At 40.4% G+C, this 269,002-nt stretch overlaps 2 protein-coding genes, 1 long non-coding RNA gene, 1 other non-coding gene and 1 pseudogene across 4 annotated transcripts; 3 read left to right on the top strand and 2 right to left on the bottom strand.

Moving 5' to 3' along the window:
- Positions 1-44,496: 44,496 nt before the first annotated feature.
- On the top strand, positions 44,497-47,660 carry CXHXorf66 (chromosome X CXorf66 homolog). Its single transcript, XM_060138716.1, is given in 4 exon segments — positions 44,497-44,623; positions 45,566-45,722; positions 46,770-46,996; positions 46,999-47,660. Coding segments are annotated over 4 exon segments (1,134 nt in total). The 5' UTR covers positions 44,497-44,535.
- Positions 47,661-74,899: 27,239 nt separating this feature from the next.
- ATP11C (ATPase phospholipid transporting 11C) lies at positions 74,900-243,389 on the top strand. Its single transcript, XM_060138188.1, has 29 exons — positions 74,900-75,033; positions 149,544-149,663; positions 157,074-157,163; positions 157,935-158,015; positions 159,881-159,988; positions 170,897-171,025; positions 172,821-172,924; positions 175,071-175,121; positions 176,105-176,169; positions 176,503-176,584; positions 177,500-177,650; positions 178,205-178,402; positions 183,369-183,530; positions 184,211-184,362; positions 185,573-185,644; positions 187,512-187,585; positions 189,529-189,632; positions 190,106-190,287; positions 191,372-191,635; positions 195,596-195,770; positions 200,905-201,007; positions 202,491-202,636; positions 207,226-207,285; positions 218,878-219,005; positions 223,493-223,628; positions 225,816-225,881; positions 228,083-228,186; positions 231,516-231,669; positions 240,793-243,389. Exons 1-29 carry the CDS (start codon positions 75,007-75,009, stop codon positions 240,853-240,855), a joined length of 3,351 nt encoding a protein of 1,116 aa, XP_059994171.1. The 5' UTR covers positions 74,900-75,006; the 3' UTR covers positions 240,856-243,389.
- Positions 99,856-101,114, bottom strand: LOC132513392 (26S proteasome non-ATPase regulatory subunit 4-like; annotated as a pseudogene).
- TRNAA-CGC (transfer RNA alanine (anticodon CGC)) lies at positions 167,093-167,165 on the bottom strand. The gene has a single exon. It is a non-coding gene; the product is annotated as a tRNA-Ala (tRNA).
- Positions 243,390-246,666: 3,277 nt separating the features above from the next.
- Positions 246,667-251,499, top strand: LOC132513529 (uncharacterized). Its single transcript, XR_009538499.1, has 3 exons — positions 246,667-247,459; positions 248,071-248,229; positions 249,349-251,499. It is a non-coding gene; the product is annotated as an uncharacterized LOC132513529 (long non-coding RNA).
- Positions 251,500-269,002: the final 17,503 nt, after the last annotated feature.

A 269,002-nucleotide genomic window follows, 5' to 3' on the forward strand; every position in this document is an offset into this window, starting at 1 on the left:
GAGCGATGGGGAGCGGCAGATGAAACTTCACTCGCTCACCCGCCGCTCACCTCCTGCTGTGCGGCCCGGTTGCTAACAGGACGCGGACTGGTAGCAGCCCACAGCCCGGGGGTTGGGGACCCCTGATTTAAGAGTTTTGAGTAGATAATTAACATGATCATATCTGTGTGATTAAAACAAGTTGACTATCATAAACTAGAGAGTGAGAAAAGAGCAGAGGAAGGGAGAGTTTGGAGACAGCCATGCCACACATTTGACAGTTCTTTAAATGATTTGTGTTCTTACCTGAGTCTTACAGGGATCCTCCTCCTTGCCTTTTTCTAATATCACCTTTTTAATAACTTTGGTATATACCAGGCACTGAGTTAAGCCCTTTTTATACATTATCTCATTAACTGTCATCAAACCCCAGTTAGGTAGGTATCATCACCCCCTTTTCACAGATGAAGAAACTGAGGTCTAGAGATGCCATATAAGTTGCTCCAAGTCCCCCAGCTAGTGAATTGGAGGAGGCAGGACTCAAACCTAAGGATTTGGGGAAATGTAAATGAATATAAAACACCTAAAACAGTGCCTGGCTTGATAAATGGCAGCTTCTCATCCTCGCACCCATCATCAGGTTTTATGAACTTGAAATTCCATATTTAAAAATATGCTGGCATCACATTAACAAAATATTCCAGCAATTATAGGAGGCTTATTCAAGCTTAGCTGGGAACTATTTTGTGCCTCTGACATTTGCGTAAAATGAGCCCCAGCATGGTAGGGAGCCTGGCTTTCTACTCCATCTTCTAGTGTTAGGTGTTTATGTGACCTTGGGCAAGTCACTTGACCACAAAATTTCCTTGTCTGCATAACAACAAGAAAAAGTAATCATTCCCCTCACTGGGTTTTCTGTATAAAATAAAAGCAAATCTGAAATGGTTGGAAAATTTCAAAATTCTGCATGATTTTATAGATTTCCCAATTAACCTATCAAAATTCTTAGGCCATGGAAACGCCTATGAAAACAAACTGCAACAAACCGTGAACGTAGTCTCTTTGTTTCGATTTGTTGTGTTCATATTTTTCATTATGTCAACTTTCAAACACACACAAAAATAGACAGAATGGTATAATAAACCTCCATGACTGGCTTCAATGATTATCATCTCTGACGTGCCTATTCCATAGAGCCTCCCCATATCTTATTTTTCTGTGTATTTTAAAGCAAAACCTAAGACATTATATGAACATGGTTCTTTTATGATGACAAAAATACTGAGGGAATTTTATTTAGTTTTCTCAAATCTTGAGGAGAAAGTTAATTTTAAAATCTGGCAAAATCCAAGCTGGTGGGACGAAGTGAGAGAGTGGCATGGACATATATACACTACCAAATGTAAAATAGATAGCTAGTGGGAAGCAGCCACATAGCACAGGGAGATCAGCTGGGTGCTTTGTGACCACCTAGAGGGGTGGGATAGGGAGGGTGGGAGGGAGGGAGACGCAAGAGGGAAGAGATATGGGGACATATGTATATGTATAACTGATTCACTTTGTTATAAAGCAGAAACTAACACACCATTGTAAAGTAATTATACTCCAATAAAGATGTTAAAATAAATAAATAAAAATAAAGCCTCCCAGAAAATGAATCTCCAATCTAAATAATACATTAATTTGGCAGTCCAGGCCAAGGGCTAGTGAATTCCAATTGTCTGCAGAAGACAAGCAAGTGGGGGGTCCAGCTAGTCTATGCAGAGGGCAGCATTTTCATTTCTATAATAACAGTATTCATAACAGCAAATGTAGAGCTGGTTTAGTACATTAAACCAGTTTGGCTTGCGGGGAATTCTGACCAGAGATTCAACTATTCTTGACAAAGTGAGTGAAGGCAAGAAGACTAATTAAAATTATCCTCTACGAGTTGAAATTTTTTTAAAAAGAAAGAAAAATGAGCTGCACTGCCCACTTGCTAAAAAAGGAAGGAACCAATTTCTCCCTAAACCTGAGTACTTGCAATTTTTCTGATGTGCCTAGTTTACAAAGCTCATTGACATCCACGATCCACAGCATAATGACATAGGTAGGGTAGGCATTTCTGTACCCATTTGTACAAATGAGAAAGTGAGGCCTCTAGGGGTCACACGAGCTGGAGAGTGATGTAGCTAGGGACTAGAGCCCAGTTCTGTTTCCTGTGTCAGGGCTGGCACCCTACGTAAACAAGTTTACCAGAAAAAATAATAATTTCTTCACCTTCTATTTCCGATCTCCTTGAGACTTAACAAAGTACCTGTATTTTGATTTTATTTTGTATTTATTTATTCATTTAGGCTGCACTGCGCCGCATGTGGGATCTTAGTTCCCCCACCAGGGATCGAACTTGTGCCCCCTGCAATGGAAGCATGGAGTCTTAACCACTGGACCGCCAGGGAGGTCCCTAAAGTACCTATACTTTGTAGCAGCTCAATAAATATTTCTTGCCTGTCTGACTACTTGCCAAATAATGGGGGTGGGGAATAATTATAGGTAGAAAGAAAAAGGAGAAATTAGAGAATTGACTAAAGGAAGAGGAAATAGCATTAAATAAGTTTAGTCAATAAAGCATAATCTAGGAAAAAATGGAAATACGGAGAAAAACATGTTAAACTGCAATAAGGGTTCGTGAAATATATGTCAGCAAAAAAAAATTGAAGGCCATATACCAAAAAGCTGACAGTGGTGGTAATAACAACTGTAACTACTACCACTTAAATGTCCTAGGCTCCGTGGTAAGCCTACTAACCCTCTGAGGTAAGGAAGTAATATTATTATCCCCATTTAATGGGTGAAGAAAGTGCAGCTCAGAGAGGTTAAGCAACTTGCCCAAGGCTATAGAGCTAATAAGGATAGAGCTAGGATTCCAACCTAGACAGTCTGACTCAATTTTCATTTTTTTATACTTTCTATAATTTGCAAATTTCCTACAATGAGCACATATTACCTTTATTTTTTAATCCTGTAGCATTCATCGTGTATAGAAATAATTTTGTCATTACATCATTAACTATAGTTAATTACTATTTCTATTCATGATTTGTATGTCACCTCAATTAGACTGTTAAGAGCCTGTGTCTCAGGGAGTGTCATGTTTTAATGCATATAATAGCTGCTCGATGAATACTTCTTAAATGAATGGACAATGGAGAGAAAAATGTGGGAGTGTGAGGCAAAACAACCGTCACAGATAAAAGGATTTAGGGAGGTGATGAAAGAGACAGATGAGGAACAGAAAAAGAGGCACAGAAACATAATGATCACGAACAGGAGATATATGTGGGACATAGGTAGAAAGACAAACATATAACAATAAAGCAGGGTAAATAAGAAAGGAAGATTGCTATGAAGAACCCTGTTTTGGTGAACTTGTAAACTAAAATTGGAGCTAAAATGCATTAACAAAGAGAAGCCAGTCACAGGCGAGAAAGGAAATTTTTAAGATATGGTACTTTAAAAAAATTAAATAGAAAAATTGTTTCAAAGTACCCTATGAGAGGGAGAAGTGCTAAAATTGCTTTTCTGGCAAAGCCCGTCCCTTCATCCAACAATTATCCTAAGATACTTGAGATCTCATCTCCATAAATTCAATAGGCAATTGGGGCCACTTTCTCTTTTGAGGCCAGATGCAGAAACAGAAATTACAGTCATTTCCTATATTGCAGAAATTAGCTGGCCAGTTGAAAGCCACCTGCACGCATAATTCACATCATCAGAGGTTGGCATCTAGAAGGCTCACGGCCTTATCCTCTCTGCCACATACTTCACCCACGTAGAGGCCATGCTCAAATAACCAAAGGTGATGTTTAAGTTTGCAGTTGGCTCATGTTATGAGGTGGTGATCTCTTTGTGGTTCCTGTCTCTTGTGGATTAAAAAATAATAATTTTTTCTCATAGTAATACATACACATAGTTAAACATAAAGCAATACTGAGGCATGGCTAACAGCAAACAACAGCAGTTTTCTGCTCCACCATTCCCCATCATCCTCAGAAGAGGCAACACTTTTCTGTGGCTTTAGCTGTTTCTTCTGGTTTACCCATTATATAATTTAAATAATATGCCTAAACAGCTATTTATTTAACAATTTTAGACGTTATCTATTGCCTTTCTTTTACAATAGTGAAGAACTTAGCTTTCTTATACTTCCCCCCACTCAACCTCATATCCTTAATGTCCCCCAATCCCTCTATCACAATTCTTAGTTAAATCAGTAGCCAAGTTTACATGATTATGACTATATAATTTGTTCACTGCTAAGCAAAGTAGTATATTATCGTTAGTTAGTGTTTAGTTAGTCTTAGCACATTATTGTTAGTCCTCTGATTTTTTTCTCAAGTTAACAACTGCTTCAGTATTTCATTTGAGATTTCTATATTTCCAATGCTATTTTTATCCAGGTGTTCTAACACTTCTGTAACATACCTATCAATACCCATTCCAAACGCTCCAACCTGTCTAAAATCTGCTGGTTCCTTATTCCCCCTGAAGATGCCCTCTCACAGCTCCCTGTTCCCCTGCTACAAACAAGGCAGTTATCTCATGGCCTGCAACATGACTGTCCTCCTGGGACTCCTCCTCACAGTTCCCTGGAGTTGGATTCTTTGTTTCCTGGATCTTATATTGCGTATTCCTCTTTCTTGATTTACTCCCTCATTTTAGTAGAGTACAACTTCCAAGAGCTTCCAGAGAAAGAGTTGCTAGGAGGAATTTTTTGAGACCTTGCATACTCTAATATTTAACATGAGCTTGATTGGACTGCTATATGATTTTAAGATGAAAATCATTTTCCATTACAAAATTTGACATTTATGTTCAATTGATTTTCAAAAAGGGTGCCAAGACCCTTCAATGGGAAGGCATCTTTTCAACAAATAGTGCTGGGACGACTGGATATGCACAAGCAGAATAATGAAGTAGGACCCTTAACTCATACCATACACATAAACTCAAAATGGATCAAAGACCTAAATGCAAGGGATAAAACTATAAAACTATTAGAAGAAAACATAAGTATAAATCTTCACAACCTTGGATCAGGCAATGGTTTCATTTGCCCGCATGACCAAAGAACAAATACATAAATGGGACTTCATCAAAATTAAGAACTTTTGTGCTTTTAAGGACACTATCAAGAAAGTGAAAGACAACCCACAGAATGGGAAGCTATTTGCAAATACACTTCATACAGGACCTGTACCTGGAATACATAAAGAATGTTTATAATTCAATAAGAAGAAGATAAATTACCGAATTTAAAAATGGGTAGATGATTTGAATAGACATTTCTCTGAAGAAGATATACAAATGGCCAATAAGCAGATGAAGAGAAGCTCAACATCATTAATTATCATGGAAATTAAGATCAAAACCACGAGACACTACTTCACACCCACTAGGATGGCAATAATCAAAAAAAGAAGAAGAAGAAGAAAAATAACAAGTGTTAGCAAAGATGTAAAGAAATTAGAACTCTCTTACACTGCTGATGGGAAAGTAAAATGGTGCAGCCGCTATGGAGAACATTTTGGCATTTTTTCGATAAGTTAAAGATACAATTATCATGTGACCCAGCAATTCCACTCCTAGGTATATACCCAAGAGAATTAAAAACACATGTCAACACAAAAACATGTACATGAATGTTCATAACAGCATTATTCGTAATAGCCAAAGAGTGGAGCAACCCAAATGTCCACTAACTGATGAAAGGATAAATAAAGTAAGGCATAGCCATACAATGGGATATCATTCAGCCATAAAAAGGAATGAAGCACTAATACATGCTCCAATGTGGATTAACCTCAAAAACATTATGCTGAATGAAAGAAGCCAGACAAAAAAGGCCACATATTGTATGATGACATTTACAGGAAATGTTCAGAACAGGGAAACCAGGAGAGAAAAGAAAGCAGATGAGTATTTTCCAGGGGGGATGGGGAAAATGGGAGTAACTGCTAATGGGTATAGAGTTTCTTTTGGGGGTGATGAAAATGTTCTGGAATTAGATGGTGGTGATGGTTGCACAACTCTGTGAATATATGAAAAACCACTGAACTGTATAACTTTAAATGGGTGAACTTTATGGTATGTGAACTAGAGTTCATTAAAACTGTCCTTAAAATGTAATATGATATAATATAGGAACATATGGTTAAATGTGATGAATCAACCGTACTTCTCCCATCCTCTCCCTCCCCAAAATCCCATGAACATGGCATTGAGAAGATAAAGAAGATATTAGGTATCTGCCCCTCAAAGAGAGATCTGGAAATCACTGGGACAGTTTGAGCTATCACCAAAGGCAGAGGAAAGGCTAACTGAACAAATGTAAAGGGATTGAATTCAAAAACTTTTTAAAAGTGACATTGCTTCTGTAACAAAAAATACACGTACATTCGCACACAGATGAATGAAACAGAAGACGGAACAGCCAAAAAGGAGGTTTAACAAACATTGTGAGAACAAATTGCGGCTGGAGAAAAGGTGTTTGATCTGGGAGAGTAAAGGGGGCTACAGCTATAGCGTCTGCAGAGGGGGACAAAGCAAAAAGTAAACTCACCCTTTAGGATCTGAGAGGCTCAGAACATGAAGGCACAGGGTACAGTGGAAAACAGGGATGAAGCACGGGGCTCAAACTAAGAAAAGACACTTAAATGTCAGAATATAAATAGTGGGACCCTCACGCCCTTTTCCCCAACTTCACAGCCTGGCCACTATCCTTGACAAACCTCCACCTCCAAGAGACCTGAAATTGATTTTCTGGTGACAAACAAGGAAAGCTACCAACTCGAACAACAGCCCAAGAGAAGGCTGGTATAAGTCCCAGGCTTTACAATGGAGGAAGGAGGGTGGGTGGACTAATTCGGACCTTCAGTCTCCTGCTCCCAGAATGTCAGCACCCAGGTATTTCTTCCACCCCGCCTTCTACTCCTAGGCAAGATATTAGAAGTCTTCTCTGGAAAAAAAGGAATGGGTCCAGAGAAAAGATCCCGAGATACTAACATTTGATGTTTACATAGGCTCACAGTCATCAGGCATTTGAGGAAAATTCACAATGCTAAAGAAAGAATACAAACAACAGAATCAAAGGGATTCTGAGGACACGGACAATGCAGGAAGCAGAAGAAAACTTTAAAACATTATAAGTGGTATGCTCATAGAGTTAAGAGAAGGTATCGTACTCATGCCACAAGTATAGGATCCTTACGACTGGCTTCTTTTACTTAGCATAATATTTTCAAGGTTCAGCCACATCATTCCCTTTTATGACTAATATTCTTCAGCTGATGGACATTGGGTTGTTTCCACTTTTTGGCTATTATAAATAACACTGCTATGAACATTTGTGCACCCTATATTACTTTTATGATCTGAAACATAAGTTTTTTAAAGGATGAATTATAGAGAAAAAATTACATTAGAAACATCACTTCCACTTCTACTCATGGCAAATAATGTGAAATATTACCATGGTTCTAAAAACCAGAGCTATATAAAGATGCACTCTGATTTGTGTCACTCCCCTCAGTCCTTACTAACCCATGCCCATTCCTCCATTCTTTCCACTCTGTTCCCACATACCCCTGTAGGTAACCAGTCTCCTTAGTTTCTCATTTATCCTTCCTGTTTTTCTTTTTCATAAATGAGCACAAACATATATTGTCTTACATCCTCTTCTTTCTTATATAAGGGTAGCATATTATAGATACTCTTTTGAACTTACTTTTCATTTAACAGTACATCTTTTTTTAACTGAAGGACAGTTGATTTACAATGTTTCAGGCGTACAGCAAAGTGATTCAGTTATACATATACATATATACATCTATTATTTTTCAGATTATTTTCCATTATAGGTTATTACAAGATATTACTATATTAGAATATAGTTCCCTGTGCTATACAGTACGTCCTTGTTGTTTATCTATTTTATATACAGTACTGTGTATCTGTTAATCCCAAGTTCCCAATTTATCCCTCCCCGCTCTTTCGCCTTTGGTAACCATAAGTTTGTTTTCTATGTCTATGAGTCTATTTCTGTCTTGTAAATAAATTCATTCGTATCATTTTTTTTAGATTCCACATATAAGTGATATCATGTGATATTTGTCTTTGTCTGACTCACTTCACTTAGTATGATCATCTCTAGGTCCATCCATGTTGCTGCAAATGGCAACATTTCATTCTTTTTATGGCTGAGTAATATTCCATTATATATATATATGTAATTATATATATTAATGTGTATATTATATATGTATAATATATACATATATGTAATGGAATATTATAATACATACATATCCATGTCCTAGCTATTGTAAACAGTACCACTATGAATACTGGGGTGCATGTATCTTTTCGAATTATGGTTTTCTCCAGATATATGCCCAGGAGTGGAATTGCTGTATCATATAGTATCTCTATTTTTAGTTTTTAAAGGAACCTGCATACTGTTCTCCATAGTGGTTGCACTAATTTATATGCCCACTAACAGTGTAGGAGGGTTCCTTTTCCTCCACACCCTCTCCGTTTATTATTTTTAGACTTTTTGATGACGGCCATTCTGATGGGTGTGAGGTGATACCTCATTGTAGTTTGATTTGCATTTCTCTAATAGTTAGCAATGTTGAGCATCTTTTCATGTGCCTGTTGACCATCTGTATGTCTTCTTTGGAAGAACGTCTATTTAGGTCTTCTGCCCATTTTTTGATTGGGTTCTTTGTTTTTTTGATATTGAACTGTATAAGCTGTTTGTATATTCTGGAAATTAATCCTTTGTCGGTTGCACCATTTGCAAATGTTTTCTCCCATTCCATAGGTTGTCTTTTCGTTTTGTTTATGGTTTCCTTTGCTGTGCAAAAGCTTTTAAGTTTAATTAGGTCCTATTTGTTTATTTTTGTTTTGATTTCCATTACTCCAGGTTAACAGTACATCTTCAAAATCAACCCATATCAGTGCATACAGAACTTCATTGCTTTTTACAGCAGCATAGTATTCCATTGTGTGGATATAACATAGTGTATCCAACCACTCTCCTTTGAATGAACATCCTTTCATATGTTTATGAAACATATCTCTGTCACTTCTTTAGTAAAATATCTGTTCATGTCTTTTGCTCATCTTATAACTGAAATTTTTTTACTCCTGAGTTTTAAAAGTCCTCTGCATATTCTAGTTGTAAGACCTTTGCTAATATGTGCTTCGCAAATATTTTCTTGCAATCTGTAACTTCTCTTTTTTCTTCATAACAGGGTCTTTTGCAGTGCAAAAGGTTTTAGTTTTGATGAAGTCCAAATTATTAATGTTTTATTTTATAGATTACTCTTTTGGTGTTATGTCTAAGACTCTTCACGTAACCCTATTTTCCAAAGATACTCTCCTATGTTTTCCATAAAAATGTTTCTAGTTTTATGTTTACACTTAAATCTATAATCCATTTTGAATTAATTTTTTATATGGTGTGAGCTTTAGGTGGAGGTTCATTTTTTTTTATTCACTATGGTTGTCTAATTGTTCAAGAACCAATTGTTGAAATGAATATCCTTCCTTCATTGAATTGCTTTAGATCCTTTGTCAAAAATCAATTACACTAGGTAATGATTTCTTTGATATGGCATCAAAAGTGTAGGCAACAAAGAAAAATAGATAAATTTGGGAGTTCCCTGGTGGCCTAGTGGTTAGGATTCCTGGCTTTCACTGCCAAGGCCTGGGCTCAATCCCTGGTCAGGGAACTAAGATCCCATAAGCCGTGCAGTGTGGCCAAAAAAAAAGAGAGAAAAGACATGGAAAGAAAGGAATGGAAGAAAATATTTGAAAATCATACATCTGATGAGGAACTTATATCCAAAATATATAAAGAACCCTTACAACTCAATAATAAAAAGACAACCTGATTGAAAAATGAGCAAAAGATTTGAGCAGACATTTCTCCAAGGAAGATATACAAATGGCTAATAAACACATGAAAAGATGCTCAATATCATTAGTTACTAGGAAAATGGAAGTCAAGACTCCAGTGAGATAACAGTTAATATCCACTAGAATGCTTATAATCCAAAAGATAAACAATAATAAGTGTTGGTGAGGATGTGGAGAAATTGAAACACTCATACATTGCTGGTAGGAAGGTAAAATCGTGCAGCCGCTTCAGAAAACAACTGGCAGTTCCCCAAAAAGTTAGAGTTACCATATGACCCAGAAATTCCACTCCTAAATAAATACCCAAGAGAATTCAAAACATATATCCACACAAAAACTTGTACACAAATATTCCTAGCAGCATTATTCATAATAGCTAAAAGTGGAAACAACACAAATGTCCATCAACTGATAAAGAGGTAAACAAAATGGAATACTATGCAATATTATTCAGCCATAAAAAGGAATGAAGTACTGATACATGCTACAACATGGGTGAACCTTGAAAACATTGTGCTAAGTGAAAGAAGCTAGACACAAAAGACCACATGTGATAAGATTCCATTTAAATGAAATGTCCAGAATAAGCAAATCCATAGAGATAGAATGTAGATTAATCATTACCAGAGTCTGGCGAAAGGGAGAATAAGGATATGGAGAATGACTGCTTATGAGTTCAAGATTTCTTTTTAGGGTGATGAAAATGGTCTAGAATTAGATAATGGTGATGGTTGCACAACTGTACAAATATACTAAAAACCACTGAAGTTTACACTAAAATTTTTAAAACTAAACTTAAAAAATCTACTGGGGGTATTCACATTAGACTATTTCTGGGATTTTGTATTCTGTTCCATTGACTTGTGTCTATTTGTCAACTAATACCACATTGTCTTGCGTATTGTACCTATATAGTAAGTCTTAAAAATAGGAGTAGTGATTCCTCCCACTTTACTCTTTTTTAGCCATTCTAATTCCTTCTCCTTTTCTTACAGTTTTTAGAATAAGCTTGATTATATCTATAAAAATATTGTTGGGATTTTGGTAGGAACTGCATTATACCTATGGATCAATTTGAGAAGAATTGATATTTTTACTATATTGAATCATCCAATCCATGAGCACATTATGTCTCTCCATTTATTTAGTTCTTTGATTTCTTTCACTTGTGTTCTGAAATTTTCAGCATACAGCATATAGAGCCTGTAATTATTTTATTAGATATATCTAAGTATTCCAATTTTTTGGAGTGATTGTAAATGATATGTATTTTTAATTTTTGTTTCCATGTGTTCTTTGCTAGCATATAGCAATACAATTGACTTTGTGTTGATTGGTATACTGTGACCTTGCTGAACTCACTTATTAATTCTATGAACTTTTTAAAGATTCCTTTCTACATAATCATGTAATCTGAAAACAGAGACAGATTTATTTCTTCCTTTCCAATATGTATGCCTTTTATTTCCTTTTCTTGCCTTATGGAGTTGGCTAGGACTCCCATTACTGTGATGAATAGAGTATGATAAGCAGACATCTTTGCCTTGTTCTGATCTTAGGGGGAAAGTACTCAATTTTTTGCTGTTAAGTATCATGATAGCTGCAGGATTTTTATAGATGCTTTTATCAAGTTGAGAAAATTCCTCTCTATATCTAATTTCCTTGGAGTTTTTTTTTAAATCATAAATGGGTGTTGAATTTTGTCAAAAGCATTTTCTGCATCAATTGGTAAAATCATGCAATTTTTCTCCTTTAACTTGTTGATGATATGCTTGCTTTGACTTTCTAATATTGACTCGGCCTTGTACTCCTGGAATAAACCCCCACTTCATCATGATGTATAATCCGTTTTTATACAAGAATTGCAAGGATTTTTGTCCTGAACTTTTGCATCTAAGATCATGAGATATACTGATCTGTGGTCTTCCCTTTTTTGTACTTCTTTTGTCTGGTTTTGTTATTAGGGTAATATTGGCTTTGTATAATGAGTTGGCAAGTGTACTGTCCTCTTCCATTTTCTGGAAAAGATTGTAGAGAATTGATGCTAATTTTTCTCAAATGTTTGATAGAATTCTCCAGTTAAATGACTGGGGTCAGGATATTTCCTTACGAATGCTTTTAAATTCTGGATTGAATTTCTTTAATAGTTATGAGACTATTCATATTATCTATATTGTATTGCATGAGTTTGTGTTTTTCAAGGAATTGGTCCAGTTTATCTGTGCTTTTGAATTTATGTCAGTAGAGTTGTTCATAGTATTGCCTTACTATTCTTTAATGGCTGAAGGATCTGTAGTAATATCCCATTTCATTCCTGCTATTGGTAATTTATATCACCTCTCTTTTTATCTTTTTCAGTCTTTCTAGAGGTTTATCAATTTTATTGATAAATTCAAAGAATTGATTTTTTTTAGTTTTTTTTCATTGATTTTCTCTATTTTTATCCTATTTTCAATTTCATTTATTTCTACTCTTTATTATTTTCTTTCTTCTACTTGCTTTGGGTGATCTTACTCTTCTTTCTCTAGTGTTTTTTAATGTGGCCACTTACATTATTGATTTGAGGTCCTTCCTCTTTCCAATTTTAAGTATTTAATGCTATAAATTTCTCTCTCACCAACAATTCTGTATAGATCTGTTAATCTTTTTGTTGTTCACTTTGTTATATCGTGGTTTTTTATGAGATTCCTACCTTAATGGCGCCCTCTTCTGTCAGCTTAGCAAAGTCCAGATATTTAATAAGTTTGTGTTTCTGTTTTTGTGATAGGGGAGCTTTTCCTGTGTTCTCTGATTTTATGGTTCTCTTTTGTCATGTTGGCCCTAAATCTTGTTTTTATTCTTCTGCCCTTCACTACTCAATTGACAAAGGGTTCTTCTATGTTGCTTTTTACTCTTATTTTTTCCCCCCCAGAAGCTATGTGTTCCAAAGATTGGCCCTTCAAATCACACGTAAGTCTCTTCCCTGTAGTTTATGCTCTGTTCCACTTAGATACTTTATTAAAAATTTAGGGTGAACTTCGTCTTTCTGGTGGTGGTTTTTACATAACTTTAGGCCTTTTAGCTCTCATACTTCTTCTGCTTTCCCCTCAGGTTTTCTCAGTCAGCCTTGCTCACCACAAAGCCTTGTAGGAGGGCAGGTGGAAGGACGAAGGAACATGAAACATAACAGGCTGTAATTTGGTGTTATTTCTTCTTTTACTTAGTTATTTTGAAGTTTAGCTATTCTTTCTCTTTAAATTATGGTGAGGGCATGGTTAGTGTAGTTTTATTTTTCTCTTATTGTTCTGTTGCTTTAGAAGAAAATGTTGGGAGTTTGGGACCTAGGTGGCTGCCATTGTTGTCAGCTACCCAGAAGTTCTCTATCATACAAAATTCTAATAATAGATAGATGTTATTTATGCAAGTGACTGCAAGTGTTTCTTTGTATAAAGATGTTTTAATTTATGTAAAACTTGACAGCGTACTAGGGATGATGTGGAAAATCATGTATAATTTTCCCAGGTCTAAACTAATGTTTCTCTCTTTTATCCTGTTTTCAATCTCAATATTCTGTTTGGAACACAAACCCCTCTTTTTCTCCCAACCACCAGCACTAAATATGAAACACCAAGATTCTAATATGTAAATTATTTCAGTTTTCATCTCCAGAATACCATGAATTTGGAAAGATAAACTATCCAAGAGTTTGTTCAAAGATTCATCTATTTAGATCCCAACCCCTCATCTTCCATGATCGCCTTTGGGGAGACCTTACTTGCTAGTGGTGTGACGGATAAAAATAGATTTCCTTATGATATTCACTTTTAGATGTGGCCCTTTTAAGACAGTATGCTTTCAAAATAAACGTTCACTAATAAAATTTCTAATTAAGGTTTAGTGGCCAAGTTCTCTCATGTACCTTTTCCAGAAAGTATGACATTAGAATCAATATAGCAGAGTAGTTAAGGTGTGTGATTCTCAGAGCCAGAACGCCTGGATGAATACCTAAGTTTTGCCATTTTCTAGATGTGTGACCAAATTACTGAACACCTTGGTACCTCTGTTTTCTAGTTTCTCATCTAGAAAATAGAGGTAATAATAGTACCAAGCTCATAACGTAGTTGAGGGGATTAACTGAGTTAATACATGTAAAACACTTAGAACCGTGCATCACGTAGTAAGTTCATGTAAGTGTTTGCGATATTCATTAAGTAAGTTAGTTTTAACAGTATCTTTAATGGCTATATTAATTATCTACCATTGCATAACAAATTGCCACAATTTCACAGCTTAAAACAACACCCATTTATTATCTCACCATTTCTATAGGTCAGGAGTATCGGCACTGCTTAACCAGGTCCTCTGCTTCAGAGTTTCACCCAAGGCTATAACGAAGGTTTCGAGCTGGGCCTGGTTCTCTTCTGATGGTTGGCTGGAGAAGGATTTGCTCCCAAGCTCACATGGCTGTTAGCAAGATTCATTTCCTTGTGGTCTATGGGACTGAGGGCCTCAGTTTAGCTGCCTATTGGCCAGAGGCCACCCTAACTTCCTTGCTACGTGGGCCTCCTCAACATGGCAACTTGCTTTATCAAAGCCAGCAAAGAGAACAGTCAGCTAGAAAGACAAGTTACAATCTCTTGTAAGCTAATCACAGAAGTGATATCTCATCATCTGTGTCATATCCTAGTAGTTACAAGTAAGTCACTTATGCCAGCCCACACTACCTGGACACAGGGATCACTGGAGGCCATCTGAGAGTCTGTCGACCGCAAGCTCTTAAAAAGAAAATGCAATATAGAAGAGATGTTTCAGAACACTGATTCTGTAATCAGCTTACCCAGATTTAAGTGCTGACTGACCTTGGGCAGGTTACTTCATCCCTGTGAGTCTCAGTTTCTTCATCTTTAGCATGAAGTAATAATAGTACTTGGGAGATACTTTGGGAAGGATGAAATGTGAATATCTATATCTATATATCTTTCTTCCTTTGAACTCAGTGAGTGCTTAATAAATATTAGTTAATATTATTCCAAAGCTAACAGATATTCAGTTTAACCAGCTAGTGTATTCTACACAACACCACTAAACAGTTGATCAGACATGGCTTGAGAAAAATGAACATAAACAAAAGACCATCACAAAATTGTTACTCTCCCCTGTTAATTATGATAATTTTGAAAAGTGTCACTTCTGTATAGACACTCAACTAGGTTATGGTGTTTTTATGGTGCTTCTATACTCAGAAACAGATTAATAATGACAATCAGAACTCAACTCCACACACCATATGTCTCTATATATGACTGGAGCTATACTTCAACTCCAATCCAGCCAAGGTATCTGCTACACATGTATAAATTAAGATTTTTAATTGCATTATCAGTATGTTTTCTTGATTTAACTAAATACAATTCAATATGCCATTATTGAGATCCTTCTACGGACTATTCCCTTTGCTGGTCACTTGGGGACACAGAGCCTGACTTCAAGGAGCTCAGAGTCTCTATGGAGAGAAAAATAAACACAGGGTAATAATACAGAGTGATGCACACTGTGGCAGAAGTTGGCATAGGGTAACATGGAAACAGAGAAGAGGAGGATTAACCCAAATTAGGTGAGTCAGGAAAGGCTTCCTGGACAAGGTGATACCCGACCTGAGGCTTAAAGTGTGGGTAAGAAAGGATATTCTCAACATGGGATGCAAGAAGTGAAATAGAAATGTTCTTTGCTTTCAGTCCCACAGTCCAGTGTGGGAGACAAACTCAAAAAAAGCTAATGAGAACACCGCATGTGATGAAATGCTGTGGGAGCACTAGGAAAGCAGGTTCTGAGTGAGGTGGGGGGCTTCACAGAAAGATTCACAGAGAAGGAGATCGCTGAGCCAGACTTTAAGGATGGGAAATTGTATTGGTATGTGTTTGGTCTTCTTCAGGTTTCCTCCATTGCTACTTCCAGCATCAGATGGAATTGTCGGTGTTGGGACCATTTTATTTTTTGTTAATCACCCTTCTTCATCCACATGCGACCAAAGAAACACCTAACTGGAAATAAGAACATTAGAACTATCTACCTACATTACACCTTAAGCATAATCTTTTAACTATATGTCAGCATATTAACTGAATAATGGTAGTATTACTATGAATAATCGTAATAGCCTAACATTTATATAACACGTTCCAGTTTAGAAACCACGTTTTTTTTGTTTGTGTTTTTTTTGCGGTACACGGGCCTCTCACTGTTGTGGCCTCTTTCGTTGCACAGCACAGGCTCCGGATGCACAGGCTCAGAGGCCATGGCTCACGGGCCCAGCCGCTCCGCGGCATGTGGGATCTTCCCGGACCAGGGCACGAACCCATGTCCCCTGCATCGGCAGGCGGACTCTCAACCACTGCGCCACCAGGGAAGCCCAGAAACCACCTTTTACAGTCATTACATTTACAAACTAGTTATATTTCAGACATATACAGAAAAATACAGAAAATGATAAAAGAGTCCACCTATAGTCACACCACCCAATTAACTGGATGTTACCATTTTGCCTTATTTCCTTTGGCTGTCTCTTTCTCTCTCTAAGAAGTAATGTATTAGAAATACAGCAAAAATTCCTACACTCCATCACTTCTCTACTCATATCTCTCCTTGAGAAATCACTGTTTTGCAGTTGTCATGCATCATCTTTTGTACTTTTCATACATACAAATATAAACACTATATTGTCTCGTGTATTCTTAATTTTTTTTTAATTGCATAGTGCATATTTACCCTTTTGTACCTCATTTTTCCATGCAACATTGTTTTTAAAAGTTATTCATGTTTGGGACTTCCCTCGGGGTGCAGTGGTTAAGAATCATCCTGCCAATGCAAGGGACATGGGCTTGAGCCCTGGCCTGGGAAGATCCCACATACCGTGGAGCAACTAAGCCCATGCGCCACAACCACTGAGCCTGAGCTCTAGAGACCACAAGCCACAGCTGCCGAGCCCATGTGCCACAAGTATTGAAGCCTGCGCACCTAGAGCCCGTGCTCCACAACAAGAGAAGCCACGACAATGAGAAGCCCGCGCACCACAACGAAGAGTAGCCTCGGCTCACCTCAACTAGAGAAAACCCGTGCACAGCAACAAAGACCCAACACAGCCAAAAATAAAAAATAAAATATATAAATTTATTTTTTTTAAAAAAGAGAGACATGTACCACAATGTTCATTGCAGCACTATGTACAATAGCCAGGACATGGAAGCAACCTAAGTGTCTATCGACAGATGAATGAATAAAGAAGATGTGGCACATATATACAATGGAATATTACTCAGCCATAAAAAGAAACGAAATTGAGTTATCTATAGTGAGGAGGATGGACCTAGAGTCTGTCATACAGAGTGAAGTAAGTCAGAAAGAGAAAAACAAATACCATACGCTAACACATATACACAGAATTAAAAAAAATGGTTCTGAAGAACCTAGGGGCAGGACAGGAATAAAGATGCAGACGTAGAGAATGGACTTGAGGACACGGGGAGGGGGAAGGGTAAGTTGGGACGAAGTGAGAGAGTAGCATGGACATATATACACTACCAAATGTAAAATAGACAGCTAGTGGGAAGCAGCCGCATGGCACAGGGAGATCAGCTCGGTGCTTTGTGACCACCTAGAGGGGTGGGATAGGGAGGGTGGGAGAGAGACGGAAGAGGGAGGGGATATGGGGATATATGTATATGTATAGCTGATTCACTTTGTTATACAGCAGAAACTAACACAACATTGTAAAGCAATTATACTCCAATAAAGATGTTAAAAAAATTTATTCATGTTTATTGATGTTGCCCTGGTAGTTGTTCTAGTTCATTCATTTTAACAACTATATAGCATTCCACTATGTGAATAAATCATAGCTTATTTACACATTCCACAAGTGAGGGACAACTAGGTTGTTTCTACTTTTTTTTTTTTTTTTTTTTGCGGTACGCAGGCCTCTCACTGTTGTGGCCTCTCCCATTGCGGAGCACAGGCTCCGGACGCGCAGGCTCAGCGGCCATGGCTCACGGGCCTAGCCGCTCCGCAGCATGTGGGATCTTCCCGGACCGGGGCACAAACCTGTGTCCCCTGCATCGGCAGGCGGACTCTCAACCACTGCGCCACCAAGGAAGCCCTTTAATTTTACTTTATATTTTGCTATTACAAAGAGTACTGAAGAAAATGCTCTCGTACATGTGTCTTTGTACCCGTGCCTGAGAGTTTCACTAGAGGGGTACTTAGGAATTGTACCTGTCTGATACAATTTTAATATCCAGGATTGCTGGGTCATAGGATATATGCATTTTCAAGTTTACCAGATTTTGCCAAATTGCTCTCCAAAGCACTTGCTCTGTTCTAAGTACTTTACATGTATTAACTCATTGTATCATTACAACAATCATAGGAAGCAAATGTTGTTATACTCCTTTTTCTACAGATGAGGAAATTGAAGCTAAGACAAGTTAAGTAACTTGTTCAAGGTCACACAGATAGCAAGATGTAGAGTTCGTATTTGAATACAAGCAGTCTAGTTCCAATGCCCACATTTTGAACCGCTACACTGTTCTCTCTCCTATTCCAACCCAGTATTGTGTTAATTTGCATTTTTCCCATTACTAGTGAGGTTGAACATCTTCTATACCTTTTTATTTTCAGGAAAACTAAGTACTATGGAAGGAGTGAGTAGGAAAAAAGAAAGCCATGGTCCACCCACAAAGGCAATGAGCTTTCACAGAAGCCAGGCCAGGCCCATGGCCTCCATGACAACATGAGGTTTAGGAGACTACTGTAACTGAAGGACTGATTTGGAAAAGGAACATCTTTCTAAAATTAGTTTTATTTTTATTACAGAAATACACACACACACATTGTTTAAAGAGACAACTAAATCTACAAGACTTGTTAAGAAAAGCAACAATCCTTTCCCCTAGGCATCTGTGGTGCCAGAAAGTAAAGAAGTGTAAAAGAACGACAGGGACATCACAGAAGAACAAAGAAGCCAGTGGGCTCCCAAAGGTGAAATGTGGAATAATTTGTTCATCAAAATAAATAATGATAGTAATACATCACAATGCATTAAATATCCTACTGTATAGCACAGAGAACTGTATTCAATATCCTAAGATAAATCATAATGGAAAATAATATTTTAAAAAAGAATGTGTATATATATGTATATATGTATAACTGAATCACTTTGCTGTATAGCAGTAATTAACACGTGTAAATCAACTATACTTCAATTTAAAAAATGCATTAAATAAGACCCCATGAGTCCATACTGACATTAATTAACTAATTATCTAGTTAATTATTAGTTAAGAGCTTTTCTTCCTTAGCATAAAATGAAAACTAATAAATCTAGAAGGAATGATGGAGTTAGAAAATCATCGGATGAATGGATAAAGAAGATGTGGCACATATATACAATGGAATATTACTCAGCCATAAAAAGAAATGAAATTGAGCTATTTGTAATGAGGTGGATGGACCTAGAGTCTGTCATACAGAGTGAAGTAAGTCAGAAAGAGACAGACAAATACCGTATGCTAACACATATATATGGAATTTAAGAAAAAAAATATCATGAAGAACCTAGGGGTAAGACGGGAATAAAGACACAGACCTACTAGAGAATGGACTTGAGGATATGGGGAGGGGGAAGGGTAAGCTGTGACAAAGTGAGAGAGTAGCATGGACATATATACACTACCAAATGTAAAATAGATAGCTAGTGGGAAGCAGCCGCATGGCACAGGGAGATCAGCTCGGTGCTTTGTGACCACCTAGAGGGGTGGGATAGGGAGGGTGGGATGGAGGGAGACACAAGAGGGAAGAGATATGGGAACATATGTATATGTATAACTGATTCACTTTGTTATAAAGCAGAAACTAACACACCATTGTAAAGCAATTATACTCCAATAAAGATGTTAAAAAAAAAAGCATAGCGTTTATTTTCCTGCTCCAAGTCAAACAAACAAAAATTATGGTAGATATCAACTTTAAACTTAAAGGGACCTTTTAAAATCTTAAGTACTTCAAGCTTAAATGGAGTAATCAGTAAATACATGTTGATAGAAAAAAGACAAAGGACTGACGGCTAAAAAGGGACCTTGGAGACTGTCTTGTCCACCCTCTTCATTTTACCTATGGGAAAGCCAAGGCACAGAGCAGAGACATCATTTGACCATGGTGGCAGAACTGAGGTTAAAAATCCAGGTCCCCAGATTTCTCAAACTAGTCCTCATTCAACTGCCATCCCAACGCCTTCCTGCTGACAACTTTTAAAAGTGTAATTTGCAAAAACAGTATCACCGTATCCGTACGAATCAAGGTAGAATGTACTTACATACATACAAACATAGCTACTGACAAAAATGTTATAAGAACATTAAAAGAAAGCTCGGAAAGCAGAGAGGAAACATAAACCACCACAATGCCCGCTGTCCTAATACGGCATATTGGTAATGGTTTACAAGTGGCATAATTTCAACTACTGCAAGCCCCTCACTGACACATTCACTATTCTTATATTCCCTTTTTCCTAAAGTGGTTCATTCTGTCTGTCTTCACTACTAGTTTAAGTCTGCACTGCCAGACATTTTGAACATAACTAGACTGTAACTCATTATATTTTTAAATGGGTCACTTGAAATCCATGCCTTCACATCTTAAGAAAGCATCAAAGCTGGGTGAAGACAGGTAAGAACATATACTATTAAAACACTGTTATAAAGGACCACAGGTCACATCCTAACCCTGTAAGGCTGTGATGTTGATCTACTTTCTCCCTATTGTAGCTGAAGGTTAGGACACTGTTAGAATTGCTAAGGATAGATTTTGTTCTAATGCTTTAAGGATTCAGGAGAGCAATTTAAGGCTTTTGAGATATGAGTCATTCATATAGGGATGAAATTATTTTTTTAATAAAACGCATTCATTTTGAAAATAGTAAGATAGTTCTCACTTGAAAGCAAACTCAAATCAAACACTGAACTCACGGAGCGGTACATTTGAACAGTTGGAGTTGTCAAGCATAGCATTTTTACATAAGCACTGTGAGATGTAGTAAACCAAGTGAACCTCTATTGGGAAAAAAAAAGTGACTTGTTTTAGAAGTGAACCGCATTTAGAAGGAAAATAAACTTTAGACAAAAGTCTTTACACCTTTGTCTCCATGGAGCTGGACAGGACCTCGAGAGACCACCTAGTGAAGCCACCTGCCCTTCATAGCAATTGCTTCCCTTTTGGTCCCCTCACCTAGGCTCCCAAAACTAATCCCCTCTAAGACAGTTGTTTAGTTGTTTGGCTCCAGTCTATAATGAAAGAATTTCAGGCACCTGACATGTGATGGGAAAGAGCTTTTTGGACAAGAAAGCCTTCCGGGTGCCCTTAAACCACACTGTTCTAGTCCTCCCGGTTTTCTTTGTTATTATCCATCAATGTATTTCTGGCCTGATCTTCAACTCTTGCTAAACATCATCAGAATTCGGAAAGGCACTTTGAGATGTCTGACATGATTTAGAGGTTACCGGAAATCATTTACAGGCCACTCTAAACTATTTCAAAATAGCTATTTCAATAAGGCTTGTGTAAAGCTTCAAGGTTCTCTCAAATTGCACTACACTGTGCTTAGGAAACTTAGGCAGGCAGCAATCAACTTGCAGTGTTTTTCACTGCCTGACAATCAGCTTTGGTTGTTTGTTTATTGATTTGTGTATCGGGTAACTGGCCTTTGTTCAACATTAAATTAAAAACATGTTATAAAGCAATTACACCTATTTCACTCACTAGCACTACATCTGACCTGTGGATCCACCTTTCTAATTAAAAAAAAAAAAGTTGAGCCAGAAAAAAATCTAAGTAACCAGGTTCTCAAAAGCTGTTTTTGAATGAATGGATAATATTAGAGCTTAATTAAATAATGTGTTAACCAAATTCCCTCTCCCCTTATTTTCTAGCCGATTTCTCTTAAGCATAGTTGGCAGGAAAAGGGAAAGATATTTTAAGGAAAAATATATTCGATTAAACCTCAAAGTTAGCAGAGCTCAATGATGGGCAGCACAGTGGAGGGAGAGCAAAGCTCTCTAGGTCACGCAGCAGAAGTTTGCAGCGTCAGCCCTGGTTCTGCCCTGCCTTAATCAAAAATCATTTCCAATCTCTGGGTCTCAGTTTCCTCTTCCAAACCTCTTTGAACTTCAGAAGTCTTTGTGCTGAGTAATGTTAAAAGGAAAGCTATTCATTTTCAAACTTCTAGAACATCACTTGTATTAAAAATACATAAAAATGATTTTTTAAAAACCAGTATGGATATGCATGTTAAATGTTAATTTGACTATGTCAGGTGGTATGTTTCTGAGCAATACTTTTTGTGTTTCCAATTTTTAAAATAGTGAACATAGATTCTTTATTTTTTTAGTAAATTTATTTATTCATTTATTTATTTTTGGCTGCATTGGGTTTTTGTTGCTGCCCGCGGGCTTTCTCTAGTTGCGGCGAGCGGGGGGGCTGCTCTTCGTTGCGGTGCGCGGGCTTCTCATTGTGGTGGCTTCTCTTGTCGCAGAGCACGGGCTCTAGGCATACCGGCTTCAGTAGTTGTGGCTCACGGCCTCTAGAGTGCAGGCTCAGTAGCTGTGGCGCACGGGCTTAGTTGCTCCGTGGCATGTGGGATCTTCCCGGACCAGGCCTCGAACCCGTGCCCCCTGTGTTGGCAGGTGGATTCTTAACCACTGCGCCACCGGGGAAGTCTGAGATTCTTTATCTTTTAAAGTCTCAGCCTAATCATAATGAATCACAAACTCAGTATTACTTAGAATACAGTATTAAGTTTGCTTCTCATGAGAGTTCAGCAGGCTTTATCTAGGTAATGCCCAGAGCGTCCCTATGAGGTAGGTGAATGGTGTCTCATTTCTGTAAATCAGCATTTTTCAACTGGAGTTTTGCAGGGAACTTAAGTCCTGATATCCTAAGACATCCACTCTATGTAGTGAATTAACCTTTCTCCTATGCATCTAGAGTGGTACTAGTCACTTCTTCTTGGGAGAATTTGAGAAAATAATCACTCCACTATTTTCTGTGTTTAGTGGTTCAGCTGAGGAACCCCAGTTGAAAAAGGATACACAGAAGGCAAACAAACCCACATACCTGACCATTTGATTAGTAGTTTCTTAAATTGCACTTTGAGTCATAGGTTAGCAAAATGTTTTAAATGAATTTAAACATTTATGTTTAAATGAATTTAAACATGAATTTAAACATTCCAGGAATGTACACAGAATGTTTTAAAAGATTTTAAACATTAAAAAATTTTCCCTGGGTACTCTTAATTGTTGAAATTTCCAGTTATTTAAATGACAAACCCTTTTATCAGCACAATGTATTGATAGTGATTAGTCAGACTTTTAATGCACAAGGCACCAGTAAGTACTCTCTAGTGAGCAGGATAATTTTTTCAAATAAAAAGGTAAGGGAATTCCCTGACAATCTAGTGGTTAGGACTCCGCACTTCCACTGCAGGGAACACGGGTTCTATCCCTGGTCAGGGAACTAAGATCTGAAAGCTGCGTGACACGGCCAATAAATAAATAAGTAAATAAAAGGTAAGATTAAACAAGATCAGAGTTCAAAGAGGGTGGCTTACCAAGTCAATGAGCTCCTAAGTAGATGATTGTGGGTCACATGGTTTCTTCCCAGTCCCATCCAGATCCTCATTTGCTGTGCAAGTCTGAATTCTGGATGATGATGATGGTGCAAATAAAAATAATCGCAGCTAAGAACTTCACGTGTATTTACTCCACACAACAACTCTACCATTTTACAGACAAAGAAGCCAAGACCGAGACTTAGGCATTTTAGTTACTTCTTGAAGGTTTCAATCTAATAACTGGTGGAGCTTTGGTCATTTTTGTCTTTCTAAGTTGTCAAATTCATGGGAATACATTTGTTTATAATTTTTTTTTTTTTTGGCTGTGCAGCACAGGGATCAAATGAAGGCCCTTGGCAGTGAATGCACTAAGTCCTAACCACTGGAAAGCCAGGGAATTCCCATTTGTTTATAATATTTATTTATTGTCCTTTTAGTATCTGTGGAATTTGTAGTGTTATAACTTTTCTCATTCGTGTCATTTGTGTCTTCTCTCCTTTTTTCCTGATAAGTCTGGCTAAAGGTTTATCGATTTTATTGATCTTAAAGAACCAGTAGAATTTGGTTTCATTGACTTTTCCTCTATTGTTCTGGTTGTGATTGTTGTTGTTTCACATTTCATTTATGTCTGCTCCAATCTTTATTATTTCGTTTCCTCTCCTTATGTTGTGTTTAATCTGTTCTTTTTCTAGTTTCGTTTTTTTTTTTTTTTTTTTTGCGGTACGCGGGCCTCTCACTGCTGTGGCCTCTCCCATTGCGGAGCACAGGCTCCGGACGCGCAGGCTCAGCAGCCATGGCTCACGGGCCCAGCCGCTCCGCGGCATGTGGGATCTTCCTGGACCGGGGCACGAACCTGCATCCCCTGCATCGGCAGGCAGACCCCCAACCACTGCGCTACCAGGGCAGCCCCCCATGGATTATTTAGAAACATATTACTTACTTCCCAAATACACAGGGCTTTTCAAGATATTTGTTTGTTATTGATGTTTAATTCCATGATTGTCATCAAAGAGTATGGTTTAAATCCTTTTAAATTTATTGGGACTTCTTTTATGGCACAGTTTATGTTCTATGTAGGTAAATGTTCCATGGACACTTGAAATAAATATATACTCTGCTGTGGTTGGGTACAGTCTTCTACAAATGCCAATTAGGTCAAGTTGGTTCATAGTGTTGTTTAATTCTTCTACAAGCTTCCAGATTTTCCATCTGATTGCTCTGTCAGTAATTGAGAGAGAAGTATTGAAATTTCCCACCATAATTTTATTTCTCCTTGCCATTCCTTTGGTTTTTCCTCATACATTTTGGAGCTCTGGTTTTTGGCACATAAATGTTTAGATTATTATTTCCTCTTGACGAATCGACCCTTTTATTTTTATGAAACAACTTCATTTACCTGTGGTAATATTCTTTACTCTGAAATCTACTTTGATATTAATATAACCATTCCAGCTTTCATTTGACTAGTGTTATCATGGCATATCTTATTCCATTGTTTTAGTTTTAACCTATTTGTGTCTTTATATTTAAAGTAGGTTTCTTGTAGGCAGAATGTAGCTGGGCCTTGCTTTTTTTTAATCCAACATGACAATCTCTGCCTTTAATCGAAGCATTTAGATCATTTCCATTTAATGTGACCACTGATATGGTTAAGTTTAATTACATCATCTTTTATTAGATTTCTTTATTTTCCCATTTGTATTCTTTTCTCTTTTTCATCTTTTTCTGGCTTATTTTAGATTAACTGAGTATTTTTATGATTATAGTTTATCTCCGCTGTTAGCTTATTACCTATAACTCTTTGTTCTACTGTTTCAGTGATTGTCTTAGGATTTATTGGATACATCTTCAACTTATCACAGTCTACCTGCAATTGATATTATACAACTTCACATATATTATAAGAATCATGGAATAGCATACTTTCATTTCTACTCTCCTGGCCTTTGTGCTATTATTGCCATATATCATACTTCTACATATATTATAAGTCCACAGAAACTCTGCCTGTCTACACCTGGGTTCCCTTTGTGCACTGTGGCCTGGAAACTTTCTCAAGGTAGTAAGCTGGGATACTGTAGTGTTCACCTTGTTTCTCATCTCTCAGAATCACTGTTCTTTGTTGTCTGATGTCTTGCATCTTGAGACTACTGTTTCCATTTTTTTTTCATTGCTTCATGTGGGAGTGTAAATCTGGCCCAGATTGCTCTGTCTTGATCAGAAGCTGAAGTCCAGAAGGAGCTTTGTGAGTCTAGCTGGAGAACCTGCTTTGTCTCAGAACAAGAGTGCAATTGGGGAGTTACTTGAAGATTGACAGATATCAAAAAAAAATTGTCTCAGCTACAGACAGATGAGTAACCAGGTGTATGAAAAAACTTGAGGGCAATGGCTTAGAGCTGAACATGAAGCAGGTCCCCAAATGACAGGCAGTGTCTGAGAGATACTGGCAAGGATACAGGCCAAAGACTGTGGGAGACAGATAGGTCAATAATAGTTAATGCAAGTGAATGATGACTCCTCAGACCATAACCTGATTGTCGTGGATGGACAAAAATAGGTCAATAACAGTTAATGCAAGTGAATGATGACTCCTCAGACCATAATCTCATTGTCATGGATGGACAATGGTTAGCCAACATTCTTGCAGATGTAAACCAGGATTCAGAGAGAGGGTCGGTTGACTAACTTGCAGCCTTCAAGCACAGTGTGGCGAACTGCTGATGATATAATAAAAATAAATTCCTATAGCTTTTTTGTTAAAAACATTTATTCCTATAGCTTTAAAGTAATCAGGATGTTTATGATTATTTTGTCCTCATAACAAATCTGAGAAGAGATAGGTACCATTTCCTTCTGATAAAGGAAATTTGTATATTGGCACCCACAAAATGAAGGCAGACCCAGGGGCCCATACACAAATCTAAACCTATGCCACCCCACACTTACAGGAAACAGCTCACTGTCTAGGAAACCTAACATACACCAGTCACTATCCTCCAAGTCAACTTCATTTTTTAAAAAAATTATTTATTTCTTATTTACTTATTTATGGCTGTGTTCGGTCTTCGTTGCTGCGCGTGGTCTTTTCTCTAGCTGTGGCGAGCGGGGGCTACTCTTCTTTGTGGTGCTCGGGCTTCTCATTGTGGTGGCTTCTCTTGTTGCGGAGCACAGGCTCTAGGCACGCGAGCTCCAGTAGTTGTGGCACGTGGGCTCAGTAGTTGTGGCACACGGGCTTAGTTGCTCCGCGGCATGTAGGATTTTCCCGGACCAGGGCTCGAACCCGTGTCCCCTGCATTGGCAGGCGGATTCTTAACCACTGCACCACCAGGGAAGTCCCCCTAGTCAAGTTTAGCTAGCTTATCTTACCCAAGAAAACACACTGCTAGCCTTACCAGGAAATCCTTGACTCCTAGCCAACCATGCCCTGTTTCTGCATTGCCTCTCCTAATGCTCTATAAAACTTGCTCTTGCCAAAACCCCTCAGGAAAAGTGCTCCACTGCTTGTGAGGCACCGTACACTCCCAATCCATGGATTGTTTTCCCTCAAATAAAGGACTTTGCACTCATTACTAAATTGTATCATTTTTGTCATTTGATACCCCATTTGACGGATTAACAAATTAAAGTCACAAAATGCTGAAATGACCTACCCACGTTAATAGTTAAGCAGAAACTTGATGTGAGGGCCATCTGACTCCACAGCCAAGACTGTAATGACCATCTGTACCACTGCCAAAGCTTTTCTTAAATTTGATTTTTTAATATTTTAAATTTATTTGTATATTTTTTATTTTGAAAAATTTTATATCTATTTTGGGGTTTTTAAAAAATATTTTCTTTCTTTATTTATTTTTGGCCATGCCATGCGGCTTGTGGGATCTTAGTTCCCCAACCAGGGATCGAACCTGGGCCCACAGCACCTAGTCTTAACCACTGGACTGCCAGGGAATTCCCTATTTTTTTGTTTTACATAAAGATACTTTATAGTTGTGGGTCCTGGATGTATATAGGGCAGCATGAGGTAATTTTGTTTACAGGGGTAGATGAACAATTATTTATTCTAGTTCTGTGAAAAATGCCATTGGTATTTTGATAGGGATTGCATTGAATCTGTAGATTACCCCGGGTAGTATGGTCATTTTAATGATATTAATTCTTCCAATCCATGAACACAGTACATCTTTCCATCTGTTTGTGTCATCAACTTTTTCAGTCAATGTCTTACAGTTTTCCAAGTATAGGTCTTTTACCTCCTTAGTTAGATTTACTCCTAGGTATTTTATTTGTTTCGATGCAATTATAAATGGGATTGTTTTCTTAATGATAGTTCATTGTTAGTATATAGAAACACAACAGATTTCTGCATACTAATTTTGTATCGTGCAACTCTGCCTGATTTATTGATGAGTTTGGGTAGTTTCTTGGTGGTATCTTTAGGATCTTCTATGTATAGTATCCTGTGGTCTCTGGCTGCAGGGCCATGGGGCTGAAGGAGTTGGTGCTGTCCTGCTGGAGGGCAGGACAGGGTATCAAAGGCTGGCTGCAGGGCCCTGTGGGGGGGTGGTTTCAGGGCTAGTGCCAGTGAATTAGTGGGCAGGGCCAGGTTCTGGGCGCCCTGGTGGAGGGGGCCTGGTTCTGGGGTGGCTGGAGGTTTGGGGGTCTTAAGGCAGCCAGCCTGCTGGTGGGTAAGGCTGTGTCTCCACCTGGCCAGCTGCTTGTCCTGAGTTGTCTGAGTACTGGTGCTGACAGGCTGGTAGGTCTCAGTGCTAATAAGCTAGAAGGATTCCAAAATGGTGTTTGCCAGCACCAGTGTCCTTGTGGTAGACCGAGCTCCCCAAACTGGCTGCTGCCAGTGTCTGTGTCCCCAGGGTGAGCTGCAGTTGCCTCCTGCCTCTCTGGGAGGCTCTCCAAGATCAGTAGGTGGGTCTGACCCAGGCTCCTCCCAAATTACTGCTTCTGCCCTGGGTCCTGGAACAGGTGAGATTTTGTGTGAGCCCTTTAAGGGAGGAGCCTCTATTTCCCCCAGCCCTCTGGCCCTCCTGAAACTAAGTCCCCTGGCCTTCAAAGCCAAATGTTCTGGAGGCTTGTCTTCCTGGCACAGCACCCCCAGGCTGGGCAGCCTGATGTGGCACTTGGACACCTTGCTCCTTTGGGAGAACCTCTGCAGTTGTAATTATTCTCCCCTTTGTGGGTTGCCCGCTTGGCCGGGGGTGGGGGGCGGGTATTGGTCTTAACTGTACCACATCTCCTCCCCTCCTACCCAACTCATTGTGGGTCCTTCTTTATATATTTCATTGTACAATATCTTTTCTGCTAGTCTGCAGGTCTTCCTCATCAATAGTTGTTCTGTAAGTAGTTGTAATTTTGGTGTGGCCATGGGAGTTCAGGGTCTTCCTACTCTGCCATCTTGGCCACTCCCTCGTTAGACTTCTTACATTGTGGCTGAGTGATCCCCAAAATGCATCTTTCCTTCAGCCTTCACTAACAGTTTCTACTAGGCCATTTCAGCTTGTGCATGCTGACACATGTTTTAGACTTTTGTTATGTCAGCAGTCTGCTTTCACATACTGTGATTTATAAGAAGTATATATTTGGTTATCCAGATGGCCTAAATATATCTCATATAAATTTGGTCTTTGTCCATGGCTCCTGGCTCACAGGTCCCAAAACCCTTGGAATTTTCCTGCACGACAAGAGCAGTGGGAGCACCTTTTGTCATAATATTTGCTCGCTTGTCCTCTGTTCCTGAAATAGCTTTAGAGCTGTGAAGGTGAAATGGATGTCTTGTTATTCACAACAAGCCCCTTTCTACCACAACTGGGTTTATGTTGATGAGGTGACTTTTGGAAAGCAGCTCAGGATGGGGGTTGGTTGTCAGGGGAACCAACCATGTGATTAGAGGGTTAGAACTTTCAGTCACTCCCCCCTACCTCCACCCCTCCCCCAGATCTAAGGAGAGGAGGGGGGCTTGAGATTGAGTTCGATCACCAGCAGCCAATGATTTAATCAACTGTGCCTATGCAATGAAGCCTCCATGATAAAACCCCAAAAGGACAAGGTTCTGAGACCTTCCAGGTTGGTGAACACATGGAGATTTGGGGAGACTGGCATGCTGGGAGAAAGCATGGAAGCTCAGTGCCCTTTCCAAACACCTTGCCTTATGCATCTTTTCCACCTGGCTGTTCCTGAGTTATATCCTTTTATAATAAAGAGATGATCTAGTAAGTAAAACGTTTCTGTGAGTTCTGTGAGCCACTCTAGCAAAGTAATAGAACCCAAGGAGGGGATCATGGGAATCTATGATATATAGAAAGTAGATCAGAAGTACAGGTAACAATCTGGACTTGGTATTGGCATCTGAGGAGGGAGGGCAGACTTGTAGGATTGAACCTTTAATCTCTGGAATCTGACACCATCTCCAGGTAGATAGTGTCACAATTGAACTGAACTGTAGGACACCCAGCTTGTGTCCTACAGCCTGGTGGTGTGGGAACCCTCCCCTGCTCACCACCACCCCCCAACACACACACACACACACACACACACACACACACACACACATGAACTGGGTCCAGACCTTTACATACCAGTTGCTATTTTGATTAACATAACAAACCACCCTAAAACTTAGGAGCTCTAAATAATCCTCATTCTATTTTCTATCATGATTCTATGGGTTTATTGAACTCAGTGGTGAAGTTCTGTTGGCCTGAATTTCTCATGCAGTTGCAGCCACACGATGGCTGGGGTTGGAGTCATCTGGAGGTTTGACTAGGACCCTGATATAACTGGACTACTCTGTCTTTCCATATGGTCTCATGGCCTCTCCCCTCCACATGACCTCTCCACATGGTCTCTGCAGAAAGGTAGCTAGACTTTGTACATGTTGGCTCAGGGGTCACAAAAGTGATCATTGTAAGAGAAAGGAAGCAGAAACTGCCAGTAGGTCCTAAAGGCTGGATCTGGCCCCTATCTTACACCACTCACAAAAATTAACTGGAAATGGGTTAAAGACTTAAATGTAAGACCTGAAACCATAAAACCCCCAGAAGAAAACACAGGGACAAGGCTTTTTGACATTGGTCTTTGTAATTATTTTATTGATATAACACCAAAAACACAAGCAACAAAAGCAAAACTCACCATGTGGGACTATATCAAACTAAAAGCCACTGCCCAGCAAAAGAAACAATCAACAAAATGAAAAGGCAACCTACAGAGTTGGAGAAAATATTTGCAAACCATCTACCTGATAAGGCGTTAATATCCAAAAATATATAAGGAACTCATAAAACTCAACAGCAATAAAACAAATAATCAGATTTAAAAATAGGGAAATAATCTGAATAGACATTTTTCCAAAGAAGGTATACAAATGGCCAACAGGTACATGAAAAGGTGCTCAATATCACTAATCATCAGGGAAAATGCAAACCAAAACCACAATGAGATGTCATCTCAAACCTGTCAGAATGGCTACTATAAAGAAGACAAGTCATAACAAATGCTGGCAAGGATGTGGAGAAAAGGGAACCCTTGTACACTATTGGTGAAATGTAAATTAGTACAACCACTTTGGAAAACAGTGTGGAGGTTCCTCAAAAAATTAAAACTAGAAATACCATATGATCCAGCAATCACGCTGGGTATATATCTGAAGGAAATGAAATTACTATCTCAAAGAGGTATCTGTACCCCCATATTCACTGCAGCATTATTTACAACAGCTAACACATAGAAACAACTTAAATGTCCGTTGACAGATGAATGGATAAAGAAACTGTAGTGTGTGTATATGTGTGTGTGTGTGTGCATATACACACACAGTGGAATATTATTCAGCAATAAAAAGAAGGAAACCCTGCCATTTGTGACAACATGATGGACCTTGAGGGTGTTACGCTAAGTGAAGTAAGTCAGACAGAGAAACACAGATACTGTATGATCTCACTTATATGTGGAATCTAAAAAGAGGGTAGATTGACAGTTTCCAGAGGCGCAGGGAGGAAGAATGGGCGAAGGTGGTCAGAGGGCACAAACTTCCAGTTATAAGATGAATAATTTCTGGGGATCTAATGTATGGCATGGTGACTAGAGCTAACAATACCGCATTGTATACTTGAAAGTTGCTAAGAGATTAAATCTTAAAAGTTCTCACCACACACACAAAAAAATGTAACTATGTGAGATGATGGCTGTGTTAACTAATCTTATTTTGTGGTAATCATTTCACAATATATGCATATATTAAATCATCACGTTGTACACCTTAAACTTACACAATGTTATACGTCAATTACACACCAATAAAGTTGGAAAAAATAAATGTTGAATATTGAATAAAAGAAAAGACTGGATCTGGAACTGACACAGTATCCCTTCCACAGCATTCTACTGGTTAGCATCAGCCAGAGGCCAATGTGGCAGGGATTGCACAAGGGTACAAATACCAGATAGTGTGGTTCCTTGAGGGCCACCGTCAGAATCGAGTTACCACAGAGAGCCAAAAAATAACACCACTTACTTCATGATTATTAAAATCCTAATCTTGGGTTTTGTTTTTTATGCCTATATATTGCAATCCAGTGGGCAAACCTGAGTTAGACTATCACATTCACTCAACCAGCAACTAAATTTTCCAAAGAATAAATATAACCATAATTCACAGCTGCTGAGTTAACAGGTTCTATCCCCATTCTAGGCCAAAGAAAGTTCTAAAATAAATTCCTGAAAATTCATTCTCACACATTTTTCAGGACTCCATGTGAGAGTCCACATGTGCTTCAAAAATCAATTTTGAAGTTGTTTGAGGGAATTCCCTGGCAGTCCAGGGGTTGGGACTCCATGCTTTCACTGCAGGGGGCCTGGGTTCGATCCCTGGTCAGGGAACTAAGATCCCAAAGCCAAGTGGCATGGCCAAAAATAAAATAAAAGAAAAATTATAAAAAGAAAAATAAAGTTGCTTGATGATCAAAGTGGAATTGACAATGAACCATGGTGGAATGATAAGAAAGATATTTTGGAATAAACTTCTGGAAGTTCATCCAAATGTTAAACCTATCTGATAAAAGATAAGAAGCAAAAGACCCAATGTGAATCAACTTGGTTAAAATTAAAACACAATTTCACCATATTATATGATGCAATCATTGAGGGCTGGTCAGAAGAGACAAGGACTGGCAGGTGGGGTTGGGCAGATTTCACAGGTCAAGTCAGGCAAGACGTGAGGTACTGAGAGGTTAGCTAACTAGGCAGGGGTGAACTCATTATGTTCCGCCTATGGTGATTTTTTTCTGTTCTCTAAATGTACTAACTTCTGAGCTGACTCAGAACTCTTTCTGCTATGATCTGAATGTTTGTGTCCCCCCAAAATCCACATGTTGAAATCCTACTGCCCAATATGATGGTATCTGGAAGTGAGACCTTTGGGAGATAATTAGGTCATGAGGGTGGAGCTCTCATGGATGGGATTTGTGACCTTATAAGAAGAGACCCCAGGGAGCCTTAGTACCTTCCATCATGTGAGAATACAAGAAGCCTGTGACCTGGAAGAGGGCCCTTACAGAATCATGCTGGCACTCTAATTTTGGACTTCCAGCATCCAGAATTTTAAGGAATAAATTGTTTTTTCTTTATAAGCCACCCAGTCTGTGGTATTAAGTTATAGCAGCCCAAATGGACAAAGACACTTTCCCCAGTGATTTCCTTTGTCTGGAATGCTAACCCCTTGCCCCATCCAGTGACTCAGCTTAATGCCACTGAATTTGAAAACAAATTTGACAAACTCCTAGCAATCACAGTGACATACCATTTTGCACTCACTAATTTGGCCAAAATTGAAAGTTCTGTAAAATTCAAATGATAGCAAGAATTTGAACCAATGGAAACCTTACACACTCTGGTGGGACTATAAGTTGATACAACCACTTTGGGGAAGAATATTAGATTATCATGTAAAAGTTGAACATTTGCATTCCCTGTGATGCAGCCACTCTCTTCCAGGTATATTCCCTAAAGAAACTCTTATACACATGCACCAAGAGGCAGGTACATGGACATTTATAGCAGCATTTGATATAATAGTGGAAAGCTAAAAACAAGTGAAGTGTCCAGTAACAGGAGAAGGGATGACAACATTCTGGTATATTCATATAATAGAGTCCTATACATCAGGGAAAAAAAAAGAACTGTAAGTACCCATATCAACATGAATGGAAGTCACAAGCAATTTTGAGTGAATAAGTCACAGAAGAAATGTAAAATATCTTTCCATTTTTATATACTTAAAAATTAAGCAAAACTGGACTTCCCTGGTGGCACAATGGTTAAGACTCCACGCTCCCAATGCAGGGGCCCAGGTTCGATCTCTGGTCAGGGAACTAGATCCCACATGCATGCTGTAACTTAGAGTTCACATGCCACAACTAAGGAGCCTGCTGGCCGCAACTAAGGAGCACACATGCTGCAACTAAGGAGCACGCCTGTCACAACTAAGACCTAGCACAACCAAATAAATTTTTTTTAAAAATTAAGCAAAACTAAGGACACTTACTTCTGGGATAAAACATTAATGAAAATCAAAGGAATAAAAAAAGTCAGGATCTAAGGGCAGCGAGGCAGGAGTATAGGGACACACTGGGAAACTCAATGGCACTGATGGTGTTCTTAAGTTAATGGGTTCATGAGTATTCATGTTATTATTTTGCTTCATGATTTATATATATGTATACATATATATATATGTGTGTATGTATATACATATAACCTAGATTCCTTTGTATGTAATTTCCTAATGAAACTTTTTATATTTCCTGTTTATATTCCCAGGTTATTTTCAAAACATCCTGGCTCTCCCACGAACTGGCTTTGGGAACTTGGGCACGCTACTTAGCCATTCTGAGCCTCAGCAGGCTCATCTGTAAGATGAAGATAATGCAATGATAATGCCTACCAAGCTGGCCACCAGGAGGATCGCTGTAGGAATTCCTTGCCTGGTACCTGGTAGTGCTAATAAGTACCAGCTCCTCTGAGGAACACTGCATTCAGAGGAGCAAATTCTCCAGCCTGAACCAGTTGTAAAGATTTAGGGAAAGGAGTCAGTCTTCCTTGATTTGGAACTCATATTTTCTCCAGGTATCCTTCCCACTTCTCCCTCACCCCTGGAGGGAAGAATATCTCTGATCATTAACGCTCTTTTCAAATGAAACTTTAATCTCCAAAGCACTTGTGTTCCTTGCCCACAGGATGGCAGAACAGGCAAAGAACAGTGAAAGGGATACTGATCTGTCAAGATCTCCTCTGGAGGATGCTCAAGACAGAAAGTAATGAATTACCAGTTCATTAATGTCAGTCACCGAATAAAGTGAGACCCGACAGGTAGTTGAGATCAAAACGGCTTCTTGCCTTTATGTGGCAGTAACTAGAGCACATGAACAGGCATATGAGATTTCAAAACCAACAAGACATAATTTCTAGTCCTGCGGATGCCTCCTCCTCCGAGTTCTCCCTGAGAAACATTCAGGTCTGCAATGACGCGGTGTGCTGCTAAATGCTGGGAGGAGGGGACTTCCCTGGTGGTCCAGTGGGTAAGACTCCTTGCTCCCAAAGCAGGGGGCCCGGGCTTGACCCCTACTCGGGGAACTAGATCCCACATGCATGCCGCAACTAGGAGTCCGCATGCTGCAGCTAAGAGCCCGCATGCAGCAGCGAAGATCCCATGTGCCACAACTAAGACCCGGAACAGCCTAAATAAATAAATATTTTAAAAAATGCTGGGAGGGGGAAATTTGAAATTCCAGTCAACGCTGGCCTCAGCCTCATCACACCTTAGCAGCAGGTCCTGTGCCACAGAGGTGTGGCTAGGGGCTGCTGTCCTGAGACCAAGCATGTTGGGCCTGCTTTTGACCCACTGATCTTAATTAATGGCTCGGGAACCCCCTGTGGTATTATCCTATTGTTCACACACATGCCACACCAATTCATATTAGCTAGAACTCCTGTGGTTGCAAATGACATAAGCCCAATTCCAATTGGCAAAACAAAAGAGGGACTACAGTTGATGCTTGAACAACGTGGGGTTAGGAGCAGCGATTCTCGATTCTCCCTGCAGTTGAAAACTTTACCGTTGACCCTCCATATCCACAGCTCCACATCCTGGGATTTATTGGAAAAAAAATCCACACGTAAGTAGACCCACACAGTTCAAGCCTATGTTGTTCAAGGGTCAAGTGTATATGGATGCATATAATCAAGCCACCAAAAAGGCAGGGATGCAGATGGCCTAGGGAACAACTGGAATTGTGACCCTCCTTGGAAAACACTCTCCATCTTTCGTCTATGTTTCTCTTTATGTCAGTTTTATTCTTTCCAGTTAGCTTAGTCCTATCAACAGGGGCCATGGTACAGGCAACTTTGAATTCATATCCAGTGGTGGTAAAGGAACTTCTTAGCCCAAATTGTTTGAAAAAACTTGGTGAAGACCTCTGGTTCGCCTGTCCTGAGCCACATAGCCAACTATAAACCAACCACTATGGCCAGAGATAGAAAATGATTACTGGTCTAGCCTGAGCCACATGCCCACCCTTGTGGCCAATGGGGAGCGATTCTATAATTGCTACCCCTTTTCAGGACCAGGCTGAGGTGGGGAGAAGTGGTTTTCCAAAATAATGGATTTCCCGTTCCAAGCAGATAAAACAACTCATCATGCTCGTGAGAAAAAAGAATGGGTGCAAAGTTCTACGTACATCCATAAGATGGACTCTATTGATTATTTTGTTCACATCTTCTACCTCCTCAATAATTCGGTGTCCATTTGATTTGTCTTGTACTGAGAGTAGTGTATTAAAGTCTCCTTCATTCCTATGCCTCTATCTATGTTTCCTTGTATCTCCTCTACTTTTTGTTCCATAGGTAGATGCTAGATTTGATTGGCAGCCATTCACTTTCCTTTCTTGGGCTCTTCTGCTGCCCTTTCTGGCCCCCATCCTCAAATTTCCTCCAGTCCCTGCTTTCTGCTTTTAATGTCACAGGTATTATCTGCTTGTCTGCTTTGCTCACTCTCTAAAGGTGGACACTACATCCAATAGTAATGGTAAGCGAATAGTAATAGCTAACATTTCTTGATCACTTAAGTGCTAGGTACTGTGCTAAGTGCATTATCTAATGTAATCCTCACTGTAACCCGAGTTCAGAAACTTCTATTATTATTCCCCTTTTACAGATGATGAACCTAAGGCACAGAAACATTAATTTGCCCAAGGGTCACCACGTTGGTAAATCGTAGAGCCAGGATTTTAACCCAGTCTGGCTCCAGACTATGCTCTGTAATGTCTGTAAATGCACAGAAAAGGAAGTCAAAGGACACACACCAGAACTCAGGCCATTACCTGAGGAGAGCAGAATGGGATGGAGGAGGGGAAGCGGTCAATGGGGTTGGTCATGCTTTGCCCTATAAATGTTTACATTTGACTGTCTTACAAGGAACTCATTCAGGTATTAGTGGTGTGATTATTTTTTTATTGTGGTAAAATATACATAACCTAAAATTTACCATTTTAACCCTTTTCGAGTATATAAGTCAGTGGCATTAAATGCATTCACACTGGCATTAAATACACTCACAACAGAACCATCATTCAGTTTTCTATCATCCCAAACTGAAACTCGGTACCTATTAAACAATAACTTCACATTCTCCCTTCTGCCCAGGCCGTTTCTATTTCTATGCATTTGACTATTCTAGGTACCTCATGTAAGTGTAACCATACATTATTTGGCCTTTTGTGACTGGCTTATTTCTTAGCGTAACTGTCTTCAAGGTTCATTCATGTTGTAGCATGTCTCAGAATTTAATCCCTTTTTAAGAGTGAATAATATTCCATTGTATGTATATACTACATTTTGTTTATCTGTTCATCTGTTGATGGGCATGTGGGTTGTTTCCACCTTTGAGCTCTTGTGAATAATGCTGCTATGAACATGAGTATACATGTAGTTGTGCAATTTTCTAAAACCCTGAAAATCAATACTTACAGAATGATCCCATTTATATTTAGTATGTGGGTGTATGCATCATGCACTTGGTACGTATGTAAATGTGTAGAGAAAGGTCTGAGAGATGCCCATAAAACGTTTGTGTCATTGCCTCTAGAATGGGAAAAGAATGGGGTCGTGAAGGAAAAGACTCTGTAACTTTTTATTCTGTATATTTCTATATTTTTTTATTTTTTATAATAAAAATAGATTAAAATATTCCTTATGCAATTTAAAAATGCAATTAAAGATACAGGCATCTTGGCAGGCTATAGGTAAGGAATATTTAGAGCAATTTTCAAGGGGTCAGAAGAACTGAAGGGATAAAGGAAAGCTGAAATACCTTTGTGTGATTTGAAATTTTTATAAGGCACATATATGATTTTTTTAATTAGAAAAAATCGGATGGGAAAAATAAATCGAAGGCACGCGGTGGAACTGCAGTGGTAATTGAGGCCCAGAGGAGGGCAGTAGAAAGCCATGAGGCGGAAACCCCGGAAAAGTTCCTCCCTCTCACCTGGAAAAGGGCCAAGGATTCAAACTTGCCTGAGTGGGAGCTAGGACAAGCTCAGGTACTACCAATTCCAATGGGAATGGTGCTGGCCAGACTCTTGCAGCAAGACAATCAGATAAAAGGGGAGAAATCAGAAAAGTGGCGACGGTTCAGCTCTAGAGAGGTAAGGGGAGAGAAAGCAGGAAGAGGCGTTCTTCACAGAGGATCATCAAACAGGAGCGCAGGAGCAGAGACCTGGGCAGAAGACCTAGAGACATTTCTAGGAGTCTTGGGTACACAGCCCTGTTTAGAAGCACCGGCTGAGTCTTTGGACCCTGCCTTCTGGGTTTTAAAGTAGACAAGGATAAGGATGGCCCTGCAGGCTGAAGACTCAGAGTTGGGATTACGGGGAGGCAAGTGTAGGGTCAGATCCTGTCTTTATTTAAAATATTTGCTATTTGAGGGCTTCCCTGGTGGCGCAGTGGTTAAGAATCCGTCTGCCAATGCAGAGGACACAGGTTCGAGCCCTGGTCCAGGAAGATCCCACATGCTGCAGAGCAACTAAGACCATGTGCCACAACTACTGAGCCTGTGCTTTAGAGCCCACGAGCCACAACTACTGAGCCCACACACCACATCTACTGAAGCCCGCAAGCTCTAGGGCCCGTGCTCTGCAACAAGAGAAGCCACTGCAATGAGAAGCCCATGCACCGCAGTGAAGCGTAGCCCATGCTCGCCGCAACTAGAGAAAGCCCGCACACAGCAACGAAGACCCAACACAGCCAAAAATAATAAATAAATTAAAAAATTATATTTGCTATTTTGTACATCATGGACATTTTGTGCATTCATTTTGATTTTTAAAATATTACATGAAAATATTATTTATCTTGATTACTGAGGGTTTGGGCACCCGTTAAATTTTCTGCCAGAGGCAAGTGCCTCTCTGAGCCTCAGCATAGTTCTGGCACAAAGAAACACAATAACAACAAACCTGAAGCAACAAATGGGATTTTAAAGTACATCTATTATGCACAATTTTGATCAAAATTGTACCCCAGAATTTTTGAGTAAAATGAATTTCTAACATGCTAGGCATGTGAGCTTACAAATAAAAGAAAATCATATAAATCTATGTTAAAGCAAAAAAAAGTACAGTATAGCTTTTGTATCCATTGTGAATATGAAGTTAATGATAAATTAATTTCGAAGCTATTTCTGAAATTATCAGCTCTAACATATTGTTTATCATTTATCCATCACTAGGGAAAAAACTGATTTTAAAAAGGGTTGACAGGGGACTTCCCTGGTGGTGCAGTGGTTAAGAATCTGCCTGCCGGTGCAGGGAACACGGGTTCGAGCCCTGGTCCAGGAAGATCCCACATGCTACAGAGTAACTAAACCCGCGCCACAACTACTGAGCCTGTGTTCTAGAGCCCATGAGCCACAACTATTGAGCCCGCGTGCCACAACTACTGAAGCCCACGCGCCTAGAGCACATGCTCTGCAACAAGAGAAGCCACCACAATGAGAAGCCCTCGCACTGCAACGAAGAGCAGCCCCCGCTCGCCGGAACTAGAGAAAGCCCGTGCGCAGCAACAAAGACCCAACATAGCCAAAAATTAATTAATTATTTTTTTTAAAAAAGGGTTGACCGATATTCTTTTACTTTATAAGCATCAAATTAAGATTATTTGATTCAAAAAGCAATAAAGGGCTTCCCTGGTGGCGCAGTGGTTGAGAGTCCGCCTGCCGATGCAGGGGACGCGGGTTCGTGCCCCGGTCCGGGAAGATCCCACATACCGCGGAGCGGCTGGGCCCGTGAGCCATGGCCGCTGAGCCTGCGCGTCCGGAGCCTGTGCTCCGCAACGGGAGAGGCCACAACAGTGAGAGGCCCGCGTACCGCAAAAAAAAAAAAAAAAAGCAATAAAGTAACTTTAAAAAAACAGTTTTTTTCCTAGCTTTATTGAGATACAATTGACATATAACATTGTGTAAAAATGGCATTTTCTGATCTTTATACAGTTAAAAGGTATTTGAAGAGCAGGATTATTTAGAGGTAATTATTTCAGGGTAAAAGTGAATTTTATTTTCCAAAGAATATTTAGTTTTGTTCTATTCCAATGGTCCCAAAAGGATGATTTCGAAGGCTGCTACCCTTACAGGCTTACCCTTTCATCTTTTTTCTATTCATTTTAAAGATGAGGAAACAGACTTAAAGAAAGGCCCTTAGCACACAACCCTTTTATAAGGGTTACCCCGCTTACCCACTCCAGCTTTGTTTCCAGCTAGCCCCTCCCCAGAGTCTTCATTTTGGCCACATGGAAAGGAAGTTCCCTCAACCACGCTTCACACGTATTGAAGCCTGTGCAATGCAATGTTCTTTCCCTTCCTATTTGGGTTCAAGGAATTCCTACCCACATTTAAAAACAAATGAATTAAAGACCCCACCTCAGCTCAAGGGTCATCTCCAGGAGTCCCCACTTTGAATAGATACTCCTTTCGTGTGCTCTTGTGGCACTGTACCCTGCGACATCACAGCCTGCGAGACATTACACAGCTTAGTGATTGGTTATTTACGTGTCTCTCTCTCCCATTAGATTTCAAACTCCTTGAAGGCAGGGACTGTGTCTATTTGAATGCTCGTGCTTAACGCAAAGCACATAGGGTAAAGGGAAAGTCACACAGACACCAACACATTTTCATTGAAGGAATTAATCATCCTTGCTACCTCTCTCCCCTTCATGCCCCATGGCCTACCCTTCATCAAGTCCTACCCACCATCAAAATATTCCTCAAATTCGTCAATTTTTCTCCATCTTTATCACTACTACCCTGCTTCAAGCCACCATCCTCTATCACCTGGACCTATGTAACAACCTTCTAATTGTCTCACCTACTTTCTTCTACTCATGCCCCCGCCAATCTATTCCCCATACAACAGCCAGGGTGGTTTTTCTAAAATGCAGATCTTACCAGGTTATTCTCTAGCCAGAAAGTCTTCAGTGGCACCCCGTTATTCGTAGAATAAAGTCCAACTTTATGCACTTAGTTTGACCTACAAGGCCCAAACTTCTTTAGTCTCAACTCTTACCTTTTTTGCTATCTCTAACTTGCTGCTCTCCCTTTCACCACAGGGCGTTTGCACATGTGTCTCCTCCACCTAGGACATTCTTATCTTTCTTCTTCTCATAATTCACTGCTATTCATCTTTCAGAACTCAGCCCCAGTATTGCTTCCTCAGGAAAACTTCCTCTGACCCTCCTGATGAAATCAAACCTGTTATTCGTGGCTCTCCTAGCACCTTTATAATATCTATCACTGCTTATTTTCGTTTAATGTCTTTCCCCCACCCCATTAGTCTCTCCCACTGAAACCCCAGTGGCACATAAGAAGCCCTCAATAAATATTTCAGAATGACTTACTGGTGATGCAACACAAAACTGAAAGAGCCAGTCCATTTGGGGAAATGCACTGTGTTTTCGCCATTGCCACAGAACCCTGTAACCACGCAGGTCTCTCCAGGGAAATTTCCTGCAAATAGGCTGCCCTTGTTCATATGTGATGCTGAAACTAGGGCAGGCAGAGGACAGGCTGAACAAAGGGAGACCGGAGCATCTACTAAGCAAAGGTTTCGTCGTTCCCTTGCTTTAGGGGCCTAGGCTTCAGAGCTCTGAGATGAGTCAGCTGCTTGAACAGTATGTACTGGTCCATTCATTATAGAGCCACTTAATATGACTGTTAGGGAAAATTCTTCAAAAAATTGAAGGCTGTTATGTAGCATCCCTGATTAACATTTACTTCCCAAGTAGTATTCATCATGATGATTAATTTTTTAACTTAATAAACACATCATCTGCCATAGAAACAGCTTTATCATTAAAGGGAAACATTTTTCTCTTAAGCCAGAAAAAGGGCAAAATGCCCAATCACATCACATCAGATAGTTTCTTCAGTCCTTCCATTCTCCTCAGCATCTATTCCAAAACCTTCCCCACTGTCCTCAAACCGCTAACCCTCAACAAAGGATGACTTCCCCTCTTCATTCACTAGGAAAACAGAAGCATTCAGATAGAAATTCTTCAGATCCCTCCCCCTAAGCCTTTTATTCCCATCCCCATGCCCATCCTGCATGGCTCTGTATCCAATTCCGACTTTTTGATCTGCACTTGTACCCACTGGGAGGGTAACTATGGCATTCTTTATTGCTCCCAAAGAGCCTGGCTCTATCATTTATCCTCACTCTTTTCTGTGGCTTCAATATCTTCCCCCATACTAGTTCTTTCCCATCAGCTTTTAATTGAGAAGTTCTTTTCCTTCTCACAAAATGTCCTCCCCAGGTCCACCATCCCCCTCTAGAAAGCACCCTATTTTTCCCCTTTGCAGTCATACTTGAAAGAATGGTCTACACTAGCTGACTCCACTTCCTCAGCTTCAGTTACTCGTCAACCCACTGAAATCTGGCCTCCGTCTCTGCATTGCCACTGAAACAGTGCTCTTGCCTAAATCACTAGTGACCTTTCTGTTATTAAATCCATTTTAACTTCTTTTCAGTCCTTATCTGTCTCAGATATTTAGCAGTATTTGTCACTGCCACTACTCCCAGTGCCTTGAAAAACTCCCTTACCATGGTTTCTAGGACCTCACACTTTCCTGGTTTCCCTCCCTACCTCTCTGGCACTTCTGGATTTTCTTTGCTAGATCAGGCTCCTTTACTAAATTTCTAAATGTTGGGATTCCTCTGGGTTTGGTCCTGGGCACATTGCCCGCTCTACCGTCTCTCCTTGGGTTGATCTCATCCATTCCTATGGGTTTCAGTTAGCTTCTAGATTGGGTTTCTGACTTAGATACAGGAATTGAATTCAGGCAATTTGTAAACTTGAATGGATAAAAAACATTTTTATTTTCACCAATCTCTAATGAAAATTTAGTATTTCTCCCAATTATGAATGTAAGCAACAAACCACAGTAGTATATAACCTGTGCCTGTGACTTTGTCAGTATTAGAAATCATATCTATTTTCATATATTACAGTTGTTGCAGATACCGCAAAATATTGTTTATGCTTATCATTTCAGTGTACAGTAGTTATTAGATCCACTGCCAGATCTCTTTATTTAGTGAATCAGTAATTACATATATTACTACATCACAATTTTTGTATTTGATAACTCTATTTCAGTATAATCCATTTCCTTTGTAACCCTATACATTTCATTTTGTACGTTTAAAAATATCATTCTGAGATGGGCTCCACAGGCTTCCCCAGACTGCCAATGGCACAAAAAGCATAAAGAAGCCCTGTTCTAGATGCTGATGACTTCCAGCCTAAATCATCTTCTGAACTCTAACTGTTTTCTGGATATGTGTACTTGAATATCTCATGAGAACCTTAAGTTCAACATGACCCAGACTGATCTCATCAACTTCTACTACTCCCATTCTCCTCAAAGCTGCAGCTTCTCCTGTGTCCTCTGTCTCAATGAACAGGGCCAAGAGCTACTCAGTTGTCCAAGCCAGACTTCTGATCTGTCCTCGACTCTTCCCTTTCCTTCACTCTAACAATCAATCAAGAACCAAATCATGTCTATTCAACTGCTTTATTATTTCTAAAAATTCACCCATTTATCTCATCCTCAATACCTCAATTTCGGTAACCATCTTTTCTCTTTCTCCGTAAGTGGTCTCCCCACAAACAGACAGAGCTCCCCTCTAATCCATTCTCTCCAATCATTGTTAAAATGATCGTTCTCTCCCCAAACACTGTGCTTAGTCTTAATACAGCCCACTTCACACTATCTTGTAATTACTTGAATTCTCTACTTGAATATAAATTCCAGGAGCGCAAGAATTTTTATCTTGCTTATTTTAGGATCTGCAGCATTAAGCATGCTGTCTGGCATATAGGAATACTCTATGTTTGTTGAATAAATGAATGATTGGACTGAGCTTCAGCCTGATGGTTAATAGCAGCTCAATAAAAAGGTTGAGGGACTACTCAAAATCTTAATTTTACTAAGAAAAAAATCCTAAAAACTTATACCCCAAGACGATTTAACCTCTATAACACAGAAGACTACGACAAGGCTGCAAGGTGCCTCCTTAACATTTAATAAGGAAAAACAGTTCTTCAATAGCTAGAGCTATCCCAGTTTCTCTACCTTCTCTAAGTACTTCCCTCTGTGCTTAATAATGTCTCAGTCTTCTTGATTCAAATCTGATAGAATATTTGATGTAAAGGAGAAATAAATGATTAAAAGTCATTTGATAATATTTGTACACAGAAGCTCATGCCTCCCCATGGTGAGATTATGCTGTCAGAATATGACACAGAATGATAATGTCATAAACCCCTAGAACAAGCTGAACCATATCAAATCCAAGTAGTTTCCTTGGTAGAAGAAGCATTTGAACAAGGCCCTGGACATGAATCTTTTTATTTATGTCCTACTTTTACCCATTTGGACAAATACTTGTTTAAATACAAACCAAAGTGATGAACCGTCTACTACAGGTTATGTGCTTAACCTTAAAACTTAGAAATTATGATCTAGTATATTATGCATTCAAGCATTTAATTAGGCAAGCTAGCTGTGTTTAAGAAATCTGCTGTTTCTTGGATGTTACTATTAGTAGGTCTTCAAGAATTTCTAGGACAACACCTAAGAGCTTTACTTCTGTGTAAAAATTCCAAGCAACATAGAAGCATTAAGAGTACAGACATGTTGCCCCCTTTCACTCCCCTTCCCCACCCAATCCACCACCCCCCACTGCACCCCCCACCAGCCAAACGAGAAAATGCCATGTGAATGAATGTGGCATGGTACCTAAGACACAGGAGGTTTCAAGAAGGGCTTTTTCTTTTTTTTTTTTTTCTTTCTTTTTTTTTTTTTTTGCGGTACGCGGGCCTCTCACTGTTGTGGCCTCTCCCGTTGTGGAGCACAGGCTCTGGACGCGCAGGCTCAGCGGCCATGGCTCACGGGCCCAGCCGCTCCACGGCATGTGGGATCTTCCCGGACCGGGGCACGAGCCCGCGTCCCCTGCATCGGCAGGCGGACTCTCAACCACTGCACCACCAGGGAAGCCCGAGAAGGGCTTTTTCTTGTCCTATCCCTTTTCCCACCGTACACATTCACATATACATTAACACTCAAGTGCATTCACACATGCAAGACATACACACACACTCAAAAACCTAGGTAATGGGTCGAGCAAGCCATGATGCAGGGGTAACCCAAGTAATTATACTCATTAGCCGGAGATACCTCCCAGATTTGGCTTCTAGACTGTGGCTGGGGACCTGATAGACGGAAGAAAATAACAGTGGGACACTTATCATGCTTAAAAAAATAATTGATGAAGAGATTTGACTTTGACCTACAGTGACAAACAGCATCAAAGTGGAAGGAAACTTGGTTACCTGACACATTTTCTGGTGATACAATCTCTTTGACAGGAGCCAAGCACCGTGAATCAATGGAGACCAAACTGGACAATTTTAGGAGACATCTACTCATTATCATAATTGGTGTTATGATCATAGCTTTTGTTTATACCTGTTTTTGCTTTCTCCATTATTACTGTATGAGCGATGATGCCCCCAAAGCAGGAACGTAAGTTTTACACCTTTGAATTAAGAATGCAAGGGGTGTGTTTGTGTGTGTGTGTGTGTGTGTGTGTGTGTGTGTATACATGTAGGAGTTTTCGTTGTTGTTATGGTTAGTTAATGTTAACTTTAGACTTCAAAAGAGCTACCAACATCTTGTGGGTGGATACCTTCACTTAAATGATATCAGCTCAAATTATTTCAAGTACCTTACCAACTTTAGCCAAAGCTGTCCCTTATTCAGGGTTCAGCTGAGCCCCAGGCTGCTAATTTCATTATAAATTGAGTCTAGGAAAAGAGGAAATGACTATCTGAATAAGACAGAATGAAAAAGGGGAGAGAGAAGGCACTGGGTCTCTGCATTCCAAAGACAATAAAACATTTTGGATAATCTACCGTTTTAAGATATAATAACATGAAAAATGATTAACTGTGTTCAGTGATCTCAGTCCCTGGCTTTCATATAGGAGGATCAGGCTGGCCCTGATATACTAGTTCCCTAAAAATTTCCCAGTCCAAGGACTGATGACTGAACTATACCAGTGCTCCATTCCTTTGGTTTTAGAGGAATATTGTGAATATAAATATGCATGGAGAGAAAATCTGATGGTGTAAATATGATAGGAAAACAATGAATTTGGTCTAAAGAGTGTTTTTTTTATACGTGAGAAGTTGTGACATTTGTGCCTCAGTTGCATATCAACTTGTGACTTTTTTATAAAAAGTTTAATTTCTGGAATAAATAAAATTATCTCTCTCCCTCTCAACAGTAGACTTGAAACAATTTTGTGTCATTCCATACGCAGACTATATGGTTATGAACTGTGGTTGAAACAGTAAAATTAAGAAAAAGGAAAAGCATTCAACATATGTTCATATCTGTAACCTGAGTCATGGCTTTCACCACACTCCAATTCTTACTGTGTTCAATTTTCCTGCTAGAGCCAAAAAAAGACCAGAAGTCTAAAATGACACAATAGCCTGTGTTTTCTGGTGATAGCAATAGTACTCTTTTGATTTAAATTGTCATACTCCAAATTTTCTATATTTTCAGGGTCAAGAAAGAAGGTGTAATGGCTAAGTCATCCAGGTCATCCAAAATATTATTCGGTGACTCCAAGACAGTTAGTCTGTGCAGTCCAGAAAAACAATCCATGCTGTCCGGTATAGACAAGCTATCTGGGCTCTCAAGTCCAGGAAAGGCATCTGCACCATCCAGCACAGAAAAGTTAATCAGACCTTTGAGTCAAGAGAAGTCATCCCACCAGGAAAAGTCACATAGAAACACAGTCTAGAAAAGGCACGTAGGCAGGCTCATGCCCATTAGCTAGTCAATCAAGTCAGTTCACCCTATCCCAATAAGGCCAACAGGCCACCTTGGCTAGCCAGTCTACAATATCTGGTCAGGCCAACCAAAGCTCCTTGTTCACCCTATCCACAAAATCAAAGCTTGCCCAAGCCATCCAGTTTACAGAAACTCACCAAACACCACAGACATCCTATTCTAAAGAGGTCAGTTAGTGCAGGTAGGGCAGACATATTATCTAGGCCTCAACCAGTCAAGTCTTGTCTATGCTACAAGGAAAAATGCCTTGTTTGCAGAGCTGCTTCTGAGTTTTTCGTCAATAATATTTCAGAGGCAAAGAAGAAGAATACTCAAAACCCACCTTTTCCACGTGAACTGAAGCCTTTTTCCAAGTCCTTTCATAAGATAGATTCCAGACACAATGCACTCTGTGGCAATGCGAATGACAGTGATATGATGACAGACTACAGTGATGGTGACAGTGACAAGGAGATAACCATTATCTGCAACATAAAATGCAAGGAAGTCATCTATAAAACCACCCATGAAATAATTAAGGGCTCAATAAAAATTAAAACCACCCATGAAGAAGCAAACTTACACCAACTGTTTTATGCTCACCATCCTTTAAGACCCTGATAGAGGGAAAATCCTCTTGGGATCACTACTGAGGTTAGACCTATCCATCTTAGAGGCAATTTACTTGAAAAATAGTAATTAAATGCATGACATAACAAATGATTTTATTGTAATTATTATTGCATTTTAGAGGCATAAAGCTCTTTTGAGGTATCTTATTTAGATCTGGTCGCTTGGATGGGAACCATAAACACACACACATAAATATAGAAAGGAACTGCAAGATGGGTACCCTGGACTCCTTTTTCCCTTGGATTAGCCCTCAAATGAAGTCTCAACCCAATTAACCTTATTTTTTTCGTGTTTACATACAGTCCTCACAGTTTAAGACTTTCTGTAGTGCCCAGTGCTTGGTGGAAATGGCTCTGTGTGCTTCCTTCTGGCTGCATTGGGGAAACTTCTGACGGTCATTTCTAATACCACTGCCTCCTGTGACTGCTACCAAAGTAAGGGTCCAGCACCCACACCTGGAGTGCCATGATGTTAGTCTAAGTGTTCTAGTCTTCATAACTCTCAACAAGGCTTTTCATTCTTTTTGTTATCCTTCAAAATGATTTAAAAAAAAAGAGTTTGCCCTGTTGTGCATTCTCAAAATGTCCCAGTTGGAGGTCTGATACCTACCCATTTTCTTCGCATGGTACCTTCCCACTCTGAATTGGCACGGGTGGGAGGCCAGGGAACAACCTTGGAGTTATATTCTCTAACTTCCCCACTGATGAGAGGTTATCCTTTCCTTCTTCCAAGGGCATGGTTAAGAAAAGCAGACAAAGTCCTGGAGTCCCAGCCTATATTCTAGTACAGTGAGGTTACTCCTCTGTAACATATAGCAGGATAAGTTAAATGCCATAGCTAGCATATATTGAGTGTGTACTATTTGCCAGCCATTGTACTGGTCTCTTTATGTCTTGTGAGTCTGAAGGCCACCCTCCCCTCAATTTTGCTGATTTACTAAAAGAACTCACAAGACTCAAAAGCAGGTTATACCCATGGCTAAGGATTATTAGAGCAAAAATATACAGCCCAAGAGCAACAGGAAAAAGACCTCTATCAGGAGGAAGCTAGAGAGGTTGGACACACGCTTTTGAGTACTTACCCATCTGGGGCCACCTAGGACATGCTATCTCTCTAGCAACAAACTAGAGGGACATGTACAAAATGTCTCTGCCCAGGGAAGCCTCCACATCTGAGGCTTTTATTGAGAGCTGGTCCCATAGGTATATCATGCTACATGACCAGCCATGGCAAGTGAAACTCAGGATCCCAACAATGAAACCAGATGCACATCGTCAATGTTGATGCTCGTGCAAAGCAATCAGGTGTACAAAACATGATCATCAACCATTAACATAAGGACATTCCCACAGGGCTGGCCAATGGTCAAATCATGGTTCCCGGTCCCCTTGACATACAAGGACCAAACAACCAGACCTGCTGTGTTAACACTTTCCTCATATTTCACGTATTTTATTTAATCCCCAACAGCCCCCTATTATATGGGGAATTATATGAGTCAACCGAGACTCTGTAACGTTTAGTAAGATCACATTTATTAATTGGTTGAATCAAGATATGAATCTATGATTGGCTTATGTTCAAATTTTCATTATGCTGTACTGCCTTCTCACTACCAGTTTCTAGGGTGCCTGTTTATCCACAGATCACCCAATCCATTGGTGTGACCAAAATCCCCACTTGACCTTCAATCAATCCGGGCCATTTTCCTAACCTACCAGGAGCATATAAAGATGTCTTACGTTCATTCAGATCTGACTTCCCCATATCCTCTGCCTCTATTGGTGGTCCCCTGGTGGGATCTGTACCCATAAGGTCATCATAAAATTCACAGATGGCACAAAGTAGCTGCTTAGGTATAAAGGTTTTAAGAGATGGTATATGCATTTAAAAAGCATTGTGAGAGCTACAGACTTGATTTCCTACTGGTATTACCCTTTTTGAAAGGATAAACTTTAAAGGGTTAGAATTGTTCTGGGTTAGGCTGGTCTTTTTAAATTCACAAATAGAAGCAAAAGTTCTGATCAGATTTTTACAGTTTGGTACGAAAAACAGTTCAAACAAAAAAGTAGAACAAGTATAATGAACGCCCATATAAGCATTGCTCAGATTCAACAGTTATCACTACATGGCTAATTCTGTTTCACTCCTATCCATTTCCCTCCCATTTATATCTCTAAAAGACAATAAATTTTAAAAATACATAAACACAATACTATTATCTCATGTAAAAATTAATAACTCCTTAATATAAATTATCCAGTCAGTATTCAAATTTCCCCATTCGTCTCATTTTTTCTATGGTTGTTTGTTGAGATGATGTTGATCAGTGTTTGACAGCATCTAAGTATTTTTAAATCAAAATTACAATTTCATTGACTAATCTGGCTTCATATTGTAAGATGATTTTGGAGTTAATCTGAGCTATCAGTAGCCTGGAAAATAGCAAAAGTTGAAATTGTACGGTTTTCAGCTTAAATTCAACCCATGTCTTGGGAGGCAAAGCCAAATAATCTAAGCTCTCTTCTCTTTCCCATTTTTAAGCTAGAGACTTGTAATACTTTAAAGGCTGTGAATATTAATAGCTAATAAAAATGACTGCCAGTGACAACGAATGATAATGACATCTTAAGAACAAGTTATCAGCATGAGTATGTATGTTCCTTTTTAAACCACACTTAATTATAGAGTAGGAGTCTACAGAATATTTGAAGCTCATTCAATGTGCAACATTCTAGGTGCATTAGTGGGGCTTTCACACATAAAACCAGTATAAAATACGTAATAAAAATAAGTACCATGAGTCAGAGAAGAATGTTAGCAAAAAAAAAAAAAAATTAACCAGTGAAAGTTTGTGCAAGCTAATAATTAAAATAATTAAGTCCTATCACTCCAAAGGACAGTCTTTGGCACTTTTTGGAAATGTCCTGATTTAAGTAAAAGGGCTCCGAATTTCTATTTCCTAGCCTTCTTGCAGCATTGTATTATCTCTCATGGTACCTTTCTCCTTCCTTCTGTCTTGCTCTCTGTTTATTTCCCAGCTCAGCAAGAGTCAGGGTCATATCTCAGTAGTCTGTGGCTTCCTTACATTTCCCTTCTACAGGAGGCGCTGTGAAGCCAGTTTCAAGTGTGGCCCTTCCCTCTCAGACTATCTCCACTCTCTTTCCCTTCAATCCACATTCCTGACGCTCACCTCCAAAACTCATCCCTTCTTGCTGGCTATGGAACTGAAATTAATTATATTTTGTTCCTTATTCAATACAGCTCTTTCTAAAAACCCATCACTTAAAAAAAAAGTGCTAATTAGAGAAAGAACAAAAAAACCCTTAAGTTAGCAGAAGGAAAGAAATCATAAAGATCAGATCAGAAATAAATGAAAAAGAAATGAAGGAAACTATAGCAAAGATCAATAAAACTAAAAGCTGGTTCTTTGAGAAGATAAACAAAATTGATAAACCATTAGCCAGACTCATCAAGAAAAAAAGGGAGAAGACTCAAATCAATAGAATTAGAAATGAAAAAGGAGAAGTAACAACTGACACTGCAGAAATACAAAGGATCGTGAGAGATTACGACAAGCAACCCTATGCCAATAAAATGGACAACCTGGAAGAGATGGACAAATGCTTAGAAATGCACAACCTGCCAAGACTGAAGCAGGAAGAAATAGAAAATATGAACAGACCAATCACAAGCACTGAAATTGAAACTGTGATTAAAAATCTTCCAACAAACAAAGCCCAGGACCAGATGGCTTCACAGGCGAATTCTATCAAACATTTAGAGAAGAGCTAACACCTATCCTTCTCAAACTCTTCCAAAATATAGCAGAGGGAGGAACACTCCCAAACTCATTCTATGAGGCCACCATCACCCTGATACCAAAACCAGACAAAGATGTCACAAAGAAAGAAAACTACAGGCCAATATCACTGATGAACATAGATGCAAAAATCCTCAACAAAATACTAGCAAACAGAATCCAACAGCACATTAAAGGGATCATACACCATGAGCAAGTGGGGTTTATTCCAGGAATGCAAGGATTCTTCAATATACGCAAATCAATCAACATGATACACCATATTAACAAACTGAAGGAGAAAAACCATATGATCATCTCAATAGATGTAGAAAAAGCTTTCGGCAAAATTCAACACCCATTTATGATAAGAACCTTGCAGAAAGCAGGCACAGAGGGAACTCTCCTCAACATAATAAAGGCCATATATGACAAACCCACAGCCAACGTCATCCTCAATGGTGAAAAACTGAAACCATTTCCACTAAGACCAGGAACAAGACAAGGTTGCCCACTCTCACCACTCTTATTCAACATAGTTTTGGAAGTTTTAGCCACAGCAATCAGAGAAGAAAAAGAAATAAAAGGAATCCAAATCAGAAAAGAAGAAGTAAAGCTGTCCCTGTTTGCAGATGACATGATACTATACATAGAGAATCCTAAAGATGCTACCAGAAAACTACTAGAGCTAATCAATGAATTTGGTAAAGTGGCAGGATACAAAATTAATGCACAGAAATCTCTGGCATTCCTATACACTAATGATGAAAAATCTGAAAGTGAAATTAAGAAAACACTCGCATTTACCACTGCAACAAAAAGAATAAAATATCTAGGAATAAACCTACCTAAGGAGACAAAAGACCTGTATGCAGAAAATTATAAGACACTGATGAAAGAAATTAAAGATGATACAAATAGATGGAGAGACATACCATGTTCTTGGATTGGAAGAATCAACATTGTGAAAATGACTCTACTAGCCAAAGCAATCTACAGATTCAGTGCAATTCCTATCAAACTACCACTGGTATTTTTCACAGAATTAGAACAAAAAATTTCACAATTTGTATAGAAACACAAAAGACCCCGAATAGCCAAAGCAATCTTGAGAACGAAAAGTGGAGCTGGAGGAATCAGGCTCCCTGACTTCAGACTATATTACAAAGCTACAGTAATCAAGACAGTATGGTACTGGCACAAAAACGGAAAGATAGATCAATGGAACAGGATAGAAAGCCCAGAGATAAACCCACGCACATATGGTCACCTTATTTATTTATTTATTTATTTTTGCGGTACGCGGGCCTCTCACTGTTGTGGCCTCTCCCGTTGTGGAACACAGGCTCTGGACGCGCAGGCTCAGCGGCCATGGCTCATGGGCCCAGCCACTCCGCGGCATGTGGGATCTTCCCGGACCGGGGCAAGAACCCGTGTACCCTGCATCGGCAGGCGGACTCTCTACCACTGCGCCACCAGGGAAGCCCGGTCACCTTATTTTTGATAAAGGAGGCAAGAGTATACAAAGGAGAAAAGACAGCCTCTTCAATAAGTGGTGCTGGGAAAACTGGACAGCTACATGTAAAAGAATGAAATTAGAACACTCTCTAACACCATACACAAAAATAAACTCAAAATGGATTAAAGACCTAAATGTAAGGCTGGACACTATCAAACTCTTAGAGGAAAACATAAGCAGAACACCCTATGACATAAATCACAGCAAGATCCTTTTTGACCCACCTCCTCGAGAAATGGAAATAAAAACAAAAATAGGGGCTTCCCTGGTGGCGCAGTGGTTGAGAGTCCGCCTGCCGATGCAGGGGACGCCGGTTCGTGCCCCGGTCTGGGAGGATCCCACATGCCGCGGAGCGGCTGGGCCCGTGAGCCGTGGCCGCTGAGCCTGCGCGTCCGGAGCCTGTGCTCCGCAATGGGGAGGCCACAACAGTGAGAGGCCCGCGTACCGCAAAAAAAAAAAACAAAAAAAAAAAAACAAAAAAAACCAAAAATAAACAACTGAGACCTAATGAAACTTCAAAGCTTTTTCACAGCACAGGAAACCATAAACAAGACCAAAAGACAACCCTCAGAATGGGAGAAAATATTTGCAAATTAAGCAACTGACAAAGGATTAATCGCCAAAATTTACAAGCAGCTCATGCATCTCAATAACAAAAAAACAAACAACCCAATCCAAAAACGGGCAGAATACCTAAATAGACACTTATCCAAAGAAGATATACAGATATACAGGTGGGAATGTAAATTGATACAGCCTCTATGAAGAACAGTATGGAGGTTCCTCAAAAAACTAAAAACAGAACTACCATATGACCCAGCAATCCCACTACTGGGCATATACCCTGAGAAAACCATAATTCAAAAAGAATCATGTACCACAATGTTCATTGCAGCTCTATTTACAATAACCAGGACATGGAAGTAACCTAAGTGTCCATCAACAGATGAATGGATAAAGAAGATGTGGCACATATATACAATGGAATATTACTCAGCCATAAAAAGAAACGAAACTGAGTTATTTGTAGTGAGGTGGATGGACCTAGAGCCTGTCATACAGAGTGAAGTAAGTCTGAAAGAGAAAAACAAATACCATATGCTAACATATATATATGGAATCTAAGAAAAAACAAAGAAAAGGTCATGAAGAACCTAGGGGTAAGACGGGAATAAAGACACAGACCTACTAGAGAATGGACTTGAGGATATGGGGAGGGGGAAGGGTAAGCTGTGACAAAGTGAGAGAGTGGCATGGACATATATACACTACCAAACGTAAAATAGATAGCTAGTGGGAAGCAGCCGCATAGCACAGGGAGATCAGCTCGGTGCTTTGTGACCACCTAGAGGGGTGGGATTGGGAAGGTGGGAGTGAGGGAGACGCAAGAGCGAAGAGATATGGGAACATATGTATATGTATAACTGATTCACTTTGTTATAAAGCAGAAATTAACACACCATTGTAAAGCAATTATACTCCAATAAAGATGTTAAAAAAACATAGTGCTAAAAGGTCAGATTTCAAACATTTCTCACATATAATACTTTCTACGTGAAATTATATAAGCATGGAAATTAATTCAACATTGTAAATCAACTATACTTCAATAAAACTTAAAAAATTTACAAGTGAAAAAAAATTTATAAAAAGAAATTATATAAGCATGGAGCTGAAAGGATGCTTAGAGATCCTCTTTTCTAGCTCCTGTGGGGAGGGGCAGCTGTGAAGAGCTAAAGGAATGCTCATTCAGCAAGAAGACCACTTTTTTTTTTTTTTTTTTTTTGGCGGTACGCGGGCCTCTCACTGTTGTGGCCTCTCCCGTTGCGGAGCACAGGCTCCAGACGCGCAGGCTCAGCGGCCATGGCTCACGGGCCCAGCAGCTCCACGGCGTGTGGGATCTTCCCGGACCGGGGCATGAACCCGTGTCCCCTGCATTGGCAGGCGGACTCTCAACCACTGTGCCACCAAGGAAGCCCCAAGAAGACCTCTTTTCACCAGGGTTGAGGAGACATGTGCCGGGATCACAGATTTTTAAGTGGCCACAGAGAAGTGATATACCAGATGTGGGATGTTTATGATGGTGTCAAGCAAGGACTTACTTAAAGTCTTCAGCTTTATCGGTTCTCAAAATCCTGCTGACCCTGCCACTGTGCAATCCCTAAGAATTAGAAGCAGCAAAGGAAGGGAATTAGAAGTAGGAAAAAAGCTTTGTGGGAGCTTCAGTCAAATATCTCCTTAACGGTAACCTATATACAACCCACAATTATTCCTCTGCTGTTGCAACCTTAGAAAACAAGGGCTAATCATGATTAATTAGTTTTGCAATTATTTATATAATGCATAGAAAGGGCCTCTTTGAAATAAGCAAGGGCTAATTATAGCTTACATCTAAGAACTTTCAGGTAGTGCTGCTTGAGAATAATTTCTACTTAGAATTATTCCCTTATGTGCCTGAATCAAAATAACATTGAAAAGACTGCTAAAGGCGATGAAGAAATAAATTGCCGTAAATCTGTCGTATATAAGTATTTTACTTTAAAAAATAAAATATAGGAACTATACAGTCATTTTTCTCTAAATAGTAGAAATTTGCTGATAATAACAAATTCATATATATCCTCTTTCATCAAACTCTTCCCTTAGTCACCAATTTTCCTAGCAAAGTGGACTATTTTTTAATGTCATATTAAAATTATCAAAAGGCTGGGAATGTAAGTTGGTGCAGCCACTGTGGAAAACAGTATGGAGAGTCCTCAGAAAACTAAAAATAGAATTACCGTATGATCCAGCAATCCCACTCCTGGTCATATATCCAGACAAAACTATAATTCAAAAAGATACATGCACCCTTATGTTCATAGCACCACTATTCACAATAGCCAAGACATGGAAACAACCTAAATGTCCATCGACAGATGAATGGATAAAGAAGATGTGGTACATATATACAATGGAATATTACTCAGCCGTAAAAAGGAATGAAATAATGTCATTTGTAGCAACATGGATGGGCCTAGAGACTGTCATACTGAGCGAAGTAAGTCAGACAGAGAAAGACAAATACCATATGATATCACTTATATGTGGAATCTAAAATATGACACAAATGAACTTATCTACAAAACAGAAACAAAGTCACAGTCATAGAGAACAGACTTGTGGTTGCCAAGGGGGAGGGAGGTGGGTGAGGGACGGAGTGGGAGTTTGGGGTTAGCAGATGGAAGCTATTATATATAGAATGGATAAACAACAAGGTCCTACTGCATAGCACAGGGAATTATATTCAGTACCTGTGATAAACCATAATGGAAAAGAATATACATATATATATATATATATATATATGTACAACTGAATCACTTTGCTGTACAGCAGTAATTAACACAACATAGCAAATCAACTATAATTCAATTTTTAAAATTGTTTTTAAAATTTTAACAAACATAAGGTTACCAAATGTGAAAGGAAGAGGGGGGATAAATTAGGAATTTGTGATTAACAGATACAAACTACTACATATACATAAAATAGATAAGCAACAAGGATTTACTGTATAGCGCACGGAATTATACCCAATATCTTGTAATAACCTATAATGGAAAAGAATTTGAAAAAATATATATATGACTGAATTTGCTGTACACCTGAAACTAAAACAATATTGTAAATCAACTATACTTCAGTTTTTTAAAAATAGAACATTACTAAGCTACTTACCTTTAATTTCTACATGTTTATATAAATAAATATAAAGGTATTCACAGCAAAGTGAAATAAAATTCTAAGGTACTACAGGACTAATGGCAGATATTCTAAGTTATTAAGAATAAAGGCAGTCAACTCGATATTTGTTCAAAAAAGGAATATCTCACTGTTGTGTAAACAAGTCTCTTTTATAAACCTTAGTTTCACTGAAAGAACAGTGATGACAAAGTGAAATTGTCAAAAATAAAGCTTTCTATGCTGATCTCTTGAGGTTACTTACAGGAAAAAATAAGAACATATTACAAAGTCACTTAAAAAATTAAAGCAGTGTGGGGTAAGGTATTTCAGGATCCGTATGCCAATTGCTAGACTCATGGATTGTCAGGAAACCAGTCTGGACTACCATACACTCATTCAAGCCACTTTTTTTTCATTACTATTAAATGCACTAAACCATGTAAGTCTAAAATAGAGATTTATCGTGCTCTAGAGCTTTAAACCACTTTTATGTTGTAGCCAGTCTCCCAAAGAACACCTCCCCTATTCATTAACTAGGTACTGGATGCTGGACTGGAGGGAAAAAATATTTTTTCGTGACCATAACATCCCATGGGTCCTATATATACATATATATGCCAGATTTTGTGGTTTATTTTCTTTCTCTAAAGCTCACATTCTGTGGTACACTTCTGTTCTACCACAGGTAATATGGATCAAGTTTTATTCAGGCATACAAGGCCTCAGAAGGTCTCCCACACAAACATCCACATTGAAACACCTTTGTAAGAAGTACTCAGATAAGAGGAAAAAACAAATCCAGGAGATGCTGCGAGGGATATGAGGTTTACAAGTGATGGAATACCTTGGCATTAGGTGTTGAATTGTGCCCCTCCCCCGAATTCCTATGTTGAAGTCCTAACCCCCAGTACTTCAGAAAGTGACTATTTGGAAACAGGGTCACTGCAGATGTAATTAGTAAAGATGAGGACATATCATACTAGGGTGGGCTCCTAATTCAATATTACTGGTGTTGTTATAAAAAGGGGAATGTTGGACCCAGACAAGCAAACAGAGAGAATGCCACATGAAGATGAGAGTTATGCTGCCACAAGCCAAGGAACTACCAGAACTGAGGAGAGAGGCCTGGAAAAGATCCTTCCCTGGTGCCTTCAGAGGAGGGCATGGCCCTACTGACAACTCCATCTCAGATGTCTAGCCTCTAGAACTGTGAGCTAATAAATCTCTGTTGTTTCAGCCACCCAGTTTTTGGTACTTTGTTATGGCAGCCGTAGGAAACTAATACACTTGGTGAAGTTTGCTATTGCCTTAAAAATGGCTAAGACCAAATAATGGAAAAATAAGAGAGGAGTACTAGGGAGGAAGTGTCCTTTCACACCCCATCCCTTGCACCGCCTCCTCCCCACAGGAAAAGGAGTGACTAATCTGTACAGAGTTAAACTGCATTAGGTCACACATCACTAGTAGGTAAGGTCACTATCTTGAAAGGTAATTCGTGTTTTCTATGTTCTCTGTACAACCTGTGACTTGATATGTGATGCAGCTCTGGGGTCCTCATCCATTTTGCTGGTTGGGTAAGTGGACTGGAGTCTGATTTAAAACTCTAGTCATCTCTCTCTCTTTCCCTCTCTTCTGTCTTCTCTCCCTCTCTCTCTTCCTTCTGTCTCTGCACATGAATATGCAGGTTGGTGTCAAGATGACAATTCCACTGGAAAGTCAGAGGCCCCCTTCTTCTTTTTTTTTTTTTTTTGCAGTACACGGGCTTCTCACTGTTGTGGCGTCTCCCGTTGCGGAGCACAGGCTCCGGACGCGCAGGCTCAGTGGCCATGGCTCACGGGCCCAGCCGCTCTGCGGCGTGTGGGATCTTCCCGGACCGGGGCACGAACCTGTGTCCCCTGCATAGGTAGGCAGATTCTCAACCACTGCGCCACCAGGGAATCCCCAGAGGCCCCCATCTTAAGTCACAAGTTTAAGCTGCATCCACGATCTACCTCTTAACAGCACTCTGTGTTGGGTTATTCGGTCTTGGCCAGCCATTAATGAATAAATCAGTCATTTGTAATCAGTACTTTGTTTCTGATTTGGTTATTGAAGAGGAATGAGTGGTCCCCAAAGCCCTAAATAAATCCTACCCAAGAAAGTAGAGATGACAGTCAAAAGAAAGAGGAGACACCAATTCAACTTCTTTTGAAGAGACTCTTCCAGGAAAGTCATTTTTTGAAATTGTAGCATTTGTCATATACTCATGGTGCTCCAAACACTCTACTGAGTGATGTGCATAAAATTAACATGAGTCAGACTCTGCCCCTAAACAGCTTCTATCCTGTGGAAGAGAAAATCCACCCACTCCCCAAAAAAATCTGTCCTAAAATCAGTCTGGAAGGAAAAAACAAGTCTTCAAAAATAGAGCCAATAAGAGTAAAACATGCAATATTCTAAACATGGACTACTGCTATGGCCACACTGAATCTCTGCTAGTCAGAGATATTTTAGTTTAGGATTTTTACCCACCCTCTAAGGGTAACAGCTACTGACTTACTAGAAAACATTTCACTGTACCAGCTCAAGGGATAAGTGTAAGAGAGGACTTGCGGATAGGTTGCTAGATTTAGCATATAAAACACAGGATATCCATTTACGTTTGAATTTCTCATAAACAATGAGTAATTTGGGGGGCATGCATATGTCAAAGAATATTCATAGTTTATCTGAAATTCAAATTTAATGGGGCCTCCTGTATTTTATCTGGCAACTGCACTCAGGGAGGACAAAAAGAATATATGTGAACAGATTAGATAGTCAATTTGCCCACCGAGACCCAACTTCTTCAGGTTTCATCTGGCATGTTCATAGCTCTGGGAGGGACAGTCCTTCACACAATCAGAGTCCACTGTCTTAACTCTGACTGAACCAAAAGTAGACAACTGACATCCTAGAAGCACATGAATTAGTTGGCTGTTAGATTTGGTCTCTTGAGAATTTTCAGTAAGAGACACAGAGACTCTGGTGAGAGGACTATGTGGATGCTTGAATTAAATAACAGAGTCAGGCTGAGAAGGCAGTTAGGTAGAAAGTAGAGATGACAGTCAAAAGAAAGAGGGGACCTCCCTGGCGGTCCAGTGGTTACAACTCCACACTTCCACTGCAGTGGGCACGGGTTTGATCCCTGGTCGGGAAACTAAGATCCCACATGGCAAAAACAAACAAAAAAAACAAAAAAAGAAAGAGGAGATAGAAGCATAGAAGAGAGATACTACGTGGTGAGAGAAAGAGCAAGCAACCTCAGTTTCTGCTAGCCAATTCCAGTTTCAAACATTCTGTGGCCTGGCTGTACTTCATAGACCAGATACCTATAATACTGTCTGTCATATTCTTATAATAAATTTCCCCTTCTTAAGCTAGCTTGAATGAGTTTCTACTCGCTGACATCACTGATCCTTGAGTAAGGAACGGTATGACCTCTCAGGATAGAACAAGAATGACAAATGGCTTTCATCTCAGGTGACTAGTCTGATCTATTTACATAGCTGTGTACAGGGCTGGACTGCAAAAGGTTATGGGATTACTCCAAATTCACTGACAAAGATGCCAAGATAGACTAGCACTGTCTGCTGTGAAGTGGGAGCAGGAAGTGGCAAAAGACATATCATATATTTGCCATCCCAGCAGTCGAGGAAGAAATTGAAATAAGCGTAGGTCTTCTTCCAAAAGATGCCAAAGATCATTGTGGAACTACATTATGGAAATATGAGGTACACAAAATATACAAAATTTCATTACCTATCATCACAGCAGTTTGCTGAACTTTTGCCTTTTCCTATCTCTTCTTCATACTTATGTGATCCTTAATTTCTTTCTATGGAAGGTCACCAATAGAAATAAATATGAATCAACTATTTTCCTGGAAGGCTGCATTTGGACTATGTTAGTATTTAAACAGTTCATGGAAAAATATGTCAAGGCTATAAATAAATTCTCGGTACAGTTGAGATCATGAATATTGTTTATGATCTGGGCCAAGAACAAAAGCCGATTAGGAAAATTAGCATATATTGCCGAGGCAGCTGTGATTTAAACCACAGAAGATACTGACTTTTCCCACTAAATAATATTAACAACTTATATTAACATGGCACTTTTACAGACTGTCAAAAAGTGAAGTAGTCTCACATCCCTTTATTAAATACAAAATAGCCGATCCCAGGAACTCTGCACGTATTACAAATATGTACACCATCCAGGAAGCACAAAGCCTAAAGTGTAGTGAATCAGGGCAACTATCAAGAGTCCTGTGCTTTAGGGAACACCAGATTTCTGGTAGACCGATAAATAACTGAGGGAGGCAACCCAAAGGAGATAAAGAAGGTAATGACCTTGTAAGTACTTGAAAAAACTCTTCCCTGACAAACTGTAAACAATTGGCCCATAAACTCCACTCTACCCTTTTGTGACTTTTCTATTCCTTTAACCGAATTTCATTTGGACAGCAGTGTCGGGATGGGGAGGGGAGTGGGTCTGCTGGAGACCCACAGTGATTAGACCTGGCTAAAACTTCCTGCGGAAGCCTAAGGGTCACTGGAAACTTGCCTGCCCTGTGGTAACATAAAACAGTCTTTAATGATGGGAGATTGCCCAGCAGTCACGGAATGACACAGAAATAGCCTGATTATTAGAGCTGAGCAGGAGTTGAGACATTACCAGTCATAGTCTTAGTACTGGTCTTCAGGAGAGGAGCTAATTAACTTTTTGTGAAGAATGACAAGACCATTGTTTCTTTGAAGTCCATATTATACCTGGTTGCCTGGGTGATTCTGGACAATCTATATGCACAGATACTCACAGAGAAGGAAGCAGCTTTCCTGCGAGTGCTAATGAAATGTAGCGTAAGTACTTAATTTATGTGATGGGTTTAGTCTTTTTGTCACGGTTGGGTGTTCTCTGTTACCCAGGATTGATTAGGAAGATTCTCATAAGCACAGGTATGGTAGTATGTCGTAGGGAAGGTGGAGTAAGGAGGAGGTGTGCAATACTGAAAGGCAGGCCAATTGGAGCAGAAAGGAAACTTGGCCTTCCCCACAATTGTAAAGCAGAAGGTATGAGGCAGAGAAGTTGGCAGTCGCAAGGTGTGATTTGAAAGGCAGAAGGTGAGTGAACCCTCCCTACACACCCATATCCTTTACACTTAAATGCCACCACCATAGACTCATTACTTCGGCTCAGCGTTCCTCATTCCCTGCGGTTCTTTTTAAACACTTAAACATTTTTTAAAGTCCTCAAATTCTTAAATTGAAGAGGCTGATCAGATCTCATTCCTCTGTCATAAGGGAGGACTGCAGAAGAGCACTGGGCTCTTGACACAGAGGCTAGGAAAAGGCAGTGCTAAAAGGAGGCAGGGCAGTTTGAGAAGGTCTAGTAAACACCTGTTGGGATGTCTGCCTTGCTCACCTCAATTGATTTCCTGTTTTGTTGGGAGCTCCCTTTTGAGAAGAGTCTCCTGGTTTGCTGATGGTTTCTGGTGGAGACTGAATGCCTAGTCAAGTGAGGATAAAGACACAGGCTGCCCATCACAGTGTTATCTCATCTGCCTGGCCATAAAGTCTGGGGTGCCCAGAAGTATTCCATCATCGTGTGGAAGGTGTCTATGTGGGATGCAGTCTGAGCAGGATCTGAAGGCATAAGTTAGTTTCCTAAGCAGGTGGTCCAGACTCCCTTGGCACCTCCTCCCGCCATATTGCTGCCCCTCCTCAATCCATACCTGTGGCCTCATGGTAAGTTACCTATGACCAAATGATTTAAGGTCAAAAAGAAATACATGAGCCTGGTTTACACAAAACTGCATAGATAAGCTGGCACCATCTTAAAGTGGATGACTGCATCACTACAATCCCACCATGGGGTGCCCTGAAGAGACACTAGGGAAGGCAAATCTTCCCAGTGGACAGAACTTTGAGCAACGCATCTGGTTGTCTATTGTGCCCAGGAGAGACGGCCTGAGGTACGGATCTACTCTGACTCACAGGCAGTGACCAATGGGTTGGCCAGGGACTTAGAACAAGTTCCTAACAGCAATCTAAATATTGCCACTTGGAAACCTGAAATTTTATCTACTTAAAAATAGCATATAGGGTTTCCCTGGTGGCGCAGTGGTTTGGAGTCTGCCTGCCGGTGCAGGGGACACGGGTTCGAGCACTGGTCTGGGAGGATCCCACATGCCGCGGAGCAACTGGGCCCGTGAGCCACAACTGCTGAGCCTGCGTGTCTGGAGCCTGTGCTCCGCAACAAGAGAGGCCGCGATAGTGAGAGGCTCGCGCATCGCGATGAGGAGTGGCCCCTACTTGCTGCAACTAGAGAAAGCCCTCACACAGAAATGAAGACCCAACACAGTCAAAAATAAATAATAAATAAAATTTTAAAAAATAGCATATAAAACTAAGAAGTAATTTAATAAACCATCCAATCCCCTCATTTTCCCATGGGGAAAATAAGGTCCAGAGAATATACGTGATTGGTCCAAAGGGAACCCTAAATAACAGCGAGAATTGACATCTCCTGGATCTCAGTTTAGGTCTCTCTCCATAACAGCACATCCATAATCACTCATTCCTTTGTCAACATTCCTTTAGCTTCAACAATGTGTTAACGCTTTTCCCTGGAAAATAGGCATAAAGATCAATAAGGCATGGTCCCTGCCCTCAAGAAGCTCTTGTGTTTGTTCTGTGTTTTGTGCATATTGGTGCATTATACTTATATCCTGTGACAAGAAATAAGTGAAACCAAAATGGCAAATACTTTTTCAAGTAGGGCAGACTGAATACTTGCCGAAGAGTGCCAAATGGAATTACAAATGCTAGAAAGTGAGCCAGTAAGAACTATATGACTTAAAACAGACACCAACAGAGATATTAATTAATGCAAGGTTGGATTTGATTGTTAAGGGGAGTTTGCATCACTATCACTGCTGGGAAGAGAGCCATTTTTAATGGATTTTGATGGCATCCTGCCTGAGTCTTAGTACCTAAAAGTTGGCCTGGGTGAGATAAAAGTTGAATTAGTTGATCAGGAAGACTGAAGGATGGTACAATCTGCCATTATTTTAAACAGTAGAAAGCGACTGAAATAGGGTGGTTGAGTACCCAAAGGGTTTGTTAATTTTCAGATCTGAGCTTCAAATTCTATTCTTTGATTCCTTAGGAAGCTCCATTCCCTTCCCAATTGACCTTTCTCACAAAAACTAAAAAAGATAGAGACGGTTCACTCCTGTGCATCCTCTTCATCTAAGACTGTTCGACTCACTCTCTCCCCTCTCAGCCTTCGTCCCTGTCTTAGAAGAGGAAGGGTCCCTCCTCCCCTCTCGACCTGAGCCTCCTGTTCTCCAGTCCATCCCCTCTTACCTCATTTCACACCCAGCTTCCTCAATCATTATTTCTTTCTGAAATCTTCAGTTTCTCCTTTCTACAGAATCTTTCCCTCTCTGCTTTTTTTTTTTTTTTTTTTTTTTGCGGTATGCGGGCCTCTCACTGTTGTGGCCTCTCCCGTTGCGGAGCACAGGCTCCGGACATGCAGGCTCAGCAGCCATGGCTCACGGGCCCAGCAGCTCTGCGGCATGTGGGATCTTCCCGGATCCGGGCACGAACCCGCGTCCCCTGCATCGGCAGGCGGACTCTCAACCACTGCGCCACCAGGGAAGCCCCCTCTCTGCTTTTAAACATGTATAGGTCTCCTTTAGTTTGGGGAGAAAAAAAAAAAGACGCTTAATCCTGACGGCCCTCTAGCAACGGCCCTCCTAGCAATTGTACAATCCTTTTTCCTTCTTCCACCATCAAGCTTTGCAAATGAATGGATTACATCTATAAACTCCTGCAATCTGGCTTCCAGCCCAACCACCATTGAAACTGCATTCTTAAAGCTCATGCAGGATTTCTGAAGCATTAAATGAAATAGTTCTCCTCAGTTCTGATTTCCCTTGACCAGGGTAAACTTTTTTTTTTTTTTCTGCATTAGGTCTTTGTTGCTGTGCGCGGGCTTTCTCTAGTTGTGCTGAGCAGGGGCTATACTCTTCCTTGCAGTGCGCAGGCTTCTCATTGCGGTGGCTTCTCTTGCTGTGGAGCACGGGCTCTAGGCGCGCGGGCTTCAGTAGCTGTGGTGCGTGGGCTTCAGTAGTTGTGGCACGTGGGCTCAGTAGCTATGGCTCATAGACTCTAGAGCGCAGGCTCAGTAGTTGTGGCACACGGGCTTAGTTGCTCCGGGGCATGTGGGATCTTCCCGGACCAAGGCTCGAACCCGTGTTCCCTGCATTGGCAGGCGGATTCTTAACTACTGCGCCACCAGGGCAGCCCCAGGGGTAAACTTTTGAGGTTTAGAGCATCTTATATCAAGGTCTTAAACCACATTTTCCATGCATACTATACCTTTTTATTAGAGCATTCTATTGTTACTTCAACATAGTTAAAACTGAACTCCCAATTTTCTCCATTCATGTTCCCTCTGAATGATTTTCCTATGTACGACTGATGGTGAGCCCTATGAGAGCTGGGATCACATCTCTCATGCACATTACTATAGCTCCAGCACACTGCCTGGATGTAATCAACATTCAATAAACTTTTGTTGAAATGAATAAATGAATAAACCTTTTCTTCCATGCTCTGAGCCTTAATTCCTTAGAGTCATTTTGGATTCACCTCTCTCCTTTGTTCCATAAATTAAATCAGTGATGAAATCTTGCCAATTATGACTTCAAAATGTGGTGGTTAAGGGTATGGATTTGGAGTCAGGTGGACCTGTTTGACTCTTTGCTCTGCTATTGTCAAGCTGTGACATTGGGCAAGTTCCCTAACCTCTCAGTTTCTTCATCTGTAAAATGAGGATAGTAATGGTATCTTATGCGGTTAATGAGAATAAATGAGGTAATGTGTATAAAGTGCTTAGCACAGCGTCTGGCACATTGCAAGCGTTCAATAAATGATAGCTATAAAATTGTCTTTCACTGCTCCCCACTGTGAACTCAGGCTCCCCTAGGAAGGTCTATTTACTACTTCATATCTTTGCTGTTTCTCTTGGCTGGAATGCTCTCCTTCCTTTCTGCGCATTCAAAATGCTATTTACTCTTTTTGTTAAGTTTTTTTAAGTAATACATATTCATGGTTTAAAAGTTAACTAGATTAATAAGACTTTTTAAAGCAAAAGAGCAGACCTCTACTCCATCTCTCCCAACTTCTGATCTGTACTAGTAAAGCAACCACTTTCAATAATCTTAGCTGTTTCCTCTAATATTTACTTCCGCATTTCTAAATAATGTACTTATACTGATGTTCTTGATCTTTCCATTTTTAGATAGTACTTACTGCCTTCTTATCATGGAAGCTAAAGATTTAGACCTCTTACAACACCATCCTTTCCAACTTGCTTTCCCTTCATTCTACAAAAGAGTTTTTTAATTTGGTAAAACAGTAAGGCAGTGTTCATTATTATGGCTATGCAAATGTCTTTCAGTTTGGAGCCAAACAGTATTTTATCACGACTCATTTACCTTCTTGAGCAACTTTCAATTTTTCCTGGAGTTAAAAACTGCCTTGGTTTTTGTTAGTTTGTTTGCTTTCTTTTATATGTATCGATTACTAATTCTTCACTAATTTTCTCATACCTGTAAAACATTTCTGAATACCACTCTGCATATCATCAAACACATCAGGTAATCTATTAGCTACTTTAAAAAATTCTTTTCTCTAGATACATCCCTCCTGTATCCCTCCATCTTCCTACTCTCCTCTGGCCTGGCTGATCTTTAGGTGTGCCACATAGCTGTCTACCGCAAACTTTCTTTCATTATCATCTGGGGAATTCCCTTCACTTCTCTTTTATGTTTACCCCTGTTTCTCGATGTCTTCCTCTTTCTTGGTTTACTCTTTCATATGATGGAATGAATATTCCAGGGTTTCCTAGAAGGGAGGTAAAAATTTTAGATCATTTACTACTCCTGCACATGAACCCACTGCTCCTGTAGGCAGGTCCACTAACCATTTACTGGAATATTTTTGCCTCCACATCTTTGCCATTCTCCTCCTTAGAATGCTCTCCTACTTCCAGTCTGTGTCTCCAAACGCTAATTGTATTTTCAAACTGATTCTTATTTTTACAAAAATAATGCACGTACATAGTTTAAAAGTTAATTATAAGGAAAAAGACAAGGTTGCACACTCTCACCACTCTTATTCAACATAGTTTTGGAAGTTTTAGCCACAGCAATCAGAGAAGAAAAGGAAATAAAAAGAATCCAAATCAGAGAAGAAAAAGTAAAGCTGTCACTGTTTGCAGGTGACATGATACTATACACAGAGAATCCTAAAGATGCTACCAGAAAACTACTAGAGCTAATCAACGAATTTGGTAAAGTAGCAGGATACAAAATTAATGCACAGAAATCACTTGCATTCCTATACACTAATGATGAAAAATCTGAAAGAGAAATTAAGGAAACACTCCCATTTACCACTGCAACAAAAAGACTAAAATACCTAGGAATAAACCTACCTAAGGAGACAAAAGACCTGTATGCAGAAAATTATAAGACACTGATGAAAGAAATTAAAGATGATACAAATAGATGGAGAGATATACCATGTTCTTGGATTGGAAGAATCAACATTGTGAAAATGACTATACTACCCAAAGCAATCTACAGATTCAATGCAAAATGCAATCCCTATCAAACTACCACTGGCATTTTTCACAGAACTAGAACAAAAAATTTCACAATTTGTATGGAAACACAAAAGACCCCAAATAGCCAAAGCAATCTTGAGAAAGAACAACAGAGCTGGAGGAATCAGGCTCCTGGTCTTCAGACTATACTACAAAGCTACAGTAATCAAGACAGTATGGTACTGGCACAAAAACAGAAATATAGATCAATGGAACAGGACAGAAAGCCCAGAGATAAACCCACGCACATATGGTCACCTTATTTTTGATAAAGGAGGCAAGAATATACAATGGAGAAAAGACAGCCTCTTCAATAAGTGGTGCTGGGAAAACTGAACAGCTACGTGTAAAAGAATGAAATTAGAACACTCCCTAACACCATACACAAAAAAAATTCAAAATGGATTAAAGACCTAAATGTAAGGCCAGACACTATCAAACTCTTAGAGGAAAACATAGGCAGAACACTCTATGACATAAATCACAGCAAGATCCTTTTTGACCCACCTCCTAGAGAAATGGAAATAAAAACAAAAATAAACAAATGGGACCTAATGAAACTTCAAAGCTTTTGCTTTTCCTTTGCCCAGCAAAGGAAACCATAAACAAGACGAAAAGACAAGATGAAAAAAAAATGGGAGAAAATATTTGCAAACGAAGCAACTGACAAAGGATTAATCTCCAAAATTTACAAGCAGCTCATGCAGCTCAATAACAAAAAAACAAACAACCCAATCCAAAAATGGGCAGAAGACCTAAATAGACATTTCTCCAAAGAAGACATACAGATTGCCAACAAACATATGAAAGAATGCTCAACATCACTAATCATTAGAGAAATGCAAATCAAAACTACAATGAGGTATCACCTCACACCAGTCAGAATGGCCATCATCAAAAAATCTACAAACAATAAATGCTGGAGAGGGTGTGGAGAAAAGGGAACCCTCTTGCACTGTTGGTGAGAATGTAAATTGATACAGCCACTATGAAGAACAATATGGAGGTTCCTTAAAAAAACAAAAATAGGGCTTCCCTGGTGGCGCAGTGGTTGAGAGTCTGCCTGTCAATGCAGGGGACACGGGTTCGTGCCTCGGTCTGGGAAGATTCCCATGTGCCGCGGAGCGGCTGGGCCTGTGAACCATGGCCACTGAGCCTGTGCGTCTGGAGGCTGTGCTCCACAACGGAGAGGCCACAACAGTGAGAGGCCCATGTACCGCAAAAAAAAAACCAAAAAAAAAAAAATAGAACTGCCATATGACCCACAATCCCACTCCTGGGCATATACCCTCAGAAAACCATAATTCAAAAAGAGTCATGTACCACAATGTTCATTGCAGCTCTATTTACAAAAGCCAGGACATGGAAGCAACCTAAGTGTCCATCGACAGATGAATGGATAAGGAAGATGTGGTGTAGTGAGGTGGATGGACCTAGAGTCTGTCATACAGAGTGAAGTAAGTCAGAAAGAAAAAAACAAATACTGTATGCTAACACATATATATGGAAACTTAAAAAAACAAAATGGTTCTGAAGAACCTAGGGGCAGGACAGGAATAAAGACGAAGACGTAGACAATGGACCTGAGGACACGGGGTGGGGGAAGGGTAAGCTAGGACAAAGCGAGAGAGTGTCATGGACATATATACACTACCAAATGTAAAATAGATAGCTAGTGGGAAGCAGTCGCATAGCACAGGGAGATCAGCTCGGTGCTTTGTGACCACCTAGAGGGGTGGGATAGAGAGGGTGGGAGGGAGACGCAAGAGGGAGGAGATATGGAAATGTATGTATATGTACAGCTGATTCACTTTGTTACACAGCAGAAACTAACACACCATTGTAAAGCAATTATACTCCAATAAAGATGTTTAAAAAAAAAAGCAGTTGGTATGAAAAAGGAAAAAAAAAGTTAATTATAAGACTTGTAAAGAGGGACTTCCCTGGTGGCGCAGTGGTTAAGAATCCGCCTGGCAATGCAGGGGATACGGGTTCGATCCCTGGTCTGGGAAGATCCCACATGCCGCAGAGCAACTAAGCCCATGCACCACAACTACTGAGCCTGTGCTCTAGAGCCTACATGCCACAAGTACTGAGCCCTCATGCTACAGCTACTGAAGCCCATGCGCCTAGAGCCCGTGCTCCACAACAAGAGAAGCCACCACAATGAGAAGCCTGCACCCCGCAATGAAGAGTAGCCCCTGCTCACCACAACTAGAGAAAGCCTGCACGCAGCAACGAAGACCTAACACAGCCAAAAATAAATAAATAAAGATTTTTAAAAAAGACTTGTAAAGAGATAAAATAGAAGTCCGTTATCCCCTTCTTCTCCATTCTCAATTCGTACTCCTAGAGGCAAGCACTATTCATTATTTTAGCTGTTTCTTCTGGTATTTACCACATTATTTCTAAATAAAATAACTACAGTGAGATATTTTGACTTAATGACTTCCTATTTGGGAAGATAAAGATTTAGTCTTCTTATGCCACATCCTCTCCAACCTGTTCTCTATATTCCCGATATAGTTTAGCAGGATGTAGAATTCTGAATCAGAAATCATCTTCTCTGAATCTTGGAGGCCAAAATATATCCGAGTGAGTTCACCGTAGTTCGTAGTGATTGCCTTTTCCCTTCCCCTGAAATAAAATACCCCATCCTTTGAACAATCAGTTCTAGGACCGTGCATGCCTTTGATATGATTACTAGAATACACCTACTTCCCCTTTTTGAAAAGCAAAATGATATTAGATCATCCACAATCCCCTTGGACTTCTGTTCTCCATGATTACTAACCTCATTTGTCAGTACAGTACCCTCGGTGTAATTAATATGGGCTATTTGGAGCACTATAACAGGGAGCCCTGATCTCATCTGACAAAGTGACATTTAAGTTGAGATCTGAAAGATGAATAGCAAAGGCTGTGAAAGCATTCCCGCAGAGATGGCTGCAAGTGCAAAATCTGTCAGGGGAAAAAGAACGTTGGGAACTCAAGGGATAAAAGGTGGCCAGTGGAGTGTAGCTTGGTGAGTAAGGGGGAGAGAAGGCTCACTGGAGGCTAGAGAGGAAGGCAGCGGTCAGAGAATTCAGAACCTTGTAGTTGAGGTTAAGGCAAGAGTTGAGACTTATCCTAAAAGCAATGAGCAGCTACTGAAAAGCCATAAGCAGGGGAGTGATTTGATCTGATTTGTCTTCCAAAGACCTCTGTGGTTGCAGGGTGGGGAATGAATTGGAGAGGGCCAATAGTTAGGAAGATATGGGTAAAATTGGTTTTACATCAACATTAAGGCCAGCTTTGTAAGGGAGAAAGAAATTTCAAATGGGCAAAAGGTAGTCTTACGAGGTATTTTGGGGGTTTTTGTTTTATTTATTTATTTATTTATGGCTGTGTTGGGTCTTCCGTTGCGGCAAGCAGGGGCTACTCTTCGTTGCGGTGCGCGGGCTTCTCATTGTGGTGGCTTCTACTGCTGCAGAGCACAGACTCTAGGCGTGGGCTTCAGTAGTTGTGGCATGTGGGCTCAGTAGTTGTGGCTCACGGATTCTAGAGCATAGGCTCAGTAGTTGTGGCACACGGGCTTAGTTGCTCCGCGGCACGTGGGATCATCCCGGACCAGACCAGGGCTTGAACCCGTGTCCCCTGTATTGGCAGGCAGATTCTTAACCTCTGCGCCTGGTGGAGACCTTTGAATTTCTTCAACTTGCTGATGGCCGTGATAGAGATGCTGATATAACAGCTTCAAATTTTTTTTCTTTCTTTTCTTAGTATTAGACGAGGAAGTGACTCTTCCTTCTCATCATTCCCCTCCTGCTAGATCCCTGAATTGCTGATCAACCAATTGATCCCAGAAGCAATTTGCTCCCCTCCTTCCCAAGCATGAACTGATGAATCCGGTGCCCTAGTGGGTGTTCTGCCCATTTCCCATGGTGAGATTTCTGAGGGGTTGAGGTAGAAGGTGGGAAAGAGCAAGGGGGGTGATAGAGAAGAAGGGCTTCCAAGGGGCTTGCACGGAAATAGGGCAGCAGGACTGAAATGGTCAAGGAACATTTTCCCTTCCCTTTCCGAGACAGTACAAATTATATCTAGTCAAGATGGTAATAGGGACAGAAGACTGCTTCCTCTGAACTCCTGCCTGCAGGAGCCTGGGGATTCTACTGCAGTCAGCTGATGCACCACAAGAGTTGGTGTTATATACCAAGAGGTCTGACAGTTTAGACAGGAGGAAGTTAGTTTTTGCAGTTCTGTTTATGGAACTGGCCAAATGAAAATGCTGGGTGATGGTCCACTTTTCATAGCCAGTGACAACAGCTTTCTACAACACCTGGGTTTCTTTTGGAAGCTGTGAAGAGGCACTGAAAAGAACAAAAATAATTTCTTCTTATCTAAAAAAAACACCTCACAAAGGAAAGAAATTCTAAAGGATGGGTGTGTGAGAGTAACTCTAATTCAGGTTGAATTTGGATATGGAAATAAATTACCTTGCACAAATTTCATGTTTTGCTGAGCATATTTATGTGGAATTGCAGTTTTATAGTCAAGCAAATTAATCTGGACCCAAGAGTATAGGTGTTGTGATGAAATAAATTAGGAGGACAGAGAGATGGTGAAATTACAATAACAAATGAAAATATGACCAACAATACTGCTATATCTTGGGAGATCCTAAAAGCCTTGCTTTTAAGCTGGGCAACGTGGCAACGGCATGTGAGAAAATACACAATGATGTGTGACAGAATACTGAAAAACAATTTCCAGTTCTCTAAATTTTTTTAAGTTGATCTGTTTGAATCTATAAGCTAAGTACATTTTTTCCATTCATTTAACAAAATTGAATATGGAAAGATATTACTTATTATTTATTAGTAAGCACTTGCATCCCCAAATGTCTAAACTCATTTTCTATTACCAATTTTATTGATAAGGATGTATTTTATTGATAAGGATTCTAGACTTATACCTAGAACAAATGGCAATACGCTCTTCCACCCCCAAATTCCAGTCAGTGTCTAGAATAGTGCCTGCCACATAGTAGGTGTTCAACAATTAGTGAATTAAATTACGTTAGTCGTTCTGGTCAATAAAAGGAAGGCCAGAAAATATACTTTTTCTATTTGAAAATAAATCTTTGAAAAAGTAGAGAGCAAAACCTTAGATCCATTTTGCCAATAAAATAAAATATCCTAATATCTGACTAACAGACACCTAACATAAATCTTAAAAATCACTAGATACAGCCTTAAGTGTGAGTAAACACAAGGAACCATCATAGGGAAAGAACTGGAAACGCACGGTTTTACTTCTTGGCAATTAGGACAGTTTGGGAACATACCTTAAGTCTCCTGCGTTTGCACTTCGGTGAGGATGGGTACTCGTGGCTCACACTATCAAGTGCAAACTTCTAGGGTGTTTCTGAAGATCCTTTTGGGTTTGAGTTCCTCCGGGCCGTGCCCGCCCACACATGCTGGGCGTCTGCCAAGACGGTGTGTTCTTTTTCTTAGGTTGTCCGGCACTTCCTCACCGACCTCTCCCTCCACCCTGGATTTTGCCCACTGCGCTCCTTCTAAAGCCTTCTCATATTGTAGGGTCCAGTTTAACCTCCAGCGCTTTCGAGAACGCTTCCCAGACCCCCTTTTCAGATTTACTAGCGCTCTCAGCACTTGGCACCTCTAGTCTAGCAGCCATTACTTCTAACCTGTTGTTTTGGCACGTGGTTAGCCCTGACCAGAGCGCGACACCTCCCCCCACTCTGGGGAGGTCTTTTAAGAAGTCGCCGTGTCCAGCCCTTAACACAGCCTGGTGCAAAGAAAATGCCCAGGAAAGGTCTGTTGAAATGAATCTAAACCCCAGAGGGGAAAAGGAGAAGCGCTTGCGCCCAGCAGTAAAGGCCCTTCACGACCCAAGGGTAGGCCCGCGGTGTAGCTGGCCCCTGTCCCCAGCGGCACACTGGCAGGAGAAGGTGACACGGTAGTGGCTCGTGGAGATGCCCCTGAACTTCCTTTACTTATTTCTTCTTTACTTTTTCAGAGGAATCTGAACGTTCTGCTCCAACAGCCTCGGGGCACGCCGTAAAGGGCGGTGCAAACCGGGCGACGTGGGTTGGGACGGCCAGTCTCGTGGCAATTCTAGCCTCGGCTTTCATATGTAATGTTTAAAGTTTCGCAAATTCCAGTTCTAAACTAGGAGCCGAGGGTGGAGAGCGTTTCCCGGTGCACAATTTTTCGCGTCCTAGGGAAGGCTCCGGGCATTCGGGGCTTTGCCTCACGTATCCTTTTCACATTTCCCACCGCAGGGAATCTACCGAGCGCTCCTGGCCTCCACTTCCAGCCCGAGCTGAGAACCGCGGTTCGGCCCAGCGGTCTCAGCCGCTTCCTCCTTCAACCCTCTGGGCAAATCCCGTGCGGGCGTGTGGGGGAGCTCCCAGCCCGCAGTACTAGGAGGAATAGGGGCGCGGCGGGACTACAACTCCCAGGCTGCTCTGGGAGAAGCGAGGGGGTGGGGACGAGAGGGAGGAGTTTGGGGAAGGGGGGTTGTCAGGGAAATCCCGCCCCGCTGCACAGCAGCAACGACACAAAGCCTGACTTTACAACCTAATAGAGAAAGTGGAAGTGAGACGGTTTAGGTGGGGAGACAGGACGAGAGAAAGAACCAGAGGAGGGAAAGCCGCGTAGGTGGGAGCGGAGCGAAGCAAGGGTAGTGGGGAGACCCGCGCCTTTCCAGATGAGGAGGGGGCGGCTTTCATAACTAATCCCCCCGCCCGCGCCCCGCCCCGCTCCGCCCCGCCCGCGCTGGGGTCTCTACAGCGCCCTGCCGGTCCCGGCTCCTCGCGCAGACCCCGGCTCCGCCCCGCCGGGAAGCGGGGAGCCCGGCTGTCTGGCGGGTTTGGGGCGGGCCGGCAGGCTGCACCGTGGCTCCCCAGCCCGGGTGCGAGACGAAAGCGCCGGGCGGGCGACGCGGCTGCCGCGGACTGAGGAGGGGCTGCGAGCGAAGCGGCGCGGCGGACGAGTTAGGGTCGGGGCAGGGCAGGCTGTGGCTCCCGCCCAAGCCAGGGGAGTAGTTTCGGGCTGAGGCGAGGTGAGGCGCGGGGCGCCTCGGGAGGGTCCCCGGTGGCCGCGAGCGGGGCGGAAGCACGCGGGCTGGCCGCGGGGAGGGCGGGCTGTGGCTCCGCGCCGGGGAAGAGTGCAGACGGCGGGGTGCCGAACCTGGCGCTGGTGGAGAGATCGGGGCGGCCCCCCTCCCTGCAGGAGGAGCCTAGCGCTCCTCCGCCATCCCTTCCCTGCGCGCTCGGCTCGCTTTCTCCGCGGGCTGCTGCGGGAGCGGCGGGGCGGCGGAGCTGGGGGAACGGCGGGGCCGCCGTCCCCGGGACGGGCGGGGCGGGGGCGGGCGGTGAGTGAGGCGGGCGGGGGCCGCGGGTGCGAGGGCGCCTGGGGGCGGGGGGAGTGAGGAGAGCCGCTGAGGGCGGGCGGGTGGCGGGGCAGCCAGCCTCGCCGTCCGTTTCGCGCCGCCGGCCCACGCCGCAGTGTGTGTTGTGGACGGCACCTTCTCAGACAGCCCAGTAGAGCCCAGCTCGGCGCCCGGCAGCCTTCGACGCGATGTTCCGCCGGAGCTTTAACCGTTTTGTAAGTACACTCCCTGCGGCTCCACGCGTGCCGGTTTGCTTGCTCGCCGGCCCCTTCGTCCGGTCCCTCAGAACAATTTTCTGAGGGGATGACTCCATCTCTGGGAGACACCACCACCACCCGTTTTTACATTTTAACTGAAACACGCTGCACAGGCGGCCAGGGTGGGAAGGCAGGTAGGGCTCTCGGAGCAGCCCCCCACCCCGCCCCCGACCCCGGACAATTTGTCCGGAGCTTCCCGGGGCTGTTACAGACCCTACCTCGGACGGGGGGCCACCCTCGGGCTGGATGGGGAGGGACCCGTGGAGGGACCGACCCAGGGGCCCCTCGGTTTGCCAATTAGTCGAAGATGGCGTTTTATTATCTGGGAGGTTGCTTTCTTTTGTTTCCTTTGCCACGAGCACATGGAGGTAAACCTAGACCTGTCACCGTGGCCCAAAAAGGACCTGGGGGCTGAAGGGTGAGAGGCTGGGGCCGGCCTCAGCCTTGCCCGGGGCTCGGCCGGCTGCTGACCCGAGGCCGGGCAAACTTTGGAGACCCAGCCTAAGCCTCTCACCTTGAGGGTATAATAAAAGCGAGGGTGATCGTCAGGGTGGGTCGGGTGGAGGTGGAGACGCGAGGAGGCTGCGCCGCCGCTGCCGAGCGCCGGGTCTGAAGCCTCGCCGAGCCCCGAACACCCCAGACATTGACCCAGGGGAGAAGGAAGGGAGCTGCGGCTGGACTCCTCCGTCCACGTTGACCCCCTCCCACAACCCCAGAAAAGGGAATTTCATTGCCGAGGGAGTTTGGCACCGGGACAAGCGATTTCTGGCTACTGACTTTTTTGAGTAATCTGTTTACTCCTGGAGGGTACCTTAAGAATGGAGTAAAACCGGGACCATTTACTTCTATGCTGCTATTTGTAGCAACTTCCTTAATTGCAAGATGAGGTGGCGGGAATAGGATTTTATTTCTGCCAATGATGTGAAAGAAAGGGTTCGTATGTAAATTTTCATTTTTCTGTCCTTAGGAAAAATGGTTGAGCGCTGTGAGCACCCACCCCCCCCTTCCAATGTCTGTTTGAGAACTTGTCGGTTTGGCTCTTTTCCTGCGATTATTCCAAATCGAAGCGTTGCTAGCATTTTTCATGCGTCGGATGAATTTACTCTCATGTTTTTCTGCGCTTGAAACTTTCCCAAATGTACCCTGGCTAAATGAAATAATTGTACATCCCATTTTAGAATGTTATTATCACAATAGTGCTATGTTAATGTTTTTCTAAATGTTTACCTCACCCAGAAGCCGTGTCTTATGAAATTGGAGCAGGTTTACCTGTGGCACAGAGCAGTAGAGGTTGTGCATATCAGGATTTTGAAATCCGTAGGAATTGGATTGTACTGGATGCTTTGCTAAAGCAAGTGACTGAAATTGGTTTCTCACATTTAGCCTGAGAAGGTAAAAGAACATTGTACTTCATAGTTCTATTTCACATAGATTCTTGTGATCCTGGAGTGTTGTTTGGGGGTGACAAAAAGGGAAAGGTGACAAAGAGGACTAATTGTAATATTTGGGAAAAGAATAATCTTTTCAATGGCTCTCTTATACTGGAAAACAACTGGTCTCTGGTTCATAATAAATTCATTAGCTCAAAATTGAGATCATTTGAAACCAAACAACCCAAGTATCAGTCTAAAAGCCCCCTTTGCTTTTCTTTTGCTTAGCGTGATCTGCGTTTTATGAGTCTAGTAATGAAGCAGTGCTGGCCCAGGAAGCTAGGGCATGCAGCAGAATTTGCAGCAGTTGTTGAGGTGCCAGCCTGCAGGTTTGAGGCTAGTACCTTGCATCCCCGTCCAAGATCTCTGCAGAGAATCACTTACGCTCACACTGAAAAGAGCTTTGACCTCATTGTTTCGGCTGGAATGCCCAGCTGCTCACATTTTCCTGCGCAGCCAGGACTATGGTTAAGTCTCCAGCATTTGTACCAGTGCAGTAAATTGAAAGCTTCTCAGGAGTTGTATCTGATCCCTAGGCCTAGGCCAAGGAATTAATCTGCAAGCCCTTGGACTGAATGTGAAACATGCTATCAAATACTCATTGCTAAAGAATGACTTCAAAAAAAATTTTTGGTGGTGGGGGGCGGCAAATTGTAGCTCCCCTAATCAGTGAGCCAAGCACTGTCCTCATCTTTAGCCTGGTAGAGATTGAGGGGCACTCCCATTTACATCACTAGAAGGATACAGTTAAAGATTTAGGTTGGCCTTGGCCTTGCACAGCAATGTACATGTAGTCTAAGTTGTGTGCTTTTATATTTCAGAGATGGGGCTGTGAATTCCTTTCAGAATTGTGTGTTTGTGTGTACCTGTATGTATGTGAAATTGACTTTGAATGTGATGTAAATTACAGTGGTGTTGCTTATAGTTCTTGGTCACTGAAAACTAGATATTAAGTGTTAGGACAGGGCTTTACATTTTAAGCCTGACATGGGAAGTAGTATCAACTTCTATGGCTCAGTAGTGTTTGCTGAATCGTCTAAAAAATGCCAATTATTTCCCCAGGTTCTGCAGTTTCAAGCTAAACGAAGTAGTGATTCATTGTATTTTTTAAAGACATGGCCTTGACGTCTTTGCCATTAAAAATTGTCTTCTTTCCTTTCTGATGAATTAGGACTTTCCTTTTGACAGTTTTGAGGTAGAAAGAAATTGGTGGATTTGGTGTAGGATTTTCGGATTTAGGTATGTAGGGGGTGTCTTAAAAGATTTAAGAATTGGATGTCTACAAGTACAGTAAAAGCACCGCCTGTTCCCAGTCAACATCTCCATTCTCCATAAATACAATAAATAAATAATAGTTGTTTTGTCTATACAATTTATTTCCTTTAAAAGCATGTGTTTTTTTTTTAGAAGGTTTTTTTTTTTTTTTTTTTTTTTTGGCTGCGTTGGGTTTTCATTGCTGCGCGAGGGCTTTCTCTAGTTGCGGCGAGCAGGGGCTATCTTCGTTGTGATGCGCGGGCTTCTCATTGCGGTGGCTTCTCTTGTTGCGGAGCACGGGCTCTAGGCGCACCGGCTTCAGTAGTTGTGGCTTGCGGGCTCTAGAGCACAGACTCAGTAGTTGTGGCGAACGGACTGGGCTTAGTTGCTCCGCGGCATGTGGGATCTTCCTGGACCAGGGCTCAAACCCGTGTCCCCTGCATTGGCAGGCGGATTCTTGACCACTGCGCCACCAGGGAAGTCCCTAAAAGCATGTTTAATTGGAAGTCTGGGCTAGTTGAGACTTAAGGGTCAGGGGCTTTTATGTTATTTTGTCTTTTACCCTTCATAACATTCCTAGTGATTACAATAGCATTTTCACATGGGTTTAAAGGTTTAATGAGAGTCTAAACAATGAGAATTCCCCCCATTTAACTTAGTAAATTATTTCATGCTAATGATTCAAAATAAAACATTCCTTGATAAAGTAGATCAGGGGGCTTGGCCAAGTGAATGCGGTCTAATTAGCTTGTCAGAGACTGATATTAAACGGATATGAATTTCTGGATCATTGACATACAGAAGCTTAAGTTTTGAGTTGAAATACTGGAAAAAAATTATATCTCAGATTCTAGAAGCTCTTAAACTGCTTTGGTTCCATAAATCATGCAGCATATAGTAATGATATCATATAGAAAATTTTATATCTGTCAAAAGAGGCCCAGGACTGGAAAGAAATTAGACTGCATAAGGTATAATGAAAATGCAAAATAAGACCAAAAATATTCAAAATAGGTAGCCAGTTTACTACTTTGAGTCTGATCTCGGGTGGCCTCGGCCTACAGCGGCTTGAAGCAGGATTTAGGTTCCCCTGCCAGAGATTGAAGACAGGTCACGGCAGTGAGAGCGCTGAATCCTAGCCACTAGACCACCAGGGCTAGTGGCCAGTGACAAGGACCTGGCCCGTCGGCTTTGTAGAAATGAATTCCCAAAAAGAGACGGAAAGTAGTAAAACAAGTGTTTATTAGGAGGAAAGAGGGCTCAGAGAGAGTCGTGCCCTCGTGGTAGTTTGAATCACTTATATGGGGTGTTTCTTCCAGGTTTCCCTTGGCCAATCATCCTCCTTTGCCTGATTCTTTTTTTTTTAATGAATTTAATTAATTTATTTATTTAGCCACACCGCACGGCGTGTGGGATCTTAGTTCCCCAACCAGGGATCAAACCTGTGCCTCCTGCAGTGGAAGCGTGAGTCTAAACCACTTGACCGCCAGGGAAGTCCCATGACTTTGCCTGGTCCGTATTTGGTTTATCTCAGGGTCCGCCGATGTGTGTGCATGCATCTCTTAGCCAAGATGGATCCCAGCACAGAGGCCTATGGGTGGGTTGACATCACCTAGTGTGCGGTGGCGCCCCCTCCCTTTTGACCTCCAAGGAGCCTTTCTGTGTAGTCAGGAAGGTCTTCTTAATCCGGAGAATGAGGAATATGTAGTCTCTTTATCTTTTCTCTGGGCAGGGCTCAGCTCCTCTCTGTTCTCGGTATTCTCTTTGTCTGGGAGTATCTGTCCACAGGGGACAAACTCCAGCTGCTCAGTCTGGGGCCCATCTCTCTCCTGCCTCAAGTCCAAGGCAAGGCCAGTCTAGTGAAGCAATATATGAAGGCAATTAATAAAATTCAGGTAATTTTTTTTTTTAGGAGCAAGGTTTTTTGTTTTCTCCTTGAATTATCATTATCAGGGTAATTAGACTTTTTTTCTCTGTTTCACCTTACTGAAATCCTTGGCCTGACTTTGCTGAGCATGGAAAATATTGATGAGTTTATTTTATTGTGTTTAGAAATTTATCTAAATGTATGTATTGCAATATTTTTGCATTTACACAAGCATTACAAATGGCCTGTGTGCATCTTGGCTCCTACCAGGTAGTTCATACGTGGCTGGGTTTAACAGGTGAATTTGTCCCTACTAAAAGCAACCTTTTATTATCATATTATATTGTAATTTCCTTTTAACTTATGTGGTACCTTACATTAGTCTTCCTCCGCTGGGAGAGAACCAACCCCTAATGCCCTAGGGAATCCATTGTTTGTAATACTCATCTCCTCTGCGTGCATCTTGAGATGAGGAATTATAGTTGAGAAAGACTGCCCTAGACTGTGAAAGCTGCTGGGGGCAAGGACAGTTGGCACAGTGCCTGGTGCATAGTAGGTGTTTGATAAATATTTGAATGAACAATTTTTATATGTTTCACATAAATAATAGCTTCCAGTTATAGACAGTGATATTTATAGTAAATTCTTCCTTATGAAGAACGATAAAAGAATGAGGAGTTCGGGCTTCCCCGGTGGCGCAGAGGTTGAGGGTCCGCCTGCCGATGCGGGGGACACGGGTTCGTGCCCCGGTCCGGGAAGATCCCACATGCCGCGGAGCGGCTGGGCCCATGAGCCATGGCCACTGAGCCCGCACATCCGGAGCCTGTGCTCCGCAACGGGAGAGGCCACAACAGGGAGAGGCCTGCGTACCGCAAAAAAAAAAAAAAAAAAAAAAAAAAAGAAAAGAATGATGAGTTCTAGTTAATTGGGTGTGATATTTGTGATTTATAATAACAAATATATGTATATTTTGTCTTTGTTTCTGGCCCAGAGCTCCTAAAACCCTCTGAATTTCCAACACTGAGAGCAATAAAGGTGTCTTTTATTATGTTAATTAGGTGAATTGGAAAAGCACCTCAAGTTGGGGGCTGGTTACCAGAGGAACCAACCCTTTGATTAGAGGGTTGGAACTTTCAGTCCCACTCCCCTGATTTCTGGGGAAGGGAGAGGGCCTGGCGATTGAGTTTAATCACCAGTGGCCAATGGGTTAGTCAATCATGCCTATGTAATGAAGCCTCCACAAAACCCCAAAAAGACAGGGTTTGGAGAGCTTCCAGGTTGGTGAACTCGTGGAGATTTTGGGGACAGTGGCGCGCCTGGAGAGGGCATGGAAACTCTGCGCCCTTTTCCCATTCCTTGCCCTATGCATCTTCTCTGTTTGGCAGTTCCTTTTATAATGAACCGTTAATCTAGTAAGTAAAATGTTTCTCTGAGTTTTGTGAGCCTCTCTAGCAAAATAATCAAACCAAAGGAGGAAGTTTTGGGAACCTGATCTATAGCCAGTCGGTCAGAAGTACAGGTAACAACCTGGCCTTGAGGCTGGTGTCTGAAACCCCAGGCGGGGGTTGTTGGAACCCCCAGTTTGTAGTCAGTTGGTCAGAAATACAGGTGATCACCTGGCCTTGCTACTGGTATCTGAAGTGGCGGGGAGGGGATGGTTATGGGGGTAGTCTTGTAGGATTGAGTGCTTAACCTGGGGTAGCTGATGCTGCTTCTGGGTAGATAGTGTCAGAATTGAGGTGAATTATGGGACACCCAGCTGGTGTCTGAGAATTGCTTGTTGGTGTAGGGACCACCCCCGACATAGGAACTATGATCAGAACCTAAACATTGGGGTCTACTATATACTGATTACCAATTTTTAAAGTATTAGAATAAGTCTATCTAACGACAAAACTATACTGACCATCTCTTAGATGATTACACCATCTTATGATCTTGGAGAGCATTATTTCATTCAACAAATATTCACTGAGCATCTGTTATGTACTGGGCACTGTGGTGGGCCCTGGGACACATTGGTGAGCCAGACAAACTCCCTGTCTTCCTGAGATTAATGTCATTACATACACGGCTCAGAGGACACGGTGACTGCTCCACGCAACTTGAGTTTTTGTGAATTAGTTACTGTTGTGTACTTACTTGTCATTTGCCTTTCTACCAGAAATAAAGTGAGCAATCTCAGATGTTTTCTGGTTGTCTGGATTTCAGATGAAAAGGAATTTGTTGCATTTGACACCTTCAATATGACCTATACATGGCAAACTGCTTTTTTGCAAATAGATGTTAGTCCTATCCTGTGTAAAGTGGGAAACCTATTTAGAAATGAATCACTATTACTTGAAATAAATATTAAATAACCTGAACACAAGTTGTTTCCTTTTTTTTCCTGATCTGGCTTTTACTGATTAAGCAACATAAAACTCTGAATCTTCTAAATACCTTCTATAAGGGTTTACCGTTTGCTCCTTCTGTTTATGATTATTGTTCGTAATTCAAACCTTTAGTGGGTAATATTGAGTGCGTACAAATCAGGTAGCTTCCAGTGCTCTTAGTGAGCTTTTAGCAGAGGTGAGATTTGAGCAGGTAAAGCTGGCCATTTTCATATTGATGGAACTGTCCAAATGAGCAGCTGGGCAGTGGGTTCTGGGAGGTAAAGGATGGCCAGTGGGCCCTGGGAGAACCATAACTAACATCCCTGTGTCTGGCTGATGTGCAGAGAACTAGCCCATGAGTGAATTCAAATACTGGTTTGTTGAGTGATGGAAAAAAATCATTAAAGCTGACTGCTTGTCTAACCTGGTTGATCAGTTCTCCCAAAGAGGTGAAAGCGTGGGACACAAAATAAAAACACTTTTTTTTTCCCCTCAAGGTGGTGGGGTTTCCTCTACATCTAGTGCTTTATATGGAATAATCTTTTGCATCTGGAATTCTTGAGATTGGGAGGAATTTTCAGGTTGGGAGGAGTGAGGTTCGAGGCTTCCACAAGTGAAGTAGGTGCTGTTTTCAAGTTTATTTCCGTTCACTTAACACTTACCTTCCTGGCCTGGGATAAAGGTAGATCAGTGGTGATTGTTAAACAAACATTAGCACGACTGCAGCATATGTTAACACTGCCGCAGTTTAATGATGAATGAGTAATCGGCACTGCAGACATGGGCGAAGGGTGCCCTGTGCCAGCACACTGGCAGACAACCCCTCAGTTACTGCCGTGTATGGAGGGATTGCTGGTTCGGCTGACTTCTTGATTATCTGAGGCTTATAGATAATGTTGGACCGTGGATATCCAGATTTGGGAGGTTAATATGTATTTGTGAAATACAGATTGTCATCAGTTTTTTGCCCCATATTTATTTAATAGAATATGGGAGGATTGGTGAAGACTACCCTGTTCAAGCAGATGCCGTGTATTTTTTTAGACTCCTCCATTATATGCTGTCTTAAAGCATTACGGTGGCTGTATTTTCCTAGTCTCTTTTTCATGTCGGTATTGAAAAAATCAGCAGGTTTTTTTTGGGGGGTGGCTGCATCGGGTGTTAGTTGCAATACGCGGTTGGGCAGGGGAGCTTTGTTGCGGCATGCGTTATCTTTTGTTGCACCGCGGGCTCTTCCTTGTGGTGCGCAGGCTTCTCTCTAGTTGTGGTGTGCGGGTTTTTTCTCTCTAGTTGTGGCGCGTGGGTTCCAGAGGGCATAGGCTCTGTAGTTTGCGGCATGAGGACTCTCTTGTTGAGACGCGCAAGCTCAGTAGTTGTGGCTCGCGGGCTTAGTTGCCCCTCGGCATGTGGGATCTTAGTTCCCTGATGACCAGCGATCGAACCTGTGTCCCCTGCATTGGAAGGCAGATTCTTTACCACTGGACCACCAGGAAGGTCCCCCCAGAGGAGTTTTCTTGATAACGATTATGCCTTTAGCACAAACCCAATTCCCCAGATAACAACTGTGTCTGTGTCAAGGGTAGCAACCTTGTAAGCAGACCTTTTTAAGAATAGCAGTCACAGACTTACCTGGTGGCATAGTGATTAAGAATCCACCTGCCAGTGCGGGGGACGTGGGTTTGAGCCCTGGTCTGGGGAGATCCCACATGCTGCGGAGCTACTAATCCCGAGTGCCACAACTACTGAGCCTGTGCTCTCGAGCCCGCAAGCCACAGCTACTGAGCCCGTGTGCCACAACTACTGAACTCCGTACACAGCAATGAAGACCCAACACAGCCATAAATAAATAAATAAATAAATTTATTTATTTTTTAAAAAAGAATAGCGGTCAGTCTCAGACCTGCTCTGTTAACTTTTTCCTACATGTTGTTAGGAAATCCTGGTATTTTTCAGTGAATGGAAGTGACTTGTCCTCGGTCATTAAGCTAATCAAGCAGCAGAACTGAGTCTGAGACTCCCAGCAATCACCACCTTTTTTTCATTGCTGCACATACCATGCTTCTGGATTATGGGTCATTCCTTTTCATATTGTTGAATGCATTCACTATTTGTCACTTGCAGCAGAAGAGCAGCCTGCCGGTGGTAAATTGATGCACCCAGTGGGGGAGCCAGGAAGTATTGATGTTTCTGCCAGTTTAGCGTCAACACTTGCTGGTTTCCTCTCTGGAGCATCACAGAGTTCGCGGATTTTCATTTTTTCTGACTTTGGTACTTTCATCACCGCCCCCACTCCTCCTTGTTCCATCCAATTACCCATAGTCCCAACACTCACTTGCATCATTAATTCATTCCATTCTATACATGGCTAGGTGTTAGCTCATAGGCAGCTGATTTTAAAAGTCCTTTTGGGTAACATAATTCCAAAGAGCGGGCATACTGAAGAGTATTTAGTTAAGGATGATTATATAGGAAAAGTTGCCAAAAGGAAAACAAAATTCTTGGGCTAATGAATGAATTTTATGGAAATATTTATAAATACTGTTTAACTTCAGGATTGTTCTTTGAGTTCTATGGTCATGGAAAACCCCAGAGATATCTCTCTGGTTATTCTTAAGTTTCAGCCTTTTTTTGAAAACTGTTATCAAAAAGGAAAATTAATAATTCTTTTATGTTTTTGGACAAAGAGTAAATCAGGAAACCATACTGGAAGATGCAGTAATCCTGCAGATCAACGGGGAGCAGAAGCCAGGAGGGAACTGTCACAAATAAGTAACAGCTGGGTAGAGCAGATTATGTAAGTTACACCTGTTGTGTAAGCAGTTGGGGCTGTTCTTTAAGCTTCACAATTAATGTCGTTTGCAGTAATATGGATTAAGGGATCTATAATATAGTGCACAATTTACTTTGGCTTCTTTTCTGAAAACATCCATATGAATCAAAAGCTTCTTTTGAACACTCCTGCCCTGCTTGGTTGCTGTAGAGGTATGTAAGGCACAGCCTTGCTCTCCAGTAGCTTGCAGTCTATTAGAGATAGAAGACCACACACAGGGCCAACCTCCTCACAAGGCAGTAGGTCATCACTGCTCTCTTCTTGAAGGCACACACAGTAAGTGCCGCAGGCATTCAGACGAGGGCACCAAATCTCTGGAAGCAGTGGGTGGAGGAGGAGGGATTTGTAGAGGAGGTAGCATGTGAACGAGGTGGTAGGGAACCCAAGGAATTGAAGTTTATGGGATTCTAGGGATCGGCAACCTCATTACAGGAGGAGGCATTTACCTGAGCAATCAAGCCGAGTTATTGCTTATGGCACTTAGAGCAGGGGAACCAGTCAATTTAGAGGACTTAGGTTCCAACTCTAAATGTAGCAGAGAGACAGAAACCTTAATCTTCAATGGCTTATGTTTGCCGTGGTGAAATTTAGACTTTTAGAAAGGGAGCAATGAAAGCAGACGTAAGGTGGCTTTCGTTTCCACAGTAATTGCTATAGGAATCTCCCAGTAGACACTCTTTTCTGAAATCCATAATTCCAGTGGTGGTGGCCCTCAATCTTCTGATTTCGATACAGGAACTGGGATGGAATAAACATTTGGGGTAATATTTCATGACCCTGTTTCATGTAATATCATATGACTGTTTATTTAGTTGTCCTGCTTACATAATAAGTACACACTTTCAGAAACTTTTACTACATGGGGACAATGCGGTAGTTTATTATCTTGAGTACTGGTGGTCATTGTAAAAAGCCGGGGATCAGGCCTTTGTCCAGGAGCACATTCTTTATAGTAACACTACTGTTTCCCTGTCACTAAACAACATGTCTCTTAATAGACATTCAGACTTGACCTTCATTGTGCCTTACCAGAACATGAATTGCGTCTTATTCCCACATAACCAATTCATCACCACAAGCTGTTGATGCCACTTTGCTTTATCATCATGACTGCCACTCTAGTGCAAGTCATCAGCATCCCTTCTCTTTCATATTTGTTCCTTCTCCAGTCTTCTGTCTTTGAATAAATGACACCATCCTCTACCCAGTAGCTCAAGCTAGAAACCTAGCAGTCATCCTTAATAGCCCCTTTCCCTTTATCTCCTACATCTAATCTCAGCAAATCCAATAGGTTCTGTTTCTGTAAGAGCTCTCAAATCCATCCACTTCTCTGCTTTCCCTACCACCATCCAAGTCCAAGCTACCACTGTCACTTATCCGGACCATTGCAATAGATAATCTCATCTACTCCCGCATGCTCCAGTCCATCCTCCACACAGCATCAGAGGGATCTTTTACAGATTCATATCTGAAAGCCTTCAGTGACTTTCCACTACACTCTGGATAAAGACCTGACCAGTATCAGCTTGCACTCTTCCTCACTTTTTTTCTTTCACTTTTTAAAATTGAGATATAATTCACATGACAAAAAATTTGCCATTTTAAAGTTTACAGGTAAGTGGTTTTTAGTATATTCATTATGTTGTGCAACCATCACCACAGTCTAATTCCAGGATATTTGCATCACCCCCAAAAGAAACCCTGTACCTATTAGCTGTTAGTCCCAATCCCTCTCCTCAGCCCCGGCAACCACCAATCTGCAGATCTGTGGATTTGCCTATTCTGGGCCTTTCATGTAAATCGACTCTATATGCAATATGTGCTCTTTTGTGATTGACTTATTTTCATTTAGCATGTTTTCAGGGTTTATCCGTGTCATAGCATGTGTTAGTACTTCATTCCTTTTTATGACTCAGTAAAAGTCTATAGGTCTTTATGCCATTTATGCCAGTACTGTGCTGTTTTGATTACCATAGTTTTGTAATAAGTTGAAGTCAGAAAGTATGAGGCCTCCAACTTTGTTCTTTTTCAAGATTGTTTTGGCTATCCAGGATCTCCTGAGATTTTTTGTGGATTTTAGGATGGATTTTTCTGTTACTGCAAAAAGTCTTCCTCACTTTTTACCTTACATTTGCCAAAGGACCTTTGTATATACCATTTCCCTTGTCTGGTAAACTTCTCTATTTTAGTCAGTTGCCTGAACTCTTACTCATCTCTCAGGGATCGGCTTAATTATCACTTCCCCAAGGAAGCTGTCCCGTATCCTTCCCTCAGACAATGGCAGGTTCCCAGGTTCTCATAGCACTATGAACCTTTCTTTTATATTCTTTATCACAGTTGACTACGTTGGCATATTATATTTTTTTGCTACTTACATAGTATCAAGCTTTCCCCTATGTAGTAAATTCCATGAAGGTAAGAACCATTTTTGCTTATTGCTTATCGCTAATGCTTCAGTGCCTGACATGTAGTATATGCTCAATAAATATTTGCTGACTGAATGAAATTTGATTCCTATCTGTATTTTTAATCTTATTTCCCATTTATAATCATAGAGTTTGAGAGCTTGACTGAGAGGTCAAATTGTTCAGTCTTTAGGCATCACTGTTGTGTTCAGTTAAAAAAAAAAGATCTCTACTCATATTTTAGAAATGAAGTCATTTCCTCTAGCATGCTGTGTTTTGAATACATACAATATAATATCTCTTTTTCATTATTTTTAAGTATTTAATGGTCTCTGATGTACTTAATGAATAACTTTATATTTATGAGCATCACTGTTGTACACACATTTACAACATTGACTTTCTTGAAGTTTGCTATTATACTTTAAAAGTACTCACTTCGGGAATTCCCTGGTGGTCCAATGGTTAGGACTTGACGCTTTCACTGCCAGGGCCCAGGTTCAATCCCTGGTCAGGGAACTAAGATCCCACAAGCCCTGCGCTGAGGCCAAAATAATAATAATAATACATACATACAATAAAAGTACTTCACTATAAATAAGAAATGACGTATTTACTGATTAAAGTGCTTGTTTCATTTTGTAAGTCTTGATAACTTTTTAGTCTAGCTATTTTACAAATACTTGTTTTTTAAATTTAAAAAATGGTTATATAGAGGTGTAAGTACTTTCAATGTTACTGTTTTTGTGAGTTTATTGCAGTTTTGCTGGGTACCAGATAGTCAGAAATGATAGTGGTAAGGGTCTCATTTAAGCCCTTAATACATGAAGATGGAAATAATCTTTTTATTTTACATGGATCAAAATTCAAAATGAGTTTTCTTTTTTATCTTTTTTTTTTTTCATTTTACCTTCAGTGTAAGCATTTGTGTTCTGTTAGGCTGTGTACAAAAATAACTATTCCATTCAGTGCCTTGAATTACTGATCTATGACTCCATTGATACTCTGCAGGTTTATGGAATTGTTTTAGTTGTAAATTGTCTTTGCCTTCTTACCATTATAATAACAGCTAAAACCAGAGTAGTAAATTCCTGACACTGTTTTAAGTGCTTTATAAGCATTAATTCATTATACACATTTGCTTATTGTATTAGTCAGGGTTCTCCAAAGAAACAACCAACAGGGTCTTTGTGTGTGTGTAAATACCTATATATTTATTATTTTAATATTATTTACATGTAGGGACTTCCCTGGTGGTGCAGTGGTTAAGAATCCGCCTGCCAATGCAGGGGACACAGGTTCGAGCCCTGGTCTGGGAAGATCCCACATGCCGGGAGCAACTAAGCCCGTGTGCCACAACTACTAATGGTTAATATTATTTATTTATTTTTAATTAATTTATTTAATTAATTTATTTTTGGCTGTATTGGGTCTTTGTTGCTGCACGCGGGCTTTCTCTAGTTGTGGCGAGCTTGGGCTACTCTTCGTAGCGGTGCACAGGCTTCTCATTGTGGTGGCTTCTCTTGTTGCAGAGCAGGGCTCTAGGCACGCAGGCTTCAGTAGTTGTGGCACATGGGCTCAGTAGTTGTGTCTCACGGGCTCTAGAGCTCAGGCTCAGTAGTTGTGGCGCACGGGCTTAGTTGCTCCACGGCATGTGGGATCTTCCCAGACCAGGGCTTGAACCCGTGTTCTCAACCGCTGCACCACCAGGGAAGCCCAGTTAATATTATTTACATGTAAATATTTAAATAAATTTCTTCATATATATATATGTATACACATATTTACACACACACACATACATACACATATAAAGAAACTTGCAAGGAATTGGCTTACAAGGTTTGCAAGGAATTGGCTCACATGATTATGGAGGCTGAGAAGTCCCAAGACCTGGAGTCAGCAAGCTGGAGACCAGGAGACCAATGGTGAAGTTCCAGTCTGAGTGGGACGGCCAGAGAACCTGGAGAGCTGATGGTGTAAGTTCCAGTCCAAAGGCTAGCGTTACGCTTGATACCCAGGAGGAGCCAGTGCTTCAGTTCAAGTCCTGAGGCCAGTTAAACCAGTGTCCCAGCTTAAAGGCCATTAGGCAGGAGGAGTTGCCTCTTACTCCAAGGAAGGTCAGCCTTTCTTCCTTCCTTCCTTCCTTTCTTTCTTTCTTCCTTCCTTTTTTGGCTGTGTTGGGTCCTTGTTGCTGCATGCAGGCTTTCTCTAGTTGCGTCGAGCAGGGGCTACTCTTTGTTGTGGTGCGCAGGCTTCTCATTGCAGTGGCTTCTCGTTGCGGAGCACGGGTTCTAGGCACATGGGCTCTATAGTGCAGGCTCAGTATTTGTGGCGCACGGGCTTAGTTGCTTCGCGGCATGTGGGATCTTTCCGGACCAGGGATCGAACCTGTGTCCCCTGCACTGGCAGGCGGATTCTTAACCACCACGCCACCAGGGAAGTCTCGGTCTTTTTGTTTTATTTAGGACTTCAACTGGTTGAATGAGGTCCACTCACATTATTGAGGGCAATTTGCTTTACTCTGTTTACCAATTCAGATGTTAATCTCATCCAGGAATACCCTCACAGACAAACCCAGAATGTCTGACCAAATATCTGGTCAGTATGTGGCACAGTCAAGATGACACATAAAATTAACCATCACACTTATGTCCTAGAATCATGTGAAGATGAATGAACAAATATAAACTGTGTATAGACCAGGAATGGAAGATTTTACCATAAGTAACTGTAGTCTGCTAACCTTACCATCTGTAAAATGAAGGGTTTCGACTGCTACATGGTCTGTAAGGCTCATTGAAGTCCTAGAAGTGGTAAAAGATCTTAGAGACCTTTTAATTGTCCAGCCTCTTCATTTTACAGCTGAAGAAATGTACAGAAAGAGGGCAAATGGCTTGTCCAAGATTATTCAGTGAATGGGAGTTCAGAAATAGGAATTCCAGGCTCAGCTCTGTAACGTATGTCCTCAGTTTCCTCTTTGAACTGCAAGGGCTCCTGGGTCATCAATATTTAAGTTCTCTCCCAGCTTTATAATTTCGTATAAATGTTTAGGCTTCATAGTCTAGCAGTGGAATTTTTTGACTATTTTCTTTTCTTTTTTTAATTAATTTTTATTGGAGTATAGTTGATTTTTGACTTTTTTTTTTTTTTTTGGCGGCACACGGGCCTCTCACTGTTGCCTCTCCCGCCGCGGAGCAGAGGCTCCGGACGCGCAGGCTCAGTCAGCGGCCATGACTCACAGGCCCAGCCGCTCCGCGGCTTGACTATTTTCTATTGGGTTGTTTATCTCTGTTACTCTTTGGGTCTTCATCTGTCTCTTTTTTTTTTTTTGTAAGGAGGGAGGAAGGGAGGGAGGTCTCCATCTCTTGGTTGCTCATTTGACTACACTCTACCCCAAATTTCATTTCTCCTTTAACAGTAATGAGTGTGAACTAAATTGTCTGTACTTCGGATGGAAATAACGACAGACTTTAATGGGCTTTTAAAAGTGGTTGTAGTTTTCGTTTTACACTGACCTGAGTGATTGGGGGATCAAATGTAGACGCATGCCTCTGTTAGTACTGTGTTCTAGAAATGAACTTAACTCTGATTAACCTCTTAGCTAACAGCTCTAATGGAGGAGAGCGTTTTTGGTGGTACTGAAATACGATGGGCAGGCTTCCTGGGGAGCAGCAGCACTGTCTGTGCCAGTGGCCACCTGACGTTAGTTCCCAAAGACACTCTTACTCATCTCTACTCCTGAACACCGTTAGCTGCACGATGGTAGATAGAGAGGCAGCACTTGGGTTGGCTGAGTCACAGCTGCTAGGACACAGTAGGGGCAATAAGAAGAAAATTTATATGTACATATTTGAGAACCAGTTTGATGAAAAGTGTCGGTAGAATATATATCCGTGTTTTGAAATGTGAAGCAGTGTAATTAAAATATTGTGCAAATTTAGACGTACTAATCAAACATACTAATGAAGGCAGTTTAATCAAAGTGAAATCAAACCAAAAGACATACTAATGGATTTATAGAATCCATGTTTGGAATTAATATTTTACATAGTCATGAAATTCATCTTGTATCAACAAATGTCTCTTTTGTTCCTAATATATACCTAGCGTTGTGGAAGTTTTTTGAGGTATGGGACTGGAAACTTCTGTTATGGTGCCTCCACTAACCAGCACTGTAGCCTTAGGAAAATCACTTCGTTTTTAAATACATTGTTTTACAAATGTAATATTCAGTGCATATAGAAGGACACGTGTTAAATATATGCATAATAAAATGACCACTCACGTACCTGCACCCCAACTTCAGAATTAAACCATTACCAATATAATTCTACCTGTGTGCTCCTTTCTTATCTCATCCCCGTCTCCCCACAACCCTGTAACTATTAACCTTATTTCTGTGAATCATTCTGTTGCTTTAAAAAATAGTTTTAACACATATATATGCAAATTTAGATAATATATTAGTTTTCTTGAGCTTATAGAAATAGTATACTGGGTTTTTATTCTTATTCAATATTAAATTGCTAAGATTCTTCATAAGGTGTTTTGTTTTTTTTTTTTGCGGTTCACGGGCCTCTCACTGTTGTGGCCTCTCCCGCTGTGGAGCACAGGCTCCGGACGCGCAGGCTCAGCGGCCATGGCTCATGGGCCCAGCCGCTCAGTGGCATGTGGGATCCTCCCAGACCGGGGCACGAACCCGTGTCCCCTGCATCGGCAGGCAGACTCTCAACCACTGCGCCACCAGGGAAGCCCACTTCATAAGGTTTTATGTAGCTATAGTTGATTCATTGTCACTGCTGAATAATATTTTACTTTGGGAATATACTAGAATTTACCCATTCTTCTGTCAATGGACCTATAGGTTATTTGCAGGGTTTTTTTTTTTTTCTGTATGACCAGAAAATGTGTCTTTTAGTGTATATTTATAAAAGGGGTTCCCCCCCAGTGCGTGTAGGATACACATATACATATACAAACACACACTCAGGCATATGTATAGGAAAACAAATACACATAACAACTCTTGAAATGTGCAACTTTACAAGAAGAGATTAAATTGTTTTCCAAAGTGGTTCTACCAATATGCACTCCCACTAGCAATGTATGAGTTCTCGTTGCTTCATATACTTGCCCTTGATATTGACTTACATTTTGTTGCTTCTCTGATTACTAATGAGGTTAAACATCTTTGCATACGTTTATGGGCCATTTATGTTTCCCCTCTGAAATACTTGTTCATGTCTTTTAACTGTTTTCTGTTGGTTTATCTTTCTCATACTGATTTATAATTATGAGTCCTTTTCATATTCAGGAGATTAATCCTTTGTTGGTTATATTTTTGCAAATAACTTAATTTGTGGCTTCGCATATATTTATATATGTCTTTTGATAAAGAAGTTCTTAGCTTTAATGTAGTCAAATTTTTTGGTTTCTTTATGGTTACTGCTTTATGTGTCTCTTTTTAATTTATTAATTTATTATTTGCCTGCGTTGGGTTTTTGTTGCTGTGTGTAGGCTTTCTCTAGTTGCGGCAAGCGGGGGCTACTCTTTGTTGTGGTGTGCAGGCTTCTCATTGCGGTGGCTTCTCTTACTGTGGAGCACGGGCTCTAGGCATGTGGGCTTCAGTAGTTGTAGCACGTGGGCTCAGTAGTTGTGGCTCGCAGGCTCTAGAGCGCAGGTTCAGTAGCTGTGGCGCACGGGCTCAGTTGCTCTTTGGCATGTGGGATCTTCCCAGACCAGGGCTCGAACCTGTGTCCCCTGCATTGGCAGGCAGATTCCCAACCACTAGCGCCACCAGGGAAGTCCGCTTTATGTGTCTTGATTAAGCAATCCTTCCCTATGCCAAAGTTGGAAAAGTAGTCTCATTATTTTTTCTAAAAGTTTTAAAATTTGGCAAATTATTTTTTGAGCCTCATTTTCCAGAACTTTAAAATGCAGTTGAACTGGGTGTTCTGTAACAACCTTTTATTCTTTGATGCTGTGACCTGAAGAAGACAGGATATGTGTGTATATTTTCAGAGATTGCAGTGTTCTTTTAGTAATCTCTCCTACTGTGAGGTTTTATACTCTCTCCTACTTTACTTCTCTTTCTCTCATTTCCCCAGCCTCTTCCTTCCTGTTTTCTTCAGAAAATAACCAGTTGAATCCTGCAACATCCTAGTTTCTCTGTTGAAGCAGCACTTTTTAATTGAAATTTATTGAGATAATGCAGTTGTAAGAAATAATAGAGATCCTGTGTACCCTTTACCCAGTTTATGGTAACATCTTGCAAAATTGTAGTGTAACGTCACAACCAGGGTACTGACATTGATAACATCCACTGATCTTATTCAGATTTCTCCAGGTATACTTGTACTCATTTGTGTATGTGTGTGTGTGTATTTATTTCTATGCAGTTTTATCCCATGTGTATGTTCGTATATCCATCACCACAGGTAAGATACCGAAGGAAACAGCATTTTTTATAAACAGCATTTTTAAAAGTCTGAATTACTGAATACCTCCAGAGTGTTCTGGAGTACCCAGTTTGGCTGGTGCCCACACAGTTCTAGAGGGCCACCTCAGGTTACATAATCCAGAAGCAAATTGATGAACTGAAACCTTGACCTTAGAGATGAAAGAATCTTTGATCTTTGGGTTTGAGGTCCTGGGAGGCCAGTTGGCATGCCCCAAAACATAATCATCATTTATTTTGAATTGTATATGCCCATATGAACCTGCATTTGAGACATCCTTGTAAAAGTTGCCCTTGGTCCATCATACCAATAGGAGTCATTCAAATTCCACCAGGTTGTAAGCAACTAAAAACTCGTAGTGGAAAGGAGGAATGGTAATCCTTCTAGGAAAGCAATTAAAAGCTTGCTGAAATATGCATTGGTTTATATCCCCATAAGTAGAAGCTTACATTATTGTCAGGCTGGTAGTCAAGAACATTTGAAGACTACATTTATGGGAGAGCTACGTATGCTTTAACTCATGTCTACTTCAAAATATTTAAAAATAAACACTCAGCACCTTTTGACCTCTTATGACTGGCCAGGCACTATGCTAAGCAAAGAGGATAGTGTAGTAAATAAAAACAGAAGTGGTTCGTGTCCTTATGGAACTTATAATCTAATTTACAGTTTAAAAATAAGGCAACAGGGACTTCCCTGGTGGCACAGTGGTTAAGAATCCACCTGCCAATGCAGGGGACGTGGGTTCGATCCCTGGTCTGGGATGATCCTACATGCTGCAGAGAAACTAAGCCCGTGCGCCACAACTACTGAGCCTGCGCTCTAGAGCCCACGAGCCACAACTACTGAAGCCCACGCGCCTAGAGCCCATGAAGCCTCCGCTCGCTGCAACTAGAGAAAGCCCACGCACCGCAATGAAGACCCAAAGCAGCCCAAAAAATAAATAAATAAAATTTTAAAAAGAAAATAAGGCAACAAATACTATAATTACTCACTTTCATAAGTTTTGAATGAAATGAATTAGAAACAGAGATAGCAGAAATAAGGTCTGTTTTTGATAGGGTAGCCAGCCAGCTCTGTCAGAGGAGATGGTATATAAGCAGATAACTGAAGGAAGGAGGGGCGACTTCTGCAGAGGGGTTTGGGAGTAGATACTGGAACCAGCTTGTTCAAAGGCGCTGAGTTGGGTAAGAGCCAGGCACGTTGGGAAACTGAAAAGGAGGCTAGTGGGGCTGAAGGGCACACTCAGTGGAGGAGGGGGAAGATGGCAATGAATGGAGTATAGGAACTTCTGGGGCGCTGTCTTAGGAGCAATTTGGATCTTGTAATCTGAACTTCTTGAAGCCATGAAGGTGGTTTGAAGATGTGGAAGTGTTAATAATGAAGTTGTCTATTTAATCAATTCACAAATATTAGGTACCGTGCCCTGTGTCAGGCACTTCTACTTGCTAGGGATGCACTGGTGAGCAAAACAGACTAATGTCTCTGCCCCCATGGACCTTACATTTTAATGGGGGAGGGTATTGTTAGGGTAAAGGATAAGCTGAGAGCTCCAAAATACAATGGCCAGAAAAAGGTAGATCTTTGTCTTTCTGGCCTGTAATAGCCCGGGGCAAGGAGGCAGCTTCTATTCCATAAGATCATCTAGGGTCCCAGGCTAGCGGGGCAGTTCTGCCTTCCTCAGCATTTGGTTTTCAAGTTCCAGCCAGCTAGAGGGAAAGAGGGGTCCAGGGCAAGCTTCTTTAGGAAAATGACCAGGAAGTTTCACACATCACTATTACACATATACCTTTGGCGAAATCTTAGTCACGTGGTCCTCCCTAGTCATAAGGGAGATAGAAAAATGCAGTTTCTAGCTGGAAAGCCAGGTACTCAGGAAGAAAGGAAGAACAGATTTGGGGGGACAACCAGTAGACAGGGAGACAGACAATAAACAAGATAAATAATTGTAATATCTTGTATGCTAGTGATGAGTGGTAAAGGGAAAAGAAAGCAGGGAAGGAAGATAGGAAGTATCAGGTGGTAGCGGTTGCAGTTCCCAATAGAGCAATAAAGGAAGGCCTCATTGGCGGGGCGCCATTTCAGTAAAGCTCTGAATGAAGTCTGTGAGCAAGAAATACCATTCTGAGTTGTTCTGAGGTTACCATAACCCAGGGTAGGCTTTTACATGCCTGAATCTTAGACCTTATCTGAAAGTGTTCAGGTTAGTGGAAAAGGCACCATTATACTACAGTTTCATTTAGAGCAAGCAATACAAGAAAGCCTTAAACAATGAATTGGTGAATTACCATGCTAGGGCCTGGACTCTGAGGCATCTGTCTGAGAGATTTTTTCTTGGCTCTTTGATAGATGGTAAACTTAGCTCCCTAAGAAAGGAGGGACTAAGATCCCTCTGCAACACTCAGTTCAGAGAGTGTTGCACATACTTGTTTTATAGGGTTTGGGGGGTGGCAGGGTAATTTTTTTTCTAAGTGTAGGAATTATTGATGATTTGAGTCTGCTGTAGAACTCTGGTTAATTTCAGTCAGCCATTGCCAGTGCAGTTTTAAGGATGTGGTGACATAAAAAGAATGGAAGTATTTTCATGTCCACGCTTGGTCATCCAAAATCTTGCTTAGTTGCCCTTCCAGTTAGAGAAAGCAGTAGTTTCCAACACTTCATTATTTTCTTTAATTATATTCGAGTGCTGCTTTAAGTTATATGTCAATGTAAAATACATAATAAGCACCTTTTCCTACTTCTGCATCACTTTTTTTGTTTTTAATGACAACCTGTTTGGTTAATGAGACAAAAGAAAAGGATTTTCTGCCTGTTTTTACTCTAATGCCCTTCCCACCTACAACACCCCTAGATGTGGGTAGATAGATTGTCTCGGGTTTATTTCTATGTTAGTAATCATTATCTTTCATTAGAGAACTTACAGTTTAGGAAAGGAGATAAGATACACAGATACATAACGAAAATACAAGGCAGGAAGTGATAAATGCCATGAGAAAGGTAAAAATAAAATGCTCTTGTAGTTCACAGACTACAGAATGAGTAACCTTGTCAGTCTTTGCTTCCACAATCTTGAAGGGAGACAGTAAGGTTAACTTTGAGCTTAATATATAATGCTGTCAAAAGGAATTTTCTCTTCTTGGAAAAGGGAAGCATTTGATCTGTTATCCTACTATTTTAAGTATTTTTGTGAGTCCAGTCCTTTTCTGGACACAGATAAAATACATTTTTTGCCTGTCATGCTACACCACAGAGAAAAGCTCAAGTCAGACTGGAAAAGCACTGCTAATCACTTCATAGCATTTTATAGTGTTGGAAGTTACCCTTGAATCTTGTCTCCTCTCCCTCCAGCTTACCCAGTCCCTCACCAAATTCCAAAGATTATGCCTCCTGAATATTTTTGGGATCCAGTCTTGCCAAGCTTAATCCATCTCTGCGAAGCAGCTAGACTGATTTTTTTAAAACATAGCATTAGTTTAAGTCAGTTTAATGCTAAGAATCCCTAGTGGTTCCCTTCACAGAGTAAGATTTCGACTCCTTATTGTGCACACCAGGCTCTGCCTGCCTGTGCAATAACATCTCTGACCTTTGCCCCTCGCCTTGTACACTGCAGTCACGCTGGCCTTCCCTCAGGGCTCGCCCTCCTCCCGCACACTGCTCCCACTGTGTGGAATCCTCCCCCAAGGGCCCCATTTCTATTCCTTCAGTACTGAACTCAAGCATCCTTAAGGAAACCTTCCGACCCCCGCGGCAGTCAGACCACCCAATCTCAATGGGGTCTCATAGCACCTTGTACTTCTCTTACTTCTTTCTGCAACTGTAATTAATAATGAATCTTGGAGCTAGTTATTAGCTGCCTTCCCCCTAGAACAAAATTTAAAAGGGTATGTGTGCTTTTACTTAGTGCTCTGTGGCCAGGGCCAGTGTCTGGTATAGTGCCGAGTACTGGAATAAATTCTTAAGAAGTACTTGTTGCTAAAGAAAAAGGGCAGAAAATTCCCAAATTATTTAAATTTGGTTTTAGGTTTTATTGAGGTGCTTACATTTGATCATAGGTTTTTTAAAGTTGTTGGAATGTTTATAAAAGACAAGTATCAGCATCACCTGGGAGCTGTTAGAAATGCAATGCCCAGGCTTTTGATTCAGACCTACTGTATCAGAAACTGTGGGTGGGACCTGACAATCTGGTGTAACACACCCTCCAGGTGACGCTGATGCAGAATAATATTTGAGAACCAGGGTTCTATAAAAATACTGACTGAAGGTTGACTCTGACTAAGTAAGATACGAAGTGCAACTTAATCCTACTTTTGCAATTAGGTACATTGTTTCTAATCAACAGTGGGTGGTAATAAACTACTTTTCAGCTGCCACCCTCCCCCACCCCCTATTTTATCAATTGTCTTCAGATATCAACTGAAATGTAAACAAGGTCTGCTTGATCAATCAACCCAAACCTGGACTTTAGAAATTCCACAGTATTTTTCAACCTTTACCCCTCTGAATCTAACTTTTATGTAGTGCCATCCGATTCCAGGAAATGCTTGTAAAACTGATAATACCCATGATTCTAGTGTTGGAGTGCTTTGCTTTTAATTTTTTTTTTTGGCCGCACTGCGTGGCATGTGGGATTTTAGTTCCCCGACCAGGGATCAAACCCATGCCCCCTGCGGTGGAAGCGAGGAGTCTTAACCACTGGACCGCCAGGGAAGTCCCATTAGTTTTTTAATGTTTATTATACAGGGTCGAAATGATTTTTGCTAAAGCTCAGGTTGTCATAGTTTCTAGATTTATATCTAATGCATTTTGAAGCATTAGCAGGGTTTAGATGTGCATATTCTTGGCTGTGTTTAGATTTCAGGGCTGTGCTACATCATCAAACTTTTGCTGATGGATTGACTGCATTGTTAAAGGTCACTCATCCCCGATTTTGCCGTTGACTTTAAATTTGCTCCATGTTTGACTCAAGGACAGTGTTGACAAACCATTCCCACCTGGTGGCTATTAAGTGATCCATAGGAAGTTAATTGCAGGTTTCTTTCTCATGTAACAGATGCCCAAGGCTCATTGATTCTCTTTGTAATATTTGGTTAGAAGCACAGGATTTGAATGGAGAAGGGAGGTAACCAACAAAAGATTTTTTTCAATGTTTTTAAAAACTTTAAATTTTAGAATAGTTTTAGATTTACAGAAAAGTTGCATACATGGTACAGAGTTTTCACATCCCACGTGCAGTTTCCTATATTATTAACATCTTATGCAGTAATGTACATTTGTCACAATTGATGAACCAATATTGATACATTATTATTAACTAAAATCCATACTTAATTATTCAGATTTCCTCAGTTTTCCATTAATGTCATTTTCCTGTTATAGGATCCTAGGCAAGATACCACATCATATTTAGTTATATCTCATTAGATTCCTCTTGGCTGTGACAGTTTCTCAGACTTTCTTTGGTTTAGATGACATTGACAGTTTTGAGGAATACTAGTCGCATATTTTGTAGAATGTCCCTCAATTGGGATTTGTCCATTTTTCTTATGATTAGACTGGTGCTTATTGAGTTTTGAGAGGAAGACTGGCGAGGTGAAATGCCATTTTCATTACACCATATCAAGAGTACATTTAAAAAAATTTTTTTTTATTGAATTATAGTCGATTTACAATGTTGTGTTTCAGGTGTAAAGAGTACAAATTATTAACATGACATCGTGGTTGGCATTGACCTTGATCACCTGCCTAAAGTAGTGTTTACCTGATTCCTCCACTTTAAAGCTGCTGTTTTTCCTCTTTTCCATACTGTACTCTTTGGAAACAAGTTACTAAGTGTAGCCCAAGAGTTGTGGGGGTTTTGTTTTTTTGTTTTTTTTGCTACCATGCGGCATGTGGGATCTTAGTTCCCTGACCAAGGATCGAACCCATGCCCCCTGCATTGGGAGTGCAGAGTCTTAACCACTGGACCGCCAGGGAGATCCCAAGAGTTTGTTTTTTAAATATGAGATTCCAGATAACATCTTTCTCGCTGAGTGGGGCCTTCTCCATTATTTTTTGGTGTCTCCTTTTTTAATTTTTACTTTAATCAGGAGACAGGCATATGCAGTTGACATGTTTCAAATGCTTATTTATTTTTAAGAAAAAAACGTTGCCAAGCTTTATTTAGGTTGCAGTGGTTATAGACAACACATCTAACCCTATATCCCACCCCACCGTACTCGGCCCCCTGCACAGGCTCAGCTCCCTTTTCCCTCCAGTCTCACTTCTTGTCCTCCTCCCTCTTGTCCTTCTTGCCCTCCTCCCTCTTGTCCTTCTTGCCATCCTTGGTGGCCTGGGAGGCCAGGGAGCCCATGGCATTTCAAGTGGCCTCATTGTTGGGATCCACACCTGGGAGGTTCTCCAGGACACTCTGAAGGAACTTGGGGTCCTGCATCGCGTCATAATCATCCTCCTCCTTGGCGGGCTCAGGTGTGTCCATGGCTGAACTGGCATCAATGTCAGCTGATTCTGCCTGGCCAAATTCTGCGCCGTGGAGGCACATCTGCATGGCGTAAGCATTCTGTTCTGCCTCAGTCATACTGCTTAGGTCAGGGAGCCCCGTGCGGCCACACTCCTGCTGGCTGATGGTCATCTTCAGCAGGGCATCGTCCGAGTCTTCAGTCCCAGTCGTAGCGCTTCCCACCTCAGCGGCAGAGGCAGCAGCTGCCCACCGCGCCTCCTCCTCCTGCGGCTGCCGCTGCTCTTCCATAGAAACACGCAGGGCCAGGGCCAGCTCACGATCAGCACTGGGATCCACTCCAAATTCAGCCACTGGCACCAAGACCCAGCATGGCACTGCCTTCCCCAGCCAGAATCGGAGAACTGATGAGGGCATCGGCCAAGCTGGGCCCAGGACGCACTGTCACCGGATGAGAACCGCTTCCATCTTTGCCATTCAGTGTGTTTACAAAGGCGGTCAGCTTTTCTGTGCTCACCTCCTCTTCTCCCAAATTGATAATGTCAGCATTTACTTTCTCCTTCTTGAGGCGTTTAGCCAGTTTCACCAGATTCTTCTCATTGTCCTCCATGGGGCTTCCCACAAAGGCAATGATTCGTATCTTGTGATTCTTGACCTGTTGGTGCTTCAGGGCCAGATGGGCCACGCAGATGCCAGTGCAGAAGGTGATCTTGCCCTTCGGTTGGACAGTGTGGAGCTTAGACAGGATGTGGCCGGTGTCAGGGGTGAGTGTGGTCCGCACTTCACAGTCATTGGCCAGTGTGATGAGGCCCACATTGTTCTCAGGGTTGCTGAGGATCTTGGAGTGACAGACTATGTTGACAGCGTCTTGTTGGGCGTGTAGCCGGGTGGGTAAGAAGTCCCCATTCCGCATATACTCACTGTTGTGCACGCAAACCATAGTGCTTTCCAACACCATCTTGCCGCCTTCCACCCTCTCCGACCTCAAATGCTTATTTAAATTATGAAGTATAGGGGCTTTCCTGGTGGCACAGTGGTTGGGAGTCGGCCTGCCGATGCAGGGGACACGGGTTCGTGCCCTGGTCCGGGAAGATCCCACGTGCCGTGGAGCGGCTGGGCCTGTGAGCCATGGCTGCTGAGCCTGCGCGTCCGGAGCCTGTGCTCCGCAACGGGAGAGGCCACAACAATGAGAGGCCCGCGTACTGCAAAAAAAAAAAAAAAAATTGTGAAGTATATTTCAGCTGATGAAGGGATTTGAAATTAAAGCGAATATTTGTGCTGGGGAACTGAGGGGAACCTAACGTGGTTTTGCAAATGCTCCTGTGTCTAGCTGTTGCCCACATATACTCTCATTCCTTAGCCTCCAAGCCTCTGTTTGCCTGTAGCTGCTCCTAGAATTTAATTGCCTGCTAGCTAAAACCTCTATGAAAACATTTGGGTAGATAGAGTGGCCCAGGATTTTCTTTTGCTTGGCAAGAACTCACTTGCTAAAATGGTTTTTAATATGTTGGTGCCTCTCTACTGTGCTGCTTTTGCCAGAATAGATGCAGCCCAAAAGATTTGCTTGTCTTCCTAACTCCTTTTTTAATAGCTCATAGCAGTGACTGAGCTATTGATCTGAAGGGATAATAACAACCCTGTATGTGCTTTTTGCAAGTTCTGATATTTTAAGAACTGAGAGCTTTGAAAAAGAACATCGCTTTACTTCACAAACTCAAGGCTTCTTCAAACCAAATAATATACAGCATATGTCATAAAGAAGGTTCATTCCTAGAAATCACCAGATTTAAAGGGAGCAAAGGATGAGGGAGAAGGAATTAAAACAAGTGACAGTACTTGCTCAGAGACTGATGACCAGGGTCAGCTCCACGGGAACACTGTCTCCAGCAGCCCCACTTACTCTTCCTCACCGCATCCCTAATTCATATTCTTGGCTCCTAAAATACACTTAAAGCACTTCTCAGAAAGATTGAAAGGCACACAGAAAGTAAACAAACTTTTTGGTGAAGTTAACCTTTAGTATATTATTAGTAGTTTTGGATTCTAGGTTGACTCCTCAGTAGGGAAAATAGCAAGCAACATGCCTCATTATAATTGGATATATAAATAACTTAAGATAATACATCTATCATAAGGTAAATAGAAAAATTGGGGGATTTTTTAGCTGCGCACATTTATTTATTTATTTATTCTTGGCTATGTTAGGTCTTTGTTGCTGCGCACGGGCTTTCTCTAGTTGCAGCGAGCTGGGGCTGCTCTTCGTTGAGGTGCGTGGGCTTCTCATTGCTGTGGCTTCTCTTGTTGTGGAGCACGGGCTCTAGGCGCACGGGCTCAGTAGTTGTGGCATGCGGGCTCAGCAGCTGTGGCTCGCAGGCTCTAGAGCACATGCTTAGTAGTTGTGGCGCACGGGCTTAGTTGCTCCACAGCATGTGGGATCTTCCCGGACCAGGGCTCAGACCCGTGTCCCCTGCATTGACAGGCAGATCCTTAACCACTGTACCACCAGGGAATTCCCTTAGCTGTGTACATTTATTAATCCAAGTTCTGGCTAATAAGGTCTAAGAGGACTCCCTCAATTTGAGAGATGTGCCCCACCCCCCAAAAAACAGTCAAAGAATATTTAGGTTTATACTCTTAATTTGTTAATATTACTGTCTAATATCTCATATATTTGTATCTGTTCAGCACCTGGAAGAATTCAGTACTTATTTTTAGAATTTGTCTTAAACTTTTTTAGTAAACTTTTCATTTTAGGATAATTTCAGATTTATAGGAACTTTGCAGAGATGGTACAAGGAGTTCACATATGCCCCTACACAGTTTCCCTTATTATTAGCTTATATTAGTAATGGTACATTTGTCACAATTAATGAACCAATATTGTTATGTTATTCCTAACTGAAGTCCATACTTCATTCACATTTCTTCAGTTTGTCCCTAATGTCCTTTTTTCTGTTCCAGGATCCCATCGAGAATACCATACCATAATTAGTCATCCTGTCTCCTTAGGCTCCTCTTGGATGTGACAGTTTCTCAAACTTTCCTTGGTTTTGATGACGTTGACAGTTTTGAGGAGTACCGGTTAGGGATTTTGTAGCAGATCCCTCAGTTAGGATTTGTTTGATGTTTTTCTCAAGATAAGATGTGGATTATGGCTTTTTAGGAGGAAGACTGGAGAAGTGAAGGGCTGTCCTCATCACATCTTATCCACCATGCATAGTATCAACGTGACTTTCTACTGATGATGTTAACTTGATCACTTGGCTGGGGTAGCATTTGTCAGCTTTCTTCACTGTGAAGTTAGTCTTTTTTAAAACAGATTTTTACTGATTTTTCTACCTCTATGATTCTGGAGAGGAATATGGTTCATTTCATTTATTTATTCAACAGATGTTACTTTGAGTTAAAGAAAACATGGTTTTAGGTAAATTTTAGGGTTTTATTCCCCCCAAGGCCCACTCTTACTAATTGGAGAAATAAACCATATTTAAGGAATAGCCAATACTTTGTAGGTAACAAAAGTTGGTCAAGGTCAAGTTGTTGGTGTACAGTGTATATTTGTTTAGCTTTTCTGAATATACTGAGTTTTTCAACAAAATTCTGTTTGACCACTGGTGAATATTGTTAAATAATTTAAATCACATTCTTCAAGTGTTATGGCATCTCAATTATTCATGATTTATCAGTTATTAGACTTTCTTACCTTCTCTTTTCACTCTTTTATTCAGAAGTAATAGTGGAAATGAGACCCTTTCTATCTTCCCAGCTTTTGTATAAGTACAAAGGATTATATAGATATTAGGGATCAGGCAACCTCCTGCTTATCTACATTCTTTCAAATGCTAGTCACAGTAACAGATGAAGATCAGAAAGCACTAGGAAAGGCTTCCCTGGTGGTGCAGTGTTAATAATCTGCCTGCCAATGCAGGGGACACGGGTTCGAGCCCTGGTCCGGGAAGATCCCACATGCCACAGAGCAGCTAAGCCCGTGTGCCACAACTACTGAGCCTGCGCTCCAGAGCCCGCGAGCCACTACTACTGAGCCCACGTGCCACAACTACTGAAGCCCACATTCCTAGAGCCCGTGCTCTGCAACAAGAGAAGCCACCGCAATGAGAAGCCCGCGCACTGCAACGAAGAGTAGCCCCCACTCGCTGCAACTAGAGAAAGCCCACGCACAGCAACAAAGACCCAGCGAGCCAAAAATAAATAAATTAAAATAAATAAATTTAAAAAAAGCAAGTACTAGGAAAAGAAGAGTTTTGCTATCAAAGAATGAGTGTGTCATGCAGCAGATGAGCCTCTAGGATGAATTTGATTAATTCTCCACAGCAGCAAAGTCGCATAATCAGATGGTGTTGCTTGAGGCTTTCTCTTGCTTTGGAGTTGGATAATCTAAATTGTGTAGCCTCTAGTGGATTTTCATTCTGTCATGTATCAAGGAACGTCTGTGCAGATGGAAAGAGGTTTTCTGTTGGGCTGTGTGTGAGCTCAGTGGAAAGGGTTAAAAATTAGGAATGAATGCATTTAACTCAATTTTTCTTCCTAATAACAGACATCTCTACCAGATTTGATGACACTGCAAACATGAAAGGAGTAGAGACATCTGGGTGTTATCATAGGCTCTGCCACTACTTGTGTAGTTTTGAGGGTAGGTTTTTTTTTTCTTAATAAATTTATTTATTTATTTGTTTTTATTTTTGGCTGCGTTGGGTCTCCGTTGCTGCACGCGGGCTTTCTCTAGCTGCGGTGAACATGGGCTACTCTTCGTTGCGGTGCGGGGGCTTCTCATTGTGGTGGCTTCTCTTGTTTTGGAGCATGGGCTCTAGGCACACAGGCTTCAGTAGTTGTGGCACACGGGCTCAGTAGTTGTGGTTCGCGGGCTCTTGAGTGCAGGCTCAGTAGTTGTGGTGCACGGGCTTAGTTGCTCCACGGCATGTGGGATCTAACCGGGCCAGGGCTCGAACCCATGTCCCTTGCATTGGCAGGCAGATTCTTAACCACTGCGCCATCAGGGAAGCCCGGGGGTAGTTTTATTATGTGACTTCCCTCGGTGGTCCTCAGATTTTCATCCATATAGTTAAGAGTGGATAGGTCAGAGCACTGCTTATACCCCTCAAGACTATGTAAGTTTGTGGTTCAGAATGGGAAATAAGAGTAGCAATATGGGCTGTCCACCCAATTTCATGGTATGATATGATACAGTACATTAGGAAAAAGATTTCTGGGTAATAGCTATGAGGCATAGAGCTTTTTAAGATATGTATTCTGGATTAGGGAAGTGATGGTAGGTAGAGAAAGTGGAGGTGGGTGAACAGAGATCTTTATACACTGAATTCCATATTCCTCTTCCTTGGTCCTTCCCATGTGACAGGTTCACTCTTTCTCTTTCATTGCCGATCTTCTCTGCTCAGGGCCTTGCCTCATGCTGTCTGATGTTGGGAGGGCTGTGAGGGCCTGCTGACTTCCATGTCTTCACTGCTCTCCAGTGGACAGAGCTGGGGCGGGTCAGCCCTGAACGAGGCTTAGGGCCCCAGCCTGTCCTGAGCTGGAGATAATTTGGGAACCTCTGGCTGCCAGCTCAGCAGATCGGCATGTCTGCTAGTCTCATTCTGACTTTGTGTGCTTACATTTTTTAAGGCTGCTCTTGCTTAGTTCCTTGTAATTAAGACTGGCCTTGTACTTCCATGCCAGAACCCGGGCCCGTCTGTGAAGTCCTTGTCTGGGTATAGTGGTTGGTGCCACAGTTGCTCCAAGGGTAGAAATATGCTTTCTTTTAGCCAGGCCTCTCCGGAACTTGAACTCTGCCTGGACCCATGCCTGTGTTTGGGACTCTGCTACCCATTGTTGATTTTGTTGATGCTCACTGACCAATTGCTTTTTACCAGATTTACCTGTTATAGTATTCTGTCTGCTTTCTCCTTGCTGAGTATCCTGATGTTTGCTCATTGACCACCTATCTGGACCTCTGCCTGTTGCTGCCCACTCTCCTTTGCCAATTATGCTCTCTTGCCTACCTGGATTTCCTCCTAGAGCTCGCTTCTGAGTCCATCTCCAATTCCTTCCCTCCAATATGGAGGTGTCTCTATAGATGACAGGGCCTGATCTACCGTACTGCCTGCCTTCAGAAGCTTAATTGTGACAGTCAGTGTTTTCCATTCTGTTTATAAAAATCTGTCACCTTTTAGCTGCCTTAGTTTGTTATTCCCTGATATTATAAACTCACTCCTTGACTTTTTTATTTGATCATTTTTTGGTCTTTCCTTAGAACAAATCTCATGTATCCCCTTTTCAGCCACTTGTTACTTTCACAGGGAGTGGCCTCAAATCATAAATCTTCACATTGGAAGAGACTTTCAAAGACATCTAGTTCAACTTTCCATGTGATGGGTAACTTACCAACTCCCAAAATAACCCATCAATAACATTTTCGACAGCTCTCAACTGGTTTCCTGGGCCCCAAGCTATCAATTCATTCATATATTTATTCACTTATTCATTCAGTCAACAGTTACTCAACGTCTACTTTTAGCCAGGCATTCATATGTGTGTGTGTGTGTGTGTCTCTGTGTGTGTGTGTTTGTCACCATTCCTGTCCTTAGAGAGCTGCTACTCCAGGGGGGATAGAGAAATAAACAATCATGATTGCTAGCTAGAGGCATGCAGTGGGTAGGGGAATGGGTCATTTCTTCTGCATGACTGAAGGTTGGTTCATGGAGGGGCTCTTTCTGCCGCTTCAATTAACACCAACTTTCTGGTCCACCACCAGCTTTTCAGCTACTCAATATTGAGAGAGGAGAGTCTCCTTTCTGCCTCTGTCTATTGTTGACTTGCCCTTGGAATCATCTTTGTAAATCCAAGTCTTCGTTTGTTACTCCCCTGCTAATAGGCTCCCCATTGTCTACCCCGCAAACAGACATCTAGCTCTTTGACACAACTTATGAAGCCTTCAGCCTTCTGGTTCATGCTTGCCTCTCTAGTCCCATACACACCATTTTTCATCAGGCTCTCAGTGCCCCCAAATTTCGTGCAGTTTCCTGGCTACATCGTGCTTACTCACACTTCTCTTGCATATGTTGTTCCTGCTACCTGGAATGACTGCCGGTCTCATCTCCACGGTGAACTGCCGGGGCACTGTGAAAGCCTGATGGAAAATGGTACACAGGGAGGAATAAATCACAACTCTGACCTTCCTTTTCTATTAAGGTGTACTTTGACCTGTTGGCTGCTGTTGCCCCTTATACACCCCCATGCCTGCCACCCGAAGATTGTAAACTACTCTACACCAGGCAGTTATCTCTGTGTCTTCAGCCTTAACACAGAGACTGGCCCAGAATGGGCAGTCAATAGATATGTGTTGGATGAATGGATGAGTAAAGAAATGAAGACAAGTCTTCTATAGCCTATTTTTCACTTTAGGTCTCCCTTGGAGCACCGAGAATGCTACTTAAAAGACTCCTACCGTTGTTTTGACTGTAGCTCCCTGCCAACCTAGGACCACGCTCACTGGCTTATCCATGGCTAGACACCTGCCTGCAACTATCACTGAACAGCCTGCCTGCCATACAGGGAGAAAGGCCCTTTGGGGGTTCGGGGAAGGTTGGACAACTCTTCACCTTCTCCCACCTGGCAGCCTCTGCTGCCAAGATAAGCTTCTCGCATGTCTCTTCAAAACTCTAATCAAGAGAAAGAAATTGCACAGAATGAAAATGCTTCTTTCCTGCTCTGGTAAATCAGAACAGTTGTAAAGTGAGGAGAATTAGTACTTGAACAAGTTCCTGTCTTATTAAGCAATACTTTGAATGAGTCATCTACAAACTCAAGCAGTTGGTGAGAACAGTTAGTGGCCATTTATCATTTTAAGTTGATCTGTTTCAAATAAATAGCAAATGGGATATTTTGGTCCTAAATTATACACTTATCCCCTTCTTACAAGAGCCCTTTTTTTTTTTTACATAGTTATATCAGTGAGCAGTGAAAGACACACAACACTGTCATGAACTTTGTCCTCCTTGTCTTCCTGTTCTTTAATCATGGATCTTGAACTTTCAGTCAAAACTCAGCAGTTTTAGTTCTATTAGATGTAGATCTCTACCTAAAATAGTTGGCCATTTCTGAGATAGTATGCTTTTCTTTAGGTTTATTGAGATACACTTTACATAAAATTCACACTTTTTATGTATGTACAAGTCTATGAATTTTGACAAACTTAATATAGCTTGTGGCCACCACTGAAGTCAAGATAATAGAATTTTCTGCCACCCAGAGTATTCCCTCGTGCTCCTTTGTAGTCAGTGTCCTCCCTATGTTGCCAACCCCTGGCAACCACTGCTCTGATTTCTGTCTCTATAGTTTTCTCATTTCCAGAACCTCGTATAAGTGAAATCAAAATATGTAGCCTTTGGGACTGCCCTGGTAGGGTGCTGTTCTTCATCTTTATTTGATCTTTAGGCTATCAAAAGAGAGTGAGGGGAAAGGCAACAAATATAGTGAGTGTCTACGTACCAGGCAATGTGTATGTTTGTTTAATTTAATCTTAATTGAAAATTGAGATCCAACAAGTCATTTGTACCACTTAAGTCTTTGGAGCTAGTAAATGGCACGGTCAGAACTTAACTGCAGGTTTGTTTGGTAAAAACCCGTGATCAGCCCATTACATTTTTTTTTTAACATCTTTATTGGGGTATAATTGCTTTACAATGGTGTGTTAGTTTCTGCTTTATAACAAAGTGAATCAGTCATACATAAACATATGTTCCCATATGTCTTCCCTCTTGCGTCTCCCTCCCTCCCACCCTCCCTATCCCACCCCTCCAGGCTGTCACAAAGCACCGAGCCAATATCCCTGTGCCATGCGGCTGCTTCCCACTAGCTATCTACCTTACTACGTTTGTTAGTGTGTATATGTCCATGACTCTCTCTCGCCCTGTCACAGCTCACCCTTCCCCCTCCCCATAACCTCAAGTCCGTTCTCCAGTAGGTCTGTGTCTTTATTCCTGCCTTACCCCTAGGTTCTTCATGATATTTTTTTTTCTTAAATTCCATATATATGTGTTAGCATACGGTATTTGTCTCTCTCTTTCTGACTTACTTCACTCTGTATGACAGACTCTAGGTCTATCCACCTCATTACAAATAGCTCAATTTCGTTTCTTTTTATGGCTGAGTAATATTCCATTGTATATATGTGCCACATCTTCTTTATCCATTCATCCGATGATGGGCACTTAGGTTGTTTCCATCTCCGGGCTATTGTAAATAGAGCTGCAATGAATATTTTGGTACATGACTCTTTTTGAATTTTGGTTTTCTCAGGGTATATGCCCAGTAGTGGGATTGCTGGGTCATATGGTAGTTCTATTTGTACTTTTTTAAGGAACCTCCATACTGTTCTCCATAGTGGCTGAACCAATTCACATTCCCACCAGCAGTGCAAGAGTATTCCCTTTTCTCCACACCCTCTCCAGCATTTATTGTTTCTAGATTTCTTGATGATGGCCATTCTGACTGGTGTGAGATGATATCTCATTGTAGTTTTGATTTGCATTTCTCTAATGATGAATGATGTTGAGCATTCTTTCATGTGTTTGTTGGCAGTCTGTATATCTTCTTTGGAGAAATGTCTATTTAGGTCTTCTGCCCATTTTTGGATTGGGTTGTTTGTTTTTTTGTTATTGAGCTGCATGAGCTGCTTGTAAATTTTGGAGATTAATTCTTTGTCGGTTGCTTCATTTGCAAATATTTTCTCCCATTCTGAGGGTTGTCTTTTGGTCTTGTTTATGGTTTCCTTTGCTGTGCAAAAGCTTTGAAGTTTCATTAGGTCCCATTTGTTTCTTTTTGTTTTTATTTCCATTACTCTAGGAGGTGGGTCAGAAAGGATCTTGCTGTGATTTATGTCATAGAGTGTTCTGCCTAAGTTTTCCTCTAAGAGTTTGATAGTTTCTGGCCTTACATTTAGGTCTTTAATCCATTTTGAGCTTATTTTTGTGTATGGTGTTAGGGAGTGATCTAATCTCATACTTTTAAAAGTACCTGTCCAGTTTTCCCAGCACCACTTATTGAAGAGGCTGTCCTTTCTCCACTGTACATTCCTGCCACCTTTATCAAAGATAAGGTGTCCATATGTGCGTGGGTTTATCTCTGGGCTTTCTATCCTGTTCCATTGATCTATCTTTCTGTTTTTGTGCCAGTACCATACCGTCTTGATAACTGTAGCTTTGTAGTATAGTCTGAAGTCAGGGAGCCTGATTCCTCCAGTTCCTTTTTTCGTTCTCAAGATTGCTTTGGCTATTCGGGGTCTTTTGTGTTTCCATACAAATTGCAAAATTTTTTGTTCTAGTGCTGTGAAAAATGCCAGTGGTAGTTTGATAGGGATTGCATTGAATCTATAGATTGCTTTGGGTAGTAGAGTCATTTTCACAATGTTGATTCTTCCAATCCAAGAACATGGTATATCTCTCCATCTGTTTGTATCATCTTTAATTTCTTTCATCAGTGTCTTATAATTTTCTGCATACAGGTCTTTTGTCTCCTTAGGTAGGTTTATTCCTAGATATTTCATTCTTTTTGTTGCAATGGTAAATGGGAGTGTTTTCTTGATTTCACTTTCAGATTTTTCATCATTAGTATATAGGAATGCCAGAGATTTCTGTGCATTAATTTTGTATCCTGCCACTTTACCAAATTCATTGATTAGCTCTAACTACAGGCCAATATCACTGATGAACATAGATGCAAAAATCCTCAACAAAATACTAGCAAACAGAATCCAACAGCACATTAAAAGGATCATACACCATGATCAAGTGGGGTTTATTCTAGGAATGCAAGGATTCTTCAATATACGCAAATCTATCAATGTGATAAACCATATTAACAAATTGAAGGAGAAAAACCATATGATCATCTCAATAGATGCAGAGAAAGCTTTTGACAAAATTCAACACCCATTTATGATAAAAACCCTGCAGAAAGTAGGCATAGAGGGAACTTTCCTCAACATAATAAAGGCCATATATGACAAGCCCACAGCAAACATCATCCTCAATGGTGAAAAACTGAAAGCATTTCCACTAAGATCAGGAACAAGACAAGGTTGCCCACTCTCACCACTCTTATTCAACATAGTTTTGGAAGTTTTAGCCACAGCAATCAGAGAAGAAAAGGAAATAAAAGGAATCCAAATCGGAAAAGAAGAAGTAAAGCTGTCACTGTTTGCAGATGACATGATCCTATACATAGAGAATCCTAAAGATGCTACCAGCCCATTACATTTTAATGCCCCTCTCTGGAAATGAGTGTCTGAATGTGGCAGGGGAGGGGCGGGGCAGGGAACCGGGTTGGGTATGGGGGGTGGGGGGCAGGACTGCAGGGAGGGTGGAGGAAAGATTGACTGAGATTAGGAAAGGGAGAAACGTTCTACCACCTTTCATTGCCATCTAAAAACCTGAGCTTTTTAGATATCTTGGTTTTCATCTTATCTCTGCCATTTACTTGATTTATAGCACATTTGTCTCTCTGAGACTCATTTTTTAATTTTGTTTTTAATTTGAAATGTAGACAGACTGTTAACTTTGGTTGTTGTGAGGAATAAAGATAATACATGTAAAGTGCCGTGCACATAGAATGTGTTCAATATAATGGTGTCCATTACTGTCATCATTATTAATCTCCTACCATTAAACATACTTTATAACTGGAAATAATTAATTTGGGTTTGGAAAATGATTTCTTTAGTTGTTTAATTCTTTTGCCAAAATAGCCTAGAGCAAGTTCCTTTTTATAAGAATGGACTTAGTTTCCTCTATTTTTTACCCACCTCCTAAGTCAAAACAATACCAGTTTACTAAATCAGTTTGAAATTTGATTTAAAACCTCCTGCTGAATGCTTTGGGCTCTGGAAATGATAGTGTGCATGTGTGTCTGTGTGTGTGATCTGGAAGTGGTTGTCTCAGCCCAGAGGACTGGAGATGCCACTTTCATTTTACAGGAGCAACCAACCATTGATAGCCAGCTTCAGTCCCTTTGCTCATGCAGATCTGATAGTTTCTGAGTCACTGAAACTCTCTTCTCTGACACAAACCACTTCAGGCTGTTTGGAGGTAATGATTCCTTTTTTTGGTAAGGTTATTTTGGTTATCACAAGTAGGGCCCAACAACTTCGGTGTTTCATCAGTCAAGTCAGGAGGTAGCAATGAGAAAAAAGGCTGACTCTGAGAACGGACATCAGGCCACCATCAGGTGACCTTTCTACTGTCCAGGACCTAAGGAGGGTTTCTGGCTCCAGCTGAAGCAATGCATAGCCTTTTGGGAATTGATTTTCGTTATTATTTGATTTCCTAGCAGTACACTTCCAACTAAAAATGCCGTTTGACAGATGAAAGGAAAGGAAAATCAATTGTATTTTGAGAATGTTTGGATAATATCACACCATCCCTTGGTGTTGCTGCAAATCAGAATTGGTGGTCACTAGTCTTTTTTTTTTAACAACTTTATTGAGGTGGGATTGTTATACAGAATACTGCCCATATTTAATGCATACAATTTGATGGATTTAAACATATCCATACACCCTTGAAACCGTCACCACAATCAGGATAATATACATATCCATCACCTCCAAGAAAGTCTCGTGCCCTTATGTTTATTTGTGTGTGTGTGTGTTAAGAACTCTTGAGATCTACCCTCTTAAGAAATTTTTAAGTGAACAAATACAGTATTTTACATACTACTGTTTTCAAAGCCCCTTGATAACATCTTCTAGTATAATTGACACCTTAAGTAGGGTAGGTCTTATTTCTACTTTATGATGAAAAAATAGACCTATGGGATGTGTTTTCCCAAAGGTCACCTTTGGATATTGTGCCGGTATCCAGAACCCAATTTTGGTTTTTGTCCAGTGTTCTTTGCATAAGACCTCTGGGTCTTAAGCCTGATCTGGCTCATTGACCTGGTAAACCTTCAAAAACCAAATGTTTAATGACCACCTTTGTCCCCACAGTTAGGATCAACAAATGTGATTGATGTCAGCTTCAAAGAGAGTTCATGAAACAAGTAGTTGGTGGAAGATAGTTTTGAGAGGAACTTCTACCCTTCACACGTGTAACTTTCCCTTTCTAGATTGCCTAGACGGAGACTTCCAGTGTCCAAGCAGGAATGTTCAAAGGTTGGTCATTAAACTTTTGGGGTGGTCTTAATTAAAATGTTGGGCAGTGAGGTGAGGCCTAGCCTGGTAGATTTGGTGTGGCCTCTTGAGTAGTTACTTTGTGTTAAACACTTTCCTAATCATTACAGGGGCATAGAGATGAAAGCAAAACAAACAAAAAATAGGATTCTACTCTTTAGGACCTCACAAGCCAGCAGACAAGATGGAAGCATACACAGAGATGCTTCCATTTCTGCTTACTCCAGTCCATCCTTCATTCTGCCAGCAGAGCAGTCTTTTGAAAACACATGCCCTTTCCCTGCTTAAAACTTTCTGGTGGTTCCCTGTTTCTCAGAGGACCAAGTCGAAGCTTCTTATCAGGACATAAAAGGCCTTCTCTGATTTTGCCCAGCTTCTCCCTCTGTACCCACCCCTCTGGCCAGCATCCCAAATCTCAATACCCTGGTGACCTGGATTGGGCTATGTATGAGGCGGACGCTCCTTTGTGCCCAGGCCCAGTTCTGTCCTATGCATTCTCTCTCATGTCTAGTTTCTCCAGAGGTGCCACTTGAAGGGATGCATGTTTCTTCATTTGTAGTAGGGGGATGATGGGACTTCCCTGGTGGTCCAGTGGTTAAGACTCTGTGCTTCCAATGCAGGGGGCGCAGATTCGATCCCTGGTCAGGGAACTAATATCCCACATGCTGCAGTCAAAAATAAAAAGGACAGTGTAATAGGGGGATGAATATTGGCACCTACATCATGGGCTTACTGTGAGGATTCAACCAAGTAACGCATGGTGAGGGCTTAGGCTGTGCCTGGCATAGAATATTTGTTCAATAAATGGTAGCTAGGTTTTATTATTATGCAGTAGAAGAAGCAAGGGTGTGAGGGTAAAATCAATATTTCTAGGTGCTCAGAGCACGTCATGATTTTTCATGCCTCTGGGTGTTAACTCATGGTGGGCCCTCTGTCTAGAATGCTGTGTTAGTCTGGGTCCTCTGAGAAGGAGAAATTTAGGATTAAACGGCAAGGATTTTATAACCAACCACCTATGTGAGAGAGAAGGGGGTGGGGGAGGGGGAGATGGGAAGGGTGGGAGTGCCCATGATGCAAGTCCATGATGCACGCCTGACCCCTAGTGAAGAGGAGAGAGAGTAGCTTAGGTGGAAGCTCTCTAGACTGCTATGCAGCTGAAGAAAGTTTCAGAAAAGCCTTTGGGGAGTCCAAAAGTCAGTGATCAGTACAGTCCTGTCCCTGATGTACCGTCATTGGTCAGGTGCAACCCATTGGAAACGAGCCTTCAGCACAAACACTAGGATGAATTTCTGAGGCAGCAGCTCAATTGTGCTCCCTGTCCTTGGAGACCTTTCCTCTTCCATTGAACTCCTCCTGCTTGTACTTAAAGGGCCAGCTTTAAATGTTTCCTCTTCTGGGAAACTTTTCCTTGAAGGAAATTCTCAGCATGTCAGATGATGGTCCCACTGCCTACAATGATCATCCCCAAATCTCTGCTTAGTTAATTTCTTTCTTTTTTGTTTTTTTTTTGCGGTACGTGGGCCTCTTACTGTTGTGGCCTCTCCCGTTGCGGAGCACAGGCTCTGGACGCGCAGGCTCAGCGGCCATGGCTCACGGGCCCAGCCGCTCCGCGGCATGTGGCATCTTCCCGGACCAGGGCACGAACCCGTGTCCCCTGCATCGGCAGGCGGACTCTCAGCCACTGCACCACCAGGGAAGCCCTACCTAGTCAATTTCTAATGCACTTACTTGAACCCCTAGCATCTGAAAAACTACTGGGTGCTCAGGAAATACCTGTTGAATGAATGAATGAGTTAGTAGGACTTGGACAAGCAGATCTAAGGGAGAAGATAGTTGAGGCAGAGTGAACTGCTTGAGCAAAGTCAAGTAAGTATGTCTTGCCCCAAACTGTCAAAGTATATTATGATGCAAAACAGCGGGTATATTATGATGCAGAACAGTGGGGGCAGGAGTTTTTTCCTGGCAGTTGAAAATGATTCATATTTGAGAACTTTGTTAAAAACAATGTTTTGAGTATTTCCTGAGAGACTTCTTTCCTGAGAGGAAACAGAGTTGATGGAAATGGAATTTTACTGCTGCCAGGAAAAGTATGATAAAGATCAAATCTCTTACAACTACTACCAGAATAGAAATTTCCATAGAGCAAAGAGATTTAAAGGCCCACCTAATGGCTCATATGTATTTAGTGTTCAGTGCAGCTGAACTATAATTCTGTAATGGAATTTGACCAGTTTTGACAATCCAGTCTGTAACGTATGAATTAGTGAAGACTCCTCTTGACATTTGCTGACACTGCCAGATGTTGGCCATATTTTTGATGGAAAGAAACAGGGAGCTGGCCAGGATCCCAAGTCTCAGTATCACTACCAACCGCCTACCACTGCCACATGTTGCCAGAGGAGATAGACGTGATGAGGATAAGGTCCCACAAAATCACTCATGATCAGCAACTGGAGATTTAACTCCTAATCCCTATGTAATGTTTTACCCTGGTGACCTGGGTTGGACTATGTATGAGCCAGGCCCAGGCCCAGTTCTGTCCTATGCATTCTCCCTCATGTCTTGTTTCTCCAGAGGTGCCACTTGAAGGGGCCCAAGTTTATCTGTAATAGGAGGATGAATATTTGTATCTACGTCATGGGCTTGCTGTGAGGATTCAACCAAGTACTGCATGCTGAGGGCTTAGACTGTGCCTGGCATAGAGTATTTTTTCAATAAATAGTAACTAGGTTTTATTATTAATATGAAGTAGAAAAAGCAAGAGTGTGAGGGTAAAATCTTAATATTTCTAGGTGCATATTATAAAAGTTGGTTGTTCGTGCCTTCGGTGAGTGCCTGCTCTGTGATAAAGCTGCATGGGACTCTAGGCACATGGGGTGCTGTGGCCCATTCTGTAATTAATCTCACACACACAGTTGCTGATATCTAATTCTCCTCTCAAGTGGGGACAGTTCATTTTGACTCGTACATAAGTAAAATCACCTACTCCTCCACTGCTTTCTTCTCTTTCTCATTGGCCCATCTCTCTCACCTTCAAATTTCTATTATATTTCTTCCTAGGTTACATGGAAGAACCTAGGAAGAAATGAACATGGCTGCATGATATAGTCCCCTCCTTTGATTTTTGTTGATCAGGTTGGGAAACTCTTTGACCCAACAGCCCTTGCTTTACAGATCCTGTCTTCCATTTTAGTGGAATAGTTCACTTGGGATATTATGCATTTATTTCTGTCTTTCACTACTGAGTCATCGATTTCACCAAAGAGCTTCTCCTTTGTGTATGTTTATACACATCTCTCTTTACCATATTCCTCCTTTCTGTTACATCAAGAATTACTCCCGTCTCACTTCTTTATCCTATTTGAAAGCCGAAAACAAGAATTGAATTATGACTGATAGGGAATAGAATATTATGATTGATGGATGTGTACCAAAGTAAAGGAAAGCAGTAAGTTTAAAAAGGAAAAGTAGTATTTGAAGTCCCAAAGGATCTCATACTCAGTATGTCCAAATCTGAACTTACTCTCTGTGTCTTCTCTAAGCCTCTGACAGTTAACTCTCAAGATGTTTCTCAAATGGGTTTATTTCCTCCTTACTCCCATTGTCCTTGCCCTGGGCCTCACCCTCTTCATCTTACATCTAGACAACATAACTTCTTTCCTTATCTTCTTGCTGGTTCCCTCTCTTCCCTAGTCTAACTACACAGTGTCACAAAAGGGTGTACTTTTTTTTTCTTTTTTAGCTTTTTGTATTGTAAAATGAGACAAGGATTCAAAACACCAAGCAATCAAATGAGTAGCTTAATACAGTATTACAAGGCAAACATACTTAAAATCTCCATCCAGATCAAGAGCTGGAACATTGTCAGCGATGCCGAAAGTCCCTCTAGGTGCCCTATCCCAATCATAAACCTTCCCTCCTTCCAAAATAACTATGATCCTGACTTTCATTTTTTTACTTTTTAAAAAAATGTTTATTTATTTATTTGGCTGTGTTGGGTCGTAGTTACAGCACGTTGGCTTCCTTCTAGTTGTGGCTTGTGGGCTCCAGAGCACACAGGCTCAGTAGTTGAGGCATGTGGGCTCTGTAGTTGTGGCACACGGGCTCAGTAGTTGCTGTGCGTGCTTAGTTGCCCTGTGGCATGTGGGATCTTAGTTCTCCAACCAGGGATCGAACCTGTGTCTCCTGCATTGGAAGGCGGATTCTTAACCACTGGACCACCAGGGAAGTCCCTATCCTGACTTTTAAAGTAATTATCTTCTTACATTTTTTAATCAAGAGAGTGCTTTTTAAAAATATCAGTCTTGCCATATCAAGTTAGCTCTAAATTCCCTCACAGGTTTTCTCAGGCCTACCTTTATAGCCTCCTTTCTATGACTACTACTCTTCTCCCCAGTACCCTGGTTTCTGGCCATACTGGATTATTCACAGGCTCAGATGCCTCTAGGTGTTTGCCAGATACCTCCAGGCACTTGCTCCTGCTTTTCCCTCTTTCTGGAGTTCCATCCATTCCCATTCTCTGATGAAGTCCTAGACCCTGCTCAAATGTGGATTCTTCATTGAAGCTGTCCTAGATCTCTCTTCCCTGACAGCCTGGGTCAGAATGAATCTCTCGCATCCCTGTGCTCTGTGCCCATTAGAGCTTTCTTTCTTGGGGTTGGTGGTGGGGGGCGGGTTGCGGGATCTTAGTTCGTTGACCAGGGATCAGACCCGTGCCCTGGGCAGTGAAAGCGCTAAGTCCTAACCACTGGACCGCCAGGGAATTCCCTAGAGCATTTTATACATGCTTCCATTACTAGTATTTGTCATAGTCTCTGTTACCTAACAGATTGCTTAATGCATAGTAGGTGCCCAATAAATGTTTGTTGAAAGTATGAATCTGTGCAGTCATTCTTTAAAGCTTTTTCAGGGTGTCACGTTTTCTTCAGAATTGACACAAATCATATATTTGATCATATGATCAAGGTTGATGTGGACTCTTTCAGATGCTGTTGTTCTGAACGTTACTACGGTTGAAATAAGTTGTTTCGCTGTATAAAGCTAGCACTGCTGTATTTTAATTCCTTGAGTTGTCTTAAAATGCTCAAGTTGTGTCACCCAAACAGGGACCGAAGTATGCTTTATAATAACTTAAGATTCAGATCAGTTTCTACCTATTTATTTATTTATTAAAATAAATCAATACGAGTGATTTATTTTAATTCAGGTTCTCTCTTTCAATTACATTTTATGTAACCAGGATAGATTGACTGAGAAAAATCTGATTGACAGTTATCAGGATTTTTTTTAATTGAAAAGTATTATATGTGGTTAAAACTTATTTTTAAACTATAGAAGATATAAAAAAGTTTACATCCCCGCTTCATTTGCAGCCCTATTCCCCAGAGGTAACCACTGTTAAAGTTCTTGTCTGGGTGTTCAAATTGTTTTTATGTCTGTTGACTCATATACACACTTGTGCATACACACGTGCTCATATGTTTATGCTCATGAATATATATCTTTTTTATGTACACAGTTGGAATCATACAATATATAATATTCTTTAATTTGCTTTTTTACTTGATGTGTGTTAGAGATAATTTCATATTGGTACATCTTGAGCTACTCATATATTTTAACATTTGCACAATAGTCCATTGTTTGGATATTTCACGGTTAAACAGTCCCCTCCTGATGGATATTTGGATAATCCCATTTTGTTTTGTTTACTGTTTTAAACAATGCTGTTAACAAACATCCTTCTATAGTTTTATTTACTCTTGTTTGTAGAATCACACAAGCTATTTTTAAAATAAAAATCAGAGTAATGATATTATTATTGAAAGTTTTTCTATTTTGATAGTTCATAGTTTAAAAATAAAGCCAGTGTAAAAAAAACTTTTGAAACAATAAGAATGAAAACCATCATCACACATTTGAACACACATATCTAAAAGTGTGTGTAAATATTATTTTGAACAATAATAGCTACCATTTAATGATCAACGACACTATCTTATTTAATCCTCACAGCACTATGGGGTAGGTACTGTTGTTCCCAATATATAGATGAAGTAACTGATTAGAGAAAGGTTAAATAACTTATCTGAGGTCCCACAGGTAGTAAGCATGAGAATGGGGACTCTAAAACAGTGTGTACTCAACAATAAAAAGACAAATAGCCCAATTGAAAAATGGTCGAAGGATTGTTTTTTTCCTAATTGAAGTATAGTTGATTTAAAATGTTGTGTTAGTTTCTGGTGTACAGCAAAGTGATTCAGTCAGATATATATATATTATACATATATATTCCTTTTTAAGATTCTTTTTCCATTATAGGTTATTACAAGATATTGAACATAGTTCCCTGTGCTATACAGTAAGACCTTGTTGTTTATCTATTTTACATAAAGTAGTATGTATCTGTTAATCCCAGGCTCCTAATTTATCCCCCCAACCCTTTCCCCTTTGGTAATCATAAATTTTTCTTTGTGAGTTGGTTTCTCTTTTGTGAATGAGTTCATTTGTATCATTTTTTTTAGATTACACATATAAGTGATACATGATATTTGTCTTTCTCTGTCTCATTTAGTTAGTATGATAATCTCTAGGTCCATCCATGTTGCTGCAAATGGCATTTCATTCTTTTTTATGGCTGAGTAGTATTCCATTGTGTGTATATACCACATCTTCTTTATCCATTCACCTGTCGATGGACATTTAGGTTGCTTCCATGTCTTGGCTATTGTAAATAGTGCTGCAGTGAACATTGGAGTTGCATGTATCTTTTTGAATTATGGTTTTCTCCAGATATATGCCCAGGAGTGGGGTTGCTGGATCATATGGTAGCTCTATTTTTAGTTTTTTGAGGAACCTCCATACTGTTCTCCATAGTGGCTGTACCAATTTACATTCCCACCAACAGTGTAGGAGGGTTCCCTTTTCTCCACACCCTCTCCAGCATTTATTATTGGTAGACTTTTTGATGATGGCCGTTCTGACCAGTGTGAGGTGATACCTTGTTGTAGTTTGATTTGCACTTCTCTAATAATTAGCGATGGTGAACATCTTTGCAGCATTTGGGGCAAAAGATCTTAATAGGCATTTCTCCAAAGAAGATATGCAACTGGCCAATAACCACATGAAAAGGTGCTCAATGTCATTAGTTGTTTGGGAAATGCAAATCAAAACTACAATGAGATACTACTTCAGGCCCATTAGTATGACCACTTAAAAAGAAAAAAGGAAAATAACTAGTGTTGGTGCGGATGTGGACAAATTGGGACCCTCATGCATTCTTTGTTGTTTGTTTTCCGCTGAAAGTTCCATTTTATTTTCCATTTTGTTACTAATCCCTTTCAATTTAGCTTCCTCTCATCGATGTACAATAGAAGTGGAACCTTAAAAATAATTACCACCTATTACTAGAATGTTTTATAACTTTTTACTACATCATTCTTATTTAAAACATAAACTTACTTCCTCTTTTTAAAAATATTTTAATTTTATTGGCGTATAGTTGATTTACAATGTTGTGTTAGTTTTAAGTGTACAGCAAAGCCTCATACATTTTTAGTGGGAATGTAAAATGGTGCAGCCATTGTGGAAAACAGTTTGCCATTTTCTCAAAAAGTTAATCATGGAATTACCATATGACCCAGGACCTCTACTCCTAGTTATATGCCCGAGAGAAATGAAAACATATTTCTTCAGAAAAACTTGTACACAAATGTCCATAGCAGCATTATTCATAATAGCCAAAAGGTGAAAATAACCCAGATGTCCACCAACTGATGAATGCATAATTAAACAAAAGGTGGTATAGCCATACAATGGAATATTATACATCCACAAAAAGGAACAAAGTATTGATAAATCCTACAACATGGATGAACCTCAAAAACATTTCACTAAATGAAAGAAGTCAGACACAATATCACACAGTGTATGATTCCATTTATAGAAAAGGCTCAGAATATGCAGAAAGTAAGTTAGTGATTACCAAGGGCTGGGGAGGAGAGGAAATGGGGAGATGGAGGGTGACTGCTAACAGTTTCAGAGTTTCAATTTAGGGGATGAAAATGTTCTGAAACTGAATCATGGCGATAGTTGCCCAACTCCATGAACATATTATAAACTATTGACATGTACACCTTAAATATGTGGATTGCTATATATTGTGCAGCACTATAAAATCAGAGAGCCCTTAAAATATTGTTGTTCCTTAAAGGTCTGTCCTTGACTCTCTTTTTGTGGGGTGGTCTCATCCATTGTCATGCCCTCTATGTTGAATTTAGGCAGATGAAGAGCAAATCTCTTCTCCAGACCAGTCCTCTCCCCTGACCTATATTTGGGCCTGCCTACTGAAGAGGGCCACTTGCCTTTCCTACAGACACCTCAGAAGTACTGGTGTGTCCCAAACAGCTCATTCCAGTCACAAATCTGATTCTTCTGTATGCCCTGTCCGAGTGGATGCTGTTCCCACTTACTGTCATCCATGAACTTAACCTCCCAGTCCTATTAGTGTTTTCCTCTAACAATTCCATCTACTCTTTTCCATTCTCATGGCAGAAGCTATCTATGGCCCAGGCCCTCAAAAGTTCCTGCCTAGGTGAATGTGGTCACATGTACCCCAGGGTGCTTGGTGCCTGTGCAACCTTGCCTCTCCTTCAGGCCATCCTTCTCCTTAAACGTTTTCCTTCAGCAATAGGGGAGCTCCTTGGAGATCACTCAGTCACTCCTTGCCATCTCCTGCCTTTGCACTTGCTGGCTCCTCTGCTAGATCTTCCCTCTTGTTTCTTAGTCTGTCTAATGCCTCATTTTTGTCAGACTTGCTTCAGGCATTAAATCTAAGAAGTCTTGGTTAACCCCTAACTGGGTTTGAGTTAGACACCCTCCTTGCCCCCTCTTGCCTATAGCTCTTCTGATGTTACATTCACCACACTAGGTTATAATGATCTATTTGAGTGCCTGTCTTCTCTACCAGATTGTGAATTTTTAGAGACTACAGCCATGGGGGAAATCTTTATGTGCTTTCTCCATGTCTGTGTGTGAGCAGGGTGAGGGGAGTCCCTCCTGTAGTAATGAAGCCTCCTTCTCAGAGCTTCTTTGTTCACAATTCTATCTAAAATTGCAATCTCTCCAAACACTTCTTATCTTCCTCCCTTGATACTGCTGTCCGTAGCGTTTATGACTATCTATCATATTGTATATTTTACTTACCTTGTTTATTGTCTGTCTGTCTTCTCCCACTAGAATATAAGCTCCACTAAGGAAGGAATTTTTGTCTGTCGGTTAACTTGTATTCTCACTTCCTAAACCAGTACTAGGTACGTGGTAGGCACCCAGAGAATGTTTGTTGAATGATTGAAAGAATGTTTGCCTCAGTCAGCTGCCTCAGAGAGTATGTTATGAGTGTACTGTCTGGAGCCAGAATGCCTGACTTCGGATCCTACCCATGACTTTTTATCTGTGTGACCAAGGGCAGCTTACATAAGTCTCTGTGCCTGAGTCTCCTTTTCTGTAAAATGGGGCTAAAAGTTGTTTACTGCATGGAGTTGTCATGTAGATTAAAAAAGTAGGTCTGTATAATGTATTACAAGAGTGCCTGGTAATTAGTAAATGTTCAGTAAGGATTAGTTATTATTATTTCTCTCTTGGGAAGTTGGCCTTAGAGATACCTAGTATAGCTACGTGTTTATTTCTGCATTTCCAGAGCCTAGTCTGTTATTGCTTGAAAGTATCAAATAATTCCTTGTGAAGTAAATGTTTGAATGGAATTAAAACAGATTTTTCAACACTATTATTTTGTCTTCATATTAGTGTTTTGGATTTTTAAATAATTATTATAGCAGCTCGTTTAAATTAGATATGTGAATATCTAAAGGAAAACCGTAAACATTTTAGACAGAAATGGGAACTTTTGAACTTTGACCTTTATTAGAGCAGTAAGCCCATTCAGACTTCAGTTTTTGAGGAATATTGTTACTGTTATCAAATTCCAGGCTAGGCTTGGGCTAGTAGATCTGTCTCAGTTGAGACCCTTTTTACCTCCTTTCTTCGTTTTCATCAGCTTCAGAGCCCTCCATCTTTTGCAGCCAGGAAGGAAATTGGTCCAGGCTTGTAAAGACTGACATCTAGTTAGGGTAGGCATCTTAGTCAGTTTCCCGAAATCTGATGCAGAAAGGCAAAAAACTACTCATTTTCGTATCTTGGAAAGTGAAACTGTATGTGTACTAAGCTCCATCTGGCAAAAGTAGTATTTAATATTTGTTCCTTACTCTTTTCAGAAAATGGAGGCGTGGGTGGTGGTGATGGAAATTAACACTTACTGAGTGCCAACTATGGGTCAGGCACTCTCTATATGTTATTTTGTTTAATCCTCATAGGAATATAGTATGGCTCCAATTTACATATAGGGATACTGAGGCATATAGTGGTTAAGTAATTTGCCAAATATGACATACCTTGCTAGTAAGTGGCAGGGCCAGCGTTTTGATCCGAGGTCTTCTTGACGCCCACTGTCTGTATCAGTCACACACTTGGATAAGAGATCATACCATTATTGTTCATCTCAAATGTTGATAATTTGTTCTTTTGGCAAGTTTTGGCTACTTTTCAAAAGTTGGCATACAGTTAAAACAACCTTGAATTTCTTAAAGTTAAGAAACTTGTAGCTTCATTGGTAAGAAGTTAAGTCCTAAAAGTATACTGGAAAGTATATTCAAAGAGCAAATTAAAATTAATAGCTGTAAAACTATAATATTTATCTTACATATACACTGTGACTCATTTTATGTAATATAAACTAGAAAATTATTTTAGATATGTAAAGAATCCTTAACACGATTACATATGCTTCAGTTATTCTAAAATACTTTTTTTCTAATATTTTTTCTTAGAAAACACTTAGGGGAATTTTTTTTTCTTAAGGCTTCAGAATTTTTGGAAATGTTGCATTTTCCGCTAATAAAATTTTTCGAATTTCTCCTCTAACTCCGAAGCATATGACTCAGGCTGCTGTGTGGCCCTGATGAGTGCTATTTTATATGCTTCTCAGGAATGATGCTAACAAATGTGTTTTCCTAAGTGGTAGACTTCATAGATAAAATCATTTTGAAGTTAAAGTCCACAAGTAACATAGAATTTTTCTCCCTGGACAATTCTCTGTGCAGCACACAGTGTAATTACAGCAGACCCAACTCTACTACCAACAACACTGTAATGTCAGTCCTATGTCCTGTTTGTCTTCTCTGGAGGGTTTCTGTTCTTATCAAAACAAATCAGAGTGCTGTGTATATTGCTGGTCCTCAAGAATTATTATTTTCTGTGGTAACTGTTTAATTCAGACACAGATGCTACAGAAGTTACTCCCCAAGGTACCATGTGCCTAAGGCATTTTAAAAACTTGAGTATTTTTCAGTGTGATACTGCTACTCTGGAAGAACTATATACATAGTGGTTTACTTTTACAGTGGAGTTAGAGCTAACATTTCTAATATATTAAGAGATTTATGGCCGATGTGCATTTGAATTCTGGCTCTGCTACTTAGCTGGAAGACTGAGTGATTTAGTTATCCTCTCTGTCCTTCAAGTTCCTCGTCTCTAAAGTGGGGATGATAAAACCTACCTCATAGCTTTGCTGTGAGGATTATTATCCGGGATTACATAATCTTGATTTATACATTTATTTAAGATAGTGTAGTATTGGGGTTAAGGATGCAGGCTTGAAAGTCAGCCTGTCAACATGCAAATCTTGGCTCTGTTCCTTTCTAGCCACCTGACCTAGAATAAGTCATATAATCTCTTTGTGGTTCAGTTTCCTCATCTATAAAATGGGAAAACTAGTAGCTACTTACTTCATTGGGCTGTTATCAGGAGTAAATGAGTTAATCCATATGAAATGCTTTGAAAGATACCAGGCACATGGTAAATCTTGAATGGATATTAACCATTATAATTATTCTCATCTCCATTTGTCAGCATGCAGTATCAATGTTCATTTACTGTGCTCACTAAACTGAGACCTCTTTGGGAGACTGGGCACAGTCTTTTTCCTCTTTATATCTTCTGAGCCTGACATAGTAGGTACTAAATTTAAAATATTTGTGGAATGAATGAATTAGTGAGTGAAAGAATACCTTCATGCTTCTCAGATCTACCCTTTCCCCCCTCTCCAGTTCCTTTGGAACTATTCTCTTTCTCCCTCCCATGAATCACATGGTTTTTGCAGCTGAACTCACCACGTTTTCTAGAATAAAAGTTTGGAAATACTTGGTCTAAAAACAGAACAATCTTGTTAGATCCAGGCTGTACTACTTATCATAGCCTCATATTCTGCCTCATTAGATGATGCCTCCCCCACTACTTAACTGTGAAGCAAGGGATTACATCTTTTTTCCTCTCTGCTCGCCAGCACCCAAAATAGAGTCTGGGGTATAGCAGGTGCTCGATAAATGATGTATGAATTGAACAAAGAGCCTACGTGGTTCCAAGAGATGAGTTCACTCACTTCATACCTTTATCCCAGATGGAAAGAAAGAGCTGTCCTTTCACACCAGTGACGGTTTCAAGGTTATTAGGAGCTGTGGGATCTGCATCTGATATATTTTGAAGTAACACATTTCGAACCTCAAATTAGGCACACTATATATGAAAGAGAAGAGCTTGAAACAAGACATTTGAACGACTTCTGTTTCGTAAAATTGGATACTGATGCTTTTCTTCAGTGGTGGTACTTTTCTCCTATCACTTTAAACCTATAAATCTGTTATATTTCTTTTTCTTTCCTGGTCTGTCCCAAGTCCTCAAACAGTAATTAGATTAGAAATAACTCATTAGAGCTTTGCAGTTATTGGACAAGGAAAGCTGGCATCAGTGGTGCAATTTTACTCTCGCTGCGTCACTCCACCTGGAGCAGCGTGGAAATACCTTCTCTAATTATAGTCATTAAAAGGCTAATGGGGCTTCCCTGGTGGCACAGTGGTTGAGAGTCTGCCTACCCATGCAGGGGACACAGGTTCTTGCCCCAGTCTGGGAGGATCCCACATGCCGCGGCTGGCCGCTGAGCCTGTGCGTCCAGAGCCTGTGCTCCGCTAACGGGAGAGGCCACAACAGTGAGAGGCCCGCATACTGCAAAAAAAAAAAAAAAAAGTCTAATGAACTCTTCTGTTTTAAAAAAGCCTTTTACGTGTTCTTCTGTTAAGCAGTTTCTTTTCAGTTGTGCCATATATGCTGTTGATAATTGCCATTTATATATACTTCTGGCTTTATACAATTGGTTTCATTTTTCATGTTATTAGACACATAGGTATTATATGTAAAGTTGTGTAGGTAAAAAGAGGTCATTCTTTATTCAGTCTCTTAAAGATATTCTTCTTTTTACTGTTCTTCCTGTGAGGATTTACTGTGTCTTCCTTCTGGTAACACAGTAAGGCTACAATATTTGCCTGGTTATAGGAATATTTAGCTCTTTCATGTTTGAATTTCTTGTAGCATATGGGTAAATCCAATCCTGGTAGGAAACTCCTTTTTTTTTTTTTTTTGCAGTACGCGGGCCTCTCACCGTTGGGGCCTCTCCCGCCGCAGAGCATAGGCTCCGGACGTGCAGGCCCAGCGGCCATGGCTCATGGGCCCAGCCGCTCCGCGGCATGTGGGATCCTCCCGGTCCGGGGCACGAACCCGCGTCCCCCGCATCGGCAGGCAGACTCTCAACCACTGCGCCACCAGGGAAGCCCGAAAACTCCTTTTTAAAACACATAAAAGCAAATCTTTTGTATTGTAAAAAATAATATACATACACTTAAAAAAATAAACCATTTTGTCTTAACAGGCTTCACACATTATAATTGCTTCTTTTACAAGTGTAATTATCTTAAAGTTTCAGTTCCTAAAATCAAAGTTTAAAAGTGCTCATATCAATGACTGCTAGTGGGTACCACATTTCTTTTTGGGGTGATGAAAATGTTCTAAAACTAGATTGTGGTGGTGTTTGCACAACACTGTGAACATAATAAAAATTATCATGTTGTTAAATGAGTGAAATCTATAGTATGTGGATTGTATAGAAATAAAGCAGTTATTTTAAAAAAAGAAAGGTACTCATATCACTATTAAGAAGCTCTGCCACTTACTAGCTGGCTGTGTGGCCTTGAGTAAGTTGTTCTTTCTGTGCCTCGGCTTCCTCATCTGTACATGGTGGGAATAATAGTACCTTCCTAATGGGCTGGTTGTGAGCACAAAATGAGTACATACATGTAAAGGTCTTAAAATTGTGCTTTGGACCACAAGACCTCAATGTTATTTCTTTCCTATTGTACGTAGAGCTCAGAAGAAAAGTCTGGGGCTAGAGATAAAAGGAGATAACTCCTTTTTGAAGTCGTCATATAGATGGTAATTAAAGCCATATGTATGGATTAGGTTATCCAAGGAGAGCATGAGAGTGGTGAAGGACAGAGAGCTGGGGGCTGAATCTAGAGAGATACCAGCATCTAGTAATATAATATGGGGCCAGGACAAGCAAATTTGGCAAAGGAAACTCAAAAAGAGTATCCAGAGAGGTAAGAGGAGGTATGATGTCATGGAAGCAGAGGAGCAAACAGTCTTCAAGGGGGAGAAGACGGTTACTAGTGTTAGTACTAGTGAGAGGTTAAGTAAGAAACTGTCCATTTGATGTGGCAGGTTAGAGCTGTGGGAGTAGGGCAGGAACCAGCTTACAGAGAGAGGGTGGGAAGAGTAAAGAGGGAGGTGAAGAAGTAGACATAGTGAGTGTATTCTTTTGAGAGGAGGCTACTCATTTTTCAGCTGCTGATTATTGAGCTCTTACTATGTGCCAGTCCCTGCTCTAGATTAGTGGTATACCAGGGAACAAAACCAAACATCAAAAAACACCCAAATCCCTGCCCTAAAAGAGCTTTGCTTTATACAGGGCCTATCTAGAGAAGGAGAGAGATAAGGCTGGAAGAGGATCCATTGTCAAGAAAAGTGTGTTTAAGAAAATAAGGACTTAAACTAAAGAGTAAAGCTAAGAAGCCATGGGGAGATGGAGAGTGGTGAGAGTGGAGATGAAGCAGTTCATAATATAAGGGAGATGGAAAATATTGGTGCAGAAAGATGGGAAGATAGAGCTCAGGAACATAGGCGGAGGCTCTTTATCAGTCTGAAACAGGAGAAGAAATCCACTCTTCTGAAACTGGAGGGCGAGACCCGATGCTCACACACAACAGGGCCAGCAGAGGACCCTGATTTTCTAAGGGATGTAGGAGCAAGGTCGCCCACATAGAGAAACGAGTGTGGTAGGGAACTTGAGGAGAGTCATGAGGCTTTGAAATAGAAACTTAGGGTAAGTGGAGAGTGCAACAAACGAGGACAAGTGGGAGGTTTGTGGAGTGGCACTGAGGAATTTGTAATGGCGTGAACTTCACATTAGTGTGATTTTAGCAAAACATTCTTAGCTTTGTTCAAGCAGGAATGAAGACAGCCATTTCTGAGACTGGTCCTGGAATTAGGGCTTTGTAGGTCAATTGTGGCAGGAAGCCTGGTTGGGAAGAAATTGAGGGAGCTGGTGAGAGAATAGTTTCCACGAGTGAACACTTTATAGGAAAAGTGAAGGTAAGGCATTTGAGAAACTGAGAGTAGGATCAAGAGACTAGAGGTTTTAAAGAGCTATTGCAGTAGGAGTGAAAGAGCTGAAAGCCTAAGAGAGAGAGTGCTTTTGTTCTTTGAGCTGTCAGAGATGAAGCAGTAGTTGGTGAATCCTAGTCTGTCACTGTAGAGTAGTTGGCTAAAGTAGAGCAAAGGTGAAGATCCTTAGAGCAAAAGAGTTCTGGGACTTGACAATCTAGGTTTCTGGATCAGTTGTCCGTGTGGATGATGGTATTTCCAATTGCAATGGCAAGAGGTAACATAGGGAACAGAACTGAAAGCTGAAGTTCAAAGTCTTCTGTTGATGTCAGTAAGTGACCAGAGAGCTGTTTGGTAGAGATGATGAAGGCTAGTAAAGGTCACTTGAGATAACAATGTCCAAGAACTATGAAACCGGAGTATGGAGTTGGTTGTCCACATAGACATTAAAAGTTCACAGGATGATGGCAGGGGATGGGATGGAAAGGCCTCCAGTGACCCAAATAAATAAGGGGAAATGTCCAGGAGACATGATGTCCATGATGAGGAGGGGTAAAAGCGTCTGTCTCCAGATCATATGAGCCTAAAAGGAGGAAGGGCTTTTCGTGAAGTTGGATTAATGGAGTGCACAAGCGATGTGGGGGCAAGAGGAGACTGACCCCTAACTGTCTGGGGAAGAGTCTTCAGAAGAGAGCTAAGTCTTAGGGAAAGCAGGTGTTTGTAGGGAAGGCTTTCTGATGTTAAGGATGTAGAGAGTTTGGTTAACAAGGATGGCAGATTGTACAGGGCACAGTTTAATCACTGAGTTAGGAGTGAGGGAGGGAAGGGGAACAGTGGCATCATGAATGTGGGGTGGAAGAAAGAAGCACAGGGCAGTATGAGAATAAGGATGAGGGTGGGAAGTTGGATGAGAGTCATGGGTTGAAGTAATTAGATTTTGGGTCCCACCAACCCCCCCCTTTTCTTTTTGTAAAAATCTGCCAGAAATGCCATGTGAATAGTTCAGTGTGTCACAGGTATACCTGGAAATGGCTCCCACCAATTCTTTCCCTCTGCAGATGCTATCTGGGTCTGAGCCTGACTAGAGTTCTAGGTTATGTGCTTCCTACCCCAAACCCCAAAGTTTATTTTAACTAATGTGAGTCTACTTCCTGCAAAATAGAAACTGTAACAATGAACGTGCTGTATTAGAAGTGTAGCCAAAATCCTTAGTTATAATATGCTTATTTGATTTTTTCTATTTTGTGTTTTTTTAGCTATATTAAGATATAATTACCATACAACATTGTGTAAGTTTAAGGTGTACAACATAATGATTTGACATATGTATACATTGAGAAATAATTGTCACATTAAAGTTAATTAACACATCCATCACCTCACATAGTTACTGTTTTAAAATTTTTAAATGTTTATTCCCAGGAGTGAATAAAGGAATTTCTTCCTAGTATTTTATGGTCACCATCAGAGCCCAAATCCTGCTTTCACTATAGTAACTGGGTGGCTGGCTGTTTATTCATCTAAATAAATATATCTACTTATTTATTTATAACGAAAAGAAACAAGATGGCAAAAGTAAACCGTAGGAATGACATGGTGGATTGCATTATGCTGCAGACAACTGCTCAACCCAACCTTACTTAAACATTTACAAAGCCAGTTTTGATTAGCTGTTTAATCCTGATTATCAGATAGACTCCAATCCACTAAACCAAGTCCAGAGGTGATTATTACTGAGATTTATAGCCATTGACACCACAAAATCTTACAATTTACCTGTTTGGAATTTGGGTGTGTGTGTGGATTATTTAAGAAGTAAATCAAGTGTTCACTATGTTGGAAACAAATAGACATTAGTAAAATCGAAACCCTTAACAAATCTTACTCCAGTTTTTTATATACCAGTTAACAGCTAGAGGTTATCTGTGTTCTTGCAAGAGTCACTATTTCTTAGGGTCAAGAAATGTAAATATAAATGTATAAGCAAACATTAAATATAAATGTATAATCAAACTTTCTTTTGGAGGATCACATTAAAATCAGAAGATTTACAATGAGGTTTACATGATGGATATTCTCACACAACAGTCTGAGCAATCTCTAGAGTGGTCTACAACTTTGCTTTTGCCGAGGGAGTTTCTTTCTTAAGCTTTAATTATTCCCAAAGCAAATCCATTCAAACATATCAAAAACGAATGGGACAGTATTTGGCAAGCATAAGCATGTTTTAACAGTGATTCCAAAGGTTTTTTAAAGAGTTTAGTTGTAATAATGATGAAAACTTAGAAAAGCGGAGAATTAATCAGTGTTCTCTTGCTAAGAACAGTTAGTTGGAAAAGATTGCCTTGGGCCTTAAATAGAGGGAATTATGGATAGAGGCAGTAGTTCCTGAAAGGTGGCTACAATATTGAAATGTCTTTTAGAGTATTTTATCTGTCAACTTGATTGAGCACTCCCTTGTTTAGAAACTCTAACTGATATGGTTTGCACTTAGTCTTAGACCCATCAAGGGTCTGACTATATTCAGACCCCCTCTACAGCTCCCTTCCCCCTACATTCATACACTCACACTTTTCCCTCAGAAATCCCCGACCTGTCCTGATATTACAAAGAAATTACTTTAAACATTTAACATTAAGAAACACATTCATGAAAAAGCAGAAACATTTATGGCGATTTTTCTAAACCTCTTAAAAGCAGAAGCTCTAGAGGGGTTCCTAATTGCATCTGTCCCACATTGCCCCCGGTCACTAAAATCAAACAAGGGGCCACTGCTGCTGGGACACCAGCTGGAAGCCACATTTTATGAATGGGAAAACGGAGACGTGGAGAGGGGAAACTGACCCTCAGAGTTGGCTTTCTGGGAGAATAAGCCACTGAGTTTAGCACAGGAATGATGCTTATCGCTGGGCCTGGCTCATTGGAGGCTCTTTAAATATTTGTTTCAATAAAAAGAAGGGATGGTCCTTGGGTTTAGAGGATTTGACAAATACCGAAGCCCCAATGCACATACTATTTAATTTGATTTGGAAACAACGGTAGAAGGTAGAGGCCAGCTGTTTCCAGATCTAAACCTATGACCCTCTCTTTGTCCAGAGCCACTCGCTGCTCTGACCATCTTCTTGTCCCCTTTAGTCAGGGTGCTGCCTGCCTGTGTGCACACTTACCCCTCCCTCTGGACGCCCAGCCTCCCCGACATTGCAGGGCCGAGCCTGTGCCTTCTCATAGTTCTGTACATGTAATTTCACATGCTGGTTATTTCTGCCTCCGACCTAGTGCCTAACCCAGAGCCCTCCACTTGCTGATACTCCCCAGATTCCAACCCTCAAGCTGAGTCAGTCCGGTTTAATCAAATGAGTGTGCCATAACCTTTGAGAAGCCATTTGAAGTTGGCTTTAGATCCTTTTTTGCAAGTATTTCGAATGAACTATATTGAAGTCCTGAGTGAAGTCACAAAGAACTGTTCTGTCATAATGTGCTAAGTAAATAGTATCTGGTCAATGTGGCATAGTTCATTTAAGGAAATACTCATGATCATTTGGATTTTGCAAGTGTGCCTCCTTTTTCTTTTTCAGTTTTACGAAGGTTGTATCTTTCTGTTTTTATTCTAGTTAAGAAAATGTGTTGATTTCATTTGTGCCACTGCGTTTCAAGTGTAATAACCCTACAGATGTATTTCAATTATTTGTATTAGGATTATAGTTTTTTACACAGATATTTTTTTTAATCTGTGTTGGAAGCAACTAGTTAGTGGCAGCAAAGGAATTTGCTATTTCACTGTGCTATATGAAAGCAACTAACAGTTTTTGAGTATTTACTGTATGAAGGCACTGCCTCACAACTGCCTTGTAAGTCATCATCAGCGTCATCCTTATTTATACAGATAGGGAAACTGAGACTTAATGTAGTTAAGGAAATTGGCCAAGGTCACTTAGGTGTAGTAAGTGGCAGAACCAGGATTTGAACCCAGACATCTGGCTCCAGAACCAACGCACTCAGCCAATATTCTCCTCTTGCTCACCATCTCTTGTATGACCACTTTGAAACAACCTGGTAATTGCCAGGGTCTCTGAAAGAAGGCCATTAGAATGGCAAATGTCAGAGTGCCTCTGATTTTTGAGCATCAAAAATATACCCATTAGAAGATATTTATAATACAGTTAAACTTTGAGACACTAGCCTTGATCAAACTTTATTCTCATCTCAGGTCATCACTTAATGATCCCTGGTAATCTCAAATGGCTGTAAATGATACTCTGATTTTGGAGCCATGCTGGTTTAATCAGATGAGTGTGCCATAGCTGTTTGTCCATAATCCTTCCATCACTCCATCCATCCATCCATCCATCCTTCCATCTATCCAGCTATAGAATTCTTCATCTGCTTATAACGTACACTGAGGTGTTGCTTATCTTTATTGAGGAAGCAAGTCCCAAATGTATACTAAGTGAATGAGACACGGAGCTCCAAGAATCACTGGCTAATCGCCTTGAGGGGAAAGTCAATTTGTAAAGGTTTGTCAGTTTTATGTATCTACAGCCCTTCATATGTTACAGGGTCTCAGATTAGGTTGCTGAATGTGGCATAGTTGAACCTTCAGTTTACTTTTTAGGGAGATTGATGCAGATAATTCCAGTCCAGGAGAGCAGCAGTTGGGGATAAACTGGGATACTTAGAGAGAAAATGAGGAGGGATACCAGCTTGCTGAGAGCAGAGCCTTCTTGCGGGGGAGACTAGTAATAGAAAATGCAGTTAGAATGTGTAGACAAGGTCAGGCTGCGTTAGAGAAGCCCTGAAACCAAGCACAGTGTATAACTGAAAATAAAATTCTCTTTTGTCATTGTATCCAAATTCTAGCTGTGGAGCATGGCATATGTGACATACACAGTAGGTTTTTTTAATGATTTGGATCATATTCTGGATTAGAAGAGGCCAAAATTACCCAAGGCTTGGACATGTGTTAATCTGGAGCTCTTCCTAGACTAACTAACTCTACCTGGCCCTAGTCAGCCTCTGCATTTCAGCAACTGCTATTCTTCCTTCCTCCTTCTGTTTACTTAGCAGTGTGCTGCAAATGTGTTTCTGTGCTTCCTTCACTTATGTCCTACTTCTTTCTGTCAATCCATGAGATTGTATCTCAGGAACTGAGGTGCAGCCCTAGCTCAGAGGTCAGTGAGAGGTGGAGTACAGGAAAAAGGAGCTAAGTGATTGAGCTTTACTCCAGTCTGCCCCTGCTTGCCAACTGATGGTCTCCCACAATGGCAAAAGGTGAAAGAGTGAAAGAAGGCGGGGAGAGTTGTTGGGTGGCAGGGTGGCAAGGGCAAGATTGGTAACCTTGGAGGGCAGGTAGAGGGTATGGAGCTTAAAACCTGCTCATGCACCCTGGACAAGGCAAGATATGTGGGGGCCTGGTGAGCCATGGGCTCCTCTTCTTTGAGTTATAACCTGAGATTTCCCAGTCCCAGGAACATAGTTAGCTAGGGGAACTAGGAGGAAAGAAGGATATTCCCTAGGGAAATCAGCACTTTAAAAAAAAAAATCGTCTTACTAGGTTTCATTATTTGTCAGCTCCATTGCAAAATGGTCTGTGTATAAAATATTTTTAAACCTCATTAAAAAATTTTTTGCCTTTTCTACTATCAGGGAAGCTAAAAATTGTGGTAAGCGGCAGTTTTTGTGATTGAAATATGCCACTTGTTATGTATTTGAGTTGTTTTTCTACAGAAGCTTTACTGTAGTCTCAGCGTAGGAATAACAAAAACTGAAGGGAGAAAATTCTCTTGCATGTTTTTTGAATATTGATGAAAGGAGAGATTTTCCTTACAGCTGTGCTGCTCTTGAACGTTGAGTTTAATTCTTCTAATTTGGAGTTGCATTTGAACAAATCACTTTCTTCCCCAGCCCATTGTACCGGCAGCCATTTCAACCTACAGCCCTCCTTCCCTAACACACCCCACCCTTTGGGAGGGTCTCTCGGAGCAGGAGGTGTTGCTGTGACCAACTTGATCTTAGTAGGGATTAGACTTAAGTCATGAACTGGCATTTCAAATTTATAAACATTTAGTGGTGTGGGTGAAAACTACCAGGGAAGAAAAAATGAGTCTCATTTTCCACTTGGAGTGGGGTATCGCAATTTTGTGTTGATTTCCCCATAGTGCTCTTTAAGACTGGAAGCTATGATCCAAGAAATAGTGATGCTGATTACATGCTATTGTTTTACTCATTTGTTAGTAAACACTTTGTGCAAGTGTCGTTACTGTTATATCAAATGTGTGTACAAATAAATAGTATCTGTTAATCATTGAGATGTTATTTTTAAAATGCCATTTATTTTCACTTCCAGAAAGCACAGGGGTAATGTTATATTGTTTAAATGTCCTTTGACAGCTTTAGCAGAGCCTGTTTTTTTTGGCCGCACTGTACGGCTTGCGGGATGTTAGTTCCCCGACCAGGGATTGAACCCGGGCCCACAGCAGTGACAGCACTAAGTTCTAACCACTGGACAGCCAGGGAATTCCCTAGCAGAGTCTTTTTTGTGTGGAACTTTCTACAGGTCGGTGATATTCCTCTGCTCTGCTTGCAGAGAAATCAGCGCTGTACAAAATGTGTTGCCCCACTTTATGATTATTAAATGAGATAGACTTGAGAAGAGAACAGCGCGTGCCTGGCTGATTTGAATTGTGTTTGCCGTGTTCCTAGCCTCTTTCCATAGTGCACACTAGCTGGGTGATGGGCCTTCCTGAAAACCTTTTCAACTTGTCCTTGTATGCTATAGCAGGTTATATTCATGGAAGTCAAAGTAATATAAATCCCACCTGATTTCTTCACAGAAACAATATTACGTTGAGGATTATATTTCTGGACTGATGCCTGAGGTTTTTTTTATTTAATAGAAATGACCATAACCACCATTTTTACTCAACTATTTAATCAACGGGAAATGATTAATCTGAATACTGCTCAAGATAAAATGGTCTGAAGTGTATATAAATCAATTAACAAGGCTTCACAATAACCAGTCGCATTAAATTATGTTTAATGAGTTAGTGTCAGTAGACTATACAAGGTTCTTATTGTCATAATAACTGCCTTGTTTTTGCTGCAACTAATCAGAAGTTTAAAAAATTCACTTTATGCAAAGTCAGGGAACTCATAAAGGATTTCTTTGGTTAAATGTTGACAGGAATGTTTGAGGAGAATTTTCGGGAGACTTGGAGTTAATGGCTTTTCAACAAGTTGAATTGAGATTTCTTGTTTTGCTTTGCTCATTGTAAATTCCCTGTAGCAGACACAGATTTCGGATAATGGGTTATTGGTCTCTCTTGATTTGAGTTGCCATCGGGAAGCCTTTAGTGAGGAAGTGACAGTTGAGAGATCTGAAGGGTGGTTACCAGAAGGTAAAGAGAAGAGGGAAGAGTATTCCAGTGGAGGGAAGCAATGGAGTAGAAGCCCAGGGGCAGGAAGGCACCTGGAGCTCACCTGGGATGGAAAGAGGACCAATGGGCTGTAACAGAGTAAGCAAGGAGGAGAGTCTTCAGGAGAGGTTGGAGAAGTGGGAGGAGAAGACCTGACTGTGCAAGACCTTGCAGGTCAGAGGAAGGATTTTAGTTTTCAGTTTTAATGTCAGGGGGAAACTTATTAAAGCAGGGACTAGAGGAGCAATATCGTCAGGCTTGTGCTGTATGTGGTTGTTGTGTGGTCATGGCTGGGTCAGCTCTCAATACTACACAGCCCTCATTCTTGGCACTTAGCTGATTTGTGTAAGTACTTGATTAATATCTTGTCTCCCTCACTACACTGCACGCTCCATGAAGGCAAGGACTGTTTCTATTTATTCATCACTCTATCTCCAGTGTCTTGCACATAGTAGGGACTTAATAAATATCATACTAAGCCTTGTGACCTGCTACAAAGCAAGCGTGTTAACTTTTGTTTTTGAGGTGGAGTTTGCGTAACAGAATTAACCATGTTAAAGTGAATGATTCAGTGGCATTTAGTGCATCACATGATGTGAAACCATCAACTCTGTCGTGGTCCATAACATTTTCATCACTCCAAAAGGAAGCTCCATACCTGTTAAGTAGCTACTCCCCATCTCTACCCTCTCCCCAGCTCCTGGCAACCACCAATCTCCTTTTTATTTTAATAGATTTACCTATTCTGAATATTTCATATAAATGAAACCTACAATATGTGACCTTTTGTGTCTAGCTTCTCATTTAACGTAATGTTTTGAGGTTCACCTATGTTGTAGCATATATCAGTACTTCATTCCTTTTTATGGCTGAGTAATATTCTGCAGTATTCCATTTTGTTTACCCATTTATCAGTTGTTGGACATTTGGGTTGTTCCCTCATTTTGGCTATGTAAATAATGCTGCTATGAACATTAATGCACAAGTTTTTGTTTCAACACAGGTTTCCAGTTCTTTTGGGTGTATAAGTAGGAATAAAATTGCTGGCTCATATAGTAATTATTTGCTTAGTTTTCTAGTAAACCACCAAAATGTTTTCCGCCAAGGCTGAGCTATTTTGCATTCCTACCAGTACGAGAATTTCATTTTCTTTCCATCCTCATCAATACTTTTTATTTTCCATATCTGTTTTAAAGCCTAGCCATCTGAGAAGGAGTTCATCTTTAAAATGCATGAATGAACCACCCCTTATTTGCAGTGAACATCTCGTTCTTTGATACCTCATCACATTGATGCTCAACATTATGAAAAATTGTAGTGAAGCTCAAAGGCACACTGGACTGAATTGGATTCTAAATCCACAAAATCTGTGTCCAACATCATTCTGGTACATTGCCTTCTAAGAAAGGCTTGCAAGTATTAGGAGAATCCCACCTTTTCCTCTTGCCATCATTCTTTAGGATCGAAGATGAGGTCTAAAGGACTAATCTGACATTTAAAGAAATTTCTTCCTTCTAGAATATATGTGTTGCTTAAAAGTTCTTCTTTGGAGGTATCTTTTGAGAGTTGTATTGAGAATGATGAGGAAGCCACATGCAGTCTTATGGCAGAATGTTCTCATCACAACTAATTTTCTTTCAGTTTGACACATTTGTACTTTTCTCCTTTGCCTTTTCGTTTTCCTTTTTTCTTCTTTAAAGTTTAGCACCTCCTCCCAGGGAGTAGATGTACCTGCTTGCTTTTGACCTTGGGCAGAGACTATAGCAAATGGCTCAGAACCAAACAGGGATGTAAGCAGAATATCTTGGAATACTCAGATTATTCCCACCCATCCATAGTCATCAGTCCACCATAGCTGGCCCTCATTAATAATGCTTAAAAATGTAAGTGCACTTTAATTTCCAGCCTTTGAGCGCCATCTCCATTCTTTCAGTTTCTGCCATTTTTCTACCCTTAACTAATGCTGTGATTATTTTCTGATTGTCAACATTTAGAAAGTTTTATATCATATCTGAGTTCACAAAGTAGAGTAAAAATGGACTCAGAAACACATTAACACATTTGCATACATACATGCCTTTAATAATAACATGAAGTAGAGTGAAATGCATTGCAATCAGGAGAATTGAGTCTTTGCAAACATTTAATTATCCAGTACTGGTCATGACTAATCAGCTTGTGTTCCACTGACTCAGTTGCTTAATGCTACAACTGCTATGCTGTTTCATGATTTAGCTGAAAGCATTTTTCCTGTTCAGAGCTTGCCAGGTAATTTTAATGTTGGCTGTAAATTCTTATAATTGTTCTAGATACCCCCTATGTGTGTTTTGGAAATATCCCATTGCTATTTTCAATCATATACTTGAATAGAATCTCAAACTATTGTTTGTCCTATTTGGTAAAAAACAAAACAAAAAAATTGTTTGGTTTTGGGGTGGTATGACCTTAGTGTGAGTAGTGTTTGTTTTTGAGAAGTGATACAATTTGAATGTGTCTGCTTTAATAAAAATTCTTTTAAGTGGTTTTAAATCACTGCATGTGTTTCATTTTATATCAAAACCCTTTCGTACAACTAAAATTTGTAATTCTAAGTGGTTCATTATTTTTTTTAATTACACTTGTGGCAGTTAATCCTAACCTGTTTTAACTTGAAGTTGTTTGTACCTTGGGTGCCGGGACATAAATTTCATTCTATTTTATCAGAGGAATAAACTGTTTCCCTTGGGTGACAGGCACATTTGAGAAGGCATTCATTTTTTCCACATCTAAACGTTACCATTAAATAAATTGACACTGTGGTGCTTTAAATGGGCATCCTTAAAGCCCCAAAGAGCCAATGTACCTTCTGGTGTACCAAAATTAGCACCCTGAAGCCTTTCCCTGGTCTTTGTAATTTTTCATAATGTTTCTTTTATTTCTCCCTTCTTGTCTACTTTGAAGCCTATAAATAAATTTCATCCTGAATATATTATCTTCTCATGTGTATTGATTTATAAATTATTCTTTATCCTCAAACAGGTAATCTCTCCCTGACCCTTGAACAGTTGTTTGGTTTTTTGGGGGTTTTTTGTTGTTGGTTTGGTTTGGTTTGTTTGTTTTGGGTTTTGGGGGGGAGGGTTCTTTTTTTGTTTGTTTTTTGTTTTTTGGTCCAGGCTGAAACAGGTGGCGAATGATACAGCAACCCAAACCACATTTCAAATTTTATTGCTAGAAGATCTGGCCCCCAATTCCCCTGCAGCCTCTCAGATCAGATAATTTAGTCAAGCTCTCCTCAAGTTACCTATGAAGAAACCAATTCTGGGACTTCCCCCAACACACAGACACACACACACAGACACACAGACACACACACACAGACACACACACACACACAGACACACACAGACACACAGACACACACACACAGACACACACACACACACACACAGACACACACACAGACACACACACAGACACAGACACACACACACACACACACACACACACACACACACACACACACACACACACACACACACACACACACACACACACACACCGATCTGTAGTAGAAGGCAATTAGAACAAAGATCTCCTAGTTTCTTGCTTCTCATAATTAAGCCTTAGAAGCAAAAGCACACACCTGGGATCATGGCCAAACACTTAATTTTCCTTATCTATTTTTGGCATACAGGGAGAGAAATTGTCACAAGTTTAACAATTATCTCACCTTATACCCTTAAATGCTTTGCCACTATAGCTGATTGTGGTGAGGTAAGAAGTATATCAGAGTAGCATTGCCCAACCATGTTTTACAGAATCTGATGTCACTGGATCTTCCTTGGGTTGAAAAAGAGTTCTATGGGAGATGCTGACTTACACAAAGATAAAGAGGTTTCTTTACTACAAGACTTCTTAGAGCATTTGTTATATGAATATTTGTTGTGAACAGCCAGCAGGAGGGGTAAGGAACAGCCTTCCCCACTTCTCTAAGGAACCTCATTGTTAACTTGTTCCATGTAATGCAGTGTTTGAAACAGTGAATGGAGTATTCTGATATTCTTTTTAGTCCATCTTTTTACATGGGATCTTAGTTCCCCCACCGGGGATGGAGCCCATGCCCCCTGCAGTGGAAGTGCAGAGTCTTAACCACTGGACCACCAATGAAGTCCTTGTTAGTCCATCTTTGTGTGGCATTCCTAGTTGGCAGTACTCAAAGGCCAAATATTAAAATTTTGCGAACCAAATCAATTTTATTTACATACAAGCCATTATTTAATATCTATTTCATGTGCTCTTCTTTCTGTGCTCAGTGTTCTGAAGGTTATACATTATACTTCAAACATATCGCTAATTTTTAATGTTTCTTTTAAGCATGTTTTAGGGATAATTACAAACAGATTACCTGTTAAGTTTATAGCAGCACCCAGTGTTTATAGTGTACACCAGCTTCCAATCCAAAGCCTTGGGGGGAAAGAAGTGTGATTTAGAAACAATGTAAATAATTCCAGTACAGTTCCCAAATGACCATGTGCTCTGCCACAAAGGGAGAAATGAATTCCTAATTTTACTCACATGGTGTCAGATCATCAGTTCCAAAGGACTAATGGCATATGTTATGGACAACAGCCTTCAGGGGACTCTTTGAGTGGCCCTCACTTGCTTCCAGACACACCACCCGTCAGCCTTCCTGGCCAACCCTGGTCCTCTTCGTGAACGGTGTTTTCAACACCAAGTGCTCTCTGTCAATGGACCATACTCAACCTGCCCCCTTGGATAAGAGTAGCATCAGAATGGGTATGCCTCTTCTGTAGAGCCAGAAACTTTCTTGCTTTAAATAAAATATGTACACTTGAATTATGTGAGGCCATTGCCTGGTTCTGTGCTAGCCTAGTTCCTGGAGTTTTAATATTCATGTAGTTGGCTACTGTCAGCAAGCCACCTGAATGAATAGTCTTTCAAGTCCTTTAAAGTGATCTCTGGGTGTTTTGCTAATCCTACTATAAGCAGTCTTTTAAGTTACTTGACTTTTTTTTTTTTTTTTAAACTGTTAAGGAAATTGCGGTTCCCCGGGTCTCACATTGAAGAAAATATAGGTATCAGTAGTATTTCCCAGGGTCATGTCTTTATTGCTTCTCCTGTTCCCTCCAAGCCTTGCCCTAAAAGCCTTCACCTATAGGGAGGATGCCTTTTTCAAGGCCAGACTTTTCTTTAGGACATAGTAATTTGAGCCAAGAAGTTGGCCACGTTGTGGTTGAATGGAAGGGTAGAAATGTTTCACTGAAGAAGTGGCTACCTTTTGTGAGGCCCCTCCCCCTTGTTTTCTTTGCTTATTCAACTCAGCCATGTTTCACAATGGAAACTTGTTTTTTACCTACCTCTTTTGTTGGGGATATTTTTAAAAAAACAGGTATAGCCTGGATGTGCTATTTAAACTAATCATAACTTGGACATTTTTTTCTAGCTAGTTTGCTTTCTGTGTGATGTTTAACAATTCCGGGGGAAAAAAATTGGATTCATTGGCTTCAGTGGACATGCTCCAGCATATATTTGAACTGCTAGACCTTTCTAGGAAACTTACTGTCACTTTTGTAATAACGGTGCTATCACTAAAATGGGAGATAAAACTCTGTTCAGGACATCAGACACCTCTTTTACAATATATTTTTTGTTCTAGCCAGAGTTTATCTCTTCTTATACTGTAATAAAAATTCTCTGATGACCTATAAAGATTTTTGGCTGAGAATTCGTCTCTTATATTGAAAAAGACATTTTTCACCCTAATAGCCAGTGGTTCTTTCCCTTGCCATTGTTAGGTATTACTGTTTGCTGGTGAGATAAAATTTTCACTTACCTATGAGATCTCTAAAAAGTAGGAAAATCTTCCAGCCCTAAGGGATTTTGCCACAAAAACCATCTGCTTAGGTCTTATATATATTTCGGTACACATTTTTGAAGCTTCAATGTATGTTATGACCGATACTCTCTTACGGGGCAGGGGAGAGGGGGTTAGTGTATCACAGTGAACATCTAGATTATACCTCTTCCTGTTAATACTGTTTACCTGCTTAGAAGTAAAAGTTAAATTGAACTTTCCATAAAAGTTTGATTTTTAGCCTCACATCTTACATTGGTCCATTTATTATAGGCATGGGTCAGAAAAGAATTTACAAGATGAGGAGGAAATGCTGTGTGGTGTAAGATACTAATGTTTTAAAATGATGATACTTCAAAATCAAAAGTTACAGAGGCAAATCAGGTCTTTGGAGAAGAATAACAAAAAAGATGTCAAATGGCTTAATAATAGAGGCCAGGCCACCAGAGTGCTACTTCAAAGTCTTAAAGGAGCAGACCAAGTCTTCTAGCACTTCCCTTGGACGTACACAAACTTGCCAGCCCCAACTGGCTGTCTTCCCAAGTTCTGGGAAACTTTACAAGAATCACAGGGGTTGGTACAAGTAGCGTGAGAATCTGCAGCGTTTTCTCTGTGATTTCGCTGCCATTGTGTGAGCAAATTTTCGTGTGTCAGTATGGAGAGGGTCCCATCTTTCCCTCCTGCCTCTGAGGTTTGTGATCTGTATTTTATTCTGTTCTTTTTTTCAGCCAGGTTGGGCTTTGAGGTCCTGGGACCTTCTTTATACTTGCTTTCTATTTGCATGTGTATTTTTATCCATTTCCTGAGGGCTGTGGTGAATGCGTGGCTGGCATGTCAGTCAGCCTCACTGTTGCTCCTATCCTTAGTAGTTATGTATCTCCCTATTTAGATTTTTAAAGTCTGGTAAGTGTGGGAATGCAAGGTGGTGTGTAGATATGGGTAGTGAAAGTGAAAAGTAACTTCTGAGGCCTTGTAGACATGTTCAGTTCATCTCCAGTTAAGTTTGCCTTAGGAGAGAGACTTTTACCAAGTAAAGTGGAGTTCCTGAGCCCCAGTCTGAATTTTGAGAGTCTGAGATTACTTTCTATAAATGGAAGAATCTCTGAATCATTTAAAAAAATGATTCCTGTTAGACTCTTGAATCACTAAATGCTTACAGCATTTTTGATCTGTCTACCCTCTATTAGCCATCCTGTGAGAAAGCTGCATTTCTTCTTTAGAGCCACATTTCTGTAGCCCTGAGGTCCTTGGGGGGTGATGGCATGGTGGGGAGGGGGGTCACAGTGGGAACACTTAGAATTGATTGTTCCTGGTGAAATTAAACTGCTCAGCGGATCACATTTAGATAATGATAGCCTCACTCTGAGCTTCCAAACATGGCATCGTTCTTATCCAAGTCCTCATGGTCACTGCTTTTTCCTCAGCATTGTGCTTGCTGATTTAGGTGTTTTTTGTGGTGCTTAATATCCATTTCCTATAGGAGTTTCTATTCAATTAAATGTGCTGCCATCGGGTAATGCCTGCCTAGAGACTATCTTCGTGTCTAGGGATGTACTTTGGATATTCAGTTGTGTTTTGATCAGGTGTTTGAGAGTTTCGGTTAATATAACCGTAATTAAGCTTTAAAGGCAAGAAGACAAAATGCCGTGGCTCGGTCTTGCTTCACTACCTCTAGTAAAGGAGAGACAGCTTAATCACTAAAGAAGATGCAGGAAAAGCAAAGTCAGAAAAGTACAGTTTTTAAGGCTCGTTTTAGAGTTATGACTGTAAATTACACATGAAGATTATTCTTCTTGGCTTGTTATAATGGGATAGGCTTAGAAACCTCAGCGATTTGACCACTGAATACATTATGGCAATTTTAACCAGGAAGCTTAATACACCGGAAATGTTGCCTGGCACTGTAGTGCTCTCCTCTCTGCACCCCGCCTTCCAACCTTAGTACAGAAATGCTGAAATTTTGATGAAATGCTCTTTCTTTCAATTTTGAGTTCTTTTGGCCTTTTAAAGACTGATTATAATGTTCAAAAATACTAGTGCTTCAGAGGAGAAAATAGCTTTGGGGCTGGGATGTGGAGAACAGTTTTAAATCATTGCCAAGTGTTCAGATTATTAATAAGGATTTTTTGTTCATTTTTGAGCAAATATAGTCCCTCAGTATCTGCAGGGGATTGATTTCAGGACGCTCTGCAGATGTTTGAGTCCTATAAAATGGCATAGCATTTGCATATAACCTATGCACATCCTCCATATACTTCTCTAAATTACTTATAATACCTAGTATACATCTATTAGGTATACATCTAGAGATGTATACCTAATATATATCTCTAAATTACTTATAATACCTAGTATAATGTAAATGCTATGTAAGTAGTTTTTAGGTGCACGACAAATTCAAGTTTTGCTTTTTGGAATTTCTGGATCTCCCCCCACCCCCAAAATATTTTTGATCTGAAGTTGCTTGAATCCACAGATGTGGAAGAGCTCTCCACCGATAAGGGAGAGCTGTCCTCTTACTTCCTTAGTAACTCACAAAGAGCAGTCTGATGATTAATAAAAGTAATGTAGTGATCATTGGAGATGACATTGATGATTATTTGCTGATAACCCGAGTACCTTTGCATGTTTTCAGGGCCTGTAATTTTCATTATCATTGATCTGAATAATTGATGGGTATTAGCCACATGCAAAATGAATATTGAAGGAGAATCTCATTTTGTGAGCAGCTTAAAATGGTCAGAGGGGTTGCTATTTGATGGTTATTTGTATATTTTTATCCTTTGAAAAGCCAATTATTTAAACTATTTTAATTAAAAAGTGTAGGATTGTGGCTGGTGTACTAAAAACTTGTAGGATGTTAGTTAAGGTCAATCATTAATTCAAAGAGAGAGGTTCTGTAGCAGTCATTCTCAGCCCTGGCTACAAATCAGAATTGTCACCTGGGGAGCTTTGAGAAAAATTAAATTAAATATTAAAGACCCAGCCATTGGTATTATGTTTAAAGACAACGTGTGACCAGACTTAAGAACCACTGATCTATGACTAAGTGATAAATTTAAGTCTGCCAACACCTGGAATGGATGGAGAGGTGAGCTCTGTTTCAGAACCTGTGCCAGCTTTCATGATGACAGTCTTGTATTAAGGTCTTAATCTTCCCTCAGTTCTTTTTGAGTCACTGGTCTAGAGGCAATCAAGAAATGAATTATAATTCCAGCAGCTTTCTTTGTTTATGACTAACGAAAGCATAGGATTTTAAGATGGTACTAGTTGACCATTCTGTTTAATTCTTATGATGCATAGAAGCTTTTACTTTCTATTAAAATGTTTTTATGTGTCATACATTTTCCTTATAATACTGTAAAATCCTTATTGTCCTGACTACCGTACCACTTATGAAATGTGATGCTGGGCAAGCTGCAAAAACTCTCTGTGCTTCCACTTTGGCTGCTGTTTATTTTTTTCTTTGCTGTTATCTGGGGCATGGGTATAATAAGAGTATCTACCTCATAGGGTAGCTGTAAGGATGTCTTGAGATACTGTGTATTAACCACTTAGAACACAAAATCAGTTCTCAGTAAATGTTAGCTGACATTATCGATGATTTTATTTCCCATTGGACCTAGCAAACTATCCATAAATGGTTCCTAAATAACTTAATGAGTTATCAAATCTATGCTGTGACTCTTGTGTAAATAAACTACTTCTTAGAAAGTTTCTCGAAAAATATATTGCCTCAGATTAGCAGATGCAAACTATTATATACAGAATGGATAAACAACAAGGTCCTACTGTATAGTACAGGCAACTATATTCAATATCCTCTGATAAGCCATAATGGAAAAGAATATGAGAAAGAATGTATATATGTGCATAACTGAATCACTTTGCTGTACAGCAGAAATTAACACAACATTGTAAATCAACTATACTTCAGTAAAGTAAATTAAGAAAAAAAAGATGGTACTAGTTGAATAACAGTACCATTTTACTCTGGTTTTTATTGAGAGACTATGTTTTGGTATAAATTACTTTTTAAAAAAACAATATTCAGTTTATAGTATGGAGGTATAATTCAAGAGTACAAAAGGGTGATTTTTATCATGAAGAAGACAATTAAATTGATTTCTCTGTTAATTCATATTGCTATAAATACACTTTTATTTTTCCACCCTTTTAATTGTAGTGTATGCTGTATCATTAAAATAGAATTGTTGCTAGCACATTTCAGTTTTAATAAATGCTGTTCCTAAGAACATTTGCATGGGAAGCACTTCAACACAGGATGGACTCCTAATGAATTAAAATTCATTATGAGGTGGCAGGAATCATACACTCCCACTCCAGACTACACTGTGTGCCATCCAAGTGGGAATTTTGTTTTTTTTAATAATTCGAACTTGGAGTTCCTCTCCCTTGGCTAAGGCACCTACATTATTCAAAATCACAGGAACTAAAACCACTGTTCTAACACTCTGCATTGGCAGCAAGTGTAAAATTACAGTGAATTTACACATGTGTTCAGCTTTGCCATTTTTATGTGAACCAAACAACGTTATATGGTTGCAGCAAATTCTACCAGAAATTGCGGGCTCATCAGATTTTTAGACCAAAACAGGCATTGAAAAGTCATCTATTTCACCCCACCCCACCCCCAGTCCTCAGGCAGCTCCAAACCCAAACCCACCTGAGCTGAGGAGACTTTGCCCTTTTTTGAAAAATCCTCAGGAGTGGACATTTTACAAGTTCTCTTGGGTTCCTATTTCCACATCTAACAATGATCACTGCTGAGATCTCCCATCCCCCTCTCCCCGCTCCCCAAACCTGCACAGCAATTTCAATCCATTTTCTCCAGTTTAATGGAGATAGAGGTCACTTAAGCCTTACTTGAAAGATATCAGAGGTAATATGTGGGGGAAAGTCTTAGTAAAACTGTAAATGCTATGCAAATGCACAGAATTCATAAAAATATCATGTGCCTGAAAAATTGCTTTATGCTTGTTCCTTCCTTTTGTTCTTTGGAATGTTGTTATCTGCCACAGAAGAAAGTTGAAGACAATTCAGAATTGGGGAAGTGCTAGTTCAGTTGGGTTTTAAGTGGCCACTGTTAACTGAGGAGAACTATATTGGCAGTGCAGGAAACATCCTGCTTCGCTGATCTTCTACCTCTTTTCCTCTTCCCTGTTTTCATTTGTTGAATGATCTGAGAACTGGCATGAAAGGTAGCTCTTCCTTATTTACTCCATAGCCACTTCTTGCTTGTGTGGAAAACTAAACAACCATGTGAATATTAAATTAAAGGATTTAAATTGTAGTGTGTATATGGACTTGACAATTTCTGTACTTCAGATTGGTACATAATAGGTTCAGGTCTGTTGCAGAGAGACTACATTGGTACCGTAACTTGCAACAGAAAACTAGGGTAGGGGAAGCAAAATAAAGTATACTTTTAAGCAGGTGTATTCACTTTCAGTTTACTTTTTGCAAAAAGGATATTATGGAAAATTTAGTGCTCTTATTAGTAAGCTGCGTCAGACCATGTATATTACAGTTGCAAACAAAGTCAGTCTCTGAATCAAAATGTATATAGTTACCATTCTGGTAAAGGTATTGTTTACTGGTTTCCAGGAACTGTTTGAAAATTTACCTGTTAATCACTGACCCTTAGCACGCGAAGGACCTGGTACAATCAGCTGTTCTAATGCCCTGTCTTGGGGCAGGCAGGTAAATAGCTAAGTTGTCCAGCATTGATAACTTACTTTTTCCAGGTTGCCATAGATTGAATGCTCCCTTAGTGCATGCCAGGGTGGATTTCCAGAAGTTATCCTTTATATACAGGCTAAATCTCTCCTACTTCAATTTATCTCAGTTAATTTTCTATTGATTCCCTATGGATTTTGGAGGCAATACCCCACTAAATAATTATTTAATAAGCTTAAAATGAAAATGGTGAGGCAAGAGGTCTTATCTGTATTTTAGGGTAATTCTTGTTCTTTTAATCTGAAAAATTATTTTCCCTATATCTATGTGAGGTACAAAAATTCAGACTGGAATACATCCAAGCATAGACATTTGGAGAACTTTGCAACCTCTAAGTAGTCTTGCTTAAAATGATTATTTTGGGAGTAGAGAGTTATGTCTTTGACCTTTAAATAGATAATTGAAGGGAAATCTTTGTGGCTACATACTTTAAAACATTTTAGGTTGGAAATTATAGTTATCTTTTTTTAAAAAAATAATGGAAATATGTAAGTGGATATTGGTTTTTATCATACTTTTTACTTAAAAAAATGGTTGTCTCAAACATAAAATAGTACCATCAAAAGAGACTATCCCAGATTTATATAAGAAGGTATATTATCCTGATTTAAAATAAGGAAAGTGAAGCCTCAGTGAAATAAAAGGGTGAGGTAAAAATGGAGCTCAACCTTGCGACTTCTAGATTCAATGAACCTCTTTTTTAAAAATATAAAAGGGGCATTAGAGCTGTATTGTGTGAAATGGGACCTTTTTTTTTTTTTTTTTTTTTTTTGCGGTACGCAGGCCTCTCACTGCTGTGGCCTCTCCCGTTGCGGAGCACAGACTCCGGACGCGCAGGCTCAGCGGCCATGGCTCACGGGCCCAGCCGCTGTACGGCATGCGGGATCCTCCCGAACCGGGGCACGAACCCGTGTCCCCTGCATCGGCAGGTGGACTCTCAACCACTGCGCCACCAGGGAAGCCCTGAAATGGGACTTTTTGACAGTAGGCTCTGAGAGATCACAAAAGAATGTCTTTCCTTGTAAAGCCAAACAATTACAACTTTTCTTTGTAGAAATAGTTGATCATTCCATTAAGAGAGGCAGCCATTCTATTCAATATATTCCTGTGTATTTATAAGCCATTATTTTGTGTTTAGAGCATTCTGCTGTCTAGTAAGGAAATTGACAAAGGTTGTCCTCAATAGTTGTTGTATAATAAAATAAATATTCCCAATCTGACCTTTCCTAAGTTAGTATGTTGCTGTGATAGTGATGGTTGAGACTGTGTGGATGAAAGAAAAATGATTGGCAGTAAAAATACTGTTTCTCTAGGATACTTACTTCAATTTAAACATTTAGAATTGCAATGTTGGCCTCAGAGCAGTTGGCTCAAACAAAACTTTTACTAATAATCTTCACTAAGTCAGCAACTAAGAGCTTAGTGGAGTTTGAATTTCCTAACAAGGTTTTCTCCTCTCCCCCTACTACTCTCTCTCTCTAGACAATAGCCAAACATGTTAAGACAAGAATTCTGAGCTTGGTAGAAGCATGGAGAAATGTGATGAAAAACTGACTTTTCCTCTTTCTCTTGGTCAGTGTGCTGGAGAAGAGAAACGAGTTGGTACACGCACAGTATTTGTTGGCAATCATCCAGTTTCAGAAACAGAAGCATACATTGCACAAAAATTTTGTGATAATAGAATAGTCTCATCTAAGGTAAGTTGTTTTTTAACTCAATAGATGTTCATATAGTGAGCCAGATAAAACTTATTTTTATATTTGCTGGAAGCTGGTACATTTATATATGTATACCTGGATGTGCACTTATACCAATCATAGACGAACTGTGGTAATTATTCCACCAAAAGGCAGTTTTTTTAAAAGCATCACTTTGTCTTGTTACAGCTGAAAGATCATTTACTTGCCCTCCACTATGATTCACATTGCCTGTTGATTATATGTATGACTTTAAGTCTTGAAGTGTGCTAAACGTGGAATTATTTACTTGCCCAGAGCTTTCTGAATTGCCCTTAAGTGGACGGACTGGGTTGTAAATAATTTACATTCTTCTGGAGGGTGTTATCTTAGAATGACATTTGTGTCTCTTTCTATTCCATTGCAGAGCTTCTCAAGTACACTCCTGGGTCCTAATGGGTACATTCTGTTCTGTACACTGCTTAAACAGTTAAGGGTTCAGTCACTGTAGCTGTATTACCATTTGAATAATCATCTTACTTTAGCACTGTGTAATACTAAAAGGAGTGGCCTGAAAGTCTGAAGACCTGTTTAAATCCTGGCCTGATCATTTACTAGCTGTGCGACTTTGGCCAACTTAATCTCTCAGTCTGAATGTCCTCATTAGTGAAATAGAGCTTATGTGATAGCGTTCTTTACAGATCCTAGTATCCAGTAGTCATCATTCTACAAGTATTAGTTTGCTTATCTTTACCTTTGACTGACTAGGTTAGGTGCTAGGTGCTAGATTGCTGGCCCACTGCTGTCTCTTATAGCATGGCACAGATCTTGATAATTTTCCTCACTTCCTAACGTAAGGTAGATCTCACATGTTGCTGACGGTTGGTTCACTGAATGTTGGCAAACACTGAGGACCTGAAACACAAAATTATGCCCTTCCTTTGCAAACTTAACATTTTGGTTTTCAAATGTACATGTGATTTCTTTTTGGGTAGTGATATACAGACACGGGGAGGGGGAAGGGTAAACTGGGACGAAGTGAGAGAGTGGCATGGGCATATATACACTACCAAATGTAAAATAGATAGCTAGTGGGAAGCAGCCTCATAGCACAGGGAGATCAGCTCAGTGCTTTGTGACCACCTAGAGGGGTGGGATAGGGAGGGTGGAAGGGAGACGCAAGAGGGAGGGGATATGGGGATATATGTATAGCTGATTCACTTTGTTATACAGCAGAAACTAACACACCATTGTAAAAAATTATACTCCAATAAAGATGTTAAAAAAATACAGACAGATTATGCTTAGCTGGGAGAGTAACATGTAAAATGCGGACAGAATGAATGAAAACTATATTGCCTAATGAGCAGATCTATTGGGCTATAGAACACTCTGAGTGTATTTGGATAAAATGTCTGTTTCCTGTTAATCTTTATCCTTATGGCAGAAATTTATCCTCAGCTAGAAGTTTCCATACCTGTGCCCAAGATAGTGAATAGTTCTTTCACTGAAAATTGTGACTCACCCTATAGTATTCAAGAAAACAATCAATAGTAGTCCTTTGGCTCAGAATCATAGACTTATAGAACTGAAACATCATAGGAGATCCTCTTGTTCAACTCACTTATTTTACAGATGGAGAAAGCCAACCCACAGAAATTAAGTTAGTGACATGGTCACGAAGCAGAGTTAGTGATAAAGCCAGGGTCAGAACTGCTTTATAAGGTCTAGTGGCTCTGAATAAAGAGCTGTTTTCACATCGTTTTGCAATTTGGGCTCCTCCCACAGTTTTCTCTCTCCTTTTGTATCAAGTGAAATATAAAATACTTTCTAGGGGATTATTGTTTCCTATAGTGTTTTATGGGGAAGATGGTAAAGTGACACACCGATAGTAAAGTGACTTTTCACTGAACCTAGTGATAATTGATTTGTTTTAATATACCATGAATTTTTACATATTAAAAGAACTTAGAAGACTCAGTTAATTCTCAACTCTTTTTGTTTAATAGAATATTTAATGGAATAGAATATTTTTCATATTTTGTTTACCTTCAGTTTTGCCAATACGCAAAACAATGCAATAGGATATTTTTTTAAATAGTTGGGAATTCATGAGCAAATATAAATTATTTCTAAACAGATCTGCATATACAGTATATATGTATGTGTTTTAGAAACCAGAATAAAGAAGTGAACATTTCTACATTGATCGACTAACACATCTCTTTTTTCTCTGTATTTTATATTTACAGTTTGTCTAGTTAACTGCTCATTAACTGATCTATTTTTCATAACAGATCTAGAGCAGAAAAAGAGGAATTGACAGTATACTAACTTCACAAAAAGAATGAAATTTTAGTACAATGAATAGTTACAAGAAAACAGCGTATAGTGTAGTGGTAAACAGCTTCACCCTTACAGACAGAAGACCTGGGTTTGAAGTTAAAGTGAGTCATATAACCTTCCTGTGTCCCAATTTTCTTATCTGTAAAATGGGGGTATTAACTACTTAGCTCATAGGATTGTGATTAGACTGAAGTAAAGTAATCCACAGAAAGCATTTAAGCACTGTGCTTGGCATGATGTAGTAACAACTCAGTAGATGGTAGCTGCTATTGTTATTTATGTTTCTGTGATTATTATTATTATTACTGCAGTCCTGAGCAGTACTATTGATTTCCTCAGTCTCCTGTGTTCAAATGTGTGGAGTGATCTCTCTTGAAAAGAGGCCTTCAGTCTGGAGAGAAAAAGAGTTTCATAATTTGACTTTCTCTTCCTCACATTGCCCTTTGGCTGATTGTATTTGCACCAGAATCTTTTAATTGAGGAAATGTGTAATTTATAGAATATGTTAGCTGCCTTCCAACTATGTAGCAAGTGTTGATTTCATTTCTAAACCATTTAGTAATAAAAATAACTTTCTCTTAATTGGGTGCTTTTTGTTTGTTTGTCTACAAATGACATCAGTAATGTAATATCATTGGGAATAAGTCCTGTTAATACAAGGAACACTGAAGATAAACACTTTGATAAAAATTTGTTTTAATTTACTTATAAAATGAGTGTCCTTTTCTTCTTTTGGAAACACAAACACTTTCTTTCGAAAAACTTGCTCTCTTTGGCCTTCCTACTTTAGAACACTCTGCAGGGACTTTGGGAATCATCAGAATTTTATGGCTGGTACAAAACTTGGAAATCCCCTTCTGTAGCAAAAGGAGCTAGATCTTTAAGATCTTTAGCTTCCATCACATTTCTCTGTTCTACATTTTTTTTTCCTTTAAAAATCCTGAGCCTCATCTTGAAGGCCCCTTCAGTGGGATAAGAATCAGGGAGCTCCACCTGACTCTTTGAAGCTATGCCCAAGGTTAAACTTACTCCTATGTGAAAGAATGTCTTAAAGTTTCAAGCCTAAAATTACACTAGCATTTTCCCTCATTTTAAAAGTCAGAACCTTCAGTAGAATTTATTAGACATGTCTTTGCATCTTATCGAACTCCCTGAAGGTGACTTTTTAGCTAAAATCCTAATGCAGTACTGTCTTGGTAACTCCTTTTGCTGTTCTAAATTTATGGTAGGAAGAGTGATGCTTTAAAAATGAGAAAGTTCTGCTTGACATTGGTAATGAAAATGGAAGTAGACTGCTGTGATGCTCAAAATTGAATTTAATGCCTACATCAAGGAGAGTTGATAATAAAGTGGATACAGTCATTTAGCAAAGTGAACAGTTATTCAAGCTACAGCTCTGCTTATTTACAAGTAATCTTCAAGTTTAGTGATTTTGTTCCATCACATCCAAATCCCAGTAGTTAGAAAAGTCAGTGCTCCTTCTGCTAGCCCCTTCGCAACTGGTTGTTAACTTTGTTCTTTTCAATAGTTACTACTTCGTTTTTTAGCTGCTCCCCTGTTTTCTCGTGATAACACAGAAATATTAGAACAAGTTATTTGGAGCTTTAGCTTCCACATCAGCATTTTTAAGGCTAAATTGGAAAATGTTTGGACTTTGGGTACAAACAAGTAATGTTCTAAGGCCTCCTTTGGTTTAAATTTTTCAATTTAATAGACTTTCAAAACTGAGGTTCATTTCCTACTCCCTCCTTTAAATTAGGAAAGTTATTTATCAAAGTTATATGGTTTTGATTTTAAATTAAATTAGGTGATAGATGTGCGAGGGGGTGACCCACAGTTTTTTCACATCAGAGGCCACATTTGTGTACCAATTATTTAATTCACTATAGAGAAGATGAAAAATGCATTGCATATACTTGGAAAGCTGGCATTTTTCTGGAGAAACTTTTAAAACATGTTCTGAATGTCACGGTTGCTTTTTAAGTTTATGGTTGCACATTAAGTTAGTATAGAAATCCACTTACTGACTTCTCTGAGCAAGAACTGACTTATGACCCCAAAAAATCTCCATTTTCATCATTGTGTATGAAACAAATGCTGTAAACATATTATTCCTGTGAGTTAACATTGTTTTTGGTTTGTAGCAACTGACTAAGTATGAGAGTCCACTTTTTAGGTAAACAAGGCAATTTGAATGAATAACTTGGTATTAATGTGGCTTTAATTCAATTTCAGTTTTAATTAGAAAACTCTTTTCTTAGTCTACATCTAGACTAAAGTTCATTCTTTATCTCACAAACAGTGGGAAATAAATGAAGCTTTTAGGCAGGGAGAGGTCATGTGAACAGAACCACATTTTGAAAAGGTCATTCTCATTGCTTTGTGGAAAATGGAATGGAAGGGAACAAAAGTGGAGGCAAGGAGTCCATTTAGGAGACCAGTGCAGTAATCCAGGTAAGAGATGATGGCTTGGACAGCGGTGGTAGCAAATACGGAAAGATGTCCCAGAGATATATAGGAAGCAAAAATGGCAGGACTGGTAAGGAATTTCTTGTAACCGGTGGTTAAAGGTGTCTTCCAAGTATCTGAATAACATGGCTAAGTAGATGTTCTTGTCATTCACTGAAATAGGACATCCTGAAAGAGAACTAGATTTGAGGGACAGAGAGAGCATCATGGATTCAATCTCCTTTTACATGGCTCTGTGCCTTCTTGCACTGGGTTCTTTACCACATAAACTCCCTCTAATCTTTCAAGGCTCAGTTCAGAAGTCACCTGCTCTTTGAAGCCTTCTCAAGCTTCTCTTGGGTAGGAAAAAAATCATAACTTCTACTGTATCCCCATAGCATTTTGCTCATGCTAGTTTTATGACATTTACCACATTAAATTGAGTGAATACATGATTGTCTTTTTGGCTATAACATAAATTCCATCTGGGTAGAAAAGCCATATCTTGATCTTTAATGTACCTGCTAAAATCTTTGTTATCTGGGCCACTGCCTGGCACACAGTAGGTGCTTGGTGAATTGAACTGAAATGCACTGCACACCAAGTGGGGTGACTCTTGTGAGCATAATCTAGTTCTAGTTTTACTAGAAAACTGCATTGAAATAATGTATGCTATATTGCATTTGTATTATAATAAAGAGATGAGAAGTTGAATTTGCTTTTTAGTTAGAGCAGTGGAGGAAATAGCCAAAACACAGGTTTTAATCAAAATTTCTTGTATGCCTTCTACATGCTGAACACTGTTGTAGGCACAGAAGGGAAGTGATCTTATGATGTGTATGATATGCTCCCTGACCTCTTAGCAGTTCATGACCTGATATAGGAAAGAAGAGGGCGTGTTGCAGTAGTTTCCTATAAAGAGAATAACCAGAGTTCTTCAAGGAAACAGTTCATTTAGTGAAACACAGGTAAACAAACAGTGGGGGCCTGGAAGCAGCAACAAAAAATGTTCCCTCTCAATGTGTTAACACCCCACGGAGGATTCTAACAGTCCCTAATGTTTGTTTGTTTAATTAAAAACCCTTTACTTAAGGAACAGAAGGTCAACAAGCTAGAAGCTCAGCTGTTAGCCTGTTGTTGGAGTTTACTTTGTTGTTTTAGAAAGTTAACCTTCAGTTATCGGGATAGTTAAGTGCTGATCTGAACTACGGCAGCTTCAAAGTGACTGGATCTGTGGTTTTGATCCCTTTTATTTTTGGTCACAAGCTGCCTCGGGAACCTGAAAACTGTGGACTCTCTTCTCCCAAGTGATACACATCCACACACGATTATGCACTTCATTTTGAATGGGCTTCCCTGAGGCACTTCTGTGAACGCTGGGGGAAGAACCTTCTAGGTTAGCGGAACCTTGAGCCCATACACCTTTTAAAGAGAGATTAGTAGTAAATCCCCATCTGTCGTATCATGCTCTACAACTTTGGCTTTTTCAGTCACCCCACCTAATATAATGGACATTTTCTCACATATGGAGACCATTCAAGTATAAATTTAAATCTTTAGATTAAGAAACATTTCTTGGGCTTCCCTGGTGGCGCAGTGGTTGAGAGTCCGCCTGCCGATGCAGGGGACACGGGTTCGTGCCCCGGTCCGGGAGGATCCCACATGCTGCGGAGCGGCTGGGCCCGTGAGCCGTGGCCGCTGAGCCTGCGTGTCCGGAGCCTGTGCTCCGCAACGGGAGAGGCCGCGGCAGTGAGAGGCCCGCGTAAAAAAAAAAAAAAAGAAAAAAAAAGAAACATTTCTTTCTTTCTGGTTTCTGGTCTTCTTTATTAAGACATCTAGAAAATCCAACTTCTGGTGATTTTAAAATTACCTAGTCCTTGAGCTTAAGGTATCAGTGAGAAAGAAGGTCTTTGTGATTTGACAGTTGGCCCAAGAGTTTTCTCCACCTGCCAGTGTACAATTTAGCGTTGAAACCTTTACCTATTACCAGTTAACAAAGCGCAGGGTGGTGCGTTGTTGATTAAAATGAAAGCCCTCTATGACCCAAGGTTATGTGTACACCTCAGCTGTCACAGAGGTGGGAAGCGGTGATAGGGACAGGATTATACTTGTGATGATGATCAAGATTCCAGAGGTTAGCTCAGCCAAAGGAATTAATTAAATTAGTACATTCACTCATCCAACTAATTTATTGTCTACTTTATGTCAGGCATTGTGCTAGGTGTTGGAGAAAAAGTAATAAAAAGACAGATGAGGTCTGCCCTTATAGATCTCATTGCCTATTGAGGGAGGAACTTTAATTAAATTATGCACACATATAATTATTCACTGAAACGAGTGTTATCAGGGAAGTATAGGATGATATGAGAGCAGATAACAGGGAACATAATTTAGATCGGGTCGGGGAAAGCAAAGCTGTGGGACTAGATGGCCCAATTGGAATGCTCCAAGTGAAAACTTCACTCCTGAAGAGAATGTTTATATACTCTACCTCTAAGTACACGCTTATTCATATGTTTGAGGTTTGGGTTTTAACATGCTTTCAAAGTGTTGTGATAATTTGGAATCATGAGTCATTATTATTAATATTTTTCAAGTTTCCTTTCTAATAATCTTTTTTTTCTTCTCCCCTTACAGTATACACTTTGGAATTTCCTCCCAAAGAATCTGTTTGAACAGTTTAGAAGAATTGCAAATTTTTATTTTCTCATCATTTTCCTTGTACAGGTAAGAGCTCCATTAGAAACTTAATTTCCTTAACCAAGTTTCAATCCATTTCTAACCTTAAAATGCCCTGTAATTAAAAAGTTGTTTCAGGGCTTATTATAATAAGACTTGTTAAAGTACTAATATTATATTTTAAGGTATATGTGATTTTACATATTTCTAAAGTAGCTCTTTTACTAGAAAACTCTAGTAAAACATCTAGACTAGTCTGCATCTCATACCACATGCTCTCTTGCCGCTGGCTTCCTTTATTTTCTTACAGGTGCCACATGCCCTCCTACCATAGAGACTTTCTATACACCCTTCACTGCACCTGGAAGGCCCTCCCTTCCATCTAGTTGACTTCTATTTACTCTTCAAATCTCAGTGTCTCACTTGTTTTAATATCTGGTTTTCACTGTACGCTGCCAGTTCTGTGAGGGCAGGGACTTTTCTCCATCTTGTTTAAAATAAAGCAGCATGTCTACAGCCTGGCTGGTAATAGCACAGAGGCTGACAGAATGGTGCTCAACAAATAGATGGTAAATGAATGGATGTATTTCAGTCAAGGGGTTAGTTCAAGCTGGGATGAAAACTAAGCCTAAATTTAGAACTATTTTCTTAAACTTACAGCTATGTGGATTGCTTTTGTTTTAATGAAAGTTAACATTCACCCTGCTACCGGAATGTGTTTTGTCTGCATTTCTGTCTGAAATGTTTGTAGCATGTAAGTGCTGCATATGAGTTAATGACTTATTTTCATTTTACTTTCAATTTAATTTCTTTACCTAGGTCACAGTAGACACACCAACTAGCCCAGTTACCAGTGGACTTCCACTTTTCTTTGTTATAACTGTTACAGCCATCAAACAGGTAAATTTCTAGTTTACAATTGTACTTGCATTTCAGTCCTGTCTGATTTGAATTTCATTGTCAAAGGTTCTTTTTCACATTTATATCGGGTGGGTATCCTTGATGAATTTAGTTTATATTTGGTTTTTATTGAAAACACATGAAAATTATTGTAAGGTGCATCTTTAATTTCTTTGCTCCTTTCTTCCTATTTGTGTGTGTGTGTGTGTGTGTGGCGGGGGAATATAACCCTAAAAGGAGAGTAAGTAGAAGGTGCAGCTCAGTGGGGAAGTGAGAGGTGAATTTTTAATGTGCATTACATTTTTCATTGTGCTATATCTGTCTGAAATATTCCCATTCTTGTGGACTTTTTAAATTGCTGCCTATAGCAAAGAACTCAAGAGCATACTTGAGTTTCTTACTTTAATTTTGTTGTCTTTCCTGATGCTGCTGAAGGGGGTCATGGGTAGAAGAGACTTTTATTCTTGTTTCTTGTCAAAGTTCATACCTGCCACAGTTTATGATAGTGCCTTTGAAAAATTCCAGATGAAATAGAAAATGGAAACAGGAAGCTGGAGGTGAAGGGGTGGGTTAGCAATGTTTATCATGTAATCGGAGAGTCCATAGGACCTGACAGATGACAAGGATACTTTTAGACAGTACTTACCAAAAGTACTTCAAAAAGTATCCCCCGAAACTTCCAAACTGTTTGCTTAACAATATTGGGAACATGGTTATCTTTCCTCTTGGGTTTATCTGGTCTTCTATCTTGCTTACCAGGAACTGCAAGAATATTTTATTAAGTGTTTGGTTGCTATATAAAGACTTTTGGAATGTTATTTCCTTAGGCTGTTAGGATTATTTTCTTTAACGTCATAGAATTGCTGGTTCCAAGAATAGCCTGTATGGTTTTCAAAAGCTCTTACTGATTCAGTTTACTCCCAGTACTAGTTCATGTTGGGGCCTTTCTTTCCTCACTGACATCACAGAAAGTACCATATGAAGTGATAGCCTAGCATTGCCATAAAGAAGGACAGAAGAGGAATGAACATATAGCAGCTGAGAAAAAAAGGGGAAGGCGATCAAGAGATTTTTCACACAGTTAGATTTGAAAAGGTACACTCATTATTATAAAGAAAGAAAGCAAAGTGATGTAAAAAAAGAAGGAGATCATGCTAAAACAAATGAACGCCCTCCATCCGTAGTTCATTTGGCTTAAATTTACTCTAGACCAAAGGAAGCCCAAAGGAAAATGAACTCTGATTACTTCTAACTCTAAAAAATGAACAACAATTTGTATTTTTTTTTGGTCACCAAGTCAGTGGAGAAGTTTAACCGTCGTTCTCTAAAACAACAGTTTTAGATAGATACTGTTCCAAAATAATCCTCCTTGCCTTTTCTATTCTCTGTCCCTGGGGAGGAATTATATTTCCTCAGAGATGATCACTCCAGCGGTCTACTATACAAGAACATATTTAAGTGATTCGCTCTATAAGAAAATAAAACTTTTTTCAAATTAAAGAGTAGAAAAAATTAACATTAACTTGAATAAGAGCAGAATTAGAAAAATAAATCATATCCTTCACAATTGAAGAATGCCTGTGTTTTTATTAATACTTACCTATATAATTCAGGAACCTTTTAACGCAATAAAGCTATAAGGGATATTTTGAAAGCATATCTTAGTTTTTGCTGCAGAAATTTACAGTGTTGTCTCTGTAGCATTCTGAGTTGAAATTAATACTGTAAATATAAATACCTGCTGGTGACTCATAGAGGGGGTTATAGAAATTTATTAACAATTTTACTTCATTATGTGAGCTTGATTATGTCCTTACTTTTTTTTTTTTTTTTTTTTTTTTATGTCCTTACTTTTATCCTTCTAGGGATATGAGGATTGGCTGAGGCACAGAGCTGACAATGAAGTCAACAAGAGCACTGTTTACATTATTGAAAATGCAAAGCGAGTGAGAAAAGAGAGTGAAAAAATCAAGGTATTAAGTTTTGTAGTTCATTCTTTTTTAAAATTACAGTAAGAACACATCATTTTAAAATGTACAATTCAATGGCATTTCGTACATTCACAGTTCTGTGCAACCATCAATACTGTCTAGTTCCAGAACATTTTCACCACCCGGAAAGGGAAACCCCCATTGCCATTAAGTAGTCATGCTGCATTCCTCCCTCACCCAGGCCCTGGCAACCACTAATCTCCTTTCTGTCTCTGTGGGTTTACGTATTCTAGATATTTCATATAAATGGAATCATACACTATGTGGCCTTTATGTCTGGCTTCTGTCACTTATTGTTATGTTCTTGAGGTTCATTCATGTTGTATCCGTACTTCATTCCTTTTGATGATTGAATAATACTCCATCATATAGCTATACCATATTTTGTCTATCCATTCATCAGTTGATGGACATTTTAGGTTTTTTCTACCTTTTGGCTATTAGGAATATTGGTAGTATGAATATTCATGTACAAGTTTTTGTTTGAACACCTGTTTTCCATTATTTTGGGTATATACGTAGGAGTAGAATTGCTAGGTCATGCGGTGACTCTATGGTTAACGTTTCCATGAACCACCAAACTGTTTTCCACAGCAGCTATATACCATTTTATTTTCCACCAGCAACGTATGATAGTTCTAAGGTATTGTTATTTTTTAATATCTCAGGCAATTTAATTTTTTATCCAAATTAATCATTGTTTCATATTACCCAATAAGAGTCCTGTCGATAAAATTTTAGACTTGTCCACATCAAATAATATTTTTTGTTCCCAACAGGTTTTATTTTAATTAATAGTAAGGTTTACTTTTTAGAGCAGTTTTAAGTTCACAGCAAAATTGAACAGAAATTATGGAGTTGACATACACCCCTTTCTCCACACAGGTGCAACCTTCCTCATAATCATTATCCCTCACCAGAGTGGCATATTTGTTATAATCAGTGAACCTCCAGTGGCACATCATTATAACCCAAAGTCCATAGTTTAGATTAGGGTTCACTCTTGGTGTTACATATTCAGTGAGTCTGAACAAACGTATAATGACCTATACACTATAGTATCATACAGAATCATTTCACTGCCCTAACCATCCTTTGTGCTCTGCCTATTCATCCCTCCCTCCAACCCAGGTCACCCTTCTTCTTTCTACTGTGTCCATAGTTTTGCCTTTTTTCATAGTGTCATGTAGTGAAAATCATACAGTATGTAGCTTTTTCAAATTGGCTTCTTTCACTTAGTAATAATGCATTTAAGTTTCCTCCGTCTTTTCATGGCTTGATAGCTCATTTCTTTTTTTTTGTCCAAATTATTATTTTTATTTTTTTAACATCTTTATTGGAGTATAATTGCTTTACAATGGTGTGTTACTTTCTGCTTTATAACAAAGTGAATCAGTTATACATATACATAGGTTCCCATATCTCTTCCCTTTTGCGTCTCCCTCTCTCCCACCCTCCCTCCCTATCCTACCCCTCTAGGTGGTCACAAAGCACCGAGTTGATCTCCCTGTGCTATGCGGCTGCTTCCCACTAGCTGATAGCTCATTTCTTTTTGCACTAAATAATATTTCATTGTCTAGATGTACCAGTTTGTTTATCCATTCACTTACTGAAGGACATCTTGGGTGCTTCCATGTTTTGGCAATTACAAATAAAACTGCTGTAAACATCCATGTGCAGGTTTTTGTGTGAACGTAAGATTTCAGTACATTTTGGTAAATGCCAAGTAGTGTGATTACTGGATCATACGGTAAGAGTATGTTTAGTTCATAAGAAGCTTCCAGGCTGTCTCCAACATAGCTACCCACTTTGCATTCCCATAAACAGTGAATGAGAGTTCTGTTACTCCATATCCTGGCCAGCATTCATTGTCAGTGTTCTGGATTTTGGCCGTTCTAATGGGTGTATAGTGGTATCTCATTTTTGTCTTAATTTGCAATTCCCTAATGACATATGGTGTTGAACATATTTTCATATGCTTACTTGCCATTTGAATATCTTCTTTAATGAGGTATCTATTAGGTCTTTGGCCCATTTTTTTATCAGATTGTTCATTTTCATATTGTTGAGTTTTAATAGTTTTTTTGGTTTTTTTAGTATATTTTGGATAACAATCCTTTATCAGATGGGTCTTTTCCAAATATTTTATCCTAGTCTTAAGGTATTATTTATCTATTTTTATTTTATTGTGTTATTGGGATAAAAAACACATAATACTGAATTTACCATCTTAACCATTTTTTTAAAATATTTATTTATTTATGGCTGCATTGGGTCTTTGTTGCTGCACGTGGGCTTCTCATTGTGGTGGCTTCTCTTGCTGTGGAGCACGGGCTCTAGGCGCACGGGCTTCAGTAGTTGTGGCTCACTGGCTTAAGTAGTTGTGGCTCACTGGCTTAAGTAGTTGTGGCTCGTGGGCTCTAGAGCCGCAGGCTCAGTAGTTGTGGCTCACGGGCTTAGGTGCTCCGCGGCATGGGGGATCTTCCTGGACCAGGGCTCGAACCGTGTCCCCTGCACTGGCAGGTGGATTCTTAACCACTGCTCTGGCAGAGAAGCCCTTAACCATTTTTGAGTATACAGTTCAGTAGTGTTAAGTATATTCACATTGTTGTACAGCAAACCTCTAACCCTTGGTACACACTTTTCTATTTTCTGTTTCTATTACTTGAATTACTTTAGAGAGATACTTCCTGTGAGAGGGAACTATAGTATCTGTCCTTTTGTGACTGGTTTATTTCGCTTAGCATAATGTCTTCAAGGTTCATTTATGTTGTGGCATATGACAGGATTTCCCCTTGTTTAAGGCTATGTAAATACTCCATTGTATGTATATACCACACTTTCTTTATCAGTTAATCTGTTGATGGACGTTTGGCTTCCTTCTACCTCTTGGCCATGTGAATAATGCTGCAGTGAACACAGATATACAAATAACTTTTCAAGATCTTGCTTTGAATTACGTTAGATACATACCCAGAAGTAGAATTTCTGGATCGTATGGTAATTATATTTTTAATTTGTGCAGGAACCTCCATACTGTTTTCCATAATGGATGCACCATTTTATGTTAGCGTCTAGATTACACAAGGGTTTCAACTTCTCCCTGTCCTCTTGAGCACTTGTATTTTTCTGTTCTTTTGGTAATGGGCATCCTGATGGGTATGAAATGATATCTTGTTTTGGTTTGGATTTTCACTTCCCTAATGATTAGTGATGTTGAGCATCTTTTCATGTGCTTATTGGCTATTTATATATCTTCTTTGGAGAAATGTCTGTTCAAGTCCTTTGCCCATTTTTTAATCAGGGTATTTGTTTGTTGTTGAGTTGTAGAAGTTCCTTATATATTCTGGATATTAACCCCTCATCAGATATATGATTGGCAAATATTTTCTCCTATTCTGTAGGTTGCCTTTTCACTGTTGATTGTTTACTTTGGTCATGTATTCTCATTTTCTAATTTTGATCTTTGTCCTGTGCTTTTGGTGTCATGTCCAAGAAGTCATTGCCAAGTCCAATGTCCTGAAGCTTTTTCTCCATGTTCTTCTGGGAGTCTAATGGGTTCAGGTCTCACATTTAGGTCTTTCATTCATTTCAAGTTAATTTTTGTATGTGATGTAAGAATCCAACTCTATTAATACTTTTGCATATAGATACCCATTTTTTCTAAAACCATTTGTTGAAGAGACTGTCCTTTCCCTATTGAATGGTCTTGCCACCCTTGCTGAAAATCATTTGGCCCTATATGCAAGAGTTTATTTCTCGGTTCTCTATTCATTGGCTTATGTATCTGTCTTTATGCCAGTCTTAATTTCTGTTGCTTTGTAGTATGTTTTGAAATCTGAGAATGTGAGACCTCCAAGTTTGTTCTTCCTTTTCAAGATTGTTTTGGCTACTCAGGGTTCCTTGAGATTTCATATGAATTTTAGGATTTTTATTTTCTATTTCTGAAACAAATGCCATTACACTTTGATAGGAAGTCCATTGAGTCGTAGATCACTTTGGATAGTATAGACTTTTTTTTTTTAATTTTTTAAATTTTTGGCTACGTTGGGTCTTTGTTGCTGTGCACCAGCTTTCTCTTTTTACGGCAAGTGGCGGCTACTCTTTGTTATGGTACGCAGGCTTCTCATTACGGAGGCTTCTCTTGTTGCGGAGCACGGGCTCTAGGCACGGGGGCTTCAGGAGTTGTGGTGTGCGGCTCACTAGTTGTGGCACGCGGGCTCTAGAGCGCAGGCTCAATAGCTGTGGCGCACGGGCTCAGTTGCTCCACGGCATGTGGGATCTTCCTGGACCAGGGCTCGAATCCGTGTCCCCTGCATTGGCAGGCAGATTCTTAACCACTGCACCACCAGGAGAGCCCATGAAAGGGTGTTGAATTACACCAAATGCCTTTTCTGCATTGACTGAGATGATCATGCAACACATTGTTTATGTGTTGCATTACATTGATTGATCTTCATATATCTATCCTTGGATCCCAATGATAAATCCCATTTGGTCATGGTGTATGATCATTTTAATGTGCTGTTGATTTTGATTTGGTAGTATTTTCAGATTTTTTGTATCAGTATTCGTTGAGGAAATTGGTCTGTAGTTTTCTTGTACTGTCTTTTTCTGGTGATGTTATCAGGGAAATGCTGGCCTCATAGAATAAGTTTGGGGTTGTTCCCCGCTCTTTGATTCTTTAGAAGAATTGGGAAGGATTGTTATTTCTTCTTTAAATGCTTGGTAGAATTCTCCAGTGAAGTCATCTGATCCTGGGCTTTTCTTCTGTTTTTGATTCCTGCTTCAATCTTCTCATTAGTTTTGGATCTACTCAGATTTTTTATTTCTTCGTGATTCAGTTTTAGTAGGTTGTATGTTTCTAGGTATTTATCTACTGGCATATAATTGTAGTAGCCTCTTATAATCCTTTTTATTTCTCTGCCATCAGTTGTGATGTCTTCTCTTTCATTAGCTGTTTGCATCTCTCTTTTTTTCTTAGTCTAGCTAAGGGTTTGTCAATTTTGTTAATCTTCTAATTTTGTTAGTCTTCCAAAGTTGTTTGTCAATTTTGTATTATTTTTAAAAGAATGTTTCTATGTGAATATGGATTAAATTATAGAACCTAATGGAAATCAAATCCTCCAGAAAAAGGGAACAAGATATATGGAACAGAAAGAGAAGAAGGTAGGTGAAAATACCATTCCAGAATGATTCAGTGCTGTGGTATGAATTCATACAAAATGATACTCTCCTCCCTATACGTTTATCAAGTATTATCACTGCTGAATTATTTATTAAACACCCGGAATTCCAGGCATAAGTTGTCCATATCCCCAGCAATAAGTAAATTGTCTTGCATCTTCTTATAGATGGGAGGAAGGCTACAGAGTGGGAGGGTTACCCAAGTTTGACATAAAATGTCTTTCTTCCACTCTTTTTTCTTTTCTCTGTTCTCTGCATCCCAGAGGGAGGACCTTGTGATGAATTAGAGTGGTTAGGATCTGAAGTTTCCAAACCAGTCGTAGAAACTCAGCTTTTTGTTCACATAAGAACCAAAGGCAGCATAAATGATTCATAGCATTAAATCTGTTGCTCGCAGGGCACGAAGTAAAATTGCAAAGCAAGTAAAAGCCTCCCACAACTCTCCTTTTCTCTCCTTTCCTCTTTCTGTTTTTGCTGTCACCCCCCACTGCCTTAGAAGGACCCCCATCTTCCACCTTTCCTCACCAGGCTACTTCTCCTTGAGGCTGACCTCAACCAGGTATAATCTGAATTACATCAGTTGTTGCTGTTGTGTGAAATGCTCTTTGATTGAGCCCGTTCTGGAGTATTTGTGTGTGGAAAGAGATGCCTATAAACTACAAGTGTCCAAGTGTTTGATTGCTTGGCTGGGGAGTGTGGGGACTCTTGTTAAGCAGGAGAGTGACTTATTCTGTATCCTCAGTGCATTGGGAATTTTTTGAAGGGTTTTTCAAAGCTAGGGGGTGACTTGATCTTATTTTTTAAGAAAAGACAACTCTGGAGAGTGAGCACAGTAGAGGCACGAGCAAAAGTAGAATGAGGGAAACCTGTTAGGTGGCTACTGCCGTAGTATAAGCAAATGATGATAAGAGCTTGTATTAGAATGATAGTAGAAGAGACAATAACAGTAAAAATAGTTGTTAACATTTATATGTTACATAAATATGCCAGGCACTCCCTTTTACATTCTATTAACTCATTTAATCCTTACTTTACAGCAGTCCTATGAAATAGGTACTTTTGTTATCCCCTCTTTACAAATGATGAAACTGAGGCATAGGGTGGTTAAGAAACTTGTCCACAACTGGTAAGTGGGAAAGCTGGGATTTGAATTGAAGCAAGTCTGAGTATGGCATCCATACTCGTAAGCACAACTTTGTCCCTCCTGTCTCGTGATCAAAATAAATGTATGTATTCAGGATGTTTTTCGGAGGTAATGTGTGGACTTACTGATGTATTCCATGTAAGGAGGGAGAAAAAGAGCAAAATAGAATAAAGATAGCCTCCTTGATTTTGGCCTGAGCAACTAGGTGCATTAAATAGTGCTATTAAACAAAATGCTGGTGCTAGGGGCTTCCCTGGTGGCGCAGTGGTTAAGAATCCACCTGCCAATGCAGGGGACATGGGTTCGAGCCCTGGTCTGGGAAGATCCCACATGCCACAGAGCTACTAAGCCCGTGCGCCACAACTATTGAGCCTGAGCTCTAGAGCCCGCATGCCACGACTACTGAAGCCTGTGCGCCTAGAGCCTGTGCTCCGCAACAAGAGAAGCCACTGCAATGAGAAGCCTGTGCGCCACAAGAAAAAGCAGCCCGCACTCGACGCAACTAAAGAAAGCCCGTGTGCAGCAACGAAGACCCACACAGCCCAAAATTAATTAATTAATTATTTTTAAATGCTGGTGCTATTAAATAAGCTGGAGAAGAATAGGTTTGGGGGAAAAGGTGGGGATGAAGGGAAATCAGGAATTTAGCTTGGGCCATGTTAGTTTTTTTTTTAATATTTATTTGTTTGTTTGTTTGTCCACGCTGGGTCTTATTTGCGGCACACGGGATCTTCGTTGTGGCATGCGGGATCTAGTTCCCTGACCAGGGATCGATCCTGGCCCCCCTGCATTGCGAGCACAGAGTCTTAACCACTGGACCACCAGGGAAGTCCCAGGCCATGTTAATTTTGAGATTCCTATTAGACAGCCAGATGGAACTGTCAAGCCTGGAGCTCAGAGATGTTTTAGGTGGATACAGAAATTTGGATGGAATCACATAAAACATAGAGGAGAGAAACAGGCCTTGAGGAATTCCAATGGAAAAATACAGGTATTTGTAAGGGAAAGAGTATGGGTTTTGGCATTAGAAATATTGGAAGAGTTTCTTCAGGTTTACTGATTATTTCCTTTGTATCCAGTATGCTTATAAGCCCATTGAAGGAAATCCTTACCTCTGATAACATGTTTTTCATTTCTAACTTTTCCAATTGCCTTTTTTTGGGAGTTTCCATATTTATGCCCAAATTCCTCATCTGCATGTGTATGTTGTCTACCTTTTCCAGTAAATAGTTTAATATCTTAATCATAGCTGTTTTTCTATCCCTGTTTCATAATTCCAAAATCTGAATATTTCTTTTTTTTAAAATTTATTTTAGTTATTGATTTTTGGCTGCGTTGGGTCTTTGTTGCTGCACGCAGGCTTTCTCTAGTTGCGGCGAGCGGGGTCTACTATTCGTTGCGGTGTGCGGGCTTCTCATTGTGGTGGCTTCTCTTGTTGTGGAGCACAGGCTCTAGGCATGCGGGCTTCAGTAGTTGTGGCATGTGGGCTCAATAGTTGTGGCTCAGGGGCTCTAGAGTGCAGGCTCAGTAGTTGTGGCACACGGGCATAGTTGCTCTGCGGCATGTGGGATCTTCTCGGACCAGGACTTGAACCCGTGTCCCCTGCATTGGCAGGCAGATTCTTAACCACTGCGCCACCAGGGAAGCCCCAAAATCTGAGTATTTCTGAGGCTGGTCCTATTGACACCTTTATCTTTTGATGATAGGTCATTTTTGTCTTGGTTTTGTGCATCTCATTTTTTTTTAATTGAATTTTGGGCAGTGCATGTAAAAGAATGCTGGAGACCGAGGCAGGTAACCTGTATTTGTGGCCTGTAGTGGGCACACCTATTCTGTCAGCCAGCCCATCAGTGTTGGGGGTTGAGTCAGTCTGGTAAGGAGTTGGCTGGCTTTGGATTTTGCTGTAGCTGTTGATGCTTTCAGTACACCACTGGACTTTAAATGCCTGCAATGCTGGGCTGCCACAGGGTTTTTCTCAGTGTCCCTGTTCCATTCTCTGCTTTCAGCAGGTCCTACATTCCTGAGACAGAGTGAATGCCTCTCTCTACGCCCTTTCTCCTCCCCCAGTGGTAGATTGCTCTTTCTTGGGGTTCCTGGTGGGAACAGACTGGTTTCTTGGTTCTCCTACTCCATCTCGGTATTAGGCAGGTTTTAGGCACCTTTGCCTCAGGGTGGAACTTTCTCAGTACTCTCCTTTTTATCAGTGCTAGGTCCTCAATATGAGGGGGTTTCCTGTCCCATCCCCAGCAGCAGATGGCTTTGCTTCTATCTCCCCACTAGCAGTAGTTACGTTACCCTGAATTGAGACTGTGCCCGGGAGGATTTCTTGCCTTTCTCTTAGGCACAGATGGCTTTTACCTCATATGAGAGAAGGGTCCACAGTTGTAGCATATTTTATGTCTGTTCCTCCACAGCAGTCATTCACAACCTGTATGCCTGTACCAGTGAGGAAGGCTCTTTTAGGCCTCCAGTCCTCATGCTATGTCATGAGCACTCAGTGGATGCCTATAGAGAACTGATATGTGCTTATGGTCTCCTCTTTTCTCTCAGGCTTGCAGAGGTTTGAAACTGTCACGTTGGCCCCTACCGAGCCTTTTACAGTTGGTTAAAAATCTAGTTATTTTCTTCCTAGGCACTTTTATGGCAGTCGTCTCTTCCTCCTGTGCTTCGTCAATTGTGAAACAGTTTATTTCTCCTCTCTCTCCTCAGAGGGACTTTTCACCCTTGAAATTCAGTTCATTTGGTTGCCCTGCAACCTCAGGTCTCTGATGAACTCCAAAAAAATATGGTTCTGTTGATTATCTGGCTTTTCCTGATATTGATGACAAGGGATAGTGATGTTCTCTTGTGGCTTTGTACATGCTAAGTGGAAACAACTCTAGAGTTGATTGTCTAACTGGACCATGTCGTTCCCTTTCTTTAAAAGTCCTTTCCCAGTCTCCCCTTGCCTTCAGGGTGAGGCCTAAACCCCTGACCCTGACCTGTCAGGACTTTTGTGATCTGGCCCCTGTCCATCTTACCAGCCTTAACTTGCACTCCAGGTGCAGGGATCTTTTCGTATCTGAGCGAATCATTGTCAATGTTGTAGAAGAAATTCTGTTTGTGGTTTTTATTTATCAGTGCCTGAGAATCATGTTCCGTTCTTCTAAGATGCTTTAGGATTTTGTTTGTTATTTTTCTTCTGTGTATTTAAGCATAGATTGTGGCTTTGTGTAAGCAACAGAAGTGTTTGTGTATGTGAGGAAGGCAAGATCCAAGAAAATAAAATATTAGTTACAAATTAGTTCCATTATTGATGCTGTTGCTCTTGGCTACTGATTAAGATTGGCAAAGAAAATAAAATTGTTCCTGAATAGACCTCGAGATCCTCATCTTCATCTGCCAGATTGTGTGTAGCAATTGGAAGGCAGGTGTGTCATTTGTTAGTTCGGCATTTCACAACCAGTGTGCCAGAGTTGGTGAGCCAGATACTGTGACTGACCCTCTCCTAAAGTGGGTGTCTTCTGTCGCCAGCAGCCCCTCCCTTTATCTGGAAGTGCTGTACAGAAGGGTTACTTGTCGTTTTCTGTGTGTGCCACGACATGGAAAATGTTGGAATGCACTGGGCTGGATAATTTCTTACATCCTTCTAAACAAATTTTATGACTATTCATAAGTTGGAAGTAAAGCAGTTATAGGGTATTAGTAATAATTATAATTAGCAACCACCAGAGGGTGAATATATGCCAGGCACTTTACGAAACACTTTGCCCGTATCCTCATTTCATACTCCAGCCAATCCTATGAGGTAGTTGCAATCATCAAAGACACTTAACCTAAGGTCATATGGTTAAGTGGCAGAGCTGGGACATAAAGCCAAGTAGTGAAGATCTGTGTTTTAATCATCATGATTTATTTCCTACATTATTAAGTTATGCACTAGAAATGGTTCGTGGTTTCTTCTCTCATGTTTTCCTCTACTTGAGCTTTGGGTACTTGCTCATAGCAGATGAATTGTTGGAAAATGACCTATTTGAAAAAAGTGTTTTCAAATGTTATGGGTAACATAAACACCTCTCTAAGCGAGATTTTCTGAGCACTGAAGAGAGAACTGTGACCCCAAAATAATAGCTGTTATCACTTGGAAGGCAAAGCATTTTGAAATATTTATCTATGATGCAGAGTGGGAATGTGGCTGACCAGTGTTCATGAAGTGCTCAAGTTAAGATGTGTAGATTTTCTTGATTCATTCATGAAATGATAATGGCCATTCTCTTATCAAACACCAATGCCAGAAACAACAGAGAGCAAAAGGGTCCCTGGATGCTGAAATCATTTGTTAGAGATTACAGTTCAATACTAAGGTAATCTAAAAGCATCCTAAGTCGTTGTAACCTTAAAGAGGATTCTGAACATGAGTGATATTCTTTCATGACCTTTCACATGGTATAGGATGCTGAGACAGTCTAAGCCCTAGAGGAGGAGAGGTCTTTTGCTACTGTTTTGACTTTAGTTTGAGGTATAATGAATGCTTTGTTTGGAATTAAGAATATTTATATTTATTTTGCTCTCTATGCTAGGTCGGTGATGTAGTAGAAGTACAGGCAGATGAAACCTTTCCCTGTGATCTTATTCTTCTATCATCCTGCACAATTGATGGAACCTGTTATGTTACTACTGCAAGTCTTGATGGGGAATCCAATTGCAAGGTAATGGAGATTAAACCTTGCCTAAACATTTTGAGCTCAGGATAGTTAATCATACAATACTCCATCCCACTGCCCCCTAATCTTTTATCTTATTTTTTTCCTGTTTGTGTAAGTGTTGTATTTGAAGACAGCTTTTATATAACTGTCTTTGAACTTCTAAGCAAATACTCAACTTTGGGGGAAAGGGTGGTGTTGGGTGAGGAAATCCACACCCCAAATAAAAGCCACCACATTTTTGATCGCACTGTTTGCATTTCATATTGACACTAACCCATTCAATATTTTATTTAGGCTTTTAAAAATGAAAGTAGTCTTAGGCTGAAACTATATAACTATGAAAATAACTTCACCCTAAGGTACTCTAACCTTACAGTTGGATCTGTTTTTATTTTTAAAGTGATGACTATCTTCTTGAAAAAAATGTTCATTCCTGGCATATAGAAAATCTAACCTGGAATGGTTGGATTACTTTTTAAAAATACCTTAGGGTGTAGTTTGACAAATATTTGCTTTATTTCAACTAGGAAGAATTATAAATGTGTTCGAGTAAATTTGTTCAAACTGGGGGATAAGTTATGTCCTTGGTACTTTCCGGCACTGTCAGTTCTTGGCTATCATCCAGAGCTCCACAGAGCGTGAACATGTATCCTCTATATGCTGCCTTTAAGGAAGAATACTAATGTGCTCACCTCTGTGTGTATCCTTGGGGGCTTTCCTCTGCTTGTTTATTCCATCTGGAGTTGAGGACCAGGACTCAGTATGTGGGAAAGGAACTTAAATGCCTGTTAGATAACTAATTTTTTTCTTCAGGGGCATGGTGATGAACTAGTCCCATTTAAACTACTGAAGAACAAAGTTGTATTTGAGGGAATGTCAAGATAAAAATCAAGAAATCTACCTAAAGATTTCCTAATAGGGAAAAAGTTGTTTAGAGGCAGAAAACTTTCAAGTGGTTTCATTTTCCAATTAAGTTGATCTGATAAATCAGCTAAAAGTACATAGGTTTTCCAAGTCAGGAGATAGTTTCAAATGTAGCTGAGGCAGATCCATAATATTCTCCGAAGACTGCGCGCAACAGCTTTCCCTTCAGCATAAGTGGTGCAGTCTTTGAATCTGCGTCAGCCCTTCTTTGATGATTTATAAATGGGTTCATTGGAGCCTGCCTTGAGTTCTGGGTCAATCAAGTAAGTACATAATATACATTAGTAGAATATTCTAACTGTCTGACTAAGGCAAGACACATCATCTCCCTGCTCCTTACGTAAATTGTAACCACTCAAAGCATTTTCAAGATCATTAATTTTGCTGTTTGTATAATGGAAACTATTGATGAATTTTTTCTTTCTGTTAGCAAAAATGTTAGCATTCTTAAGACCAAAAGGGTTATGTTCAATTCTTATGTGTATGTTAACATCACCATACACTATGGTGAGCAAAATAATAGGTCTCAGTTCTATAAATAGGAGAAAAAAATGCATTAAATTTTTCATGGGGTTTTCAGTTAATTATATGCATGCTGCAAATGGAATTCTCTCTGCTGTCAGTATCAAGAAAAGTTTTTAGTTTTCTCATTATCTTTGAAATCCCCTTGTAGCAGAGTTATCGTTCTAATTATTTGTAATATATTTCAAGAATAATACCATCAAGTTTATTTAGTTGGAAATGTGCATCAATATTTGTATCATTCTGCCAAAGCCTCTTACTAAAAACATACAGTGTTCATGAAATCAAGTGGGTATACGATTACACTTTTGGGGGGGGGGCTGTTTTTGCTTTTTCTTCTGCTTACATCTAGACACATTATGCGGTACGTGACACCATTGAACTGTGTACAGCCGAATCCATTGATACCCTCAGAGCAGCAATTGAATGTGAACAGCCTCAACCTGACCTCTACAAGTAAGAATTACCTGGTTTCATTTTACTGCTGTCTGATGGCTTTGCTTCTCTTTGCCACCAGTATTGCAAAGAAACACCCACCATTTACCAGCCTCCTTGCATTTGTGTTTTTATGAGCTGTTCCTTCCTTCTGGCAGGCAAATGAATCAAGTCAGCCTTGTTCACTACCAGCCTAAGATAAATCATTGTGGGCCCAGGCATCTTACTTGTGGTTTTTCTTTTATTATTGTTATTTGTAGACATGGCCATCCATCACATTTTAAGATTATGTAATCCCGTAAGGCTGATCTATCAAAGTCATGCATTAGCCAGAGTTAATTAAAACAAAAATACACCACTTTATGTGTCATCCAACATTAAGGAGAGAAGGAGATATGGAGCCATGCAATTAGTAGGCACTTTGCCCTTTTTTATGAGGATCATGATGAACTGAGTATTGTATATAGGCTGTTTCTTGTCCAAAGTGAACAGTTAAGTTGAGGGAGCAGTGAAATGGTGTGATTTCCTCTATTTTGCTATAGTTAGGCTTTCTGGAGTCGATTTACTCATTCACAGTCATTGTGGGTTGTCCAAAAATTTGGCATTTGATTTTTAAGACTGGTTACTTTGGTTGATTAGAGCATGGTGTTAATGAGGATAGAATAATATGTTTTATCCCCAAGTGGGCCAATTAATTATATTCTATTCCACCTTTACAGATGGCATCCATCACTCATGCCAGCCATCTGGTTAATGAATGCTGTTGGTCATAATAGGGGACCAAATGGTGGGATGTGGCTTACAACAGTGCCCAGTAGTGGAAAAACAAAGTATTCATCCTACTACATGAATAATACCCTCCCTCCTTCCCATCATTCCTTCTTTCCTTTTTCCCTTCTTCTTCTGTATCTACCTTGATAGTAGGAACTTAGAATCACAAAGCAAAATAGCTGTTCCCTGCCTTTAGGGAACTCACAGTTTGCAAAGGGGATAAAACAGTAAAGCTAGGCTTACAGTACAGTGAGATAATGAAGGTGAGTAAAAGGCCCATAGAATCACAGAAAAGGGAGTGACTGATTTTGCCTGAGTTAGACAGTAATATACATCCTTGCATATTCATAGGGTAACTCCTAAATTTCAGTTACCTTAAATATGAAGGAGATTTTTAGTGAGGGAAGGGTATTCCTAATTTCTCTAGACTAGATTGAGTACCCTTGGTATGTGACTTCAGAATACCTTGTACTTCCACCACCCTAGCGGTCATCACTTACATTGTAATTGCCTGATTGTCTGTTTTAGGGCAAGGAACACATTTTTCTTGCTTATTAGCAAGCATAGTAATGGTGCAATTAATACATGATGAATGAATGAGCAGACCTTCATATTTTGTGTGTTTAGTAATAATCAATTTTTCTGAAAAAATTCTAATGTAAGTTATAAAATACTCATAACATTCTTGTTAAGGAGGATTTAGAGCTTTTTACCCTATCTTTCAGAGATGTAGATTACCATACGCATAGCCATATATCTGATCACTTGGTCAGATCAAGCTGAGTATTCAGATCAGCTGCAAGACAGTTTGGAAATTTCCAAGATGGTAATCAAGTGTTCCCTAATGCGGGTGGTTCTCAAACGGTGATCCCAGGCCAGCAGCAGCAGCATCGCCTGGGAACTTGTTGGAAATACAGATTCACATTCTTACCTGAACCATAAGCTTGGGGATGGGGCCCAGAAATCTGTGGTTTAAGAAGCCCACCAGTAATTCTGATGCATGCTCAAGTGAAAGAACTACTGAACTAATGGTTTTAAAAGTTGCTTTAGCACCAGAAACCTTTCTTCACATGAATGTGAAATAGAAACCAATTATTTATATGGAATATAGATGAGAGGGGTAATGTGTGCATGCACGGTGCCAAGTAGATCTTGAAAATCAATTTAGAATCTTTGTTTACATTCTTATAATCCATAATATTTTTAAAATTAGTTGAAAATGTTACATACCATATTGGTTCAACTTAACTTTTTTTAAAAAGAAAGACAATAGGCGTTCGTAGTTCATTGTCTTATCTCTACTTGCATTTTTTGTATTTTGATTCATTCCCATATTTGGGGCAAATAGATTTTATCTAGATATAGAAACACGTGTGCTTTCATGTTCTTTTTGCAGGTTTGTTGGCCGAATCAGTATCTATAGTAATAGTCTTGAAGCTGTTGCCAGGTTAGTTTATAATTCCTTTAATCTGTCCTTTTGGGGGGAGCAATGTTTCTCTTTTAAGCCCATTAAAATAGTTGAATACTTTCCTCTATAGAAAGGGATGTAAAGGTGAATAACCCTGGAGTAACTAGCCACTAATGGGTCTTAAGTAGCTGACCTTGTGATCGGTAGCAGCTCAGAGTGTGTGTGTCCTGGGAGGGGGGTGGTGTTGGAAGTGATGCTGAGGGTTTCTAAAATTGTAGAGCTCCAGACACTTTGACCAATAATCCCAAATATGTTCTAAGCACTGTATTTATTGTCCTTGGCTGTGCAGTGCCTGACAATATTGGAAGTATATCTGGAGAACAGTGTGTTAAGGGAGAGTAATTTAGGCAGGAGATAAAATGCTGGGAGAATTAGCTGGACTTAAGTAAAATGAAAGGTTTAATCATTTATAATGTAACAATTCACGGAACAAGGGGTGTTTTCTTCCCTCTTCTATCATCCAGTTAATTATCTCAACTTTTCCACTTGGCCTTTATAGCCAATACTCAAAAGGAGGTTAAAGAAACACCGAGTGCCCAATGATCCCCCGAAAGGCGTGTTTACTCTCTATAAATATGGCAGTGTGTCTTTCCCACCTTGACATTTGCTTTCCCAGCCTTTTACTGTCACCTTTTCTTTCTGTTTCTTGATGTCTGCTGTTCTGTCCCGTTCTTGCTTTGCTGTCTGTGACTCATAATCCTTTTATCTCTATGCATCTCTTTACCTCTGTGTGTTGCTGGCTATTCCTGTACTGTGTGTGCTTCCATCTGTGCTGTACCCTCAAGTAACTTCAGAGGGAAATATCTTTCAGCTGGTCCTGTGTTAGTAAGCATATGATATAAGTAAACAGATACATTCTGAACCTTTTGGAGATAGATGTATGTTAGGGCAAAATATGTCACCAAAGTTGATGGTGCTATTTGTTGGGCTGTTTGGATAAGTTGTGTTCATTTTTTGTTTAGGTCTTTGGGACCTGAAAATCTCTTGTTGAAAGGAGCTACACTAAAAAATACCAAGAAGATATATGGTGAACGTTTTTTAAGATATACTTACTAGAAATATGTCTTTTAAAGCCTGTGCCTAAATAGTGCGGTTAAAAATTGAACATGGCATTTAATTCCATTTAATCTAAGCCTATTTTTAGGTGTTGGGAATTTATAAGATGGTAAACTAACTTGAAAACTATGACAAACTATGTAGAATTAAAATTATACTATAAATGATATATCAACTGGTGAATAGAAGAGAGTTTAGAATTCCTACTTTTATAGAGTGAAAGAATTGGTAGATCCAACTGGGTGGGGAGTTGGGTTGGCAATCTCATTGGAAACCTAATTTTCATCATACTGTTATTCCTTAGGAGTTGCTGTTTACACTGGAATGGAAACCAAAATGGCATTGAACTACCAAGGGAAATCTCAGAAACGTTCTGCTGTTGAAAAGTTAGTGTACGACACAATTTCTTTAGTTGTTATTGAACTGAAATTGTTACTTCTCAGTAATTCTAAATAACAACCATAAGCAAAAACAACATAACTTGTAATAGTGCTACCAGTTTGAGTACTTTTTGTGTTCCAGAAACTGCTCAGTGATTTGTATGTCTGATTTGGTTTAATCCTCTGAGCAACTCAGAGTAATTCCTGTTAGCCTGTCCACTTTATAGATAGAGAAATAGTCGTAGAGATGATAAGTGGTTTACCTAAGCTCACTTAGCTATTCAAGGGCAGGGTTTAGTTGAAATTTATTCTCTTTTGCTGCTGGATAATGGTTTGGGGTCCTCTTGTTGCTATATGTAAGGAGGTTGTACAACACAGGTAATGGTCTCCTGGCAGATATTGAAGTGGTACATGCAACACACCTTCAAGCCAGTCGCCACTGGCACAGACCTCACTCTCCTGTTGGCATGGATATCCAGTATATCAGTGATACCCTCTCCATAGCTGTACCTTCAGACTAAAAGAATCCACACTAAGCTTGCAGGTTTCACATTTGCTCCTCTACCCTCTATTCCAAACCTTTAGGATTCAGGGAAATGGAAACAATCTACCCCTTCTATAAGGATGGAGTAGGTAGCGTGTGTGTGTGTGTGCGTGCGTGTGCGTTCTGTCACTTTATAGGGTCCTTACTAAAGGTGTGTTGAGCCATTGCGCTTTGGGTTGGGGCTAGGGCTGGCTTTTCCATTTTACCACTCAAGAATAACGCGTTAGCAGTGATAACAGGTTCATCCATACAGGTCTGTGCTATGGTTACACGTCGTACACAGGAGAAGCTTTAGAAAACTGAACAGTTTAGTTTATACCTGGTTGATATCTTAAGTAATTAAATGGTTTTTAAATCCATAACATCTTATTTTTCAGATCCATTAATGCCTTCCTGATTGTGTATTTATTTATCTTACTGACCAAAGCTGCAGTATGCACTACTCTAAAGTATGTTTGGCAAAGTACCCCATATAACGATGAACCTTGGTATAACCAAAAGACCCAGAAAGAGCGGGAGACTTTGAAGGTAATTTGTTTTATGCTGAAAATTTTAACCCTAGCACATTGTAACAGAGACACCCTTTATTGAAATGCTGCTCAGATAATGATACCTTTGGTATTTGGGTTTTCTCTTGGTTGTATGGTAGCCCCAAGCATTAACTGTTTAAGAAATGTTAGAACTTTTTGTTTTAACCCTAGGCATCTATCCTTGTTTTTAATTCTTTGGTTAAGAGTTTTAAGCAATTGGGCAAGAAGGTCTGACATGTTAATATATTATGAACTTGTGATATATCATGATAGGAACATAATGGGTGCCTACATTCATATTGAGGGGTGGGAGGAGCAGAGAACTTAAGGAAGTGGAAAGTGTTAAGTCAAGGTACATTCGCTGAAGAATAGTGACAAAATTCAGTGTGTTGTAAATGTTGTTTTCATGTACTGTGAAAATGTTTACCAATGATACAGTGTCGTTGGGAAGAGCAGTGCTTTCAGCGTTGAAATTAAAAGATAGAAAGTTTATATTACACTTGCTTGATGGAACTGTGCATATAATCAGCATGAACTATTTCTTTTGTTTAGGTTTTGAAAATGTTTACCGACTTCCTGTCATTTATGGTTCTGTTCAACTTTATCATTCCTGTCTCCATGTATGTCACAGTAGAAATGCAAAAATTCTTGGGCTCCTTCTTCATTTCATGGGATAAGGACTTTTATGATGAAGAAATCAATGAAGGAGCCCTGGTTAACACATCAGACCTTAATGAAGAACTTGGTCAGGTTAGAACTTATTTTTACTTAAAATAAGTTAACATAGTGAACTCATTTCTTGTAGTCTGGATTACCAATGTATGTGACCATTTCACATTTGGAAATGTGATTCAACGAAAATTCCTTTATGCAGGCATGTAACGAAGGCAAGCGATGTTTTCATAACTATAACGTCAATTATTTTGCTGGCATTTTGAAATCAGTGTTTTGAAAGAACACCAATTTATGTATTAAATTTGAACGTTATGGAAATTCTCTTTAAAACTCACCTGGTGGTGTTGCTGGATTATGGGCTATTGCTTTGGAACAGGAAACATGTAGTCTTCATCACCATCTGTAATCATTTAGGGATAGACTATGGGACAGTGGAAATAAAGCTATTTTATAAATGCATTTTGTTCTATAAACAAAATTGACCAGAGTTGTCCTATGGACATTTTCTTTGTACATTTCTGATCAGATGGAATATAGACCTAGAAAGCAGAGTTGTTTATTCCAGTGTAAGAATTTAAATGAAGGGAAAATGTGAGGGCGTGCACTCCTCTAAATGCTTTTTGCTTCATATACCAAGGTAGTCCAGGCTTTGACCTCGCTGCTAACCCAGGTTGTTTTCAAATGCAGTGCAGTCCAGCTGTAATTCTTCAAGTGATGACTTCTTTGGTGCTTTTCTTATCAGTACTGAGAAAAGTTTTTCCCTTTGTCTGAATTTACTGTGTGTCACGTAATGATCTTCACAAGCTGAGGGGATTTTTTGGCTTGCATTTAATTCTCTTGATATTTAGAATGTCAAGACTGTGGAAATATCATTTCTGTGACTGGGAGATGCAAATTCAGTTAATGGAACTGTATGGCTGGAATAGGGCCTCACACTCGTTTTGAATGGTGGCGATTTGCGCCTGTGCCTGAAAACTCTCCTGAATTCAGTCCCCCTCCACCCCCACTCTGTATTTCTGTTCTTTACACAGCCTTTGACTAAACCAGAGTACCCTCTTGACAACTACAGTCACAAGGGTGAAAGGACTCTCCAGATATCATTATGTTGAAACCTGACTCTAGGACTACAGGATCCCAGACTGTGGCATCTGCATTCCACAGAGATACTGAGTCACTAAGGATAGAATAAGCAATGAATGAACGAATGCTTTTCCCTTAGATATTGTTCCCAGAAGTTTCTTTTGTAGGTCACTTCAGCTGCCACAGCTGACCTTAGCCTTTTTAAACCAGAAGTTTTCATCCAGGGAAAGCTGAGTAGAACTACTGTAGTCCCAACAAAAGGTATCAATCTGCAGCTTTTTTGCATGGGAAAAAAAAAATGAGTTATAAGCCACCTCTGGTGAACTTATCCCTGACAGCTGATTTAGTTGACTAGATCTGCCTATTCTAAATCCAGTGCCTGGCTATATGGATTAAGCTACCCAAGGGTGAACATGGCTAGTCCCAGGCTACTGCAAATAGAACAGCCATCATTCCACATGTGGCACCTAATTCTCACCAGAGACAAGCAGGATATCCAGGCCAGATCTCCACCTCAGCAGATTCCATCTTACCTATGGGAACGTAGTCTTGTTCCTATCATCTAGACTTATTCACACTGCAGAACGTAAAGTAGAGCTTTGGGTAATGATGTAGTCAGTTTAATCAGTGAAAAGAAACTACAGTTTTCATTTCAGCCACCACTTCTTTCCCCCGCCAAAACCTGCTTTTCTGGATGTGACTGTCATTTAGTCACTTATAAGGTAATAACCAGACCACCACTTCAGTTTGTACAGTGCAAAAACAATTTGCCATCATGATCAGCTTACATGTGTAGAAACTACCTAAATGAAAATGCAAAGAAGTCTTGAAATGGTTTCTTAGGACATTTAGCATTTCATGGACCAGTATACACGAAATTAAGTGTAACCAGTTTCCTCCTTGATGAGTCATAATTTAAAATCTGTAGGGCTTTTATGTTACTTAAAAGCAGTGTCAGTTAGTTTCGATCAATACCATTGCAAACACTTGCTTAACCTCTTCCAAAGTGACCCACATTGGTATTAAAAAAAAATAGGAAGATATGTTTAGGACAGTGTCGGTCTTTGACTTGAGAAACAAAAAGAAGTAGACTGCTCAGTTCAATTGTAAAAGAATGGGGTCTTTTATGATCAGACATCAGTCCTTTAGACAGCCAAATGGTTTCAACTTTGAAAAAATGGTGGGGATAGCCTCCTCCTTCATATCCCCTCCCAGTCTCGCAGCTATGCCCAGTGGTGTGTCAGAGTATATCCTGTGATTCCAGTAATTCAATCCAGTGGTTATATATTAAACTTCTGTGTTATCTAAGATATGTTCTTGGTACTGGGGTTACTATTATGAAGTAAGCGAGAAACCCTTGAGTTGTTCAACATCTAGTTGGGGAAACACACATATCGTAGCCTAACTATAGCAATGTGACGATAATCAGAAAAATCAGGGAATGTGAAATGATGGAAAGAGTCTAGTACTGTGTGATTTTGGTCAAGTCAACAGCAGTGACAATCTACATCTGTATAACACTTACAAACTTATTTAGTAATCTTTACAGCCTTGTGCAGCAGGTTTGATTATTTAAGGCTAATATTTAATGTACAGAGAGATGAGATTTTTCCAAGGTCACAAATTTAGTAGGTGGTGGAGCCACAACTCCAGTCCAGGTTCTTCACTAGGTTAAACAATGTGAAATTTTTTGACCAATTTTGACCTGTAAACTAGGTGATTTCATATGTGTTCAACCTTTATTTTAGGGCTCTTTCTATTCTGAATAGCTGTCTCACTTTAGGCTTTCTATCCATAAATTGATGGCTTTGAGCTTGCTGATAGAGAAGGGCCTTTCCTGCAACTGGCTCAAACCTACCACTAAAGAGGAAGAGGCTGTTGAGAGTCAGAGGCAAGCAGTAGCCTCTGACTTGTCGGCCCGCACTCTCCTTTAAATATGAGAATACTTTTTAATAATAGCCAATCCTCTCCTCCCCTTGTTCTGAGTATAGGGCATATATTAGATCAGTGGTTCTCAAAGCATGATCTCAGGACCAGCATCACCTGGGAACTTATTAGAAGTGCACATTATCTAACCCCACCCCAGAGCTACTGAATGAGAAACTCTGGGGATAAAGCCCAGCGATCTGAGTTTTAACAAGCACCCTCCTAGTGAGTGTGATGCAGACTACAGTTTGATAATTACTCTATCAGGGTATAGTTGGTTGGCCTATACCTGTGAGATTAATTGTACACAGATCCATAGTGCACAAAATGTTATATATAGGCAAACACTTTATTTAAATACACTTTACTTTTATTTATTTATTTATTTATTTTTGGCTGCGTTGGGTCTTCGTTGCTGCGCGCAGGCTTTCTCTAGTTGTGGTGAGCAGGGGCTACTCTTCGTTGCGGTGCATGGGCTTCTCGTTGTGGTGGCTTCTCTTGTGGCGGGGCACGGGCTCTAGGCGCACAGGCTTCAGTAGTTGTGGCGCGTGGGCTCAATAGTTGTGGCTCTCAGGCTCTAGGTGCGCAGGTTCAGTGGTTGAGACGCACGGGCTTAGTTGCTCCGCGGCATGTGGGATCTTCCCGGACCAGGGATCGAACCCGTATTCCTTGCGTCGGCAGGCGGATTCTCAACCACTGCGCCGCCAGGGAGTCCCTGCACTTTATTTTTTAAAGCTATTACCTTTGTCATCTATAAAAGATTTCGAAATGGGTTAATGCTCATCCAAGTGCAGGAGCCACAACAACACAGGACAACCTTCCGGGGGAGGAAGGTTAATAATTTTGATCAGAATAAAAAACCGAAAGAATTTCATTTTAACTGGAAAAATCTAAATGATACAGGAATAATACCACTTGGATTAATTTAAAGAGAGAATTCAAACTTGGCTGGCTAACAGGAAAAACAAGAGAAGACTGGAATGCTATATTTGTGCCAGTGCTGCTACCGTGAAATGCTTTGAAAAATAATTAGAAAGCAACTACTGCTGCAGTTCATCTCTTTCTCCCTTACATAATAAAAACCTTAATCTTGTACTTATGCTTATTCCTGTCAGCCCATAATTTTAACTATTTAAGTATAAATTTCCAAAAAGGAGGATAAAATTGTGGGTCTCCAAAAGCCAGATGTTATAAATAGAAGAGATAAAAACTGAGATAAAATGAAAATGCTCAAAATGGCTTATTTTACATGGGAAATTTATTTCATAGCCTATTTTTTCCATTATTTATGAAAGTATGCTTATACTTTAGCCTATCATTATAAACTCTGCTCCTTCTTTTAATTTGGAAATTTTTTGGAGGAGTATCTGAAAATATACATAGTACGTGGAAGAAATTTCATTTATATTTTTAATCATCATTGACTTACTGTGTCTCATTAAGTAACATTATTTCCCCATCTGTCTATATTCTGTAACTCTTATATACATTCTATGCCATAATGCATTTTACTTCAATCCAGTATATTTATAGAAAATTTTACTTTTCAAAGAAAGGTTTTGTTACATCCCAGTTAGTTTAAGTTCCTATTCAATATGGTTTCTGTGTGTGTGTGTGTGTGTGTGTGTGCGCACGCGCACGCGTATGTCAGTGTGTCAGAGAGAGAGAAATAATGGTCAGTAAATTGTTTCCCACTTGGAAAATTGACTTTTCTTATGTTAACTTCTTTATATCAAAACAGGTGGGTGTTAAATTGAAGGGGTCTTAGTTTGATAAAATAACCACATTTTTCCTGCCTATTAATCTCCTACATTTGAGTAAGTCTACCTTAGACATGTGATACTATTTCAGTATCTTTAAAAATACTTCCTCATTTCTCATTCATCTGATAATATTACTTCTGTAATTACCTGACATTTGACAAGTTTTTAGAAAAGGTGATTTCTACGGATATGAGAATATCCTTATAGTTATGCCTTATAGAAAATTAATCACATTGAAGAAAGAATGCATATGTTTGTGTTCTTGTTTTTAGGTGGATTATGTATTTACTGATAAGACTGGAACACTCACTGAAAATAGCATGGAATTCATTGAATGCTGCATAGATGGGCATAAGTATAAAGGTGTAACTCAGGAGGCTGATGGACTCTCTCAAACTGATGGACCTTTACCGTATTTTGACAAAGCAGATAAGGTGGCATTTTCTGCGTTACCATTTTACCTTGAGAAATCAATTTATATAGGCATGTGTTAGCATAGTAGAAATTAAGGATTTGGGCACGTGACATAGACTTTTGAATAACCATCTGTTTGTTCTTTCAACTTCACCTTTCTTGTTTTATGGACAACTCCGGAATTTGTAAACAAGTAGAATTTATAAGAGAGCATTATGAAAAATGGCATTTGGGTAAAACTTTCGCTTGACTGTGTGATCATAATTTTTGGTGCTTTATCTTTAAAAATATGAGCTGCTCCAAGAATGATGTCAATTGAAATCATTCAGGTCCCAGCAGTGTCTAGGCATGAAATGAACCAGAGTCTCCCTGCACCTGAGCTATTGCCAGATTGTGAATTAGAATTGAATGAGCTCTTTTAGGCCATGGAGATGTCACTGCTTTGGTATTAGGTGGCACTACAGTAACCTGAATGAGTTAACATAGCCCCTAGGGTGTGTTAGCTGAGAACCAGGCATGTTGGTAGGGACCAGAAGAATATGTAGTTCATTTGAGTATTATGAATTTATAAATTTTTGCTACTCAGTTTGCTGGAGGTTATAACATTCTCTCACATTAATAACTTTTCTCTGTTCATTGACTAGTTACCAAGTGTTCACAGTGAAACTAATATAATCATTTTTCTGTTACTGTTCAATAGAATCGAGAAGAGCTCTTTCTGCGTGCCTTGTGTTTATGTCATACTGTAGAAATTAAAACAAATGATGCTGTTGATGGAGTTACAGAATCAGCTGAATTAACCTATATGTCCTCTTCACCGGATGAAATAGCTTTGGTCAAAGGAGCTAAAAGGTAAGCACGTACGTTATGCTAGATGAATAATTTCGAGAGGTACAGTTCTGCCTATAGTTAACAATATGGTATTTTTCTTCAAAATTTGTTAAGAGAGTAGATCTCATATGTTAAATGTTCTTACCACAAACAACAAAAAAGCAAAGGGGACACAAAGAACCTGAGAAATGTTGGGATACGTCTCTATCTTGATTGTGGTGATGGTATCACAGATGTATTCATGTGTCCAAACTCATCAAATTGCACACATTAGGTATTTGCAGTTCTCTATCAGTTATACCTCAGTAATGCTGTTTTAAAACCCAGAAATAGGGCTCCCCTGGTGGCGCAGTGGTTGAGAGTCCGCCTGCCGATGCAGGGGACGCGGGTTAATGCCCCAGTCCGGGAAGATCCCACGTGCCGCGGAGCAGCTGGGCCCGTGAGCCATGGCCACTGAGCCTGCGTGTCCGGAGCCTGTGCTCCACAGCGGGAGAGGCCACAACAGTGAGAGGTCCGCGTACCGCAAAAACAAAAAAAAACAAAAAAAACCCAGAAATAAGTTGTAGAAAATACATTAACATTTTTGAAGAGTAAAAACAATTAAAGTTCTTGTACTTCTCCTGAGAAAGCGAAATCACAGGAGGACAGGAGTTATTTTGTTCCTTCTCTTACTTGCTTCAATAACCTTATAAGTATCCTTATTCTTTAATAAGGAGCCAAGCTACTTTATCTGAAAGTTTGAAAAAAATTCCCAAATCTAACCAGTTAAGACCAAAAAGAAAATAGCAATGCATAGATGTAACTTGCATTACTATTTATGCATTCCAGCCAGAAGTCCAAATATTCATATTATAGTTCGGAAATCCTATAATAATGGCTACTTTTTGTACAACACATGTTCTTGCTGAAGTGCTCCTAGCAATTTTGATATCATTTGGTAACTGAAAGTCCTGTTTTATCCATGAAGCCCAAGCTAATTAAGTGGATTAAAGTCACCCCATGTGTTAGCTACAGAACTGGAATCACAAATTGCCTCTTTCTTGGTTACAATTTGTGACTGGACATTGACTTGCTCTGTGTTAACATCTCAGTGAGTAAAAGGAAGTACAGTTATAGATTGAGATCTTATGAAAGAGAAGAAAACAATAAACAAGTATGAATAATGCCAGTGCAAGAGGAAATTAATTATTCTTTAAAGATACACAAAGGTCTTTTTTATTGTGTTTCGCAGGTATGGGTTCACGTTTGTAGGAATGCGGAATGGTCATATGAGAGTAGAGAACCAAAGAAAAGAAATAGAAGAGTAAGTAGCGCTGTATGTTTGATGATTGTCACTTCTTAACCCCACAGTCCACCTTAGATGGATTTAGGAAGGGCAGCAGAGGGAACTGATTACATCTATAAATGTAGGACTCTGCTCTCCCAGTTCAGAGCTTTATGTAAATGTAGTTGGAGTAGGAGAAGACATTTTTCATAGAATGGCAGAAACTAGCATTTGAGGTGTAAATGATTCCAATTTTGTTCACATATGGGTCCAGTAGCCTGAATGAGCGTCTGCCTGGACTTTTCTGAATTTTAGATGCCATTTCAGGTCTCCAACACATGCTGCAAGAAAAATCAGTGAACAGGCATGAAACCTTCTGCTGTCCAGAGCCCAACCAATCATTCTGGGATTGCAAGCCCTGCCAGACATGGCAGCTTTGGAGTCAGAAGCTTTCTCTTGTTCTAGATGCTTGGGTGTGAGCCTCAGGGCAAGTACTCTGATGTAGCCATAGCTCCACATTTCTTTTTTTTTTTTTTTTCACTTCAGAGACCCCAACAAACAAAACCACCTTGGCTTAATAACGGATTTTAATTAGCCCCTGTGATTAATTTGAATTCTTTATATGAACTTGAAATGTAATTGTCTGACCCCTAGCATCTCGTGAGACCCATCTCAGAAACATGTAACACGTGTAGATGTGCTTAGGGAATATGCCCCTTTGGGAAGGAGTGTTCAAGAGCCAGAGGAACCAGAAGAAGGCTCTTTGGCCTGACTGCCAGGAGCCCCAGGTCATTGTCAAAGTCCAGATTCTAGCCGGTTCACAACAATGCCCCCATGTGGCCAACAACAAATGAGATACTGTGCTACAAGTAGATGTCTTATACATACACATCCCAAAACCAATGACCCGCTCACTCCCATCAAAGAGAAGCTTTGTAGTAAATACTTGTATACAAGTTATTTATTTTCAAGAAATTATTTCCTCACATTTTTTTCTAATAAGTCTTAGAAACTTTCTTCTTCATCCTTTCATCTGGTGAATAGCTTAGCCATTTACACACAAATCTGATCATGTCAATCCACTGTTTATACCCTTCAGTGGATTCCTATTGCCCTTAGGATGAAATCCCAAATCTCTGAAATGGCCCACAATGTTCTCAGGTCCCAGCCCCTGCCTACCTCTCTTGCTACTCCCCTATCAACTAGATCTCAAGCCTTAAATGAACTACTGTAAGTCCCCTCATGGGCCACGTGCTCTCATGTTGCTGTGCCTTTGCACATGCTCTTCTCTGTACTCAGAGTGCCATGATATCCTTTCTTCATCGTGTCACTCCTGCAAAACACAGCTCAGGCACCACCTCTTCCAGGAAGCCTTCCTTCAGATGCCTTCTGTCTGTGCTCCCACATCTCCCCTGTGTGTTCCTTTGTTACAGTATTTGCAAGACTAGGGGGTAGTCATCTCATTACCCTCTGTCTCCCTTATCATTTGGTAAGCGCCTTAAGGGAAGATGTGTGTCTCTTCTCCAGCGTCAATCACTGTGCCTGACACATAGTAGGCACTCCGTAGATGATTAAAATACTTGGCAGGGTGAGACTATTTCTAGACCCTCCCCAGATATAGCTTCGCAGGACAGCTCTTTGTTCCTCATTCCTATGCAGTCAGTCTCTCCTTACTATTTTAAGTTATATAATGAGAAGATATAGATAACCCTTAACCAACACTGGTATCCTCTGACAGCATGTTCTAAGCACAGAGAAATTCCAAAGACACAATGGAAGGCACCCGTTGTGCCCACAACTAGCAACCCTTATCCAAAGAGGAGAGCTCTGTTAACTTAAGATGTTTCTGTTGTGTTTTATCTTGGTCTAGGTATTTCACTTTTCTCTTTTTTTTTTTCTATTAAAGGTATGAACTTCTTCACACTTTAAACTTCGATTCTGTCCGCCGTCGTATGAGTGTGGTTGTGAAAACTCAATCAGGTATGCATTTTTAAAACTTGACTTTTTCCATTTGTAGATTTGTATGTTGATCAACTACTTCAAGAGAGAAAAGCATTTAACGTAGTAGTGTATGATTGCCGAAAGTCGTGCAAAGCTTTTGTATAAGCCTTAATGTATTTATACAAGCACATGTTCAGTTTGTCAAATTGTCACTGGCAGAACCCCTGGTATGACAATATATGCATTTTCTTGGAAAGTGAACTCTACCCCTCAGTCTTGGATGTCCAGACAGGAACTGAAAGGACGACTTTTTCACAGTTCAGGGTACTAACCAATCACCACCAATGCCTACCTGCAGCAGCCCACTACAACTGGATGGTTTGAGATTACTAGCTGTAGAATCTATGAGTGTAGAGAGTGCTGGTTATCCCTCTCTGACCTTCCTAATTCCCCACTGCTTTACACTTCCTGGAAACAGGTAAGCTAGAGATGACTAAGGGCCTGACTGCTGGGAAAGGGCATGTGATTTTACTCTAGCACCCTGGGCTGTTTGTTTAACACAGTAAAGAAGCTTGCCCTTTGCAGGGGAAACAGTACCATCATTTCAGGGTTCCCCCATGTTCTTGGGAGGAGCCATGGTGACTGGGATGCCTTCTGCTCAGATTCAGCAAGACCCATGGGTACCATTCCTGCTTCGTTTGTGGGCTCTCATATTCCTCTGTGTGTGTGTGTGTGTGTGTGTGTGTGTGTGTGTGTGTGTGTGTGTGTGTCTGTCTGTCTGTCTGTCTGTCTGTCTGTCTGTCTCCAGGTGGTTTTCCAAAATATCCTGGATTTATTTTCTAGTAATTTACTTTTTAGTATTAAATCTGTTGAAAATGTCTTAGTATGAGAAGGGGAAGATTTAGACAGACCCTTCAGGGAATATATCCTACCTTATTCATACTTTGTGGTGTGACTGCAAAGTCACGATGCTGATTTCATTATATGTGAATGTGGAATTTGTTTTATGACTTTTAAACACATTGTGGCTATGTGAGAGAAAATTTTTTAAAAAACACCTAACATTTGGAATACTTGCTGTTCTTACCTGTATACATGCACGTCCACGTTCTACTGCAGATGGTAAGATGTCTGAGGAAGTGGTCTATCAAGGGCCTTGACCTCAGAGTTACCCTTTTTTAACTTTTTGAACTTAGCACTTTGCCTTATAAGGTCAGAGTGTCCTTTTTTTTTTTTTTTTTTTTTTGCGGTACGCGGGCCTCTCACTGTTGTGGCCTCTCCCATTGCGGAGCACAGGCTCCGGGCGCGCAGGCTCAGCGGCCATGGCTCACGGGCTCAGCCGCTCCGCGGCATGTGGAATCTTCCCGGACCAGGGCACGAACCCGCGTCCCCTGCATCGGCAGGCAGACTCTCAACCACTGCGCCACCAGGGAAGCCCCAGAGTGTCCTTCTTAATGGTACTGTCTACTTTCCTGGGTGCATGGACTGGTATAAAGCTGTACTTGTACTAGCATTCTACAGAGCTATTCTCCAGTTTCCAGTGAAAACCTTCAAGCTACTGTTTTAAAAGCTAATGTGTATAGTCTTTCAAAATGATTTTATCGTGTTTGAGCTTGAGTTTGGTCCTTGACATCTGTAGATGCCACATGTGAACTTTAGACCATGGTTGACAACATCCTCAAAGAGAATTCAGATGCAGCTCCTTGACACAAGCACCGTCTTCTGTGATTCACTTGAAGGAAGTTTCTTTTAACAGAGGTGCATGTTGTAAACTCTGAGATATTAATTATGTCTGTTGGTCCCAAGAGGTGGTGAATGTTGTCCTGACAGAGTGAAGGTCAAGATGGCTGCTTCCATTTGGATGAACATTCCAAGGCAGGCTCAGGATACACAGCTGCTGGGTGGGAGAGGCCACCTTAATAGTTATGTATTATTAAAATCCTAATTCTAAGTAAGTCAAGTACTCTGATTCTTTATTTTAGGAGACATACTTCTCTTTTGTAAAGGAGCCGACTCAGCAGTTTTCCCCAGGGTGCAAAATCATGAAATTGAGTTAACTAAAGTCCATGTGGAACGTAACGCAATGGTGAGCCTACACCCCCTCCCCCCAGTAGATAGAGAAATGCTAGAGATGACTACGTTTATGGATTGCTATTTAAAGGACTATTGAAATGAATTTTAGCTTATTTTTATGGCCTATTTTTATATTTGGGGATTTTGTAATATTATTTTCCTTATTTTAATATAAAACATCCTGGAGCAAGTTTCTGTTCAGAATTTGCACCCTTTGAAGACTTTTCAAGAACCTTTGTTTTATGTTCTGCTTTTTGTTTGTTTTTTTTCTTAACCCCAAGAGCTATTATTTTGTTATTCCGAACCTAATTGAATGTTAACGCAATGCAATCTGTTCTTTCTTTTTTTTCCCCTTTTTTAACTAAAAAGGAAATTAGTCACAATTTCTCTTTTGTGTGGTAAAGCAAGAGTATTTAAAGAATGTGTTTTGTTTGTTTGTTTTTATTCATTATTTGGATAACTAGAGATCTCCTACCTTGCTTCTAGGATGGGTATCGGACACTTTGTGTAGCCTTCAAAGAAATTGCTCCAGATGATTATGAAAGAATTAACAGACAGCTCGTAGAGGCAAAAATGGCCTTACAAGACAGAGAAGAAAAAATGGAAAAGGTTTTTGATGAGATTGAGACAAACATGAATTTAATTGGAGCCACTGCAGTGGAAGACAAGTAACTAGAAAATGATATTCTTGTTATTTTAATGACCAGTCATTTAGGGTGGTATCTGTCCAGATTGGTAATTCATTCTCAAGTTTTGAAATCCATGATTCAGCTTTGTCTGTACATCAGATTTTGAACTGTTTGTGGGAATAATTTTTAAGTTAAACATTTGTGACTTAGAAGAATCAATCTGTCATCTCTAAGGCGTTTTGAGTACTTACTAAGCCACCCTTCATTTATGCAGGTATTTATGAAGTAGTCTTACTGTGCGTAGGAAGCTTTGTGCTAGAGACACCATTTGAGTTGGTGCTTGGTAGAATGGGTACAATTTTGAAAGACAGATGAGCAGAAGGGAAATTCAAGGTTGAGCAAACAACATGAGAGCTCATTCTAACCTGGTTTAACAGACTAGAGCATATTTTTGCATACTTTAAAATAATTTGCCCTAACCATACAGGCTGAGCTCTGCCAGACATGATTATAGGGCTCCAGAATTGATCTGCTTGAAAAAATAAGTTTTAGATTCTATTTTAGGAGTTTTCTAGAAGCTATGAATGCAAATTGTGAGGCTTAACCCAAACATGAAGTTATAAACATATATTCATTGGAAGGTATTAAAGTTCTAATAGAATTCATTTAGTCTAATTTCATTGTTATTCTCTGACCAAAAGGAATGCAAAGTATCACTCTTCTTCTACCCTTGCCTTTCAGAATAATGCTTAAAATCTCCTTCAGAATGGTTGGCTTTCCTAAACTTCCAGCTCCTCAGGGATGGGGATTCGCTAACTTTCTTCAATATCTCATTAGACTGTGTCTGGCCCTTTCTGTTTTGAACCATGTTAAGTATTTGTATAGTGAGATAGAAAACATAAACTTTCCAAACCTCATTGTTTGAAATGTACTTTAATAAGTAAAACTATGCCAGAAAGAGTATGCTCAGAAATGGTAGAGGATGTATAAGAAAAACAACTGTTAAAACATGTCAGGACTCCAGAATTGCTATGAATTATAAGGACATTCTCTTTAACAAGCCTTCTTGTAGAATCTGTGTCAGGAATTTTCAAAGATAACAATGTTTCCTTTGTGTTTCCAGGCTACAAGATCAAGCCGCTGAGACCATTGAAGCCCTGCACGCAGCAGGTCTGAAAGTCTGGGTGCTTACTGGGGACAAGATGGAGACAGCCAAATCTACCTGCTATGCCTGCCGCCTTTTTCAAACCAGCACCGAGCTCTTGGAACTGACCACCAAAACCATCCAAGAAAGCGAACGGAAAGAAGATCGATTACATGAGTTGTTGATTGAATATCGTAAAAAGTTGCTGCATGAATTTCCTAAAAGTACTAGAAGCCTTAAAAAGTAAGAAAGTACATCAATTCGTTATATTTAGACATTGGTACAGATGTAAATCACAGCTGCTTATGCAGAAGGCTCCGTTTTCTGTAATTTATCAGTCTTTGTTTGCAGGTGCTTTATCCTTGTAAGTTAGAACCTTTCCTGAGGACTTGGCTAATGGCCCATTTGAGATTATTTGGCACTTTCCACCTCTTCTTTCATTTAAAAGAAAACCCTGCCCTCCTCATGCTTTAGAAAAGTGGTTCATTTTCTAAATACTTAGGGTCTGGGTACTTATCATTGGTACTCTGTCCTGGTCCATGTTAAAAAAAAATATTCCTTTTCATGGTCTCTTAAATTGAATGTAATAAAATCAGTCTCTAAAACAGTTTCCATGCAGGTCGAAGTCCTGGAGGCATTTTCTGTGTGAATTTTCATGCCCCAGTGCTCCAAAGGAGACCAAATACTTGATAGCATGGCCACTCGACTGCTTTCAACAAGCTGCTTAGGAAGAACCTGTAGAATCTAAGGTTCTCAAGGAAAGCCACTGATCCACAATAATTCAATACCCAGAGTTACATTTTCCTATACTTGACATTGACCAAGGCCTAGCTTTGTCTAAACCCATTACTGGAATTTACCTTGGCCGTAAGCAAATCAGTTTCCTCTTCTGGAATGCCACAGGATGTGTCTGCAGTAAATCCAAAGACCTGTAGATAATATTATTTCACATTTCTTAAGTGCCCTCTTTGTTCCAGGAACAACATTAAGCACTTTAAATTATTCTCATTTAATCTTCACAGCAACCCAGTAACACAATCTTATTTTCTTCTTGTTAGAAATAGGGAAACTAAGGCTCAGAGAGATGAAGTGATTTATTCGAGATAACACAGCTAATAAGGTGTAGAGCAAGTCTACCCAATTCCAGAGCCCATGATTTTAACAACTATGCTCTATCTGTGTCCTCATCACTAGTGTTTAAACAGACTTTAAAAATGAATAGCCCACATTCATGAGGCTATGGCCAATTTTAAAACAGCTGTTGTTCTTCTGTTACTTGGACATCAGTGAGAGTAAACAGGTTTTTATTAATTGCCTATGATAAATGTTTCCTTCCTTTAACCAAATGGTACTTATAAAGGCAGTCCAGATTACATGTGTTTTACTTGCATTTATCTTAGTCTGCTCGGGCTACCATAACGAAATACAAGAGACCAGGTGGCTTAAACAATAGAAACTTATTTCTCACATTTCTGGAGACCAGAAGTATGGGATCAGGGTGCCAACATGGCCGAGTTCTGGTGAGGTCCCCCTTCCTGGCTTGCAGAATGCTGCCCTCTTGCTGTGTCCTTACTTGGCAGAGAGAGAGGAAGCTCTGGTGTCTCTTCCTCTTTTTATAAGGATATTAATCCCATCATCCCATCATAAGGGCCCCACTCTCATGACTTCATCTAAACTTATCTCCCAAAGGCCCCATTTCCAAATATCATCACATTGAGGGTTAGGGCTTCAACATGGGACTTCAGGGGGGACACAATTCAGTCCATAGCACCATTTGGGAGCCCTTGGGCACTTTTGTAAAAGCCAGGGCTTATAGAAAACTGAACTCACCATCTCAACATTCCCTCTTCCTGACTCATCTGGAGTTGGGTACACTCTTTCCCCAAGTTACACAAGCATCAGACACAGGATCCCTTTTGCCAGCTTCTGCTCCTTTGTCCCTTCCACTTCAAATCAGCCACCAAGCCTTACCCATGTCCCCACTCTCTCCACTGGCGCTCCCCATCAGATTCCTAGTAACTCGTGCCTCAGAGCACGTAAGCCCCTCTGCCAGATGAGTGGTCCTTAGGTATAAAGTACTGCCCATGTCACAGCCCTGCTCAGAAACCTTTAGTGGATCTCTATTACCCACAGAATCAGGTCGTACCAAAGGCCCCAGGTGACCTTTTCAGTTTATTTTCTTAGTGCACCACACATACATTCCCTCTTTTCTTCACCTCTTTCTGTCCTGTCTTTTAAGTTCCATTTCAGATATCATACCTCACAAAGAAACCATTGTTCTTTCCTGGTGTGTATTTATTGTCCCAATCACTGGATATTAACCTTTTTAAAAACATTTTTACTTTATATTGGAGTATAGTTGATTAACAATGTTGTTAGTTTCAGGTGTACAACAAAGTGATTCAGTTATACATATACATGTATCCGTTCTTTTCACATATTAACCATTTAGTATCATGTTTGGTTGGGTATATTCTCTCATGTGTGCTTCTGTTACCCCAAGGAGATTTTCTATTCTCCAAAGAAAGATTAGTTAATAATCCTTTCCATTCTTCTATATGGCCTAGTTAGAGACCAAATATTACTTGATTGATTATTGAGCTACTGTTTTCTGCTCATTGTCAGCTCTGTGAATAGGGGAGCAAAGGAGAATGCATGATTGATATCTCTAATTAGTGAATAAAACATGCTCATAATATCATGAAGCAGAATATGAAAGGAAGGAAGGAAGAGGCATATTAGGCTCTCACTATTCATAGTCCATAGAACAGCAGCTCCATTATCACCAGAAGCTTGTTAGAAATGCAAAATCTCATATCCCACCCCAAAACTACTGAATCAGAATGTGTACTTTAACAAGATTCCCAGGAATTTTAACAAGATTCCTTTAAACATTAAGCTTTGAGGAGCATAAAATCAGACAAATGAATCTATTGTATAACGATGAGATCCTGCTATGTTTAATACATCTACTGCAGCGGTTCTCAAATGGCACCCAAGATTTCCTGAGCAGAAATTGATTAATCGGTGTTTTTTTTGTTAATTGCAAAAAAAAATTACAATGTTAATTGGTAGAATTTTCTCAATTGTAAGTTTTCCCCCATATGTTTTTCTTAAATACTTGGCACCTGTTATATATATATACTTTTTTTTTTATATATACTTTTTTTAATAAATTTATTTATATTTTATTTTTGGCTGCGTTGGGTCTTTGTTGCTGCTCGCAGGCTTTCTCTAGTTGTGAATGGGGCTACTCTTGGTTGCGGTGTGCGGGCTTCTCATTGCGGTGGCTCCTCTTGTTGCAGAGCAGGGCTCTAGGCGTGCGGGCTCAGTAGTTGCAGCACACGGGCTTAGTTGCTCCACGGCATGTGGAATCTTCCCGGACCAGGGCTTGAACCCGTGTCCCCTGCATTGGCAGGCGGATTCCTAACCACTGAGCCACCAGGGAAGTCCAGCACCTGTTATATTTGTCTTTCCTGGCAACTAATACTACTTCATCCTGGCTATACAGGAGAATCACCTATGGAGTCTTTTAAAACATGCCTATATGTAACCAAGCCCTGCCCAAGATACCCTGATTTAATTTGTCTGTGGGTAAACCTAAGACATGGGCTTTTTTTCAAGCTGCCCAGATGACTCTCATGGGAAGGCTATGGTTGAAAACCACTAGTCTAGTATAAAATGATACTTATTTAAGGAACATATATCATTATTGTATGCTATTCTTTAATGAACACTATGTCTTTTTAGTAGTCCATCATATTTGAGAAGCCAGGTCTATGGATAGGTTTTGTCATTCGGGCAAAGATATTAAGAATATCTTCTGTGATTTGTATACCCCAAAGCCATTTTGTCTTTTCCCTGCATTGTTAAGCAGTTTTCAGATTGACTGATGATTTGTCTTCATATCAGAGTTTGATGGAACTGTAATTTCCAAAATTCACCTTGAGTTTCTTATATGGAGACTGGCTGCTAGAAGTCCATTATTTTTATATTTAGAACTTAGTGCCATCTATATGGGCAGCTTGAGTCTCAAAGATGTGATAGAAAGTCTCTGTTGTGTCATTAATAGGGTCGGTTGCTTCTTTAGAATTTACACGTCCAGGAACCAGATTGATGATAACCCTCCTCTGAGTGGTTTTTTAAAGTTCCTAAATAGCAATGTATAGTAGCTTCAAATATAGCATTGTTTTTCTTTTTCAGAGCATGGACAGAACATCAGGAATATGGATTAATCATTGATGGCTCCACGTTGTCTCTCATATTAAATTCTAGTCAAGACTCTGGTTCTAACAATTACAAAAGCATTTTCCTACAAATTTGTATGAAGTGCACTGCAGTGCTCTGCTGTCGGATGGCACCGTTACAGAAAGCCCAGGTAACTGAATGTTAGTTAATGTTCCATTCTGGGTACTTCTGTACGCATATGTGCAAATGTTCACTTTCAATTTTCTTCAAAGAGCCCTGAGTACCTTATTATATTTTCCCTGGATTCTTCCTCTACGTGGTCCAACTCAGAAGTCTTCCCACCGATTTGAGTTAAACCTGTGCTTCACCTTTTTGTCTCCTCAAGCTGGCTGTCTAATTCCTCACCTTGCAGACTTCTCTAATGAGTGCTTGGTGCCTGCTGCCTTCATCCCACTGCTCCTGGCTCCACTATTCCATTAGCCCCATGCATTCTTTCTTCTCACCTTACTCTGCTGCATCTCCTGGAGGAGAGCAGTGACCTCCTTGCTGAACCCGTTGTGTTGTCTTTCGTTTTCTCCTCATTTCTCCACTGCAGTTGACACTGCCAATTATGTCCTCCTTTAAACTCTCCTCCCTTGGTTTCTGTGATGGTCCACGGTCCTTTTTTTTTTTTCCCTTCTTGGCAACCTAGTGTCTTTCTATTTTGTTTCATCCTGTGTCTTCTCCCTAATTGTCCGTTTTTTGGGGGGGCTATGTCTTCCCTCGGCCCTTCACTTACATCCTATCTCTCTGGATAAGCACATCCATTTCTATGACTTCCATTGATGATATATCTCTCGTCCTGACTTTTCCTTTTTGTTAAGTCTCATATTTCTAGCTGCCTGCTAGACGGCCCTATACGGATTCCCCACTGTAACATTAAATTCTAGTATCCAAGACAGATATTATAATTTTCTCCTTCAGGCCAGTTTGTTTTTTCCCTTATCTTTATTATTCCTGTTACCAGTGACATTTTTCTTTGGCTCCCTAAGTCTCCAAACTGCCTTTGATCCTTTTCTTCTCACTCACTCCATATATAGTCACCATGTCCTACTGATCCTACCTTTTGTCATAGCTCTCATTGTGGTGCCACCTTGTTAAACCTTTTATCTCCATCTTAGTGCAAGCAAGACCTTAGGACTTTACACACAGGCTATTTGATTTAATCTTCTCATTAGTCTCCTTGCTTTCACCCTTCCCCATTCCATCTCTTTCCCCATACTCCCAAATTAATCTTGTTAAAACAGTACTTCCCCCATCATATATTCTCTCTCAGAACCTTTCAGTAGTTTCCTAGTCCCTTAGGATGAAGGGCAGATGACTCAATATGGTACTCGGGGCCACCCCTGTCGACCCTTTCAATGTGTCCGTACATATTTTGTGTCCACCACCACTCTCACGTCCAGCGAGAATCATCCACTCCTGTTGGTTGTTCCCCCTTTGTGTCCCTTCCACGTGCCATGCTCACACCAACTTCTAAAGCTTCCCTCATATAATTTCCTCATCTGGAATTCCCTCTGAATTCCTCTTGGCCTAACAAAAGTTTTACTCCTAATAAAACCCAATGCAGGGGCAACCTCGGGTGTCTTGTCTTTTCCAGCTCCTCTTGCTCGCATTGATCTACTTCACCTTGCTTCCTTGTACTCACTGAGTCTCGGGAACCTTAGAATCTCAGGTACACACCTTTTCACTTCTGCGTACACTGTATTCTTTTATATGTGTTGGTCTTGCTTCCTGCCGTCCCTCAGCTGCTTGCTCTAGACCTAGCGGATGGCGCTGTGTCTTTGCCTTCTCCTTCACACACCCTGCCCCCTACCTCGCACATGCATGCACGCATGCTCAAGCACACAGCCCATCCTAATTTAGGGCATTGTCTGCCTTCTTCTCACTTTCAATTTCCATCACAATCAGGTGCTCTTCTTTTCGTCAACCATAAGAGCCTTGGTTAGCCCCAGCTGGGGAAGCAGATCCTATCAGAACAGTATACATAGAAATCTGTCCCTTTAGTCAAAGGCAATACCTCTTTCCCTTTTTTTTCCTCCTATATTCATTGTCTGCTGCTCAAATTGCTCACCTGGGTTCTAACTTCTCCACTGCCCAGGACAGTATCTGAATTCCTAACACTGTGCTGCTTCTCTCACCCAGACTATGGAGCCCCCTGTGGTTCAGTCCTTAGTCTGTTTTATTTCCCTCACTATCATCACCTCTTCCAGGATATCACCTACTCATCTGTCATGGCCACATAGGTGATTTTCATTTTTATATATTTATTTGATTGATTGATTGATTTTTGGGGGGCTGCATTGGGTCTTAGTTGCTGCACACGGGATCTTCGTTGAGGCATGCAGGATCTTTCCTTGCGGCGTGCGGGTTTTCTCTCTCTTGTTGAGGCGTGCGAGCTCAGTAATTGTGGCGTGCGGGCTTAATTGCCCCGCGGCATATGGGATCTTAGTTCCCTGACCAGGGATCAAACCCACGTCCCCTGCATTGGAAGGCGGATTCTTTACCACTGGACCACCAGGGAAGTCCCCACATAGGTGATTTTCAAGTCACTTCTCCAATCCCAATCTTTGGAGTTCTACTTTACTTCTCCAGTTGCTTACTGAGCACATGTTCTTGGGTGTGTCATTGTCACCTCAGCTCAGCCTTCTCTAGAGCCCAAATTGTCATTTTCCTTGTGGTTTTTTTTTTTGGCTGCGTTGGGTCTCCATTGCTGTGCGCGGGGTTGCAGTGAGCGGGGGCTACTCTTCGTTGCAGTGTGTGGGCTTCTCATTGCGGTGGCTTCTCTTGTTGCGGAGCACAGGCTCTAGGTCCACGGGCTCAGTAGTTGTGGCTTGTGGGCTCTGGAGCACAGGCTCAGTAGCTGTGTAGCACGGGCTTAGCTGCTCCACAGCATGTGGGATCTTCCCAGACCAGGGCTCGAACCCTTGTACCCTGCATTGGCAGGCAGATTCTTAACCACTGCGCCACCAGGGAAGTCCCTTTACATCTATTACTGAGCTCACTATACTTCTAGGTCTTTAGATTCAAAACCTTGACGTCCCCCATGCTTTACCCTTCCGTGTGGTCTCAGTCACCAAATTCTGTCCATTTTCTAGTACATTGTCTTTTCCATGTCTTTCTTTCCATTACTTTCCAGGTCCAGGACTTAAACAGCTCATTGAACTCCATGTGGACTAACTTCTCTCTTTGCCTGCAGTCTGGCCTTTTCTTCCCATTTCTCCTGCACCCTGTTGCCACTTTCATAATATTGCTCCCTGTTGATGTGGCCCCATATATACCTATCCATGTCCCCTGTACAAAAACTCATTGGTCTGGTCAAACCAGATCTGTTTTCTAAGCATATACTGTACTTAACTGGCTGTGTGCCTTAGAACATGCTATGCTCTTCCCTTTCCGTGGGATACTGCTCCAACCCCCTTTTCCCCATCCATGCACATCTTACCAGTCTTTTATGATTTAGATCAAACCACCCTTCCTTCTATAAAATCATTTCTGATCATTCTGGCATGTAGTGTCCTCTCCCTTCTCTGACATCACGGGCCTTCTTATGTGGACAACTTAGATGACAGTGTTATATATTCCCTTGCATAGGTATTGTGTATTGTTATCTTGTATCGTTAATCTGATTATCTGATATTATTGTATCCATTCCCCATTATATGCTTCTTGAGGTATGAAACCAAGCGGTATATCCTTTCTGGATATTTGCACTTTGCTTTTGCACATTGTATTGCATGTAGTTATAGTTGATCAATAAATAGTTTTTGGTAAATTGATTTCTTTTTTGTGAAGCTATCTAGAGATTGAGGAGAAGTTCTTAATCCAGGTGACCTGGGACTCAGTAAAAAAAAACTCCCATGTTTATCTACCTAGATCTTTCATGGTTTTATGGTCCATGACAATATATCCTTTTATCTTTCCACAAGGACAAGCTTTCATCTTTTTAAATCTATGTTTTCATGCAGAAGCTGTCACCCTTGATAATTTTATTGCCTTCCCTGGCTGCATTTTTCTTCCTTGTAGTTTAAATCATTACTGCATACAGTATAACAAGTGCAATTAGTTTAACCAGTATTGTAGCCCATTAAACACAAGTTTACTTTTGTGGATGACTCACTTACAGATTATTTCTGACACTCTTATAAAGTTTTTAAAAAGAACCAAGTTGAGGTGAAGGATTGGGAGAAAGCCGGCATTTCATAGTAACATCATTTTTGTGTCAAATGGATTGGATGTAGGGGTTTTGGGTTATGTTGTTTTATACAACTAAAACCTGACTGAATTTTGTTTAAAGAAAAGACTGCAGGATGGTTTTGCCTCGTATAAATTTTTTTAATCAGTTATCTGAAAATGGATTTTATTTATGTTACCTGGTGAAAGCCATTGTGGGTACAAAATTTTTGCAAGGCATTATTTAACTACTGAATTACATAAGCTTTTTAAAAGCTGCTAGATTCCAAGGGGTTTTGAGGGTTGACACATAAAGCAGTCATTATCTAAAACATACGGTGGGAGGACAGCGGCTTACCCAATACTCTTCCCACAAGTAACTCTGCCAGGAGAACATTTCTTTTATTCAATACTTACCATGAACACAGCATTGAGCTGCACTGTGCCATCGACACATCTTTAAGAGACACTCAGGGAATAATGACAGCCTTTATACACATATCTCGGGCATCTTTATGCAAAGCTCATCACCTTTAAGGCGCCCCCTTTTGAAATGCAGCTACCTGTATGAGAGATCATATCATATCATATTGGGCACTGGGTGATTTAGTAAAGTTTAGTCGGCAGCTAGATGGAAATAAGGGTTGGCATGCACCGAGGGGAGGTGGGAGTGTCAGCAGGGAGGAGAGAGGGAGCGGTAACCAAAAACATTGTCCTCTCACTGCCCACTTTTGTCCTGGTAGCCCCATGCATGTCTCCCCAAATAGGCTCTCTGGTCTCCACTTTCTCTCATTCAATACGTGATCTGAAAGGACACAGGAAGCAATGACAAAAGAGGGAAGCGTGCTGACCTCTAATATAGGTATGAGGCATGGTTTTTGACAGTTCATACATTCGCAAAACCAGAAACAAGTGGGCGCCGGTATTACATTTTGAAAAGCTGTGTTCTTCTGCCCCTGAGAATTCAAGACTGGTTGTACTTATATGCACAAGCTACCTTTCTGTTTGAAGGCCTCCATTTACAAGTGTGAATGAGGCAAATACCCACAATGTAGTACAATCTCACATTCTGCTTTGACCTTTTCTATACCTCTTTTGTATTTAATGTTTAGATTGTGAGAATGGTGAAGAATTTAAAAGGCAGCCCAATAACACTGTCGATAGGTGATGGTGCCAATGATGTTAGTATGATCTTGGAATCCCATGTGGGCATAGGTAAGAAACATCTAATGAGATGGCAGCTGTAAGGTATCAGTATTGCTTTTAGGTAGAGTGGTGTTATTATTCTAGAGATTGTTTTGGTTGCTCATCTTGAATCCGAATTTGGGAATGATCATTGTTTATCAAAAGAAGGTCCTCATCGGATCGTGGAATATGTCCATGCCAAAGTCCTACCCATGGTGGGAATGTAGCAATACAAAGTTGGAGGATATTATTATATTAGCCAAGTAAAGTGAATTTCCCAAACCTACTAGCCATGCAGTTGATCATTTAGCTCTCACTTTTGACAGCATGCATGAAATTTTATTGATTTTTCGCCCCTGGCCAGATCGCCTGCTTATGTTGCTGCACTATATCTTTTGAGATCTGTAACTGTTTGGGACTGAGAGACGATAATTGGCTGGCTGATTCTCCACATGGCAATATCTCTGCATGGCGGTTTGGGCTGTAGTGGTGAATTTACATGTCGGCATGCAACAACAGCTTCTCTAAAACCTGCACCCTTTCTTCCCCTGTCAGGCTGCTGGGAGGCAATCCTAACACCCCAGCAAGTGGTTTTTTGGTGGGCGAGAAATAATGGAAATAGTATCTTGGGGATTATTGTACCACAGTTTGGATTCCCAAATTCTTTCCATTTGCAAGTAACCCTACTTAGTGTGGAACTCTAGTTCAACTCATTGGTTATTGACTGTGGAAATGGCCTAAAGCTGCTTGAGCTCATGGAGTACTAGGACTGCTACTCAGCCTTGCAGGACATTTGGTCTTGTCTAAAACGTCCATAGCACATTTGGTCCATGCAGAAGGTCCTTGAAATTTGGTCCTGTCCAAAACCATTTGGCATGGACCAAACATGCTCGTGGACATTTTGGACCGGACCAGATTTCAAAGACCTTTTGGCATGGACCAGCTGTCTTATAGTCCAAATGTCTTGACGTTTTGGACAGGACCAAATTTCAAGGATCTTTGGTGTGAACCAACTGCCTTATGAACATTTTGGACTGGAGCAAGTGTTTGCCAACCACTACTCAGTATCATTCAATATAAGGACTTAACCATCTCATTATAACTCTTCAGTTTTGAGCTCTTAGACCATAATCCCCAGGTCTCTGAGTTGCTTTAGTATGGCATCTAGTCTGGTGCCATGCATGATTAATCACTTACTAAATAAGTACCTTTAAAATAATTTTCAGATTTAACTATTTCCTCAGGATAATTTTTGCCTTATAACGATTAAAATAATGATTCTATTAATTATTTTATGTTTTGTTATAAATAGGTAATTGTCAATTAAACATAATTTTACTTTTTATTGGTAAGTCTCACTGTCACTGTTGAAAGCACTTTTTGCTTAAGAAAGCAAATCTAAACTATTCAACTGAACTATACATGTAAGCAAGTAAAAAATACGGAAGTAACAAGTCAGGTGGTTACTTATTCTATAAAAATACTCACCCTATAGAGATTTTTCTTTTTTTAGGTATCAAAGGCAAAGAAGGTCGCCAAGCAGCCAGAAATAGTGATTATTCTGTCCCAAAGTTTAAACATTTAAAGAAACTGCTGTTGGCTCACGGACACCTATATTATGTGAGAATAGCACACCTTGTACAGTATTTCTTCTATAAGGTATGTGATGAAATACTTGTGATTTAACTTATGACTATTTAACCCAGCATTGGCTCAGCTTGGTTGTAGGTATCTTTTCCTTCTTTTTTCATGTTTCTTTTACTGTCTTAGTACTGAAATTTGTGGTCAGCAAAACAGAGGCAGTCTATTTAACGAATCAGAAACCAGAAATTCCTTTTAATGCAAGAGATTTGAGATGAAAATTTTTAAGTCAACTTTCTTAAAGTATAGTTTAAATACAGTACAATGTACCCATTAAATGTTTGCAGTTCAATTTTGACAAATGTATGCATCCATGTGGCTACCACCCGAACCAAATATAGACGATTTCTATCACCCCAGAAAGTTTACTTGTGCTCCTTTCCAGTCTTCTCCACCCCTGCACCAAACAACGACTAATCTGATTTACATTACTCTGTGATATATAGTAACGTATATGGCGTATAGCACATAAATTTAGATATAATTTATGCAACATACGCATTAGGTTTGCCTGTTTTAGACATGTACCAGAACTTGATCTCCTGTCCTATGTTCTATTCTATATAGTTTTTAGAAGTTTTTTTCACTTTTTGTTTCGAGATAATTTCATACTTTTTAAAAGTTGCAAAATTAGTGAAATCTCATATACTCTTTGCCCAGCTTTGCCAACTGTTAACACCTTAGATAACCCACAACATAGTTACCAAGATCAGTAAATTGATGTTAATTGGCACATTATTAACTAGTCTATATACTGTACTGGAATTTTGCTAATGGTCCCACAGATTTTCTTTTTGTGGTCCATTTCAGGCTCATGCTTGCGTTTAAGGATCATGATCTCCTTAAGTCTTCTTTAACCTAGAATAGTTCCTGTCTTTTTTGTCCTAATGATCTTAACATGTTTGAAGAGTGCTGGCCAGTTAGTTTGTAGAATGTCCCTCAATTTGGGTTTGTCTAATGTTCGCCTATTATTAGACTCAGGTTTTGCATTTGGGCACAATTACCACAGAAGCGCTATTGCAACCTGCTGAATGCATCATATCCGGAGGCACATGTTGTCAGTATGTCTCATGATAATGTCAACTTTGATAAGCTGGTTCAGATGGTGTTCTGAGGGTCTCAAGACCCCTCATTTTTGCTCTGTGTAGTTTCACTTGAAAAGAGCATTCTCCTGCTAAACTAGATATTTTATTCTATGTTGAAATTCATTACTATCATTGTTCATTCTGTTACTCAAATTGTCACAGATTTGGCGCCTGTTTCCTTTCACCATGTCCCCATCATTTTTAAATTTTTATTTTATTGTGATAACCCTTAACATGAGCTCTATGCACTTAACAGATTATTAAGTATATGGTACAGTATTGTTAAGTACAACAGATCTCTAGTACTTACTCGTCTTGCACAACTAAAACTGTATACCCATTGAGTAGCAACTCTCCGTTCCTCCCTCCTCACCCCTTCCCCCTCCCCCGGCCCTAACCTTTTTTGAAGTCTTGTTTATTTTCTGGTACCACATGACGTTCTAGGCTCCTCTTGTATTTTTCTTGCAATTCAATGGCAAGATGCATTCAGACTTTTCTGCAAGAATCACTTATTCCTTTCCATTATTCGCAAATGGTATTTAGAAATCAAGATCTGGGTGCTAGTCGTGCTCATCGCTACTGAGCTGAAGTTGTTGGGCTGAAATTAAAGGTATCTGTATAAACTCAATACTTGAACTCAGTTTATACAGATACCTTTGATTAAATCCGGCAGCACAAGGTTCATTGTAACCTTTCCCTTTTCCATTTAGTAACTCCTTTCTTCAGTGGTGAGAAACCTGGTTCTCATCCTCATAGTGTTTATTTATTTGCTAAGTCCTCAAGTACACTTAAAGTAGTTCCAGAATTGCTACTCATACTCCTGTGAGAAACAAATCTAACTTGAGAAATATATTTGTGAGCACTTGTTTTTGTCTTTAGTCTTAGAGAACGTAGTCAAAACGCTGTTTCCAAAGTTACTTTTTTTTTCCTTTTCCACCATTTCAGTGAGGTTATGTTATTTATATAGTTAAGGTTTGTGGGGCCTTGGACTCAGTAACTTAACAGCCCCACGTGGGGATGGATGGTTATTCTCTCTTACCTCCCCTTAATAGGAGAGCCTGTGAAGATTTGCCATACAGATCTGCCTAGCAATCTGATCCTATTCCAGAAGCTTGGTTTCCCTCTTTAAGATTTTGGCCTGCAATTCAAGCAACTGCCACCAGATGGAAGGAATGCTCTGTTAAGAAAAACAAAACAAGCATTAAAATAGCTAATATTTACCAGTGGTCAGTAATTTACATATCCTGGTTCCCAATTTAGGAGATTATTTATGTAGATGCCCTCTGTCTTCATTAGGATCTCTATGCCCATTATCATCTTAGTTACTGACTTAGCAATATTCCTTTTTAAGTGCTGCCTTTTGTCCCAAGATGATTTCTAATACCTTTGACCATCTTTGGCTGCCTTCCTCTTATCTTGCCATTGCATCTTCAACTTGTTGCCCGCCCCTGGAGTACTGCAGTGACAGGTCTTCCTGCTTTCTATTTCTCCATTCGCTCCTCCTTGCATAATTCAGCCAGGTTAATGTTTAGAAAATACCACTTTTCAACTTGTCCTCCAGAAACTCCACTCTCCATTGTCTTAAGAGTTAGTCTGGCTTTTAAGGCACCCCACAGTCTGACCCTGCCCTACCTTATATGTTTAAAATACATATGGCCTTACCTTGGTTCCTGCTATCACCGTATCCTATTCATCTGTAACACCTAGTTCAAAGTCTAACTTCTTTATTCATTCAATCAACAAATATGTTTGAATGTGTTACCATGTGCCAAGCATTGTTTCAGGCGCTTGAGAATTCATAATGGAATAAGACAGGCAAAGTCCCTGTTTTCATGGAACTGTTATTCTAATGGGAGGGTCAGACCTCCCCTTCCCACAAAACACCCCCATAATCCACACCAAGCACTGCCTCTTCCAACCTCAGAACACTTCTTTTATATACATAAAGTATGACTCTAGAAAGGCTACAGACAGTATTTTGCATTCTGCCAGAACTGATACATACGAATAAGTGTTGCCCTTCCAGGTGCTAACCTTGGAAGCTCCGATACTCTGGTGCTGTAGGACTTATTCAAAATACATGTAGCAGTTTTCTGTAGAAATGTCCTCCAGAGCCTGCAGTATATATTTACCTAAATATCCTCAGCTGCGGCAGTTGTTCATGCTTTAAGGATCCACTGGATTTTTAAAACGGCCTCAAGTCTCCCAGCCTGGTAAATTAGCTAAGTGAGAATGTGTGAGAGAAGGGAAGAGACTGGTTTTTTGACATGGCTCAAAAATGGGCTATTGGGCGTGAGCCATGGCCGCTGAGCCTGTGCGTCTGGAGCCTGTGCTCCGCATCAGGAGAGGCCACAACAGTGAGAGGCTCGTGTACCGCAAAAAAAAAAAAGAATATCTGCCTAGCAATGCAGGGGACATGGGTTCAAGCCCTGGTCCGGGAAGATCCCACACGTCGTGGAGCAGCTAAGTCCGTGCGCCACAACTACTGAGCCTGCGCTCCAGAGCCCACAAGCCACAACTACTGAGCCCACGTGCCACAACTACTGAAGCCTGCGTACCCTAGAGCCCGTGCTCCACAACGAGAGAAGCCACTGCAATGAGAAGGCCGTGGACCGCAACAAAGAGTAGCCCCCGCTCACCGTATCTAGAGAAAGCCCGTGCGCAGCAATGAAGACCCAACGCAGCCAAAAATAAATAAATTTATTTATTTAAAAAAATATAGAGCTATTGAAGGTGCTGCCCTATGAGAAATCCAGAGACACCATGAACAAGTGACAGCAGCGCTGAAATACAGTCACAGCCTATATTGAAGGACAGCACTCATTTGAAAATATTAGTTCTGGTGGTTTTGCCTGAAGACGTTAATTTTAGTATTTATCTTCTTACCTAGTGGCTTTTTCTGCCTTATGAATTCTTAGCTTGTATTTTTTAATATGTTTGTTTTTAGTGTTCTCCCAGTTAAATCCCTTAGAAGTAAGAAGTTTTGTTTTTTGTATCACCCACAGCGTCATCTTTACATATAGTAGGTGATCAATAATAACAGTTAATTGTTTGATGAGGCAGTAACAAAGGCAGTAAAACATTAGTTGATACTTGTTCGTGTCAATATACACTATAATTTCCTGACTACTTATTGGCATTAACTGACTTTTAAATATAGACTTACAGCTTTATGTCAGTCTACTTTGTGATGATTTTGCAAACCCACGTGGCATTTAAGGTGCAGTACCATCAGGTGTTCATATTATATGAGCTCATTTCTTCCCTACAAGAATAGCAAGAGGGTCTCATAAAGTAAGTGAGGTCCTCTTCTGCCTTGGTAGGGCAAAAGTTGGTATTAATATGTATGTAATTATTTGTTTTGAATTGTTTCCTTACAACTCTGGAGTAGAAGTTTATTGCATTGTGACATTAGAAGGACTTAGGACTGCCTGTAGACTATCTGGAGTAGAGTTTCCTGTTTTACTTTAGAAAGTTGATCAAGTGAAAAGCATTAACCCTTTTCTTCATTTTTTTTTCCAGAACCTTTGTTTCATTTTGCCACAATTTTTGTACCAGTTCTTCTGTGGATTCTCACAACAGGTTTGTTTCCCTAGGTATTTCTTGTAATGTAGTTTTTTTGTTTGTTTTTTGTTGTTGTTGTTTTTGGTTTAAATTTATTTTATTGAAGTATAGTTGATTTTCAAGGTTGTGTTAGTTTCTGGTGTAGAGCAAGGTGATTCAGCAATACATACATATAATAGTTTTCACAGAAATGTTAGGGTTTTTTAAAATTATTTTTTATTGTATTTTATTTTAATTTATTTTTTATGTCAATCCCACTCTCCCAATTCATACCACCACCACCTCCACCCCCCACCACCACCACCACGACTTTCCCCCCTTGGTGTCCATACGTTAGTTCTCTGCATCTGTGTCTCTATTTCTGCCTTGCAAATTGGTCCATCCATACCATTTCTCTAGATTCCACATATATGCATTAATATATGATATTTGTTTTTCTCTTTCTGACTTACTTCACTCTGTATGACAGCCTCTACGTCCATCCACGTCTCTACAAATGACTCATTTCGTTCCTTTTTATGGCTGAGTAATACTCCATTGTATATACATACCACATCTTCTTTATCCATTTGTCTGTCGATGGGCATTTACATTGCTTCCATGACCTGATTATTGTAAATAGTGCTGCATGAACATTGGGGTGCATGTGTCTTTTTGAATTATGGTTTTCTCTGGGTATATGCCCAGTACTGGGATTGCTGGGTTGTATGGTAATTCTATTTTTAGTTTTTTAAGGAACCTCCATACTGTTCTCCATAGTGGCTGTATCAATTTACATTCCCACCAACAGTGCAAGAGGGTTCTCTTTTCTCCACACCCTCTCTAGCATTTGTTGTTTGTAGGTTTTCTGATGATGGCCATTCTAACCGGTATGAGGTGGTACCTGATTATAGTTTTGATTTGCATTTCTCTAATAATTAGTGATGTTGAGCAGCTTTTCAAGTGCTTCTTGGCCATCTGTATGTCTTCTTTGGAGAAATATCTATTTAGGTCTTCTGCCCATTGTTTGGTTGGGTTGTTTGTTTTTTTAATATTGAGCTACATGAGCTGTTTATGTATTTTGGAGACTAATCCTTTGTCAGTTGATTCGTTTGGAAATATTTTCTCCCATTCTGAGGGTTGTCTTTTCGTCTTGTTTGTAGTTTCCTTTGCTGTGCAAAAGGTTTTAAGTTTCATTAGGTCCCATTTGTTTATTTTTATTATTATTTCCATTACTCTAGGAGGTGGATCAAACAAGATCTTGCTGTGATTTACGTCAAAGAGTGTTCTTCCTGTGTTTTCCTCTAAGAGTTTTACAATGTCTGGTCTTACATTTAGGTCTTGAATCCATTTTGAGTTTATTTTTGTGTAAGGTGTTAGGGAGTGTTCTAGTTTCATTCTTTTACATGTAACTGTCCAGTTTTCCCAGCACCACTTATTGAAGAGACTGTCTTTTCTCCATTGTATATCCTTGCCTCCTTTTTCATAGATTAGTTGACCACAGGTGCGTGGGTTTATCTCTGGGCTTTCTATCCTGTTCCATTGATCTATATTTCTGTTTTTGTGCCAGTGCCATATTGTCTTGATTACTGTAGCTTTTTTTTATATATAAATTTTATTTAATTTATTTTATTTTTTATTTTATTTTTGGCTGTGTTGGGTCTTCGTTGCTGCATGCGGGCTTTCTCTGTTATGGTGAGCGGGGGCTACTCTTTGTTGTGGTGCACAGGCTTCTCATCGCGATGGCTTCTCTTATTGTGGAGCACGGGCTCTAGGCGCACAGGCTTCAGTAGTTGTGGCTCTCAGGCTCTAGAGTGCAGGCTTAGTAGTTGTGGTGGATAGGCTTAGTTGCTCCGCGGCATGTGGGATCTTCCCAGACCAGGCCTCGAACCCATGTTCCCTGCATTGACAGGCAGATTCGTAACCACTGCACCACCAGGGAAGGCCCTGATTACTATAGCTTTGTAGTAGAGTCTGAAGTCAGGGAGTCTGATTCCTCCAGCTCTGTTTTTTTCCGTCAAGACTGCTTTGGCTGTTTGGGGTCTTTTGTGTCTCCATACAAATTTTAAGATTTTTTCTTCCAGTTCTGTAGAAAATGCCACTGGTAATTTGATGGGGATTGCACTGGATCTGTAGATTGCTTTGGGTAGTATAGTCATTTTCACAATGTTGATCCTTCCAATCCAAGAACATGATATGTCTCTCTCCATCTGTTTGTGTCGTCTTTGATTTCTTTCAACAGTGTCTTATATTCTGAGTACAGGTCTTTTACCTCCTTAGGTAGGTTTCCTCCTCAGTATTTTATTCTTTTTGTTGCAATGGTGAATGGGATTGGTTCCTTAATTTCTCTTTGTGATCTTTCATTTTTAGTGTATAGGAATACAAGAGATTTCTGTGCATCAACTTTGTATCCTGCAGCTTTATGAAATTCATTGATTAGCTCTAGTAGTTTTCTGGTAGCATCATTAGGATTCTCTATGTATAGTATCATGTCATCTGCAAACAGTGACAGTTTTACTTCTTTTCCAATTTGTATTCCTTTTTTTTCTTTTTCTTCTCTGATTGCCGTGGCTAGGACTTCCAAAACTATGTTGAATAATAGTGGCGAGAGTGGACATCCTTGTCTTGTTCCTGATCTTAGAGGAAATGCTTTCGGTTTTTCACCATTGAGAATGATGTTTACTGTGTTTGTTGTATACGGCCTTTATTATGTTGAGGTAGGTTCCCTCTGTGCCCACTTTGTGGAGAGTTTTTATCATAAATGGGTGTTGAATTTTGTCAAAAGCTTTTTCTACATCTGTTGAGATGATCATATGGTGTTTATTCTTCAGTTTGTTAATATGGTGTATCACACTGATTGGTTTGCATGTACTGAAGAATCCTTGCATCCCTGGGATAAATCCCACTTGTTCATGATGTATGATCCTTTTAATGTGTTGTTGGATTCTGTTTGCTAGTATTTTGTTAAGGATTTCTGCATCTGTATTCATCAGTGATATTGGTCTGTAATTTTCTTGTTTTGTAGTATTTTTGTCTGGTTTTGGTATCAGGGTGATGGTGGCCTCATAGAATGAGTTTGGGAGTGTTCCCTCCTCTTCAATTTTTTGGAAGAGTTTGAGAAGGATGGGTGTTAGCTCTTCTCTAAATATTTGATAGAATTCACCTGTGAAGCCATCTGGTCCTCGACTTTTGTTTGTTGGAAGATGTTTAATCACAGTTTCAATTTCATTACTTGTGATTGGTCTGCTCATATTTTCTGTTTCTCACTGCTTCAGTCTTGGAAGGTTATGCCATTCTAAGAATTTGTCCATTTCTTCCAGGTTGTCCATTTTATTGGCATAGAGCTGCTTGTAGTAGTCTCTCATGATGCTTTGTATTTCTGCAGTGTCTGCTGTAACTTCTCCTTTTTCATTTCTAATTTTATTGATTTGAGTCCTCTCCCTCTTTTTCTTGATGAGTCTGGCTAAAGGTTTATCAATTTTGTTTATCTTCTCAAAGAACCCACTTTCAGTTTTATTGCTCTTTGCTTTTCTTTGTTTCTATTTCATTTATTTCTGCTGTGATCTTTATGATTTCTTTACTTCTACTAACTTTGGGTTTTGTTTGTTCTTCTTTCTCTAGTTCCTTTAGGTGTAGGGTTAGATTGTTCATTTGAGATTTTTCTTGTTTCTTGAGGTAGGATCTTACTGCTATAAACTTCCCTCTTGGAACTGCTTTTGCTGCATCCCATAAGTTTTGGATCGTCGTGTTTTCATTGTCATTTGTCTCTAGGTATTTTTTGATTCCCTCTTTGATTTCTCCAGTGCTCTCTTGGTTATTTAGTAACATATTGTTTAGCCTCCATGTGTTTTTTTTTTTTCCGTTTTTTTCACTGAATTGATTTCTAATCTCATAGTGTTGTGGTCAGAAAAGATACTTGATATGATTTCAGTTTTCTTAAATTTACCAAGACTTGATTTGTGACCAAGATGTGATCTGTCCTGGAGAATGTTCCGTGTGCACTTGAGAAGAAAGTGTAATCTGCTGTTTTTGGATGGAATGTCCTATAAATATTAATTAAATCTATCAGGTCTCTTGTGTCATTTAAAGGTTGTGTTTCCTTATTAATTTTCTGTCTGGATGATCTGTCCATTGGTGTAAGTGAGGTGTTAAAGTCCCCCACTATTATTGTGTTACTGTCAATTTCCTCTTTTATAGCTTAGCAGTCGCCTTTTGTATTGAGGTGCTCCTGCGTTGGGTGCATATATATTTATAATTGTTATATCTTCTTTTTGGATTGATCCCTTGATCATTATGTAGTGCCCTTCCTTGCCTCTTGTAACAGTCTTTATTTTAAAGTCTACTTCAGGGACTTCCTTTGTGGCACAGAGGTTTAGAATCCGCCTGCCAATGCAGGGGACACGGGTTCGAGCCCTGGCCCGGGAAGATCCCACATGCCGCAGAGCAACTAAGTCCGTGCGCTACAACTACTGAACCTGTGCTCTAGAGCCTGTGAGCCACAACTGCTGAGCCCACTCGCCTAGAGCCCGTGCTCTGCAACAAGAGAAGCCACTGCAATGAGAAGCCCGCACACAGCAACAAAGAGTAGCCCCTGCTCTCTGTAACTAAAGAAAGCCTGTGCACAGCAACAAAGACCCAACGCAGCCAAAAATAATAAATAAATAAATGAATTTTAATTTAAAAAAAGTTAATAGAAAATAAAGTCTATTTTCTCTGATATGAGTATTGCTACTCCAGCTTTCTTTTGATTTCCATTTGCATGGAATACCTTTTTCCATCCCCTCACTTTCAGTCTGTATGTGTCCCTAGGTCTGAAGTGGGTCTCTTGTAGACAGCATATATATGGGTCTTGTTTTTGTATCCATTCAGCGAGCCTGTGTCTTTTGGTTGGAGCATTTAATCCATTCACATTTAAGGTAATTATCGGTATGTATGTTCCTATTACCATTTCCTTAATTGTTATGGGTTTGTTTTTGTAGGTCCTTTTCTTCTCTTGTGTTTCCCACTTAGAGAAGTTCCTTTAGCATTTGTTGTAGAACTGGTTTGGTGGTGCTGAATTCTCCTAGCTTTTGCTTGTCTGTAAAGCTTTTGATTTCTCCATCAAATCTGAATGAGATCCTTGCCAGGTAGAGTAATCTTGGCTGTAGGTTCTTCCCTTTCATCACTTTAAATATATCGTGCCACTCCCTTCTGGCTTGTAGAGTTTCTGCTGAGAAATCAGCTGTTAACCTTATAGGAGTTCCCTTGTATGTTATTTGTCATTTTTCCCTTGTTGCTTTCAATAATTTTTCTTGGTCTTTAATTTTTGTCAGTTTCATTACTGTGTGTCTCGGTGTGTTTCTCCTTGGGTTTATCCTGCCTGGGACTCTCTGCACTTCCTGGACTTGGGTGGCGATTTCCTTTCCCATGTTAGGGAAGTTTTCGACTATAATCGCTTCAAATATCTTCTTGGGTCCTTTCTCTCTCTCTTCTCCTTCTGGGACCCCTATAATGCGAATGTTGTTGCATTTAATGTTGTCCCAGAGGTCTCTTAGGCTGTCTTCATGTCTTTTCATTCTTTTTTCTTTATTCTGTTCTGCGGCATTGAATTCCACCATTCTGTCTTCCAGGTCACTTATCCGTTCTTCTGCCTCAGTTATTCTGCTGTTGATTCCTTCTAGTGTATTTTTCTTTTCTATTATTGTATTGTTCATCTCTGTTTCTTTGTTCTTTAATTCTTCTAGGTGTTTGTTCTTTAATTCTTCTAGGTCTTTGTTAAAGATTTCTTGCATCTTCTCAATCTTTGCCTCCATTCTTTTTCTGAGGTCCTGGATCATCTTCACTATTATTCTGAATTATTTTTCTGGAAGGTTGCCTATCTGCACTTCATTTAGTTGTTTTTCTGGGTTTTTATCTTGTTCCTTTATCTGGTACATAGTCCTCTGCCTTTTCATTTTGTCTGTCTTTCTGTGAATGTGGTTTTAATTCCACAGGCTGCAGAAATGTAGTTCTTCTAGCTTCTGGTGGATGAGGCTATCTAAGAGGCTTGTGCAAGCTTCCTGATGGGAGGGACTGGTGGTGGGTAGAGCTGGGTGTTGCTCTGGTGGGCAGAGCTCAGTAAAACTAATCTGCTTGTCTGCTGATGGGTGGGGCTGTGTTCCCTCCCTGTTTGGTTGTTTAGCCTGGGGCGACCCAGCACTGGATTCTACCAGGCTCTTTGCTCTTTGGTGGGGCTAATGGCGGACTCTGGGAAGGCTCATGCCAAGGAGTGCTTCCCAGAACTTCTGCTGCCAGTGTCCCACGGTGAGCCACAGCTGTGATTCCAGTGCTCTTGCGAGAGGGAGTGAGCACACGTCCTTCCAGTTCGCCATCTTGAACCAATCTCTGTAATGTAGTTTATATTTGCTATTAATTACCTTTTATGTATTGGATTGTAGAAATTAGAGAGGTATGCCCAACGTAAAAGGATTTTTTTTTTCTTAGTTCAACAGTTGATCTGCTTGGCCTGGTTTTTGACAATAGCAAAATTTTATATCTGTGCTTTAGTAATGGTCTTATTGTTATTTTCTTTTTGAAAGTTATTTGGTATGTCCTGTTGGAATTGAGATCCTTTAAAAAGTATTTTTTATTTTTGTTAGTGTACACAATGTTTTCCAATAATCCTAAAATATTATAGTTTATTATTTCATCAAATAAAATCTCATACCTTTGCATTTTCTCAGGTTGATTCTCTAGAAAACCATTGGTGTTTAAGCTAGCAAAGAAGCTGTGATTCCTGGATAATGCCTTGGATTAGTTAAGCAATTCTACACTTTTAGCCCTCTGTAGTTTTCTGAACATTTTTCACGTATAGAATATGCTATATGTTAACTTGATACATAAGTGGGGGATGGGCAGGCATATTTGTAGGTTTGTTTTAACAGCTGAACTGTATTTTGCATTGCTTCTAGTGCAAGTATAGCTATGTAAAGGAGCTATAATGCTCAACGACTCAGAAATTTTGTACTTAATCTGTGAGCGATTCAGTGATTTTTACCAAGCTGAGCTGCTGGTAACATCATCACAGCTATTAGAGACTGATTTTCTCAATTTCAAGGCATGTTCCATTCCTCATGATAGGAAGTGATTTTTTCCTAATTTCTTGGCAGTATTTTTAAGAGAATATATTCTTCTCAATGGGAAGCGACTCTATTTATTTGTTTGTTTGTTTGGCTGCACCGGGTCTTAGTTGTGGCATGCAGGATCTTTAGTTGCAGCGTGTGAACTTAGTTGTGGCATGTGGGATCTAGTTCCCTGACCAGGGATCAAACCCGGGCCCCCTGCATTGGGAGCGTGGAGTCTTAGCCACTGGACCACCAGGGAAGTCCCTGCTTTCTTTCTCTTGAACTTGCCTCTTTGCCATTTGGTATGCTGTCTCTTACATCAGTGCCATGTCATCAGCCCCATGATGCCAGTTAAGCCGATCACTTTATGAATTAATCATCTACCGGCTGTAGAAAGTACCATCAGCCTTCTTGTATTCAAAGCTAACAGTATTGGTAACAGAGTTTTATAAACTCTGATGAATCTACTTTTCTTGAACATTCAGATTACTGTTGATCAAAATGTTTGTAATTCCTCACTTCCTTGGAAGATGAATGCAAGTTTAAAGGGACATTTTCAAATTTTGTAGCAAAGTGATAAAGGGAAGTTGGCTTTTTAAACCATGTTTACTAAGCACAAGTTGTGTGCTTATAGGACTTATTCCCTATAAAACCCTGGGCTGTTGGGGGTCTGGGGGTCTGCTTAGGTTCCCATAGGACTTGATGTTTGCCTTTGTCAGTTGCTCAACTGGTACATTCATTCATCTAACAAATACTTCTTGAGTGCCTACTGTGTGCCAGGCTAAGTGCCGGGGATATAACAGTGATCAAAACTCTTTACCGCATGGAGCTTGTGGGTACAGTGAGTGATAGGGGGAGAGACAGACAGCGATCAGACAAACACATTATGTTGGGTACTGATATATGCTCTGAAGGAGAACAAAAAGCATAATAAATAGATAGAATGTGACTGGGGAAGAGAGCTGCTGTTTTAGACAAACTGACCTGGAAAGTTCTCTCTGATGAGGTGACATTTGGGCAGAGATCTAGAGGAGATGAGGGAAAAAGCTAGGCAGACATCTTAGAAAAAGTGTACCACGTAAAAGAAAGGTCTCTCTGAGGTAGTGATGTATTGTACATATCTTTAGTTTTCACTTTGGCCTTGTGCTGAATGTAGAGACCTTTATTGCAAATATTTGTGGAATACATACAGGTAGTCAGCCTTTTTCACTTCAGGTCTACTTCAGGTGTTCTCTGCAACCCTGGTACTTGGAGAGTGAGCTATGGAGAATGTAGAAATGGGACCAGGATGCAGATTATTTAAGCAAAAAGCAACTCTTTGTTTACCAAAGCCTAGGTTAGTAGTGGACTTTCTTCTGCATGAAGAGATACCCTTATAACAAGTATAACAAGAAACAGTATTATCAACTAAACCTGTTTTTTGTTGTTATAAATTTATTTTATTTTTGGCTGCATTGGGTCTTCATTGCTATGTGCAGGCTTTCTCTAGTTGCCACAAGCGGGGGCTACTCTATTGCGGTGCGTGGGCTTCTCATTGCAGTGGCTTCTCTTGTTGTGGAGCACAGGCTCTAGGCGTGTGGGCTTCAGTAGTTGTGGCTTGCAGGCTCAGTAGTTGTGGCTTGCAGGCTCTAGAGCACACGCTCAGTAGTTGTGGCGCACGGGCTTAGTTGCTCCACAACACGTGGGATCTTCCCGGACCAGGGCTCGAACCTGTGTCCCCTGCATTGGCAGACGGATTCTTAACCACTGGGCCACCAGGGAAGTCCAGTTTGTGTCACATTTAAACGCATTTTATTAATCAAAAAACATTTTATATATGTGAAAAATACATGTGAATATGGGATATTATTTATTCAGGTCACAGATGATGGTTGCATGACAACATCTAGCACTGTGTAGAAAATACTGAACTCAATAAGTACTAGCATCAAAACAAGATTCATTATAAAAACCTTAATATTTTTTTCAATAAAGGAATATTTACAATATCAGATCAGTCCTTTACAAATATGTTTTAGCTTCCAGTCTCTAGTCATTCATTCATCCAATATTTATTGAATGCTTTCTGCATGCCAAGTTCTGTTCTAGGAGTTCCAGATTGTCAAAGCCAGTAAAACACTTGTAGTTGATCACATTAGGTTCATTACTCAATGCAACAAGAAAGAGTGTACACCATGAGGAACAGTAGGCCCTCTTAGGAAGCGAGTGTTAGAAAAGTCTTGTAAGATTTGGGCTTGAGTTAGGTGATTTGTGGAAGGGTTTAAGGAGTAGGGCCTTGCTGGGTGCTGTTAGCAGATGGGGGTAATTTTATGACTAAGCATGTTAGTAAATCTTATCCAGGAAGCCAACATGTCATTGGTCAAGAGGCAATAGTCACCCAAATCAGCCAGAATGTAGATGTTGGTCATTATTGTGATTTGGACAATATTTATATTCTGTCTGTGTTCAAACGTGATTACAGAGTGTTTTTGTCTCGATATATCGAGGTCACACAGTGGCCTTGTTTGATGTTGCTGTTCTGCGAAATTGTTCATGTTGTACAGAGCGCCGGTGCGTAGCTGTGAGTGCTGGGCCAGCTCTTGAATGTCAGGGGCTGCTTTGCTTTTTCTCAAGCTACAGCTATCAATAAATAAATAAAAATCCCTGCCCACATAGAGCTTAAATTCTAGTGTGAAGAGAGAGACAGTAAACATAATAAATTTATCATGTACGTTAAAAGGTGATTAGTACTTTGGGGGGAATGTGTTCAAGAGAGAGGAAGTGGCAAGGTAAATCAAGGTTGGTCTCACTGAGAAGGTAACAGACAGGTAAGAAGCTGGATCGAGGAGTAGGACTTTATATCCCCACCATTGTAGGAGCTTCTTTACTTTCAGAGATAAAGGAATCCACTGGAGAGTTTGAACAAAACAATGATTTGATTTGACTTATTTTCCAGTAGAGCTACTTGGGCCATTGTGTTGAGAATAGACTGCAGGTCAAGGGGAGAAGAAGCCGGGAGACCAATTAAAGGCTTGCAGAGTGGTCACAGTGGAGGGGCTAAGAAGTGATGTGGTTCTGAATGTATCTGAAAGTGGAGCTAGTAAACGGTGCTTAATAGATTGGATGTGGCTTGTGAAAAAGAGAAGAGTGAAGGATGAATCCAAGATTTCGGTTCTGGTTGATCAAAACGATTTTGTTGCCCTTTCCTGAGATGAGGAAGACTTCAGGAGGAGCAGGTTTGAGGTGAGGGTAGGTCAGGAATTCAGTCTTGGATGTAAGTTTGAAATATGCTAGACACCCAGGAGGAGATATCAAGTGGGCAGTTGGATATATGGGACAGGTTTAGGCTAGATATGGGAATTTTCAGTGAATGGGTTATATTAAAACCACAAGACTAAATGAGATCACCTAGAGAGCGAGCATAAATAAAGTTCCAAACACCGAGTGCTGGAACACTCCAACACAGAGGGCTCAGGGAGAAGATGAGCCTGAGAAGGAATGGCTAGTGAAGTAGGAAGAGAATCACTCATTTCAAAAGATTTCTTGAGTACCTAAGGGGTACGCACCAGGGTAGATACTGGGGTTGCAAACATTGTGGGGCCACTCACTGAGGTAGGGGACATGGGAGGAAGCAGATTTAAAGGGAAGGTTAATGAGTTTGGTTTTAGACATTTTGAATTGCAGGTTGTCCTCTGGGACAACCAGCAGGAAGTTGGAAATTTTGGTCTGGAGCCTAGGGAATTCAGGACCAGAAAGAGTCATGACCATGTGAATATATTTAGCTTTTATTTTTTTGAATATTTATTTAATCTTTAGTAAATGGCCACATTCAATATCATAAATATACTCTGGAGAAGGTGATAGTGATATTTAAAACCATGTAAAATACTAACCCAAAAAACTGTGACACAGGCTGGCCACTGCTTATATTTAGTTTCCCTAAGGGGTTCCTGTCTTATACTTAATTGGTCTTCATTCGCTGAAAATCTTTTGAAAAGTTCTTAGTTAATATCCATTAGAAATAGAGCTTATCAGCCACATAGCACAGGGAGATCAGCTCGCTGCTTTGCGACTACCTAGAGGGATGGGATAGCGAGGGTGGAGGGAGACACAAGAGGGAGGAGACATGGGGATATATGTATATGTATAGCTGATTCACTTTGTTATAAAGCAGAAACTAACACACCATCGTAAAGCAATTATACTCCAATAAAGATGTTAAAAAACAAGAGTTTCTCCTTTACACATACTTATATATAAATTTACTTGGACTAATTAATAAAAAGAAAAGCATATATATTTAAAAAAAGAAATAGAGCTTATAGCTTGTAAACATTCTGAATAAGATCGTATTTTAAAAGGGAGGGTATTTTAATATGCCTTACAGTATGTTAGTTTCTTTTCTATAGTGGTCAGTTAGAGTGACCTTATTTACAAAACCTCCTTTGCTGTCACAAAAGGTGTGAAAGGAAACTGTCTTGTTTTAGCTTGTGATTTTTTCTAAACACTTAAATATCCTCTTGCAGATGATTGTTACATTACCTTTCTCTTCTGTGGTTTGTCATTACAGCCACTGTATGATGCCGCTTACCTTACAATGTACAATATCTGCTTCACATCCTTGCCCATCCTGGCCTACAGTCTACTGGAACAGCACATCAACATTGACACTCTGACCTCAGATCCCCGATTATATATGTAAGTTGAACATATGTAAGTTAACCCCCCGCCCCAGACTTTCAAAGTTGTGGATTTCATTTTATCTACAGGTAGGAAGGACACAGAACTGCCCTCCTGGTTTGATTACATGGTTCTGTTCTGCATTTTTAGCTACTTAAACCAAACCATCCAGCTGGAAAATGATGTATTTCCTAGGTATTGATATATGTCCTGTAGTTGAATGGGTATGAATTATTTAGTTCAAAATCAGTAATTCCTAAAACTTTGCCCACATTGTCATAGAGTTCTAGAGTCTTGGATGGAGACACAATAGTTTAACTAAGTTTAACTACCTGCCACCCCCCACCTCCCCCAAGAAGGGCCACACAAAGATCTCTTGTAGTTTAGAATATTGATCCCTCCCTGTAATGGATTGAACTGATGATGTTATGTTAGGCTTTCTCTTGTAAACTGCCCCTGAAATATAGCCTCCGGAGTGCTTTGTTAGCTGCATTCTAAAATGGCACTGTTGAAGAAAACAATTAAGTCATCAAGCCATTGTATTCATTTTGTGTTAGTTGGAAATAGATGCTTTTCTCTATGGGTGGGGGACTTGGCACTAGCCCCAGTTGCTTAACCTTTGATTAAATTGGATTTTTATAAGTGAAGCTTACAGCTAAAGATAAAGATATTAATTTACAGCAGGTTGTAAGCGTTGCTAAATAGTGGGTAGCAAGTGCAATAGAGAGACTTGGGTGTGATTCATTGGTGCGAAGTGAAGGTGCACAAATTTAAAGGATGACTTTAACCAGTATGACTCATGAAACTCACATCTAGGAATTGTTAGACTTAACCAGGTTTATAAAATTAGTTGTCATTTTAAAAGTATTTATTATAAAAAGTTTAAAACATGCAAAGAGTATAGCAAAAATACTATTTATATAGTGAACTTCCCTGTCCTTACCACTCAGCTTCAACAATTATCAATTCAGGGCCAATCCTGCTTTATTAATAACCTTGTCTTATCTATCAAGGACTTATTTTGAAGCAAATATCAAACTATATAAAATAGTTATTTCAGCATGTATCTTTTACATGTACTGTTATAACAGTACACTATCATACCTAAAAATTTAACAAGTCATATCATCAAATATCCAGTCAGTGCTCAAATTTTTCCAGTTGACTCAATTTCTTTTTATGGCATGCTTGTTTGAAACAGTATATAAGGCCCATATACTTCAGTTGGTTAATATGCTTCTTGAGACTCTCTTAATCTGTAGGTTAACTTGGCAATTTATTTGTTAACGAAACCAGATAATTTATCTTGTAGCATTTCCCCCAATCTAGAGTTTGCTGATTGCCTCCTCATGGCGGTAACATATTCTGGTTTTCCCTGTATTTCTTGCAAAGTGTATTGTTAGATCTAAAGGGGAATCGTAGAAATCTTGGTAGAAATCTTCCAGAGCATCAGCTCTCACACCCTCTTTTTTTTAAAAGAATGAGGACCCAGGGCCCAGAAATGACTTGCCTAAGGACACAGCGTGTAACAAGAGGCCAGAGCAAGATCAGATTTCTATCCTCCTGATGACCGGCCCTGTGCTCTTTTCCACAGGCTGGTGGTTTTCAAAGATTGAGTAGCAGTGTTCTGTTTTCAGACAACAACTAAAGTGAAGACCAGTAGTGCAGTTACTCTGGTTGAAGAGGGCTTTGGGTGGCAGTGAGCAGAATGCCTCCCGTTCGGTCCCACCAAGAGCTCTAGCTAATCGCCTGCACTCTGATCCCAGCTCTGCCACTGACTCTGTGGGCTTGCTCAGGTTACTTGACTGAGATGGGCCTCAGTTTCCTCTTCAGTAACAATAGATCCAATCACAGTGTTTTGGGGGAGGATTAAATGAGTGACTACATGTAAAAACTTACAGTGGTGCCTGGCACATAGTAAGTTTTCAATAGATGGTAGCTATTAATCTTATTATTCTAACACCCTTCTCCACATAACTTCAGGGCTATGCTGAGCAATTTCTTTTTGTTTGTTTGTTTTTGGGTTTTTTTGGTTGGTTTTTGTGTGTGTGTGTGTGGTACGCAGGCCTCTCACTGTTGTGGCCTCTCCCGTTGCGGAGCACAGGCTCCGGACGCGCAGGCTCAGCGGCCATGGCTCACGGGCCCAGCCGCTCCGCGGCATGTGGGATCTTCCCGGACCGGGGCACGAACCCGTGTCCCCTGCATCGGCAGGTGGACTCTCAACCACTGCGCCACCAGGGAAGCCCTGAGCACTTTCATACATTAAGAATGTTGAAAACTTGAAGCAAGCCGTTGAGTACAAATTATTAAGGGTTTCCATGAAGTTTTAGTTACCGCATGCAGGTGTAGGTCATGAATTTTTAAGCAATGTTGCATAGAGGGCATACTTGCCACATACGATGGAGAAATGAAAGCCATAGCATACCTATCACCCAGCCCAAAATGCAGCTTCCTGCCTGCCCACTCTGATGAGACTGTGCTCTCAGCCTGTCACTGTATTGGAGATTACTCTGTTACTCTGAGCATTCCTTTGTAAATGTGAAGCTCTAGTCTTCATATGTGTCTCTCTCTGCATTTGTACCACTTAATGTTACTTGTGGCCTTGTGTAGCATATTAATATCACCTTCGGGGACTTAGTGACACAGGCGTTTACCAAAAGTTTTGATGTGAAATGTGACATATTGGATCTTTTCATATTTTTTGAGAGAAATTTGAAAAGTAAACTGTAGTTCTTTTCTAGAGGGTAGAGGCATAGTCTGTTTCTTTATACAACTTTAAAAGGCAAAAGAAAGGTCCTGGTACACCTACTGTCTCCCATTGTATGGAGGTGCTCAGGCCTGTGCTGCTGGTCAACCGCTCCCCTCCCCAATCTTCACTCCCTCGTGTTGCCCCTCACGTTGCCTATCATATTCTGAGTTAAAAACAGGTTCATCATTCACCTGAGCGCAGCTAGAAAACCTCAACTATAACCCAACACACCATGACTCCCCTTCCTTTCTTCCCATGGCATGTAATGTAAATCCAGTGACTGGCTGGAAAGACAGGAACCACTTCCTGCCTCAGCCCAAGTCAGTGACTCTCAAAAGCCTCATTGGCTGGCAGTTGCTGGGCCCTCCTTGCAAGGATCTTTAAGGGAGGTGCCTTCCCTGTGGCTCCCAGTTGCCTTGGGAACACGACTTACTGGCTGTGGGGAGAGCTTGTTTCTGGGAAGCAGCTATACCTCTTTCCCCCTGCAGTTTTCCCAAGGCAAACAGCAGCGTATTGCTTTATGCATCTCCCTACATTGCTGATTTCTGTGTGCACCTGGAAATCCTAGTAGGTAAAAGTTGCGTAATTGCTGTTTTTTCAGGAAACCCTACAGCACTCCATACCAACTGAACAAGGATCAGTTGTATTTACATCACAAAGGTCTTTCTTATTCATTACAGCCCAGTGACATTCTTGGTAGTATTGGCAACAGGTGTGCTATTTCAGTGATTACATACCTTTTGATAAATGTTAAGAGGAATTTGAAATAGAAGCTAAAAGAATTCCATGCACAGACCCATCTTCTTTTTGCCCCATTAGAGTTGTTAGCCTTCTTCAACATTCTGACTTGTACCCAGAAGACTGCTATTTTTGACAGATGTTAAACTTTTGATCTGGCCACTTGCCATTTATCAAAGCATGGCTGTACAGCTTCAAACATGTTATTTGACTCAATTTTTAAAATATAAAGGCTACCCCAAGACCTAAGAAAGGTTAAATTCCCAGGCAGAAATCTTGATTAAACAAAATATTTTAACAATCATAGTTGCAAAGCCATGGTAGCTTGGTTGAGAGCATGTGATTTAAAGTCACATCAGTCTAGGATTGTATACTAGCTCTGTCCCTTACTAACTGAGTGAACTCTGGCATACTGCTGTACTAGTGGTTCCCAAACTTTACTGCACATTACAATTACCTGGGGAGTTTTAAAATTATCCTGGTTGCCCAGGTTACACCTCATGCCAGTTAAATCAGAATGAGGGTGGGAGCCAGACATCAATGTTTTTAAAGATCCCCTGGTGATTCTAATGTGCATCAAAGTTTGGAAACCATTATGATACACCTTTGTGAGGCTCATTATTTGTAAATGGTAGTGATAAGAACCTATCTCATGTGGGTTTTGTGTATACAAAAATGGACAATATAAAACTCTTAACCCACTTTTATAAGCATATAATAAGTACTCAGTAAATGAGATCTAATTATTATTGATGATATTATTATTGTCAGTGGCCAGAATTTTAACTTAGAAGCACTTTGACAGTTTACTGCAACACCTCAGACAGGAGGTGATTGCACAAAGACAAACCTGCAGCTCAGTCTGGGCTTTTATCAAAAGCTTACCAGTCCCTCAGGGATAGCTCCCTTCATTCTAATAGGGTCAAACCCCATGGCGCACCTTTGGCGTTTCACTGTATCTTTAAATTAACAGCCTACAGAGATTCATTAACTTGTGTTTCTTCCCATTTCTCAATAGGAAAATTTCTGGAAATGCCATGCTACAGTTGGGCCCCTTCTTATATTGGACATTTCTGGCTGCATTTGAAGGAACAGTGTTCTTCTTTGGGACTTATTTTCTTTTTCAGACTTCATCCTTAGAAGAAAATGCAAAGGTAAAAAAGAAAAACATCATTACATCTTTTAGTATTACAAGCATGGCTTAATTTTTTTCCATAGGCACTGGATCTATCATACACATACTCTAGCTGTAATCATTTTGCAAATTATTTTTCTAAAGGTATGGTATTTAGTTCTCACAGTGTCCTTAGAACAATAGAAGTGTTGAAGTGAGAAATCACTTCCTGCATGCACGGCTAACTAGACAGCTTATGTGCAAACCTCTGGAAGCTTAACTTGGCTGTAATTTTACTAGATGAACAGAGTTCTTGGGATTTCAGACTTTAGACCCATACACTTTGATGTGAGCAAGGCTTTTCCTGTTTTAAAAGAAGTGTCTGTCCCTACTCAGTTCTTACTCATAGTGGCCTTCCATGCTTAGAGTGGAAGGGGGTAGCTGCCGTATGTTTGCAGTATTTGCCCAATAATTAGGGAATTCCCTTCTCTTCCTCCTTCCTTTCCACATGGGAGCATAGTGTTTTCCAGAAAGGCTACACAGATCCTGCCAGTATCTTCCCAGCCAGCGACTACATAGGTCAGCACCTGCATTGGGGTGATTTTGCCCTGGCTGTGCTCTAGGAGAGAATTGCCAGTGGGGTGAGGTCTTCCGGCAGCCACACAGTGGAAAATCAAACCCACCACCTTGCTTGCTGCTTTCACTATGTTCTTTGCTATTTCTGGGCTTCCTCTTTTATGGTCATTCATTGGTTATAATCATATGAAGCAAAGCAAAGGTTCAAAAAGACTTTATGAGTACACTGACTATGTCTAGAGCCGAGACAGTCAACATCTGTTACAGAAGTGATAGGCTCAGTGAATTTGAATGATACTTTGAAATCAGGTACTACAATTAGAACCTCTCTAATTTGGACTAACAGAAATCAGTTTAGTATGAATCCATTAAAATTATTAATCACTGAGTAACTGCTGAGGAAATACAGATCTAGTACTTTAGAGTAGACACATGTAGCATTTGCCAGGGAGACGGCCCTACTAAATCTCTCTGTGCATCCTCGGGCCAGTCCCTTCAGTTTTCCAAGTCACCTTTACCCAACAGTAAGAAGAAGAAATTCGATTTTATGATTTCTCAGGTCCCTTCAGCTTTATGACTGATTCTGTAACTCCAACTTTTTATTTTGTATTTATTTGCCACATAAATTGTATAGAGCTGACTGTACCTTCCTGCAATTCTATTGACATGGTTCATTTGCTCAGCAAAGTCTACTGGTGGTGCATGGGGAGCCTCAACCCACCCTGTGTCCAAGTCATCACTCATTTTGAGTTCATGAAGTCCAAATGAATTAGATTTTATTGTATATTGTTTGCTAAAATTACAATAAGTATAAGGACTACTATCAGCAATTAAATATAACACCATGTACGATTTGATCAAATCCTTTTTTTGCTATTAACCTTAATTTTTGTTTTTATTTTTTTAAAACCTTTTACATTTCATTTTCTGTTTTAATGTTATGCATTCAGATCTTGACAGCGTTTGGTAAGCATATGTGCCATTCATTGCCATCGTTTGGGTTTATATACATGGTATCTGCTTTTCTTTGATGTGCACATTCTGACAACTCTAATATTTACAGCCACAAAATTAGACTCTATTTTATTTGTTTTTTATTGAGATATAATTGACATATAACATTATATTAGTTTCAGGTATATAACATAAGGATTCGATATTTCTATGTACTGAATGGTCACCAAAGTAAGTCTAGTTACCCTCTGTCATCATATACTCTATTTTTAAAATGTGAGTTCATTTGTCTGCAAATTAGTCTTTATTTATACATAGAGATCTTTAGATCTATATTATAGGAAAAGCCTATATCAAACTCTTTAGATACAGGAGCCATCCAAATGAGTTGTTTTTATGAACGTTACTGTTAGTGGAATAGGGTTTTTCCTGCCTATATCACACCAGTGTGTTCCCTGTTTTATGCTTCATGGAATCACGAAATAAACCCTACCAACCACGCATGTGGTATACCTCTCCAAGAAAATTTAGGCTCACAGTAAAAGCCAGCATTTTGGCCTGATCTTTTGAGCAGATATTTCCCTAAACAATTTATACAAAAATCTTTGGCAATTACACTCAAGATTAAACTTGGCTGTTTATTTTTTTAAGCAAGCTTGTATATTCATGGTACACGTAATTGTTGAATGTTTTTCAGGTATATGGAAACTGGACTTTTGGAACCATTGTTTTTACAGTCTTAGTATTCACCGTAACTCTGAAGGTTAGATTTTTATTTATTCAAATATATTTAACACCATTTTTATAATACTTTCTGGTCTTATATCTTTTTTGTCTTCTAATCTTTATTTTTACTGCGAGTTGTTATTCAAGTCTGAATGCTTACTAAAGTTATGTGTGATATTAGAGATTTGGACATTTATATACTATTTGTGATCCATTTTTTTCCAGTATATTGCCTATCCTCTTTTTTTTAATACACCATACTTATATTGGAAATCTGTTCCTTCTTTCCTGCTATTTTTGAGATGTTAAGTGGTATATAAATGGGCTGTGTGTATGTGTGTGTTTCCATGTTAAGTACTTGAATATTTTTTAAGTTATATATCTGTTTAAGAATGCCAGTCCTTAAAGGAATTTGGGTACTTAAGACAGTTGAATATAGGTGTCCATGAGCAAGATATGTGTGCGAAAGAGCTTGGTAGTGATGACGTTTTGTATAATGTATTCATCACTGAAATTTACCCGTATTTGTGATGAAATGCATAAGAATATACAGCAGGTAACATACAACAAAGGCAGTTTTGACAAAATCATTGGCATTAACCTGCAGCCATGTAATAATGCTGCGTGCTGAATACTACCCTTGAGGTTCATGAGTTGGGACTCCCTTATAGTTGAAGGTATAATTAAAATTATTTTGATCATTCCAGTAATAAACACCTCACATGGGGTTCAGGAATGAGTACCTTTAAATGAATTCCAGTATGCCCAGTGGCCAGAATTAGAATTCAGAAGTATAAATGACAAAGGACCTCTAAATCATTTCCCCTCTGAATTTTTATACCTGCTTCATTTCTCGTACCGAATGCAACTAACATGTTTGCATTATTCATCTACTATTTCAGTAATATTTTAGGACTGCAAAAGAAAATGTTACAATTCATCTCAGTTTAGCCACTTACTATCTGGATGTCCTTGGGCAAGTGACCTCGTTTCTCAGTACTTACATTTCCTCTTCTATAAAATGGAGATAAAAGTACCACCCACCTCCCTTAGGATTTTTTTTGTGAGAAGTCAATTAGTGAATACATATAAAGCAGTTAGAATGGGGTCTGGCACATAGAATGTGCTCAGTACAATAGATGCTAGTTGTTATTTACTATTATGTCTCATAGGATCATAATTTGAAAGGGAATCCTCCCCACCCTTTTTTACCCCTGGCCTTGCACATGGCCCCAGGGCTTCCAAGCACCCTTCATAGCTAAAGTTGGCCTTGCTGCAGCAACTTCCACCTGTCCCTCAAAATCCATCCACTCCCTCTTTTCTGCATGGGTATTACTGTGGCATGTTCCCTAGCAGCCAGAGGCTGGAAATTCAAGACAATGTTATCAGTATCCTGTTTATAAGTGAGCAACTGTTAACAGATTGCTGAGGAGCAGGGTGTCACAGCAAGTAACAAAACAAACACCACCTCCTCTTCAGAAATTAAATGCCCTGGATATTAGGCCATGTGGCCCAGAAATTTTAAGCAAGCAGAGTGGACCATACTTTTTATTTTTAGATTGCATTTGAAAATCCCAGGTGCCACAATCTGAAGAAACAAGCAGCCCTGGAAGAAACATGAGAGGATTAAAATCTAAGGCAACTGAAAATGTTATTAATTTAATGGAGTAGATACGGACTTTGCAATTGAAAAATTGCACACTACATAGACCCACAGTCCATGGCTCCATGATGCCTGACGTGTAGAGCTAGTTGCCTTTGCATTTAGTAACCCTCATCTGTTGTGTTTGAGCTCTCATGACTCCTTTGTGTAGTTTGTCTTCTCTTCCTAGCTACTCTCTCCCTCTCCTCCTGCTTTTCAGTATGCCTGCCTCCACCAGCCAGGCCTTCTCCTTTTGCCGTCAGCTCCCTGACCGCCACCACTTAAAGACGCGGGGCTCCAGTCTCTGGGATGTTACCATTACCTCATTCCTTGCCCTTCCTTCAGTAGTGAGGCATCTGCAGCTGTACTTGCTTGACCACACCTCCATGCCTGTACTCCTAGAGTCTAAATGCCTGAGGGCAGAGCTCTTTGAAAAGTCTGGGTTCTGTTCTTCTAGTGCCATTCTCTTCTGGTTGCCTGGCCCAAGCTAGATCCTCCCACAGGTATCATATTGTGTATAAGTTGTCAAATACCATCAGATACGGCCTGGTACAGTTTGTACTCATCATGAAATCTCTTGTGTTGTATCCTTTCAGCTCGCCTTGGATACTCGTTTCTGGACATGGATAAACCACTTTGTGATTTGGGGTTCTTTAGCGTTTTATGTATTTTTCTCATTCTTCTGGGGAGGAATTATATGGTAAGCTACTGTACGTGTGTAATACGTAAATAACAAAATACATATATAGGTACATTGTATATGCAAACATTAATTATACTTTTAAAGTTTTGATTATATAAGATGGCAAGTCTTCAATATTAATGGACTGGAAGTTACTTCTAGCCAGTAATGCTGCTATTTCAGGTAAGATTTCAAATGCAAGTATATAGACTGCACCAGTTACTCAAAAGACCTCCCTTCTGGTAGCCCCTGTCCAAATCTTCCGACCTGAAGGTGTGTAAACATCTCTCTGTGAAACGAAACTAATTTCTAGCATGACCTCCCATGTGATTTCCAGTAGAAATACTCATCCTATGAAGTTTCTACACAATATAGTGGCCAATAGATACAGTATTATCCATTTGGACCCTGTTCTCTCTTTATGGTATATTACTCTCCTTCTTGTCACTACAGATGTGCTCAAGAGATAGAATATATATCACTTAATACTCAGAGGGTTATATTTGAAATCACCGTCCCATTGTTTTGGGGGAGGTAAAGGTAGACTCTCTAGCTTGGATTTAAAGTTCATTCTGTTCATCTTGGTTCAGTAGATGTTTATTCAGAATCTGTTTTGTGTGAGGCACTCTATGGGATACAGAAATGAATAGCCTGTACCCCTGCCTCAAGGAGACTAGAGTCCAGTGAGGGGCACATAAGCTGTGATTGGGAGAGTTATAAGGAATGAAAATAAGTTAGATTTTCATCTCCTTTCCTTACTCCCAGAGGCCTATATTTTGTTTTTTAATATCACAGTTTTCATTAATTGGTGACTTCCCCTGACAAGGATGCCAGCAGCAGAGACCAGGACTAGAGTAAGCCATAGGGTAAGATTCTAGGAGTACATATTTTCACTGGTTTGAGCAAAATCATACGTACAAAACAGTCCATATTATCACAGAGATGTGGGGACCATGTTTATGTCCCTTGAGACTTAATTAGAAGAAACTCTTACTGTTTTGGAAAGCTTTTTAAAATAAAAGCCTCAAGAAATAAAAATACGGACAACCTAATCACTTATGGAAGTAGCAGCTTCAGAAAGTATAATTACAGCATTTATTTGACACCTATATAAATAATTATTGAAGCAGTGAAGCTGAAGGAAGTCTGTTTTCTTTAATAATATACAAATGAATCAAAGTTGATTAACCAAATGTAATACACAATTGTAAGGTCATAATTCTGTCTAGGAACCTGTGTAATCAGTATCTGAACTAATTATGCAAAATTTCCACAAGAATGAAATGTTTCTAGCAAACTAAAGTTTCTCACTCTTTCCAGACTATTCCTTATTAATTAACATAAATCCTTTAAATGATTTAAGATATTGTCACACCTGTTTCTATTCATTAGAGATGGTTACTAAAAATGAAATGTTAATAAATCTGTTTTATTTTGTTGCCTATAGTGCTATCCTTAAGTAGACCTGTGTGAGTTGAGCTACTACATGAATATAAAATTTATATTATAAAGCAACCAAGAAAATGTGACTAGAAACTGTAATACTTCAGCTGAATGCTGATTGCAGCTAATCTCCAGACATGCTCAGCCCTGAGGCATTGTGACTCACCCCTCTTTGGGGATGGGCAGTGAGAATGATGATTTCTGATCCCCAAACCCCATCCAGGAATAATAATTTTTGTTTTTTACTGCTCCTCTGCAAAACTCCATAGATGCCATCAAAATCAAAAAGAAAAATGTGGAGCTTTTAATCACAGAGAGGGTACTGTGCAAAAGAATACCCTGTGACGACTAGGTGTCAATTGTCTGCTGGGCCCTTATTGTGCCTCAGTTAACTGCCTAGAAGATTAGTCAGGGTGCCCTTCTGAATTAGAGTGGGAATAGAGCTCTGTAGAAATCTTTTCTTTATGGTAGGAACCCTAGAAAACTTGTTTAGCCTGGACCTCATAAGTTTCTCCACCTCACTATTGTGCTCACACTCTATTCCACATATATTCCACAGTCTAGTCCTCAGCTGTGTAGAGCCACGAGCTTGATTTTATCATGTTACATGAGAGTGCACAAACATGAACGTTTAAATGAGAAACCAGTTTATCTTCAGTGAGCACTATTTGTGATCTACTCAATGGCACCAACCACTTATCTACCTAAGGCTCCTCATCCAAGGACAGTCTGATGTATACCCCAACCTTGAGCAGCTGCTTTGCACTTCCTCCCCCTCAGCTTCAGACAACGTTCATCCTAGCCTAGTGAGGCTCTCTGTGGTTCAGCTCCGGCAGGGAAGGGAAACTGGCTGGACTTCTCAGTGGTCGCCTAACAGTTCAGTGGAAGACTGAACCCTGCAGAATGAGGCGTTCTCCTGGATTTCTGGACCCCAAGGCTTAATGTGTGATTAGCAATATTCTTCTGTCAACCTACTTGGCACACACTCGTACTCAATATATATTTGTGGATGAGAATGGTAGATTCCTCCCATTCGAGAGAGAAAATCTCTACAGTCCTTGTTATGTTTACATAGGGGTTTTGTGGGCGGGGGGTGGGGAGTGGTAATAAAAATGTCTTTTAAATTTCCAAATGTAGACCAGAAATCCTTTCTTATATTAAAAAAACAGCCAAGGAAGTAAAATGTTTGTTAGCATAAAAATTAATCATCATTTCTCGTGAATATCTCTGAAGCTCCAGCATTTTCTTTTTTTTATTATTTTATTTTATTTTATTTATTTTTGGCTGCATTAGGTCTTCGTTGCTGCTGCGCGGGCTTTCTCTAGTTGTGGCGAACGGGGGCTACTCTTCGTTGCGGCGCGTGGACTTCCCATTGCGGTGGCTTCTCTTGTCACGGAGCACGGGCTCTAGGCGTGTGGGCTTCAGTAGTTGTGGCGTGCGGGCTCAGGAGTTGTGGCTCACGGGCTCTAGAGTGCAGGCTCAGTAGTTGTGGTGCACAGGCTTAGTTGCTCTGCAGCATGTGGGATCTTCCCGGACCAGGGCTCAAACCCTTGTCCCCTGCATTGGCAGGCGGATTCTTAACCACTGCACCACCAGGGAAGCCCTCCAGCATTTTCTAATGCAGATAAATGTTCTCCAGTTGGCAGCTTTAAAATTGATCGCTTAGTTGTTTTCAAGTCAAATGCATTTTAGCATCTTTTTTCCCCTTTGATTATCATTCCTTTCCTTTCTAAACATTTAGTAAATGAAATCGGTTTACTACTTCTGGGTCGTCCTAAAGAAAATTATTTTTATTAATGTACGTAACAAGGATTCCTTTTAAATACAAAAGTTTCAGTTACACTACTGTTTCATATAACAGGAACTGATTTGTTTTTCCATTATGTATTTTCTTTCCACTCTAGGCCTTTTCTCAAACAACAGAGAATGTATTTTGTATTTGCTCAAATGCTGTCTTCTGTATCCACATGGTTGGCCATAGTTCTTCTAATATTTATCAGCCTTTTCCCTGAGATTCTCCTGATAGTATTAAAGAATGTAAGAAGAAGAAGTGCCAGGGTAAGAACTAAGTTTATATTACCACCTGATTTTTGGAAGGGGCTTCAATATCTGCCGTGAACTAAAAACTTTATTTAGAGAATTGCATTAGTTACAGCATGTTAAACCCCTCCTTACAGGTTCATCACTTAATTTCCTCTTCTGCATAAAAAGTATAGTAAAAAACTTCGTTATCCAATGCAGGTGGTAAGTAGATTCCTTAATAGTGTTCTATGTGACCTTTAGCAATCCATATGGAGTATCTCATATGCTCCATATGGAATTTTAAACAGAAAAAAATGATTTTTTTTTAATTTAACCTAGAATTTTGACACTGGGAATTTCCACACCAACATTCCAGCTTTAACCTTAGAAATTTCCCCATGGGTTGTTTGCAGATTTTTTTTTTTAGTTGATAATCCCAATTTCCCTCTTTCAAACCTTTCCCCTTCCTTTAATTATAGTGCTGCTTAATCTCTGTGTTGCTTCTAGCCCTGTCTGTCCAGCAGTATATTTGAACCAAAGAGAATTCCTTGGATGTGGTTTCTACATCCTTCCCCTCTTGAACACACTTGTAAAAATTCGGGATTGTTTTATGAGTGTGTTTTTATTTTTGCTGCTTATATGGTAAATTTTTTGCGGGAATGAGAAGTTATTACCCTCTGTCAGCCTAATCGCTTGGCCCTGCATTGTCTGATATCTTTTGAGCCTTTCTGAAAAAGCCTTTAAACTGAAAGGGATAGATTAGCCTTGAAAATAAAACTTCTGGCAAATTTTGACCAACATGTTAATTAAATATGTCATATTCCTACCAACACTAGCTCATTTTGCCAAACAAAACCCTGTTTCGATCGTATTGACACCAATTAGATCTTGTAGCCCCTCCAAGGCAATATTTTCAAGAAGTAGACTAAGCTATATCTACCTGATCTATTTCATTAAATTTGCCAACCATTTTAGCCACAAAACTGGCTTGCCTTGATTTTTTTTTTTTTCCTATTGATTGATTGCAGTGGCTGGCATCATGCAGAATAGGGAACTAAAATGATTATAGTGGGAAAATCTTCAGTGATTAGATGTATAAGAGAGGAGCTTCAGCCCCACTCAAAAGCAGTAGATTATCAGTGGCATAAGCCACATTGATTCTTGCTATACACGGCCCAATCACTATATAGTTAGGTGGTCAGAACTGGCCTTAACTCCCTGCTTCTGCATGCCTTATGGGTGGAACTGCACACAGTAACGTTAACCTAAGACTGCCTTAATCTCTCTCTAATCCTTCCGGTAGACCCCCCACTAACTCCCTCCAGCCTGGTGTTTAGTCTTAGAATGGAAAAGTGGCATTTACTTGTCTGATTATACCTTTAATACCAGTTGAACAGGGATAAAACAGGTTCCTCCCAGAATGGCTCAAGTGGCAATTTGCATGAAGCCAAACAGAAAATGTCACAGTAAGAAATCTTTTGGTGCCTTGTTGTAATAGAGATTTGTCTAGGAAGGATCTCCTTATTTGGGAGTACACTTTGAGGAGTTCCTCAATGTTTTTCTTATTTGGGGTAATGGAGCTCATGCTAAATAATGGCTCACACCCAGCTTCATGCTGTAAAGATGAGACAAAAATCTCAGAAATCAAAACCTTCAAACATATCATCTTATTCTCTTCCTTAAGCCCTTTAAAAAAAAAATTAGACACTGGCTGGAGGTGACTTTTTTTTTTTTGGTACGCGGGCCTCTCACTGTTGTGGCCTCTCCCGTTGCGGAGCACAGGCTCCGGACGCGCAGGCTCAGCGGCCATGGCTCACGGGCCCAGCCGCTCCGCGGCATGTGGGATCTTCCCGGACTGGGGCACGAACCCGTGTCCCCTGCATCGGCAGGTGGACTCTCAACCACTGCGCCACCAGGGAAGCCCTGGAGGTGACTTTTATATAAATTAAATGGCTACTAAGTATTTTAAATGTTTTTATATAAGTTAAATGGAGAGATGCTACAAGGTAGTCACAGATAAAGACTTAGAACATTTTCTTTCCGCACAAACAGCAGATTCCAAACTTCTGTTGAACGAAAGCATGGAGTTCTGGGACTGCGGCCCTTTTTACTTAGCAGTGTAGAATGTTTCCAGGGTTTAGCATGAGATTTGTTTGCCATGGATTATGTCCATGATAGGAGGAATTCCAGTGTCTGTACTGTAGCTTGGCATGCTGATATGCTAGAACAACCAGGAGAATTTCCATAATCACCTTCATTCGTTCACTCATTCATTCATTTATTCCTATCGTCATTGAACCAGTGAACATGTGTTGAACCACCTACTGATGAACATCTCTCTTTACATCCAGAGTCTGAAAGGCTAGATGGTTTTTCAGACTCTATGGGATTGTGAGACTTGCAGATGAGACAAAACATTGTGGGCACTCAGCAGCACTGCCTTTTTTTTTTTCTTTTTTCTTTTTTTCCCCTTGTGAGAAAATGCAAGAGCAAAGTAGTGCATATGAATGCATAAAGGCCAACTGAAACATGGCAGCTATGACTACTCTGATAAGTCACATCTGTTTACACAAGGCTCTAGTTGGCCACATCAAAGAGGCAGAGGCCACTTCTAAGATAAAGGAGAAAAGAGTATTTTAATGACCAACAGTCTGGCATCCTGGGTGACTTCCTACTTTGTTCAATATCCCTTGCTAAGACATTGGCCTCATTGTAAAGAAACGCAAAGGACTCTTTTACACCGGGTCAGCCTCATACCTGACTGAATCCCTAATGGGGATTAGCTCGCGTGTGTCCCGAGCTAGAGGTAGAAGATCCCCCTGACTTCATCCAGTAAGCTAGGGATCCTTCGCATGTAGAGCCAGAAATGCCTGTGGTAAGTAGACTGCCAGTGCTATCCTCCTGTGAGTCTAGGCGGCTGCTTTAAGAAGGGGACTCAGCAGTGGATAGAGAAAATGTCTACGGCATTTGAGAAAGAAGCTAAACCATTTACATCCAACAATTATAGAAGCAGCCTTCTGTTGAATTCTATTCAGTTCAGCACACATTGCCCGAGGGTCGACTGTAAGCTAGCTGCTGTACTAGGTGTTAATCATTCAGAGGAGAAGCAGACATAGCTCCCTCTCACAAGGAGCTCTCACTCTAGTTGAGTTATAGAGGGGACTTATTTGGAACACTTCTGTAAGCAGGTATAAACAGAACAGTAGATTCAATACTATGGCTTGTTGTAACACAGCTGGGCTATTTCAAGGTCCAAGTCACTACCTCCAGAAGCCTCCACCACAGCTGCGTTCTGTCATGATATTAGCATTAGAAAGAATTCTCTCTTCGAAAATAGGTTCCCCCACTCATTTAACTCAGGGGTAAATATTTTCACACCCTTATTTTCAGCAGTGTAGTTAATTCTTGAGCTAAAGTCCCATCATTAAGGATCATAGGACTTTTCTTTAGCTTATGAACTGACAAAGCCTCATCGCCATGCTGCTGACAAGCGTATGATGAAACTATCATGGAGCACTGAACAGTGGTACAGCAGATAACACTTTAAAGGAAATTTAAAGTTTAGGATTTTGGTATTTCAAAAAGCTGTGTCCCCTCTTAAGCACATTTCTTGGGCTGTCTCTTAATCAGTGAAATACACCTGGACCTTCTGGCCAACTGGTAAATACCAGTTCCCATTTCCAGCAGAGGAATTTTCCACATATCTTTACGTAAAGTTTTCCCGTGTAAACCACCATGATCTAAAGGAGGCTTGACTTTGCCTAGTAGACATGGAAACACTATAATCTAATGAGAATGGACCCAGCAACATGGCCATACCTTGCATGTGAGGTCTGCACAAACAAGAGGAAACATTCCATTACGCAGGGAGCTCTTTCAGAGTGGAAGACAGGAAAAGGAAGAATGTCAGGTGTCTGAGCAAAATTCCCAGAGAAAGCACTTTGGAGAATACAATTTATCCTTATAATAACAATGGTGACAATGACGATTACTGTTGCAATCCTGACAGTGTCACATAGAACCAAGAGTTCTAAGGGTAACAGTCCTGTCATCTAAATTAGACAAATATAAAGTTGAATCCTAACATCGTGGCTGTTGAGGTGGACCTTTATGCATTGGCCTCTGACAAACTGCTACTTGAGCCAGAGTCAAAGCTCTCTAGATGACTGCAAAGGAATGTGGAAATTTCATACTGTTTTAATTATCTCCCATCCTTCTCACCCTCCCCCAACCAGTTGCTAGCTGTACCAGTTTTTTTATTGCTTTAATCTTTCCATGCTCTCTGCTGCCTTCTGTACTTTCATATTTCTTTTGTTTTCCTTTATAAAGTAACCTATTAACCCCTAAAATGTCTACTTCTTAGAAATACTTTTATCTCTGACCGTTGGGAACAAGGTTTTGAGCACACCAAAATGTGTTTCAGTTACAGTCTTAAATAGATGGGCTTGTATTTTAAACACAGGGTGGGTGATTTGGTATCATGTTAATCTTGTTGCAAGGTTTTTGCCCACAAAATAGAAGACAGAGCAATTTAAAATTTTTTTCTCAGAAACGAAATATTTATTTCTCTAGCTTTATCAATTGGTAATTTGCATGTTACCAACATGTCACCAACTGTATTTAAGGTAAAATGTGAACAGGAAAAAATGTAGTTATGTTAAAATATATATGAATAAATAAAAATATTTGCCTTTAGAAGTATAAATGTTTATTAGACTCTGTTAGATATATGTGTTACTTTAGCTGGTTTCTTTTTGTAAGCGTATTTCCATTAGCTGCTAAGGAGATAATATGGGTAATCTTGATTAGCAGAATCCTTAAGCTCATCCGCATAGTTGACCACTCATCTTCTGTTTTGCTTGAGCAATACCAAAACCAAGTCTATAAATTAGCCTATAGCTTCAGGCACAGAATAAGAAAAAATAAAACTAGCCTCTTAGGTTTTCTGATTAAACTGTAAGTTATCGATTTTTACTTTTTCTAAGTGTTTTAAAGGAAAAATTCATAGCTCTTCAGCCAACGCTTTTAAAGAGTCTCTATAGGAGAAAAGGGGGAAACTGATCAAATTATGTTAGAATAAAGGAAGTTAAAGATTGGTTCAGAGGTAAACGGCACTGAAGTGTGGTTTCGCCAACAGTTTTTCCATTATGTTAGTTTTGATTAGGTTTTTAACCTGGAACTGCCCAAGGGCAGTCAGTCCCTTCATATTCCATCTATGCAATTGGATAGGGGAGACAGTTACTTCAGTATAGACTGGTGATGGACCCTCAGCCTAGCTCTCTGACCAGTGGATTTTGAACAGTGTAAGCTACTGAGTTAATGATTAGAGATGAGCTTTATTTCAGTGAGAAACATATTTTTAAATTACTTTATTCAAAATAGTCAATTTTCCCATTAAGAAAAAAAAATTTTAATTGCTATACAGAGAAATAGTAGTTTGCTCATATAATAGACTATTCCTAACTCTAGCTCTACTTTTACTTCAGAAAGTAACGTCTTCAAAACTAACGTCATTTCAACTTCGAATTCTCAAGGTTTCTTTTTAAATGTCTTACATTTCAGAGAATATTTACTTTTTTTTTTCTTTTTGGTTTCTGCATTTCTCTTTTTTCTACTGCAATTTTCCACCTTTTGTGCAATTGTGAACAAGGTAACGAAACGCCTCCCTTCCTCAGGAACATCTACTATCTTCATGCTTTCTCAAACTTCCAGCAATCACAGTTTCTCTTGGAGTGAATAAGGTGATTTCCTTTCTTAATGTACCAACTTGCTTGCATTCTCATTTGCTTGACATCATTTTCTGATTCTTTATGAAAAATTCTCATGACTCATCTTTACATCTTCTATTGATACTTAAGAATATTTTGTCATTTTCCTTTAATCATTTGTTCACCTTCTCAAATTGTCACACTGGAGAGAAAGTGATTTTCAAACACTTGGACTGTAGGTCTGTAGTCCCGTTGGTTCCTGGTGGCAGTAGAAGCCACAGTGTGTTACAGCTAGTCTGTTCGCTAAGACAGGAATGTTTTGCACAAACTTCTCTTCGGTCGGTACACTCACAGCACTGGCACAACTCTCAGAGGTGTTCACCAAAAGGATGGTAAGGTTTACTAATCGAACCATGTTGACTTCATCAACCGCATAACTTAACCAGTGTCATTTCAAAACCCCAAGTTTGCCACGTACTACTAATGTCTGTATTCTTCTACCATGAAAACAATTCAACTGGAGTTGGAGACTTTCTTAGGTCTTTAAATGTATTCATTTAAATGTTACGCATTTGCTGTAGTATAATCATTTGTACTTTTGGCCAGAGGAGTAGTCTGTAGGAAATTATTTTTTTCTTCCTACATTTTTATCACCAGGTGGGTTAACCAATCTTCAAATGCTTTAAGTATCTTTACCTCACTATTACAGAGAAATCTGAGCTGTAAAAAGGCATCTGACTCATTATCCACCAGACCTTCAGTCAGACCTCTTCTTTTACGAACATTCTCAGACGAATCTAATATATTGTAACAGGTACCTAGTGTTAAACAAGCGGGCTGGCTTTAAAGAAACAGATTAACAGCATTATAAAGAAAAAATGAAAATATCACTCTCTAAATTTTCTCTGCTGTTGGTGTGGTGAACTTTATACTATTGTTTGCAAAAATATAAAGATGCATTACTTGGAATATGGAGGAATACATATTTTAAATTTGCTAAGCCCCCACATAAAATTTTAGGCATTTTCCAGAACTGAAGGGCAATACAGTATATTTAATTTATAAGGGGCATGTTGTCATGGCATCACGTGAAAATGCTTGTTAATACTGATTAGGAAATATAATTTTGATTTTAAAAGATGATTTGGAAAAATTGAAAATAAATATTCCAAAATTGCATCTGTATAATATCAAGTCAGTTTTAGCACTGCATGTTCTTTTGGGAATTATGTGAAAATAATTCAATGTGTTTGTACTTCCATGTGCTGTGTCTGTGTTTCCAGGTATATATTTAATGTCCTTGTAAATGTCTGATCCCCAAGTATATGTTAATGAACCAATCTACTGTAATCACTTTTTGTAGTGTCAAGTTTTATTCAAGCTAAATGTTTCAACTTTCAGAGGTAAAACCTTTCCTAGCCATTCAGGGGGATGCTAGCCTAATCATATAGAATGCTTCATAATTTTTCCAAAAGTGAGTAAATTAATTTTATAACATTGTTTCATTTACCCCCCAAAAAAAAAGATTTGCAAGGAATTGATATGCCATGGGAGGAATCCTTGAACTCAGAATGACTCCTCTACGTGTACTCTGTTTCCCACTGCAGGGGCCTGTGTCACCCTAGACCTTTAAAGGTCTTTTATCCATCCATGGGAATGTAGAATAATTCATGAATGAGGTTTACAAGCTTGTCAGCTTGGAAACAACTCTATATGGCTTAGGGCAGGGCTGTCTTTCATGCCCACATAAAAATTAATGATCATCATGAATGACAGTTGCAGGTCAGTTTGCTGTGATGCTAACAATTGTGAGTCCACCTCATAGGCCCATTTTTTCATCTGTCAACTTCCCTACCCTCCAGCAAAGAATAAAAATTGAGCTAATGGATTGAATCCATTGGTTCTTCTATCTCCTACTGTTCATCACAGTCTGCATCTGCAGTGTTATTTTGGAAGCCAATTCATTTTGTCTCAGTCTACATACATCCTTTTACCCATTTGGAGTGACTCACCTGCTTATGTTGTCCCTCAGTAATGAATCTGCTTCCCAGTAGCCTTCAAAGTCTTTGACTATTTTGTTCCAGATAGCCTTGTCCTAAGCTGTGTGATGCATTTTAGCTATACTGTTTCCAGTGAATTTTGTATCCCCCTGGATTGCTTGCCTTAGCTTGGTCTGTGGTTTGGGAGACTAGGCTGGGTAGCAGACACTGCTACTGCTTTTGGTCTCTCCAGGGCCTTAACTCCTACAATGCCTAACACAACTGAGGAAATTTTTTTCAAAAAACGATTGTTTTATTCTTAACGTAGTTATTTCTTCTAGGAATATATTTTCATGTGACATTATTTCTTCTCCAAGGAAAATATTTGGCAATTAGTTTAGCCACCGAGTTTGTCCCTTGGTTGATAAGGGAACTGCCTGACTCCTTTTATAAGTTCTCGATGTGAATGGCAACCTTATTTTGGTTAGGGTCACCCTGACCCTGCTAACTGGAGAAATAATATGAGAAAATGGAACATCAAAAGGAATGGAAGGTATTCTAAAGAACTTCTAGTCCAAGTATGGCAAGGAAGGTGCACCTAAAGGGGGAGAAAATAGTACACCCCTTAAGGCCCTCCACTACTCAGGTTTTAAAAAGTTGGATTTTTGAGTGGAGAATCAAGGGTCAGGTTGACTCCCTTGACATAGGACTTCCACTTCTCCACATACCTGATTTATACTCACTGATCAGTTGCCCTATCATGCCCCATCCTGATCATAGCATGTGATAGTGTTTAGAGGACAAAGAAGAATCTACAGATTTCTTAGGGAGATTTCTGTGGTTTCTTTTCTAAAAAGATGATGAATAAGAAAAACAGGAGTCAGTTGACTCATAGATACATGATCTACCAAAAAGAAAGTTAACTTCAATATTGTAGAGAGGAAACATGTTTCTTTAAGTAAAGGAAAAGTACTTTCATAACAGTCTTTCAAAACAATGTATCTTCAGACTTTGTCATAATTAACAACCAAAAAACAGTTGATGCATTCATTCAACATGTCCTGAGCATCTGCTGTGCGCCAGACACTGGGCTAGGTGCTAGAGATAGAAAGTTAAATAAAATGTCCCTGTTTTCATGTCCCTTCTGTCCCTCACAGACTAGAAGGGATCTTAGTGAGCTAAGCCTCTGCTGTCCTAGTGGTAAAAGTTCTTAAAAGAACCCTGGAGCAATCCAAAAGCAAAAAGCAAGTCTGAATCTATTCAGCTGACAAATGAATAAAGGATTCAAAATTGGTTATTGTGTCACTTTTTCTTTCCCTGCATGTGAATAAAACTTGGTAGCTTTGTTAAAACAATTGTTTTATTCTCATAACAAAATTTACTACTTGATTTATTTTTGAAAATGCTGAACAGGTGGTTTTACATTATTATTAAGATAAAACTTTTAACTCTGTGTATTTTAAATCTTTCAGAATCCGAATCTTGAACTGCCTATGTTATTGTCCTACAAGCATATTGACAGTGGTTACAGCTAAAAGAAAGCATGAAGAAGCAACTACAAAAAGTTATCATCTCAGGATACTTGATATGCAACAAACTAAACCACTATCTTATGTCTAAGGTTCAGAGTAAATGTCCACTAAGATACCAAATGACTCTCTTAAGCATTTACAGTTATTGTAAGTAGCCGTTATGGCCAAAGCTCTAAGTTATGAATTATATGAAGGTTGAAAGCAAGAATATTTAGAATTTCTGGCTTTAGATAGAATAAAATAACTACCAAATGGGTGCTCTTTTAACCCATGAACTCTGAATGGATTTAAATACAATAGTATAAAGTAGAAGTCATGCAATGGGAATGAATAGATTTTGCTAATATTACTTTTTTTGCCTGGCAGAAGAAATAGGCAATTTAGATCACATTTCTTGTTCCTGCTGAATGATAATGTTAAATTATTTTTTTCAACATGTGAAAGGAATACTTGAAAATATAAGAGGACTAAATCAGTGCATCAGATAGTAGTTAATCCTTTCTGTTCACCCACATGCTAATTTTGTCTTGATAGAATATCCTTGCCAAAAAATAACTTGAAAGGTGGAAAGAATGTTAACCCTGGGTATTTTGGCAAAAATCAAAAGAAATTATTTATTTTTGTTCTTCTGGATTACACTTAATGAGTGTAAGGCTACTAGATTTGAAAAGAAAGCATTTCCAATCAGGAGCTCCTCAAAATAGTTAAGATATAATAGATTTTTCCAATATTAGTTTTACTGGGATCTGAGGCAAGATGGGCAGAACCACAGTTACATAAAAATAAAGGCCATTCTGAACATCAGTCTTTTATCATTTTTTTGTGGAGAGGAAGGAAGAATAGCTTAATTTCAAACTGTTAATGGTTTTTATTTGAAAGAGGTTGCATCTGTGCATATATGCAGCACTTTTTTTTTTTTTAACTTGCCGATTTGGGAGGAGGAAGGGTCCCTGGCACAACTCTGAACATGAATGTTGTCTCTCTCAGCAAACTTGGCTAGAGTAATGGTCTAACTCTAAACCACGAGATTCACCTTGGTAAAGTCCTTGACTTACTGGACTAGAGGGAGGTTTTAACCTCCTAAGGAGTTCACCTAAAACATATAAATGTGGTGTGTCTTTATTAAATGTTAAAATTAAACACACGCTTTTTTTGGGTATAAGTGACTACATTTGACTACTAGATTGAAATGGTCTTTTAAAAGGTATTTTCTTACCAGTTTCCATTCTTGGTTGTCTTCCTGGCATGCCTGTACTATTAGTGTTTCTATTGTACCTTGATTTGGAGAAGTAAGTATTAGATTCAATCTATACCAGTGTATTTATAAAGTCCATATGGCACATTTGATTCTTCCATTTATATTTTGTGTTAATGTTTAGGTGTAATTTTTCTTAAATTTTAGAAAGGACATAATTTCAGTTGTCAGAAACCATTCCATCATTACTGACCCTTTTTCATTATTTCATTTGTTCTCATATATCAGTATTATTTTTGAGTATTTTGTTAGGTGGCGTCACACCTTCCTAAGTGTGCTGTGTTCTAGTAGCCTAGTATTTGGGGCAGTCTGCTGAAAACCAAGTCAGTATATTCTTTACCTATTCCAAAGAGCTACAAAATCAGACCCAGGAAAGTTTTCGATGTTTTGTTGTTGTTCTTGTTTTTATAGTTGTTGCTGTATTGTTATTGTTGTTTTACATAAGAATTATAAGGACTGTGAATACAAAGAGCCGACCTTAATTAGAGAGGCTTGTTTAATGCAGACCATGGAGATTTGACACGATCAGAATATCTAGGGTAGTGGAAATATAACTGGTGGCATGTGAAATTCCTTGCATCCTGGAAGAAAGACAAGGCGGATTTAGAGTTGTGTCTAATAAGCTACACATTACACTGCAGCTCAAATTCATGATGGCAGTGATGTGTAATATCATGGCCTAGATCCTTGAGAGGGACCTGACTTTATTTTTTGAAAGATATTTTATTAGTGAGCAAAACAATTGGTTAGCGTGGGGTTAGCAGATGGAATAACTTGAAGTAAGCCATCCAGTATTCCTATCACTACAATCTAACCACCTTATTTTGTGTCAGAGAAGGGGGTAAAATGTAATAATAGGATCATATACCCATTATTTGAATAATTTCGAACTACAAAACGTCCTTGTAGTTTTCACAGCTGTCCTCCACTGTTTGAGGATGTTACCTACGAAACTGAAAACATAAATTCCATATCTACCACATTTACACCAGCAACAGTATAAAATACAAGCCTAAATTTGCAAAATCCATAATAATTTAGTGATGGAATTTTTTTAATAACATGCAGTATATAAATGTAGATTTTATGCAAGTGTTGACAAAATCATTTTTCAGCTTGCAAAATGGGACTGCAATATTACATTTTTCACTTCAGCAATTTTTTACATCGTTTTTGCTTTCTATAATGAATGTGAATGCCATCTTTTATGAATGCAACTTGCCTTTTTCATTACAGAAATTTTGTTTGATGTAATCAATAAACTTTGGTATGATATGATTGATATTTTTAGCCTCTTTTTTGGGAAGGTCTGTCTGACGTAAAAGTAATATGGAAGCAATTTGGTGATGGGCAATACGTTTCTAATTTCCTCTTTGCCTGTACAATTCACAAATGACTGACCATTTCTGCATACGTTCAACTAGCACTTGAGGGCAATACCTAATTTGGGGAGTTTCCGATATTTGTGGGAGTTTTGAATAAGGCTGTATCTGGTTGCTGCATACGTAAAAGTCCAGCCAAATCAGCAAATACGTATTGAAAGTCTGCTGTGTGCTTGGCAGTGCTCACTCATTGGAGGTTGTACGATATATGGTCCCTGTCTGCATCCCATTGAAATCATTTGATTCTTAAGTGCCCAAAGATACAGAGAGTTTACAATAGTGTGTGTTTACGCCAAAGGTGTGTGTGTTTACACCAAAGGTGTGTGCGTACACCTTTCTGTCCCTTGCTCCCCTTCCCCTACACCTCTCTCCCCCTCTCCCCATCCCCCTTCCTTCCCTGTGTCGTTGCTCAGCCTGCATCTAAGGCCTTGTGAAAGTCCTTTTCCTTGAAAAACCCTGCCCTCCTTGACTTCTAAGAAACTAAAGTCTCCACTGTAGCTGGTTTCATTACGTTTTTACACTTCAGTCTCTATATTTTTGTAGTCTTTTAATCCTGTTAGTCTTTGACCTACATTTAGAGCATTTCCTCTTTTTTTGTTGTTGTAAAGTGGGAAATGTGCTATATTTGGAGGTAAGGCCTGAGTTAAGTTTCAGCTTTGCCACTTGGAGCCATTCCCCTCTCAGTCCTCTTCTCGCCTATAAAATGGTGTCTTGGGGGTGAAGGGTGATCAAATGAGGTAAAATATCATAATTGCTTTGTAAAATGTCATTTGCTAGTCAGCTGAATGCATTGCTATTTTTCTGTTAAGGGGTTTTGTTGTTGCTTTGACATTTTCAATGAATAGTTGTCATTTACCAAATTTTCATAGATATGTCTTAGATTCTTTCTACCTTCTTGGAATTAGTCTGTTCAGGTTTCCTTCCCTTCCCCCATCCAGCCTATTAAGACGCTGCCTCACTGTGGAGTCTGCCCAGGATTGGCCAATAAAGTAAGTATTGTGAGGGGCTGAGTGGTTTGGCCCCTTCAACAAGAAGCACATGCAAAGGTTAGGGGCTGAGGTTATCACTATGGTTATTCAGTGAATGTGTCCGCAGCTGAAGTGCTGGATGCATACTAATGAAGCTTGAAAGCCTGGGTTCTGGGAATAGTTGTCAGGAAAATGGGGGGCTTAATTATTTCACAACATTTTTTAATTAATTTGACACGTATTTCCCAGCAACTGACGGGTAAGGAAATGTGGCCTCAGTTCCTAGTACGTGGACCTATTGTGGACCAAGCAAGTCCTCATCTCATGGGCTTAGGAGCAAGTGCTGTGAGCAGGCCTCTGGCTGAAAGAACAGTGCACCTGTTGGTGGAGCAGAATGCCTGCTAGCCAAAGGTCTTTGGCCCTGGCTCTTTGGGTGGAGAGGGGCAATGGATGTTCATAGCTAAAATGCCTGCTGCTTCTTTGATCTCTTCATCAATTTGTTAGGATATATTTCCTACCAGTAAAGCCACTAAAATCCCAACTCCTCATATAAGCTAACACTTAGATAGCATTTACTATGTGCCAGGCACTGTTCAATAACTTTACATATATTCGCTCCTTTAATAATCCCGACAACCCTATGAAATAGGTATTAACGTTTCTCCATCTGACAGATAAGGAAACTGAGTCACCAGCCAAGGTCACACAGTCTGGTAGAACCAGAATTTAAACCCAGTTCTTCTGACTAGGGTCCAGGCACTTAACCAGGACACTGCATTTCCATCATTATATCACCTTTGATGGCCTGAATAAATAATCACAACATTAATGCAAAACGTTAATGTCAGCTATGAGACAGCATCAGACAGATCCAAACTGAGGGATATTCTACACTTTAACTGGCTTGTAATCTTCAAAATTATTAACATGATTAAAGATGAAGACCCAGAAATTCCCAGATCAAGGAAATCAAGATGACATAACAAGTGCAGCGTATGGTCCTCAGTTGGATCCTGGACCAGAAATTGGACATTAGTGGAGTAATTGATGAAGTTTGACTGTGGTATATAGGTTATATCAATGTTAATTTCCTGATTTTTGAAATTGTGCTGTGATTATATTTGGGGGGATCTGAGTGGAGAGTATATGAGAATTCTTTGTACTATTTTTGCAACTTAAGTCTGAAATTATTTCAAAATTATAATTTGAAAAGTAAAGCTAAAACATAATGAAGCATACAGATATTAATGGCAGAGGGCATTAAATTGAGCTGACTATAGAAGACTAAAATATAATTTATTAACAAATATCTGCATAGCACTTTACAGAATGCTTTTGCATACCTCATTTAATCTTCACAACAGCTCTATGTAGAGATCATTAAATTCCAGATTCTTTCTTTTTTTTTTTTTTTTTTTTGCGGTACGCGGGCCTCTCTGTCGTGGCCTCTCCCGTTGCGGAGCACAGGCTCAGGGCGCGCAGGCCCAGCGGCCATGGCTCAGGGGCCGAGCCGCTCCACGGCATGTGGGATCCTCCCGGACCGGGGCGCAAACCCGTGTCCCCTGCATCGGCAGGCGGACTCTCAACCACTGCGCCACCAGGGAAGCCCTCCAGATTCTTAAAGATAAAGAAACTGGGGCTCAGGACTTCCCTGGCAGTCCAGTGGTTAAGACTCTGCGCTTTCACTGCAGGGGGCATGGGTTCCATCCCTGGTCAGAGAACTAAGATCCCACATGCCACGCAGCCAAAAAAACTAAACGAACAAAAAAAGAGAAAAAGAAACTGGGGCTTAGATATGTTAATTATCTTGTCCCTGGTCCCTCAGGACTGAACCTAGGTCTGATCCACGTGTTTCCCCCTACACTGCACTGCGGTTTGTCTAGGATTCCTAAAGCATGTCCTGCTGGAGTCTACAATCATTTAAAAGAAAATCTTTCTGCAGTCATTTTTCCTGTAGATTCATCTGGATACGTCGGTCTACCCCAGGTCAAACCATGAATGAGACTCATGCCAATGCCCTTAAGGTTGAGGTGGGTGCCCTCAGAATGCCCTAGGCCCAGGTTTTCCCTTCCATCTAATTGGATGTTGAACTAGGTTTCCCTCATGTTTTTCAGGTGGTTCCCGAGGCAAGTTTTATCCTCCTAAACCAGCTTCCCCCCATCTGAGTGAGAACACAAATAAGCTCCTTCAATTGAATAATGAGGCGTCAGGCTAGCCACCTGGTGTCTAAAATATGTACATCGCTTAAAGTAAGAATGTGGGAATGTTGCTGGCAATCTCCATCTCAAATTATTCTACCCCACTCCTAGCAAAAGTATGCTGAGATGATTGTTGTTTAGTATTTCCCAAACTGGGTTGTATGAAGCATTAAGAGTCCTGGGAAATGTTATTAGAAAGTCCTTGAAAAAGGGGGTTCCCTGGTTAACTAACTTTGGGAAGTTCTGTGTATGATTGACCTAAGTTACAATGCATACTAGAACACTAAACTCTATGAGAGATCTAATATTAAACCCATTTGACTTCTTTTAACCCACTATGTTCCAAACACTGGACCAAGGAAACCTTCTTGCATAGATGACCTAATAACAAATCGTCGGACACCAGTTTTCCATGGAACACTCTTTCTTCCCCACTCAGGTGATGGAGTTCATTTTCGTGATCTGAGAAAGATGTAAATGAAGACAGTTTTCAAGGCAAAAGCCTCAAACTCCAAAGTAGAAAACAGAGACCATTCCATGTATTTTAAGTGGAGGGAACTTAAGACGGGGAATTGATTACACATGTGATGGCAGAGGGGCACAACCAACTGGGGCTCTTTGTAAAGCAGCCCAGAGATTAGAAAGAGTAGGAGGCCAGAACCACTCAGGCTGAGGGGACAAAAAGAAGGTGGCGAACCTGGATGCTGTGGCCTGGTCACTTGGCAGAAACAGGAATCATGGTGGACCTACCTGGAGCGGCTGGAACAACAGCAGACTCAGCCACTGTTAAAGATGCAACCTGAGGTACAGACACCCTGGCTTCTCCCGCCTGCCCCCAAGCCTCCAGCCAGTGCCTGTCACTGGCTGGACCCAGGTGGAAGCCAGCCATCTTGGGAAACAGCTTGAAGGGAGTCACTCCCCATCATCACAGAATAGAGCAGAGCTGGGAAGTGCGAGCAATGCATCTAATCTGAACTCACTTCTGTAATATATTTAGTGTGATACATATAGATGATAACTTTTATGGATGCATAGCTTAATGGAAGTAGAAGGCCCTTATATAATAGTCTTCTCAATTAGTAATAATAGACACTTAAGATTAAACACTAGAGCAAAATGAAGGAGTAAGCATATCTAGGTAAATTCACCTACATCATATTCAAAATTTAGAATTCACAAGGGTCTGGATAAAATTGCAATATTAATTGCAAAGGGAATAATTTTCCCTCTTCATGTTCCTGCCTCCACCCATAAAATAGGAACTCTCATCCTCCCTGAAGCATGTGGAGCGAGGTTTCTGCCCCTCTCTCCACCCACTCAAGTACTAATGGGTGAGCCTGGAGAAGGGTTTATTCCATGTGTGCGCGTGCACACACGTGTGTGTGTTTCAGCCTGCTCTGCCCCTTCTCTTTTAGAGCTGCCAGCTTCGAGTCTGCTGGTGTTCTTTTCTCCATCCCTGGATCTTCTGTGCAGTGAGCTCACTGGGGACAGGGAACCATACTGGAAGGGTGAAGGGGTGGTTTCAGTTTTCCAGCCACTGAAGTCTTTGACTACAATGGATAAATTCAATTCAGGTATGTCATTTCCACTGCAAGCTAAGCCAAGTTTTAAAATGCAACTTTGCAAATAATAGACGGCTATCTTGTCTGCTTCAGGCACTTCTGTGTTCTTAATGCCTAGAGCAATTCTGGGACCATAGATGCTATTTAACAAACACGTCATAAATGAGCAAGTGCATTTTATCTGATTGATGCCTGAGCCTATTTCTCAACTGGCTTGAACTCCCAAGGGAGAGAGAGATGACAAGATGGGGGAGGAGTGTTGTTTGCATTTTCCCCTTTACGTTCTCCATATTCAAACAGATAGCCAGCTCATTACCTTAAGAAGTATATAGTACCAGGAAAACATGAAACAGCCTGCACAGCTTTTGGCTGTGTTGCAAAGGCAGATCATTAAGAAGAATGTAGAAGGTTTGCAGAGAAGAGGGCAAAGGGGAGTCATGGGCAGAGAGTGTCTTGGGGAGGAGAAATGAGGAGGGGGACTTTGAGTGCAAAGAGCAGGCAGAACCTATGTTCTTCTGCAGAACAGCACCTACAGGGTAACAGCAGGAACAGAGAGGACAACAGCTGGGTGCCTCTAGGGAGACAGGATCCTAGCCAGCCAGCCTTGGCAGAGACTTCCAAGCCTCCACATGGCAAGAGCCAGGAGAGCTGCTGGCTGTGGGAGACACTATGTAGATTGGGATGATGGACCTCTCGGGTATAAGTGTGGATGATGACTGAGGACCAGACAGGTGCCCTTGTCCGTCTCCAACACCTTGACACGGCATTAGCTCCAACAACCGTAGAACAGCCCTGAGGAGGGGGACCCATGGAAGGACAATTTGCATTCATTCATTCATTTGCTCACTCATTCATTTATTTAGGCATCCTGGCAGGAGGGGGACTAGACAGGGTTAGAAATTGAATTTACTTTTCAAATATATTTGTTGAACGCCTCCTCCTGCATTTGCTACATTTCCTTAACAGCTGCCTTTCACATTGTTTTTAAGCATTATGTCTTTCATCCTGCACTGTCAGTTTCTACATAATTAGATTTTCCAGATAACAGCAAGTCCCTCATTTAAGCATCAAAACTTTTTCCTTAGTGGAAATCTTTTTACAATGTGCTGCACTCTTCTCTTCCATATGCAGAGGCACCGGCTACCACGTCACCTTCTCCTGATGACACTGGGTCATTTCTGGAGTTCCAGCACAGTGCTGGGCAGGAAGTGCTGTGGTTCCCACGTTTGTGCGCCTCCGCATTGCATGGCTTTAAGAGGATATCGGATTTCTTTCTATAGTCCTGGCACCTCCCTTGAAGCTCTCACCATCAGCTATTAGTTTTTTATGTTTTGTTTTGTTTTTGCAGTACGTGGGCCTCTCACTGCTGTGGCCTCTCCCGTTGAGGAGCACAGGCTCCGGACACGCAGCCTCAGTGGCCACGGCTCACGGGCCCAGCCGCTCTGCGGCATGTGGGAGCTTCCCGGACTGGGGCACGAACCCATGTCCCCTGCATTGGCAGGCGGACTCTCAACCACTGCGCCACCAGGGAAGCCCAGCTATTAGTTTTGCTGTGTGTATAGGTCCACATCTACTCTCTACCTCTTAACTTCCCCCACCGGTTTCTTTTTAAATTATAACATGTAACCGACTAGAGGGCTTCCCTGGTGGTGCAGTGGTTAAGAATCCGCCTGCTAATGCAGGGGACACGGGTTCGAGCCCTGGTCCTGGAAGGTCCCACATGCCGCGGAGCAACTAAGGCAGTGCACCACAACTACTGAGCCTGCTCTCTAGAGCCCGCGAGCCACAACTACGGATCCCACGTTCCACAACTACTGAAGCCCACGTGCCTAGAGCCCGTGCTCCACAACAAGAGAAGGCACCACAATGAGAAGCCCGCGCACCGCAACGAAGAGTAGCCCCTGCTCACCGCAACTAGAGAATGTCCACGTGCAGCAACGAAGACCCAACGCAACCAAAAGTAAAAAATAAGTAAAATAAATAAATTTATTTTTTTAAAAAATGTCAGAGTCAGATCTCATGTTTTTAGTACAGTTCAGCAGGATGTGTATTCGTGGGAGAACTTCCACTCAGACTTCTCCAATAATTAAACTCATGTGAGCCATCACAGGACAGATGGTTGTGCTATTTAAAACAAATTATAACCTTTAAGGATAAACATGTACTATTGAAATCTAAATATAAATTTGCTTTGAATTTTAATTGAGTAGTACTATTGTTTAACAGGTAAAATTGATGTGAAGACTTCAGAAAGTGTTTTTTTTTTTTTAATTTTTATTTATTTATTTATTATTTTTGGCTGTGTTGGGTCTTCGTTTCTGTGCAAGGGCTTTCTCTAGTTGCGGTGAGCGGGGGCTACTCTTCATCGCGGTGCGCAGGCCTCTCACTGTTGTGGCCTCTCGTTGCGGAGCACAGGCTCCAGACACGCAGGCTCAGTAGTTGTGGCTCATGGGTCTAGTTGCTCCGCAGCATGTGGAATCTTCCCAGACCAGGGCTCGAACCCGTGTCCCCTGCATTGGCAGGCAGATTCTCAACCATTACGCCACCAGGGAAGCCCCAGAAAGTGTTTTTTTAATAAAGTAAGAATACCTCTTAAATGACAAAAATATTAGGCAAAAATTCTTTATGTAATTTGTCAATATTCCTGGAAGCCTTTGAAAAGCCTTTTTCTGACATTTAAATTATCTGTTCTATTGAATAATTTTGGAACCAGAAAGGGATGACAGATTTTTATCTTGTTTTCTTTTCATGCCTTAAAGTTGGCCTGTATATAAAATTTAAATAGCAATTTTAACTTTGTTGTCAATCACTGAAGTGTCATCAAGGGCTGTGAGTAACAATGACCCTCCTTTTGGTTATAAGAAATCCTCTGACCATTTGATTGAAAACAGTGTCTAATCCAATGTTTAGATTTCAGTGGTTTTTTTTTTTCACTTTGATTATCCTTGTGGTATTTAAAATGCAATTTTGTCTATTTGGAATTTTTCATGATAGAGGTATGAAAGAACACGTCGTGTAAATGTAACCTGTTAACCTTATTTCATGACTAGTTTGATATTGAAAGCCAAGACATATTTTTTCACACTTATTAAAAAACTGTTGCCAGTGGGAAACGAGTATACTTTAAGGCTTAGTAAAAAAAATACTCAAAATTGTAAACAGTAGGATCATGGTTCTGAAGAACCTAGGGGCAAGACAGGAATAAAGACGCAGACCTCCTAGAGAATGGACTTGAGGACATGGGGAGGGGGAAGGGTAAGCTGGGACAAAGTGAGAGATTGGCATGGACATACATACACTACCAAACGTAAAATAGATAGTGGCAAGCAGCCGCATAGCACAGGGAGATCAGCTCGGTGCTTTGTGACCACCTAGAAGGGTGGGATAAGGAGGGTGGGAGGGAGACACAAGAGGGAAGAGGTATGGGAACATATGTATATGTGTAACTGATTCACTTTGTTATACAGCAGAAACTAACACAACAATGTAAAGCAATTATACTCCAATAAAGATGTTAATAAATAAATAAGAACAGTATGATCTCACAATGACTGGGGGAATGTCATAAAATTAACCATGGTGGCCACCGGATGATGTCATTAATGCTGGGTTTTGCTTTTCTGTTTTTTTATGCTTTTCCATAGTTCGCAAATCTTCCACAATGAGCATGTATACTCTCATAATAAAAAAAAAAGCAAACACAAAAAATAACAAATAAATCAAAGTTATTCTCCAAGAATAAAAGTGTCCCATTTCTGAGGTAAGAGCTTTAATCTGAAGTCCTATTTCAACTCTGTCAGTGAAGCCTTTCTGTTTGAATACTGAAATACACATTGTGGATCCATAAAAGCTGCTCATTTGTGCAAAACATGGTGCAGCTGAAGTGCTATGCAGAACACCAGGGCTGTGATATTTCTGTTCACTTGCACGTTTATTTTCAAACACAGCAAGCTTACATGATACAGTAACTGAGGACAGCTTGCCTGCAAATTACAGTGATGTGAGTGATGCACTTTGAGTGTCTCTCACCGTCCATCTTCTCTCTACCCTTCTCCAGCTTCCATACAGCAGCAGGCAGTGTGGTGCTGTTCTAGTTCCATTCTCTGTGCCCTGGTTTGAGAATACGATGATACTACAATGCCAGTGAATGTTCACTGTGAGTTTGAGAAAAAGAGGTGACAAAAATTTAAATGCATGATCCTAGATATCCCAAAAGAATATTTATAAGATGACAAATTAATGAGTAACTTTGTACTTTCAGCACAAGAAACAAACCAAGAAGCCAATAAAACCCATAAAACTATTTGTTCAAATGGAGAAAAATATCTACCATGATTGTATTGTAAGAATAATTTTGGAAAGATAATTTTAGAAGATTATCGCATTTCAGGCAAAAATCCATTTGGGTTGACCTGATTGTTTCCTAATTTAATAAGAGTATTATTTTTTCTGATTATATATGATGATGCATTGTCAAAATTAAGCAATACCTAATAGGATGTCATGTAATATCCCACCACACTCCTGTTAACCATGTTCTTCAGACTCTCTCTATGCAAACGTACACACATAGCATGGATACACACACACACACACACACACATATGTATGTATAATTTTGTATAAATTGAACCATGATATACACAGTTTTATGTGTGTGTGTATGTATATATATTTTTTGTTTTTTAACCAAAAAAAGCCATGAAGACCTTTTCACATTATTTTATTGATTTCATGTACATGCATTATTTTACCATTGCCTGCTTAATGGCTATTTAGCTTTCTCCTTCTCCTCCTCCTGCCTGCTACTGTGAATGACGTGTCAATGCACCCTCAACCAAAATATTTGCACACTTACCGCATTAACTTCTGGTATAAAATCAAAGATGAGGAATTCCTGGGGCAAAGGATGTGCACATTTAAAATCCTGATGTGGGGAATTCCCTGGTGGTTCAGTGCTTAGGACTCCTTGCTCCCACTTCAGGGGGCACAGGTTTGATCCCTGGTCTGGGAACTAAGATCCTGCATGCCCCGTGGCACGGCCAAAAAAAAAAAAAAAGACGTTGAAGACTATGTGACAGAAACTGTATGCTGTATTTGGCCCACAACATGGAAACTTCTACTATCTAGATCTTTACAGAAGAAGTTTCTCAACCATTGGTTTAGAGGAAAAATAGTGCTTTATTCTTGGTAGTATTTGCTTTGCTTTTGTGTGAGTTTAAGTATTTTAAACACGTAGGTGTTTGTATTTCTTCTTTTGGCAATTACATTTCCTTTGCCCATTTTCCTATTCAGTTGCTCATCTTTTTTTTCCTTACTTGTAAGAACTCTTTGTATATTAGGAAAACGTACATTTTGTCACATATTTTGCGAGTATTTTTTCTCTGTGTCCAATTACCATTACGTCAGGCATATTTTTACATTACAAAGGAAGTTTTAATGAGCATGTAATCAATGCAAGTGTTCAGAGAATGACAGCGTGCTACTTTAGATATGGTAGTGAAAGAGGTTCTCTCTGACATGGTGACATTTGAGCGGAGAATTGAAATAAGCAAGAGAGAGATATATGGATGAACTTATGAGGGTTATCCTGGCACTGGGAACAGCAAATGCACAGACGCTGAGATAGCAGCTTACATGGCATATTGGAGGTACTGCCAGGAGATTGGTGTGACCAAAATGGAGGGAGAGTGGTAAGAGTTGAAATTACAGATGTAGGGAGGGAGAAGATGATATAGAACCTTGTAGCCATGGTAAGGACATTGGATTTTATTGTAATTGCGATGGAAGTTTGGAGCATTATGACCAGAGTGACATGATCTGACTTAAGTTTTAAAAGGATCCCTTGAGTCTAATTTTGTTGTCTATTTAAAAATATTTTTTATATTCCTTATTATAAATTAAATATATGTCCATCTTCAAATATATAGATAATATAGAAAAGAATAAAGAACCAAGTGTAAGGGTAGTAGTATTTTAATAAGCCTTTAGGGATATATATAATCTTAAGATTGGGAAGTACCTTAAAGATCTGCTGCTCCAGCCCCCTGTATATTTTGAACAAAAATATTTTGCTTTGATTTCTTTATACTAACAATGAAATATCAGAAAGGGAAAGTAAAAAAAAAAATCCCTTTTAAAATCACATCAAGAAATAAAATACTTAGGAATAAACCCAAGCAAGGAGGTGAAAGACTTAAACACTGAGAACTATAAAACATTGATAAAGGAAACTGAAGATGATTTAAAGAAATCCCATGCTCCTGGATTGGAAGAATTAAATTGTTAAAATAGCCATCCTACCCAAAGCAATCTACAGATTTAATGCAATCCCTATCAAATTACCCATGACATTTTTCACAGAACTAGAACAAATAATCCTAAAATTTATATGGAATCACAAAAGACCTAGAATTGCCAAAGCAATCCTGAAGAAAAAGAACAAAGTTGGAGGCATAACCCTCCCAGACTTCAGACAATACTACAAAGCTACAGTAATCAAAACAGTGTGTTACTGGCACAAAAACAGACATATGATCAATGGAACAGAATAGAGGGCCCAGAAATAAACTCACACACCTATGGTCAATTAATCTTCGACAAAGGAGGCAAGAATATACAATGGAGAAAAGACAGTCTCTTCAGCAAGTGGTGTTGGGAACGCTCGACAGCCGCATGTAAATCAATTAAGGTAGAACACACCTTCACACCCTACACAAAAATAAACTCAAAATGGCTTAAATATAAGACATGACACCATAAAAATCCTAGAAGAGAACATAGGCAAAACATTCTCTGACATGAATTGTACCAATGTTTTCTTAGGTCAGTCTCCCAAGGCAATGGAAATAAAAGCAAAAATAAACAAATGAGACCTAATCAAACTTACAAGCTTTTGCACAGCAAAGGAAACCATAAACAAAACGAAAAGACCACCTAAGGACTGGGAGAAAATATTTGCAAATGATGCAACTGACAAGAGCTTAATTTCCAAATTAGACAGACAACTCATACAGCTGAATAACAAACAAACAACCCAATCAAAAAATGGGCAGAGGGCTTCCCTGGTGGCGCAATGGTTGAGAGTCCGCCTGCTGATGCAGGGGACACGGGTTCGTGCCCCGGTCCAGGAGGATACCATGTGCCACGGAGCAGCTGCGGCGGGCCCATGGGCCATGGCTGCTGGGCGTTCAGAGCCTCTGCTCTGCAGCGGGAGAGGCCGCAGCAGTGAGAGGCCCGCGTACCGCAAAAAATAAATAAATAAATAAAATGGGCGGAAGACCTAAATAGACATTTGTCCAAAGAAGATATACAGATGGCCAATAGGCACATGAAAAGATGCTCGACGTTGCTAATTATTAGAGAAATGCAAACGAAAACTACAATGAGGTATCACCTCACACCAGTCAGAATGGCCATCATCAAAAAGTCCACAAATCATAAATGCTGGAGAGGGTGTGGAGAAAGGGAACCCTCCTGCATTGTTGGTAGGAATGTAAATTGGTGCAGGCACTATGGAGAACAGTATGGATATTCCTTAAAAACTGAAAATAGAGTTGCCATATGATCCAGTGATCGCACTCCTGGGCATATATCTGGAAAAGATGAAAACTCTAATTCAAAAAGATACATGCACCCCAGTGTTCACAGCAGCACTTTACAATAGCCAAGACATGGAAACAACCTAAATGTCCAATAGACAGATGAATGTATAAAGAATACGTGGTACATATACACAATGGAATATTACTCAGCCATAGAAAAGAAGGAAATAATGCCATCTGCAGCAACATGGATGGACCTAGAGATTATCACACTAAGTGAAGTAAGTCAGAAAGAGAAAGAGATATAATATGATATCACTTATATGCGGAATCTTAAAAAAATGGTACAAATGAACTTATTTACAAAACAGAAATAGATCCACAGACATAGAAAACGAACTTATGGTTAACAAAGGGGAAGGGCAGGGAGGGATAAATTAGGAGTTTGGGATTAGCAGATACACATTACTGTATATAATATAGGTGAGCAGCAAAGACTTACTGTATAACACAGGGAACTATATTCCATATGTTGTAATAAACTATAATGCAAAAAGAATATGTATGTGTGTGTGTATATATATATATATATATATATATATATATACAAATAAAACTGAATCACTTTGCTGTACACCAGAAACTAACACATTGTAAATCCACTATACTTCAATTTTAAAAAAAGAAAAAGAAAACAATCTAATCAACACTGGCACAAACCCGCGTCCCCTGCACCGGCAGGTGGACTCCCAACCACTGTGCCACAAGGGAAGCCCTTATACTTCAATTTTTAAAAAAGAAAAAGAAAAAAATCTAATCAACACACACACACACACAAATATTTGGCTTTGAACCTGGCAGGCTAATTCTTTCTAGTAGAAGCTTCATTTCCCCAGCATTGTCCTTGTAAATAAAGTAGGTCCCCTTCCTTTACTGATACAGTGTATAGGTTATAAAATAGTTTTCTGCAAGTCAAGGCTATTCTACATTTATAGTTGCTGACAGCAGGTTGGTTTTGAAACATTTTTCCAAATATTCATGTTTAATCTGAAGTTAAGATCCAGGCGGAGAGACAGGCTGTGGTGTCCTGTGGTTCCTTTTGGCTGAGGAAGCAGAGAATGAGTAGCGACCATCTTAAGGACCAACATTTGTGGTAAGGATTTCTTTGCATTAGACAAACACAAGAAATGGGTTTAGGCATGATGGGTCCATCCTGGAATATTCCTATTAAGAGAGTATCCACCGTAGCCAGTCATTCCCACTCCTTTCCCCAGAATCCCACAGTTCTAGAGCCAGTGATTGCAGGACACAGCTGTTGAGTGACTGCAGCTCTTGTTAAGGTGTATTCATACATGCAGACTGAGATAACTTGCTTCAGAGTTCTCTGCCAGTTCTTTGTCTACTCTTCAGGGGTCTCCTAAAATAATTTGGGACCTCAAGGAAAGGCAGGCAAGAATTTCCCAGTTCTGGATTGGGACTTCACCAGTAGTAAAGCTGAGATTACTACTGCACCAGATCTTGTCCGCTGGTTCTTTGCTGTTGGCCTTCTCGGGATAGCTGTATGTTGGTTGGGGGGTCCCTGTGGAATCCAAGGGTCTCAGACTCTGAGCCCTATAGTGATTAGGACATGAGAAAGTGCCTCATGCTACCTGAACTTATGCAAGATTGGCTTGTAAATTTGAACACTAAATTATTCATTTTCAGTGGGGAAAAGACCTTTCCACTATTTGTGTCTAGTTCATTTTAAGCACAACGTTTTCCCGGGACCAAAATGCCTGGAACCCACTTTGGTCCCCAGAAGGTGGCTGGCAAGCACAGACTTGGGGAGTAAAGGAAAACAGAAGGTCTTAAGAACAATTTTCTAAAAGAATATGGCGACCTTTCTCACATTTTTTTGGAGTGGTATCTATTGAGGCAAAACTTGACCTTTTCATTCTTGCTCTATAGTATTGATTTGTGGAGGGAGGAAGTTTCTGGAGAAGGAGTGGATCTATTTGTGTAAGGAGCCTGGGAGCCTTCTAAGAGTGAAGCATTGGAGACGGGAATTCTTTCTTTGAGGTACAGAGTTCTTAAAGCCTCTTTGGGTGGATCAAAAAGGCCCTGATGAAGGCTTACTGAAGTCAGTTAGACAGAGGTAGAAAGAGATGGAGCAGCGCCCTCTCAGAGCCCTCCGTTCTTATCCCACCGGAGCTGGTTGTTCTCCAGGCTCCCTGCACATCTCTCTTTCTAGAATTTCTTTTGTTTGTGCTCCTGGATTGGATCAATATCTCCTAGATTCCTTGTCTTCCTCTTTATTGATTTACTTCTTCATTTGGGGGGAATACATTCTCTAGTAACTCCCTAAGAAAGGTTTATGGGTAACAAGCTTTTAAAATATTATTCTTTGCATGTCTGAAAAATATCTTTAGTCTATCTTCGTATTTGTCTGAGATTTTGGCTCAGTAAAGAATTCTGAGTTGAAAAATATTTTCCCTCATAATTAAAAAAGTTTTTTGGTTTAAATATTTATTTATTTAGGCTGTGCCAGGTCTTAGTTGCTGCATGCATACGGGATCTAGTTCCCCGACCAGGTATCGAACCTGGGCCCCCTGCATTGCGAGCACAGATTCTTACCCACTGGACCACAAGGGAAGTCACTTCCCTCATAATTTTGAATGTATTTTTCCAGTAGTTTCTAGAGTCCAGTATTGCTACTGAGAAGTTCTATGCCATTTTGACTTCTATTCCTTTGTAAGGGATTTATGTTTTTCCACTCTGGAAATATTTAGGTTCTTTTTCATATCCCTGGTGTCCTTAAAAATTCATAAGGGTGTGTGTCAGTGTACTTCTTTTTTAAAAAATCATCTTGGTTTGCATTTGATGGGCCCTTTTAATATAAATACTTGTGTTTTTCAGTTCTAGGAAATTTTTCTTCTATTTCTTTTATGATTTCTTTGAAATAGCCCCTCCGCATTTTCTCTCTTCTTCCTTTCTTGGGCTTCTGTGGGATGTTGGGCCTCCTGAATTCATTCTCTATGTCTCTTTTCTTTCACTCAACACTTCCAGGCAATCCCACACTGTACTTTCCTAGAAACCCAGTTTTCCACTCTAAAAATAGTGAGGAAGAGGAGGAATTCCTACCTCCACTTCTCCTCTTTACTGTCATCTGATGACTTCAGAAAGAAAATAGATACAGGAGGCTCGTTAAGATGTGTTACTGAGACTAACGCCTGTGGAAGAGTAGGGAAGAGAAGGAAGATGGATTGGGCAGAAGTCAACTGGTAAAGTATCCTGAACAGAATCCTCATCCAACACTCCTGGTGAGTTTTGGAGATGGGATCATCTGTCAGAGTGGTTCCTATTTGGAGCAAGAGAGCTGGATCTTGATACCCCGTGCTGTTCAGTCATTGGATGGGGGTTGCCATTGTCAGGGGCCGTGACCTTGGCTTAGGTGGCTCTTTTCAGCTGAGGCAATTGCTGCGGGGTGCTGACAGCAGAAGACATTTAGCTGGCACCAGTTTCAACAGATGGGAGAATAAATCCTTCCCTCCTGAAGGAGGATCTGAGTGGCACATCACAGCTGCTAACGCATCAGCCCCCCTGCACCCGTCTGGTGCCCAGGAACCGGCTCAGACCAGCCTGTGAAAACCGACTCTGCACCTCTCTTCCCAACTTGGCACTCAGTGACATCGAGTTAGTAGTCTGAAATTGGCCCTTTTATGGAATTTTCAAAATGTTGCCAGTCATTTTCCGCTCTGAGAGCTCTCTTTTTTCTACTCTAATTATTCCTTTTTCATAGTATACTGTTTTTGTTTATAGATTATAAAAATGACTTGAATCTTACAGCGTATAAACAATTAGCTTTTTTTTCTTTTTTTTTCGGTACGCGGGCCTCTCACTGTTGTGGCCTCTCCCGTTGTGAAGCACAGGCTCCGGACGCGCAGGCTCAGCGTCCATGGCTCACTGGCCCAGCCGCTCCGCGGCATATGGGATCCTCCCCGACCGGGGCATGAACCCGTATTCCCTGCATTGGCAGGCGGACTCTCAACCACTGTGCCACCAGGGAAGCCCAACAATGAGCATTTTAAAAAATATTTATTCACTTCCATCTTTCGCAGTACCTGCTATCTCCAAATTCCAAGACTTTTCAGGGTTCTGCCAGGCAAACTGGCTCCCTTTGATCCATATCCGGTTTCTGTGAGTCCCACCCTCCCCCCATTCAAGCTACGGCTCTCTCACACCTAATCATCCTTTATCCTTTATCCCCCCTTTTAAAAAAAATTTCTAGGGCTTCCCTGGTGGCGCAGTGGTTGGGAGTCCGCCTGCCGATGCAGGGGACACGGGTTCGTGCCCCGGTCCGAGAAGATCCCACATGCCGCGGAGCGGCTGGGCCCGTGAGCTATGGCCGCTGAGCCTGCGCATCCGGAGCCTGTGCTCCGCGACGGGAGAGGCCACGGCAGTGAGAGGCCCGCGTACCGCAAAAAAAAAAAATTTATTTATTTAGACTGCATTGGGTTTCACTGCTGCGCGCAGGCTTTCTCTAGTTGCGGCGAGCGGGGGCTACTCTTCGTTGCAGTGTGTGGGCTTCTCATTGCGGTGGCTTCTCTTGTTGTGGAGCACGGGCCCTAGTTGCACGGTCTTCAGTAGTTGTGGCACGTGGGCTCTAGAGCACGGACTCAGTAGTTGTGGCGCACGGGCTTAGTTGCTCCGGGGCATGTGGGATCTTCCCGGGCCAGGGCTCAAACTCGTGTCCCCTGCATCGGCAGGCAGACTCTCAACCACTGCGCCACCAGGGAAGCCCTCTATAAAAATTTTGAATCACTATGCTGTACACCTAAAACTAATATAATATTGTAAGTCAACTATACCTCAATAAAAAAATAATTCAGTGGTTTTTAGTATATTCACAGACTTGAGCATCCATCAGCACAATGAATTTTAAAATATTTCATTACCCTAAAAAGGAACTTTAATCCCCTTAGTTTTTACCCATACTCCCTCCATCCTCCCCATTCTCTGACAATCATTATTCTACTTTCTGTCTCTATATATTTGCCTATTCTTGACATTTCATATAAATGGGATTGTAAAACATGTGGTCTTTGCGACTGGCTTCTTTCACTTAAGAAGGGAACTCAAGAGTTCACTTAAGATGAGAACTCTCAGGATTTACTGTCCTAACAACTTTCATATATAACATACAGCAGTGCTAATTTTATTTATCATGTTGTACATTACATCCCTAGTACTTATTTATCTTACAACTGGAAGTACTGGAAGTACCTTTTGACCACCTTCATCCCTTCATCCAATTCTCCCTCCCCCCAACCCCTGCCTCTGGTCACCACAAATCTGTTCTCTTTTTCTATGAGTTTGTTTGTTTGTTTTTAAGTATAATTGATTACAACACTATGTTATTTCCTGGTACATAGCATAGTGATTCAATATTTCTATACATTACAAAATGATCACCATTATAAGTCTAGTTACCATCTGTCATCATACAAAGATATTACATTATTATTGACTATATTCCCCACACTATACATTTCATCCCTGTGATATTTATTTTGTAACTGCAAGTTTGTTAATCTAAATCTCCCTCACCTATTTCACTCATCCCCCATCCCTTTTCCCTCTGGCAACCACCTGTTTGTTCTCTGTATCTGTGACTCTGTTTCTATTTTATTATGTTTATTTATTTATTTTTAGATTACACATGTAAGTGAAATCATATGGTATTTGTCTTTCCTTTGTCTGACTTATTTCACTTAGCATAATACCCTCTAGGTCCATCGAGGTTGTCATGAGTAGCAAGATTTCATTTTTGATTTATGGCTGAGTAATATTCCATTGTGTGTATATATACCTCATCTTCCTTATCCATTCATCTGTTGATGTACACTTAGGTTGCTTCCACATCTTGGCTACTGTAAATAATGCTGCAATGAACATAGAAGCACACATATCTTTTTGAATTGTCTTTGTTTTCTTTGGAAAAATACCCAAAAGTGGTTTTGCTGGATCATATAGCACTTCTATTTTTAATATTTTGAGGAATCTCCATACTGTTGGCCATAGTGGCTGTACCAATTTACATTCCCACCAGCAGTGTACAAGGGTTCCCTTTTCTCTACATCCTTGCCAACATTTGTGATTTCTTGTCTTTGTGATGATAGCCATTCTGACAGGTGTGAGGTGATATCTCATTGTGGTTTTGATTTGCATTTCCCTGATGATTAGAGAAGTTGAGCACCTTTTCATGTGTCTGTTGGCCAACTGTATGTCTTCTTTGGGAAAATATCTATTCAGTTCCTCTGCTCACTTTTTAATCGGGTTGTTTGTTTGTTTGTTTGGGTTGTTTGTTTTTTGATGTTGAGTTGTATGAGTTCTTTGTATACTTTGGATATTTACTCCTTACCAGATATATCATATGCAAATATCTTCTCCCATTCAGTAGGGAACCTTTTTGTTTTGTTGATAGCTTCCTTTGCTTTGCAAGAGCCTATTAGTTTGATTAGGTCCCATTTGTTTATTTTTGCTTTTGTTTCCATTGCCTGAGGAGATATATCCAAAAAATATATATATTGCTAAGACCAGTATCAAAGAGTATACTGCCTATGTTTTCTTTTAGGATGTCAGGTCTTAACATTTAAGTCTTTAATCCATTTTGAGGTTATTTTTGTATATGGTGTGAGAAAGTAGTCCAGTTTGATTCTTTTGCATGTAGCTGTCCAGTTTTCCTAACACCATTTATTGAAGAGGTTCTCTTTTGCCTGTTATATATTGTTGCTTCCTTTGTCATCGATTAATTGCCCATATAGGTGTGGATTCACTTCTGGGCTCTCTGTTTTGTTCCACTGATCTATGTGTCTGTTTTTGTACTAGTACCATACTGTTTTGATTAATGTAGCTTTGCAGTATACTTTGAAATCAGGGCATCTACTGCTTTTATATTTAGAAAATTCTTTTTCATTGTTAATTTTCTAATACCTTTCTGAACCTAAATTTATTTTTCTATTTGTTTCCTTCTTTATTTAGAAAATGTGTTACTAAAAAACAATTGCCCACTGTGAAAAATTTAACATAATTACTTATAAAGCAAAAAGTGAGAGCTCCCCCATAACCAAGTGACTCCCAGTTTCACTCTTCAGAGATCACCACTGTTAGCAATTTGTATCCTTCCCAACCATTTTCTATGCATATACATATGTATAGTGTTTAAAAAGTGGGATCAAACTATAAATATTGTTTTGCATCTTACTTTTTTCACTTGACAGTATAGCAGGGCATCTTTCCATATGTGGATCAATCACATTTTTTTTGTTATGCTAAGTAAAGCCTTCTCCACCCCAGATTATAAAAAATATCCTCCTATATAGTCACCTAGTACTTTTATAGACTGCTATTTTTATTAAATAAAATAATAAATGTTATTTAAATAGACTGCTATTTATTTTTAACTTTAAAGTTGTAAAAGAACAACAACTGTAGCATCAGTGGAATTCTTAATGTCATCTTGTCCACAATAGAGGGGACAACTATAAGTCGTTGCTCCTCTTCCCTGCACATATTCAAGAGAGGGGCTGGAAAACATTCTGCCTGTGGACTGACGCATTCAGACAGAGCTTAAACTGGTTAGAGGAAGAGGTGTGTGTGTGTGTGTGTGTGTGTGTGTGTGTGTGTGCGCGCGTGTGTTGTTTTCCTCCCCTACTTACTCTTGCCTTTTGTACTTGCCCGCACTCATTCTCTGGAGGTATAAATCAGTGATTCCCCATAGAGTGTTTAAAAGATGGACCTGGAAAGATTGGCCATCAGACCACTCTCTTGCCAGAAAATTTTGAAAAGGATAAGGATTAAAGAGAGAAATGGCACTTGCAATTCCCATAAAGATTTCTAGCATTGGAGCAAAATCGTGGCGAATTCCAACAGCACTGACTCAGTTTCAGACTTGCGTTTTTTTATGCTGACATCCCCTGGCCTCTCCTCCAGCAGCCGCGGCTTCCTGGGCAGCGCTCCTTTCCTTCCAGGCACTGCGGAGTCCCATCTTTCATCAACCCCATCCCTGGGGGCTTTGGGGCAAGGAAAGACCTCCGGCTCCTTCCTTTCCCACTTGGCTTCTTTAAGGGGTCACCTCCTTTTGCCTTTCTGTTTTCTTGTGCTCTCTGTGTTCTTGAGACCTCCCGCTCGAGGACAGGTCAAGATTCCAAAGCCCCTGAGGGATGGCAGCTCAGGTGTCTATACAGGGCGCTTCCTCAGACCCCAGCGTTCGAGAATCAGGGATCTGGAGGGCACAGGACTTAGCATCCCCAAGGGGTAGGAATGTGTGTGTGTCTGTTTGAGCTGGGGGTGGGGAGGGCATATTCTGGCTTCAGCACATACCCTTTCAGACTCTCCAGGGCTAGTGTCCTCTCGGCGTCAGCAAGGACAGCAGTCCCGGCAGGGCCACCTGCAAGCGTCCTCACGGAGCCACTCCCGCGCGTGGCGAATCTTTGCCTCGGCCAGTGCTAGCCAGATGCTAAGGAATCGCCAACAGTTGCAAGAGTTGCCATGGGAGTGCGAGGCCCGGCCGTCTCCTCCCACCACGTGTGCTCGCCTCGGTCGGCCTTCCCTCCCCTGACAATGGGCGTCTCTGCAGGGGTTCTCCCTTTAGGCTACCGGAGTCCCTCCCCACATCCCCGCCTCCCATCCTCCCGGGAGCTAAGGGGGGCGTGTGTGCGCTCCCTGGAGGAGTGGCCCTCGCGGCGGCCGCGGCCAGAAGCGGCCCACCGGAGCCCCAAACTTCGAGCAAGTTCCCGGGCTCCGGGCGCGCCGCGCTCTCGGCCTCCGGCGCTCCCGTCCCCACGAGCGGGCTCGGGAGGGCGGGCCGCGGTGGCGGCACGGCGGGGCCGGGCGGGCGGGCGTCAGAACTCCCCGCCCGTGTCCGGTCGCGCGGGGCCGGAGGCGGGGTGGAGTTTGGCAGCGGCCGGCCGGGCCGGCGGTCCCGGCCCGGGCTCCCGCGTGAGTATGGCGGCGGCGGCGGCGGCGGACTCCCGGCCCCACCTGGGCTCGGCCTCCGGGCACGCGCCCCGGACCCCGGCGCCGCAGAGCCCCGCGCCGGGCGGCAGGACGCCGGGCCTGCCCTGGGACCCGGACGGCTGCGCGTTCGTGCCGGCCACCCAGGCCATCTCTCTGCAGGTGGACATGGCCATGGCCCTGCAGCGCGTACGGATTTCCGATAAGTACGGCAAGAGCTACCTCTGCCTGCTGCAAGCGGTCTTCCTCGCAGGTAAGTTCCCTCCTCGCGCACGCCGCCCGGCGGCCTCCGCCTCCCGCAGCGCTGGCGCGCCCCTCTCCTCCCGCGCTCCATCCCCGGCCGCCCGGCTGCCGAGCACACTTTGTCTTCCCTTCGCCCACACACGCTCGCCCTCCCCCGCTGCCAGCGCCCTTGGCCGGCCAGCCGTTTTTCCTCCGGCCCCGGGCCGCGCTGCAGCGGGACCGTGAGAAAGTCCGGGAGGTGGTGTGAGGACGTCTCCGCCGTGGCTAGTTCAGGTCTCCTCTCCGCTCCTCATCCGCTCCTGTGTGTCGCTGGAGAGATGGGGCCAGACGGTATCTTCCAACTCCGCATCCCGCCGACCAGAAGCCCCCCTCCCGGGGGTGCACTTCGCTTGTAATATCCCCTGAATGCTGCAAAAGCGGCGGCGGGGGTTGAATAATACTTTTGGGGAAACCAAATCCAAAAAGGTGCTGGGATTCGCAGACCCTCGGCGCCGCACTTGGAGGGGGAGGAGTTGTAGAGAAACCGTGCCGCCGCCGCCGCCGCCGCCGCCGCCGCCGCCGCCAACTCGGGCTTTCTTACACTCAGGCTGGTGCATCTTTCCAGCTGGGTCCATGAGTTTCCTGTCCCCTGGGGTCCTCACTATAGGACAGACAAAAAAGAGCCAACAAACCCACGCATCCTTTACTGCCACTGCCGCGATTTGGGTGAGGGATGTGAGCAGTGAGCGGGGGACGGTGGACGTGGTCACTTGCCAGCCGTGATGCACACGCGTCTACTTCGCCGGAGGTGCCAAGCTTTGGGGTTGGTGCAGCGGGGAAGGTGCAGCAGGCTCTGGGCTCTGAGGAGCTAGGTTCCTACGGGACCATGCGGACTGGGACTCGGGAGCAACCCGAGAACAGGGTGCAGCTCTGGTACGTTAAGTTCCGCCAGGGCTTTTCAGACAAGTTCTCAAGGTACTGCAATTCATGGACGTGTCTTCTTCCTCTGCTCCCGTGGTGGTTTTGCTTTAGCAGGTGTTCAGCCTTGCAGTGGGAGTTTTGGCACCCCAAAAATAGACTTGGTGACAATTTTCTGAAAATCAGGTAGCCCTCACACACGTTCCAAATGCTTTCCTTCCTTATTCGGGGCTAGCCTCGAATCCAAAGGAGGCCACGGCAACCCCTGTCGTTAGACCGCAGTAAGTCAAGGCTTCGGCCTGTGCGTTTTCAGGCCCTCCCTGTTTGGTATTTGGGGTGGGCACTATTGGTTTCCATGTGTAATTAACCATTAAGGGGAGTGCGGTGATGGGGCACACACTCCTTCAGGTATTCAGCGTCTGGAATGGGTTGGGATGCTACAACAGACCCTCACTGGCAGCTGGGCAGCTCAGGGGAGTGTGGAAAGTGCTTTGTGTCTTGTGTTTGCCTCCTCCATCTTCCTGAGAGTGGAAAAAATCTCCATAGGAGAAATGTATGCTTTCTCACCAAAGTTCAATCAGCTATGCTATGAACTGCCAGTTGACATTTCTACCTCCAGTGATTTCTCTATTTCTATAGTGGTGCGGTGTTTTATCTTCCATACCTTTGAAGGCTCCTGCATGGTGGCAGTTGCCTCGGCATTATGATGTGTCACAGCACCTAAATGACACCGGTTGCTGTGCTGTGTTTTTGCACGAGCTTGTGGTGCTGTTCTGCCTTTCAGCATTTTTAGCAGTAACATCTACCGCTGGATGGACCAACAGAATGTCTTGGAAGTGGTCTGTAGCTATGCTGTTAGGACATGCACCCTAGGATGAGAGTTTTACGTGTGAAAAGATTTCATCTATTTAAAAAAAATATTCCTCTACTTAAGAATATGTTTACAAGGTTTTTTACTGTGGTACAGGACTTTCTGAGAGATCATTTCAGTAATGACCATTTAGAGACTGCTCGCTACCAGGACATGCCACGGTGCAATAAGCTAATTACACCTGTTTGTGCAGGATCTGCTGCGGGGCAGCCAGATATAGGATGGTTGACTCTACTTAGGGAGTTAAGGGAAGACTTTGGGGAGAGGATGATGCATGATTTGAATCTTCAAGGATGCATACAAATGTCCAGGTGGACTGGGGATGGGGATGGAGTGTGGTGGGGAAAGGTAGGGAGAGGTTATCTAGGCAAAGGAAATAAGATGTGCCGAAACAAGCAGAAAGGTGACAGCATAGTAGGTTTGGGGAGTCGTTTCTTTGTTTCTTTTTCTTTTTTTTTTAATGATTGGAGTGGAAAGTGTAGAAAATACAGGAGAGAGATTAATTTGGAGAAGTAGGCAGAGGCTGGATCAGGCATATTAAAGGGCTTTATTTGGAGTGCCATGGGGAGCCATTGGGGTGTTGTAAATAGGGGAATAGAGCAAGGCTGCTGCATATGGTTGTACAGGTTGTGCACTGCAAAACTGTGAATGATGCCCTTACTGGGGTGGTACAGGGCACGGTGTGCACAGTGGCTGGCAGTGCCAGTGCATGGCGGGGCTTGTTGCTTTTGCAGATACCACTCTGGCGGTTGTGGGGAGGACACAGTGTGTGGAGTGTGCAGAAGAGAGCCAGAAGACCGGAAGTAGGGGGGCCAGTTAGAGAGCAGTTGTAGCATGCTGGGCAAGAGTGGACGAAGGCATGGACTGAGTCAGTTCTGGGATTGGGGAGAAGGGGAGAAGCTGGAGGAACTGAGATGGTAGAACTGATTTGACTTGGTGACTCCTTGCGAGGTTTGAGGGACAGGGAAGGAGACTAGGTTAATTCAAGGTTTGTAGTTAGGGTGAAGGAGTGGGGAGAGATATCATTAAGATAGGGAATGGAGGATGGAGAGGAAATTTGGGGTTCAGAGTTGAGAGCTTACTAGAGCTGGGAAGAAGTGAGTATTATTTCTTACAGTCATCCGTGGCGCTCATTAAACAACTCCTGGCACAGAAGTTCTTTCCTTAAATTACTTCTGTGGGTTGATAACTCAGTCTAGCCTAGACGGAGCCCACATTTATTATAAAATTACCTTTTGAACTTACCTTTAACTAGAGATTCTTTTTCCCCCCTCAAACTTTCCTCACCTGATGATGGGTGAAAAAAGGAAAAAAAAAAAGAAAGAAATGTTTTGCGTTCCTTGCAGGACAAAAGGACTCGAACTATACTGATCTAAGGTAACCTCACATAACTCAGAGAAGTAGTTGTGAAAACCTGTTCACTGCAAATTTGTTTTTGTCAGAGTTTAGCTGTGTAAATCACAACAAAAGTTAATTATTCAATATACATTGCAACATAGTATAAAACTGTTTTCCAATGATGATGGGTCACTTACTGGGCAACACTAATTTCTGAGTTGTTCCGCATAACTGATTTTCTGGGTAACTGAGGTTCAGCACTTGCACTGCTTTTCCCTTGCCCCAGTCTCTAACCATTTTGGATGGAAAGCTTTTCAAAAAGATTATTTACCTTCCTGACTCCTGAGCCTGGAAATAATTGTATCTTTTCTTGATGATTCAAGATTATCCTTATAAGAGCATTAGTTATTTTAATTTGCTGTATATAGTGTTGCCTCAAGGGCTCCTAAAGTGTGGCGGGTCTGTTTGTCCCTGCATTAAATTGGGCACAGATGTTCTGCTTCTTAATTGGTAATGCCTGGTTTTCTAATCGTTCCATATATCCCCTCTCTGTTAGTTGCCATTTCTTGCTGCTGTTATTTTAACTCTTTCTACCAGCCAGCAGTTACTGCCTAAGCCTCTAAGCTCCCTCCTTCGTTGCCCCTTCTGATGTGTTGTTATGAACTAGGAAATGAGATAACCAAACTTGTTAGAGTTGTTTGCAGAATACGAGTAAATAGACTATGAGTATTTGGGGAGCCTGCTTCTACCAACGTATAGGACCTTTAACACATGGACTCTGTGATATCTCTTCCGGTTGCATTAAAAGTTTTTTTTTTTTTTTAATTGAAGTATAGGGCTTCCCTGGTGGCGCAGTGGTTGAGAGTCCGCCTGCTGATGCAGGGGACACGGGTTCGTG

The sequence above is a fragment of the Lagenorhynchus albirostris genome, chromosome X (assembly GCF_949774975.1).
Source record: "Lagenorhynchus albirostris chromosome X, mLagAlb1.1, whole genome shotgun sequence".
In the NCBI taxonomy this organism is placed as follows: Eukaryota; Metazoa; Chordata; class Mammalia; order Artiodactyla; family Delphinidae; genus Lagenorhynchus; species Lagenorhynchus albirostris.

What these genes read in the sequence shown, in the direction of transcription:
- ATP11C (XM_060138188.1), top strand. Translation starts at nt 75,007, where the DNA reads ATGTTCCGCCGGAGCTTTAACCGTTTT. An exon ending in ATTTTGACAAAGCAGATAAG is followed by an intron (nt 183,531 to 184,210) that starts GTGGCATTTTCT and finishes ACTGTTCAATAG; the next exon opens with AATCGAGAAGAGCTCTTTCT. An exon ending in GGAATCCCATGTGGGCATAG is followed by an intron (nt 201,008 to 202,490) that starts GTAAGAAACATC and finishes TTCTTTTTTTAG; the next exon opens with GTATCAAAGGCAAAGAAGGT.